Raw genomic sequence first — 288,358 nt, forward strand, 5'->3', positions numbered from 1 at the left:
GCTCCCAGCCCCAGCCGGTCTGTGCGCTCCTGCAATGCCGGCTCTGCCCCCCACCTCCTCGCGTCGGGGTGGCTCGCCCTAACCTCTGCGGCCCTCCCTTAGCATCCGGCACACCCCACCTCCTCCCTCAACTCGAGAGACTACGGCGCCGCTGGTCATGGTGCCCTGTCTCTGGTGGGAGACTCTTCCTCCTCGGCCTGGGCTACCCAGCTCGGGCAGGGTCCGTCGCCACCGTGTCCAGACCCCGGCGTCGTCCACTCGTCCGAGAGCGCCGCGTCCGCCTAGCCCACCCAAAGCCAGTGACTCCTAGCCTCGGAAGCTCTCCCCTTGCTAGCGAAACGCACACTAGCTAGGGAGCTGCGCGCTGACAGGGATCGGCAAGCGCTGGGTTTCCGCGCCTCACTGCAGGGTGCGGGTGCTCGCGGAGGCAGCGAGCGGGTGAGCCCGCGTGAGAGGGAGGGTGGGCGCGCGTATTGGGCCTGGGAGGCGGAGATCTTGGAAAGAAGGGCCCACACGGCGATGCAGGCGGCGGGACTGCAGTGCCACATCTCCAAGAAAGCCCACACGCCCGCGCGCGCACGCACGTGCATACGGAGAGCAGGGAGACCACCAGCGTAAGTGCGGGGCGCGTTTTAGCGATGGCTTCTGCTCTCAACAGCAAAATCCACCCGCCTGGGACTTGCCCTGGCTCCAAAGCCGACACCCGTGGCGGCGGCAGCTGGAGAATGGACTGTGATCCTGAGATGCACGTGAAAATGTGCAAGAAGATCGCTCAGCTCACCAAGGTAAGGCGGGGTGCAGCGGGCCGGGGAGCAGCGTGTCCTGGGCGCCCGGAGTGGCTGAGGAAGTGCGGATGCACCTCCTAGGAGGTTCAGCCAAATCCAAACAGAAACTTTGTCTCAGAGGCCCACTGGGAAGGAAGCGGTCCTAAATCTGGGTGACCTGACCTTCTGGAGGCTCCATTCCTAAGCAAGCAGAGAGAGAGAGGGGCTTGCCAAGGAAACTCCCCCACAACCTGCTTGCTAAGCAGGTGGCCTGTGCTTTTCCCACGGTGGGAATGTGAACGTGTGTGTGTGTTGCCAGCTTTGCTCAAGTGATCGTGCCTAGAATGTTGCGATTTCATCAGCTGTCGTACTTTACAACTGGGAGGTTATGTGGCTCTATTTAAACACTTGATAACGTTTATGCTTTCATTCAACAAATATTTGAGTCATTTGTGAGTGCCAGCCACTTGCGTGGCAGCATACTAAACCTGGAAGGCAGCCCAGGGGACTTACTATCAAAGTGGGTGCAGGCATGTGTAGGAGCATAAATGGGAACGAGCAAGATTCATCCTGTAATTAAAGAATTAGAAAGGACTTTGGGAGGTCAGCCAGCCCATCTCGCTACCACAGGGCCCTGATTGAACCTCCCCAGACTATGTCTTTTGCAAGAAGACCAGCAAGATGCCACAGGGGCTCTTTGTTAATTAACCCTCTGCAGCTTCTCAGGAGTTCCTTGTCATAGAACCCCTTGCTATGCCTGGTGTGTAGATGAACAACGACATCCCTTCTTGTATTCTATGCAAGGTTTCAAGAGGATGAATTTCTCTATTTGCCTTGGAGCTTCCTTTTGGTCTCACAATAAACTCCTGATAGCTGTGCCTGAGGTGGAAGGTCAGGTCCAGGTTCTATCCAGTAGTGTAAGGAACATGTCTTTCCTCCCTATCTCTCTGAAATTTCCCACACCCACTTTTTTGTGGGACCCCGCCCCCCCCCCCCGCTATTTTGCAGAAGGAATAAAGCACAGAGGGGTGGAATGGCTAGCTGCCTTCCGCCCCTCCCATCAACTCCCACACAGTTTTTGCACATGAGCCTGTCTCCAGTGACCTCTTTAGTCAAGGGCTAAAAAAGGGAATGGATATAACCCCTTGAAAGCCTTGGCCTGTACAGCTGGCACTATTGATCCAACCAACCTGAATTCATCTGGTGACATCAAACAAAACAGCTATTTATTCAAGTATCTGGATAGGAACTTGGCACTCTATAAGGAAGGCATCTTCTGTATCTTCAAAGAATCTAAAATATTTTGGGAAAAACAAGGTTTCAAACATTGAGATAAAAACTACAAGACTTTGCTGTATCATCAAGTACTAAATTGGGTTTTTCAGATTATGGGTGCTATTATAAGCAGAAAAAAGGATATTGGCAGGAACGGGGGATATTTTGTAGAAGTGATGACCCTTGAAGTCAGTGTGAATTTATGGAGTGCCCACATGAGCTAAGCACTACACTGAATATCAGTGGCATAAAAATTAGTAAGACATGGCCCTTTTGTGGTATGATAAACATATAAATAGATCATTTCTGTATACTGTGATGATCATTCCACTCCTTAATATTTAGAAGGCACTCCTTGGCACTCCTATCATGCCAAGACTGAAGATACAGCAGTGCAGAAGGCAGACGTGATCTGTGGCTCATAGTAGGCAGTGTTTTTGAAAATATATTGTACATTGGAAATCATGGCGAATTCTTATTTTGTAGTGCCTCTCCAGCATTCATCATGCTGGAAATTTTCGTCTCCCTTCTTTTGACTACTATTTGTGTGTCACATGTTTTCCACATCTTCACATGTAATCTTTCTATGCACTTTATTTTAGTTGTGTCTCTGATAGGTGAATTTAACCCATGGGGATTTATTGTGATACTAATATATGTGGCCTTATTTTCCCATCATATCTTGCATTTTCCATTTACCGTTCTTCCTCCTTCTTTTTTTTTTTTTTTTTTTCTTTTTACCACTTTTAATTTATTTATGAAATAGACACTTCATATAATTTTTTACAAGCTAGACTAGCATATAGATTTTTCTTTAAAGAGACATTTTTTAACACAGGTAACTGCTTCAAAAATTAAATGTTTTACAAGGGAAACAAATTCTCTAGTTCATCCAGAAAGCAGCTTACTGGCATTACCTGTGTGATAGAAGCTGCAGTATTCTGGGTTCATGTAACCAATCTCCCTCTCTACCTTCCTTCATTCTTCCTGCCTCCCTCTCTCCCAACTTCCTTCCTTTCTTTGTTTCTTCTCCTTTCCCCTTCGACCTCCCTTCTTTCCTCCCTCTCTCTCTTCTTGCCTTTTTTTTTTTTTTTTTTTTTTAAGGAGCATCTTTTTTCTTTTTTTCTTTTTTTTTTTTTTTTATTGTTGGGGATTCATTGAGGGTACAATAAGCCAGTTACATTGATTGCAATTGCTAGGTAAAGTCCCTCTTGCAATCATGTCCTGCCCCCATAAAGTGTGACACACACTAAGGCCCCACCCCACTCCCTCCCTCTCTCTTTCTGCTTCCCCCCCCATAACCTTAATTGTCATTAATTGTCCTCATATCAAGATTGAGTACATAGGATTCATGCTTCTCCATTCTTGTGATGCTTTACTAAGAATAATGTCTTCCACTTCCATCCAGGTTAATACGAAGGATGTAAAGTCTCCATTTTTTTTAATGGCTGAATAGTATTCCATGGTATACATATACCACAGCTTGTTAATCCATTCCTGGGTTGGTGGGCATTTAGGCTGTTTCCACATTTTGGCGATTGTAAATTGAGCTGCAATAAACAGTCTAATACAAGTGTCCTTATGATAAAAGGATTTTTTTCCTTCTGGGTAGATGCCCAGTAATGGGATTGCAGGATCGAATGGGAGGTCTAGGTTGAGTGCTTTGAGGTTTCTCCATACTTCCTTCCAGAAAGGTTGTACTAGTTTGCAGTCCCACCAGCAGTGTAAAAGTGTTCCCTTCTCTCCACATCCACGCCAGCATCTGCAGTTTTGAGATTTTGTGATGTGGGCCATTCTCTCTGGGGTTAGATGATATCTCAGGGATGTTTTGATTTGCATTTCTCTAATATATAGAGATGATGAACATTTTTTCATGTGTTTGTTAGCCATTCGTCTGTCGTCTTTAGAGAAAGTTCTATTCATGTCTCTTGCCCATTGATATAAGGGATTGTTGGCTTTTTTCATGTGGATTAATTTGAGTTCTCTATAGATCCTGGTTATCAAGCTTTTGTCTGATTGAAAATATGCAAATATCCTTTCCCATTGTGTGGGTTGTCTCTTTGCTTTGGTTATCGTCACCTTAGCTGTACAGAAGCTTTTCAGTTTAATGAAGTCCCATTTGTTTATTTTTGTTGTTGTTGCAATTGCCATGGCAGTCTTCTTCATGAAGTCTTCCCCCAGGCCAATATCTTCCAGTGTTTTTCCTATGCTTTCTTTGAGGATTTTTATTGTTTCGTGCCTTAAATTTAAGTCCTTTATCCATCTTGAATCAATTTTTGTGAGTGGGGAAAGGTGTGGGTCCAGTTTCAGTCTTTTACACGCAGACATCCAATTCTCCCAACACCATTTATTGAATAGGGAGTCTTTCCCCCAAGGTAAGTTCTTGTTTGGTTTATCGAAGATTAGGTGGTTGTAAGATGTTAGTTTCATTTCTTGGTGTTCAATTCGATTCCAAGTGTCTATGTCTCTGTTTTTGTGCCAGTACCAAGCTGTCTTGAGCACTATGGCTTTGTAGTACAGACTAAAATCTGGTATGCTGATGCCCCCAGCTTTATTTTTGTTACTAAGAACTGCCTTAGCTATACGGGGTTTTTTCCGGTTCCATACAAAACGCAGAATCATTTTTTCCAAATCTTGAAAATACGATGTAGGTACTTTGATAGGAATGGCATTGAATAGGTAGATTGCTTTGGGAAGTATAGACATTTTAACAATGTTGATTCTTCCCATCCATGAGCATGGTATGTTCTTCCATTTGTTAATATCCTCTGCTATTTCCTTTCTGAGGAGTTCATAGTTTTCTTTATAGAGGTCCTTTACCTCCTTTGTTAGGTATATTCCTAGGTATTTCATTTTCTTTGAAACTATGGTGAAGGGAGTTGTGTCCTTAATTAGCTTCTCCTCTTGACTGTTATTGGTGTATACAAAGGCTACTGACTTGTGGACATTGATTTTATATCCTGAAACATTACTGTATTTTTTGATGACTTCTAGGAGTCTTGTGGTTGAGTCTTTGGGGTTCTCTAAGTATAAGATCATGTCGTCAGCAAAGAGGGAGAGTTTGACCTCCTCTGCTCCCATTTGGATTCCCTTTATTTCCTTGTCTTGCCTAATTGTATTGGCTAGAACTTCCAGCACTATGTTGAATAGTAAAGGTGACAGAGGACAACCTTGTCTGGTTCCAGTTCTAAGAGGAAAAGCTTTCAGTTTTACTCCATTCAGTAAAATATTGGCTGTGGGTTTGTCATAGATAGCTTCAATCAGTTTTAGAAATGTGCCACCTATGCCTATACTCTTCAGTGTTCTAATTAGAAAAGGATGCTGGATTTTATCGAATGCTTTTTCTGCATCTATTGAGAGGATCATGTGATCTTTATTTTTGCCTCTGTTAATATGGTGGATAACGTTTATGGACTTGCGTATGTTGAACCAGCCTTGCATCCCTGGGATGAAGCCTGCTTGATCATGATGAATGACTTTTTTGATGATAAGCTGTAATCTATTGGCTAGGATTTTGTTGAGAATTTTTCCATCTATATTCATGAGTGAGATTGGTCTGAAATTCTCCTTTTTGTTTGGGTCTTTTCCTGGTTTTGGTATCAGGGTGATGTTTGCTTCATAGAATGTGTTGGGGAAGATTCCTTCTTCCTCAATTTTTTGGAATAATTTCTGCAGTACAGGAATAAGCTCTTCCTTGAAGGTTTGATAGAATTCTGGAGTGAAGCCATCTGGACCAGGGCATTTTTTAGTTGGAAGCTTTTTTATTGTTTCTTTGATCTCAGTGCTTGAAATTGGTCTGTTCAGGAGGTCTATTTCTTCCTGGCCTAGTCTAGGGAGAGGGTGTGATTCCAAATATTGATCCATTTCCTTCACATTGTCAAATTTCTGGGCATACAGTTTCTGGTAGTATTCAGAGATGATCTCTTGTATCTCTGTGGGATCAGTTGTTATTTCCCCTTTATCATTTCTGATTGAGGTTACTAGAGATTTTACTTTTCTATTTCTAGTTAGTCTGGCCAATGGTTTATCTATTTTATTTATTTTTTCAAAAAACCAACTCCTTGTTTCATTAATTTTCTGAATGATTCTTTTGTTTTCAATTTCATTGATCTCTGATTTGATTTTGGAGATTTCTTTTCTTCTACTGAGTTTAGGCTTAGATTGTTCTTCTTTTTCCAATTCCATAAGGTCTCTTGTGAGATTGTTGATGTGCTCTCTGTCTGTTTTTCGAATGTAGGCATCTAAAGCGATGAATTTTCCTCTCAAAACTGCTTTTGCAGTATCCCACAGGTTTTGGTAGCTTGTGTCTTCATTGTTGTTATGCTTAAGGAAGTTAGTGATTTCCTGTTTGATTTCTTCCTTCACCCATCTGTTATTCAACAGAAGATTGTTTAATTTCCATGCCTTTGGATGGGGTCGAGCATTTTTGTTAGAGTTGAGTTCCACCTTTAGTGCCTTATGGTCTGAAAAGATACAAGGTAAAATTTCAATTCTTTTGATTCTGTTGATATTTGTTTTGTGTCCCAGGATATGATCAATTTTGGAGAATGTTCCATGGGGTGATGAGAAGAATGTATATTCTTTATCTTTGGGGTGGAGTGTTCTATATGCGTCTATCAAGCATAATTGTTCTAGGGTCTCATTTAAATCTCTTATATCTTTGTTTAATTTCTGATTAGAGGATCTGTCCAGCTCTGTAAGAGGTGTGTTAAAGTCCCCTGTTATGATGGTATTATCAGATATCATATTGCTCAGACTGAGTAAGGTCTGTTTCAAGAATCTGGGAGCATTTAAATTTGGTGCATAGATATTTAGAATTGAAATGTCTTCTTGTTGTAGTTTTCCCTTGACCAATATAAAGTGACCATCTTTGTCTTTTTTGACTTTAGTTGCTTTAAATCCACATGTATCTGAAAATAAGATTGCAACTCCTCTTTTCTTCTGAATTCCATTTGCCTGAAAAATTGTCTTCCAACCCTTGACTCGGAGCTTTAATTTGTCTTTTGAAGCCAGGTGTGTTTCTTGCAGACAGCAAATGGATGGCTTGTGTTTTTTAATCCAGTCAGCCAATCTATGTCTCTTCAGTGGGGAATTCAAGCCATTAACATTTATGGAGATAATTGATAAGTGTGGTAGTATTCTATTCGTCTTATTTGGTGAGAGTCCATTGCTTAGTTTTATCTTTTGCATCAGTGTGGAGGTTAGGTTCTGTCCTTTGATTTCTGAGTTCTTACTTTGCTGCTGATCCATTGTGGTGGTCAGTGTGCAGAACAGGTTGAAGTATTCCCTGTAGAGCTGGTCTTGTTGTGGTGAATTTCCTCAATGTTTGTATATCCGTAAATGATTTGATTTCTCCATCAATTTTGAAGCTTAGCTTAGCAGGGTACAGAATTCTGGGCTGAAAATTGTTCTGTTTAAGTAGATTAAAGGTAGATGACCATTGTCTTCTTGCTTGGAAAGTTTCATTAGAGAAGTCTGCGGTCACTCTGATGGATTTGCCCCTGTAGGTCAACTGGCGCTTACTCCTGGCAGCTTGCAGAATCTTTTCTTTTGTCTTGACTTTGGACAGGTTCATCACAATGTGTCTTGGAGAAGCTCGGTTAGAGTTGAGGCGACCTGGGGTCCGATAGCCCTCTGAAAGCAGTGTGTCAGAATCTTTGGTGATGTTTGGGAAATTTTCTTTTATAATATTCTCTAGTATGGCTTCCATTCCTCTGGGGCATTCTTCTTCCCCTTCTGGAATTCCTATAACTCGTATGTTGGAACGTTTCATAAAGTCCCATAATTCTGACAGTGAACGTTCTGCTTTCTCTCTCTTCTTTTCTGCCTCTTTTACTATCTGAGTTATCTCAAAAACTTTGTCTTCTACCTCTGAAATTCTTTCTTCTGCATGGTCTAACCTGTTGCTGATACTTTCCATTGCATCTTTAAGTTCCCTGATTGACTGTTTCATTTCCTTCAGCTCTGCTATATCCTTTTTATATTCTTCATATCGTTCATCTCTTATTTGATTCTGTTTTTGGATTTCCTTTTGGTTATTTTCCACTTTATTAGCAGTTTCCTTCATTGTTTCCATCATTTCTTTCATTGTTTTCAACATGTGTATTCTAAATTCCCTTTCTGTCATTCCTAACATTTCTGTATAGGTGGAATCCTCTGCAGTAGCTACCTCATGGTCCCTTGGCGGGGTTGTTCTGGACTGGTTCTTCATGTTGCCTGGAGTTTTCTGCTGATTCTTCCTCATGAGTGATTTCTTTTATCTGTTTCCTTGCCCTAATTTTCCTTTCACTTCCTCTTGCTCTTTAAGTTCTTGTGCCTGTGGAAGTTGTGGGCGGGTTTAGACGGGTTGAACACATGCGACCACTTGCCGGTTTTCCACTGTTTTAGTCCTCCTCTTGGGGTCCAGAAGTCTCTCGCTGACTCCCTGTATCCTCATAGGAGTGATGATAGGCAGTTCCCACCAGCCAGAGATGCCTGGAGTCCTATCTCCCCAGACTCACGGTGCCCAGATGCAAGGAAGCTGTTGTCTTCCTCCTTCTTTTTCCTTCATTCCTGTCTTCCCCTGGATTAGTAAGGTGATCTATATGCCACTGCTGGTTTGAGAGCTGTTGGCTTTATTTCTGTTCTTTTTGGAATTTTTTTATTTTTCACGATGCATATTAACCGTAATAAATTTTTCTGAGAATTTAAACTAGCCTGGCTGGCTAGAATTTAGACTAGCTTTGGCATGGAGAGAAATCCTCCACACCAAAAACTGAGTTTCATTTAACCCCACCACTAGCTGATAAAAAGTAAGATAGGCCCTGGATAAATTTGTTAGGCAGTCAAGCCACAAAGCCTGGAGTTACTGGGCAAAAAAAGAAAAAAAATAAATAAAATAAATAAATAAATAAATTTTTCTAACAAAGTTATTATGTAACTATTTCTTCCCACAGAAGAGCTTTGCATATTTTACCTATATAATTGTTCTCCCCTTTTCCATCTTGGTATTGCTGCTTAGAGTCTTATTTAATTTTTAAATTTAAAAATAGTCATTATGGTTAAAAATTAAATTTACTGACATCTTTATGACTTCTTCTGCTCATTTTTTTTTTTCTGGAGTCCAAAGCATTCCTTTGGGTTCACTTTTCTTCTGGCTAAAGCTCATCCTTTAATAGTTCTTGTTGTGAGGGTCTCGGTGGGAAAGGGAATTCTTTGTATATTTCAAAATGTCTTTATTTTCCTCTTGCCATTGTATGATAATTTATTGGGGTATAAAATTCTAATGAACAGCTATTTTCCCATAGCACTTTTTTTTTTGAGACCAAGCCTCAAGCTATCACCCTGGGTAGAGTGCTGTGGCATCACAGCCCAGCAACCTCCAACTTTTGGACTTGCAATTCTCTTGCCTCACCCTCCCAAGTAGCTGGGACTATAGGCCCCCCCGCCACAACGCCTGCCTATTTTGGGGTTGTAGTTGTCATTGTTGTTTGGCAGGCCTGGGCTGGATTTGAACCCGCCAGCTCTGGTGTATGTGGCTGACGCCTTAGCCGCTTGAGCTATAGGCGCCGAGCCCCCATAGCAGGTTGATGATAGCACTCCATTGCCTTTTGATCCTTTTTGTTGCTAGTTAAAAATTGTATTGCCAATCTAATTTCCATTCCTTTGTAGATAATCGGCCTTTTCTCCTTGAAAGCATTCCAGACTTGTGTTTTTGATATTGAGCAATTTCACTAGAACTGTCTTGGTGTTAGTTTATCTATATTCTTTGCAAAAGTATTAAAGTACTTTCTGTTGAGAACTCAAGTGCCTTCTTTATTTTGGAAAATTATTAGTAATTTTTCTCTTGAAATATTGCTTCCAGGCCATTACTTCCATTCTCTTTTCTGGAGCTGTCATTTAGGTGGGTGGGGAAGCCTCTCTATCTATATCCCAAAATATTATTTCAAAAAATTTATTTTTGTGTGCTGCATCCTAATGAATTCCTTAATCCTGTATTCTGATTTTCCAACTCTGTAAATAATTTGAGTCCAGAGTTTTTCCCCATCTATTAAATTTTTAGTAAAACACAAAACATTTATTCGATCTGTAGAGAAACCAGAGTCTATCTATTAAGTTTTTAGTATTTCATAATTATATTTCCCATTTCTGAGATTGCTACTCCTATTTTCTTTCTATGTGGTTTTGATTAATAATTTTTCATTAATTTTATAGCTATATTGAGGTATAATTTACCTATCACAAAATTCACCTGTTATAAAGGTGAATTTACCTATCATAAAATTCACCTGTTTTAAGAGTGCAGTTTAACATTTTTTATTAAATGTACAGAGTCATTGAGCCAATGCCATAATCCAGTTTTAGGACAGTTACATCATCCCAAAGAAATTCTCCTTTGTGTCCATTTTGTAGTCAGTCCCTGCTCCCACCCCTAGCCTAAGGCAACCATTACTCTATTTCCTGTCCATAAATAAAATCATACAATTTGTGATCGTTTCTGTCTAATTTTGTTTTTACCTAGTTCCTAAATTTTAGTATGATGTTTTTGAAGTTCATTTATGTTGTTAGCACATTAATTCATTTCTTCTTATTGCTCACTTATTCATCTTGTTGTGTGGGTATACCATGTTTGGTTTATCCGTTAACCAGTTAATGGACATTTGGGTTTGCACGTTTGGGCTATTTTGAATAATGCTGCTGTGAACATTGCCTTCTTGTTTTTGTGGGCTCTTGAGTAGATACCCAGGAGTGGAATCGTTAGGTTATGCAGCATATTAGTTGTTTTGCAAAGTGCCTATTCCCCGTCTACTTCAGCAAAACCTCCTAATACTTCCCCATGCACTCAAATCATTCAAACTTCCCAAATCACACTGAAACTTCTTCCTTACCTCACTGCACACTCATCTCTGTATTTCTTCCTCTTGAGGTTTCCGCTCCTGAAATATCTTCACCTCTCAAAAATTGACTCCTGCTTATCTTTTAAATTCCATCTCCTCTAAGAAACCTTGGACAAGCCTTACTTTTGTGATTAATAATGTGTTAATTATTAATTAACTGTTAATTGTATATTAATTATTTTTTCTTACTCATCTGTTTCCCCAGTAGTTTCCTGGCAAGCTTATTAAATGTAATTAAAGTTTCCTTTCACAGATCTGCTAATATATCTTTCATAATACTTATCCCTCTGATATCATTGTTGATTTGTATATAGTATGTACCTTAAAATAATAAACTCCTTAATTTTATTCATAATCTTTTACAGCTGCTAGGCACTCAATATGTGGTAGTTTAGTAAATAAATATTTATTTACCCAATAACCTAAAGTCCAAGTTGTGCATTAAAATCACCTGGAGAGATTTTTTTTTTTTTTTTTTTCTGGTTGATGTCAAGTTTATTTGAAAATGAGTTTAAAAAATAGATATAATAGCTTAAGAGAAAAAACTCATTCCATCAAAATGAACTCTTAGAAAACAGGAATCAGTGTTTAATATAAATGACTACCTCTACTGATGATGAAGGTCCTATAATTCACATTATTTCAGTACTAAAAACTGAAAACACATTGACAATCTTGTTTTACACCAATGGCATTGTGATGATTAATGTAGATTTCTCTTTGATAAATTTTGCTGTAGTCATTTTAGTATCAACAGGTTCTGGAAGATTCAGATGTAATCTGTACTTCTCAGAGACTTCAATCAATAAATCATCCTCAGAAACATTAAGGTCACAGAGAGAGACTGAATTAATACCAGGTAATTCAACTTTCAGCTCAATTCTCAGAGGTTTCTCATTTTGATCCTGCACAATTTTTAATTCATAGGCTGGTATCTGCATCTCCACTTGGATTTCAGTGCTGGAAATCTCTTCTATCAGACACTCTGCTTTGCCTGAAACTTGCTTTTCTGGTAGTAATAGTTGAGGAATGTGATCTGGATTGTTCACAGTACTGCTTTGTTCAAGAGTTAGTTTGTTTCTCATTTTCTCTCTTAAATCTGTGGGATCAGTTTGGATTCCCATTAGATTTTGTTCCATTCTTTCAATGCTCCCTTTTATTTTAAATTTGGTAATATGGTAAGAGTGTGAGAGAGTGAGCTGTAGTTGCTTCTCAATGCATTTCATGGTCATCTGTATTAACTGATCTTTTTTCACTTGGTTCTTTTCTGCTGCCTGAAGAACATTAGGATTATAGGCAACATCGATGACTGTGTAAGCATCTGATGACTCAGTCATATCTTCAGGTTTGCCAACACTTAGAGGTACTGGATGAGTGGCTGATTTCGGAACTGGGATCCTTTTCCACTGACATAGGTTGATAAAAAGTATTTTTTCTTTTGGTTTTAGGATCTTGGTCTGTAGACAGAGATGTGGTTCTGGGGCAGCACAGAACTGTTTCCCCTCTTTCAATTGCTGTTGAATGAACTTCTTATAGCCCTCAGGGTCACTTTCAGCAAGATCATCTAGGAGGTTCCACAGTTGAGTAACTTGGGTGAACAGGCCCTTTGAGGATATCTCCATGATTGATAGTGAACCTCTTCTCTTGGTTCCGGGACAAACCGCCACCTGGAGAGATTTTAAAAACACTCCAGCTAAAGACTTGACAACTAAATGCAATTCCTGATTCTAGATTGCATTCTATGCTGATGGCACAACTTGCTATAAGGAGACGACTTGAGTCAGTTGACAAAACTGGACTTCGATAGATGGTAGACAAAGAAGATAAAAGTATTGATATAAATGTTAAGTTTACTGGAGTTTACAATTATACTATGGCTATGTAATAAAATATCCTTATTCTTAAGGGAATGCTTGTTGAATCATGGTGCCTTACTCTCAAAGCACTTCATTTTATAATAAAATATAGAAAATAAAATATAGAAATTGAATAAATGATAGACAAATGGAACAAAATGTTTTTAAAAACAGGTGATACAAGGTAATGGGTTTGTGGATGTTCTTTGTACTGTTTCTTTTCTGTCAGTTGTTTCTTAAGTTTGAGATTAGTTCTAAATAGTTAAAAAAAAAAACAACAAAAAAAAACCATGGCCAGGCATGGTGGTTCACACCTATAATCCTAACACTATGGGGAACTGAGGTGAAAGGATTGCTTGAATTCAGGAGTTCAAGACTAGCCTGAGCAAGAGAGACCCTACCCCCAGAAAAAATAGAAAAAAAAAAAAAATAGCTGGGCGTTGTGGCCGGAGCCTTCAGTCCCAGCTACTCGAGAGGCTGAGGCAGGAGGCTCTCTTGAGCCCAAGAGTTTGAGGTTGCAGTGAGCTATGATGAGGCCACTCTCAGCTTTGCAGCTCTCTATACAACCTCATCCGAAGAACAGTTGAACTCGCTTCTACCAGGGGTTCCCCAGTTCCAACTTTCAAGGAGGGATAGCATGTCTCACCCCAAGTATTAATGAAGACATTTTTCTATTAAAACAAGAAAATGAGTGGGAGAGTGTGAGCTCCTCTTTGTGAACCATCTCTCAAACTAAAAGCTGACTCTCCAGGACCCACACCCCATGCAAGGGAAACAGGTACCTGGGACACAACCTCTCATTCGGAGCAATTAGAGAAAATGTACCCAGGAGAAAATGAATAGCCTAATTAGTGCCAGAAACCTCCATGCTCAAAGTACAAGTAGTAAAATAACCACACAAGACCCTTGTTTTGGATCTCAGCCAGTTTGTCAGAAAATCCTATAAGAGCAAAGGCTGAATCAAGTGCTTGCACCTTCTGCATGTTAGTAATACCTCATGGTTCCTCAGTTTTACGTAATCTGCAAAGCCTTTGACATACTTACTCTCCTATGTGTGCACAGCAGTTTGGCATGGCCACAAGGGAAGAACCATTTCTCATTGAGATAGGGAGAGTCTAGGAGAGAGGAGGAAGTCCGTACTTCTTGCCTGATGATTAATGTTTATAGACGGAGCTAGAACATGCAGAATCCAGTGTTGGGGTGTGCTGTTGTGGGTAGCAGGTGTTGGGAGATTTCTTCTTTGTTCATCCTTATTTTTCCATAGGCTCTCCCAATCATCCTTTTTCCCATGTAAGGGGGAATATAAATATTAGTGAGGTTGGAAGCAGGAACTGGGCCTGCAGAGCTCTTGGGCTTCTTTTCTCCTTCTTACAGAGTGGTCTGCCCATAGAAGCACACATTTTACTGTGCCCATCAATGTCACAGGGGTGGGTGCCATCCAGGGGGAAGAGCTACCCTGGCCTAGCATTTTGACTAAGTAGGTAAGTGTTAGGAATTCAGCTTGTTAGGAAATATGGCACAATCTTCAATATTGATCTCATTTGGTAATGTGATATTCTGTTGCAGTTTGGCCGGGGCTGGGTTTGAACCCGCCACCCTTGGCATATGGGGCTGGCGCCTTACCGACTGAGGGTAATGTGATATTCTGGTCTCACAACAGCCTTGCGCCTTCCTCTTGTATTTCTTTTTCTTTCTTTATTTTTTTTACTTTTATTTTTTTTTGAGACAGAGTCTCAAGCTGTCACCCTGGGTAGAGTGCCATGCATCACAGCTCACAGCAACCTCAAACTCTTGGGCTTAAGCAATTCTCTTGCCTCAGCCTCCCAAGTAGCTGGGACTACAGGGACCCCCCCCATAATACCCGGCTATTTTTTGGTTGCAGTTGTCATTGTTGTTTGGCAGGCACGTGCTGGATTCGAACCCTCCAGCTCCAGTGTATGTGGCTGGTGCCCTAGCCCCTGAGCTATAGGCGTTGAGCCTTGTATTTGAATGGAGAAGAAGGATTTTGTTTACTGGGCCTTCCTAACAACCCAGTGGGTCTTAGGATGAGTCCAGTCTTAAGGATTTGGTAAAGTCTTGTAGCAAAAACTAATTTCTTCATTTGGGAAAGCATCGTAACCTGAGAGTGGGAAACTTTTGAATGGCAATGTAGTATTTATCTGTAGATCCAGCCTTCAGTGCGACGTTCTGGACATCACCACTTCTTGCACATTGGCATAGGCTTTCCATGGAGACTGTCTCCACATGTCCCAGAACCTTACCAAGATCTATTAGGACACATTGTTGGAGACAGTGATATTGGATGTGGGGCTGGAAGATGGGGAGTGGTAGGTATAGGATTGAGGGATATGATGGAACATAGTCCCTGAGTATAAAAACAGAAATATTATGGAATAAGAATTATAATTTCTATTCAATGTTATATTTTAAAGTAAATTAAATTTGATCTGTTTCTAGATGGCTACTTCTTACCCTTATTTGTACTAATGAATATAAATTAAAAATAAATAAGAATAAAAATGAAGACATCTAGAGAGCTAATGAACAAGTTTGGGGTTAAACCTAGAATGTACTTCCCCCCAATCTTTGCATGGTTGATATTAGCTAAAGTGCAGTCTATTCAGAGAGGCCTTTTCTGACCTCCAAACCCACAGGGACCAACTATCCTGATCTATAATTGGGGAGAAAATGTCCACATTGGTGACTCATTGTGAGCCTTTACCAGGGTAGGGAACGTAAGGGAGCATTGGTTATAACCCAGTGCAGGGCAGATCTTAAGCTTGACAGATGTGCATTTCCCTTCACTTTCTGGACTGAAGGGACTGGAAGGGGTTGAAGACTGCTGCCCAGTTGTCACATCAGTTGTCACAACCTGGAAAAAGGCCAACCCTTCTCTGAGACTGAGAGGCCAGGGCAGTGCTATTAGGAAGTGGGAGTGATGCCTGTTGCCCCAGGAGTCCTTAGCAACAGGCTGTCACTTGAGCCCCGTGTTTCCATGGCTTAAAGGTGTGGAAGTTTTATTGCATCCAGTAACTCCCTTTGCTTTTCTGAAAATATCCTCCTGCTTGCAGGAGCTTGTTTGGGGACAGATGTTTAAGGAGTTCTATACCAGTTTGCCAGTTTGCTTTAGGACTCTAGATTTGAAAACTGCAGATCTGTTTTAACAAGCCCTCTCGTTAGAATCTTTTAATTTAATGCTGTGATTCGTGGTGTGAAGAACTTTTCTCTCTCTAATCTTTGCAACATATCATAAGACGGTATGATGTGAACCTTAGGTTGTGTGTCCTTGAACCCTACTAAGATGCTTGGACTTTTACATAACCACTCTGTCTCTCCCCTTCCCCTAGCTTTTCTCTAATCCTTTCTCCACACAGGGTGATATTAAAACTGAATGAAACTTTCATCCACATCTGGTGGGAATATAATATGGTGCAGCCACTTTGGACAATAGTCTGGCAGTTCCTCATCAAATGGTTAAACAAGAATCATCATAAGATCCAGCAATTCTATTCATGAGTGTATACCCAAGAGAATGAAAACATATCCACACAAAAATGGGTACATGAATGTTTGAGAAACAGTACTCATACTATCCAAAAGGTAGAAACAAACTAAAAGTTCATCAACTGAGGACCAAATAAATGAGATGCGTGCAAAGCACAATAGAAGATAGTGGCTAATGGGTGCATGGATTCTTTGGGGAGTAATAAAAATATTCTACGGTTGGTTGTGTGATGGCGCATAGCTCTGAATATACTGAAAGCTGTTAAATTGTATGCTTTATGGGTAAATTGCCTAGTATAAGAATTATATCTCAGCAAATCTGTTAAAATGAAAACTGAATCATGTCTGTCTCCTGTTTCCGTCCAGTTCTGAAGCAAATCTTGGTGCCTATACCTCATAAACACATAACCAGTCAGTCCACCTTCATTCTCCATTTCCACTTCCACCCAAGCGCAAGCTGCCTTCGGCTCTGGCCCTTGACTCCTGCTGGGACCTCCTGACTGGCCTTGTGGTCTACTGTTGCCCCATCACATGGTGGTGAGAATTATCTTTTAAATATAAACCAGAGCCTGTCACCATTTAAAATCCACCAGTGAATTCCCTTGGAATGAAATTTTAATTTCAGTTTCGCTTGGAGTACAACTTGCTGACCTGTTATAAGTTCTTTGTCATGGTCCCTAGAGGTGGCCCTGTGTGCCTTTCAGTGTCATGCTCTGCCACAGCCGCCTTCTCTCAGGCCTTCAAACATGCCGGGTCTGTGCCTCTTAGAGCCTTTGTACTTTGGGTTTCCTCTGCTGGCCCCTGGAGCTGCCGACTTGGCTCAGACGTCCTTTGGGGGCTGCTGCCCCCCCTTCTCTCCCAGATGCCTGGGCTGCGCCTGCCATTTCCATTTTTTCCTTTATCCTTTTCTTGCCTAGAGGCAGGGCTTTCTGTCTGCTTTGTGCTCTTCAATATCCCAGGTGTCTGGAACAGTGCCTGGTCAGTGACAGGTGTCTAGGAAGTATTTGTTGATGGACTAAATGGACAAAACTCTTCTTAGACCTCTCTCAAATTTTCCCACAGTCTAGAGTCATCTGATGTGAGGGTCAGATCTCAGGAGGCACTAGCATCTCTTCTTGGTTTTTGAGTGCAGTGGTAAACTGGCCAGCTGTGACAAGTAGTCATCACACATTTGCTCCCAAGCTAATCTGACTTAGTCTCTCCCAAGCCCGGACCACAGGGACAGGATCTGTTCAGATATGTTCCTGCATTTGGTTAGATACAAATTCATCCAGGGAACCAGAATGATAAGGCAAAACAAAAATGAGAAATCAATCACACACAGAAAACATACCTATTTTAGAAAAATCAGAGATACAGATTAAAAAAAAAAAACTTGTGAAGCACCCCAAACCTATACGTATAGCGATATGATAACTGTTACTGTTTATACATATCCTATTAAATGATTTCCCCTACAAAGGGAGACATATATTTTTTAAAATAAAGTTGTAGCGTATGTATCTATTGTATAACCTGGGTTTTTACCCCCTTCACTATAAATCTTAAATTCTTCAATGTGCTTTTTTCCTTTTCTTGAGATAGGTACTTGCTCTGTTACCCAGGCTAAAGTGCATTGGCTCACTACAGTCTCAAATTCCTGGGTAGCTCATGCCTATAATCCTAGCACTCTGGGAGGCCAAGGTAGGAGGATTGCTTGAGCTCAGGAGTTCAAGACCAGCCTGAGCAAGAGGGATACTAGTGATTACAGGCCTGAGCCGCTGTGCCCAAGCCCCAGCCAGCCGTTTTAAAAGGCACATATCACAACTCTCTTGTACTGTCTGAACACTGCAAAAGTTCCACAGATACAACACTTACAGAAAGAATGGCAGAATTACTTTCAGACTACATTGACAAAATCACAGACCAGGCTGTCATTTCACATTGTGACTATTTAATGGACTTGTTTGGAGTTACTATATTCTGAGCCCCTAAGGAAAGAGGAAAATGCTCACAGGTTGTTCAAGGTATCAGAGAAGCAAGTGCCTCTCTTACAGCTCAGTAGTCCAGTAGAACCTGCACACCAGCTGTTCTCTCAGGAGCGAGACATGGTCCCTGACCTCCTGAGGAATCCTTTTTCTTTGCTGTGGAACATTCAGGATATAAATCAGAAAGATCTACTTGTGAATCTTCAGTGTCATCAGGAATGATGGGGTGTTTTGTATCTTCTGAGGCAGAATGAACATTTTTAGGTTTTCCTAAAAAGATACATCCCTGCCTGCTGAATCCTGAATGGCCACCAACATAGCTTTACCCCTTGAACTTCAGGCTCTCGTTTTGTTCAAATACAAGCCCAGTTTTTTATAGGCATACCTTGGCAATAATGCAGGTTTGGTTCCAAACCATCGCAATAAGGCAAATATGGTAAGAAAGTGAGTCACACAAATTTAGGGGGTTCTTGATGCTTATAAAAGTTATGTTCACACTATGCTACAGTTTATTAGGTTTGCAATGGCATTACAACTACAAAATGTACATATGAGGTCGGACAATTAAGTTTGCAAACTCATTCTAGAAGTGCTACATACCTCAATGCTGACTACCACTACAGTCACCTTCCAAGTAGTCCCCTTAGAAAGCGATGTGCTAATGCTGGTGCCTGCTCCATTGTTTGAAGTACTTTTCCTAGAATGAGTTTTCAAACATAATTGTCCAATCTTGTACCTTAGTTAAAAAATACTTTATTGCTAAAAAATGTTAGCAATCAGGAGCCTTCCTTCAGGAAGTCTTAATCTCTTGCCTCATTATTGATGGCTGCTGACTGACAAGGGTGGTGGTTGCTGAAGATTGGGGGTGGCTGTGACAATTTTTTAAAATAAGACACCAATGAAGTTTGCACATCAATTGGCTCTTCCTTTCACAAACATTTTCTCTGTAGCATGTGATGCCATTTTATAGAATTTTACCCACAGTAGAAATTCTTTCAAAATTAGTCCTCTTAAATGTTGCCACTACTTTATTAGCTCAGTTTATGTAACATTCTAACTCCTGTGTTGTCATTTCAACAATGTTTATGTTTACAACATCTTCACCGGGAGTACATTTCATTTCAAGAAACCGTTTTCTTTGCTCATCCATAAAAAGCAACTCCTTACCTGTTCAAGTTTGCTCATGAGACTGAAGCAATTTAGTCATGTCTTCAGGCTCCACTTCCTCATTCCAGTCCGTGTGCTATTTCCACCACATCTGCCTGATTTCAATATTGTTATGTCTCAGGGAATAGAGAGGCCCAAGGACAAGGAGAGAGATGGAGGAACAGTTGGTCCGTGGAGCAGTCAGAACACACACGTTTCTCAATTAAGTTCACTGTCATGTAGCTGTGGTTCGTCACTCCCCTACCCTCAAAACAGTTACAACAGTAACATCAGAGATCACTGATCACAGATCACTCTAGCAGATATAATAATAATTTTAAAGTTTGGAACATTGCAGAAATTACTAAAATGTGACACAGAGACATGAAGTGGGTACATGCTGTTAGAGTAATGATGCTGATAGGCCGGCTCCATGCAGGGTTGCCACGAACCTTTTATTTCTGAAAAACTCACTATCTGCACAGCACGGGCAAGGTATGCCTGAGTCCATGTACTAATGGAACGTTGGTGGATGCTGTTTTCTCTGGCTACTAGGTATGGAAGACAAAAAAATGCCCCCCCCAAAACGTATCCACGTCAAATCCCCTAAACCTGTAAATGCAACCGTATTTGAAAAGAGTGGGTGATTACGTTAAGCATTGAAGTGAGATAGTCCATCTGTGTAGGCCCCGACCCAATGAAACTGTCCCATAAGAGAAAAGCAGAGTGAGATTTGAGATGTAAGAAGGCAGAAGAAAAGCCCCCATGATGAACGAGATAGAGACAGGTAATGCAGTGACACAGCTACAGCCAAGGATTGCCCACGACCACCAGAAGCTGAAGACAACGCAGAGAAGGGAGCAGGCCTTGTATTCACCTCAATTTGGACTTCTGGCCTCCAGAACATTGAGAAAATAAAACTCGGTTGTTGGCCAGGCTTGGTGGTTCACACCTGCAATCCTAGCACTCTGGAAGGCCAAGGTGGGAAGATCATTTGAGCTCAGGAGTTCGAGACCAGCCTGAGCAAGAGCAAGACCCTGTCGTTACTAAAATAGAAAAATTAACTGGGTGTGGTGGCGAGTCCCTTTAGTCCCAGTTACTCAAGTGTCTGAGGCAGAAGGATCAACTTGAACCCAGGAGTTTAAGGTTGCAGTGAGCTATGCTGATGCCATGACATGCTGGCCTGGTTGATAGAACCTGTCTCAGAAACAAAAAGAAATCTGTTGTCCTAAACTACCAAGTTTGTGGTGATGTTATGGCAGCCACAGGAAACACACATGCTCTGTATCACAGTATCAGCCTTACCACCACTGAAGGCTGCTTCCTCCTTAGAACTCTACTGAGGTTATCCCCTCTGGCGATCATTAAAATCAACCCAAGAGTGTATTTTTTTCTTTTTTTGACAGTTAATCTGTCACCCTGGGTAGAATGCTGTGGTGTCACAGCTCACAGCAACCTCAAACTCTTGGGGTCAAGTGATCTTCTTGTCTTAGCCTCCTGAGTAGCTGGGACTACAGGCACCCACCATAATACCCAGATAGTTTTTTTAGAGACAGGGTCTCGTTCTTTCTCAGGCTGGTCTTCAACTCCTGAGCGCAACCAATTCACCTGCCTTGGCCTCTCAGCGTGCCAGGATTACAAGCATGAGCCACCACACCCAGCCATGCTTTCTCATCTTTGAACTCCCAATAGCTTCTCACATACACTCTCAATAGCATTCAGTAACAAAAGTTGCATTGCTTTAGATTGTTAGACCTTTGAGAATAAGGACCTTAACTTACCCATTTTTATATCTTTCTCACCTTTATTAATGCCAGACAACAGGGGGTGCTAATAAGTGACAGATTAAAGGGAGAGTAATGCAGCGGAACTCCCTGTACAAGGCATGCTAAGGCATCTCTGGGTGTCCACTCATTGCTGGCAACATGGGAAGATGCGAAAGCCTAAGAATCCTCCCTTAAGGGAAGTAAGCACCTGCCTCGGTGAGCCCTCAGGGTTAGGAAGGGTCTTGAGGATAAGAGGATGGCAGTAAACTGCCTTGGGAAGCAGGGCACTTGTGCTTAAGCACAGACTTCTGTTTTACTGAGTAAATATGCAGGTTTGGGGCCAGAGCTGGATCATTCCAGGCAGAAAAAGGAAGACTCGTCTTTCCCCTCTGCAGTTCTCCATCCTTCTCCTGTGTTGTATTCAGTTTCCTAAATGGGCATTTAGCAAATACAGGCTTGCGAGCATGACAGATGTTAGCCTGCTTAGTTTACCCCTGGGTCTGAGTCTAATCCTGCGTGCTGCTGATATTGTTATGAGGAGGATAACAAATATTTGTGATGGCAGAGCAGGGAGCATGTAGGTAGATGTTAGGAGGTGGAGGGCTTGAAGAATGATATCTTCACGTTTTGAAAACAAGGTTTATCTCCGTCGTCGTTTTGGTGAGGCCAGAATAGTTCCAAGAAAGTAAAAAAGTGTCTGCTGCTTGCTCACTTTCCTGCCAGGGTACTCTGCCCTTGAGAAAGCATGCCCGTCAAACGTTTTCTCTTCCTTGCACTTGCAAGCTCATTAGCAGCATTTTCCCAGAGACCCAGAAATAGCAAATTCCATTAAAAGGCTTATCATTAAATACAATACAGCTCTTTATGTGGGAGAAGGATGGCCTCTGAATAAGAGTCCATTAGGGCTGTGGGCTGGAAAAAATGGGTCAGCCTTCTTTTAAGGGAGAAATTAATATAGCAGCCGAGAGCCAGCAATACTGCCGACATTCATCTTGCAAAGTCTTTTCTCTTCGTACTGCCAAAATGCGTTCATCCAGACTTGCTATTCCTGTCCTCAGCACCCTGGAGCAGGGCCTATTTGTCCCAAGGAAGCCTATCAAATTATCTGGTGACAGCCTAAATAAATATGAGAGAAGAGATTATATCTGAGTATAGGATTGTGTGGTGTGTGCTCTGAATGTAATCTAAGCCAGGTCTCAGGAAAGCAGAGGTAATTGGCAACTCTCGTGTTGACCTCTCTCCCCTTTGGTGGGTCCTAATGTCAATTCCAAGGGACATAGCTTACTGCTTAGTCCATAAAGTGCTGTCCCAGGAAGAGTTGATATAGGGAATCTTATTTCCAGTGGGGGTGATGTCAGTGCCCAAAAGGACTGTCATCCAGTCTCCGCATTGTGACTTAGGCAAGATGAAGCACAAGGCAAGAGGGGACCTTGGTAGCTGGGAAGGTAGCTGGGGTTGACAAACAGGGGAAAAATAAAATGGGAGCTGCAAAATGAATATTTCATTGAGAATAGCCAAGGAAAGAGTGTCCAAAAACCATAGAGAACACAGGAGTGAGTCAGGCTGCTTAGCTGTGGACCGGGCAACAAGGGGTTCCAGGAGGTGGAATGATTCAGAAGTCAGTAGGATATGGACGTGAAGACCCAACACTACAGGAGGGAGTTGGCAGAGTCCCAAGTTCTTAGCAATAACACGGAGAATTTAAGGAACTTGTGAGACATTTAAGGAAAGGCCTTGAAGACAGTTTGACTCACAGTCGTGCCAGTTAGGATGTTTGCATCATTGTCCAGCAAATACTGCTATTCCCCCCTCTCACCCCAGGAGCAGAGATTACTTCCTCATCTTACTGCCGATGGGCTTCTCTTTGGGACTGACTTTGTTCTGTGAAATGTTAGAGGACATGTAGGCAGGCAGAGGCCTTAGGTGTATGTGTATAGTTAAGTTATCGCCATGAGAAGATCATGGGTCTGAAGGAGCCCGGCCCTAAAGGAGCCAGACTGGAATCCAACTCACAGCCTGAAGCCCAGCCCACATGATCTGAAGCCTAAAGATTAGGGCAGATCCACTCAGCCGAGCCCAGCCTGGGTCATCTCAAGAAGAGCACTTTCTCCTAAGTGCTCTTTATATCAGTAAAGCAAGTCCTTCTCTGAAGTCCTTCAGCAGATGTCCCCTTGAGGCACAGTGGTCAGAACTGAGGTTCACATCTAAACCAGAAGCATCACTGGGAAGGACAGGAAGACAGCCAGGCCCACTCAGAGTAGGCATAATGGGGCATAATTTATCTCCTGAGTCCAGGGAGGGGAGCAAGTGAACAAAATTGGGGCTGTGTTGGCAAGGAAGGACAGAAAGGGTGTTGCGGAGGCACTATCAGGTCTAAGATACTACAGAATAAAATTCCAACATTGCGGGCAGTGCCTGTGGCTCAAAGGAGTGGGGTCCCCATATCTTGGAGGTGGCGGGTTCAAACCCAGCCCCGGCCAAAAACTTCAACAACAACAACAAAAATTCTGTCTTATAAAATTCCAACATTGTGGTGAAACCTGAGCTCATAGAGTTTTCATTAGAACAATGATTCTTAGTCTGGGGCTGTCCCCCACCCGCTTCCTGGAACATTTGACAGTGTTGGAAGACACAAGTTAGGGAGCTACTGGCATCTAGTGAGACAAGGCCAGGGGTGCTGTGACATGTCCTATGATGCACAGGACAACCCACCACAACAAAGAATTATTCAGCCCCAAATATCGACAGTGCTGAGGTTTGAAACCCTGAATTTAAAATAGGAGAGGCTGGGCCTGATGGCTCTCACCTGTGGTCCCAGCAATTTGGGAGGCCAAGGCAGGGAGCTCGTTTGAGCCCACGAGTTTGAGGTTGCTGTGAGCTATGACAATACCACTGCACTCCAACCAGAGCAACAGAGCAAGACCTGGTCTCACAAATAACAACAAAAAAATCTGAGAATATGAAGCATAATGATTGAAGGAATAAAACTTCTGTGAATGTTTATAGAATTTTGGTCCATGTTTTGCATATGTGGTTATACTGGCTCGTAAATGTCTTACTAGCATCTGTCCCTGGGAATCAAGGTTCATAGGATTAAAACAGGATTATGGGAATTAAATCAGTAAATGTAGCCAACAGTAAAGATCAAGGAATAATAATATGCAATAACATTGAGGGTGTGGTGAAGCAGCTGCTGTTTTAGGCTGGTAGTGATGAGACATGGCACAACTGTTTCCAAAAGCAGTTTGCCAATATGTGTGATGACTCCTAAAAATATTCATACTGGTGGCGCCTGTGGCTCACTGGGTAGGGCACCGGCCCCATATACCAAGGGTGGTGGGTTCGAACCCGGCCCTAGGCAAACTGCAGCAAAAAAATAGCTGGGCGCTGTGGCGGGCGCCATAGTCCCAGCTACTCAGGAGGCTGAGGCAAGAGAATCACTTAAGCCCAAGAGCTGGAGGTTTCTGTGAGCTGTGACACCACAGCACTCAGTTACCAAGGGCAACAAAGTGAGACTCTGTTTCTTAAAATGAAAAAAAAAATTCATACCCTTTCAACCTCAAATTCCACTTCTGAGAATCTGTCCTAAGGAAAAATCTAAAATATGAAGAAAGCTTTAATGCAGATCTTTATACTAAGCACCTTTATTTGTAAGGAAACAGTGAAAATCAACTTCTAACATTGGTGTAAATAGCAATAAAATATGATTGAGCATATGATGGAATTTTTCATCGGCATTAAGCATGATGCTTGTGAAGGGAAATGGTGCATTATAATGGTTAATATAAAAAAATGAAGAAATAAAATAGAATACGTAGCATGGTCACGTCTATGAAAATAAATACCTTAAAATGTATGTACACAAAAGCAGCCTGACAGGCTAGAAACCCACTAGAATATTAGTATGCTATTCCTCTGTCCTGATGGGAAGAGAGGTGCTTTCTATTCTTCCACTATTGATATTTTTTTTAAGATAATGAAAGCCATGCTTATTTTTTAAGGTAATGTGATCTTATTTTAACCTTGTTAAGCTTACTGTGTTCAAGGCAAGCAAAGCAGGCCATATAGGCGGTCCCAGGAGTTCGGCTTTTAGATCATGACCTCCATTTTCCTTGTTGCATGAATATTAAGAGGTTTACTTACGATGCACTTCGGAGGGTCCTTGATCCCTTAAAATTTTAGGATATGTGCACTCTTTTTGTTTAAGTGGGGACATTTTAATCAGACCAGGGTTTTATTGTTGTTTCAGAGACAAGTCTCACTCTGCTGCCCACACTGGGGTGCAGGGACCTGATACAGCTCACTGCAGCTTCAGCCTCCTGAGCAGCTGGGACTATAGGTATATTCACCATGTCCACCCAGGAGCAGTTTTTTTTTTTTGATTTATTTTTACCTTGATCACCTACTATTTTAATAATGAAAAATAAAATGATTTTTTAAAAGTTATATAGGAGAATTAAGTATAAGGGACAACACCGTGTGTCAAAGCTCAGGACAGCTATTTTTAAGGGTGCCTCAACCGATACCTAGATCTTTGGGGCCAGGTTAACTTTGGAAGGCAGGTAGGGGGTTTGCCAAGAGTCAGCTAGTTAGGTGCTTCCTCCTGACCTGGGAGACTCCCCCAGAACAGCACACACCACAGAGAGCAAGAGCAGACACCCCACAGTGTCTCAGAGAGGCTCCTACTGAGTATTCTGGTGTTGAAGAAAAAACAAGTAACATTTGCTACCTCTGATTCCTCTCAAATTTTTATTTACTTTGTGTTTTATGTAGACAAGGCAGCTGCTCCCCAGACTCCTAAAGTGACATTCTCTATCCATATCCCCTCCAGAAATTAAGATGGAGCTGTACATCCCCATGGCCTCCCATGTTCTTCTCTGCCTTCCCCTGTGCCCACTCCGTGGCTCCTCAGACCCAACTGCCATCTAGCCCTGCTGGGTAGGTCTCCACACATTGACTAGGGGAACAAATTCCTTCTCATTTTTTATGACCTACTGAAATATCAGCACCTACCAGAGATCACCTTGGTCCCCTCCATTCCCTACCATGTAGTCAGTGACTGCCCCCAGATTCCCACAGCACCTTATAGATACACAATAAATAGTTTTTATAAAACTTAAGAAAAAATGAAAATGTCATTTATGGTATGCCTGCATTTCTCAGAGTTTATGCCTGGAACTAACTGCACCAAGGGAGCTTGACGAAAACTGCAGTCCCAGGAGCCACCCTCTTGAATGAAGGAAGCTCTGCAGGGGTTGCATCCAAGAATCTGCCTTTTCATGGAGCTCCCAGGGGGCCTGTTGCATGAGAACCTACCCTGAAGCATGAGAACCTTTGTCTGAGGCAAAGCAATGGTTCACGTTTTGTGTAGAATTTCCAGCTAGTCCTCAAGGAACTGTTTTTCACCATTTGGAACATTGCCCAGAATGATTTATCTTGTGAGATATCACCCACACAAAAGTTCTTTATAGTGACAAAAATCAAATAAAACAAAGGACCAGAGGCCCAAAATAGTTGAGGATCGGAGAACTAAATATGCAATCCTCTTTTTCTTCTTTTATCAGTAGGGATAACCCTGTAGAACCTTAAACACAGGTAGGATTTTTGAGCCAGAAGGGACTGGAGAAATCTCATTCAGTATCCTTGTTGCTATGGATAAGAGAAAGGAGATTTAGAACGTGTGTTAGTTTGGTTCTCCCGAAAATCAGAAACCAGGATGAATTTAGATGTGCAAGGGATTTATTGGGAGAAATGTCTGGGAAGAGGAGTGGAGGAGGGGACGGGACATGGCGAGAAGCAGCTATTAACAGTGATGCAGGTCTGTCACCTGGGGGAGTGCCACAAGTTGGGGATTGGAAGGAGAATTCTCAGACAGTGGCACAGCTAGTAAAGGGTCTTGTCCACACCAGTGAGGTATTTCCAGAGCAAAGACAGAACATTAGAGGAGTCTTGTGTTGGGCAGAAATAACCCAGCCTCAGGACCCCCAGGGGGCTTAGTTATTGGCTAGAAGCAGCTGGGGTAGAGGTGTGGGATCCTGGCCTTGGTGTGAAAATCACAGCAAATCCAAAGGTAAGAAGCTTCGCACAGGCTGAAGGAAGACCTGAGCAAGTGGGAACCTCCCAGGCCAGTAGGACATGCTGCGTGCCACAGCAACAGAGCAAGACGAAAGCATAGACTTTAGAATTCCTTCTAGATTATTCTATAAGGCTTCATTCCTCTAGACACCAGAGTCACCTTTACAAAATGTGGATCCGATTCCGTCACCCTGCTCAAAACTCTTCAGGTCCTTTAGTGTCACGAGGGTGAACAAAGTTCTTCAGTGACTGGGGGCCTCTGTGACGTGGCGCCATCTCCTCTCTGTGCCCTCCCTTTGCCATGGCCACGTGGGCCTCCTTGCAGATCCACCGACCCCACATGCATCCCTTCAGGTGACTTTTCTCCTTTAAAGAAAACTTTCCTTTTAGAGTGATGAGAACACTTAACATGAGCTCTGCCTTCTCAGCAAGTTTTCCCAAGTGTAGCCATTGTTGTGGACGGCAGGTGCAGTGTGGAGCAGCCAGTTGCTAGAACTCACATGTCTTGCTTGACTGAAACTTCAGAGCCATTACTTGGTAATTCTCCATCTCCCCTCACTCGGGTCCCTGGAAACTGCCCTGCCAGTCTTTAATTGGTGAATATGACTATCTCAGATACTTCCTGGAAGTGGCATCGTGTGGCACAGGCTTTCTGTGACTGGTTTATTTCACTTAGATGCATTGGTGTGGTCTGGGATGTTGCTCCTGAACCCCCAGGCAGGGATGCTTGCCCATTAGATGCTCACTGCTCTTTCTTTCCCTCTGTTAGACCTTCCCTCAAGTCACATTTCTCTGGGAAGCTTCTTTTTTTTTGTAGAGACAGAGTCTCACTTTATGGCCCTCGGTAGAGTGCCGTGGCCCCACCCAGCTCACAGCAACCTCCAACTCCCGGGCCTAGGCGATTCTCTTGCCTCAGCCTCCCGAGTAGCTGGGACTACAGGCGCCCGCCACAACGCCCAGCTATTTTTTGGTTGCAGTTTGGCCGGGGCTGGGTTTGAACCCACCACCCTCGGTATATGGGGCCGGCGCCCTACCGACTGAGCCACAGGCGCCGCCCTCTGGGAAGCTTCTTTAACTGCCGTGTGTAAAATTGCAACTCCATGCCCAAACATCCCTTCCTTGTTTCGCTCTCCCCTGTGACACTTACTGCTATCTAACAAACTGCTTAGTTTACGTATTTAACTTGTTTGCTGTCTGACTCACCCACTAGAATGTCAGCCGCAAGCACACACAGGACTAGGGTCTGTTTAAAGCCTGCTGTATCCCCAATACCAACAGCAGGGCCTGGCACATGGCGGGCAATCCATAAACACCCACTAAATGATTGAATGAAAGGGAGGTGTGTGTCTGAGGAGAAATATATTGCATTTCCTAAAGGTAAGTTCTTTCTCCTTATAAAGAAACTGGTGATTTGTATATATTTTAAGAAAACGAATGAGTTGGCTGTTTATTTGCATTTGCTACAAAAAATCCAGGACTAGAGACAATAAGGCTATACAGGGAAGACCGCTCCACTGAGTTGGAAAAAGAAATACATGATATAAAACATAAATCCCCTGTGAGGTTTTATGATACAAAGCACCTGGGGGCCTGGAGGTTGGCACTTGATCACAGTTATCCTTCGTAAATATTAAATAAGTACAATGACAAAACCACTCACTCATCTGTCCCAGCCATCTGTCAGGTGGGCAGCTGCCACACTCCCAGTCTTGTCTATTATAATCCAGACAATGTGACCACCTGACAGCAGCACTCCTCCAAAGGCAAGATAATGTCTGTTATTTCAAGGCGTGAAGACTGTAAATGACAGTCCAAGTGGGTCTCAAATGCTATAGTGAAACAGCCTTTGCTAAACTGTAAATATCTACATTTGCTTTATCTGTTTTCCCTGGTGTATGAATGCATAATATTTATTTCACATTGCCTTTGTGTTGTGAACCATTAAATACACCAACATTTGCTTATGATCAAGAAAACATTTTTTATGAACGCCCATTTTGTGCCAGACACGGTGCAAGGTCCAGGAGATACAAAAGTAAGACAAAGGAACTTTTTATTACTTAGGATTAAGTTCAGCTCCATTTAACAGTAAAAACACAAAATAGTAGCTGCCTAAACAAATTAGAAATTAATTCCTTTCTTACATAGAAAGAAAAAAGTCCAGAAGTAGATAGGTAAAGGTTGGTATTAAATATTCATGTTACAGGGAACCAGGCTCTTTGTATCTTTTTTCCTCCAAGTGCTGCCCTGGCCTGAACCTCTTTACCCAGACATCTGCCCAACTAACCTCTCCTCTCCTAAGACCCTAGAATAATAAACACCTGTGGAGATGTCATGTGGGTGTCACAAGTGGTGACCTTCTACTCTGCACAGAGATGGGAACTGCAGAGGTAGATTCTGATGTCCACGGGGGCACCTCTCCTGGGGACAGGATGAGGAAGATTCCTCTGCCTAGAGGGGCTGAGCAAGGGCAGTTAGACTGGGGCAGGGACCCACTGGAGCTCAATACAGAGAAGAAGCCATCCGGAATCAAATCTAGCCGGGGTAGTCAAAAGGTGTGGATACTTGGATCCTAATTCTGTACAGGAAAATCAAATCACCTGCCTTAATTCAGAAGATGGGGTTGTGTGTGCATAGAATGTCTGGGTCCTTTTTGTTGTTCTATGAAGAACTATCTGAGGCTTGGTAATTTATAAAGGAAAAATGTTTATTTGGCTCATGGTTCTGCTGGCTGCAAGATTGGGCATCTGATGAAAGTCTCAGGCCACTTCCACTAATGACAAAAGGTGAAGGGGAGCCAGTGTGTGCAGAGTTCACACAGCAGGAGAGGAAGCAAGAGAGAGAGAGAGCAGGGGAGGTGCCAGACTCTTTTAAACAACCAGATTTTATGGAAAGGAATAGAGGGAGGACATACTTACCATGTCCATACCAAGTACCATACTTACTTACCATAGGGAGGGCACTAATCTCGGCACCAGGGACCCCCCTCCAGGACCAAAACACCTCCCGTTAAGCCCCACCTCCAACATTGGGGATCAGACTTCAACATGAGATCTGCAGGAGCCAAACATCCAAGCCACAGCACAGAGCTGTATGTTGTAGTAGAAAGAACGGAGATTTTAGAGTTGGACTAATTTGAGTTCATGGCTGAGTTCTCTCCCTCTTCCCCAGAGGGAAAGCATTTGTCCTGTTTGTTCCTCAAAGGAAAAGGAGCATAGTGTCATGATAATTTTATTAATATTACTATTATTATCACTATTCAACAAAATAACATAAAGTGCTTACATTTTATGTAGGTTTTATTCCTGGCATTAAGTGAACATTAAAAACATTAATTCTGAGGATAATTATAGGAGGATCTGGGTATTTGTTGCTGTTAGGCAGATACGTTTAACTCCCTCTCCCACCCGTGTCTCTGTGTTGATCTGCTTGACGAGTTCACCCTTTCTCCTAATAATAGCCCTTGTCCATATAATGAACAGCAAGGCCACAGGTCACTCTGAATTTATAACCTTCTAACCCTTAGACCCAAAAAGCAAGACAGAGATTCAATGCCATCTCAGTGAATAGACTCCCAGGCAGGAGCCTGCTTGACCCGGCTTGGGTCACGTGTGCATCTGTGCCAATCACTTTGGATACACACTCATCCCTGTGGTCCGGGGCAGGGTCTGTTGTAGATGATGCATGGAATATTATGTTTCCTAGGAAAATAATTAGCCACCATGCTATATCCAGCTATTAGGTCACCTTGCTTCACTTCATGGTTGTTTTTATCTACATGTTGCTAAATTGTAAACTCCTGGAGTCAGGGATGGTGTGTCTTCACATTCCTCAGCACCCAGCAAGGTGCTTGATGAAGGGAAGGACTTATGTAGGTGGAAGTTGTTGAAATGAAAGGTCTAGTCACTGAGTGTGAACCAGATTGGTGGGATAATTCTGAAGATAGAATCAAGGAGATAGAGTGGTGGTTCCTGGAAATTTCATGGGCTCCATCAGTATGGTGTCTGGGGACCGTTGGGCCTCTCATAAGGGAATTTGAGGTTTGGTGGAAGGAAGACTGCAGATCACTGCGGGGCCCAATGGTAGCTCTTCCCTGCAAGGTGTGTGGAGGTGTAGAAATCAGCAACTTGACTTGTGGAGCCAAAGCTGGCTTATTTATAAAATAACGAAGATGATCTTGGTGGTATCTTGCTTACAATCTTAAAATTCTATGAATATATTTATCTTTCTTTTTTGACATTTATCAGCTGCTTTTGAACCTCTGTTCGACATCAGAGCAGTGTTGCAATAAAGTATCATTTTTTAAAGGTAATTGTGTTTTTTTTGCACAACTTAGAAATTTCATAGCTTATTTTTCTCAAATTGAAGACTCAATTTAGAAAAAAAAAATTGGACTAAAAATCAAGAAACAGGCTCTAGATCAATGGTTCTCAACCTTCCTAGTGCCACGGCCCTTTAATACAGTTCCTGTGGGTCACAACCCACAGGTTGAGAACTGCTCCTCTAGATTCAGTACTTCCCTGATGAAATAAAGGACCTTGAAAAAATCTCTTAAGCTCTTGTTCCCCTAGCTTCCTTGTTTGTACCTAACACAACTGGTGTAAATTTGGTAAAAGGTAAGCTCTAATTCTAACTTTCTAAGGTAGTGACATGGGGAAAACATCTATCTCCTCTTTTCCCTTGCAAGAATTGAACCATCTGTGCATTAGCTGGGCACATGGCAGCCCAGCCAGAGGGTACATTTTCCAGCCTCCCTGTGACAGTAGGTGTGGACATAAAATTAAGTGCAGGCAAGAGGGAGGTAAGCAGAGGTGATGTGTGCACCTCCCAGTTCATCCCCCAACCTAAGCAAAACCTGCTTACCCTGGCCCTCCTCTATTCTACCTTCTTACTAGATGGGAATTATGACAACCAGGGGAACATCCTTGGGCCCAAATGAGAGGGGCTGCAGGTTCAGAGTGAGTGGAGGTTGAGGATGGCAGAGCTGAATGGTCACAAACCAGAGCCTTCCCTTTGTTTCTGACCACCACTGGTTACTGTTAAGAGAAAGAAAGGAATACATTTTCATCTTATTTAAGCCTCTGTATTTTGGGGAGTCTTTTTTATAGCAGCTTAGCTTGAACCCTACCAAACGCATAATTCAAATTCACTTTCAGTAAAGAACAAATTAGCATTCATTGTTACTTAATACTCAACCAATCACAGAATTAGAAATCACTTTTACCTAAGTGGTGCTCTTATTTTCTTTAAATTATGTACACATTGGTTATGAATGCAGCCTCTGGAGTCAGAACAGAACAGAATCCTGGTGTGGTTGTTTCTCAGCCTGTAACCTAAGGCACATTACCCCAACTTCATCATGGCTTGGTGTGTCTATTTGTAAAATTAGAGCAACATACCTGATTGAATAGTTAGCAGGATCAGACAAGACATGTAAAGATTTTACCCCAGTGCCTGGCACCTTATAAACACTGAGGAAATATTAGTTGCTAACATAGTAATTATTGACAGTATTATCAGGATTATTATCATTATTATCATCACCATCATCTACATATTTATGCCTTTATAAGACTGTTTGCTGAGCATCTGAGATTTAGAAAACCCAACATAAGCAGTCACTCATCCTTAATTTGGCTCTGTGGAATTCTCTGGATGTCTGTCCAGCACGGGATGAGTTCAGTAGTAAAGGGACCTGCTCAGGGAAGTATACAATGAGAAGCCAGCCATCTACCAACGAGGAAGAGTTCCCACCCTGCAAAATCATAACAAATAAATGTTTGTTATTTAAGCCTTAAAAAGGGGGGGCGGGAGGGGACAGAGAGAGACCTGCATGGTTATAATGTCACCCATAATGTTACCTGTGCCATGGTTTTGCATGTTCAGCATTGTCTCAGGAGGCAGACCACCTGAACTGAGACAAGGAGCAATGAGGAAAATGAAAGGCTGAGTAGTTTCTTTTTCAAAATTGTCAACAGTACATTTGCTTATTGACATGAAAAAAATGCTCATGAAAGAGGTGTAAGGAAGAAGCCTTGGAAATTACCATTAATGACAAAAACATTCTCTTTCAATCACATACAATATTGGACATAGAAGAGCAACATGGTTAATTGGTTCATATAATTTGGGGGTGTTAAAAATATTTTTAGATTGTCCTTTCCTTTAATCATTTTACCGGTGGCACATATATTGTAGGAAATTAGAAAATACAGGAAAAGAAATTGTTTTATAAATTAAAATTCCCTGTCATCTCATCACCTGGAGATAATGCCCACTGACATGCTGGTCATCCTCTGAGTCTCTGGTCAGCATTTCTCCCAGCTCTCGGGCTGCATTTCAGGGGTATGTATTAAATATCATTTCTACCATCTCACACTGACAGATTTTATAAGACTAGCTCAGGGAACTCAGCCAAGAGAAAGGACACTGTCACCATTAGTGCAAATGGGGATGATATTACACTCACCTCTATTATCCAGCCCCACACTGGCCGCCTCCCAGGTATTCCCCTTCCAAATGTGCTAATGGGAGTTCATGTGACCTCACAGACAGCTATTAGATTTGAACTGAAAAGAGCTCTAGATTCAGGGCTGACACACATTTGGTGCTCACTGAGTGTTTATTGAAGAGTAGTTTCTACTACTTTCTGACTTTTTATTATCTGGAATGAGTAAAATTGCACGGTTTAGATCAGCGAGACAGGGAGGATAACAGCATACCTTTCCCTCCCAGCTGCACTGCACAATTCCATTTGCTGATAATGTATCTGGATGGTGTCCCCTCTCTGTCATACAGAACTTGTCATTCGTTTTTTCAACATTTATTCCTTCATTCGCTTATCATCTGTTTTGAATTCTGAACCAGGGACAAATAGCCCCTGCATATAGTCCCTGGTAGTACCTATCACTGAGGACCTTCTGTGCACCTGCTAGCTGCCTGGTCCCATGTTTGGTATTTGGACTCAGAGCTGAGTGAGTCATGACCTGGCCTCACAAAGCCAGCAGGCTCTGCCTGGTGAGTTCCCCATGGACCTCACGAGAGGCCACGTATCCCTGAGGCAGGTAAAGGTTGAGAGCCTCCACTGTGTTTGTTGGGGAGTATTCAGCAAGACTACCTTGTAGTCAGCCCTTCCTCTAGAAAGAACACTCTAGCCAGGCAGGGAATGGAAGGGACATAGAGTAGTCATAAGAAGGGGGGTTAGGAAATGATTCTAGAAATTTTGGGGCAGTACAGACAGCAATCTCGCCCTCAACTTTACCAAAGGCAGGTGCCTTTACTGTTGTGGTGATTTCCATTTCCAGAAGAGGTTTATGCAAGGTCGAGTTCAGGAGCTTATTTCTGAAAGTACAGAGTCCCTGATCAACTCAGTCTGTGCCTACTGGCTCCCTGTGTGCAGGATCAAAGCTTCGGACAGCACCTTTCACAGCTCATTGCACAGCAGCAAGACTGAAATACTTCTCCATGGAGCCAACATCCTGAGTGGAAAAGACAGCACATTTACCTCAGACCAAAACACACCAACTTCTGTTTCTCACCAGCCAGGTGGAGGCAGTGAAGCCAAAGCCACCTCTCGGGGTGGGGCAGGGTGGGGGAGCTCAGGACTCAGCCCTTCCTGGTCAGGATCTATTTCTCCCTCCAAAGCTGTGTCTTGGGCTTATACAATTGTGGGTTAACTCATGCAGAACATTTTGATGTATTCTTAGCCTTAAAAATGGCCAGATTATAAATGAAGTGAAAAGGAGAAATTTTGATTACTCTTAATCTTACTATCCAAAGATAACTGTAGTCACGTTTTGGCATATGCTTGAGTCTCTTCTTTGTGTGTGTGTGTAGAACTTTGAAACAAATTTGGAACTATGTTGCATCTTCAATTTTATACCCTTTTTATTTTAAAAATCTATGTCTGATTTTTTGAGGTCCTTGCCATGGACCATAGAGGAGGGTCGTGACTGTATATACAAAATGCTGCTGCTAGCACAAGTCAGAAACAGGAGATGGACTGGCCGTGCACTTGACCCAGCACAGCCCTTCCATTTTTGTGTTTAGGTTCAGTAAGCACCATCTGACCCATAACCTATAAATTGAGAATTCAACAGAGTATTTAGCAAAACTTCCTGCGGCTGCACATGCGGTCAGAGCAGAGAAATCCAGCCATAGCTGGAAGGACAATTTGCAAAGGGGACGTGAGTTTCATAAATGGATGTTCAGGTTTTATTAAGGGGCTGTTTGGACAAGAATATGTAGCTTGAAGCATACTATTTATCTGAGGATTTTGCAGAAGGTACAATAAATGGATTGGAAAATGTTTGAAGAGATTTTTTTTCTCCCCTGAGAACAGTAGAGAAAATAAAAATTTATTTAGAATGAGCATTCAGTATGTTTATATTTATCATGCTGTGGGGTTTACCTTGTAAAGCTGCTTCATGAACTGGGACGTGCTATGTAAAAATAGTGTTGGCACTCGTTATAGTATTTATAGAGAAAAATGGATATACATGTCTATATTGATATGCCCACCACAAAGCCTGCTTTAAATGCGTAAGATCATAATCTGAATAGGTGAATGTGGAGAGCTGCTGTGTCTGATTCTGAGTCGACACAGCTCCATTTGTGTGCATGACTATAGGTTTTGATGTTCCTGCTTGGATTCTTCTCATTAACCTATTTCCAGTGAGGAGTATTGGGATTTCTTTATACTATTTTTATTCATAAAAAAATATCATTCACGCATATCTATTATAAAAGTTGGCTGACTAAGGGAGCCTTCCGGAAGCTCTAAACCAGGCCTCCTCAAAATTTTAAACAGGGGGCCAATTCACTGTCCCTCAGACCATTGGAGGGCCGGACGATAGTTTAAAAAAATATATATGCCTATGCACACTGCACATATCTTATTTTTTTATTGTTAAATCATAGCTGTGTACATTAGTGCAATCGCCTGTACCCATTCTAAGATGCACCATAGATGTGGCTCCACCCATTATCCTCCCTCCACCAAAACCTCCCCCCTCCCTTCCCCTTCCTTGGCCCTTTCCCCATAGTCTTATGCTATACCTGGGTTATAGTCTTCATGTGAAAGCTATAATTTAGCTTCATAGTAGGGCTGAGTACATTGGATACTTTTTCTTCCATTCCTGAGATACTTTGCTAAGAAGAATATGTTTCAGCTCCATCCATGTAAACATGAAAGAGGTAAAGTCTCCATCTTTCTTTAAGGCTGTATAGTACTCCATGGTATACATGTACCACAATTTGCTAGTCCATTCGTGGGTCAATGGGCACTTGGGCTTCTTCCATGACTTAGCAATTATGAATTGGACTGCAATAAACATTCTGGTACAGATGTCTTTGTTATATTGTGACTTTTGGTCTTCTGGGTATAAACCTAGTAAAGGAATGATAGGATCGAATGGCAGGTATATTTTTAGGTCTCTAAGTATTCTCCAAACATCCTTCCAGAAGGAACGTATTAGTGTGCATTCCCACCAGCAGTGTAGAAGTGTGCCCTTTCCTCCACATCCACGCCAACATTTCTGGTTTTGGGATTTTGTTATGTGGGCTACTCTTACTGGGGTTAGGTGATATCTCAGAGTAGTTTTGATTTGCATTTCTCTGATGATTAAGGATGATGAGCTTTTTTCATGTGTTTGTAGATTTTGCGTCGGTCTTCTTTAGAGAAGTTTCTGTTCAAGTCCCTTGCCCATCCTGAGATGGGGTCACGTGTTCTTTTCTTGTTAATACGTTTGAGTTCTCTGTGGATTCTGTTTATTAGACCTTTATCAGAGGTATATCCTGCAAATATTTTCTCCCATTCTGAGGGCTGTCTGCTTGCTTTACTCACTATGTTCTTGGCTGTGCAGAAGCTTTTTAGTTTGATCAGGTCCCAGTAGTGTATTTTTGATACTGCTTCAATTGCCTGGGGAGTCCTCCTCATAAAATATTCACCCAGGCCGATTCCTTCAAGAGTTTTCCCTGCACTTTCTTCAAGTATTTTTATAGTTTCATGTCTTAAGTTTAAATCTTTTATCCAGTGAGAGTCTATCTTAGTTAATGGTGAAAAGTGTGGGTCCAGTTTCAATCTTCTACAGGTTGCCAGCCAGTTTACCCAGCACCATTTGTTAAATAGGGAATCTTTTCCCCACTGAACGTTTTTAATTGGCTTGTCAAAGATCAAATAACGTTAAGTATCTGGATCCATCTCTTGGTTCTCTATTCTGTTCCAGACATCTACTTCTCTGCTTTTGTGCCAGTACCATGCTGTTTTGATCACTATGGGTTTATAGTACAGTCTCAGGTCTGGTAGCGTGATTCCTCCTGCTTTGTTTTTATTGCTCAGTAATTTTTTGGCTATTCAAGGTTTTTTCTGATTCCATATAAAACGAAGTATTATTTTTTCAAGATCTTTAAAGTATGACAATGGAGCTTTAATAGGAATTGCATTAAAATTATATATTGCTTTGGGCAGTATGGACATTTTAACAATGTTGATTCTTCCCAGCCATGAGCATGATATGTTTTTCCATCTGTTAACATCTTTGGCTATTTCTTTTCTTAGAGTTTCATAGTTCTCTTTGTAGAGATCTCTCACGTCCTTTGTTAGGTGTACTCCCAAATATTTCATCTTCTTTGGCACTACTGTGAAAGGAATAGAGTCCTTGACTGTTTGTTCGGCTTGGTTATTGTTGGTATATATAAAGGCTACAGATTTACGGGTGTTGATTTTGTAGCCTGAGACATTGCTGTATTCCTTGATCACTTCTAAAAGTTTTGTAGTAGAATCCCTAGAGTTTTCCAGATATACGATCATATCATCTGCAAAGAGTGAAAGTTTGATCTCTTCTGACCCTATGTGGATACCCTTGATCGCCTTTTCTTCCCTAATTGCAATGGCTAAAACTTCCATTACAATGGTAAAGAGCAATGGAGACAATGGGCAACCTTGCCTGGTTCCCGATCTGAGTGGAAATGATTTCAATTTAACTCCATTCAATACGATATTGGCTGTGGGTTTCCTGTAGATGGCCTCTATTAGTTTAAGAAATGTCCCATCTATACCAATTTTCTTAAGTGCTGTGATCATGAAGCGATGCTGGATATTATCAAAAGCTTTTTCTGCATCAGTTGAAAGAATCATATGGTCTTTATTTTTAAGTTTGTTTATGTGTTGAATTACATTTATAGATTTACGTATATTGAACCAGCCTTGAGACCCTGGGATAAATCCCACTTGGTCATGGTGTATAATTTTTTTGATGTGTTGTTGGATTCTGTTTGTTGTTATTGAGTATTTTAGCATCAATATTCATTAGTTTATTGGTCTATAATTTTCTTTTCTTGTTGGGTCTTTCCCTGGTTTGGGGATCAAGGTGATGTTTGCTTCGTAGAATGTGCTGGGTAATATTCCTTCTTTTTCTATATTTTGGAAGAGGTTTAGTAGTATAGGTACTAGTTCTTTAAATGTTTGGTAGAATTCTGACGTAAAGCCATCTGGTCCTGGGCTTTTCTTTTTAGGGAGATTTTGTATAGTTGATGCTATTTCAGAACTTGATATAGCTTGTTCAACATTTCCACTTCGTTTTGGCTAAGTCTTGGTAGGTGGCATGCTTCCAGGTATTGGTCGATTTCTTTCAGATTTTCATATTTGTGAGTAGAGTTTCTTGTAGTATTCATTAAGGATTTTTTGAATTTCTGAGGGGTCTGTTGTTATTTCATCATTACCATTTCTGATTGATGAAATTAGAGATTTTACTCTTTTTTCCTGGTTAGGTTGGACAAAGGTTTATCTATTTTATTGATCTTTTCAAAAAACCAGCTTTTGGATTTATCGATCTGTTGTATAGTTCTTTTGTTTTCAATTTCATTTAATTCTGCTCTGATTTTGGTTATTTCTTTTCTTCTGCTGCGTTTGGGGTTGAAGTGTTCTTCTTTCTCCAGTTGCTTGAGATGTTCCATTAAGTTATTGACTTCCTCTCTTTCCGTTTTCTTGAGGAAGGCTTGCAGTGCTATAAATTTCCCTCTTAGGACTGCCTTTGCAGTATCCCAGAGGTTCTGTTAATTCATGTCTTGATTGTTGTTTTGTTCCAAAAATATGGTGATTTCCTTCTTAATCTCATCTATAACCCATGTATCCTTCAGCATAAGGTTGTTTAGCTTCCATGTTTTTGTATGGGTATGCAGGTTCCTGTTGTTATTTAGTTCAACTTTTATTCCATGATGGTCTGAGAAGATGCAAGGAATAATTTCTATTTTTCTAAATTTGCTGAGGTTAGATTTGTGGCCTAGTATGTGGTCGATTTTGGAGTATGTTCTGTGGGCTGATGAGAAGAATGTGTATTCAGTTTTGGGGGGATGAAATGTTCTGTAGATGTCTGTTAAGTCCAGATGTTGAATGGTTGAGTTTAAATCTAAAATTTCTTTGCTTAGCTTCTTTTTGGAGGATCTATCCAGGACTGCTAAAGGGGTGTTAAAATCTCCAACTACTATGGAAGTGGAGGAAATCGAGTTGCTCAGGTCTGTTAGAGTTTCTCTTATAAATTGAGGTGCATTGTGGTTGGGTGCATAAACATTAATAATTGAGATCTCATCATATTGAGTATTACCTTTAACAAATATGAAGTGTCCATCCTTATCCTTAATTATTTTGGTTGGTTTAAAGCCTATTGCGTCTGCGAACAGGATTGCAACGCCTGCTTTTTTCTACTTTCCATTTGCCTGGAATATAGATGACCACCCTTTCACCTTGAGCCTATGTCTGTCTTTTAATGTAAGATGCGATTCTTGGATGCAGCAGATATCTGGCTTGAGTTTTTGTATCCAGTCCGCCAACCTGTGCCTCTTTAGAGGACAATTTAAACCATTCACATTAATTGAGAGTATTGATAAGCCTTTCGAGAGACCGGTGGACATTTTTAATCCTTTTGCGACTGTGGAAGTTGGAATTTGATCAAAAATTTTTTGGGTGGGTTTACTTTTGTGGTGGAGAATTACGCTGGTCTTTATGGAGGATAGGTCTAAGAATTTCCTGGAGAGCTGGTTTAGTTGTGGCAAATTTCTTCAATGTGTGAATGTTGTTGAAGTATTTAATTTCTCCATCATAAATGTAGCTCAATTTAGCTGGGTACAGGATCCTGGGTTGAAAGTTATTTTGTTTTAGGAGATTAAAAGTTGATGACCATCCTCTTCTAGCTTGAAAGGTTTCATCAGAGAGATTTGCAGTTATTCTGATATTCTTCCCCTTGTAGGTAATGGTTTTCTTTCGTCTGGCAGCTTTCGGAATTTTCTCCTTCATATTAACTTTAGTGAAATTGATTATGATGTGTCTGGGGGATGTCTTATTTGGGTTGAGTCGTGCTGGAGTTCTGAAACTGTCTGCTATCTGAATTTCGGAATCTCTTGGCATGTCTGGAAAGTTCTCCTTCACAATCTCATGGAGAAGAGACTCTGTGCCTTGTGAAGCCACTTCGTCACTTTCGGGGATCCCTATAAGACGAATATCGGTTTTCTTCAAGTTATCCGAGAGCTCTCTGAGAGAGTGGTCTGTTTTTGCTCTCCATTTCTCTTCTTCTTTGAGGGTTTGGGAGCATTCAAAAGCTTTGTCTTCAATGTCAGAAATCCTTTCTTCTGCTTGCTCCATTCTGTTACTGAGGGATTCTACTGTGTTTCTCAGATCTTTGAGGGATGCAACTTCTTGTCTCAATGTGTCAAAATCTTTGGTTATTTGATCTTTGAATCTATTGAATTCTTGAGATAACTTTTGGAATTCTAATTCGATCTCATTTGCTATCCAGATCCTGAATTCAATTTCTGACATCTCAGCTATTTGTTTGTGCATGGGGTCTTGTGCTGTTTCTGCCCCATTGATCCTTGGGGGAGTTGATCTACTCTGATTATTCATATTGCCAGAGTTTTTCTGATGATTTCGCCTCATGATTGTTTTTCACCATTGCCTCTGGCTGTCCTCAGAGTTGGGGAGGTGTCTCTCCAAGATTAGACCCCAACGGGATCACTCTATTGTTGCTGGATCTTTGTAAGGAGTGACCCTGTGTAGTTCCTCTGGGGCTGTTCTAGCTAGGGAGTTCTGGTTGTGGAAGCAGGTCCGGGTTGTGACACACCCGGATCCAGCAACAGGGCTGGGGGTGGTGCGCATGGTTCTGGGAGTGCCAGGTGCCCAGTGACTTTGGCACCGAGAGCCCAAGGCTCCAGCAGTCTCTGGCCAGGAGAAGAGCTCTGCGTAGAGGCAGGAAGGGCTCCAAAGGGCACGCAGCTACCAGAGTCCCTGTCCAGATGAACAGGCTAGTGTGGAAGCTGGGAGGACACAGGAGGGAGGACGCAGGGTTGCGTGGCTCCCACAGTTCCTGGTCAGGGAATGTGGAGGCCCAGTGGGTGCAGGTCAGTGGTCGGGGGTCGCTGCACAGCTCTTATGGAGGTCTGGGCGGTGCCAAGCCCAGGAGTTTGAGGTTGCTATGAGACGTGACGTCACGGCACTCCACCCAGGTCTACAGCCCAGGGCTCCAGTGTGCCAAAGCCATCTCACTCTGCCCCTAAGGATTAAGGCTGTAAGGCAGCTCAGTCCCTGCCTTTAGGCTGCTCAGTCAGTAGGTTACTTTGACCTGCCCAATCCTTGCTCTGAGACCCTGAGGGCGGAGCTTGCTGGGTCAGTTCTTTCACAATGGCTTCCTGCGCCCAGCTCAGTGGCTCAGTCTGGGGCCCCAGACAATGCCCAAAGTTCTCCACACTCCTGCTCAAGCTCTCCCCAAGGCATTTCAACTGAGTGCCAAGTCCAAGAACACCAAAACAGTTCACAGGTAAGGCCTTTCCAGTTTGCAGTCTCACTGCTGCTTGTACTTACGGTTGCCAGAGTGATTAGGTCGATCGAACACACACAACCACTTGCCAGTTTTCCACTGTTTTTGTCCTCTTGGGGTCCAGAAGTCCCTTCCTGGCCCCCCATATCCTCAAAGGGATGATTATAGGCAGATCCCACCGGCCAGAGATGCCTGGAGTCTTGTCTCCCCAAACTCGCTATTCCCAGTTGCAGGGAAGCTGTTACTCGGCCGCCATCTTTCTCTAGCCACATATCTTATTTTGAAGTAAAAAACAAAACGGGAACAAATACAATTCACACCACTTCATGTGGCCTGTGGGCCACAGTTTGAGGACGCCTGCTCTAAACAAATCGTTTAAGATCAAAACAGATAAGACTGTCCCTTTCCAGGTCCCACATCTTATGCAGCCGTGAGACTGAGCCCCTGGAAGGAAGACAGGCTTGGGTCTGTGTGTGAACTGGCTGGACCTGCAGCGGGAGGGGAGCCCTAAGCTACTGCCTTCATGAGAGATGGTCCCCACCTTTAAGCTCAGTCTCAGTCTAAATTGGTTTGGGAAACAGTTGGGTTTCAATTACTCAGAAGCTTCTGTCCACAGTTCAATGGCATGTACAAGCAGGTGCCTAGCAACGGCTCTCCAATGGGCAATGATGAGATTTTAATTAGCATTTTGGATCCGTCTAGAAATCCATTCCAAGCCCATTTGCTTGAAGAAGCCCAGCCTTGTTTGTCAGCAGCAAGCACATGACCTCTGTTCTTCCCAGCCTTTCTGCACCCATATGCAGGGCTGCCCTCCGGAGATTTAGCCAGTCCTCTTTCCTGAAGCTCCTCTCTGCGCAGGGAGGTGAGTCAGGAGCAGCCATGTGGCCTTTTGATGTTCCTGGGTGTCGGCATACTGTGCTTCCAGATGGAGTGGCCCAAGACAGAAAGTCCTGGACACAGCCCTCTCCCCTGCACACTCCCAGAGGGTCACTGGCTATGCTGCACTTCCTCATTGACAGCTCTTGTGCCCAAACCCCTTCCTATCTCCTCTGCCCCTTTCCTCTTCCTGTTCCCAGTATGTCCATACTGCGCTCTGCAGGCAGGGCAATGGTTCTAAAACTCATGAAATACAAAATTTTATTCTACCTAACTCCAAAGAGGTGGAATCTATTGAGAAGAACTGCCTGCATGGAGCATACACCACAGTTCCCCCCAAAGAATGCACACTTCTGGCCTCGGGATCTGAGGCCCCTTGCAAGAGAACGCTAAAGATGCAGCCCTTGGAGCGGATGTGGAGAGAAGGGAACACTTTTACACTGTTGGTGGGACTGCAAACTAAGACAGCCTCTTTGGAAGGAAATATGGAGAGTCCTCAAAGCACTGGAACAGACCTTCCATTTGATCCCACAGTCCCATTAATAGGCATCTACTCAGAAGAAAAAAAATTCATTTTATTGTAAAGACTTTTGTACTAGATTGTTTATCATGCTCAATTTACAATCGCCAGTTTGTACTTGTGGAAACAACCTAAGTGCCCATCAACCCATGAATGGATTGATAAACTGTGGTGTACACCGTGGACTACCATTCAGCCATAAAAAAAGATGGAGACTTTACATCTTTTGTATTAACCTGGATGGAGTTGAAACACATTCTTTTTAGTAAAGTATCACAAGAATGAAAAAGCAAATTTCCAATGGACTCAATACTAATGTGAAGCCAGTAGACAAACTAATACATACCCACACGAGAGAAAAGCTCAATTTTTTTCAAGTTGTGGGGAGGGGAAAGGAAGGAAAGACGCATGGAGAGGGGGGTTGGTGTGCTCCCACCTAAGAGGCACGATGTAAGGATGTATATGGCACACCTCTCAAGTACGGGACACAGCTACCATAGGGACTTTACCTTAGAAATGCGAGCATTGCAACCTAATTCTTTGTCCCCTCATATTAATCTGAAATAAAAAATAAATTAATTAATAAAATAATAAAAATGCAGCTCTCTGGACTGCCCTAGACCTGCCCCAGCAGGCTGTCGGGGGCAAGGCCTGGGATTCTGCTTGGTCACAAGGGCTAGTGAGCAGGATGGAGTCTATGCTTCTTGATTGGTCCCAAAATTTTTGACCCAAGCAATTAGAAGAAGGGGGTTCTCATTAAATGAGGTGGGGAATATTACGGGAAGAGCAGGTTTTAAAGGAAAAATTCACAAGTAAGTGAGGATTTTGTTTTCTTGTTTTTGTTTTTTGAGACAGGGTCTTACTCTGTTGCCCTAGCTAGAGTAGTGGTGTCATCATAGATCATTGCAGCCTCAAACTCCTGGGCTTAAACAATCCTCCTGCCTCAGCTTCCTGAGTAGATGGGATTATAGGTACTCATCATTACACCCAGCCAACTTTTTAATTTTATTTCAGTTTTTATTATTTTTTGTTTGTTTGTTTGTTTAGCAGATCCTGGCCACAGGGCCGGCCGGCACTCTAACCATTGTGCTGTGGAGGCACAGCCACTTTTTTACTTTATATTTTTTGTAGTGATGGGGTCTCACTATGTTGCCCCTGGCATATAAAGTCTGGTCTTGAACTCTTGGCCTCAAGCATTCTTCCTGCCTGGCTTCCCAAAGTCCTGGGATTATAGACATGTACTGCCATTCCAAGCCCAGAATTAAATTTGAGATGAACATTAGATATCCAAGTAGAGAGATATTGGTGAAGAATAGGATACATGAGTCTTCTGTTCAGGTGGTAGGTCCTGCCTCATCATGTAAATTTCAGGATCAGTAGAAAGTAAAGCATGCATAAAATCATAAGATTGAATGACATCTCCAGGGATCGCTTTCCCTTTGTAGAGAAGGGAAACACAGTCTGAGACCCAAGCTCTGGGATGCTCCTATTTGAAGGACAGGAGATGAAGAGGAACTAATTCTCCAAGGAGAAGAGAAGGAGGCCCCAGTGGTTAGTATGAGAGTGCTGTCTTCTGGAAGCCAAGTGAAGACAGTGATTCAAGGAGGAGGGGTGATTTTTTTTATTATTATTATTAAATCATAGCTGTGTACATTAATGCGATCATGGGGCACCATACACTGGTTTTATAAACAGTTTGACACATTTTCATCACACTGGTTAACATAGCCTTCCTGGCATTTTCTTAGTTATTGTGTTAAGACATTTATATTCTACATTTACTAAGTTTCACATCCCTTGTAAGATGCACCACAGGTGTGATCCCACCAATCACCCTCCCTCTGCCCATCCTCCCCCCTCCCACCCCTCCCTCTCCCCCTTCCCCCTATTCTTAGGTTATAACTGGGTTATAGCTTTCATATGAAAGCCATAAATTAGTTTCATAGTAGGGCTGAGTACATTGGATACTTTTTCTTCCATTCTTGAGATACTTTACTAAGAAGAATATGTTCCAGCTCCATCCATGTAAACACAAAAGAGGTAAAGTCTCCATCTTTCTTTAAGGCTGCATAATATTCCATGGTGTACATATACCACAGTTTATTAATCCATTCATGGATTGATGGGCACTTGGGCTTTTTCCATGACTTAGCAATCATGAATTGGGCTGCAATAAGCATTCTGGTACAAATATCTTTGTTATAATGTGATTTTTGGTCTTCTGGGTATATACCTAGTAGAGGAATTATAGGATTGAATGGCAGATCTATGTTTAGATCTCTAAGTGTTCTCCATACATCTTTCCAAAAGGAATGTATTAGTGTGCATTCCTACCAGCAGTGTAGAAGTGTTCCCTTTTCTCCACATCCACGCCAACATCTCTGGTCTTGGGATTTTGTGATTTGGGCTAATCTTACTGCAGTTAGATGGTATATCAAGGTAGTTTTGATTTGCATTTCTCTGATGATTAAACATGATGAGCATTTTTTTTATATGTCTGTAGGCCATAGGAGGGGTGATTGTTTTAGGTCTAATGCTGCTGAAAAAGTTGCAGAGATGAAGGCTGAGAATTAGTTATTGTTTTAGCAACATGAAGGTCAAAAGGGACCTTGATGAGTCATTTGGGTGAATGAGTTGGAGTGAATTGGAGAGGATTCAAGAGAAAAGGGCTTGTGAGAAACTAGTACCAATGGGTATAAATAAGGCATTTGAGGAGTTTGTTATATAAGGGTGCAGAGAAATGGGATCAAAAGAAGGGTTTTTGTTAAATGATACAAATGGCAGCACTTTTCCATGTTGATGGGAGCAATTCATTCATAATGAGGCTGGAGGAAAGGAGAGCCACTGAGCAGCAGATCCCCCCCAGGCCCTCTCTGTGCCTCTGCAGACTTCCAGCAAAGGGCTCCCAAATCCTCTGTATGGCAGTCCCTCCTCATCTGCAATTTCTCTTTTCCTGGTTTCAGTTACCTGCAGTCAACCGAGGCCTGGAATTATCAAGTGGAAAACTCCAGAAAGAATCCTGTTTGAAGTTTTAAATCTTGTTTAAAGTTTTAAATCGTGCATTGTCCTTGCTAGCATGATGAAATCCTGCACCATCCTGTTCTGTCCCTCCTGGAATCAGCCCTCATCCAGAGTATTCATGCCGTAGCCGCTTCTCACCCATTACTTGCTGAGCAGCCTTCTCGGTCACCAGATCGACCGTCATGGTATCACAGAGCTTGTGTTCAAGTAACTTTTGTTTTACTTTATGATGGCTTCAAAGCACAAGAGTAGTGATGCTGCTGTATAGTTACAACTATTCTATTTTATTTTTTTTTTATTTATTTTTTTTTTTTGGTTATTGTTGTTAATCTCTTATTTTGCCCAGTTTATAAATTAAATTTTATCCTAAGTATGTGTGTATGTATAGGGAAAAACGTAGTGTATACAGGGTTTGGTACCATCCAAGGTTTCAGGCCTCCACTGGGGGTCTTGAAACAGAGGTCCTGTGGATAAAGGAAGATTACTGTATGTAATTATTGGCTTACTTTTCTGTCTCTCTTTGTATATTAGTCACATTTTCTTGCAATAATTTTGTGTAACAAACAGCTCCAAAATTTCAATGGCTGCAGCAACAGTGATTTATTTCATTCTCAGACTGGCTGCGGCTCAGCTGCTCTCAGCTGGGAGAGTCTGAGCCAGGTGCATTCCAGTCGCTGGGTTGGGGTCCAGCCTGCCCCATGTGTCTCTCTGGGAACAGGGCTACTCCACACATAACTTTTCTTGTGACAAATGGTGGAAGCACAAGCAAGCAGGCTAAAGCACAGAAACACGTTTACAGCCTCTGCTCTCAGCAAGGCCACTCACATTCCACTGGCCAAAGCAGGCCACATAGCCAAGCCTAACTCCAATATAGAAGAATAGTAAATGCCATCCACATGCTAAGAAGAGCCATGGCCAGAAAGAAGAGGGAAGAGAAAAAAAAGGAACAAAAAAAGTCTTATTTGTTCTACTTTTCTCCTGCCTGACACCATTCCTGGCATGTGGTGATTGCTGCAAAAACACTGAGTGAAGCATTTCCCCAGCTTTCTCTAAACAAGGTTGTGGTTCTGGTTCCTTTAACTTTGGACCCAGAAGGATTTCGGTTTGAATCCCAGCACCCTCACTCAATGACTTTTAGCAATAATATCAATAATAGTAAAAATAATAACAGATGGTATTTCTTGACTGCCTAATGAATGCCAGGAACACCATGACAGCTTTTAGGTTCATTACATCGTCTAATTGCCAAAGCTACATGGTCAGCATGGTGGTCCCCAAGTCATGAATGTGGTAACTGAAACTCAGAGAGGTTCAATAACATACTCAAGGTCACACAGCAAGAAAGAGTTGAAGCCACAACACTTACTCAGGTCCAGCAAGCTCTGAAGCTCTGTGGCCCCTATGCAGATATTCTTCTGTACAATAAAGCCTAGCATAAGAACAGCCACTTTGTAGAATTGTTAGATTAACTGAAATGATCTATGTAAATGACCTGGCCCAGTGAATGTCATACTTTTTTCTTTTGTTCTTTTCCATGTCAATTCTGACTCTCACTGCCAAACTTGGTGGAAACTTTCCTCAGGATCTGATGCTTCTAAACTATTAATTATAGCTTTGTTAAACCTGCAATGCTTGACCCATAAGACCCCAATAGGCCCACTCCTAAATGTTCTCCAGAGTGTCTTGGGGAGATTGCCCAAGTACTCAGTATTTTTCTTGGCTGCTGAATTATTTATATCCCTCGATGGGTTCTGAAGTTGGCCTCCTCCTTAGCGGGTGGGTTTCGAAATGAAGCTTGGGCCAGTGGCTGTGATGTCCCAGTCTAGTAGGTGGTGAGTGACAGCCAGCAAGCAGATGGCAGGAGAGGGGTTGCCAGGTGCCATGCGAGGCACAGCCTGGGAGAGGGGCAGGTCCGCTCAGAGTCTACGCAACCATTTCAGACACTGAGAGGGCTGGGGAAACAGTGTCTCCTAAAACAAGCGACATTTCCTTTTGATGGGGTGAGACAAGGGAAGTAGGAAATATTTAATGAGTACCTACGATGTGCCAGGCACTGAGGAGCTGTAATTCTATTCGATCCTCACAAAACCCAGGTAATTCGAGCAAAGTGATAAGATCTGGTATGGAGAATGGCAAGGACAGGAGGCTAAAGAGGAAGCAGGAAGGGGATTTAAAGATATCAGTAAGAATATAATCGAAATGATTGACTGTGGGGTCCAGGCTGCAAAAGGAGAGATCAAGAGGGGTCAAGCCAGGAGGTATAAAAAGAGGAAGGGAGTAGACAGAGTAGAAAAGAAGGGGCTTTGGGAGAGTAGGCAGGTGTCCCAGTGGAGCAGTCTCGGCAGAGCCCCGGCAGTGGTCACAGTCATGAACTCGCCCACATCTTCCATCCCAGAAAGACAAGCTTCGTGCTAGTGAATGTTCTCACAATTCTTTGAGTTGGTTTTATGACACACGATGGCATATCACCACCCATCCTCTTTCATCTCTTCCTGAAGAAGACTTGAGTTTCTTAAGGCCAGGCTATGGAATTTCATTAGCTGCATTTATAAGCAAAAAATGAGACCTCTGCTTTACTGGCAGAAATGAGAAAAGAAGTAAAGAAAAAAATTTTTTTTCAACTTCTTCACTCAAAAATATGGAACACTTCATGAATTTGCGTGTCATCCTTGCGCAGAGGCCATGCTAATCTTCTCTGTATCCTTCCAGTTTTAGTATATATGCTGCCAAAGCAAGCATGAGTAAAGAAAATTTTACTTAATGTCAATGAAATAAGAAACATTGTTGATAATTTTCCGCAGAAACAACTTAATGCCTATTAGTAGGAGACAGCGAAATAAGTCACAGTACATCCAATACAATGGCATATGCAGGGCGGTGCCTGGTGGCTCATGCCTGTAATCCCAGCACTTGGGAGGCCGAGGCGGGTGGATTGCTTGAGCTCACAGGTTTGAGACCAGCCTGAGCCAAAGCAAGACCTCGTCTCTAAAAATAGCCGGGTGTTGTGGTGGGAGGCTCAGGCAAGAGAATCGCTGGAGCCCAAGATATTGAAGTTGCTGTGACCTGTGATGCACAGCACTTTACTAAGGGCAACAAAGTGAGATGGTCTCAAAAAAAAAAAAAAAATGGCATATGCAGCAGCCAAAAATAAAAATGAGAGATTTCTGTTTTAATTGACAAGTAAAAACTGTATATATCTATGGTGTATAACATAATGTTTTAATATACTGGGGCTGCATCTAGCCACAGCTCTACTTTTCTTGTTACTTGTCTGGACATCCCTCGTTTGTGTATATTACTCTGTCTCCTCCCCAGCACTTACCACAGTGCATTGAGGGACTTGATATTCTTAGTAGATCTCTGTCTTGAAGAACATTAATTGTCAAGGTGTGGGATGAGCTTGACATCTTGCAAAGCCTTGGGAAAAAACACACACACCCCCGAAAATCATGAATCCAATGCTTGAAACGTTCCATTGAAATGTTCCATTTTCTTGTCCCACTCTCCCACTGAATCATAATGTTTTTGAGATTGCAAACTAAGTTGTCTTGTTGAACATGCATCCTCAGTGCCCAGCACAGAACTTGGCCCATGAAGATGTGCAGTGACTCCATGAATGAATGACGCCTGCAGGAGACGGTGAGGTGCCTGCAGTGTGGCACCCTGCCACAAGCACGTGCTTTAGAGTTAGGCAAACCTCATCTCCGTGACTTTGCAAAAGTTACTGAGCTTCTCTGAATCTCAATTGCTCATTCTGAGAATGGGGAGAAAAATACCAAGTATCGCCAGGGAGATTCTCTGAGATCGTGAATGTGTGTATGGCACCTTGCCCTGTACAAGGCATATAGTACGGTCTATAAAAATGATGTTTGTTATTTACATGAATTACAGGTAGTGGGATACCAATTTCACCATTCACTTACTCCAGATACACTCTTGGATGGAAGTCATTAGAAAGCTATAGAAACCAGAAGTGGCCGAATCCTGTGCAGGAGATGATGACAGGGAGGAGCTCTGGAGAGGACAGCTTCATTCCCTTGTGGAGTCTTCCTCGGAGGGCAGAGAGGCTTCCTTCCCTTGTCCTTGACAGAAAGAGCATTGGATTCATGATTTTCGAGGGGGGGGGAGTGTTTTTTCCCAAGGCTTTGCAAGATGTCAAGCTCATCCCACACCTTGACAATTAATGTTCTTCAAGACAGAGATCTACCAAGAACATCAAGTCTCTCTCTCCTGTGCATAAAAGAGGGTGAAGACTATAATGTGAAATGAGATACATAATATAGTATAATGTGTTTTTGAGACCCTTTTACCCTTATAAAGGGTAAAGGTAAATCAGTGTGCAAGTGTGGTGTGGGGATGCTTCAGGAGAACTTTTTGGATCTTAAGTGCCCAAGGGGGCCAGTACAGCAGTTGACATCTGACTCCCACGCGTTTTTACCAGCCCAGCATCTCACACGGGCCCTGGGTTTCTCAGTCTTGGACCCGCTCACCTCCAAGGATCTCTTCCTCCACTCTGCCTCAGCCACACACTCCCTTTGCCACACACTTGACCTTGACTTCATCAAAAAACTGCCTCTGCCTCATCCTTTCAGTTTGTCTGCTCTTGAAAAGACCCCAATTGCCTTGCCCTTCTGTCCCTTTGTCACACTCGCCAAGTAAACTCCCAAGGCTAGATACCCTAGCCATCCTTCCAGTCCTTCCTTGAGCTCACTCAGATGAGCATGGCTGAGGAAGATCTCACAACGGAGACTGTAGCTGCCTGCAGCTTCCCATGCTGCCCTGAAATGCACACCACTCGCTTCCGGTTCCTAAAAATGAGTGCATAGCTTCTCACTCTTCAAAAGTCCCACGCTTCCTTCCTGTCCTCCAGCCCAGCGCACTGTTCATAAATGACCTTCCCTCACTCCATGGAGAATGTAGAAGCTACCTTCTCACGTCCACAAGGTGAATGCTCCCCCATTCTCCTTCCTGCTTTCAAACCCATTTCTGTGGACTACCCATCTCAGGAATTTGGGGCTTTTATTACCTATTGTCACTTCTGGGGCTTCAACTTCCAGATTCTCCATACTCTGGACTCTCTGTGCAAAGCTCCCCCGAGTCCATGCCCCCTTCACCTTTAGTCCAGGCTTCCTCTTTGAGCTCCAGGCATGCATCTGTGTGCCTTGGTGTCAGATCCATGAGGGTATCTAGGCCATAGCGCGTTTACTGTGTCTAAACTAGAATTTTTACTTCCTTTTCCACACCTGTACTACCTACGGTCCCTCCCATTTCAGGAAACACCTGCCTGTGGCTCAGGCCACCATCTTTGGAGTCATTCTGGACTCGTGGGCTTCCCATTGTGTTCTTGTCCTTCATTCCATCCTTCCCACAGCAGACAAAGCATTCTTTTCCTCCCCCTTTTGTTTTAGAAGTGGGAGAACAGTCATCCGTATCTTCTTCCTGCTCTTATGAGGAAAGCACTAGGTCTTTCCCCACGGAGTAAGATGTTAACTGGATTTTTCATTGATGTGCTTTACCAGGCTGGGGCGATTCCCTTCAATGTCTAGCTTGTTGAGTAATGGATGCTGAATTTTGTCAAGGGCCTTTCCTGTGTCTCTGGGGAAGATCCTGTGGTTTCAGTCCTTTGTTGACGGATGCATTACGTTTACAACCTTTTTACACATTGCTGGGTTCGATTTTGTTAAGGGTTTGCATTCCAAAGCGCTCCTGGATGACTCCACTTCTCTACTTCAAATCTTCAGCAGACCCCTCTAGCGGATTCCCCTGAAGCACCCTGTCTGGGTCCCTTGTCGATGTCACCCCTGTGCTTTGCCCCAGTCCCACTCCCACACAAATCCTCTTCTAAGGCTCTGCTTGTGCGGATCAACTGCGCTCAACACCATGGGGAGAAGCGTCTCTGGTCCCACCGCCCTCCCACGACCCCAGCCCTAACCCCGCACCTTGACCCTCCCGCAGGTGATCTACGCCCTGAACACGCGCCAGGACGAGGCGGAGGCCAGCGTGGAGGCGCTGCGGGACGCGCACCAGGAGGAGCTGCGGGACGCCGTGGCGCAGGCCCAGGCCGGGCTTCCGCAGGAACCGGGCGGCGCGGAGGAGGAGACCCTTCTCCAGCGCATCCAGGCCCTGGAGAGCGCCCTGGAGCTGCAGAAGAGGCTGACCCAGGAGGCGCTGGCGGAGTCGGCGTCGTGCCGGCTGGAGACCAAGGAGCGAGAGTTGCGGGTGGAGGCAGAGCACGCACAGCGCGTGCTGACACTGTCCAGGGAGATGCTGGAGCTCAAGGCCGACTATGAAAGGAGGCTTCAGCTCTTGGCGGGCCTCGAGGCCCCCCAGCGGGGCCAGCCTCCCCTGGAGAGCCCAGACGCCAAGGCGGAGCCGGGCCAGGGCCCAGAGCTGCAGGACGTGCTGCTGGAGGTGCAGCGGCTGCGCGCCGAGAACCAGCAGCTGAGCAGGGACTACGCCTGCAAAGCCCAGGAGCTGCAGGCCGCCTACGAGCGGGACAACGAGGCCATCCGGCAGGCCATGCAGCAGTCGGTGAGCCAGGCCCTGTGGCAGTGGCAGGAGAAGGAGTCCGACCTCCGCAGGAACTTTCAGGTCCAGGAGTCTGCCCTGCAGGCCCAGGTCCGCAAGCTGGAGGGGGACCTGGAGCACAGAGGCCGCAAGATCAGTGACCTGAAGAAGTACACGCAGAAGCTGAAGGACAGGATTCAGGTAAAGCAGCGTCCCCTGGGGCCTCCCCAGCAGGACCGTGCTTAGCTGCTACTGGGAACACCTACTGTGAGCCAGGCCCTGTGCTAAGGGCTTGGCTTCTACCCAAGAGAGCTTTATTATCTCCACTGAGTTCAAGTACATCCAATCCCTTCAGCAAATATTTATTTATTTATTTATTTTTATTAAATCATAGCTGTGTACATTAATGCGATCATGGGGCACCATACACTGGTTTTATAGACCGTTTGACACATTTTCATCACACTGGTTAACATAGCCTTCCTGGCATTTTCTTAGTTATTGTGCTAAGACATTCACATTCTACATTTACTAAGTTTCACATGTACCCTTGTAAGAAGCACCGCAGGTGTAATCCCACCAATCACCCTCCCTCTGCCCACCTCCCCCCTCCCTCAGCAAATATTTATTGAAAACTTACTATGTGCCAGGCCTGGGATCATAGGCAGTGGACACCTGGGGAGCTAGACTTGGTCCCTGACCTCAGAGAGCTTGGAGGCATCCAGTTGATGAGAAGTCAGTGCTGAAATAGAGGGGCTTATGGTCTGGCCCAGTTGGGTCTGTGGCTAAGTAGGTTTTGAACTCAGGTCAGCCTAATTCTAAAGTGCCTGCTACTGCCCTAACAACCTGCCTGTCCTTGAATCCTTAGGACTCTGTGTTCATAGGCAGCAGGATCATGGATAAGTCTGTTACATGAACCCCACAAACCACAGAGCCCCATCTCTGAAAGTAGCAGCAACTCATCTTCCTCTTATTCCCTGAGCATTGTTTCCCGTACCAGACATGTCATGTCCTTTCACCCTCACTGCAGAAAGGTTAAGTAACTTGCCTGGGTCCACATGGCCAAGAGAAGATGAGGAGGGATTGATTTGATGAGCCTTGATCCACTGAATTCTACACCCCTGGGGCTTCTGCTGGGTGCTTCCCTGCCTTTCAGATCTATGTGCGCAGGATGTCTCAAAGCAGAGCTGTGACCAGAGAAATGCAACCCTTCCTGTCTATTTAGGACCTGGATGTGCAGCTCAGGGAAGCTCGACAGGAGAATTCAGACTTAAAAAGCACTGCAAAAAAACTGGAGGAGAAGCTGGCAGTTGCCAAAGACAGACTGATGCTGCAGGAGTGTCACGGGACACAGAAAACTGGTGAGATGCCCTGGAATGATTTCCTTAAGGCCCACGGGTTAGCTGCCAGGTTGGCCTGGCACCACCTGCAGCCTGAGACTGCTGAGGGGTAAAGAGGAGAGGCAGGGGGATTTGATCTAACCCACTTGGTGAGTGAGTCCAATCCCAGCAGGGCACACACCTAGAGCTGCCTCACCTACAGCTGGCCAAGGACAGACATCCAAAGATGTGGTGTATTGTCCCCAAGTAGTTCCAACTAGGCCCACCATAGTGCCTAAAATTCTCAGCACTGGCTCCCTCACCCCCAAAGCTTAGACAACACTTTGGGCTTTTAGCATCATTTTGCACAATTAGGATCTCCCTAATAATTTTGTGTGTCAGGTATTGTCTGACATATTACAGATCAAGACATGAGGCTGAGGAAAGGGAAGTGGCTGGCTCAAGATCAGTCAACTGGTTGGTGGTAGAGCTGGTGCTTGTATCTAAGAATATATGACTTCAAATGCCTTCCTCTGGGCTTCCTCAACAGAAAGTTCTTGAATATCTACAGTGTGACCACCCTGACACTGGGAGACAACAAAGGCAAAAACTGGCCGGGCAGTGGCTCACAACTATAATCCTAGCACTCTGGGAGGCCGAGGCAGGTGGATTGCCTGAGCAAGAGCAAGACTCTGTCTATAAAATATCCAGGCATTGTGGCAGGCTCTTGTAGCCCCAGCTACTTGGGAGGCTGAGCCAAGAAAATTACTTAAGCCCAAGAATTTGAGGTTGCTATGAACTGTAACACCAGGGCACTCTACTGAGGGCAACAAGTAAGACTCTGTCTCAGAAAAAAAAAAAAGGCAAAAACCATGGCCTGTGCCTTCAGGGAGCTTGTAGAACTGTTATATCACAGCCCTGGAACCCTTTGCTATCACAGTGTAGCCCAGGCAGCAGGGGAATGTGTCTGGGAAAGAAGAAATCACCATGGGCCAGAAAGGTGTAGGGGAGGAAAAGTTCAAGTTGGAACAAGAAGGGTGTTGTGTTTGAAAGCAGTGTTCTCAAAAGTGGGACTTGAGTGCTTAAGAGAATATTGGGGGGGGGGGTGCAGTTAGTAATTCTGGTTATGTTTGGGGTAAACGCTCAATTTTTTTTAACCTCTAGAAAGTGCAATCAAAAAAATTTGGCAATTACTCATTGAGGAAGTGAGAGCAGCATAGCTATTTAAGCTCAGGGTACAATTTGAACAAAGAGACAGGAGGATCATATGAGGCCAGGAGTTCAAGACCAGCCCGAGCAAGATAGAAAGACCCCTGTCTCTAAAAAGAAAGAAGGAAGGGAGGCAGGGAGGGAGGGAGATAGGGAAAGAAAGAAGAGAAGCTAGCTGGCGTGGAGGTGTGCACCTGTAGGGAGGCTAAGGCAGGGGAATCATTTGAGCCCAGGAGTTTGAGGATGCAGTGAGCTATGATGATGCTACTGCACTATAGCCTGGGTGACAGAGTAAGATGCTGCCTCAGGAAGAAGAGAGAAAGAGAGAGAGATGAGAATCACTTCCTTCACCATGCTTAAGGAACAGTAGACCAAGGGGTAGGAGTTACACAGGGGAGTGCTGGACAAAGAGGTTGACTAGCAAAATGGGGACCTGACAGTGGAAGGTCTTGGACACGAAGCCAACGCCAAGGACATTCCAAATGACATTCATACTTATGCTTGCAGATGATACGAAGACTGAGCTGCTTTCAGAAAATGAAGGCCCAGGGGAATCAAATGACTTGGACTCCCTCAGTCTTCATCCTGATCAGGATCAAAGCTTTCCCAAGGAGTGTCCATGCATGGAAGGAGGCACAGATACACAGGTAGTGTCTGACATGCATGAACTTGAGGTCGAGGTCATTCTCCAAACCTAATGTATCCACTTGGAATCCTCAGGTCCCATGGATTCAGCAGTGGAGACCCAGCCCACTTCCTACCGACCTCAGGCCATGGAAACTCAAAGAGAATGTGGCAGAATCTTCCCTATTCCTTAGCAATGGCTCCTGAGAAACAGAAAATCAGCTTAGTATGCGTGCTCCTAGTCAAAACACACAAAACATTCTTTAGAAGCTACTGTGGCATGGTCTGGAATATCTGAACCTGTGACAACAGACACACCATTCCACTTTTCCAATGGTGGATAAAGTGAAAACTCTTTTTTTTTTATTTTTTATTTTTTTATATATTTTTTATTATTAAATCATAGCTGTGTACATTAATGCGATCATGGGGCACCATACACTGGTTTTATAGACCATTTGACACATTTTCATCACACTGGTTAACATAGCCTTCCTGGCATTCTCTTAATTATTATGTTAAGACATTTATATTCTGCATTTACTAAGTTTCACATGTATCCTTGTAAGAAGCACCACAGGTGTAATCCCACCAATCACCCTCCCTACCCCCATCCTTCCCCCTCCCTCCCCTTCCTCTCCCCCTTCCCCATATTCTTAGGTTATAACTAGGTTATAGCTTTCATATGAAAGCCATAAATTAGTTTCATAGTAGGGCTGAGTACATTGGATAATTTTTCTTCCATTCTTGAGATACTTTACTAAGAATATGTTCCAGCTCCATCCATGTAAACATGAAAGAGGTAAAGTCTCCATCTTTCTTTAAGGCTGCATAATATTCCATGGTGTACATATACCACAATTTATTAATCCATGCATGGATCAATGGTGGGCTTTTTCCATGACTTAGCAATCATGAATTGGGCTGCAATAAACATTCTGGTACAAATATCTTTGTTATTATGTGATTTTTGGTCTTCTGGGTATATACCTAGTAGAGGAATTATAGGATTGAGTGGCAGATCTATTTTTAGATCTCTAAGTAAATTAGTACATTCCTTTTGGAAAGATGTTTGAAAACTCTTACAGAAATCAAACATACATCCTGGTAAAATTTATTGCACTTTGTAATGCATACTGTAAAATCAGCATATAAATGTTGTAAAAGTTGTAGGAAAGAGAAATGGTGATTCTCTGCTCCTCGCCCTTCCTGGGTAGTTTTACAAGGTCCTTTTTCTCTTTTTACAGACCAAGAAAGGGGCAAGTGTTGAGACAGAGTATATGAAGTGGCAATATGAAGAAGACCTTCGTAAAATCAAACATCAGACAGAGGACGAGAAGGAGCACCTCAGAGACCAGCTGGTGAAGCGGCTGGAAGACGTGGTGAAGAAGCATTCCCTGGAGGTCATATCTGTCCGCTCGTCCGTGGAAGCTGAACGCAAGAAGTTGCAGAAGGTAACATCCACCTCCACAGAGACTGGCCTGGTTCTGTTTCCATTCCCTCACCGTCTTCCTTTCCTCTTTTATTTCTTCTTTTCTTTCTTAAACATTTTCCAGCTCTTGCTGTGTATAAATCTAAGCTGGGTCTCTGAATACACACAGGTAAGAGACACAGACCCTGCCCACCCGGAGTTCAGGGTCATTTGGAAGAGACAGGGGATACCCCTAAGAACATGACAGTAGGGCCTTGAGTTATGGACATGGGGTGGGATTGGGTCATGAGCTGGTAACTAATGATTCTTACTTACTCAGCAGAATCATAGACAGAGATACCATGAACCAAAAGCTCAGGCCTGGAAGGCTGCCTGGACCCAAGTCCCCACTCTGCCACCACACTGCAAGTTATTCAACCTGGGCCCCTGGCAGAGGGAAATTCTCCATGCCTCAGTTTCCCCATTTGTTAAACAGATGATGATGATAATTGTACCTCATAGAGTAGCAATGAGGATTTAATGAGAGGATCCGTGTGGAGAAACAAAGCAAATCCCAGTGTGTAGGGCAGGCGGGCAGTAGGTAGATGGAGTGGTGAGTGAGTGGCATTCCCAAGGGAGGGGAAATTCTTTCTCTGTGTACCGTTCCAATGTCCCAGCATAGGGGGCAGATTTCTGCTGAGAAGGCATGCAAAGCCTCATCTCTCATGCTTGCTGGGAAAAGTAAATAACGTATATGAAGATTCCCTGCTTACTCAGCAAAACACAGTTCTCTTAAATCAATACCATTGTAAATCAGAACCATTGTGAACACAGGTGGAATACCTTACTTATTCCAAGGAAGCTTCTTTGTAATCCAGGAACCTGCAGTGCCAGCTTCAAGTGTTCACCGAAAGATAATCCTGCATCACTGGGGGCTGCAGTGTATGGTGGTTAAAAGTACTAAGAACTCAAGAAATACGGCTAAGTAAATGAACTCGTGAAACACCCAGACTAGTCCTGCGTCTAAATCCTGACTCTTCTATAAGCTATGTGACCTGCCTATGGTCACATAGCTTATAGAAGAGTCTGATTTCTGAAGCCTGATTTCTAAAATAAGGTTAAATACTTGAGGGCTTGCTATGTGGATTAAGTATGGTGTCACGGTTTATATAAATCCTTAGCTCAGTGCACAGGCTTGACATCATGGGTGATAACAGTATAATTTAGCACCTACTATACCTTGTAAAGCTCTTTATGCTTATGAATACATTTCATCTTACCAGCAGTATTACAAAATCGGTGTACCTGTCTCCATTTTAGAGATGAGGAGATTGAAGCTCAGAAATGTGGGTATGAATTCACAGTGAGTAAAGTAGCTGTGATTCCAGCCCTGCAGGCTGACCCCAGAGCCCGTGGCACCCCTTGCTGGGAAGGCAGCTGCTGGGAAAGCACCTTTCTCCCATGAGCTGCGAGGGGCTGTACACATCTAGTCCTCAGACTAACAGATGAGCAGTCTCTCCATCCCAAGGTGGCTGGCTCTCCAGAGCTACCGGTTGCCCAATCTACCTCTGAGGGTGTAAAACTCACCTCAGGGTTAGTGGGAGGCATGAATCAGTTTGAGGAATGAATCATGTAGAAATCAATTGTGTTTACTTCCTAGTTTTTGGTGGTGTTTTGCTTTTTGCTTATTTCTAAAATCTGAGAAGATAAATTATATAAATTAAGTCATACAGATTAGAGGGAGAGGTCTAAATCTAGGGTTCATGGACTAAAAATAGACACCATTTTCTCCTGTAGAGTTAGGAGTACACTGTATCTTTGAGCCTTCGATTGTGGGTGTGTTGTAAATACTGTATGCTACCCTAACCTAAACCACACGCTAGGAGTTGGCCCAGGGCTGTCCCTGAAGGCCTCTGTGCCTTCTGTGACCACGATTAGATGATATTATCACTCACTCTTTTTTTTTTTTTTTTGGTTGCAGTTCAGCCAGGGCCGGGTTTGAACCCGCCACCCTCGGTATATGGGGCCGGCGCCTTACCGACTGAGCCACAGGCGCCGCCCATATCACTCACTCTTGACAGACAGCACAGAATATATGTCCTATATTTAGCACTTGCAGAAACTGATTCCAGGAAGGGGATGGAAATGATTCATTGAGCACTTCCTAAGCTGTGCTAGACACTTTTGCACTCTACCTTTTAGTGTATCATGGAGGATTCTTGGTGGCAAGAATCACAAACCTGCTCTGGGAGTTGAGGTAGAAAATAAATTTAGTAAAGGGAAATGGAAGACCTGGGAACTGGTCTTGACAGCTAGCCAGAAATAATGTCCCAGATTCACTGCAAAACTGATTAGGAGGCCGGGCACGGTGGCTCATGCCTGTAGTCCTAGCACTTTGGGTGGCGGAGGTGGGAGAATCAATTGAGGGCAGGAGTTTGAGACCAGCCTGAGCAACACAGAGAAATCTCATCTCTACAAAAAAATAGAAAAATCATTCAGACATGGTGGCATGCCCCTGTAGTCCCAACTACTCAGGAAGCTGAGGCAGTAAGATCGCTTGAGCCCAGGAGTTTGAGGTTGCAGTGAACTGGATAATGCCACCACACTCTAGCCTGGGCAACAGAGTCTCACAAAACAAAACAAAACTGATGAGGACACCTCTGCTGGCACCTCTGAGTCCAGACCTGTTCTTACACAGCTGACAGCACCAACTCGGAGCCCTGGACATTGCCTCGAGGACTGTGCTATCTAATATGGGATCTACTGAGCATGGGGGGGTTACTTACATTTAAATTAATTACAATTAACTAAAATTTAAAATTCAGTTCCTCAGTGGCATCAGCCACATTTAAAGTACTCAATAGGAGGCTGGGCGTGATGGTTTGTGCCTGTAATCCCAGTGCTCTGGGAGGCTAATGCAGAGGATTACTTGAGCTCAGGAGTTCAGCACTAGCCTGAGCAAGAGGAACATTTTGGACTTTATACTGGTTGACTCTTTCAGCTTCACTGTAAACTTTACTATAAGTACATTCCAAATAGCTAACTTTTCTTCTTTAAAAAGTTAACATGTTTTCTCTTCAAACTCCAGCTAAAATCTCTGCTCGGTAATTTTCTGTGGTTGCTCAGTAGCTGTTCCCTCACAGTGCGGCCTGCGTGTGTCTTTTCTCAAATTACTTATAATTGTGGACAGTCTAGACAAAGAAACAAAAAATGGGTCTTAGTTCTGCTTTTCCTTCTAATCAAGGCAGTGAGAACGGAGCTTTTGAAAGGACTCTGTGAATTCTATAGATTAGTGCCCATGGAACTCTTTCACTTTGAGATGAAGCATTTTATATTAATATATTTGAAAACATTAGTCTCTTTTTTTTTTTTTTTTTTGTAGAGACAGAGTCTCACTTTATGGCCCTCGGTAGAGTGCCGTGGCCTCACACAGCTCACAGCAACCTCCAACTCCTGGGCTTACGCGATTCTCTTGCCTCAGCCTCCCGAGTAGCTGGGACTACAGGCGCCCGCCACAACGCCCGGCTATTTTTTTGTTGTTGCAGTTTGGCCGGGGCTGGGCCTGAACCCGCCACCCTCGGCATATGGGGCTGGCGCCCTACTCACTGAGCCACAGGCGCCGCCCAACATTAGTCTCTTTTTTCCTCATGTTCTTGTCTTTGCAGTTGTTTTTCCTCTTCACCTGAGTTAGGAGAACGTTGAAGCTCCCTGTTGAAATCCTCAATGTCACTTTGGGCTGAGATGGAATGAGGAGGCTCTCCTTTAACGTGTGTTCTCCCAGTGACCCAGAACTCTTTGTTTTCTAACATTAAACCATATTATACTGCACCTAAAATGCAGCTTACTAATGCCAGAAATTACTGCTGAAATCAATTACTTCCATCTGTGGGGGAATTTTTTTCAAATTAGATTTATTTGTCAAGGCAACAGCTGAGACTATGATTGATTACTAATATCCTAGGAAGCTATGCTGTGTAAATTTAGAAATAGCTACTTCTTTATGCTAAAATCGTTACCACAGGAGATTTTCACTGTGCTGTGACACGAACACATCTTGGCAGTGTTAGCGTCTGTTCTATTAAGCACATTCCATAAAAGCTTCTGTGGATGAGAAGCTAATTAATGAAGTCAAAAATTTTTGCTGAAGGGATGGGCTTGCTGCTGATGGTTGCTTAAGGTGAGAAATGTTTGGAACCAAGAGATAATTTACATATTGTTTTCAGAAAATGAACTTTCTGCCAAAGGAGATCACAGACTCAGTGAACACAACTATCCACAGGCTAAATGTCAAGGTCATGTGATGCTTACAATCAGGTTATGCCATTCTTTTTCTCTCTTTCAAGTGACTATTTCTTAGCATTAAAGGACATTGCTCAGGGTCACCCCTGAGCCACTGGCCTGGCATGGACTTGGCCCCACAGAGAGCATAAAGTCACGCAAGTCATTAGCAGGAGTGTGTTTGGAGATATTCAAGATAGAAACCCAGGAGTCAACATGACTTCTATCTTACCACTGGCATTCAGTCAGCCATCAGATCTGTTCCTTCTACTTCTCCAGTGGCCCTGGCGTGTCTCCACTTCCCTCTGTCCTCAATCTACCACACTGATCCCATTGGCCACCATTTCTGGATGTGCCATGAGGTGCCTCTAATCACCCCACTTCATATAATCCAGTCTCCATTCCAGTGTGACCTTCTGAAAACTTGGCTTTGGCCTCTGACTCTCCAGTGGCTCCCTGTCAACCCCACAGTGCAGCTCCAATCCCCTAACATAATGTTTAAAACCCTACAAAGAGCCAAGTGTGATAGCTCATGCCTGTAATCTGGAACTTGGGTGCCTAAGGAAGGAGAATGACCTGAGCCCAGGTGAGGCAATAGAGAGACCCTCCATGCAAAAAATAAAAAAAATAGCCAGGTGTGGTGCCCTCTTGAGGCAGGAGGGTCACTTGAGCCTGGAGTTGGAAGCTACAGTGAACTACAATGACATCACTGCACTGTAGCTCAGGAAAAGGGAAAAGAAGGACGCTACAAAGACAGATCGATTTGCCTCTCCTGTCTCGTCCCACACCTCTCCCTGTCTGACTCTGCCTTCCAGCCTTAATCTGGCTCATCGTTCATGCCATGGTCTTTTGGAGACCTTAATGGAAAGCACTTCCCCCCCACTCCCAAATTCACCTTATTTTGTCCATTTCTTCCTCATGATCCTTTTGGTCCTAGTTTAAATATGAGTCTTCCCACAGATCTTCCCTGCCCAGTCTAGTGATGCTGTTGTTGGACACATGGCCCTGCGTAGCTCTCTGAGCCTGGCTCTTACTACGCTGTGTCGTGATTGCCCACTCTTGGCGTGTGTCACTGCCACACTGCCTTGGTCCCTGCTTTACCCAGTGGTGTATTGGAGCACCATCCTCACCTAGCTCAGGTCAGAAAGCTGTGTCATCCTGGCCCCTCTCTTTTCAGCAAGTCCTGTCTGTCAGCACTGCACATATGTCTTCAGTTCTGCCATTCCTCCCACCCACACCGTGCTGGGTGCAGCCACCATCGCCATAGCTGTGTCCCAATTATGGCTGCACCTTCCTCCTGGACCTGCTGTCACCATTCTTTTTTTTTTGAGACAGAGTCTGATTCTGTAGCCCCAGGCTAGACTGCCATGGTGTCATCGCTCACAGCAACCTCAAACTCCTGGGCTCTAGCCATCCTCTTGTCCTAACTTCCCAAGTAACTGAGACTACAGGCTCCCACCACTGTGCCCAGCTAATTTTTCTACTTTTAGTAGAGAAGGGGTCTTGCTCTTGCTCAGGTTGGTCTTGAATTCCTGAGTTCAAGCAATCCACCCGCCTCAGCCTCCCAGAGCTGCTGCCACCATTCTAACCCCACCCTCATCAGCCTGTCTTCAAGACAGAAACCAGCAATGAGCTTCCAAAAGTATTGTCGGAAGCATGTCACTCTCTGCCCAAATGTTGAGTGGCCTTCATGGCACCAGTAAGCCATACCTGGATGTATGAGGCCTTCAGTGAGGACCCTCTGGCCTCCTCTGGTCCAACCACAGCAGCCTCCTTGCTGTCTGTAGAACATGCCACAGCCTTTGCAGGTCTTGAAAGACTCACATTAGGCTCCTCTTTGGCGGTTTTGCTCCTTAATACAAATTCTTACTCAAAAGTCACTTTTCCCACAGGCCTTCTCCAGCCAGATTATCTAAAATGTCAATCCCTCCTCAACACCACTGGGTCCTTCCTCTTCCCCACTTTATTATTTATCCATCCGACATAGCATTGACTATCTTGTTTACTGACTTAGCTGCCTGTCTTGTCAATCAGATGCAAACTCCCAGTGCAGAGAGGTTCTGTCTCTTGTATAGCAGCTCTGAGAACAGTGCCCAGCGTACGGGAGAGCTCAAGAAATACTTGTTGAATTAATAAATGATGTGTTACCTACCTACAAGTCCAGCTAAAAGGAAGACTATTCTGTTCACTCTTCCAGATACTCATGTAGTTTTTCCAGATGAGAAAGGGTAGGCCTCTGTGACGATAATAGTAGTGCTGATCATATATTGAGGCTTTACTGTGTATCTGGAATGGTTCTAAGCATGTAAATAGCACAAGGAGTGAGACAGGTTAGGAACTGTGCTCAACACCACACACTTGAAAGGTGGCTGCACCCCTCCTGTGATCTCCAGAGTGTTCCTGCCTCTGCACCTGCTTTGTACCGAGGCTCTCGGGCTGTGGGGAGGACCGTGGCAAAACCAGCCCATCATTTTGACCAATGTATGGATGCTGTTGATAAGGAGAAACTTCATTTTGCTTTTAATATTTCCCTACATTTGAAAATGGAGTTGCCTTTTTGACTTATGAGAAAATGAGAATTTTGTATATGATGATTGATTCTCTGTTCTTATTTGACACTAGAAAACTTAATGCCCGGGGTCTACCCCATCCCATCCCAGCCTTTTATGGATCAAACTTCATGGTACACACACACATAGAGAGTTCAGGTTTGTTTTCTTTTGACCTTCTTATTGTTCCTGTTTTGTTTACTTACTATATTTGGTGACTTTGGTAAGCTTCTTTGATCTCCTTAGGGAGAATCAAGGCAGGGTGGGACTGCGGTAAATGTCCTGCTCTGTGGCTAACTCTTCTCTCTTTTAGGATGTGCAAGCGCAGTTGGAGGATATAAGGAAGAAGTCAGAAAAGGAAATAAAGCAGCTGGAAGAAGAGAAAGTGGCCCTAAATGTGAAGCTCCAGAACTCTCTGCTTGAGGTAAGCCCCTGATAAACGCAAGGTCTGGGCTGCTGGGTCTGGGCCCTGGGAGTTTCTGCCTAACTGAAAGTGTATGGGAACTTTAAACCGTGGGTTTGGGATGGTCAGATACAGCCCTGAAAGACACACCACAGACAAACAACAAACACTAAAACAGACCAGGACAGGGGAGAGTAAGCTCCCTGTTACAAGAACCACTGCCTCAACTGCCTCATGTCGGAAAAAGTACAGAGAAAAGCCCTGGTTGCCACCCTATTGGGCTGGTGACTGCCTGCCTTCCAAGAGGCACCCTTTGAGACACACGATGGGGGAGTTACCCCAGCCAGAGTCTTTCAATTGGAACTTCTGAGCAGACAGGACAACTAGGATGAAACAGAAGAAGACACACACTATGTTAAGACATTCAGAGTTTATTGAAAGACAAAGAAAAGCTCTGCAAAGTTAAGACAAGGCTCAGCAGTAGGGGGGTGGTGGAAATGGCTCACCACCTCTTGTACGACCTCTTACTTCTCATATATCCTGTAAATTGCCCCTATTGTTAGCTCCTATTGTGACATTCTTACTTAATCTTTACCTTACATATTCCTAACTTCTTGCAGGGGGTATTCAGTGCTAGCGCATCTGACTTGTGGTTCCATCTACTTCTCTCCATTCTTAGACAAGTTCCTCCTCCCTATGCTGAAATACCAGTTTTCTCTTGTTCAACTGCTCTATACTTTGTTCTGTTAATTTTTGACTGTTTCCATCAGAGCTCCCTCTCCTCTTCAAAGGTCCCCCTTCAAGACAATGGGGTCTTAAGACACTGCCTTCACTGATATCCTCTGAAGAAAAGGGCTCCAGACAAGAAGGCTGCCTTAAGGGATTAGAGGTAGCCACAAGTAACACGGAGTCTGATTTAGAGAGGCTTAAACAAAGAGGTCTCTACCGTCTCACAGAAAACAGGACAGAGGAGGCTGCTCCTGTTGAGCCCATGGCTAAATGACGTCAGGAGTGGTGAACCTGCAGATCTCTTTCCGTTCTTCTCCGGGGCTGTGTCAGCACTTTCATGGGCCCAAGCACTTTTACCCTTCTGGACCCTTCCTTTACAGAAAAAGAAAAAAAAAATCCTCAAAATTCGTATTTTATGACTGCATTGGCAGATAGATGAACATAATCTAGACTACTTTCTGTTCTGATCTTAAAAGAAATGAAAACATTCTTGTGGGCCTCTAAATGTATGGAAGTTTCCAGTGGAAAGGCTAGAAACGGAGTCCTAAGAGCCATTTCGAAGCCTGACGTGACCAAAAACTGTAAAGAGGTTTTCCTCTTTTCCCTGCCTTTCCTTGTACCTTCCGCTTGATACCAGAGTCTCCCACCCCCTGATAGGAACCAGGAAACTGGTTTCCTATCCCTGGCTGTGGTTACCACCTCTGGGGAACTGCTAAGAATACAGAGGCTGTGTGTAAGACAGTGTTTGGGAACATGGGTCCCTGCAGGCAAATCTGCAGAAGGTGTGAGGATGATGGGACTCGGCCCATGATTATCTCTAGAAGGGAGAGCACATGAGGGGCTGCACCTGTGCTCAGCTAAGCAATGAGGACACAGCTATTAGTTGTATTTTTCTTTAACCCTTTTTCCATTTCTGAAATTATTATTTGAAAGAAAAATGATGAACAAGTTGTGCTTTAGGCTTAGAGGTGGTTCTTGGTGAACTCTGCTATTAAGACTCCTGTTCCAGCCTAGCTCAAGATAGGACAGCATGGGAAAGAAGCCCAACTCTCTCTCCTCTCTCTCTCTCCTTCCTCTTTCTCACCTCCTCCTCCTTCACTTCTCTCTCCCTCAATCACTCTGTCCCTCCTTCTCTTCCTATTGAGCCATGCTGCCAATTTTTATATCATCCCTAGACAGTCAGCTCTGCAGAGCCTAAGGTGCCTGTGTGAGACCAGCCCAGTTGTCCTTTTGAATCCCCCAGACACAGGCAATGATCAACTGCCCCTTAGAACTCCTTTTTAAAAACAGCAGGGGCTGACCTTTGTAGAGCACTTGCTCCAGTCAAGATGCCATTTAAGCAGTTTCCTTTGGCTAATTCTTCTAATCCTCACAACCACATCATCATAAGGATGCTATTATTATCTATAATTTACGAATGAGGAAACTGAGACACAGAGAAGGTAAATAGCTTCCCCAAAGTCACAAAGCTAACAAGTAGCAGATCTGAGATTCAAACCCAGTGGCTCTAAGGACCCCACCCAAGTTCTGAGGATAGTACAGTATCTTGCCTAAACTAAGGATCGTTCAGACCTGGGTGTTTACAGTTTGCAGGGCATGACCAAGAGGTTGACCATTGACAAAGGGCCTCAGTCTAGCTCTTCATCCTCCATTCCTTCTACCATCTACCTGGTACCTACCATGTATCCACCCGCGAGCTAGCTCTCCACCCACAGTCACCAGCTTGCCCTGCCCTCATGTCCAGATGTTGTTATGTCCTGTGGGTCCTTCAGCTTAAGCCTTTCTGTCCTCTCCCTTCTCTCTACACCTGTGCCTTTGACAGGATCCTCAGACTGGCTCACCTAGACTCTTCCTTTATCTGCTTACAGATGTTACATATACAGTTGCACAGGGCTTCTCTGAGTATTTCATAACTGTAGCAAGATTCAGTATAAGGAGAGTTTCATAATCTTGAAATACTTCTTCCCCAAATATCCCTTATGTACTTCTGCAGTGTTGCCTAGAGCCTTGCAAGAGTGTTGTCCTGGCCCTCCCTGCCTGTGCTTTCTCCCTGCGACAGCGAATTCTAAAACTCAAATCTGCTCAAGGATCCAATCCTCCTTCCCTAAAAACTTTAATCCCAGTGTTTTTCACAATTCAGGCTCAACCTAACTTGCCACCACTACCCCCCAAAACTGTGTTCCTTCCATCCACTCCTTCATGTGCCCCCTACCACTCAGAATCTCTCTTCAGTCTTCCCATCCATCCCACCTGCCCTCTACCATCACACCTGCTATTCTTCCTGCCCGGAATGCACTCTGCCACCTTCACTGTTGGCAGACTCCTATTCATCCTTCAGTATGCTTAAAGCTGCCTGAAGTCCTCCAGGCAGAGTTTTCTGTAAATTCTGTGCCTATCTCATAATGGTTGTTGTGAAGATTTAAAAAGTTAATACTGTCTGGCCGGGCATGGTGGCTCACGCCTGTAGTCCTAGGCTACTCAGGAGGCTGAAACAGGACGATCACTTGAGTCCAGGAGTTTGAGGGTTCTGTGAGCTAGGCTGGTATGATGGCACTCTAGCCTGGAGAAACAGAGTGAGATTCTGTCTCAAAAAAATAAAAAGAGTTAAGGGCGGCACCTGTGGCTCAAAGGAGTAGGGCGCCGGCCCCATATGCCGGAGGTGTCAGGTTCAAGCCCAGCCCCGGCCAAAAACTGCAAATAAATAAATAAATAAATAAAAATAAAAAGAATCAGTATAGTTAAAGGCTTCGATCTGTGGCTGGCATGGAGTAAATGCACCATTAATGGCACTATTTTTATTTTGTATGTACTTCTGCTGAGTGTTGCTGTGGTTATAAACACATATCTATCTCCCCCTTAAAATGATAGTGCCTTAAAGACAGGGACCATGTTTTATAATTTTACTATCTTGGTCTCACTCCTTCCCTTCCCCTTCCCTTCTCTTACCTAGCATAGTACCCAACAAGTATCAGGTTATCTGAAAGATTTGGTAGCCAAGTCTGTGTTTCCTTTATGGTTTTTTGGCTCATTCTCCTCAAAGTCAACAAGGAAAGCAGTCTTTAATTGCTACATCACAATTAGTTTGTTAATAATAATTGTCATAATTAAGGCTTTACAATTTTATATCACCCTTAGCCACTCTTCCTCATTTTATCTGTACAATTCTTAAAAGCAGTTCATTTTCTTTAAAAAAGAAATCAAATGGCATTCAGAAACGGTATGAAAGTCACCCTACAGATCTAGTATAGAAACATGTGTGTAAACAATTTAAAGGAAAGAGTGGAACACTGTCAACATGCTAGGCTCAGCTTCTTCTGGAAAGATGAAACAACTAGGTGATTAGAAATGGCATTTGTAGTAACACATGTGATATTTGTCTAATGCAGTGCTTCTCAACCTTCCTAATGCCGCAACCCTTTAATACAGTTCCTGTGGGTTGAGACCCACAGGTTGAGAACTGCTGGTCTAATGGGATACCCTCCCCAGGGCAGACAGACCCAGGAGAATTGATTACCAGGTTAATGACTACAGCCAGGAAGGAGGACTTTGTTTCACTGCCCAGCGATTCTTATCTTTTTTTTTAGGTTTTAAGACTGGAAGAATTTATCCAACAAAATATTGTTTGCTCTGGAAGAGCTGCGGAGAGACCCCAGGATTCAGACTGCCCACGCGCCTGCATTCTGGAGACCCAGGTAACCTCTTGCTTACTTTGGTGTCCCCAGTGACACATGCTGGTGCTAATGGGCTCTTGTGGTCATCCCTCAGCTCTGCCAAAATGCTTAGGAAAAAAAAAAATCAGCACAAAATCAATTTGCAAAAACCACAAAGAAAATAGAGTTTTGAATGATTATTCGTGTGGTTTGAAAAAGAATGAGGCTTGTCAGGCAGGTCTCCACTCCCTCCCTGCAAGCAGCCTGGCTGGCAGCTGGGGCGTGGGCCTTGATGCTGCTGGGCCCGAAGCTAAGAAACAGGCAGAAATTTTATTTTTTCTCGGTTTCATTTTCATTCTCCCTCAGTTTCTCAAGAACCAGCCTATGAGCTAGCATTCAAGAGAAGAACTTTTGGCCCCAGGTACAGCTAACCTTTTCACTAGCCCCCTGCAGGGTTTTCGAGAAAGGTTGTTCTGTGATACTGAGCTCAGCTCAGCTCCTCAGAGCAACTGTGGCAGGGAGATGGGCCAGAGCTGGCTAGTATCCTCCTTGATTAAATTTAAAATGAGGTTGATAAGCTGGAAACTAAAAACAAAAATGCAATTCAGGTAGATTCTACTGCAGGCTATCCCATCTACTACAGGGGATACAAGTACATTGAAGTTCCAGGCTTGTGAACAAGTCCCCCAGTCCTGGTCACATTGCCCATGAGCCCTGCTATCACTGTGCCTCAGGGCTTCCCAGTCCAGCACTGACGGGGGATGGGTGATTCCTGTTGCAGGGGCTTTGTTGTTTGCTGTGTTACATTTAGCAGCATCCCAGCCTCTTCTCACCAGACGCCAGTAGCATCCTCCTCCAACCAAACTATATCAACCACAAATGTCTCCTGCTGCAGCTAAGCAAAGCAAGCCCTGGAGATGTCCAGAATACAAGTCCATGTTGGGAACCATGGCTCTGTCCACCATGCAACTCAGCCTGCACCCAACCTTTCTTAATTTTTATAGCTTGGGAATAGCAACACATCAGTACACTTCCATCAACTTCTTTAAAACCATAACAACTGTCTAGTTCTCCTTTGAACAGAAAAAACATAAGATATTTAATTGTTCTTTTATGGTGGACATTTGAATGGGCTTTGTTTTTGTTTTTTTTTTGCAATTCTAGGCAATACTTCAGTGTGTATCACTGTAGAGGGACCTAAAACCCTAGAGCCCTTAAGAATTATGATCTGTCTGTTCTCTAGAAACAAAATGACAAAGCCTGTTGTTTCAACGGCACATCTACAGCATGGTTTCCAGAAAAGTTTAAGCCCACTGTTAAGACTTACTACTCAAAAAAACCAGATTCCTTTCAAAATATTACTACTCATTGACAATGACACCTGATCACTGAAGAGCGCTGATAGAGATGTACAAGGAGATTAATATTCTTTAATTATTTTCATATCTGCTGACACCACATCTATTCTGCAGCCCATGGATCAAAGAGTAATTTCAACTTTCAAGTCTTATTACTTAAGACATACATTTCTTGGGTGGCACCTGTGGCTCAGTGAGTAGGGTGCTGGCCCCATATACCAAGGGTGGTGGGTTCAAACCCGGCCCCAGCCAAACTTTTCAATAAAATAAAAAAAAAAAAGCCGGGTATTGTGGCAGGTACCTGTAGTCCCAGCTACTCGGGAGGCTGAGGCAAAAGAATCGCCTAAGCCCAAGAGCTGGAGGTTTCTTGAGCTGTGACGCCACGGCACTCAACTGAGGTTGACAAAGTGAGACTCTGTCTCTAAAAGAAAAAAAGAAATACATTTCCTAAAGTTAGAGCTGCCATAATTAGTGATTCCTCTCATGGATCTGGGCAAGGTACATTAAAAATATTCTGGGTGGCGCGGCGCCTGTGGCTCAGTGAGTAGGGCGCCGGCCCCATATGCCGAGGGTAGCGGGTTCAGACCCAGCCCCAGCCAAACTGCACCAAAAAAATAGCCAGGTGTTGTGGCGGGCACCTGTAGTCCCAGCTGCTCGGGAGGCTGAGGCAAGAGAATCACATAAGCCCAAGAGTTAGAGGTTGCTGTGAGCCGTGTGACGCCACGGCACTCTACCGAGGGTGGTACAATGAGACTCTGTCTCTACAAAAAAAAAAAAAAACATTCTGGAAAGGATTCATCATTCTAGGTGCCATTAAGAACATTCACAATGCATGGAGGAGGTCAAAATATCTACTATAACAGAAGTTTGGAAGAAGTTGACTCCAGCCCTCAAGAATGACTTTGAGGGTTCAAGACTTCAACAGAGGAAGTATTTGCAGATGTGGTGGAAACAACAAGAGAACTAGAATTGGAAGTGGAGCCTGAAGATGTGACTGAATTGCTGGCTCTTATGATAAAACTTTAACAGATGAGGAATTGTTTGTTATGGACGAGCAAAGAATCTACTCCTGGCAAAGATTAAGATTAAATATAAGAACATTATTGAAATGACAACAAATGACTCAGAATATTATATAAACTTAGTTGATAAAGCACCAGCAGCATTCACCCTAATTTAAAAAGAACTATTACTATGTATTAAATGATATCAAACTTTATCACATGCTACAGATAAATCTTCTATGAAAGAAAAGTGAGTTGACCTGGAAAACTTCATTGTTGTCTTATTTTAGAAAAAACAAATTATGGTCATGTGTAGTTGCTCACAGCCATAATCTTAGCACTCTGGGAGGCTAAAGTAGGAGGATCCCTTGAGCTCAGAGTTTGACACCAGCCTAAGCAAGAGTGAAATCCCCATCTCTACTAAAACTACAAAAAATTAGCTGGGTGTCGTGGCGGGTGCCTATTGTCCCAACTACTCAGGAGGCTGAGGGAGGAGGATCACTTGAACCCAAGAGTTTGAAGTTGCACTCTAGCCTGGGCAATAGAGCAAGACTCTGACTCAAAAAAAAAAAAAAAAGAAAAAGAAAAAAATGCCACACCCACCCCAGCCTGCAGCAGCTGCTACCTTGATCATTCAGCAACCATCAACATGATGGCAAGACCCTCCACCAGCAAAACAATTATGACTCATTGAAGGCTCAGACTGTTAGCACTTTTTCAGCAATAAAGTATTTTTATTGAAATGTCACTTTTTTTAGATATAATGGTATTTTGTACTTAGTAGATTATAGTGTAGTGTAAAAGCAACTTCTATATACACTGGGAAATCAAAAAAATTATGTGACTTACTTTTTTTTTAGATAGAGTCTCATTTTGTCACCCTCGGTAGTGTGTCACCCTCGGTTGCTTCACAGCTCACAGCAACCTCAAAATCTTGGACTTAAGCGATTCTCTTTCCTCAGGCTCCCAAGTAGCTGGGACTACAGGTGTCTACCACAACACGCAGCTATTTTTACAGACGGGGGGTCTCCTTCCGGCTTCGGCTGGTCTTGAACTTGTGAGTTCAGGCAATCCACCCACCTTGGCCTCCCAGAGTGCTAGGATTATAAGCATGAGCCCAGCCTTATGCGACTTACTTTAATGCAGTATTAGCTTTACCTAGTAGTCTGAAACCAAACCTTCAGTATCTCTGAGGTATGCTTGTAATTATTTTTTAATACTTTTTTTACTTTTATGCTAGAATTAAGAGTGGCTTGCCCATTATCATTACAGTCTATAATTCTGTACTTATCTATATACATATTTACCTTTTCCAATGAGTTGCATACTTTTTAATGCTACCTGTTGCTGTTCAGCAGCTTTCCATTTCAACTTGAAGAACTGTCTTTAGCATTTCTTGTAAGTCCAGTCTACGGTGATAAATTCCCTCACTTTTGTTTGTCTGAAAATGTCTTTATTTTTCCCTTCATGTTTTGAAATATAATTTTGCTGTGTATAGTAATCTTGGTTGACAATTTCTTTTCTTTCAGCACTTTGTATTCAGAGTGTATATCATCACATTTGCTTCTGGCTTGCAAGTTTTCTGCTGAAAAAATATGCTTTTTGTCTTATAGGGATTCCTTTTAATGTGACAAGTAGCTAATCTTTTGATGCTTTTAAAATTCTGTCTTTGACTTTAGACATTTGGTTATGAATGTGGTTCTTTATGTTCATCTCATTTGGGATATTCTTGACTTCTTGGATCTAGATGCTCATTTTCTTCTCCAGATTTGGGAACTTTTCAGCCATTATTTCTTTGAATAAGCTTTTTCATCCTTTATCTCCCTTCCTTCTGGAATTCCCATAATCATATAATTTTTTTTTTGATGATGATGTCACCTTTTTTTCTTCTTTTTTCTTTTGCTTCTTGACTGAATTATTTCCACTGACTCATCTTTGAGTTTGCCTGTGCTTTCTTCTGCTTGATCTAGTGTTCTGTTGAACCCTTCCAGTGAATTTTTCAGTTTAGTCGTTGTGTTCTTTTGTTCCATGATTTCTGTTTGGTACATTTTTAAATATTGTCTCTTTGTTGAAATTTTTACTTTGTTCATTCATTGTTCTCTTTATCTCAGTAAGTATCTTTATGAGATTTATATTTAGTTCTTTGCTGGGTAAATTATATAAGTCAATTTTATTAGGGTCAGTTTCTGGAGATATTTCTTCTTCTCTTGTTTGGAACATCTTTGCCTTAGTTTTATTTTCCTTGACTCTCTGTGTTGATGTCTATACATTAGACAAAGGAGGAACCTCTCCCAGCCTTCGAAGACTGACTTTGTACAGGAGAATTTATCAATCAAACTAGCTAGATTCTGGGGACCTATACCAACTCTTTCCATCTCAGAGAAAAGCAGGCGGCTGTGGTTTTTGTTTGCTCATGCAGTGCTGAGCCAAGAAGGAGCTATGGTGTCTACCAGCCCAAGCCGCCACCTCCCTTCTCCTTCAGGGGTCTAGACTGTGATGGACCTTTCAGAGCTCCAAGACTGACTAAAAGACAGGCTAGTCCTCTATGGACCTCTCTTGGAAAAGTTAGGGTGCTGGACATGCAAGCCAATTTCTTCACTCTCCTGGGTTAAGCTGGGAGCTTTGTGTGTGAGGGGTGGGGTGGGGTGGGGGCATCTCTTCCTGATCACATGGTGCTGTACCAGGGGCAGCATCTCTGGCAAGAGAGTGTCCCAGTCTCCTTACTAGCTTTGGTGATTCTGGTTTTGCATTCTCTAGAGGTGTGGAAACCTTTTGGTTACTTTCCGATTTCTCATAAATGGAATTTGTCCATGAATTATTGCTGAATCTATGTGTTTATGGGGGAAAGGGGGACCAGGGTTTTCCTCTGCCATGTTGCTGACATCACTCCTCTGGGGTTGATTTTGAGTCTGTTTTGCAGATACTTCTCAGCATATGTTTGCACAACACAGTTTGAGCTCACATCCAGTTAGGCTCTGATGCTGGTAGCTGGTGATCATGTCAACACAGCACAGCTGAGACCAGTGTAGTAACTTGGAATGACATGGATGAAAGTCAGACAGTACAGGAGCCTAGTCCTCCTGTCCCCTTTGCAGTGGCTGTGTGACCTGAAACTAGTCAGTGGCCTTCTGCAATCTTAGCTCCCCTTTCCTGGCTGCCTCACAGAGTAATATACATCCGTGACATAATGATGAAAATAAACAAATGCAAGGTAACTGTGAGCCAGTGGTGTTATCCAGGTGATCAGACCTTTTGGTGTCTTCAATCCTGTCTGTTTCTGGACTCCTGCCCAGAACTCCTTTAAATATAGCAGCAGTCGATAGAGTGGCCCAGAAATTACTTCTGGCAGATTCCCTTTCACAGGCTTCCCGGTGGCTCAGAGTACGTTTGGAATTCTTTTTAATCTCTATAATAACTGTCTTTCGTGTTGCATTAAGTTTCTTCTCCCCTTGTCCTTGACCAGGTTTGCCAGAGTCTGATTTATCTTTTCAAAAATTCAGCTTTCAGATGTACCGGTCATATCTATTTTTTATATTTTATTTGTTTTGTATTTTATATTGCTTTACTTCCATTTATTTTGAGTTTATTCTTTTTTTCTTTTTCTAACTTCTTACATGTTTTCTAATAAATACATTTAAGGCTCTCAATTTCCATATTAGCTGTATCCTAGAGTTTTGAAGGTTATCTCGTTGCTTCCTAATTTTACTGCAGTGCCATCAGATAACACAGACTGTAAAATGTCCACACTTTGAACTGTGTTTAAATTTGCTCTTTAGACTAATGTGGCATCAGCTTTTTTTAATTTTCCCCATGGATAGAAAAAAAAGTTGTATATTCTCAGCTTAGTGGCTAAAGCACATATATTTGAATTCCAGCTCTGTGGATATATTCTTTATGTGGCTACATCAAGGACCTGGTACATATTAAGAACATAAATGTTAGTAGCTGTTTATTTCTTTTTTTAGCTATTATGCTTAGATTATTGATCTAGTTGCTCAAATCTTCCTTATCCTAGCTTATTTTGTTAGTTTAATGTATCAATTTCTGAAATAATTAATAAAATCTCCCATTATAATTATAAATCTTGCCATTTCTTCCTAAAGTTACGGATATTCTGCCTTATGCTTTCAAGCTCTACTTTTAATTGCCTACAGGTTCGTTATTAGGTTCGTGTTTAGTGAGCGGGTAATTCCTTTTATCAGGATAGATCTGCGCATTGAACTTAGTTTGTGTTTGACATTAGAACTGTCTTTGTCAACATATTTCATATTTTGTGCTTTCTAATCTCCCAGATACCTTTGTAACCCTTGATTTTCCTTTTCAAACCGGGACCTAATTAATTATATGTCATGTACGTATTTATATGTCAGTGGTCTGCATTCTGTTTGGATGTTTTATTGTTGTTGTTCCACATTCACCCTGCCTTTCCCCCAGGTTTATGTAGAACCTGTATTTACGGCAGATTACTCACAGAGTGGTTCTGCTCAGACTGTGATACTTGCTGCTGGGCTTCAGGGGAATTGAAGATCTGTAAGATATTTTTGGAGCACAGGAGGTCCAGGCGTAGGTTGTACTCTGCATTATGGGTTCAGCTTCCTGTTTCTTTGTAGGTCATGTAATCTGTTCTGTGACATCATTTTTGAAAGTGCATAATAATGCACCAGACTTTCTGCGCCCTGTGACTAGGGGGTGTCGACCAGCTACATAATGTAAAGGGAGGATTCAGGTTACAATAAATAAATGTGCTGGAGGTTCTCCATTACTGGCTGTAATTTATAGCATTTAAAAAACTATATCTGGGATTACTTTTACCTGCACTTACAGTGTAAGAAGGGAGAGAGAAAATGTTCCTGTAACTAATAGAAGGCAGAAAAATTTTTATCTATTTTGTTTATTCATGTGCCCCTATAGCAGTGCCTGGGGCATAGTAAGTGATCAATAAATATTTCTAAGAAAATCATGGTACCAAAAAAAAGTTGTTATGGGAACTTCAAGAGGATGGAGTGTAACAAGAAAAGAGACTGTAAAGGAAGGTCACAGTTGAATCGGGCCTTAAAGGCTAAGTACATCTAGAGCCTAAAGGGTGTGTCAGTTAGGGTTTAATCAGAGAAACAAACTGTGGGGAATGATACAGAGCTATAAGATTAAGTTTAGGATCTGGGCATAGTGGCTCAGGTCCAGAAAAGAGAAGATTTGTGGCTCAAGGCCGTGCAACTTAGTGAAAAAACCTCGGTTGCAATTTATCATTATTTAATGAGATTTAACGACAAATAAATTTGTTCTTAGCCTTTGTTATTTTGATGTTTTCATAGACAGTGGTTACCATGACAAGTAGGATAAAGGACAAAATAAGAAAGTTTTTTATACCTTTATAACTGTGTGGAAAGGGGGAGAACGATAACGTGAACAAATTCAGTTCATAAACAATTCAGAAGCCTAGTGGTTAACTAATAGTCACTGCAGTTTTCTCCCAAACCCACTTCTCAATGCTCTGGTTGTTCAGCAGGTTCCATGTTTTCTGATCCTACCTACTGAGATATAGCAGATGATGACCTATAAAATAGGCCACGTGATAATTACTATGTCTCTACTTACACTACCTGTGAGCAGCACTGTTCTCACATCTCACAGCAGCCCAGTGAGAGGGGCCTGCATGGATCACCCGCTGTGGGTTATTCTTGGGACAGTATCATGAAGTGGTGGAGAGTTCAGGTCTCAGGGTCTTGCTGCCTGGCAGCGTCTCCCATTTCCACTGCTCAGTGACTGTGGGACTCTGGCCAGGTCACTTTCTTTCTTTGTGCTTTAGTGTTGTTGGCTGTGTGACATGCTCTGCAGACTGAAACCCAGGGTCTGAGGATAAGGGCTGGGCACTGGTGGCGAGGCAGGTGCTGTGCCAGGCACCTCGTCCTTTCAGCCATGTGAGCAGGCACCCGACTCCGCTTTGAATAAGCCACAGGCTGAATCAGGGAGCTGTACTTAATCTCATCTTGCCATGTTTTTTGCTGCAGGATCCATGCTTGAAGCTGAATGAAACTTCTCAGACACCACCCAGGGGAGAAGACTGTCGAGATGAGTTAGCAGTGGAGGAAGGAGCCGGCAGCGATGAGGAAGGAAGGTATGGGAGGGCAGCAGACTTCATGCGCTCCAGGGACTGAGGGCCTAGGTTCGGATTTGAGAGATAGGGGAGATTTGTCACTCACAGAAAATCTCTGAATAGAAGAGAACCTTCTGGACCTGAGAATGGTCATCTCTGAGAAGTTACAGATAACATACTTAATGATGAAATGCTGACTGTCTCCTGCTAAGGATGGGAACAGGGCAGAAATTCTGCTCTCACTAATTGGCATTCTACTGAAGATCCTAGCCAGTTACTATACAACAAGAAAAGAAATACAGATTAAGAAGCAAGAGTAGAAATGTCTTTATTTATGGACAAAATGCGCATGATTGAAATTATATAATACGGATGAGGTGTTAATTTACCCTATGTTGATCTATAGATTCAATTCAAATCCTAAGTAATATCCCAATAGGTTTATCTGTAGAAACAAATCAGCTTATTTGAAAATCAATATGCAAAAGCAAATGACCTAGAAAAACTCCTGAATTAGAAATCTTGAAGAACAAAGTTGAAGGACTCAGGCTACCTAATTTCAAGACATTGGCCAGGCACAGTGGCTCATGCCTGTAATCCTGGCTCTCTAGGATGCTGAGGTGAGTGGATCACCTGAGCTGAGAAGTTCAAGACCAGCCTAAGCAAGCTGAGACCCCCGACTCTACTAAAAATAGAAAAAAAACTTAGCCAGGCATCATGACAGGCACCAGTAGTCCCTGCTACTCAGGAGGCTGAGGCAAGAGGATCGCTCAAGCCCAAGAGTTTGAGATTGCTGTGAGTTATGATGACACAGCACTCTACCCAGGGAGACAAAGGAAGATTATCTAAAAAAAAAAAAAAAAAAAGTCATAAATCTGGAATCATAAAAACCATGGCATAAGTGTACAGACAAATCAATGAAACATAACAGGGTGTCTGGAAGTAGATCCATGCATAGTTGATAAATTAATTTTTGTTAGCAGTGCCAACATAATTCAATGGGGATAGAAAAAGGTTTTCAGCAAACTGCCTTGGAAGAGAATGAACCTCAGCCCCTATTTTTACCCCCACACAAAATGAATTTGAGATGTTTCATAGTTCTAAACCTAACAAAGAAAATGTAAGAGAATATCTTTGCCACTTTGTGGTAGGCAATAATTTTTTAGATAGACCATGAAAAGACTCATCATGAAAGAAAAAAGTCCACCAAAATAGAAAGTTCTGCTCATTTAAAAAAAACTACCCTTATAAAGTGAATAAATAACCGATAGACTGGGAGAAAGTCTCAAGTCTGTATCCAAAATAAGTAAAAGATTCTTATAAATCAATAATAAAAATGCAAACCAGTTTTCAAAATGAACAAAATGCTTGACCAGACACCTACATAAAAAGGATATGTGAATGGCCCATAAACACATGAACCTGTACTCAACATCATTAGACATCAGGGAAATGTAACTTGCAACCACAATGAGATACCATTTCCCACCCCCTGGAATGGCTAAAATTAAAAAAAAACACTGCCAACACAAAATGTTGGCAACAACACAGGGCAACTGGAACTCTCAGACGTTGCTGGCAGGGTACACATCGGCACTCCCCCTCTAGAAGACTATCTGATTATTTCTAAAAAATTTAAGCACATACCTACCAGCAGTTCCTCTCCTAGGCAGTTAAGCAAAAGAAATGAAAACATACATCTGAAAAAACCTTTGGACAAATTTATTTCTAGTAGCTTCACTCAGAATAGCCTTGAAGTGTAAACAGCTCAATGTCTCTTAGTAAGGAAAATGGATAAATTGGATATATTCATGTAGATGTGATGCTACTTAACAACAGAAGATGTCGACTACCGACATATGCAACAGCATGGTGAGTCCCAAAGATGTTAGGTTGAGCAAAAGAAGCCAGCAACCAAAGAATACTCACCACATTATTCTGTTAGGATCCCACTTAAGCTCCAGCAAAATTAATCTATGGTGATGGGAATCAGAGCTTTGGCTGCCAGGGGAGTTTGGGGCTAATGTCAATGTTTTGTATTTTGACTGAGATTTTGGTTTCATGGTTATATATCTTTACCAGACCTCACCGAACTGTATATCTAAGATCTGCATATTTCACTATATGTAAATTTTACCTCAATAAAACATTTTAAAAATAGGGCCAGGCATGGTGGCATGTACCTGCTGTCCTAGCCACTTGGGAAGCTGAGACAGGAGGATTGTGTGAGCCCAGGAGCTCAAGGCCACAGTAAGTTAGGACTGCTCCACTGCACTCCACCTGGGCAGCATCGGGAGACCTTGGCTCAAAAGAATGATAATAACTATCCTAGGAGGATGTCCACCCCTTTCACATGGATTCCCAGGAAGAGCTTACCTGTTTGGCACAGCCAACCTGGTGTTGCCACTTGTCGCTCTTGCTCTAGGTTGCTCTCCCTGCTTCTCTGGTCTCCTCCTAAGCCTCGAGTTGGTTTCCTGCCCAGAGCTCAGATCCAGATGTTCCTCCTTCATCACTCTCTGAAGCTGGCTGAGCTCAGCACGTCTTCAGAAGGCTTGAGGATGATGTAAGAGAATCAGAATGCAGAGAGAGAAAACTTCTCTGTGTTTAAATGTTGACTTAGAAAAAAAAAAATAATAAATGTTGACTTAGCTCTTTATATGATTCTTACTATGTGCCAGACACTATTTTAAGTACTTTATAAATGTGAACTTTATCAGTCCCTATGTGAAGTTAGCATTATTAACCCCATGTTATAGAGAAGGAAACTCAGGCCCAGAGAGTTTAAAGATCTCACCAAGGTCACATAAATAGTAAATAGTAGAGCTGGAACTTGAAACCCAGCTCTGTGGCTCCAGCACCATGCTGTTGGCCAGTGGTCCCAACATTTTGGCATCAGGGACCTATTTTACAGACCACAGGGGAAGGGGGGCAAAGGAGGCGGAGCTTAGGTGGTGAGTGTGAGTGATAGGGAACAGCTGTCAATACAGATGCAGCTTTGCTCTCTCCTGCCCCTCACTGCCTGCTGTGCCCCCAGTTCCTAATAGGCCACAGACAGATGCCAGTCCACATCCTGGGAGCCAGAGGCTACAGCTCTTGGCCATGTCCCTGTGCTTCTTCTGACATCCTGCCCTTGCTTACAGGGGTCCCTGTCAACTGTCCTTCCATTCACCCCGCACCCTGGGCCTTCTCACCTCTCTGCCAACTGCCCTTCTCCTGGCCTCTCTGCTCACAGCGCAGGCCCCTAAACCCCAGCCTCTGCTTCTCTGACCTGGTGTCCTTAGCAGAGGAAAGAGAGTATCTCTTACATCCTGGGAACCTCTACAGAGATGCCCACCTTCTCATCCCCTGCAGCATCAAACAAGATAAATACTTAATGTAAATCTAAACCAATCACATTTGAGTTTCTCAGATGGTCCAGAAGTTAGGAATTAAATTTGTATACCAGGGGGGCAGGTGAAGGGTCAGGAACAGTTTGTTTTCTCATGTTGCTGACTCCCCGATTGATTTGTGACTATTTAGTAAGGGGCTCTGCTCTCCTCTCAAGACTGTTGTCAGCATATTATCTATAATGCAGATACTCTTGTAGCTTTAAACCCGCATTTCTGACTCATACTGCATATGTAGAGGCCTATTTAAAACTGTATGAAAGTAAAGCATTTTGTTTCTTTTTTCCTCATATGGAGAAAGGGTTGTGAAATGAGACGCAAGAGGTCTCATTTTGGAGCCCCCAAGGATCCCACATATAAGTGACTCAGTTATCCTGACAGTCTGTCATTTATGGAGTACCCACTCACCAGATACCAGTGCTCCCGCTGCCCCCTGGTGTCCTAAGCGCAGTAACACTTTTGCTCTGCCTGTCAGGTTGGTCCCTGAAAGTCACCAGTGTATTTCTCGCCCCACTAGCAGCTACTGAAGCTCCCTCCTCCCAGCCAGACTGGCTGACACGGTACCAGGGTGGCAGTGTCATCTCTAGCCCTGGGATCCTTTCCAATTGTTGCCTCCTTATCTTCAAAGGATCGAAGTGCCCCGCAAGGAGGGAAGTGACCAGCAGCCCACACTGGACTCTTTGCAGAAGGAGAAGGCACCTGAAATCCAGCGTCTTCAGGAGGCCTGGCAGAGCCAAAAGGCCACGTTGCAAGCCCAGGTAGAGGGGCAGCTCTGGTGGGCATGGGCCCACACACTGTGGGGGCCCCGCCGCCTCCTCCTCCCCCTTCAGACAACCTGGGACGTGCACATCCAAGCTGGGAGGGCATGGCAGGTCCAGGCAAAGCAGTATTCTTGGTTTTATTCATTCATTTGTTCAAATCCTGCTGTGCTCAGGAACACCTACAATGAACCATCAATGATACATCAATGACCAAACCTGACAGAATGTATTTTATATATCAGGAATGTAGATACACATTTATTTTAGTAGCAGAGGTGAGAACAGGCAATATATTTTGTATTTTTTCAGAGGAGGTGGGAACAGATGATAAATGCTAGACATAGGATGTAAGTTGATCTTACAGTTCCTTTGAAAGTAATAAGGACAGCTGGGCACGGTAGCCCTGTGAGGCTGAGGCAGGTGGATCGCTGGAGTGCGGAAGTGGCAGGTGCCTATAGTTCCAGCTACTCAGGAGCTGAGGCAAGAGGATTGCTTGAGCCCAAGAGGTTGAGGTTGCTGTGAGCTATGATGATGCCACAGCACTCAAACGCAGGGCAACAGAATGAGATTCTGTCTAAAAAAAAAAGGGGGAGAGAAGGAAAGAAGGGAGGGAGGGAGAAAGTAGTGAGGGAGGGTGGGAAGGGCTGTAGGAAAAAGAGAAAACAGAGCCTAAAAGAGGGGACTGGAGGTGTGGAAGCACACAGGGTGTGGGTCAGGAAAAGCCTCAACAGGGAAGTGAGATTTGAGCAAGTACCTAAAGAGGCCGGGCTGAGGGCCCCATGGAGGCTTTCTGGTCCCCTCTTGACTTCTCCTGGAAGGTTTGTGTCCCCACCTGTCCTCCCCTCTTTCCTGGCACTCATGGCTCTAGGTGAGGGGCCCCTGGGAGGATTAGCCTCCCCCAGGTTCCCAAATTTTGTAGCTTCCCCCAGCTCAGAGTTCTCACAGACAGAGGTGGCTCAGCTGGGTTGAGGTGACGTTCAGAAAGCTTATATTAAAATCAACAAAATCCAGGAAAGAAAGGGGCCTAGGCTGAAGGCAGAATGCCCCGTGGCAGGTGTCACAGATGCAGCGGGCTCTGGAGCACTGCGCCGGCAGCTACAGGGAGGACCTGCAGGCACTCAAGCAGCTCGCAGACTGTGAGAGTGACAAGCTGCAGCGGGAGCTCCAGAACAGCTGGGCAGCAAGAGCCCAGCTCAAGGCTTCACACCAGCGAGCGCTGCGTGTGCTGGAGAAGGCGAAGGCACAGGAGCTCAAGGTGAGTGAGGATCGTGAGGCCAACTCTCCGGGCATCTGCTGTGTGAGCACCTGCTGGTCACTAAGTGCTGCCCTTTCCACATTTTCTCCAACCACCACAGCCATCTTACAAGGTCTTTATTATTACATTCCCTTCTTCCAGAAGAAGAAAGAGGCTCAGAGAGGTTCAGTAACTTTCTCAGGGACATACAGCTAGTAAGTGGCAAAACAAAGAATCAGACTTGGCTGAAGGTCCATTGGGCTTCTTGTATTGCTTTTCGCACCCACATGTGGTCTTGATAACGTAAGAACAATTTGCTTCCGGTACATGAGCAATGTCTTGCTTGATGCTTGCTGGAAAGTTAGGCTCAGCCCCGCAAATGATAAACAGCTAATCCCCTGAGAACAGCACAAAGTTGAGAAAGATCAGCTCAGCCACAAGGACCTTCGAAAGGGTTTGGAACCACTGTGGTGGTCAGGTCCCTGAGCACGTATGATCCAGCAGGGCAGTCCTAGTGCATCTCATCTAGTGTCTCCCCACTTCTGGCCTGGCTTAAGCATTGTGTTCTGGAAGGATTCCCTTACTGCCCTTCCTTGAAGGTGTCTCATAACAAGGCAGCAAGCCAAGCAAAAGGGAATGGCGGTGTGGGGGTGGGGCCAGGACACAGGCACCGCCACAGTGCAGGAGCAAGGCAGGAGGCGTCAGGAGGCCAGACTCAGCGAGGGCACTGAGGGCTCTGGAAGGGACGTCTCCTGGGGAAAACAGAACTGAGAAAACTGGCCACGTGGAAAATTGCATTAAAAGTGTTTTAGAGCTGCTTGGGAGGCTGAGGCAAGAGAATCGCGTAAGCCCAAGAGTTAGAGGTTGCTGTGAGCCGTGTGACGCCACGGCACTCTACCCGAGGGCGGTACAGTGAGACTCTGTCTCTACAAAAAAAAAAAAAAAAGTGTTTTAGAAAGCGCTCAGAAACAGTGCACCCAAATAGTCACAGAAAAGCAAGCAAAAAAAAGGCAGCCGTGATTAATACAAGGGAAACCAGAAAGCTGCACATGGCAGCACTTTCATCATAATTATTGAGCTCAGTGGGGAACAATATTTGCAAACTCACCATAAAGGAAATATGGAGTATATTTAAACATGTTCAAAAGGTGATATAAGGCTCAGTGTCTGTGGCTCAAGAAGCTAAGGTGCCAGCCACATACACCTGAGCTGGCGGGTTCGAATCCAGCCCGGCCCGCAAAACAATGATGGCTGCAACAAAAACAAACAAACAAACAAGCCAGGTGTTGTGGCGGGCGCCTGTAGTCCCAGCTACTTGGGAGGCTGAGGCAAGAGAATTGCTTGAGCCCAGGAGTTGGAGGTTGCTGTGAGCTGTGATGCCACAGGGCGACAACTTGAGGCTCTGTCTCAAAAAAAAAAAAAAGTGAGATAAGCACCCATGGGGAATGGAAGGAGTGCAGTGTGTGAGACCTAAACTCCTCATCACTGTAGTTATGTAGACTGTTCAGAATCTCAAATATCTTGTAAGGTGGCAGATTAGTTTCTGAGGATTCAGACGTGGCCATCTTTGGGGTCATTTCTCTATCTGGCAAAGAAACCAACCAGAGCTGGGTTAGGCAGGCAGTGAGAAGAACTTTATTAAGAGTTTTGTGCAGAACTTTGCACAGCTGTCAGTAGAACTTGCCTGGGTGCTTGACACATAGTAACATGGTAGGCCTTGAGTAAATGTCCATTGAGTGAAAGCACAAATAAACCAAAAATAAATAAATGTGGATAAAAGAACGAATGAACAAAAGGATGACCATAAAAATGAACCCAAGGGCAGATGCACAGCCAGTTCTCAAGACTAAATCAGATCAGGAATAGAAAAGCTATGAGGGGGTGGCGCCTGTGGCTCAAGGAGTAGGGCGCCGGTCCCATATGCCGGAGGTGATAGGTTCAAACCCAGCCCCGGCCAAAAAAAATCACAAAAAAAAAAAAAAAAAGAAAAGCTATGAGGTCTTCCAGGACCCCACCCCCACCATCCATCATTTCTGCTCTGCACACCAGCCCTGGGCTTTCTCCACGGGCAGCTGCTTCTGCCCCACTGGTCCTGGAGCAGATATAAGATGCTCACCTCAGTGCTCCTGAGTATGTTAAATCGGGACCTGTACAGTCAGTGTCTGTCTGTCTAACTCTTTCTTTCCCCAATCTTCAATGCCAAACTTCTAACAAAGGAACTGTCATTGGCCTAGTTTAGAGCAGGTGTCCATTCTGGTCAAGTCAGTTGTGGATGGAGGTAGATTCACACAGTACAAAAGGGCTGCTGGCTAAGTCATGGAAGAAGCCCAGGTGCCCATCGACCCACGAATGGACTAGCAAATTGTGGTACATGTATACCATGGAATATTATGCAGCCTTAAAGAAAGATGGAGACTTTACCTCCTTCGTGTTTACATGGATGGAGCTGGAACATATTCTTCTTAGCAAAGTATCTCAGGAATGGAAGAAAAAGTATCCAATGTAGTCAGTTCTACTATGAAGCTAAATTATAGCTTTCGCGTGAAGGCTATAGCCTAACTATGGCACAAGACTATGGGGAAAGGACCAAGGAAGGGGAAGGGAGGGGACAGGTTAGGATGGAGGGAGGGTGATGGGTGGGGCCACACCTATGGTGCATCTTAGACTGGGTACAGGTGAAACTTACTAAAGGCAGAATACAAATGTCTACATACAATAACAAGGAAAATACCATGAAGGCTGCGTTGAACAGTTTGATGGGAATGTTTCAGATTGTATATGAAACCAGCACATTGTACCCCTTGATTGCACTAATGTACACGGCTATGATTTAACAATAAAAAAAAAATTAAATTAAAAGAAAAAAGGGCTGCTGGGGCCAGGCCATTGGCGGAGTATTCTCTGTTGTCTGGTAAGCCCTCCACAGGGAAGTGGTGGGTGCTTAGAGTCCCCTGGCTTGGAGGAGCTTAGCTGGGGGATGGGTCCTCACTTTCATGCCTCTGTCTTCCTGCCTTTGGCCACAGGCCACTGAGGAGCGCTTGAAGAAGGAATTCAGCCACAGCCTCCAGATCCAGCACCAAGCACACCAGCTGGAGCTCCAGTCCTTGGAGGAAAAGGCTAGGCAAGAGCTAGAGGAGGAACGTGCGAGGATGCAGGCTGAGCAGACTGCGCTGCTAGGTATATGTGCTGCTGCACACCGGGAGGGTCCTGGGCCCCCGCAAGGTCCACAGATGGAGACCAGCAGCAAGCCGAGGGGCAGGGGCTACAGAGGTCTGAGGCACCCAGGCCGGGGTCATGGTGTGGATTAAATTAGGCCAATGAATATAGATACTATTATTCTCATCATTAGTATTGAACATAACCCAGATCTCTGTACCTTCAGAAGAGTTTCCTGGGATTGCCTCGACCTCTCATTTTGTTCTAAAGATTTCTATGAATTGGGGGGACTTAGGCCTCCAGATTCCAGCATGTTTCTCTGTTTCCTCTGTCTGCCCTCACGTTCTCCTTAGCATAACATGCGGCCCCTCTTCAAAATGGCTGCCATAAATCATTCTGGAAGTTCACAGAGATAGTTCAGATGTCTAAAGCCAAACTGCCAGGATTTGAAGCCTGGTTCCAACATTCACTAGCTGTGTGACCTTTGGCAAGTTGCTTAACTACTCTGTGCCTCAGTCTTCCATCTGTAAAATGAGGATCATAATAGCATTCACCGCACTGGGCTGGAAGGAAGGTTACATGAGTAAATATGTGAGAAGCACCTAGAACAGCCTGGAGTGCAGCATGTGCTATGTAAGTGTTCAGTGTCACTGCAGCCACGCAGGGCTCACTCTGGAGATCTCACTCCAATTCTGTAGATCATCTCTGTTACTCATTTTCTCCTTTACTCTCATCTGTCTTCTCACTCTTTAGAATAAAACAAACATAGACCATATTGGCTTTATTAAATATTTTTTCCAAACCCAGACAGGGCTTTCCTGTAGAGGATTTTGGGGAAGAGCATTTCTTTGCCTCCATAACAGAGTAAGCTCTGCCTTGCTGCTTGGTTAAGTTTTTGTTGGACATTGTGTCCCCCTGGCTGCATTTTTCTGGAGGAAGTGGAGGGGGAGGGAGTTAGAGCTTCCTGGACTCCCCTGTTACAGCCACCCTGGAGTGCAGGAGGCCCGTGTGGGAAATGCTGAAGTCAGCAGCATCTAAAGAAGATGCATTTTACAAGGTAGAACCCAGACGTGGCTCAGGTCCAGGCCCAAGTACAGGTCAGGCTGGACCCCCAGTGAATCCAACACCCAGCAACAGCTGTCGGCACAGGTATCCCCCACCGCCCTTTCCTAGGCTTTTCTGATTTCACAGCAGCCCATTCTGTCCTGGAACAAAGAATCAGAAAAAAGAGAGACCATGGGGACAGACTGGGGTTCTCAGCACCAGTCCCAGGAAGGAGGAGCTTTGAGAACTCTGCGATGATGGTAGCAAATCGCAGGCTTCGTGGGTGGTATTGGGCGGGTGGCACCAGAACGGCAGGGTGCTATTAGATGTTCCTCCCACCAGTCATTCTGATATTTGTGTGGGAGACACAGCTGACCGCAGGATAGGTTAGCCCACCAAACCCATGAAGAAATGCTCATCTAATTATCAGAGAAATGCAAATCTAAATTCCTTTGAGATATCACCTAACCCCAGTGAGACTGGCCCACATCACAAGCTCCCAATTTTGTAACAACTTTGGATGGATTTGGAGAACACTCTCCTAAGTAAAGTACCACAGGAATGGAAAAACAAGCATCACATGTGCCCAATATTAAGTCAAAACTAGTAAATTAACAACTACATGCTCACTTAAGAGAAAAATTCAAGAAGGGCAGAAAGGGTTCAGCAAGTCACCACCCAGAGGGAGCAACGCACTGGTACGTGTCACTCCTGGGTGAGGAACACAACTGAAACTCAGACTCGACCTTACAAATGCCGACAGTGTAACCTAATCGTGTGTACGGTCCTATTATTCTGAAATTTTAAATATTGCATAAAAAAGAAAAGAAGCTATAGAAATTATTTTATTAAAATTCTGTTGGGGAAGAAAGATGACCAAGTAAATTTTTCATGTTAAAATTATCAGAACATGTTAAGCTTTTATATGTGTTTAATATATTGTACCTTTGAAAGAAGATTAGTAAGCTTATGAGAAGTCTTTTAACTTTACAATATCATTCATCTTAACTCTACACATCATTTGTTTATTTTACGAATACATATTGGGCACTTGCTTTCTGTGAATTCTGTGCTAGGTGCATGTCTCATGGCTCATAAATGATCAGAGCAATGTTTCAAATATTGTTTATAATAGCTAAAATAGTCTCAAAAATCTATAACAGAAAAGCATCAAATTTACTAGCACTGGAAAATTATCTTCTTTTTAAAAATCAATGGCCCACTGAGTAATATCTACTCTCCTAGAAAATATCCATTTTAAGGAATTGGTTTTTTGCCTTTTCATCATGCTGGGAAGTCTCTAGTGATTTAGCGTCCTCCTAGAAATCAGTCAGCATCCCCCTAGAAATCAGTCAGCATCCTCAGGGGAGAAATTCGAGTTTCTGGCCTTGCTTTCCCCTGAGTTTGGCAGAGCTTGTTCATTTCTCCTGGACAGTTTTGGATTTCAGCCCCCCTCCTGTATGAAGGCCTGCCATCTCCTGCCTCCATGATCCAGCCAAGATCTCAAGAAACTGAAAGTTTTATCTCCATAGGAATTGACATACCCTCAAAATTCCTAAATTAAGAACAACCCTCACCACCCAGAAGACGCCCCTAGGTCAGTTGAAAATTTCTCTTCTCACTTGATTTCCCAACTTGTTGGTGAAGCCAAGTGTTGCCTCAGGATTTAGCTCTGGACTCAGTCCGCCCCACCCTGACCCGCCGCCCATCTTAACCAACCAGAGGTGGCCAAGCAGGTGGTTCCTAGTGAAGAGGAAACACCGAAGTTTTGAATCTCTACTCCATCATTTAACAGTTGTGTGGCTTTGGGCCCCTGGCTTGCCCTCTCTAAGGCTCAGTTCTCCCATTCTAAAATGGAGCAGGGGTGGTGAGGGGGAGACAGTAGCTCACACTGAATAGGATGGCTACGGTGCCGCTTTTAAAGGGTTTAGCACACTTAGTCCTCAGTACATGCTGTTACTGTTACCTTGTAAGAAGTTTGGGCACTCAACCCAAAGCCTTCAGTAGCTATGTACGCCACCCTGCCCCATAGCCTGCTTTTCCCTCAGGACAGACTCTCCCCTTGATCTTGCACCTGACCCTGCGCTGCACTCTCTTCTCCAGAGTCCCTCAGGCAGCAGCTGTTGGAGCAGCAGGCTGTCTGCTCCAAGCACCGGCAGGACTTGGAGGCGCTGCAGGCGGAGCTGGGCAGCTGCCTGGGCAGCTCAGGCAGTCAGCAGGCCATCGGCCAATGTCCAGGGGACAATGAGGACCATGCCACCGCCACTGAGGTCAGTGCTCTTGACCCTGTGCAGGCCACACCCCTTCTGGAGTAGCTTCAGGCTGCAGGGAGAAGCCCAGTAAAGAAGAAGCTCTGGGTACTCGGTGTTCCCCTGTCTGAAATGGGAAAGACCCTTCTTCCTTTTTTTCCACAGGCCTGGGGGATACTTGCCAGCAAATATCTTTGGAAAAAAAAAATCAAAAACAAAACCAAAACCCCCCCAAACCCATGGTTTTAAGTGCTGCATGTTATTTACAATTCAGACACAACAGCATCAGAGGGTGTCTGTGCCAGATGGGCACAGCAACCTCCTAACCTCCTGTCTCCCTGTCACACACAGCTTTAAGTATTTGCCTAAAGCCCAGTACCACTTTTCATAAAGCCATTGGTGGTGGCTCCCACTAGAATAACCTCCAGTGCCTCAACCTGGCCTTGAAAAGCTTACACCACAGCTTTCTTTTTTTTTAATTGTTATTTATTAAATCATAACTTTGTACATTGATGCATTTATGGGGTTCAGGGTACTGCTTCAATATACAATGTGAAAATGCTTACTTTGAGCTAAGTAACACATCACAATTATACTCATTTCTTAATAGTTTTGAAATGTACCATTGCATCACGGTTTTCATCTGTATCTGCAGCCATATTCCCCCTCAGCCCATAAACCTGGTGTCTGCACCTCCCCCCATCCTTTGCATGTGCCACTCATCCTGCCCAGGACACCTAGCACACCCTTTCATGCCAGGGGCCTCCCCTGCATATTGCAACCTCTCCCCCTCTGAGCTCCAGGAGCACTGGCTCCTGGGACAGCTCCCCTGGTGCCAGGATCTGCCGTGTGTCCTGTTAGAGACCCAACATTTCAGGGATGTTCTTGTTGCTTGGCCCGGATTAGGAGTTTCTGAGAATAAGCTGCATCTGTTCAGCCTCATCCTGTCCCCACTCCACTCCCAGCAGTCAGCAGGGTCTGTACCCATGGCTGTGATGGTAAGTTGGTATGCCAGCCCTGCTGAATGTCCATTCATGCCAGATCTCACTGGTGCTGAGCACAGGAGGATGATTCTGTGTTGACACAAGAAACATTAGCAAATGAAGAATCATAGGGAATTCAACCAGCAAGCCAGTCTAGCAGAGGGAAGACAGAATGTATTCCATTAGAGGTTCTAGATCTGTGGGAGCCCCCTTTCCCCCAGTACCTACAGAAGGGGAGAGGGGAAATGGAGGATGGTGACAGCCCATAACTGGGCCAGGACAGGACAGGAGTCCGTGCTCACCCAAGGGCCCTGGATGGAAATCAGGGAGCCCTGAGTGCATGAAACCATACCTGGCCAGGCTTGTGCCAGCTCTCACCTTCATGTGGAAGAGAGTGGCCTCAGGTGACAGCCCACACAGAGAGCAGAGGGAGGGGTATCTGCAAAGAAGGACGGCCTGGGCAGCAGGAGTCAAAGTGGGAGGGAGGAGGGGACACAATACAAGGATACAGTCCCACGCTGCCACCACGGATGTTAAGCAGTGTTCCATCTGCTAGGATCTTCTGAGTAGCCCTGTGAAGAAATTCTATCTGTCTCACCAGAGAGAATAGGGGAACACATTTTTCCATCTGCTTCTGTCTCCATGGGTCAGAAGTGGTCCCCATAGGGAGGTGCGCTCTCAGACCTTGCTCTTCTGGGTTATGCACGTGGGAGTGGCAGATGAGTGCCTATGTGTCCACACCAGGCAATCCCCAGGACAGGAAGCAAGAGGTATGGGGAATGGTCATAGGTCCTCTCTGCACAAAGCCCTTCCACATTTGCGTGAACATTGGCACAAATGCACATGCCTTCAGGCATGTTTGAGGGAATTTGAAAACGAACATTCATCCACTCATCCCATATTAAATCTGACCCCATTTAATGGTGGACATCAGCCTGTGTTTCTAGCTCAACCACTGACATTTAGCAGTTCCATTGAGCAAGCGTTCATGTGGCACCTACTGAATGCCACTGTTAGGTGCCAATCGGAAAGATAAGACCACAGCTCTCAGCCTAGTGGAGGCAACCAGCGTGCAAACACGGGAGTCACTTTGTGTCACTCCTACGGACAAGAGGAAGCTTATCCATTCTCCCCGTGGGGTGGGGTCGGACGACCATACAGAGGAGTTTAGGCGGGAAGGACACTCCTGGGGGAGGATGAAGCAGGTGGGTGGGTTGCTCATTTGGATGCAAACCACATTCTTGGCGCACCAGCTTTCTTAAAGTCCTTGTGGGCCAGATTTGGCCAAAACACACACACACACCCCTGACGTGAGCGGGGCTTTATTAAAGTCCTTGTGGGCCAGATTTGAGAGAGAGAGAGACACACACACAAACACACACACCCCTACCTGACGTGGGCGGGACACACACACACACACACACACACACACACACACACACACACACACACACACACACACACACACACACACACACACACACACACACACACACACACACACACACACACACACACACACACACACACACACACACACACACACACACACACACACACACACACACACACACACACACACACACACACACACACACACACACACACCCTACCTGACGTGGGCGGGGCGCAGCGCCCAGGCCCTCATTTCGCTGCAGCGCCTCTCTGGCCACGTGTAATTGAGAACGCTTCTCCTAGATGCCTCGTCCTCAGGAGCGGGACGGCCCGGGCCAGGCCGGCTCCCCAGCCGACGCAGACGCCGAGCAGGGGCCCCGCGAGGCCTGCGGGCTGCAGGAGGAGAACGTGCTGCTCAGGGACGCGGTGCGGCGTCTGCGCGCCGAGGCGGAGCAGCACCAGCAGGAGGCGCTGCAGCTCCGCGACCAGCGCAGGTGGGTGCGCTCGCCCGCCGGCCCCGCCCCAGCCTGCTTCCCTCCCTGCACCTGCAACCGGGTAGCTTCCTCGGCAGCGTTCCCCCTAAAAGACACTAGACACTTAATACATGCGCGTTCTCTCCCTGCTCTAGAAATCCGAAATTTCACAACTGCACGAGGTTTGCCCAGAAAGAAAAGAGGGGGTCCTACTCCCCTGCAAATCAGGGAATTTATTAGACCTAGAATCAGACCTAGAAGGTACCAAAAGTGTCCTCGAATCCAACCTTAGAGATACAGTGTAGCAGAATAGTTCAGACAGTGGGGTGGGTTGTTAACCAGCTGTGTGATGCTGGCTGAGTCCGCTGACCTCTCCCAGGCTGAGTCCTACTCTGTGGAATGTGGAGATGTGGCCATTCGGGCTGTTGTACTGGGAACCAAGGCACGGAATGCGCGGGAGGCGCTGGGTGGCCTGGAGGACGCGCTCAGTTGATTGTGCGTGTTAATAGTTTATAATTAATCCGGAATTCACAGTTGTTTTTGCCCGCTCATTGGAAAGTTTTTTTTGTTTGTTTGTGTGTTTGTTTTGAAACAAAGTCTCACTTTGTTGCCCTCGGTAGAGTGCTGTGGTGTCACAGCTCACAGCAACCTCCAGCTTAGGTAATTCTCTTGCCTAAGCCTCCCGAGTATCTGGGACTACAGGCACCCGCCAAAATGCCCGGCTAATACAAAATTCAATTTCTTTAACAGATATAGGACTTTTCAAGTTATCCGTTTCTTCTTGAGAGGATGTTAGCTATTTGTATCTTTCAAGGAGTTTGTCTACTTCATGTAAGTTTTTCAAGGTCCCAGTCCCAGGCATAAAGTTGTTCATATTTTCCTTTTCTTGTCATTCTAGTGTCTGAATGATATTCCCTTTTTCCTAATATTTGCCAACTATGTATGTTGAAGCCTGCTGGATCAGCCCAAACTGCTTAGAGCTTTGGCTGTGTTTGTTCATTTAATTTTCACAACCACTTCTTTATGAAGGTGAAGAAAGGGGGCTCAGGGAGGTTATACAAACTTCTTCGCATCACTTCTCACTTTGGCGAACAGTTGTAACAGCTTCTTATGCATAATCTTGGGCAAATTTCTTAAGCTTTCCATGCTTTAGTTGCCCAGACTGTGTGTGGGAGGACAACAGCCCAGAGCACAGACTGTTGGAGAATTAGAAGACATAACATGTTTGGAACACTGTTTGGCCCACAGCTGTTATGGTTCTCAAACTTTACCTTACATTAGCATCACCTGGAAGGCTTGTTGAGCTCACATGCATGGGTGCTACCCCCAGCATTTCTGATTCAGTAGGGCTGGAGTTGAGCCTGGGACCAGCATTCTTAGAATTAGTTAGGATTGGCATTTCTAGCAAAGTCTCAGGAGCTACTGATGCTGAGTCACCAGGATGATACCAAGAGCACCTCTGCCTTCCTGTTTGTGAGTCCTTTATTTCACTCTTACTGAAGTAAACTGCCAGGGTGAGGAATGTTCCAGATAACAGGGATGAATCCTCCTTCTCCGGCAGAAGCACTTGGCTAAGATTAACCAGGGTGTCCTGGAGACCTGAAGTAGCTCTGGGACATAGATTCCAGCCAGAGATGCCCCCCATGGGAGCTTTGTTATAAATACACACTCTGGGCCCTGTGCCAGTTGCCATCGGTCTGAGGAGTGGCCCAGGGATCCAGGTGTGGAAGAGGCCCCAGGTGACTGTTGTGCCCAGTGCAGGGGGGATGAGAAAGGGGTCCTTCTGAGTCCTGCACTCCTGCCAGGCTCTCACATAGCTGCGAAGGAACAGACAGAGGCCCCAGTTGGGCTGAGGTCCTGGGTCCTCCTTCTCCAAGAGAGCAGACCTGAGGCTCATCTGACAGGCAGCCATGAGTCCACCTGGCACAGATGGACACCTTAGATTCTGTTAGTGACTCACTGTATGACCCTGGCAAGTCCCTAGACTAAGGAGGTTGGCTTAGAGCAGACTCCTACCCATTTGGGCCCCCTCCAAGTTAGGAAAGCAATGGTCCCTTTTCTGGAAAAGTTTTGCTTGTACCTTGTGAGGGTGACAGGTGCATAAGGCTTTTCTGTGGACCCCTCAGTGCCCCACCTCCAAGGAAAGAAAAATGATAGCTAATGGTTGAATAAGTACTTTATGCCACAGACTGTTCTTGGCATGTATTAATATGATTCCTCCTTGCAATAACCCTGTAAGTTAGGTGTGACTGTCACCTCCATTTAACAGATGAAGACATAGTGGGAAAATGGTTTGCCCAAGGTCATACAGCTAGGAAATTATGGAATGCCTTCCCACCTCCCGAGTGAAGGGTGTTTTCTGAGGCTCCTCTGTAGGACTGTGCTATACCCCTCCACCACCAAGGCTGCCCTCATTTCCCTTTGTGAGAAGGGGCTGCATGGCAGAGCTGATCCTGAACTCAACTCAGAGATCCCAGCTCCTTTCCACAGGCACATGTCCGGATCTCAGATTCATAACCTCCCACCCACCCACCCAGGGTCTCCCAAATTGGGCGATCTAGCAACGGGAAGAAACCCCATAGCCCAAGGCTGAATCCTGGGGGTCTGGGCAAGCCTGGCTGTGCTTCTGTCCACTGCAGGTTGCTGGAGGAGAGCCAACAAGCCCAGCGGGCCAGGGAGGTGGAGACGCTTCGCCAGGAACACAGGAAGGAAATGCAGGCCATGGTGGCAGATTTCAGCAGTGCCCAGGCCCAGCTCCAGGCCCGGCTGGCTGCTCTGGAGGCTGAGTGAGTGAGGCTTTGGGCCCCAGGGTGGGAGAGATCAGCGATGTACCATTTATTAGGGTAACCAACTCATCCCAGTGTTCCTGAGCTTTCTCAGTTTTAAAGCTGGAAGTCCTGAAACCTAGGAAGCCCTTCAAGCCCCAGGCAAACTAGAGAGCTTGGTCCCCCGTGGTTTATGAGGCTGCAGTCCCCGGGAGTCTGAGAATGAGCACTGTCCCAGTGGGCAGGGTTAACCCTCATACCTGGAAGAAATCAGAAGGGTCAGGGCTACTTTTTAATGAGCATCTGCTCTGTTCTGACTTACATCATCTCATTCAGTCTTCACAACAGCACTTTAAGGTGGAACTGCCATTCCCACTGACAGATAAAGAAAACTGGAGCCTCTCAGGCAGGCATGCGTGCATTTGTTCATTCCACAAATATTTGTTAAGGACCAGCTGTGTGCCTTGCACTGTGTAAGCTCTAAAGTTATAGCAGGGAACAAAACAGAGGCCAGACAAAACAGGTCTCATCACGCTCACACATTCTGAACTAGGATTCAGATAAAAAAATGAGCAGATCTATAACTTCACACGATGTAGTGAAAGAGCCAGAAGAAGACAGCATCAGGCTCTAGAGCAGCGCTTCTCAACCTTCCTAATGCTGCAATGTATTGTCATTGTTAAAAAGGGGTCGTGACCCGGAGTTTGAGAACCACTGGTCTAGAGAGAAGGTGAAACAGTGAGGTGAGGGAATGCCAGAGCTCTGCAGGAAAAGAATCCCAAACAGATAGAATAGGTAATGCAAAGGCCCTGCGACCTTCACGTGACTGCAAATAGGTAGAAGACTCTCATGTGGCTGAACAGAGTGAGTGGAGGGTAAGTGGTGAGAAATGAGGGTCCCACCCCAATGGGAAGGAGTTTGGATGTGTTCAGACTTCCCTTGGAAGCCATGACAAGGCTTTGGGCAAGAGTGACATGCCTGATGTTACCTTTAGGGACACTTCTGGCTGCTGAGAGGAGAGACCAGGGGAAGGGTGATTGGCAGGAAGTCCATTTAAGAGATAATTGCAATAATCAGGTTCAGATGGATGAAGCAACTTGCCCAAGGTTGGGCAGCACTGAGTTTAAATGTCCCCTGTCTGACCTTTAACAAACTTCTCTTAAAACTGTTCTCCACTGTCCCCAGTACAAAGCGATATCCAGACGCTGCAGGAAAGGTTTTACCAGCCACCTCCTAACGGGAACTTTCTATATGCCAGGCTCTCATCACCTCATCGAATCCTCACAACCACCCAGCTTTAAGCCCATTTTAAAGAGAAGGGAACTGAGGTTTAACAGGTGAAACGCTATGCCCAAGGTCACATAGCTAGAAAAAAATTTAAAAACCAGAGCCAGGATTAGAGCCCATATCGTCTTGCCCCCAAACCCTGGCCTCTCGCTAACTACACCCGGTGGGTGGTCTGCAGCCCTAACTCCAGTCACCCCCACCTCTCGCGGTTTATCCTCTCTGGGTTCACACCGCAAGGGCGGCGAGTACCACCTGCGCTCCTCGGCCTTGCTCCATGTCCACCAGCAGGTGGCGCCAGAGCCACGTCGGCTTCAGCAGGACCAGCTGGCCTCGGGCAGGCTTGGGGCTCGTTCCTGCCCAGAGCTCTGCTTGCAGGAGCACCCCTGGCTCCTGCAGCCTCGCTGGGCGCAACATCCATGCGCCTCCCCAGGCCTTCGGTTCCCTGGCCCTGCAGCCTCGGGGTAACCAGCAGAGGTCAGATTGGGAGTTGGGGTCCAGGGTTCTGCAGCCAATCACAGGTGGCCCTGGCCAAGCCTCTGCTGCTGTCTGCACCTCCGCTGGCCCGGCTGAGCCAGCACACAGAAGCGTCCCCATCCCGTCCATTTCATCTCCCTCCACCTTGCTGAGTACTCGGGGGACTAAATGCTTGCCTGCTTGGAACAGACTCAAAGATTCCGGAGAGAAGCCCGGGAAGGGAGCATCCCGGCCGGAGGACCTTCAGCTCATAGGCCGTCTGCAGAGCCTCCTGAGAGAGAGAGAGGATATCATCAAGCAGCTCGCGGTGAGGCTGCCGGTCTCGTCCACGCGCCTGGCGGGCCGCGGGGCCTCGGGAGGGGCGCTCACTTGCACTTGACAGTTCTCCAATTTGGCCTTACAAAGAATTCTTTATTTTTTTTCCTATTATTAAAAAAACTCACATTCGCTAAAAAACTTAAAATAGATGAAAGAAACATTCTAATCACAAATCCAGCAGCATTTACCTGATGTTGATATTGGCTTTTTTAAGTCACTTAATTTGAGAAAAACTAGAATGGTTTGCTTTATGTTTGGATATTAGTAGGATCGAATTCATTATTGATCTTCCTTTTGTAAAAATGACTTTTTTAATTAGCAAAGCCAGCTCCCTCTGATTATGCAAATGTCCGGACCCACCTCCTTCCATTTTTCCTCCAGCTGTGACCACTGCCTGAAAATTAGGTATTAAAAAGAAATCATTGCTCGTTTGCTAAGCGTTAACAGAGATTTTATGGTTATGCTTTCTTTTTTTGAAAAAGGAATCTTTACCTCTTATAAATATATATTTAATTTTTTTACATTAAAAATTACATGATGACTAGAATTGACTTGAAAAATAATACAGCAGGCCGGGCACAGTGGTTCACAGCTGTATTCCTAGCACTTTGGGAGGCTAGGCCGGTGGATTGGTTGAAATCAGGAATTTGAGACCAGCCTGAGCAAGAGGGAGACCCTGTCTCAACAACAAAAATAGCCAGGCATTGTGGTGGGCGCCTGTAGTCTCAGCTACTGTGGAGGCAGGCAAGAGCCCAAGAGTCAGAGGTTGCTGTGAGCTATGACACTAGAGCACTCTAGCCACAGCAACAAAGTGAGACTCTGTCTCACAAACAAAAAAACAAAAAATACAGCAGGAGAGAAAAGGTTGGAAGAAATGACACAAACAAACAAGATTGGCCATATAGTTAGAATTGCTAAAGTGGGAGCTGGATTTTATCACCTGTCTTTTGTATGTTAGAAAATGTCAGGCCAGGCTCTGTGGCTCTCAGCTATAATCCTAGCACTCTGAGAGGCCCAGGCAGGAGATCCTTTCAACTCAGGAGTTGGGAGACCAGCCTTAGCAAATCCAGACCCCACCTCTACTAAAAAATAGAAAAATGAGCAGGCATCGTGGTGGGCACCTGTAGTCCCAGCTACTGGGGAGGCTGAGGCAGGAGGATAACTTGATCCCAGGAGTTTGAGATTGCTGTGAGGCAAGCTGATGCCAGAACACTCTAGCCTGGGTAAAGTGAGACTCTTGTCTCAAAAAAAAAAAAAAAAAAAAATTCTATGATACTAATTTAAAACAAAAGAAAGGAAAGTGAAATGCTTTGTGCACCAGAGAGCTTTATTTTTCTGAATTATTAGCTTCCTGCAACAGTTTATCTTCAGATGATAAACTTTGGGATTTCTAACTTCCTAGGGCACAAGCCTACCCTTCCCTTGACAAGAGGGGCTGGGACATAAAGGTGCTTCCCCAAAGCTTCAGTGGCAGGCAGTCAATTCCTGCTGATTTTCCCTCCTTTCCTAGAACTTTCTTTCTCTCTATATTCTGGCCTCACAGCCACTTTCCTTAAAGTTGACCCCAGCACTGTGTTCAGGCTCATTTATATTTGGTTGTACCGGTTTTCCAGGAAGAGAGAAGATTGCACCGTGTAGCATTCCCTGGCTCGATGTCCCATCGGAACCGGTCTTTTTCTTTCAATCCTCACCCGGGTTACTTGACCCCTTCCATGAAGGTAAATCGAGTCTACTGGTTTTAACGAATTACACAATTCTGCTGGGTTCATTCTTCCTAAAGATAAGTGCAGTGTATTGGTGGTCTGGCATACGGTCAGAAGACTGTTCATCGAAAGAAATGACCTACAGTAAATAGTCCCAAGTGTTTATATCTGGCTGGGCAGATCATGTGTGCTTTTTATTTTTTATGGGCTTTTGTATTTTCCAAATTTTCTTTGTTTTTTTTTTTTAAATCATAGTCGTATACATTAATGCAATCATGGGGTACAATGTGCTGGTTTTATACACAATTTGAAATATTTTCATCAAACTGGTTAACATAGCCTTCACGGCATTTTCTTATTGTGTTAAGACATTTATATTCTACACTTAGTAAGTTTCACATGTACCCTTGTAAGATGCATGGTAGGTGTGGTCCCATCAATTACCCTCCCTCTCCCCTTCTTTTTGGGCTATAATTGGGTAATAGCTTTCATATGAAAGCTATAAATTGGTTTCACAGTAGGGCTGAGTACATTGGATACTTTTTCTTCCACTCTTGAGCACATTGCTAAGAATATGTTCCAGCTCCATCCATGTAAACATGAACGAGGTAAAGTCTCCATCTTTTTTTAAGGCTGCATAATATTCCATGGTGTACATATGCCACAATTTATTAATCCATTCATGGGTCGATGGGCACTTGATAGTTCTATCTCGGTGATGGGAAGGAGAGAGGAGAGAATAGGAACCTTTTACTTTATTTCTGTAAAGTTACAGAGTGCATATTACTGTCCAAGTCTCTGTTGTCATAAAATCATAAAAGTTCTAGAAAAATAGTATTTTTTAAAGCTCATAGAACAATAAACTCAACTTCACCCTAACTGATGTGATCTCATTTATAGTTTTTTATGGATCCTTGTTAGTTTGACACAATGTTAAGTATTAATGCATTTGAGGATAGGGTGGGTCCAGCACCTGTTGGAGGTGTTATATGCTCTTCTGAGATATAAAATAAAAAACTTTTTTGAATTATGAACATGTCTGTCTCTAGAAGTTTGGGATAAAAGATTATGAACCTATGTATTTTTTAAAATACAAAATGAAGATTGGAGGGGAGAATGCTTTAAAAAAATAACATGCAAGTATACAAATAAAATTGTTGCGTCCTCTCTGACGTAATCTTGGTTGGGTGGGCCCTATTTACTTTTACAATAATGCCTTTTTTGTTTTTTTTTTTTGGAGACAGAGTCTCACTATGTCGCCCTCGGTAGAGTGCAGCAGCATCATAGCTCATAGCAACCTTAAACTCTTTGGGCTCAAGTGATTCTCTTGCCTCAGTCTCAGGTAGCTGGGACTACAGGCACCCACCACAATGCCCGGCTAGTTTTTTGTGCAGTTGTGATTGTTGTTTGTTCAAACCCAGGCCAGGCTCAAACCCACCAGCCTCGGTGTATGTAGCTGGCGCCCTAGCTACTGAGCTATGGGCACTCAAGACAATAATGCCTTTTAAATGCAACACTAACAGACCTTTCCTTTAATACAAACAGAAAAAGAAGATAGAGGAAGTGCCCAGCCGAGTGGTCAGCGTGCCAAACCTCGCGTCCTATGCAAAGAACTTCCTGAGCGGTGATCTGAGCTCCAGGATCAATGCTCCTCCAATAACCAAATCACCAAGCTTGGACCCAAGCCCCAGCGGTGGCCGGCCTCACAAACCCACACAGTCTTTAGATGCAAAAACTGCCACAAGGTAGGGTAGGGAAGGCGGGGATACATGCTGTTATTCCATTTCCCTATAGACAGGAAATTACGATCCTTTCTGGAACCTCTGAAATATGTAGCCATTTGGGCAGATGTAAAAAAGTAGCAAAACAAGCCCTGCCTTGGAGAAACAACAATCCAGCCAAAAGATGAAAGAGAAAATTGTCATTTGGGGGACAGGTATTATTCTTAGTAACAGTTTTGAAAGGCCATTTTTCATGGCTGATCAGACAAGCGATATTGAATCACCTGGCTGAAAACTTCCACATGGGTTACATGGAAGGTAGACTCTCTTCATCTGGCCTTGAGGTCTGGATTCAAATTGTGATCCCCCTTTTCTTAGCTGTGTGGCCATGGGTATGTCACTTGACCTCTCTGTGTCTCTGTATCCCCACCTCTAAAATGAAGATAATACAGCACCTACCTCATCAGGTTGATGTCAGAATAAAGAAATTAATCTGTAGAATGTGCTTAGCACAGGACCTATCACAGAAGGGACTGATATATTTTCACTCTTACTACTAAGGTTAGTCTTTAAGATTTGTTCTGTCATCTTAGAATTTAATAGCCTCTTAATTGGTAGGCTGGGTTGATCATGCATAATTATCTCAGGTAGAACCACTAACTGTCTTTTTCTTTTTGAGACAGGGTCCCACTCTGTCACCCCTGCTAGAGTGCAGTAGTATCATCATAGCTCAAGCAACCTCAGACTTCTGGGCTCAAGCCATCTTCCTCCCTCAGCCTCCCAAGTAGCGGGGACTACAGGCATGCTGCCACCATGTCTAGCTAATTTTGTCTATTTTTAGTAGAGACCGAGTCTTGTTCTCACTCAGGGCTGGTCTTGAACTCCTCACATCAAGTGATTCTCCTGCTTGGTTTACCAGAGTGCTAGGATTATAGGTGTGGGCCTTCATACCAGACCCAACCACTAAATCTTAAATGAAACACTGGAGGCTGGGCGCACACAGTGCCTCACACCTATAATATAATCGAGGTGGGTAGATTGCTCCAGCTCAGGAGTTCAAGACCCTGGTCTCCCCTACAAATAGAAAAAACTTGCCAGGTGTTGGGGTGGGAACCTGTAGTCTCACCTACTTGAGAGGCTGAGGCAAGAGGATCGCATGAGCCCAGGAGGTGGAGGTTGCTGGGAGGTACGATGATGCCACAGTACCCTACAGGGGCAACAGAGTGAGACTCTCAAAAAAAAAAAAAAAATTTAAAAAAGAAACACAAGTACCAAACAATGATGAGCTTTCTGTTTTCAAAACAGAGTTAAGACACTCTCCCCAAGCCAACAATTTGTTTACAGCTACTATATTGGTATCTTTTGAAGGATAAAGAAGTGGTTGTGTAGCCTGAAAAGATAGTGGGGTAGTTTACTGAACGATATCCTTAAACATATAAGAAATCATTTTGTTTGTTTGTTTTTAGGACGTCAGATGGTGAAACAGCCCAACCCAAAGAAGCCCAGCAAAAACAGGGCTCTGCACACCAGGAATGGTTTACTAAGTACTTTTCTTTCTAAGCTGATGTCTGGGATAGATTACAAAGACGATACTTGAAAAACATTTCTTTTACATCATCTGATTGAAGTAATGAACTAAAACCAACCAACCAAATAACTTATTATATAATTTATATATGATATCTAAAGCAAATTTTGGCATTAATATTTCATACAGTTTCATTGTGACAGCAGTTCATTAAAAAAGACTTGACATTAAACAAAACAGTGTTATTAAAAAGCAATCTTAGAAAAATATTATTAATGCCCTATATATATTGTATTTCTAGTGTCCATATCGCCATACTTCACTTTGTGGAATATCAGACTTTGTGATTTCCATGGTCTACTTTGAAAGTTTTATTTGATCTTAGGATTCTGGTCACCTCCACTTGAAAAGTTGTTTCTATGTAAAAGGATACAAATCTAAAACACATGTAACCTCAATAGGAAAAGGAATTCAAAAAAAGTTGAAACAAAGTTCAAAATAAACAGGAAAGCCGCATCTTACAGGGGTATTTGCGAAACTTGGTAAATGTAGAATGTAAATGTTTTGGCACAGTAACTGAGATAACGCCGGAAAGGCTATGTTAACCATTGTGATAAAAATGTGTCAAATGGTCTATGAAGCGAGTGTATGATGCCCCATGATCATATCAATGTATACAGTTATGATTTAATAAAAAAAAAAAAAGACATTGGTTCACATAAACAGGAAAGCCAATTAAAAAGCAAACAAACCAAAACTACTAGAACAGGATGGGACCATGTTTGGATTGAATGTTCCGAATTCCTCCATCTAGGACCAGCAGCAAATTGTAGAGACGGTAACATCTACCTCTAAAGAGGCTTTGCAAGGATTAAGCAAGAGAAAATGGGCAGAGACACCAATCTTGAATAGAAGTTAAGGTTTTTTGTGAATAGCCTGGTCATACATCTCAGTTTCAATGATTGTAGTGTTAGCCTGTTCATTCATTTGTGAAGGTTTCTAGACTGTTCTGTTCTTTGAACTCACAGGTCCCTTGACCCTCTGGCCTTTGGGGTTGGCCCTGTGCCTCCTGGTACATTACTTCCTCATTGCATGGACTCTGGACTGGCCGCTCACGATGCTGACCTAGCTCTCAGTCCACACCGAACTGTTTTATCCTCCACTGCTGGGAGCAATGTGATTTGACAAGACTCAATGCAACTTTTAGTGGCCAAATTATCTTCATTTGGTGCTGGCCCCACAGGTGGCCCATAAACAGAGGTCAATTCTATGCACTGTCAAATCTTTCCTCTTTGAATAAAATTTTAAACAACTGGGCAATAAAATGATTGTGACTTGTATTGCTTTTCCATAGAAAGGTAAAATTAGTAAAGACAGAGCTTGGAAACAGGAAATTCACATTAGCCTCAAACAGATCGTCTTTGAATAAAAAGTAGCTGATTACATACTTATATCACTTTGAGAGAAATGCAGTTAAAATTTGGATCCACAAAGGTAAATTTACTATCTAATCAAAACAAGGCTACAATGAGATAATTTTAAAAATAAGAACACTTGTCACCATACATGTAACATGCCATATTATTTTCAGCATCAAATTTTTTTTCATCTTTTCCACTTAAGATGGATATCTTAGTTTATTTGGGGTGCTATAAATAAAGTATCTTCTACTGGGTAATTTATAAACAATAGAAATGTGTTGCTCACAGTTCTGAAGGCTAAGCAGGCCCAGATCAAGTTGCTAGCAGATCCATTATCTGGTGAGGGCCCATTTCTCATAGATGTCCACTTGCTGCCTGTCCTCTCACGGGTGGAAGGGCTAAGAGACTGTCTGCACCTCTTTTGTAAAGGCCCTAATCCCATTCATGAGGGTGGAGCCCTCATCACTTAATCACTTCCTGACAGCCCCAACGCTTAATACCAACACATCAGAGATGAGATTCCAACATATGAATTTGGCAGGGGGGTCCGGGGGACCAATATTCAGACCACAGCAGTGAGCACTGTTGTACTGTTTTTTATTTCATGCTTTAAAAAAGACTACATACAGGTGGTTCTTTCCTCAAAGACATATCCCAGCCCAGGTGTGACTCTAGGCAGTGACTCAACAGAGGGCATCCCCCAGGCTCACAGGGAAACCCCAGAGGATGGCTCCTGATTTTCTCCTGAAGACAGGAGCTGTAGAGGATTTTCTGTGTTCATCAACCAGCAAGATGTTTACAAACAGACAAAATAAAAAACTTGACATTTACTTGACAAAATTTTGAGTTTAATAAAAAAATGGCAATAACTGGTACAAGCATTAATTCAAAATATTTTCACTAAGCACCAAATAGAACACTTCCCAATCTTTTCACCAAGAACTCCTTAGAAAGAATGCCTTTAACTCAGTTTACTTAAGGTTTTAAATTTAAAAATCTAAAGCTATCAGTCAAGAGTTTCTACTCACCACAAGATGACCAGGTTAACAACGCAGAGGTCATATAATGTGAGCTATTTTATTCTATTCCATTTTTGAGAAAGAGTCTCACTATGTCACACTCGGTAGAGAGCTGTGGCGTCACAGCTCACAGCAACCTTAAACACTTGGGCTTAAGCAATTCCCTTGCCTCAGCCTCCCGAGCAGCTGGGACCACAGGCGCCCACCACAACGCCCGGCTATTTTTTTTGTTATTGTTGTTACGGTTGTTTAGTAGGCCCTGGATGGGTTCAAACCCACCAGCCCCGGTGCATGTGGCCCATGCCCTAACCACTGAGCCTAATGTGAGCTTTTAAAAGCTTTGGTTGGTTGGGTGTGGTCCCAGCTACTTAGGAGACTGAGGCAGGAGGCTTGAGCCCAGCCTGAGACTGCAGGGAGCTGTGAAGAAGTGATACCACTGCATTCCAGCCAGGCAACAGAGCGAGACCTTGTCTCAAAATAAATAAATACAAAGCTTTGTTTAACCTATACATGCCAATTAAGGATTCCTTAGTCTCAAGCTGGTAATCCTACGTCCGTATGCCAGATACCACAAATACAAACAAAAACTAAGTACCATGTATAGAAGAAAGAACATATGGTCCCTGTATACTGAAGGAAATAATACCTAATGCTCACGGGCATACAGTGCAGGAAGGGGCAGAGACAGACACAAGCCACTAACCCACAAGGGAGAACCAAGTAAGGGCCAGATGGAGAGGTAAGTCCTATGCCCTGGGGACAGCAGGAAGGGCACTGGGAGGCTGCAGGGAGCAGGTGGCATCCAGCCCAAACCAGGAACATGACTGGATGTTATGTGTGTGAGCAGGACCTTCAAGGCTGGAGAAAATAAAGGGACCCAGGACACTGGGCCACAGACACGCTGTGCTACCTGTTCAGAAGACAGTGACACCTTTGTTTGGGTAAAGAGATGTAATTTAATAAGAGACTACATAAAATTTAGGAAAACCTCACCCAACAAGAGACAGAACAATGCTAGTCTGTTTTTCTCAAGAGCAATTCAGACAATCTGAGGTGGCCTATGAAAACTGGCAAGAGAACAGAGCCTCCCCAATGCAGAGGCACCACAGCTCTTTATGGAAGTAAAGTAGCGGAGGACCACCTTGCAGCCCACCTGGACTCAGAGACCCCAGTCCCCTGGAATCAAATCCATTAGCGATCATCATCCCTAATGGAAAGTATCACTCTTCCAAAAATGCAAAACAAAATGACACAGCAATTAACTCAAAACAGAGACAACTGGAGTAAGCTGTAATGCTCCGACTGCTATAGCACTGAGGTAAGAGTCTGCCCAGTCACTTACACTGCCTCGTTACCCCGGAATGTAACACAACTCAGCACGCCACTGCACCCACGGCATCCCGCCCCATCAAGAAGTAAATAAACACCGCACAAAGTATCAACTTACCCCAAATAAACATCAGCATCAGCCATCATTTCACTAACCCAGGACGTTTTAATCCTCCTCCTCCTATTTACAATCTCCTTGTTCTGAAAGTTCTGGGCACAAGATGAACATGGTGTAACTACATTCCTCTTCTTGAGGTAGTTCAATATTGACACACAACAAATTTACTTATTTGTCTACCCTACCATCATGGGGTAATTATCATAAAGGACCCCCAAGCAAAATCCTCATCCTCCATTCTCAGACTACTTAATTGTCTTTTCCCTCAGCTCAAAGTCAACTGACAACTAGAAGCACATGCAAGGAAATGGAAAGTCACACAAAAATTAAATAAGCAAAAAAGTCCCCAAACAAACCCATAAAAAGCAATCATATCACTATACTAACAGTCTAAACTTTGCAAAAGACATATTCACTTGTTTTACTCAGCCACAAGCATTTCAAAAAGTATTCCAAAACCTAAACAGCTTATAAAAATAGTGGTAAAATTTTAGGTGGGAGCATAAAACTAAAATCAACTCATTCCCTGGCAAAGAGTTCTTCCAAAATGCCACCCATGTCCTTGAGAAATGTGTGGCAAGCTGTCCAAGGCCGCCGGCACTCTGGCATACCCTCCCTCAGGTCGGCTTCAGAGGTGCAGGGATAGTGGCCGACGCCTGTTCCAGGTAGGCCAGGGACCCCTGAGGGATGTCGGCTGGCTTTTTGTGCTGCACACTGATGTCCTCCAACACCTGCTGCCAGTGCCTCAGCTTCGTCAAGTGCTTCTGGACCAGCGCATCTTTCCGCTGTAATTCATTCCTTAGCTCAGAGACATCCTACAGATGAAAACAACGGAGTAAGTCAGAGCGATCTCAGGAAAAACAATACAGTTCCTGATTAGTGAAGAGTGCTAAGAAGTAAATTCAAAACAAAGAGAATCCATTAAACCACACTAACCCCATTACTCTGTCTGGCTCCACTATTTGAAGAACCCAAATGATAAATGTCTGCTTAACATTAAAAGTTTTTAATTTTTTTTTTTCTTTTAAAGTAATATGCAAGTTAAAAAATTTAAAAGGCATTGAAGGCTAGTAACAGTGTTATCCTAGCACTCTGGGAAGTCGAGATGAGCGGATTGCTTGGGCTCAGGAATTCAAGACCAGCCCAAACAAGAGCAAGACCCAGTCTCTACCAAAAGCAGAAAAACTAGCCAGGCATTGTGGTGGGCACCTATAGTCCCAGCTACTTGGGAGGCTGAAGCAAGAAGATTGCTTAGGCCCAGGAGTTTGAGGTTGCTGTAAGCTATGATGCCACAGCACTCTACCCAAGGTGGCAGAGTAAGACTCTTGTCTTTAAAAAAAAAAAAAACGCATTGAAAGGCAGCCAAAAAAAAAAAAAGATAAGACTCTTTCTCATCTTGGTCCTTAGCCACCCAGTACCCTGGTCCAAAGGCTACTGATGGGAACCAAAAACACTACGAATTAGAAACACATATTAAAAACTGTTTACAAAAAATTCACGCCACTATTCTACCATTTCAAATTATGAAGAGTTAAAATCACATTTTCAAGAGGCTTTTTTTTTTAAATTTAAAGATAGGGTCTTCCTCTATCAGCAGGCTGGAGGGCAGTGATGCATACACAGCTCAACTGTAGCCTTGAATTCCTGGGCTCAAGCCATCCACCAGCCCAAACCTCCCTAAGTGCAAGGATTACGGCATGAGCCAATGCACCTGACTGCATTTTCAAGAGCTTTGTATGAACACCAGCATTCGGTCTTTATTATTAAAGACCTGGCTTTGAACATATCTGCATTGTTATTCAAGTATTCACATTAGGAAATGATCCAACATGATGAAGTGTGAGAACTGCCATTCACCCTTCAATAGCTGGTGTTAAGAATGAAAAGAGCCTTTTGGATTAAAATGGTCTCCTTGGAGGAGTACTTACTTTAAAAACTGTGCCAAACTGGTATCTAAACGTAAATGTTTCTCACTGGAGGCATTACTGGCCTTCTAGGTAGGATGAATCCTCATTCCTTCACATCAAAGGAGCAGGCTTTGACTCAACCCACTTCACGCCATTATAGCATCCCACTGTGGCAACTTTAACACACTTCGAAATGCGCCAGTTTAAAACAAATGACATCAATGAAATCCTGAATTTCAAGGAGCCAGAGTCAGGACATTTACTTTTTGATTCCTTGGCTTCTTGTGTACAAGGCATTGGGTAAGGCAACCGGGGACATAGATGTGTTTTTGTCCCAAATGATTGCTTTTTACCTGTTTTTTATGCAGCAGAACCTTTTCTTTAAGAAAAATCTTCCCTGGGCCGGGCGTAGTGGTGGCACAGGCGTATAATCCCAGCATTTGGGAGGCCGAGGTGAGTGGACCGCCTAAGCCCACAAGTTCAAGACCAGCCTGAGCAAAAGCAAGACTGTCTCTAAAAAAATAACTGGGCATTGTGGTAGGACATATAATTCCAGCTACTTGGGAGGCTGAGGTAAGAGAATCACTTGAGCCCAAGAGATTGAGGTTGCTGTGAGCTAAGACGCTACAGCACTCTACTGAGATTGACCAAGTGAGACTCCGTCTCAAAAAAAAAAAAAAAAAAAAAAGGAAAAAGAAAAAGAAAAATCTTCTCTGAATGCCAATGTAAGAGGTAAGAGCTGAGCTGCTCTGTTTGAAGCACTGGTTTGTATCTCTACTCGACTTCACTAATTTCCAGGTTGTCACAAACACTGACAACTAGCAGCCCTTCACACTCTACCTTCAGCCCTACTGCAACTCCCGGGAAACGTGTGCATCTCAATTAAAGCACAAATATCCATTTATGGGTATTGTTGTTCCAAGCAACATCTGTTTTTCCTAAAAGCTGATACAAAAACTGAATTTATACCTCTTTGATAACTTGCTCTGGTTTCTGGACAGATAACTGCAATCTTTTTTGTAGAAAAAAACATTCTGTCTGTCTCGCAATATCTAGAAATTTCTGGATACACTGATCAACACCTTGAAAAAAAGAACAAAATATTACATTGAGAAAAATACAAGATATATAGCTCTCTCACACAAACAAGAGTATCAAAACAGCACCTGTCATAGAGGAATCAGGGATTTTAATCTTGGCCACAGCAATAATAATAACCCCCAACTTCTCATGTGTTAACTAACATTAAACAGCAGATAATTTGTGCTATTATCAGGCAAAAAAGAAAAAAAGACTTTAGTACAAAACGAAAGCCATGAGACCTTCTGAAGACAGACAATGCAGAGATACAGCAATTAGCATTGTAATTTTCAATCTGATGGAACATTCAAAACATAGTACAAAGAAATCAGAAGCTCTGGCTACCTGTAGTGATAAACTCGGGGTATGAGAGGAAAGCACAGATGATAATACCTATTTTAAAAATAACAATCTTTTTTTAAAGCAGTACATACTATTAGTCTTCTTTACTTAGTACCATCATGAAATGCTCATTATAAATGGTTCAAGAGTAACATTCGATTGCCAATTAATAAACTAAACAAAACCCCACCGTTTATACAGACTATGTGCATACATTTATTCTTGGGAAAAGTTCTCTTAGTATGTAAGTAGGACTGAAACATATTAAGTGCAAAACCAGCAATGCGGAATCTTGCTAAAGCCAAGAACATTGTCTACAACGAAAGAGAGCTTACCAGTTCGAATTTCTTCCTGATCAGTGCCATTGACATAGTCCTGACTCACCAGAGAAGCAAAACAAGCCTGTGTGATCAACACATATAAAGAACAAATGTCATTCACACATCAAAAATCTTACTTCAGAATAAAAAAAAAACCTCTCTTCAAGTCATTCAATGAGGGGACTGTAACCCCAAGCTGGGGGGAGATAGAAAACTTCAATTCCACGTGTCTCCAAAGATGTCGAGTTTACGATCCTCGATCCTCCGCCAGCACACCTGAGTACAACATCGACTAAGGGGACCCTAAAACAAGCGACTCCTTCTCTGAGCCCCAGCTCCCCCGTGTGTAAGCTGGCTGCTGGGATCGCCGCCGCGGTCAGCGTGTGCACGCGCAGTATTCGTTTCTGGGAGGAGGACGGGCTGGCCACAAGATTACCATGTCTCACTTTACCTCGAAAGAGGACTCCAACTCATCCACCAAAGTACTGTTAGAAGGTCTCGGAGCACCTGGCGCTGCTTGAAGAAGTGAAGCCTGGCCTGGGAGTCCCGGCTGGGGTGGTGGAGGACCCGGTGGCTGCCCAGAGAACATGCCGCCTAGCGAAGCTGCCATTGTCCGTTAACAATGTGGGGAGAAGTTTACTGCGCGTGCGCCACAGCTCGGTCGCGGGTCACGTGACAGTTACGGCCGTTGTGGTCACGTGGCAGTACCCGGCCCTCTGGGGCGTTTGGCGTTGGAAGAGCCGGTTCTTGGTTCTCTCTCTTGGTTACTCGCGGCACAGAGGTCGCGTAGCTATTCCTTTTATTTTTCTTAGCTGGAGAAGTGAAGGCGTAGGATTTGGAACAAGTGAGTGGAGAGCAGTTTAAGAGCCCTCTGCGCTAGTCGCCGCCCTGCCTTAAAACGCAAGGAGTGACTTTGGGCGATTCGCCTTCTCTGGCGCAGTTTTCCATTGGTGAAAAGGGGTGGGGGATGCCCGTTCACTCCACAGACATTGATTTTTCCTTTTTTTTTATTGAGACAGAGTCTAACTTTGTCACCCTCGGTAGAGTGCTGTGGCGTTATAGCTAACAGCAACCTCAAACTGTTGGGTTCAAGCGATTCTCTTGCCTCAGTCCAACTAGTAGCGGCGACTACAGGCGCCCGCCACAACGCCCGGCTTTTTTTGTTGTTGTTTAGCAGGCTGGGGACGGGTTCGAACCCACCAGCCTCGGAGCAGACATTCATTGAGCTCTTGTCATGTACCAAATACTACAGCGGGAACAAGACAGGTAGGAAACAAGTATTGAAAATGGCTAACATAATGGAGGCTCCTCTTATGACTGGCAGCTCCCTGGGACTGTGAAGAAGCCTTGAGGCCACGGTGGTAATGTGGATAGCAGCACAGTGTGTTTCTGAGACTCAGCAGAGCGTTCGTGAAGTTCACGTGCAAGGACAGCTATTAAATTTCATCTCAGGAATACAGAAGCACATGAAACCAGGGCCTGTGCTGCCTTTTGTATTCCACACGTAAGTAAACACAAAAGTTCTATTGTTCTTTTACCCATACAAAGCCTTTGACAGAAAGCTGCCTATCAAAGCTCTGCTGAGCCTTCTGAATCACCCAGAAGAAATGTTTAGTTCCTTCATTCCCCAGTAGTTCCAACCCTTGATGCCATCTTTCTTGATGGAAGCGTTTCTGAATATGGATGCCACAGGGAACCTGGGTTACTTTCTACTCTCGCTGGATTTTTCTTGAATTCTAGCAACTGTTGTGAATACGCACGCCCATTTCCACTCTATAACCCAGTTTAGTTATACAATACTCTCTTACATGTTAAATTTTTTAAATGGTAGATTTAACTTCAAAAACCAGCTTTTCTTTCCAAATGTTTTCAAAGTTAAAAGAAGAGTGGGCGGCGCCTGTGGCTCAGTGAGTAGGGCGCCGGCCCCACATAGCGAGGGTGGTGGGTTCAAACCCGTCCCCGACCAAACTGCAACAAAAAAATAGCCGGGCGTTGTGGTGGGGACCTGTATTCCCAGCTACTCGGGAGGCTGAGGCAAGAGAATCGCCTAAGCCCACGAGTTGGAGGTTGCTATGACAAGGGTGACAAATGAGACTTTGTTTCTAAAGAAAAGAAAAAGGGTGTAGATGCTATTCATGGATAATTTGATCCATATGATATAAAAGTTGAAGAGAGCGTTGTTCTAAGTCTGCACAAACAGAAAGAATTCTGTTGATTGGTTGTAGTCCTAGGTGAGTCAGTATTAGCAGTTTACCTATTAATTATTAGCAGTCCCTTTTATGGTCTTGTTTTTTACTACAGTATTGCAAATAAATTACACACCCATTCAAGTCACTGAACTCAAAGAATATTACAGGGTACCAGTGCAGCAGGCCCACTCTCCGGACCAGCTGGGTTGAACTCTGCACTACCAGTTTACTAACTAGCTCCGTGATAATTGCCAGCACGTTACCAAATCTCTCTTGTGCCCCATTTTCCTCATGTGTAGTGTGGGGGTAATAACAGTATTTGCCCCGTTGCCTTGGTGTGAGGATTCAATAATTTAATACTGGAAAACAGGACAGTCTCTCGCAGATAGTAAGTCTCCAGTTGTTAGTTTATATTGTACAATTACTTTATGACAGATTTATTTTGGAAATCACTGTTTCCAAAAGTGGAGGTCACTGTTGCACAAACTGATAAGCTCAATAATGGAGTGCCTGAAAGGGATGGTTAGCACTGAGACAATACCTTTATCACATGTAACACAGCCAAAAGAGACAAGTTATCTTATAGTAAAGTTACTGAGTTTGTAGTAGCATATAAGTAAATATCAGAGCCACACCAGAGAGCAAAGAAAGTTGGATTTATTTATTTCTGACAACTGCATAGTAACTTCTAGTTTGCTCACATTACTAGGATCACAAATCTGAAATAACAATTTTGCTTCTCAATTAAAAACTCTGAGAAGTGATTAGGAAGTTTTATAAAATTTAATCATCACGAATAGAATATCTTAAAAATCCTTGCCAACCAAGGCAATCTTTGCATAAAACAAAAACAAACCAAGGCATACAAATTTTATTGAAATTCTACATTTTTAAATATTATCCTTTGTTTCCAAGATTTTCATCCATTCATTCAAAAATCTTTTTAATGCTCAACTGTCCAACTCAAGACAGAATGAAGAAATGGCTGAGCATCTGAACTAAGCATTGTTTTGGCTGAAACGCAGCAAAAACTCTATCAGGGTCCTTGTGGGCCTCCCGGTCATGCCTTTCCGTAGATAGGGAACCTCATCTTTGTTGGTCATCACACCTGCTATGTCTAAATGTGCCCACCTAGGATGAGTCACAAACTCTTTCAGGAATGCTGCTGCTGTGCATGCCCCTGCGGAGCTGGTGAGAAAGACAAAAAGCATTATTTAGCTCCATGTAAATGTGCATTAAAAATTTCATCAAGATTTTATGTTCTTGCTAAGTAGATTCTATGAACAGAGAATAAGGGTCAAGCTTACAAGACCTATTAAGTTAACCCAGGCTGGGCACCATGGTTCACGCCTGTAATCCTAGCACTCTGGGAGGCCGAGGAAAAAGGATCATGTGAGGTCAGGAGTTTGAGAACTGCCTGACCAAGAGAAGAGCTTGTCTCTACTAAAAATAGAAAAAATTAGCTGGGCGTTGTGGTGAGCCTGAAGTCCCTGCTACTTGGGAGGCTGAGGAAGGAGGATCCCCTGAGCTCAGGAATTGCAGTTTACAGTGAGCTAGACTGCACCACTGCGCTCCAGCCTGGGCAACAGAGCAACACTGGCAAAACAACAAAAGTTGTTAACCCACAAACCACTTTCAGCATATCTATTTTTAGATATAGCTTTAAGCAGTTAAGAGAAATTATAGATTATGGTAAAAAAAAAATCCCTTCTTATCTCTTTTCCTTATTATTTAAAATGACCTGTAGCTATGAAAAACATAACAACATTTAGAGAACCAATTGGAGAAATGCATTAAAAATTTAAGATATCAATAGCTTACAAGCACTACATGAAAAGGAAACTTTTCTAAAGGAGATAAAATTGAAAATGGTCATTTTGGCAACCAACCATGATTCTAAAAATGTACAGTCAGCTTATTGTACATACCGATATTTCCCAATGTTATTAACGTCAGCAAGTTGGCAATCTACCACCTGTTTTGTATAATGTTCAAAAAGAGGCATCCTCCAGACACGGTCCCCTGTTTCAATACTGGCCTGAAGAAGAAATAGTAGAGTAGTTGTAAGACTCCATGAAGCAGGTTCTGAGAAATTCATGGCACTGACATGCTGAGTGCAGGAAGTTTTTATAACCTGTTACTCTACAACATGAAACAGGTTCCAGAATCATGTCAATTCATTAGAAGATTTATTTAAGACTTACAAAAGAAACAGGAATGCTATGATATAATTCTCCAAACCTGCAGGGCCTTAACTAAAATCATGAAACTTAAATTACAGGCTTTGTGGGTTTGATTTGACCTTGGTGCGCTGAGAAACACAGGTCTGGATCTGCTTCTCTGATGAGCAGATCTTGAAACAAGGTGACCTCATTCACTCATTCCTCATTTACTGTCAGTTCATTCATTCCCTTTTCATTTACTGAACATTGATGGAACAACACACCAAGGCAATATAATGCCAGCTCAGGTGTGCTGAAGTGTTAGCATCTGAGCCAGCAAAGGCTGATGAGAAACATATACATTGATAGACTTACCTTACTGTGTTAAGACCCAGAAAGTGAAAAATCAAGCAGTAGCAATTATAAGCTGTTACTTTAGGATATAAATAAATACCAGATGAATTAACCAAGAGTTGACGTTTCTCCAGGAAAACAGATTAAAGGCTGCTGATTGTCAACTTAAATAATGTTTATGTGCATATAACTTTCATTTTTGTAATAAGCTTAAATGTTGTTGAGTGCCATGATAGACAGGGATGCTGGGTATGTGAGAGGCCCCAGAAGAGAGGTACCTGGCCTGGGAGGAGATGACCGAGCCGGGTATTGCAGAGGTCGAGGGCTCCACAATGGCAAGACAGACGCAGAGGGGAAGCGGTTTGGGGTGAAAGTAAGTTCACGATCTTCAACCAACCTCTAGAATGTCTAAAGGATCCCAGTGTTCTGCAGTGTCTGTTCTCCATGGCACATAAAAAGCCTCCATTAATGAGTTAGTGAAAGAGCGCATGAATGTGAGCAGCCTGCTGGACACATGGGGCGGGGGCTGCCCAGGAGAACTGCAGAGTCTGAGAGCCTGTGGCCAAGGACCATGTCTAAGCCAACAGGGTGGAAAAAGGGAACAGCCTGCCAAGGAGAGGGAGAGGACAGTCAGGAGAAGGGAGCCTGGAGAGAAGAGTAGCACAGACACCAAGAGCTGGGCCCCCACCAAGAGCCCAGAGTCACAAGCTGTCTCAAGACAGGGTGAGTTGGGCTAACAGTGGTGCAGGGAGGTTAAAGCTGGTATGGGTGAGTGAGCGTGTGTGGGTGTGACAGGATGGGAGACGTCATGGACTGAGGCTTCAGAAGATGTCCTCACCCCTTTATATAGCTCATCTATGTGACTCATAACACATGGTCATTAAAAGGGTGCTTCTTCTCCACAAAGCTGTCCTCATGACTTTTTCTACCACAGGGATTACAACCATGGCCATGTTAATTTGTGAGTTACTCTCACATCATTCTGAGGCTACTGGGGAGAGCAAGATTATAGCACAGCCATACTTTAAGAGCATTTATAGAAAACCCAAAGCCATTCGATCAAGTTTATTGCTATGGTTCATTTTTAATTCAAAGGCAAACTAAAAGGATTAAGAATCACTTTAACACAGGGGTTGAAGAAATCTACTATTTTAAGACCATAATAGAGATACACATATATTATTCCTACCTCAAATAGTTTGTTCCAGAGCCAGGATGAATTGGTAAAGACTCCAGTGGCACCCGAACCCAAAGCTATGTCCATGGCACCTGCAAGACACAAGCCGTTGGGTGAACTGCAGTCTCTCCGCTGGGCCTTACACCCTGCCTGGCCTAAGGGATCTCTCAGTAAATACTTACTGAAAGGAGAAGGCAAAACTTACTGCCCACTGCTACTGGGACAATCCAGTACCACCGGGACTAAAATACTTATATGAATGTCAGAGGAGACAGCCCCAAAGTCAAGGGATGTTCTGTAATCTTCACAAGGTGGCATTTGCTCCCTGTAATGCAGAGTATGTGCTGGCTACTCCTCATTCCTGAACTGTGGCTTTTTTTGTTTTGATGTTTAGTATTTTTTTTTGTTTGTTTGTCTGTTTTAAGAGACATAGTCATGCTCTGTCACCCAGGCTGGAATGCAGTGGCATCATCATAGCTCACTGTGACCTCAAACTCCTGAGCACAAGTGATCCTCCTGGCTCGACCTCCGAAGGACCTAGGACTAAAGGTGCCCACCACCATGCTTGTCCAATATTTACATTTTTTTGTGGAGACAAGATCTTGCTGTATGCTACCCAGGCTGGTCTTGCAGCCATAGTCAAGGAAGCCAAGGTCCTGCCTTGACCTCCAAAAGTGCTGAAATTACAGGCATGAGTCATGGCCCCCCACCTATTCTCCCCTGGGAACCCTAGCTTCTCGAACTCTGAAAAGACTAAGTACACAGAAGATTGAAATGAACTGTCAATATCCTTCAGCCAGTCCTTGTTCGTATAGTGGTGAATAAAAGAAAAAAAAATATACTTCAGCCAGGGGACATCAGGTCACCCTGAGTTACCTGGAGCCAACTTTCTCACCTTAAACCCTCAGACTGGGAAAAAAGTGGAGATGGGGTTCTGATATTAAGTGTCTAGGAAAAAGTATTTCCCAAGTGGCAACTATGAAAATTATTTTTAAATTGTGAACTTTTATGTATTTATCCTGTGTTTCCTCACTTACAGAATGGTGAGCACCCCACCTACCTCACTGCCCTTACCACCATCCTCTGCCTTTCACTTTTAAGTGTTTGCTAAACCGAACAGGGAAATCAAAAACCATGAAAATATTATAATGCCAGCTCTAAAAAAGGACTCTTAGCAATAAATCTGTGAACAACTATTTCCATGTATGAAAGGGAACATGAACTGATTTCTGCTGAAGTCAGGCTCATGTGACCACGGAGAGGTTCAAATCGAAGGATGAAAAATGATCGGGATTTTAATCTTAAAAGAGGCAGAGATGGAATCAATTCCTAGGAAGAGAACTTTTAGATGAGACATTATGACATTGGGATTCTGTAACAAGGCAACCTCTATTTGTCTACCCCTTAGGTATATTTCTCACCCTCTAGGGCTAAAGACATCAAATGCCATGCAGGGTGTGTATTAAAGAGGCTGTCCAAAAACTCCCTCCAGTCTTCACAATTCTTCAAGGCAGACTAATGCTAAGGGGGGCCAAGGAACTTGCCCACGACTTCCGGGTAATCACACCTGAACTTGGCCTTGAAGGGCATACTTTATACCACTCTGCTTCTGCTAAGCAAGTCTTGCCCCTTCTCCCAAAATGTTTTCATTTCTTTATAAAACATCAATTATAAAAATTCTAAAAACTCAGTGGACATCTAAAATCACAATTTTTTTTAAAGCTATTGATTTGGGGATTTATCACTAATGTTTTCATATTTAGATCAAATGGTAATCATAACAGAAAACACCTCTCAATATCGTTTTTAGATGTCACTCCAGATGATCAACCTGTTTTTTTCTTTCTAATAAGGTTCATCCTGGAATATTTTAAAACAACAAACCTAATATTCAAAACATCTTTATAGGTCAGGCATGGTAGCTCATGCCTATAACCCTAACACTCTAGGAGGTGGAGAAGGGTGGATCACCTGAGCTCAGGAGTTGGAGACCAGCTTGAGCAAGAAGAAGACCCTGTTGCTACTAAAAATAGAAAAACTAGGGCAGCGCCTGTGGCTCAGTGGTGGGTAGGGTGCCGGCCCCATATACCGAGGGTGGCAGGTTCGAACCTGGCCCCAGCCAAACTGCAACGAAAATATAGCTGGGCATTCTGGTGGGTGCCTGTAGTCCCAGCTACTCAGGAGGCTGAGGCAAGAGAATTGCCTAAGCCCAGGAGTTGGAGGTTGCTGTAAGCTGTGACGCCATGGCACTCTAACGAGGACAATAAAGTGAGACTCTGTCTCTTAAAAAAAAAAAAAATAGAAAAACTAGCCGGGCATCGTGATGAGTGTGGGTAGTTCCCAGCTACTCAGGAGGCTGAGATAAGAGGATCACTTGAGCCTAAGAATTTGAGGTTGCTGTGCGCTATGATGGCACAGCACTTTACCCAGGACAACAGAGACTGTCTCAAATTGTTTTTACAGCTGCAGAACAATTCCCTTAGGAAAAGATGTTTGCATGCCAATGGAGTGAGCCCAATTTTAGCCAAATAATGCCCTGAGCATTGAGTGTGCACTCTACCCAACACACAGGGCAAGCACATGGCCTGACCTGTTAAAGTGGCGGCGTTGATGATGACCTTGGGGTTAAAGGTGTGCGCGTAACAGAGCGCATCAGCCAGGATGAGCCTCCCCTCGGCATCAGTGTTATCGACCTACAAAGAAGAGGATCAAAATCAGAAGAGGTAAGAGAGAATGTTACAAGTGAACACTCACAACAGTGCCCGACTGGAAAGGGGGAAAGGCTACTGTGACATTTATCAACCAATTACACACTTACACTTCAGCAGGAACAGGGACATAGCTAATCTGGAGAGCAAATATAATTTAATGATCTCTATACAGAGCTGATGACCTCAGGCCAATGACTATGGAAGATGAAATATCCATTTTACAACAAGTATATAGCAAAAAGGGGGAAAACGTAAAGATTTCTGAAAACAAACAGGCTAAGTAAGGAACTTAAGAAAACCATAAGAAGTCTTGCAGCCTCGGCGACCCTTTCTAACTGTAGTCTCTGATTTTAACAAGGCCCAGTGCATGTACACACGTGTGCATGGGCCACACGGAGAGCCTGTTGCCACACACCCAAGAGTGCAGAGCCCATGATGCAGGATGGTGTTTTCCACCTGAACACCTAAAATGGAAAAAAGTTACAGCCCACATAAACCCAGAAAAACCCACATACTCTGCATGTGGCTGCAAATTCATGGTAATTTGTGTGGGCAGCCACAAAGTGAGAAGAACAAAAAGGCAGGGTAAAGATACTTAAAGGTCCCAGAAAGAGGCTGGGCACCTGGCTCACGCCTGTAATCTCAGCACTCTTGGAGGCCGAGGTGGACGGATTGCTGGAGCTCAGGAGTTTGAGACCAGCCTGAGCCAAGAGCGAGACCCTCAGCTCTAGTAAAAGAAAAACTAGCCAGGCATAGTGACAAGAACCTGTAGTCTCAGCTGCTCAGAAGACTGAGGCAAGAGGATCATTGTCTTGAGCTCAGGAGATGAGACTGCTGTTAGCTATGATGATGCCACTGCACTCTACCCAGGGCTACAGAGTAAGACTGTCTAAAAAAAAACAAAACTCCCAGAAAGAGAGACTTTTGACTCTGCAAGAAAAGCTACTCAGCACCAAAGACTCCAAGTCACCATTAACATGGTGCCAGGGCTCTGCACCCACTGAAGCTGTGGTTAGGGGCCACAATGGGATGTCGTGAGACACTGCCGAAGGGCAATGCTGTGTCTTCCACTTACAAACCTGTATGGTCTTCCCATTCCTGGCTCTGACGACATCCCCAGGCTTGTTGGCCCTGCCACTGGGCATATTTTCACAAAGAGGAGCCAAACCTATTGGACAGAACGTAAGAAATAACACTGAATGCGCTGGGTCCAAACACGCCACCCACTGAACAGGGGACCACCAGTGAGCTCTCAGAAGCAAGCCAGGCAGATGCCCCCTTAGCCAAGTGACCAAATGTAGCATCACCAGTGACACAACTGACATCAAGAAGTACCCATTACCCTTGCAGTATTCTCCTAAAGAAGTCTAACTTGATTCTCATCAAGAAATAATTGCATAAATCCGAATTGTTGGACATGACAACACAAGCCTAGACTCTTCAAAACTGCCCGTGTCATGGAAGAAAAAAAGGCAGGAACAGAGTTCTAGATTGAAGAAATCAAAAGGGGCACTGCAACTTACAGCTTGTTAGCTCCTGGATTTAAAAACTAAGTGTAAATAAATGACATGGACACTTTTTTACACATTGGGATATTTGAGTGGGATTATAGTAATCCTGAGAAAGGATAGTGGTATTGTTACCTACAAAGTGTGTTTCTTTAGGAGGCATTTCATAATGTCTGCAACTGACTTTTAAATAGTTCAGGAAAAAAGGATTATGACATTAAAAAGGTGGCAGGTTTGATGGACCTGGGTTCTAATTCTACCTTCCTGTACAGTGGCTATGACATTGGGCTTGTCATTTAACCTAAGTCTCTCCCATTGCCCTTTCCCCTGTGCATGGTATTGAGCAAGGCTACGAAGCCCTGCACCGTGTCTGCATCCTACAAAAAACTGCCACGTACTCAGCACTTTCTCTGCCCAGGCCCTTTCTTGTCAGTGTATGGTACCAGTCACTGTATGGGCCACAATTCTATGAGGCAATCAATACATGAGCCAGCGGTTCCTTCCCCTCCACCAGCTGAGCACTTTTTACTGGAGTGAACTACAACCTCAACATCGCGTGCTCTTAACTGCCACCTACTTTTTGCAGAAGTCAAACAAATCAATCTCATTACAGCCCATGGGTTGTAAAACCCACTTAACTTAGTTAGCTCAAGACAGTAAAATACTCATCTGAGCTAAAAAGCTTCCACTTCCTGAAAAACTTTAAAAACAGTCTCGTCTGATTAGAGGAAACCACATCCGCTCTCTCAGGTCTACGATGGACTGGATTCCAGAAGCTCTCCAAGACATTCCCTCTTGCCATTTACCTATGACATTAATAGGCAAATTAAGCTTTGCCGCAGACACGATGGCTGAACAGATAGTTGCAGCTCCTCCCATGTCCGCCCTCATGAGGTCCATGTTTGCAGAAGCCTTGATGGAGATGCCGCCACTGCAGGAAAAAGGATATTAATAGCAAACATTAATAGCAGAGAAGATGGCCAAATCACTTTCCTAAAAAAGAACACATGAAATGAGAGTTAACTGCAGGTAAAGTACCACAGACCTGCCTAAGGAGTCAAATTTCTAAATTTCATCTCATAACCACTCTGAGAAAGTTTGGTTAAACATGTAGTAGTTATTACACAATTCAGTGGATCCTTTCCTTGGAATTTACCCAAGAGAAAGGCAAACTTATGTCCACTTAAAGCTTGGAGATGCTCTCAGCTTCACTCCAAACAGCCCCAAACTGGGAACTCAGAATTTCCAGCAATAGATGAATGGATAAACTTAACATTCTCATACAATGGAATATTGCTCAATAAAAAGGAACAAATGCCCGATATGCCCAAATATGGCTAAATCTCAAGGACACTATGCTGGAAGAAAAGAAGCCGGGCATGAAAATCTCCACTTATATAAACTTCTGGAATAGGCAAAACTAATCTCCAATAACAGGAGGAGGACTGGCTGTCTGCTGTGGCAGCAGGTGGGGGAGGACAAAAAGGCACATGGGAGTTTTTGAAAAGTAAGGGAAATGTTCTATTTTCCTGATAGTGGGGGTGTTCATGGGGGCATACATTTGTTACTTATTGAACTGAACCCTTAAAGAGTGAATTTTAACTATACATATAAACCCCATGTTATTCCCTCTGCTAGAAAACCTTCAGTTACATCCACCTGTTTAGAGCAAAACAAAGTCCAATATCTAACCAGGTTCAGAACAACCAAGCTTCTGCCTACCTCTCCAGCCATGGTGTATCACCCCTTCACACTCCGGTGTGTAGTCACACTGTTACTATTGCAGTACCAGGAGCTGACCCTGCAGCCTTCACCATGTTTCCCTCTCCTAGAATTGCAGTCCCCAAGGTCACCAACACCCAGGCCTGTTAAGAATAGGGCTGCTAACATGAGATGATCAGGTGAGCAGGGAAGTGAACAAAACTTCATCTGTATTTGCAGCTGCACCCCAGCTTCCCATGGCTCGCATCATCCCCCCAGCTCCACTCCCTGCCAGGTCAGAGGCAGCATTAGATTCTCATACGAGCACCAGCCCTACTATAAACTGCACATGTGAGGATCTAGTTGTGTGCTCCTTATAAGAATCTAATGACGGATGATGTGAGGCAGTGATGCTAGCACTGGGATCATCTAGTTGAAGGAAGACAAATGCTGATTCTGCATTATGGTGAGCTGTATAATTATTTCATTGTATATTACAATGTAGTAACAGAAATATAGTGCACAGTAAATGCAACGTGCTTGAATCGTCCCAAAACCATCTCCACGCTCCCCTGTCAGCAAAAAAATTGTCTTCCATGAAACTAGTTCCTAGTGACAAAAAGGCTGGCATCATTAGCCTAGAACATAGTCCCTAGTCCCTGGTGAGCTAATTCTTCCTGATCCTTCACATCTTAAGATAAAGCTGATACTCCTGCAAGGAAGACTTTTCTGAACTCAAAGACTAAGTCAGGCCTCTTCATCAAATATACTGTGAGCCAAAAATGCAAATGTGGATTAAATTAACAATAAAATTCACCCTGAGCATAAACTATTTTCACATCCAAATATTAGCCCATGGCAGCGTAAAACCACAATTAGCAAGACATTCTAAAACAGTTTAACTTTCACTCTTTAACTCTTATTTGCTGTGGTGTTTTGGTGCATATAACTTATAAACAAACGTACATTTTGAGTGGCACGTGCTCAAAACCTTTTAGTGATGGGTATGGCGATGAAAATGGCTTAGAGACCCCTGCCTGAAAGGAGAGATGTGAACCAGAGGGTGGGAGACAGTTACCACCTCTGGGAATCCCTGTGCTCTGGTTCCAGGTGTGGTCCCTGAGTGAGTGCAAAAATGTAGGAGGGGCATCAACATCTCAGGCTGCAAAAATGTAGGGGGGGCATCAACATCTCAGGCTGCAAAAATGTAGGGGGGGCATCAACATCTCAGGCTGCAAAAATGTAGGGGGGGCATCAACATCTCAGGCTGCAAAAATGTAGGAGGGGCATCAACATCTCAGGCTGCAAAAATGTAGGAGGGGCATCAACATCGCACGCTTCTCTGGCAGCATTTTCAAAGTTCCAGGAATCAGGATTCCTTCAAAAGGAAATCAGAAAGTCCTACCTTCTGTACCCGGAGAAGTCCTGTCATTAAACAAACAGAAAAAAAACCTCACGTGCTTGATCTAACCTAGTTTTTTGCCAAGTAACCCTTTCTACACCTCACATTAGCATCCCTGAAACTATATTCAGTGGTATTATGTTTTCCATTGGAAATACTAACTCTACTGTCTTTCTCAACTCTGCCTCTCCTTGGTTGCAATTGCCAGAGATTGCTTTCAAGTCTAAGGAATATTTCTGGCTTGATAAGATTAGTGGGAACTAGACTGGTCAGCTACAAAAATAATCTGAAGCAAGCAAAGGGAAGATAACATAATCCAAACAGCTGCACCTGGAAAATCTGTAATAGCCACAAAGGACAATCAAAGTGTGCGGTGGAAAGGTTTTAAGACATTTTAAAGAGAGAGCTGAGTTTGACTTCCCATTCAACATATTAGTTGTGTGACTTTAAACAAATAATGTAACCTCTCTGAGTTTCCTTCCCTGTGGAGGAATACCTAGCTTGCAGGGGTACAATCAGTGCTTCATATGGAAAATGCCTAATAGTCTGTCACACAGAGTAAGCATTTCTATAGGTAGTAGCTTAATAAATTTAAAGTAACGTACAACATTCAACCACCACCACGCTTCTGAATCAAACTGCACACCCAGCAATACAAGCACACACAAAGTAGTCACAAGGTACAAAGCACAGACGCCAAGAAGTACCTGTCGAATGTAATTCCCTTCCCGACAAGCACCAGGGGCTGTTCACTTGCATTCGGGCTACCCATGTAGTGAATTTCCAAGAACACGGGGGGCTCGTCAGACCCTTTGGCCACACTTAGGAATGATCCCATGGTCTGTTCTTCAATCCAAGACTTGGGTCTACAGGGCAGCAAGGGGAAAAGTGAATCTACCATTAAAAAAATAACTTAGATCAAGCCATAAAAACAGATGAAGACTTTACATCTTTTGTATTAACCTGGAGAGAGTTGGAGAACATTCTCTTTGGTAAAGTATTACAAGAATGGAAAAGCAAGCATTCAATGTACTTAATACTCATATGAAGCCAATAGATAAACTACACCCACACAAAATAAAAACTCAGTTTAATTCAAGTCGGGGGGTGGGGGGGAGAGGGAGAGGGATTGGTGTGTTCCCACCCAACGGGCACAATGTAAGGGTATATGGCACACCTGGGTGAGGGGCACAACTACAACAGGGACCTCACCTAACATGGCAAACATTGTAACCTGATCATCTGCACACTCATATTAATATGAAATTTAAAAAAATAACTTAGAAAAAGCTCATCAGTGTTTGATAATAAAAAGTATAAATAAAGTATGAAGTGTAATAAGTTCCTAAATATATCCCCACTAAGGTTTCAATTTTCTGCTTTCAATACATTCTTGGGCAAGTCACTTGTTTCTGAGCCCACTTCCTCATCTGTAAAGTGAAATCAATGATTCCTCCATCAAAAGATTATAGAATTACTAAGAATTCATGCATGGAACCTAACACAATGTCAGCAAATAAGGATGACTTGTTTTTCCTCCCAAGTTACTCAGATATTTCTAAGTTTAAGTTTAATTTAGAGATGAAATAAGCAAGGTTCTGAGACCAAAAAGGATGCTTATATATAGTTAAGGGGTCTATTGCTTTATTTTTGTTATTTCTAAAAATGACAAAAAAAAAAAAACCCCCAAAAAAACAACCAACAAAAAAACTAACAAAGCTACATTTGACAAGCTGGAATAAAAGATCCTATTTCTTTGGTGTTGCAGAATGGCTAGAATTCTATCATTTCAGTGTCGAAACATTATTCTCAGTTTTTCTATCGCATTTTCAGATGACTGATTAAAGCGAGAAAACTAATTTTCTTAATTTAATGAGCACAGGATTCAGGATCCCGAATTAACAGTCCTTAATACAAACTGGAAACTGATGCCACACTGCTATTCTTTCTAGGCTGGGGGCACAAAAGAGCTTTGTATTATTTCTGGCCACAGTAACGAGGCCAAGAGGGAAACCCTATATCCCCACAGAGCAGCCGTAGCCATACCCAGGGAATGTTATCCTTGCACTTGCCTATTTGTTAGAGCTAAACAGGGACTGCATCATGGAGGGATGGTCACCAAACTTCAAAGGAAAAAGATTATAGAAAAGGAAGCTGTAAAAAAATCACCTCAAAAGAAACAAGGTTATGCAACATCGGCATTTTTAACCACAAACTCAGTACTTGGTGTTTTAAAGTCCTGCCTATCTATAAGAAATGTCCATCTACATTTCTTTGATGCATACCGTATGTCTCAGTTTAATGAGTCATGCCTAGCCCGCATGCCCTGCCTGGTCTCTGCTCAGAGACCTTTGCACAGCATAGGCCTGAAGCTTCCCAGGGGTGGTATGCCCTGCTTCCCACAGGAATGCCTGCCCTGCCCCACTCTCCCTGTTAACCTCAAAGCGACCTTCCAACTCAACTCAGGCCTCACATTCTTTGGCAATTCTCTGCCCTCTGCTCCCACAGCACCCTCTGTATACCTCCCCATTTCTTCCTACAACATCTTCACTTCTTTGGGGCTGAGGCCCACCGCCATGCATCTTTGTAACCAAGTCCCCAGGCAGGTGGAGGTGCTGCCATCACCACTACCCGCTGACACAAAGTAGCTTTGGTGTCTCCTCAAATCAGATAAGGAACTGTCTCTGCTAGGACACCTTTACAGAGCCTGAACGCTGTTACTGACTAAACATGCTCTAACCGTTCCAGAAATTTTATCATGCTGTAAGTACCATGCTTTCTATAGACTACAGGGCTGTCCTAAAAATGTGCACTCGAAATCACAAGCACTGAGGAATTCTTCTAAATGGTTGTTCCTTTGAGAGACAAACTTGATAATGAAGAACTCTTTATATAAAGCCAATATCTGTCACTTTATTTTAATCATAAATCTCTAAATGCTCAGACTTGGGCATTAAACAGTTAGGGGAAGACCCCAAGAAGGGACCAGAGCTTGGACTTTCAGGTCCAACAGGCTTGCCGCTGGCACCGGCTGTCAGGACTCCTGGAGCACCAGTTCTGGGATCTACCAAGCGGAAATTCTCATTTGGTGCCTAGTTAGGCATGCTGCATTCTTCCCTTGTGTTGGGACACAAGAAGATGGGAAGAATTCACCAAAACAAAACATGTAAATTCCTCCAAGAGTTCAACAGAGTTACCATTTAATTCAGCAACTCAACTCCTAGGCATATGCCTGAAAGAACTAAAAACACGTCCACACTGAACGTGTATGTGACTGCTTGAAGCCAATAGTTTCCTAAAGGTAAAAACAACCCAAATACCTGTCAACTGATGGCTTGGGGAGATGGGGGAACGGGGAGTGACAGCTTATGGGTACAAAATTTCTTTAGAAAAATGTTCAAAATTGATTTGATCATGGTAACAAAGCTCTATGCCTACATTAAAATCACTGAAGCACTTATCATGGGTGAATTGTATGGAATGTGAATTACATCTCAGTAAAGCTGTTCCAACACAGACACAGACACAGTGTAGTGCAAACTCATGGCACATGCAAAGGCAAGAAAAGATAATGTAATAAGAACCTCATACTGAGCCCTATCCCAGCTTGCATGTGGCCTCTGGGAGCCATGTCCCGTCTCTGGGCTCACCTTACTCTGAACAGGGAGGGAGCTGGATTGTAGGATGCCGAAGAATCCTGTGGCTAAGTCTATGACACATCCTGAATTACCTGACATGGACCTCTGTTTTGCTACTAGCATTTCTGAGATTCTTTTCAATAATTTCAGCAAATCTGGTTGGTGTCATCTCATTGGCCGGGGTCTCCATCAGGTGGCGTGCCAGGTTCTGCCCGGAAGCATAGAGGACGCCCCTCTGCCAGGCCTCCTGGTCCCCACTGGCAAAGAAAGCACAAAGTTACCATCACACAACCCCCCCCAAACAGTGAGCATCCTACAGGTAGGAGAGGCTCTTACCTCACCAGAAACTAAAGAGGATGACAAATGAAATGAAAAATGATAGATGCCCCCATCCTCTGTGACCTGACCCAGGGTGACAGACAGGATGGTGCAAAGAGCCAAAACATGGCCCCTGCAGGCCAGACCGGCAGGGCCCAACCAGGCCCTGCCCTTCACTCACTGAGGGCTCGTCTGAAGCTCTGAACCTGCCATGTACATGTGGGAAGAGGTCTCCACAGAAGGCTCACTCTGCTCTTTCACTGCATCAGGATTGATGCAGCCCCAAGTGCTAACTGTAAAATGAGCGGATGGCATCGATTCTGATATGGGATTAGAGACTTTTCTGCCTTCTTTCCTATGCCAGGGCTCTGAATCCCAACCTACCAGGGTGCAAAGATTGGCTGTAGAAGAAAAAGGACATGACCCCTGTTTCCAGACCCTGGCTCTTTAGTGAGGGTGGGGCAGAGATGGATGAATAGCAGCTGATGATCCCAAGGCATTCCATGCACCCGCTGCTTGGCAGGTGCTGTCTTGGATCAGTGTAAGAACCCTATGAAATCAGCTTCACAACTCTACTAAACAAAGAACGTGAGCCCAGGATTTCAGAGATGTGACCGCAGTCAGCAGGAGGACGCAGTGGAGCCTGGGCTGATAGCTACAGGGCAGGTGCTCTCTGCCACCCCGTCTACTGAAGGTCTCATTCTGCCTACTCCTGAGGATCGGGACTCCCTCTCCTACAACTTAGAACCGGGCTGGATAGTCACAGGTGCTCAACAATCTCCTGGTGCACGAGACCCTGAGGGCAAGGAGCAGCAGCATCCATGGTGCCCTTCCACCAGGCAGCGCTAATGTTCAGCTCCATACCAGGAGCTGCCAGTTCGGTGGAAATTAGCAGGACGGAAACCTGCAGAAACATGTCTGTGTCATTCCTCCCTCTCTCCAGGGTAAAAGCCACCTGGTTATGGCTTCCTAGTAACAACCAGCATGGAGGGGTCTAGGGCATCGCAGGGAAAGGTGCAGTTATCACTCTATGAAAATGGCCGAGGCAATGGAGCAGGTCACAGACAGGCCACACGGCAGTGGCCACCACTGAAAGGCAGGCAGCTCTCATCCAAAGGGCCAGGCTGTCAGCTGGGAGCGCCCTCCCCCTGGCTTCCTCCATCACCTTCCGTAGAGCCTCGCGGCCACAGGCGTCTTCTTTTTCTGCTTTAGGTCATCGTACTCGTAGAGACCAAGCACCGCTCCTTCTGCAGCGGCCTGGGCGTCCCCGCAGGGATCCACCTCCACAGAGGACAGTTCCAGGTCCTGAACTTGCCTGCATCCCGCTTTGAAAGGACAGAGGAACCAGAATCAGTTAAAACAACTCATACAGCAGAAGACAGAGGACTGTGCTGGGAAAACACCAGGACGGGGTTCAAACCCCAGCCCTGACACCTAACTGCTTGGAGCTTCCCTTTCCTCCTCCGTGAGACGAGGACGTGAGGGCACTTCCTGGGTCGTGCTGAGGACAGACTGATACGGAAAATGAACAGCTCCTCACAGGGCAGGACACACCCTCAGAATGTGGCAGCTATTCCTAGTATTATTTCTGACACACTATGATTTTCTGATGACGTTTCCCAAACTCGAAGTGCTTCTCAGGTTGAAAATGACAGGGGAACGATGATGCTGTCATTATATTCAAGCAACTGGGCAAAGTCCCTTATTAACACAGCATTTAATTAAGATCAGGTCAGCAAAACCTCCCAAACAAAAGCTATGAAATAATCACTTCACATGAGCTTTGAAAGTTTAACGAGCACCCATGTTATTTATACACAGGGCCAGGGATTAATCAAGCCAATTACTGCTGTTTTGGAAATGTTTTTTCAAAGCATCTGCTAACCAGTGTCTCCTTGGAAGAGGCTCGACCTACCGCTTAGCTCTCAACTGAGTCAAGTGCATTCAGCTCGGGACACAATGGGACAGCCACATACCTTTGGCTAGTGACAAATGAGCATGCCACAGCACGCTTTATTATTTTCTGATTTGTAAAAGAAGATAACTCTGTGTTAATTTAAAAGTTGAGTACCACCAGGTACTATGTTGCAAAAAGGAAAACAAATCCATACACAACAATTTCTGGTAAAATACAAATCTGGGAGTGGTAGTAAAACCTCCAGAGGACATAGAAATATGAAAGAAAATTCTATAAGCTAACCTTCTGTATCTGCCCTAAGGCCAAGCATATTCAGGAAGGGAAACTGAACTATTGTTGAGATGAGGGGTTTCTGTCTGGATGTGGTACAAGCACTGACGGGAGAAGAACAAAAAAGAGACGAGAGATAATTGTGAAGAGTGGATCATTAAGATTCTTTATCAATATTAGACTTAAAAAGTAAAATAACCTGCAATAGCAGCTCTGATGTTTTCTTTTCCTTCATGCCAGTTTTCCTGGTCGTCGATTCCAGCTCCCTTTTTGCCGAGGCCGACAAGCACCACACTGGGGAAGTCCTGTTCCACAAACACACCCAGTTAGCCACTTGTTCCTTGCCAGCATTCATCTCCAGCAGGGCCTGGGATAAGCAGAGACTCACCCAGCTCCCACACTATTACTTTAACCGAAGCACAGGGCTGAATTCACTGTGACGTTTGGCTGTGGGTTTCCTCCTTCAGTTCCTTGTGTCTTGGTAACGTTTTATAACTTACATGTTTGAAGGTAGAGAGAGAATAATCCTCCCACTAATTCTATGTAAGACAGTACCACAGCTAGACAAACCAAGCTTTCAGATTGAGGAACATAAAATGTGCTGTTCTTTTTGACAATGATTCACCTCTTTACAATCTTAAGTACTTCTTTTGCTTAGTACTGGAATGAAACTATAGGAGCCAACACAAAATTTTCGGCATGACCGGACAGCCATAGTACTTGGCAGACAGTAGGTATTTACTGACGGTTTACGGGATAAACATGATCTTCATCTCATACCTGATGCAGACCATAAAAGGTTCGGGTCTTGCCTGCCTTCAAAGGTGGTCCAGATCTAAAACGAGAGGAAATAGTGGGGGGTTTAGATTTTCTTTTCTTTTTTTTTTTTAAATAGTGTTTTTTTTTTTTTATTGTTGGGGATTCATCGAGGGTACAATAAGCCAGGTTACATTGATTGCAATTGTTAGGCAAAGTCCCTCTTGCAATCATGTCTTGTCCCCATAAAGTGTGACACACACCAAGGCCCCACCCCCCTCCCTCCGTCCCTCTTTTTAAAAATCAAGTTTGCTCTGCTTGCTTGGGAAGTGACATGTATATACTTCTAGCATTGTCACAATTCTAACTGCGTCTGTGGATTTCCCTTTTATGTTCTTATCTAAAAGCAGAATGCGCTCAGGCCAGATTACTTATATGCAACAATTCTAACTCTAGCTCAGGAACTATTTAGCAAACTTTCTGATTAGATCTAACACAAGTTTATTTGAAAACAATGGAAAGTAAGGCTGTGGCCCCATGGTCCTCTGCAATATGGCTAAACAGAATGAATCTTACACCTTTCCAGGAAAAAACAAAGACACAAAAACATTAGGGTGACCTAACTGGCTGACCTGATGGCTGTGTGTTTGGCTTAGAAGTAGTCTGTGGGGGATTTTCTACAGACTGGATACTGGATAATTTCCAAACAAAACATTCTTTCCAAACAACTATAGCCTGGGGCCGGAAGCAGATGCTCTGGGCTACAGCCCTCTGTAGAAAGGCTGGTGTTCTCTATAGGTCAGCTTTTAGATTAATGACTTAATCTAGACACTTGAGAAGGCTCTGTCTATTGATGAAGAACTGCTAATTGAGAGGGGATACAGACTGGTAGCCAACAATTAGTTACTACAATTATTAGATTGTATCACTATAGTTATAATCCCAGTAATATATAGTTGCAGTAAATTACATGGATGCTTCTACTTCTGCCAAAGATGGCCCACAGCTCTAGTTTCCCTCTAGTTCCCCACTGACTTCCTGAATTAGAATCTGCCTTCTAACAGGAGATGGGAGAAGCCCTTGAAGCTCCAGGCATGCAGTCAGAACCCTTGGGCTGTTTTTAACTATTCTAAGGATGCTGCTGTCTCCCTCTATAAAAGGGGAGCTAAAAGAGGCAGAGAGCCTGGTGGGAAGGCAGACAGGGTGGCAGAGGGTGGGGAAAGGGAATTCAAGCCAGGAGGGTGGGCTGAGGAAATCTGGTACTTTCCAGATTGCAAGGTCAGTCCTTCACAATAGATGTGTTATTAGGTTGGAAATGGTCTGACTTCCCAGAATTGCAGACCCACCCATACTGAAACACAGAATACCAAACCTCCGTGCAGACACATACTTTCACTTTCACGGAGAAGTTTCTGGCCAGGGCACTTCCAGTCATTTTTCTCTACTGAACAATAAAGCCTAGAAAAATATATGCTTTCAATCTGGGGGCACTTTAAAAATTAGCACCCTCAGGTAACACTTACAAGTTCAAAATTTCTCTCAGCTTTCCAGCCACCAATTTATTAAAATTCTCTCCTGCGGTTGTAAACTGTGGCCCATCATCTTCCTTATCTTTAGAATAGATTCCTAACACAAGGCCCTGAGAATAAACAAAAAAGATGATTAGAGTAGATTCCTTACAGGGGCTCAGAAATCCCCAAATTCCATGAGGAGCAAATAATTCCACCAAAACCCTGTCTTCCCCAAGGACCGAAGGACAAAGCCGAAGAAACAGCAGGCGCCGGGCAGACAGCTCCATTTGCACCTGCCTGAGTGTTTCAGATTCTTGCCAAGGCAGGGCTGTCATTACTCCCTGTTGTGGGTTTTCATGGTCACTCCCAGGAAAGGACTCAACTTTCAAATACAGCAAAAAGGTGTTTTGTTTAACAACAACAACAAAGAAAAACATTTATCACCAGGTCAGAGCCCAAAGGAATTCAAAACATGCCACCCTCCAAAAAACTACTTTGCCATAGTTTATTTTGAGCTGAAGGAACTTGAGAAATGGCAGATACAGAAGGGCTCTCTGATCTCCCCTTCCTACCTAAAAGCAGGTCATAAAAATTTCCTTGAGAAAGGTGTTCTTCCAAGAAGAGAACATTCTTATTACCAGAGAATGGAAGTTGACCCTAAAATGGACCTGTACAAACTTACTGAAATAATACTTATCTTGCATTAGTTTCCCCTATGTATTTCTTGGTCACTGTCCATGTACTGCCCTTGCCCAAGCCCTTTGTCTTGTCACATGCCCATAATTTATGTTCCTTGCTTTCAAAGGTATATAAGCTGTTGGCCCTAACAGCTTCTTCACTTGCTTTTTGCAGACTCTTGCGAAAATATTAAATAAAACATGTTTGCTTTTCTCCTGTTAATGCTTTTGTTAGTTCTTAGGCCCAGCCACAGAAACTAGAAGGGTACAAGGAAGTTTCCCCTCCCTTAAATCCCTCAATCGCAAATCTTGAATACTCCAAGCTGCCACTCCAGACAGGCCAATGGCTACACCCACCATTACCAGTAAGGGCTCTAGCCAACTCATAGGCTCAAGGAAGGAGAAAAACCAACTTCCAGAGAGGTGCAGAGCAGAGCATTCTGCCAAGCACTGACTGCCTCCTCCTTCCTCATCTACGTGGCAAGTCCCAGACCCCAAATACCTGAGTAAGGAAACAAACTCACTACTGCCTAGTGTTTGCTTTTGCATGGCAGTTATGATTTTGAAGGCTTTTTGTTTGCCTTAGGGCAACTCTGTGAGGTGGAAAGAACAAGTAGGCTTATATTCACTTGACAATAAATCTGCAAACGGGTCTGACACAGAAATGAGCAAGAATCCAGATGCCTTGCTCTCCTTTCCACAAACCAACAGACAAATTAGTGCCCTTTCTGTCTTTCCCACCGAAGAAAACAGGCTTCCTTGCCATTGGTAACTTTGCCAGGTTCTGCCTTTCCTAAGAATGTTCATTCTGCGGGATTCCATGGAGCAAGTGGGGAACTGGACACAGAACTGCAGAGAGCCCTGGACAGGCATCTGGTCCCTCTGCCATTTGTGACACCGGGACAGGTGTCTGGTCCCACTGCTATGTATCAAAACAGCAGGAGATCCGAGCTCAATTCCAATCTAGAACGTTCCTAGCCAGGGACGGTCATTTCCTTCTGGTCCTCGGGTATGACTCCCAACCTTGTGCTTGGTCCCCAGAGCCTGCGCATCTGAACAGTGTCCCTCTTCAAAATTGTTTGGAGGTCAAAAAGGCGCAGAAAGCTTTTCTTCTGGAAGACACTCTTCTTTTAATTTCACAAAAAGATGGATCTCTCTTCAAAACTCTTTTCCCTAGACAGACATTCCTTTTCTCTGGAAACTTTTTCAGGCAACTTACTCCTGGACCCTCCACTTCGGAGGGGGGAGAAGGATCTTGGCGTAGAGCCCTGTGACTGGCGGACTCTGTGGCCTCACAGGACAGAGGACACTTCACCTTAGTAAACTTGGGCTTCCTCCAAGCTCAAGAACTAAATTGCTACCGCCCTCTCTTGGGTTACTGAGGGCACAAATCAAAATGATGAATGAATAAGCAGCAGCCGGCCGAGCTGGGCGAGTCCAGCACCCGCGAGCTGCGCGCAGGCGAAGGTGCCCACAGATCCCAGCGCCCCCGGGGACTCCTCCGGCTCCTCGGCAGCCCCCCGCCGCGAGCCCGGCGAAGGCCGAGTCCCACCAGGGAGAACTTTTCTTTTTAGCTGCGTTTTGGAACTCAGGCAAAAACTGCAGAAGCCCTGGACACCACGGCTCGGACCCTCCCGGCAGCCCCATCGCCCGCGAGCAGGACTCCCACCGCGGCCTGCACCGCCTCTCACCTTCGTCATGTTTGCGGCGGAGCGACCCTGGACCCAGAAATGCTTCACCCCCAGACGTCGGACAGCGACTCGCCCCGCAGCCGGAAGAGGCAGCCAGAACATCTTCCCGGCTCGGCCTCCGCGCCGCCCTCCAAGCAACCACGTGGCGCCTGAGGGGCGGGCGCGCGCCTAGGGGCGGGGCAGGGTTCAGGGGGCGTGGCTGACGGGCACGCGCCAGCCAACTGGGCGGGGTTGGCGCAGACCGGAGGAGGCCGCGCGGGCTCCGTGTGTGCGCATGCTCCTGCTGCCCGGGCGGAGAGGCGGGGCTCCCGAAAGAAGTTCAACGGTCCTCGGTGAACCCGACGTGGAGGAGCAAGGGTGTGGGGCGAGCTCTGCAAAGCGGGCGTTGGGCAACCCCGGGAAAATTGGAACGGAGCGTCAGAGTTGCTTGTCGCAGTTGCTGAAGGCGCAACTTGGTGATGAAGACACTCCCACTGAGTTAATATTCATTCCTGCCCTTACTTTTGAACTTTCATCTGGTCCTAAGGGTGCATGTAACTCTGTAAGGCAGTTAGCCCAAATACAGGTTTTGAAGATAGGAGCTTTGCAAAACCGTGCTCAATGTTGTAATATTTTTTTAAAAGGGTTTTACATTTTTCTTTTTTTTTTTTATTTTTTTGTAACTGTTGCAGTTTGGCCAGGGTTGGGTTTGAACTCACCACCCTCAGTATATGGGGCTAGCCATTGTAAAAAAGTACACGGCTGAATACAACTTGAAGAACAGGAGTAAGCACGAGGAAGGACACGAAAATCTCAATTACACCACTGATCCTAATTTTAGCTAGCTCTTTGGTTTTAGCTGGGGACACAGAGGTGGGAGGGGGCTACATCAGCTGCAGTGAGCAAAGTCTCCACTTTGGGCTCGGTTGGAGGTGGGAGAAGAATGTCTAAGGGCTGGAGCGGCCAGAGATTTGATTATCCTCTTTTCCCCTGTTGTCTTGAGTTTATATAAAATCTTTCTCTGTAAAGACAATCGATTGCTCGTGGCTGAAGATAGGGAGTAGCTGCCAATGGGCAAAGAGTTTCTTTTGGAGGTGACAGAAACCTAAATTAGATTGCAGTGATGATTTGTAAAAATCTTTGAATTGTACACTTTATATAATAAGCACAGGCAAGGAAGGTCTGGAGTCCATGGTGTCTTTATCAACTGTGTTGGCAAAACAGTTTTCTCAATACTACAGGAGTGAAATTTTATTTATTTTATTTTTTTGAGACAGAGTCTCTGTTACCCTGGGTAGAGTGCCATGGCATCACAGCAACCTCAAACTCTTGGGCTTGAGTAATCCTCTTGCCTCAGCCTCCTGAGCAGCCTCCTGAGAGAAGTTTTGCTCTTGTTCAGGCTGGTTTGGAACTTCTGAGCTCAAGCAATCTGTCTGTCTTGGCTGCTCAGGGTGTTAGGATTACAGGTGTGAGCCACTTCACCTAGCTGAATTTTTATTTCTTTATTAATAAAATTGTTTGCTACATTTATTATCATTTGAAATTTATTGTTACGTTTTTAGAGATGGGGTTTCACAGTGTTTCCTAGGCTAGCATGCAGTGATGTAATCTTAGCTCACTGCAGCTCAAAATTTTGGGCTCAAAATTTTGAGCCTCCTGAGTAGCTGGGACAAGAGGCAGGTGGCACTACACCTGGCTAATTAAAAAGCAACATTTTTTAAAGGTGGGGTGTCACTTGTTTGCTACCTTTAAAACAAGTTTCTATTAACACACACAGAAGGCAGGTACATTCTGTGGCAAAACTCCAAATCAAGGCCAGGCTTCCTGGCAACCACCCTCTATTTATATAGAGGTGAAGATTCAAATTGGGAAATGATCCTGGGGTTTCCCTGCATTTTCTCACCCTGGCTTCTTGATGTTCATGGTTTTATGTCAGCTTTTGCTTTTCTGTTTCTGGGTCAAAGTGAGTGAGATTTCATTTGGTAGAATGGCTTAGGGCTTCAGTTCTTGTCTAGTCTTATCCCTTCACCTTGAATCTGGAGACTGCAGAGGTCCTTCCTACCTGCAGATGACTAAGCCAGGAGGGGTGGCCTTTTTCTGCAAAGGAATGCTGATTGGAACAAAAGGCAGAGACAGGGCTAACTCACTCTCTCTGCTTGGGCTGGGACATCCATCTTCTCCTGCCCTTGAACTTGAAGCTCCTGGTTCTCAGGCTTGGACTCAGGTTGAATCACTCTACCAACTTCCCTGGTTCTCCTTTCTGGAGCTTGCAGAGGGCAGCTCCTCAGGGGCTGTCCTTTCCAGGGGTCTGAGGATCGAAATTCTGGCCATGCTTCTTGGAATCCAGAGTTGATACTTACAGCAGGATCTCTGTCAATTGATCATCATTTTGTAAAGACTGAATGGATTCAACCGGTAGGGTCCACCTTTTCTATATAGTTAAAACAGAGTTGCTTCATAAACTCAGTAAGCTCGTGGAAAATTCATCTATATTTGCTCCAGAGAGTGAAATCTTTATCTTCACTTTGTAGTGCTTCCCTTCTTCCAACGGGATAGATCAGGTTGCAGTTTCTGCAACCAAAAAAAATGGAGTCCTAAAACTGTCCCCGCCCCCCTTATGTGAGAGTAGAGGGGTCTCCATGAACTTCAGAAGTGGCCACATAGCAGAGCTATAGGTTACACTTGTCTCTCTCTCCAGCTGACTCTATTCCCTCTTTTATTCATTCACTGCTCCAGCCAGGGACTTTCTAGCATATCATTTACTTTTCTCTTTGCTTCAAGGACCACACCATTTACATTTTCATATACCTGATAGTATGAGGGAAAAATACATTTCGCAACCCCATATGTACAATTAGTATTCTGGACAACTTTGAGATGAAAGATTTAGACATCCATCAAACTCTAGGTTTACAAGGTGCTTGCTATAATTTTCTGTCACGTCATAAGAAAGAATCGAAAACAGTGACCCTGTCCTCAAGAGTCACTTTCCTTCGTTATTGTAGGAAAGGCAAAACTCTTCCCTCTTAGAGTCTCCAGTGGGACCTGAGAATTAAGTGAACATAAGACAGATGAACAGGACAAAAATATACCAATTTTATTTAATATTTTTCCATGTATATGGGATGGGAGCCCTCACATGAGACAAATATATACCAATTTCATTTAGTATTTTTTCCAAGTACATGAGCACCCTCACAGGAAAATCAAGATCTCTAAATTGGGTAGGCCTAAATGCTTATATACTAGGTTGAACAAAAAGTAATAATTCTGGAAAAAGTTACTAAATATGCGGGGCTATTACAGGAACATAAGGGTTAATTTAACAAGGTGGTTTGTACGTATTTCTCTTGGCCTCAACTCCCCGTCTCTGGTGATAACATTTCTTTCCTCTGGGTGTAGGGAAGGCATCATTTCACGTGTGAATTTTATCTTCTGAAGTAAAGAGGGATCAGCGTGCCTTTCTTGCATCTGCTGTTTTTCAGGTTCTTTACCTCAAAATGATCTTTATGTCACAGTGTCATATTATAGGGTGGTGTATTCTGCTATCCTTTATTACCTAGTAGAGGTAAGAGGGACTATGATCGACAAACACTTTTTAAGTGTTTGATAGAATTAAATATTCATATGGCCAAGTGCCTTCTGCCTCCTTTGGTTCATCAGTGGCGCTTCCTCCGGGAAATCTTTGCTGACCCTCTCTGCCTGGGTCATGTGCTCTCCCCCTGCCCCCAGAGCAGCCTGTGTCAAAGTGCTAATCACATATATTCTCATTGGCTGTTGCCCCTAGACATCTTAGGAACCATGGCTTTCATCCCTGGACATCCAGTGCCTACACCTGGCATCCAGACATACCTGGTACCAAACACGGTTCTCATAAAACGTTTGAATGAAGGCACAATCAAAGTCTAGTGGAGGTAGCATTGATAATTAAAAAGCAGGGCAGGTGCTGTGTGTGCCTTTTAGATAATAAATAAAAAAGCATAAAAAGCTTGAGATGAGCCACTGGAATGAGGAGGATATTGATGACTGAGGAAGGTATCTGGGTCAGGAGAGTGTGTGGGAGGGAGTCAGCTTGGCTTGGGGTGGAGGGGTCAGGCCTGCTTGGAATAAAAAATGGTTATAGAAAGAGGGTGAGGCTGGCTTAACGAGGATTTGAAAGGCAGGAGGAGAAGTTTGTTGTGGATGTGGGGGGTCACCAGGGAGTCAATGATGCTCTTTGTAAAAGCTGGCGAGATTAAGTAAGCCTGTGATTCACAGGTAAGTAAGTAAGCCTGCTTGATTTTATAGTTAAGGGTGGAGACAGACTGAGCAAGAAGGGAAGAATCATGCTTCAGCGGAAAACTGCTCACTGTCCAGAGGCTCCTAAGGAGACTCCTGTGGGTCACGTTATTGCGTATTCAGATTCTGTGGAAGCTCTTTCCCAACTCTATGAAGTGTGTGGTTGTGAGACACAGCCAGGCCTTGTCTGTAGGTAAGCAAGTTCTGCCCTGTCCAGCAGACATTCAATTGACAACCTTCCACCCCTGTGGAAAAAAATCACTTTTATCTCTATTTGCTCATTCATTCCAAAATTCTTGATCTATAAATGTATCAACTCTCAGGATTCCCTTTTGAACCAGGTATAGCAACTATCTGTTTCCTTCATGAGACAAATAAAATGTTTATACGCGTTTTTTTTTTTTTTGTCTCTGTGAGAAACATGATTTTAAGTATTTTAGAAAATTATCTTTGAAGAGCAGATACGCTAGCCAGAGGCATGAATTTTTGATGGAACTTGCTAGATGACTCCACTTGAGATGTGAAAGGCAGAATGAGCTGGATACAGGCTTATGTATGCACTTGGGAGAGCCCTGTTTAGGGCCCCAACACCCCTCCCTGCTTACGGAGGAGCAGCTCTGAAGGCAAGCTGTTTGGAAGCAGATGGGGGGCTTAATGAGAAATGTTCACTTGGAAGTACCAGTGTGAGACTGGAGAGAGGGAGTAGGTGGAAAAAGGCCAGCCTGAGCTTCAGATGAACATACAGAGGTTCCTGGGTGAGGCCCTGTGGAGGATTAAGCAACACCCACCATCTCTGCTGTTAATCTGCCACGTTGACTTTTTAACCGAGCCCCCCCTCCAGAAATGCCTCCAATCGAGTACTTACTATAAATCCTGCCCTTAGGTCAAACAACCTCCATGATGTTATCATATCATAAATGCATTCTTATCATAGATCTTGCCCATAGGCAAATTCCCTTTGGTATCTAAGCCCTGGGCTGAGAGGTAGCAGATCAGGTGTCCACCATCTCACATGGCTTCTGTTCTTAAGTCCCTACTAAATATTTCCTTCTGAGAAACTAGATTTGACAGCCTCTTTCTTTAGCCTCTCAGCGTCCTCAGCCTTAGAGAATAGGTTTGCATAGACCTGCCTACACAGAACAGCTCCACAGCCAGGACACGGAGTGTTTCCCTAAAGGAGCCGTACAGACCGAGATGAACAAAGACTAAGGATGGAGACGAGGGCAGACACCTCCACCAGGCAATGGAAGACTCCACGAGAGAGCCAGAGTGGTGTGTGGTCAGAGAGGCAAGAGGAAACTTAAGTACATCAACCTCGATGAGGAAGCAGACATTGGCTCGTCACAAGTCGCCTGGGCAGGCTAATAGTCCATCGCTGCTTCTAGTGATGTGTTTAAAATACCAACATTATTCACAGTGGGAAGGGAAAACATTTTCCAGTAATAAAAATTGTATACCTCTTTCTTATACTCAAATTAAAGGAGTATGTATTATATTACCATTGCATAAAATTGTAACTATTTGGAATTCTCTTTTGTTTTATAATCCCTTCTCCCTCTCCCACCCCAAATCATAATGGACAATGTTAGTCCGCTGGGGGTAGCAGTAACTGCCACAGGGTAGAGTCCGTGAGTGGTACTTCTGATACTCATCTCCCTTTTTTCTTTAGTGATGTAAGTTTTAACGGGACACGTCACCATCCAGCTGAAAACTATTTACCACCCTTTCTTTGTAGTTTCAGTGGTTCTGTGATGAGGCTGCAGCTACTGAGCGGAAATGAGAGTAAAGCATGTGTGTGCAACTGGCAAGGCCTGGCCCTGAGTCATCCAGCTGTTCCCTTCAGCGTATTCAGTGAGTGCCTACTAAGAGCCAGGCTCTGGGCTACCTCAGTAAACAAAAGAGACAAAGATCCTCGCCCCTCTGGGGCTTATATTCTAGTGGAGGGTAACATCCGACAAACATAACAACTAACTAAATTACACGGTATGGTGATGAGAACTTTGGGGAAAGAAGAAAGGGGCCTGTTGAATAAGAGGGTTGAGAAAAAGCACTCAGTGAGGTGGAGTGTGTCACTGTGCTCAGGACGGTGGGCCAGGTAGACCACCCTGACAAAATGACATTTAAGTAGAGCCTTGGAGGAGATGAGCCTTACAGAAATCGAGGAAAGAGCTTTACAGGCCAAGAGAATAGCCAGTACAAAGGCCTCGAGGCAGCCGTGTGCTGGTATATTTGAGGATGGGGAGGAGGCCAGTGTGGCTAGTGTGGCAATAAGGAGGGGGTGGGAGGGACAGGAGAACAAAACGTTTGAGGTCACTTTAAGGACTTTGCCTTTATCGGCTCGGCACCTGTGGCTCAAGTGGCTAAGGCGCCAGCGACATACACCTGAGCTGGCGGGTTCGAATCCAGCCTGGGCCTGCCAAACAACAATGATGATGGCTGCAACCAAAAAAATAGCCGGGTGTTATGGCAGGCACCTGTAGTCCCAGCTACTTGGGAGGTGGAGGCAGGAGAATCGCGTGAGCCCAGGAGTTGGAGATTGCTGTGAACTGTGATGCCACAGCACTCTACCCGGGGCAACAGTTGAAGCTCTGTCTCAAAAAAAAAGGACTTTGCCTTTATTCTGAGTGCAGTTGGAGCCACTGAAGGATTTTGAATACAGTGGGGCAATAATCTGACTCAAAAAGTATTATCCTGGCCTATGGGAGGAGAGTAGTGTACACAGGGCGAGGGTGGAAGGAGAGAGACCGGTTAGGCTATTACAGTAATAAGAGTCAATGGATGCAGATGAAAAATTCAAGAATTGTTAGATTCCAGAGAGATTTGTCAGGTAGCACCATCAGAACTTCGCGGACAGTTAAGCGTGAAAGAGGAGTCAAGGACAAGTCCAAGTTTTGGCCTAAGCATCTGTAAGGAAGAGGCTGCTATCAGCAAGGACAGGAACTGGGATGTCATCAGCCAGGAAGGAGGTGGCAGAGCAGGTGTCAGGGGGATGGCAGGGATAACAGGGTGATGGGTGTCCATCACATATCCATGGGGAAGTGTGGACAAAGAAGCTTCATATATGAATGAGGAGTTCAGGAGAAAGTTCTAGACTGGAGATATAAAAGTGAAAGTCACTGGTAGGAAGAGGGTGCCTAAAGCCAGGACTTCATGAAAAGAAAGAGTGTAGATATAGGAGAGAGAAACTAAGCTTTGGAGTCCTCCAATGTCAATATGTTGAAACAAAGAGGAATAAGCAGCAGAGAGAAGGAAAGATAACAACCAGGGAGCAAGAGGAAAACCTAGAGAGTAGTTCCTTGAAAAAAGCCCTATCCCTGGTATTGCAAATGGGCGTGCTGACAACTTCCTGGCTGAACATCCTTTACGCAGTGCTGGCTGCTTCCAGTCCTCAGGCACCGGGCCCAGCTTCGTAAGAGTAATGTTGTCAAAGCCAAAGGAAGAAGGAGCTTGACTAATGACTGAATGTTCTGGAGTTTCAAATGCTCCACAGATTAAGGGGCACAACGACAGAGGCACAATCTCTACTTTCACTCAGTACAGGTGCAGAGAGGAAGAGAGACAATTTAGCAAGGCAGCCCCAGTGATATGCTCTCTGACTATGACAGCAGAAATCCGTGGTACTCCCAGGGCACAGAGCAGGAGGCTGAGAGCCTTGCTTAATCTGTGAGTCTGTCCCTACACATCTCCTGAACCACTTAAGATGACAAGGAGCTGGCCAGGTACAGTGAGTGGCTCATGCCTATAATCCTAGCACACTGGGAGGGCGAGGTGGGTGGATCCCTTGAGCTCAAGAGTCTGAGACCACCAGCCTAAGCACGAGTAAGACCCCCGTCTCTATCAAAAATAGAAAAACTAGCCAGGTGGTGTGGCGGGCAGCTGTAGTCCCAGCTACTTGGGAGGCTGAGGCAGGAGGATTTTTCAAGTCCAAGAGTTTGAGGTTGAGGTGAGCTATGATGGCCCCATGGCACACTATCCAGGGTGACAGAGTGAGACTCTGTGTCAAAAACAAACAAAAAAAGACAATGACGAATGACTGTCCTCACACATTCTCTGAGTCTCAGGGGTGCTTTGTAGTCCATAGTGGCATTTCCCGATTTTTGTCTCAGCATTCAGACCTGCTCAGTTTCCTGTTCCTCAGACACCCAGCAGCTCTCTGGCATCCCTTTTGGAGGACTCTTTGGGCCTCCTGGCCCCCTCACCCTTTTGCTCAGCTGTGGCTTCCTTGTAAATACTGAATCCCAATATCTCTGCCTTTGACATGCGAGCGTACATCTTCTATAGAGCTTCTTGATATTCTTCAGCTTCTATGAGTTAAAAATAAAGGAGATAAATCATTTTCTCTTATTCTCGCTCCATTAAGTCTAGGATCTTCTTTTAATAATCCCCTGGACCATATCTTCTTAGAGAATAAACTGACCTCCCTGAAATGTGAATGGCTATCCTGAGAAACACTATAGGATGCATTTTTTTTTTTTTATAGTAAGGGTCATTAGTGAATGAGAGCTCTCATTTTCTTGTTTAGTAGTTTGCTTATCTCTATATATGTGTCCAGACACAAACTGTTCTCAGTAGTTGAGGTTTAGTATAAACTCCTTTCTCTAATAAAAGATCATTGACTTGAAAAAAACCAAACTTACCATTAGAATCATCAATGTGGCAAATGTACACCTGCCATAGCATTTCAAATCATAAAGTGATTGATTTTTTTGTTTTTGTAAAATTGTTTAATTTCCATTTGGTTTCCACTATTTGGGTTACATTTAAGTGCCCGATCATTCAGGCACCGGCTATCTTCTGTGGCACCACACTCGAACTTGAGTACATCAGTAGTTCCCAAATGCTGACTCTAAACCATTAAATGGGGAACTATAGGCGCGCACACGCGCGCGCACGCACACACACACTCAGGAATCTACCTTCCTTCTTCGGTCTCCCCCAAGAGATTCTAATTCTGTTTTTAAAATCTCACCAGGTAATTTCGACTGTCAGCTAGTTTTGGAAACTTCTGAGCGAATTCCTTATGTGTGTATGTATGTATGATGTATGTATATGTGTGTGTCTATCTATTTATCTTGCTGTCCTTATTCTAGAAAAGATTTAAGATGTTGACTTAATTTAACATAGTATCTTACCTGACCAGCCATTTGAGGAAAAAAATAAATTGTGGTTTAATCTTTATCTTCTTTCTCATAGTTTTATGTTTTCCAAGTTTTCTTAATATGTATTGTTGTAATGATGATAACATTTAAACAGAGCAAACTCCCAGTTGGAAGAACCGTTCAAGGTTCCTTTGGTCCCATCACCAGTCAGGCAGTAGTCGATTGCAAGTGGATTGCTCCCCCCTGGTGGTGAAAAGTGGTCATACTACTTTAGTCTTTACTGGTAGTAGTCCTCAGAATCATAGTTCATCAGTTAATTTGGACGTTGGGTTGCTTTGACTACGATTATTACAATATGTATGCTTGTGATAATATCAATGCTAAAACAATTAGCTAATGATTTTAACAATCAATGAAATGGTAAATTTCCTCCAAGTAGTTACTGCCTTTGGTAACAAGCTGAACAAAACAGAAAGGATTCAGACACATTTTTATTAGGATGGTAGGCTTGTGGCTTCAGTAGAGAAAGAATTCTCAACATGAAGACCAGGATAGAAAGAAGTACAAAGTTTATTTTACTTTCCCTTAAAGAGAAAGGGGCTTAGCACCAGAAAGAGAAGGAAGGACCACTAGGTCCAAGGCCAAGCTGCCTTACCTTTTTATTGAGGTGGGTTGTAAAGGGATAAAGATAAATGTATTGCTCTAGACTGATTATCAGGAGACAGCTGTTAGATGTTAGCGTGATTTCCCCCCTTTTTTCTTCTCCTGGAGACTGGCTTATTTGTAGTCTGGCCAAACTGGTCTGGTGAATGTAAAGGAGGAGATTTACACTGCCTTCCTATCCACGCAGCACTTTTCAAATACTGCAAAAACAACCTCTGTGGGAGGTTAAGACCCATTGATTAATCTTAAAGACAGAGTTAAGATCCCTGTAGGTAATCTTGGAGACAGCTTGTTAGTTTATTTTTATCTGTTAGGTAGTTTATTAGCAAGGCTCTCCTTTCAGATTTACTACCAGATCCCCTATTTGATTAACAGATTGTGCTGAGTGTGAATTGAAATAAAATCTTAAGCCTCCCAATTGACTGAATGGACTCTCTCTTGGCCCAGGGGACATCAGCCTAAAGCTGAGTTTCTGGCCATGAGAAGGGAGGGTCACACATGCCTCCGTATGCCCCTTTTCCTCGTAGAGATGTGCTTTGTACCTCATTCACAGGCTTAAGGCTTACAAGACAAAGCTAAAACCACAGCTGCGGGCCATCAAGAGTCTGGGTATATGTTTGGATTGTGTCCAGTGGCTTGTCTCTGATTAATAGACTTCCTTATATTCAAATATTCTAAGCCTTTAGGCAAAGCTTCATTTCTTTAACCAAATCAAAAAGCAAAGAATCTTCAAATCCACCTGTGACTGGTAAGTGCCCTGCTGCAAGATGTTCTGCCTTTTCAGGCCAAACCAATGCACAACTTCCTTGTCTTGATTGATGACTTTAAGCATAAATTCCCATCTCCCTAAAATGTATAAAATCAACTGTAACCCAAGCACAATGGGATCACTTAAGGCTTCTTGGGTGTACCTCTCTGGGCCAAGGTAGCACATAGTTGGCTCAGAATAAACCTCTTTAAATTATTTTACAGAGTTTGGGTTCTTTTCCATTGACACTAGAGAAAAGTCGGTCATTTTTGAGGCAAATTGCTCTTAAGACCTCACGATATCTTCTCTTTCTTCCTCTTTGTCTGAATTTCCTCTTATAAAGACACAGACACATTGGCTTAGGGCCCAACTTAATTACCTCATTTTAACTACCTACCTCTTTAAAGGTCCTATCTCCAAATCTGGTCACATTCTGAGAGACTGTGGGTCACAATCCTGCACGTTCTGAGCTGGTTGAGGGCTCCTCCTTCTGAGTTAGACTCTGCAACGCCTTCTCAACTGCATCCTCTGCTCCCATTCACCCTGCACTGTGCAAAAGGGGGACCCTTCCAATATGCCGGCTCCCAGATTCTATTCAGGGAAGCCTGGGTTCCTTCACAGAACAAAGGAAGGCCTCTGGGACCTGGCCTCTGCCCGCCATCTCTCCTGCCTCATTTCCCTCCATAATTCTTGCCCCACAGTTGACCCCCAGGGTACTGAACTGCTGCATGACCTGACCCTGCTGCCTCCAGCCTCTGTCTCTGCTTGCACACAGGCCTCACCTCCAGACCTTCCTCTTGGCCTGCCTACATCTTTCTCATTCTTCTAAATGGATAGCTCTGTTAGGGCTGATCACAGCGGGGCCCCCCAGACCAGAATGCCCTGCGGGTACTGCTCCCCTATACCTCATCAGGTGTCAGCTGCCCTGGACCAGGTGGCCTGTGTGACCTGCCTCCCCCCACCTTTTAGATAGGTGAAGCTTCTTCCCAGTTTTACAGGGAAAACCCAGTTTCTTCCCATGTATGGCTGGCTATCTATGTATTGCTATGTTTACGTACATTTAAACTTAGAATCAGACATGGGAGGCTGATACTAAGTTATGAAGATATTAATTTAAGGTCTCTCCTCCCCTGACCCTTAAGGCAGGCCTCGCCTAAGGAGAGGTTTGTGGCAATGTGGGAACAGAAGCCCTGCCATTGCAACTCTGCGGTTCTCTGGTTTCCTGACTGTGACTCATGCCCAGTAACTACAATCAAGGGTTCAGTAGGAGAAGTGGCCCTGCTTTCATCTTTTAGCCAACTCCAACCTTGTTGTGGTAGCTACGTTAGCCCCCTCTACACTTTAAAACTGTAGAGCCAGCAACTTTACTGGAAGTTCACCCCCACATAATTACTGTTAACGATTTTTTTTTTTTTTTTTTTGAGACAGTCTCACTATGTCACCCTTGGTAGAATGCTATGGTATCACAGCTCACAGCAACCTCAAACTCCTGGGCTTATGAGATTCTCTTGTCTCAGCCTCCCGAGTAGCTGGGACTATAGGCACCTGCTACAACGCCCAGCTATTTTTTTGTTGCAGTTGTCATTGTTGTTTAGCAGGCCCAGGCTGAGCTCAAACCCGCCGGCTTTGGTGTAAGGGGCTGGTGCCCTACTCACTGAGCAACGGGCACCATTCATAAAAACGTTTATAAATAACATTTTTATTCATAAACCCCATCTCCTTCTGAGCCGGGCTGTGTCAGGACCAGCTTTGTCCACCCCCAGCCTCTTGTTGTAATCAAATGGAATGTTTGTGTTTATGTCTCCTAGTCTGTAAACAGCCCAAACAATGTCATATTCATCTTTGTGTCCCCAGGACCCAGCACTGCGGCAGACGCACAGTAATGCTTCCAAAACATCTGTTAACAATAATGTTAAAATAATTGATGTATGGGAGGACAGGGTGTGGCAAAGAGGTGCATATTTTGGGTAAGAAGCTTTCATCAATGGATTTGGGAGAGATAGTTTGTGGGTGGAGGAGAAGGCTCAAGTGAAGGAATATTAGCTTTGGGGTGGTACAAGTTGAAGCTAGATAATAGGTACCCTGGATTGCAACATTGTCTCTCTGCTTTTAAATATATTTGACATGTTCTCCAATAAAATGTGAAAACCAGAAGCAAACCCGTATTTGCTTACTCTAAACGGATGTGAGGAAGAAGTGCTAGTATTGTAATGAACCAGACTGTCATTTCTGAGAGCTTGTTTACTTTGCATTTTGTCACAGGGGCCCTTTGTGAGGAGCCCTAACAATGATTTCCACCTCTTCTGGAGAGAAGCCCAGATGAGGATGCCCATTGTTGTGGCCTGTCAGCCCTTGAGCTGGTGTCATAGTTTCCCCTGAGGAGAAAGCCTTCATTTAGCTGCAGGAGGGAACAGTTGAGACTAATGAAGTCATTACGCAGATTTTGTAAACAGATTCATCTTTAAAGATGGCATGACTAGAGGATTACAGGAGCTGATGGCATTGTTTGAAATGACAAGTCTGGAAATTTCCACCGCAGGGAGATATCATAGGATCGATGCGATCCTGGTTTCGCCATTAAAATTTATAAAAAAGAAAATTACATAAAAATAAAAATATATACTTGATATTTTTATGTCAGGTAAGCACAATAAAAATAAGAACATGATGTGTACTACTTGGGGTGAGATTGTTATAATGATATGCAAAACTTAGAATGTTGGGATATTATGCCACACCATGGATAAACCTTAAAAATACTGGGCAAAGTGAGAGAAAGCAGTCATAAAAGACTACATACTGTATAATTTCATTTCTGTGAAATGTCTAGCATAGGCAAATCCACAGCATAGTGGTTGCCTAGGGCAGGGTGGGGAAGAGAAAACGGAGAATAACAATGGACATAGGATTTCCCTTGGGTTAATGAAAATGTTCTAAAAATGTAGTGATGTTGCACAATTCTATAAATATGCTAACAATCGTTGAGTTGTATATTTTACGAATTTGCGTGTCATCCTTGCGCAGGGGCCATGCTAATCTTCTCTGTATCGTTCCGATTTTAGTATGTGTGCTGCCGAAGCCAGCACAAGTTGTATATTTTTAAATGGCTGAAGTTTATGGTGTGGAAATTTTATCTCAAGATAGAATTCTATCTCAATTCTATCTCAGCTATTTGAGAAGCTGAGGCAAAAAGATTGCTCAAGCCTAAGAGTTTGAGGTTGCTGTGAGCTATGATGCTACAGCATTCTACCAATGGCAACAAAGTGAGACTCTGTCTCAATTACAAAAAAAAAAAAAAAAGATAAGATAAAGTAAAAATTATCTTAATACAACATGACATAATTTATTACATAATATTGACAATAAATAATACAAAACTGATGGTCTCTCCTTGTAAAATCTGGAAAGAGTAGTAATGATAATGAATATTTATTTTAAAAAGAACCAGATAACATTTCTGGTAAATTTCAAAATTGAAGTCATTTTAGAAGATGACATTTGAGGCAAAACTCAAGGTCATGTTGTGACCTCAAGCTTCATGAGAAGTCAATTCCCAAAATTGTTAGAGGTGGTATAATCATTTGCCTAGTGAGTAAGCATCTTTTAGTCCTGACAGAGTGTATAATTATGTACAAAAATATGTAAAGAAGCAAAGTCAAGGTATTGATAGTTTCAGTTTAACCTGTGCATCCTTATTATTTTAGGTCTTAATGATAAATGCCAGAGAAAATCATAGCCTTGCTATCCTATTGATTGGACTCATGCTCTGAATATGCTCAGTGCTGGAACATTTAAGAGAATTTAAGTTTCACAGCATTTCAACGTTAGTTGGATTTAGAAGAATTATTACATTTTGTCATTTAATTGTTTAGGGAAGAAACTTAATTAATTTATACAGGCAAATTCAAGATGTTTATTTAATATATTCACAAATGGGACCAAACAGTAATCAAAACCTCTTTAAAATGTAATAGCTTTGAAAATAGAAGAAGATTCATAAGCTGAACTTCAGTTTAAGGAAGAACTAATTCTGTGAATGTATCACTTCAATAAATTGAATATTACCTATTTTAATGTATTATTTTCATTTGTGCTGAAAGGCATAAAACCTGATATGAAAAGGGAACTTGGAAACATGCATTCTCCCTCTTTGCTTTCGGAACTACAAAACAGTGTTTTGGCCACAGCTTTGTAAATTCTAACTAACTTGTTTGCCATAGGGATGACTGAGGAAAGAGATGAGGCCTTCTTTGTGAGAGACTTACACAAAAGTCACACCTACGGAACAAAATGAAAAATATCCATGATTAATTAATTGTCAAGATTTTTTTCTTTTCATGATAAGGAAGAATATGCTATTGGGAACTCCTAAAGGGGGGCTTTTTCAGCTGACCATTTAGAACAAGGACATTACCTTTCAACACAAAGTAAAACATTGAACAGGTTGTTTGGGAGACAGAAACCACCCTTAACAACACAGTTAATAAACAGCAGATATGTAAGAAATCGCCTCTTGTAGGCCACTAGAGCTAGTGAGCCAGGGACATAATAGGTTTTCGTTGGGGAGAGGTCACCACTCTGTCGAACAGCGCTGGGAATTTAGGTTGGCCTCACATAAATATCTTCTTTACAATAGAATGAACACTTTTTGTCCTATTCACTCTCTCCTGGCTCTTACTCCCTTCAAATCTTTAATGTTGAGAGAATTGTTATGAAAGAAGAAGAAAAACAAAAAACCATACTACATCGAATTCAGGCTCTCCCAAAGGTCAATGGCAAAAGGTAAGTTGCTATTGTTCCAAAGTCAGTTATCATCACTGCTTATTATTTTTCCCCCGAACAAAAATCAATATAACAAATAATTACATGTCCTGTTTTCATATTTGTTTTATTTAAGCAAGAACTCAACCGTGAATATCACAGAAATCCACTTGCAGTATATTGGACATACAGTTGAACTGGTGGCTGGAATCCTCATGCTGTTGAATTCTTCGTGAATGGAGGTAGCTTCTCCAATCACATTGGTAAATCACATATTACCAAACACCATACATGAAAATGCCTAACTTAGTGCCCAACAGATAGGTGCTCTACTTACTATAGATCTGGAGATATTACATAACATTAAAAAGTTATAAAATTTTAGAGAGGGAAAGAAAATTAGAGACTGTCTTAAGCAACTTGCTTACTATACAAATGAGAAAACTCTGTTTCTAATTCTTTAACTTGTGTATTCGTATGAATCTGAAAGAGGCAATCCTTCAAGATGAATCCCAAGTGGCTAAGGGGCCTAAATTTAAAATAAAACCAAGAGGTTCCTTGCTAACTAGAAGTAACATAGGTATTCTTGAGTTCCCTGAAAACCTCCACCTTTTTAACTTTGGGATTTTTAAAGACTACCGCAACCAACCAATCAGAGCTCACTTTCCTTGGCCAATCAGGCTATGCTGTATTAACCAATCAGGATTCAGCTACATCAACCGATGAGAACTAAGCAAGTTTGAATCCTTTATTTGCATAAATGGACCCGATTTGGGATCCTTGGCAGAAACTTTGCTATAAAAACCAAAACTTCTCTTTGTTCTCTAGAAAATACCTTTATTTTACACCGAGGGCTTCTTCTCCCCATTTTGCAAACTGTTCAGCGGAATAAAATCTGTTTTCTCCAAATTCTTTTTTAGAGAACTTTTATTCATGAATTCAAAAACTAGTGATAAAGCAAGTATTTCTCAGGATATTTATGAGAATGGAATCAGATAATGTATGTGAAATACAAAGCTACTTGTTCCTTATACTTGTACCTATTTTGGGCAGGGTCCAGCCTGCACAGCCACTTGCAGAAACCCTGGGTAGGAGAATCAGGACTCAATTAAGAAAAGGCTGTCATGGTGTGGTGGAAAATGGTGGTCTTGACATCATGGAGATTGGGGTTGAATCTTTTGTCTATTATTCATTAGCGGGGTGGCCATGCAAGATAATTATATCTTCTGAACCTAAAATTGCCCATCTGTCAATTGAAGACAACAATACTTATCTTGACTAATTGTTGTCGGAAATAAGGAGAGTCGTAGTGCTTAAGAAAAATCCACACAGAGCAGCTGGGTTTCTCCAGCAGGTCACCGAGGGCTTCATCTGTCTCGCTGGGTAATCACAGGTTTCTTCTAAGCCCGCCTGGTAACGTCACCCAGGTGCCCACCTTCCCTACTGACTCCTCCAGAATGCCTTTTTCCAGCCTTGCTTCCTTTACCACTGGAAAAAGCCTACTCATCTTTCAAAGCTCAGATCAAATGTTAACTCTGTGATACTTTCCTTAATGCCACGTTCCAATCTGAATATTTAATTCCTTCCTTGGTCTTTTATGCCTATGCTATTAGAACATTTATCTCCCTGCGCTGCAATTGCTTATACATCAAACAACAGATCAGCAAAGTGGTTAAAAGTAGAGACTGTGGTTCCAGACTTGGTAGATTTAATTCCTGATCTAAGCAAGCGCTCTACCCCTGAGTTTCTTCGTCTGTAAAAATGCAGCTGAAATTGTACTTAATGCCCGAGTTTGCAGGGCGGACCTAATGAGTTAATATATGCAAAACCCTTAGAACGTTGTCTAGCAGATAGTAACCACTTAAAAAAAAAAAGGTATTTATTCTCATTCTTGCTGTGATTGTTGCTGTCTATCTCTTGTGTCACGTGGAAAGATTAGGGGCTTCCGAATGGCAGGGATGTTTTCACGTTCTACTTAGTATCCCACCCCCCACCCCGCCCCCTGCCGCAACACTGTGTGCAATAGACCAGTGGTCTGTAGACCTCTATTGCATATATAGTACCCTACACTTGTTGCGTGCTGTACGGTATACAAAGGCTGGCGATGTCACTGTCTAAGCTTCACAGCAACCTTGTGAGGTCGTGACTATGCCCGCTGTACAGATGAGGAAACTGAGACGTCCACTGGCAAGATGCAGATCTCAACTCCAAGTCTAACTCCGAGGTCATGAGAGAGGAGTGCCGGAATGCACGAGATTGGGGAAAGAATTCCTTTTTGGGCCCAGGCACCAGCCCTGGTCATTCCACACTGTTCTCACTGTCAAGAACAGGGCCCTGATGGAGTGGGAAGGCTGCAAACAAAATAAATTAATAAATAAATAAAAAGAGGCCCCCATTCACACTACAGAACTGATTTAGGAAGGCGTGTGAAAAGGAGAGGACGCCTAATACAGGATGTCCTCAGCCGTGACCGTGGCCTGTTCGATTTTGGTCTTGATCTCAGGGAGGGGAATTTGACTGATCGCCACCACCACCAAGTTCGCCGCGTGGGCTGAGGCGCTGGCCACGCAGATCCAAAACGACTCTTCGAACTGTTCTTCCACCACGACGAACCGGAAGAGCTTCTCCTGGAAGTTGGCGATGCGCTCGGTCAGGTCGTGAAACCTCACAGCGGCCATGAAGCTGGCGATGGCCAACGCCACGACTCCACCTGAAACCCAAAGAGGCCACCCCGGTTCATGGTTCCTGTTGGCAGGTGTGTCGACCTGACGCGAGGTAGCACGTCTGTGGCACATGTGATAAACTAGCTTGGGGTTTAGAAAATGATGAGGGCAACACAAATTTTAATTTGCTTTCAAACTAGCAAATGACTCATAAGTGTAAGGGGGAAAGGCAGGGTTGGGGATAAAGAGAATAAGCTTTGCATCAGATTGGCTTGGAAATCCAACCCCTCCAAGTTTTTCCCCTTACCCAGTCCTATCCTTCCACGGAGATCCATATTTGGAGAAATGTAATCTCTAAAGATCTTGGGATTTCTCTGTAGGCCATGAGGACTTCGGGGTAAGATGAAAGAAAACTGTACTGTACAGGTTGGGGTTTCACCCTAGGACTAGGCCTCTTTAATTATCCTCTTTCCAAGTTTAAGGGCAACAAGGAAGGTTATAGAAGGAGGAAAGGAAAGCACAGAGCAGAAAACGGGAAGAATTCCTAACTCCATTTCCTCTCCCATCTGTTGCTTAAAGCTTTTACCTTGGTGATGGTGGGGTGCTCCAGTGGGAGCACTCTCTCTCTCTGCCCCTTCCTCCCCTGTTTTTATTTTAATTGATATTTAAAAACCCACATTTATTTTTGAGATTATTACATCTTCAGTGAAGAAAATTTGGACACCAGCAAGTCATGTACATGAAAATGCAAATTTACTTTTATCCTAAAAGCTGGCTTTGATCCTTTCATTAATAGTATATTTCTTCACATTTCTTTCTCTTTAATAAAATTAGTATTATAGTGCTCTTACTTTGATTTTAAGTTTTTTCCCTCTCACTTGAACACTTTTCCACAATGTTAAATAGTCCATTACAGTATGACCTCCACAGGGGACATACTATTTTATTTTATTATTAATTAATTAATTAACTTATTTTGAAAACAGAGTCTCATTATGTCACCCCTGGTAGAGTGCCCTGGCATCATAGCTCACAGCCATCTCAAACTCTTGGGCTTAAGCCATTCTCCTGCCTCAGCCTCCCAAGTAGCTGGGACTACAGGTACCCACCATTACATGTGGCTATTTTTGTCGTTGTCGTTGTTGTTGTTTAGCAGGCCTGGGTCGAGTTTGAACCAGCCTGCCCTGGTATATGTGGCTGGCACCCTAACCACTGAGCTACGCGAGCCAGGACATACTATTTTAATCACGCTGCAAGCTGTAAAGCTGTAATTTACTTATTTCTGAATGTCAGATTACTTCTAGTTTTTGATATTATAAAGTGCTACAGTGAATACCATTTTATATACATCTTTGTGCTCCTGTCTTCGGGCTGGATTCAAACCCACTACCCTCAGTATATGGGGCTGGCACCCTACTCACTGAGCCATAGGTGCCACCCTAGAATTCTGCCTATTTTTAATACTTTCATCAGTATAGTTTGAGGGTACTCTCTGAGGAAGTAAATTGAAAGAGATAAGCATTTATTTAATAAGCAGGATTGAGCACTTCTTACATGCCAGGCTACTGTGAGTTTTTATGCACAGATTAAACAAGACACCTGTAGTCTAGACAATAGTGAGCTGTGTATATAAATAATTCTATAGGGTGGCCACCATCTGCAAACAAAGGCAATTACATAATAACTGATTTATTTATATTGTATTGTAATACGTGATAAAATAATATTACCTGCTTTTATATTTTATGGCCACATTGTATAAGGTGACACTTGTGAGGGATAGTGACCATAATGGCATCTCAACCATCTGACCTGGATTTTCAGAGCTAGACCTCATTCTGTAGGATTTTTTCTTTTCATTACAGATGATAAGTGCAAATTAATTTCTATGTATCAATATACTCCCAGATCAACACGCACACATTTTTTGGTCTTAGTTTTTTGCTCTGAAAACAGGTCACGATTGGCATAAATGAGTCCATGGATCAACAAAAAAGGGGCTTAAAACTAATTAGACTTGGGTTGGAAAGCCACCTCTGCTACTCACTGCTGTGTACTCTATTACTTTCTCTGAGTCTTGGTGACCTGTGTTTATACATGGTCTAATAGTAGCTCCTTATGGGGGTGCTGAGGTATAAAGGAAGTAAGGGTACAAGTCCCTGGTCTGTGCCTAGTCCTTGGTGGGTGATCTGTAAGTGGCATCTCTTAGAAGTGAAAGTGCTGGAGAGAAGGGAAGAAGGAGGAGGAGGAGGGACAGCTCTGTCAGTCACTGGGTCCTCTGTGTATTACTGGATACTACGTCCTGCGACCCCAAGTGATTGGCCAGTAGGAGGCGCTCATTCCCCCAGAGGAGCCTGGACCCAGCAGCCTACAAAGACAGCTCTCACTCACACCATCCTTCCCTCTGTCCTTAGAGGAGTTCCTCCCACACTCAGCTGCTGCAGCAGCCTCTCCCCCAAGGTCCCCACCTGTTCCCACCCCCAGCTCTGTCTTCTTCCTGTTCCTCTCACCCTGAGCCCCTTTTGCTGCTGTAAGTCATCAGCCCTAAGAATGTGGTTCTTACTGTGATAGACTCTGCGACTGCTAGGAAAGAGGACATTCATGCCCACAGGAAGACCCAGGGAAGTCAAGACCAAGAGGCATTTTAGCTCCTTCTCCATGAGAGTGTGGACATGGCCTCTCCCGAGGGGCCTTCTTACCTGCTAGGACATTCCACAGGCAGATGCCTCCAGGACCGTTGACTGCCCGGTATGGGACCTGGACCATGTTGAGAATGGCAAAGCCCATGCTGACCAGAGCCAAGGCCAGGGCCAGGAAGAGGAGCATCAGAATGGTCACGTGCAGGCCTGCGTTGAGCTCCCTCACCAGGTGCGGGAAGACTGGGGAGAGAGGACACAGCCGGTATTTCCATGTCAGAGCTCCGTCACTGGCAGAGGCCTAAGCTTGCTGACCCCAAAGACTCTACTAGACTGGGATGAGGACACACGGCAGGAGGCTTCGGAGCTGGACTCACAGGCCCCAGAGTTGCTGCATATAGGCTGCTGGTCCTGTATATTATATAGCGGTGATTTTCAACTAGTGTGCCTTGGCATAGTGGTGTGCTATGAGAGGATTTTAGGTGTGTTGCAAAAATTTTTGAAGATCATTAATTAAATTATTTTTGAAAGAAGTTCAAAGCATAGTAAGTATATTTTTACTCTCATAATTTAAATGTACCGAGGAGGAAATTTAACTATGGGTTCAAGGTTCAAAGCTGAAAAACACTACTATATGGTGTGAGTTTCAAGTCACTATTTCAAGTAGTAATATGTGAAGAATTTATAATCATGAAAGCTAAAGAACCCCTGAGTATTCCAAGGTTTTTGCTGAATACTTGCGGGTCCAATCTGGGTCTTTCTTTTGAGCACTGACCTCCCTGCTGTGTCATCTGACACCACTGTCCGAGCCCTTTCTTGGTCTCCCTGGGGGAACTCAAAGCTTTCTGGTTCATTGTGACTCAGTCCTCCCCCTCCCTCTTCCCACTCAGACCTGGGGCTCTGGCTCCTTCCTTCCTGCCCTGTCCTGCAGCTCTGCTCCCCTCTGGCTTCTTAGCTGGCTCACCTGCCTCCCTCCTTCACTGATGCTGGCATCTTCCAGCCTGACATCTATGGCTTTTGTCCTTTCCCCTGGTAGGTTTCCAGGCATTCCACATCGATGTGCTTCATTCTGATCTTTCTTTCCAGTTCTGCATTTCCATTTATTTTTTATCTCCCTATGGTTATCTCATCATCACTGGAAACTTGACCCTGGAAGATGAGCTCCTTTCCAGGGCGTCTGGCCTCTTCCACACACTTCCTTCCCATCTCAGTGTCCTTTAGATTGTTTTTTCCTCTTTTCAAACCCTCAGCTCCTTTTTATTTCAAACACAGTGGCAAATGCCTGAGTTCCTAATTGTTTCATTGTCCCCTTTCTTGACCGTGCAATCCTTAGGGCCCCTGACTAGCACAGTAAGGCTCGCCAAACCCTTCAGGCAGAAAACAGCCACTCATGTGATGGGCAAAGGTCAAAGCATTTGCTAATACACCATGTCAATATCAGCGTGTGGATCAGCCTGTGGGGTGGGGAAAGGCACTCTCCAATCTTGTAGGGATATTAATGCATACATCCTTGTTAGAGGGCAATTTGGCAACATCTGTCAAAGCAAATTTACTTCTAGGAATTTATTTTTCAGAAGTATTCCCACGTGTGCTCTGAGCTTGGATCAAATATTGGATATTCATTACAATAACAAAAGGTTGGGGAAAAACATGTAAATCAATGACTGACTAAATAAGTTGAGGTACCAATAATGTACACAATTCAGCTTTTAAAAAGAAATAATCACATCCACATAATGTATGAGCCCATGAGCAGATTCGATTTAATAAAATTGAGAAATACCCGTATTAGGATGATGGAGAGAGGAAATTTTGAATGTATAGCATGGTATGGACAGGGTGGGAAAGAGTGTCCAGTCATCAGCTTCCATAATAGGAAGTGGATTAATTGATTAAAAAAAAATCTTTATTGGCAAAGGATAAATCTCATTCAACCCCCACACTCATGCGCCATACCCCAGGGTCAAGATCTCCTAGTTGATTGAGATGTTATTATTTTTCATATATGTCACTACTTGGAAATTTGAATCTTTCCTTAGGAGCTCTGGGGTCTTGCTCTGTCACCAGGCTGGATTGCAGTGGACCGACAGTAAATCACTGCAGCCTCAAACCCCTGGGCTCAAGTGATCCTCCTGCCTCAGCCTCCTGAGTATCTGGGACCACAGGGCTGTGCCACCACACCTGGCTAATTTTTTGCGGGGAGGCAGTCTTGTTACGTTACCCAGATTGGTCTTGAACTCCTGACCTTAAGCAATCCTCTTTCCTCTTCCTCCTAAAGCACTGACATTACAGGTGTGTGCCACCATGCACAGCCCCATTTGCTTTTTGAGATGTGACTCTGCATTTGGTCCTGTCCCACAATGCTACCCCAGGAAAGCTGCGGCTCACTTGCCTTTCATATTTATACCCAGTGTCCAAGAGTTTTAGGTGTCTCTGATTTAAGAATTTAGGCTTGGCACCCATAGCACAGTGGTTATGGCGCCAACCACATACCCTGAGGGTGATGTGTTTGAACCCTGCCCAGGTCAGCTAAAGCAACAATGACAACTGCAACAACAACAAAAAAACAGCTGGGCGTTGGGGCGGGCGCCTGTAGTCCCAGCTACTTGGGAGGCTGAGGCAAGAGAATCGCTTAAGCCTAAGAGTTTGAGGTTGCTATGAGCTGTGACACCACCCTGCACTCTACCGAGGGCGACATAATGAGACTCTTTCTCAGAAAAAAACCATATGATTCCTGGCGACCATGGCTGCCTATGCTGGGGCACAGACTAGGGGCCAGGCACTTTCCTGCATTCCTCTGTTCCTCCCCAGGGACACTCTTACTCTTGAGAAAAGTGAAGCTCAGAAGAATGAAATGGGTTAGTTCAGATCCCCCAACTAGACTTAACCAGGCTTAACTACCCCATTACAGCGCCTGTAGTAGAAGGATCAGAAAATTCAGAGAAGCAGAGGCTTAAAATTCTATTTGTAGTGTTGCTTGAATTCTAGAGTTCTTATTTTGATTTTAAGTAAATATTCTTTTTTTTTTTTTTTAGAGACAGAGTCTCACTTTGTCACCCTCAGTTGAGTGCCATTGTGTCGCAGTTCACAGAAACCTCCAGCTCTTGGGCTTAGGTGATTCTCTTGCCTCAGCTTCCCGAGCAGCTGGGACCACAGGCACCTGCCACAACGCCCGGCTATTTTCTTTGTTGCAGTTTGGCCGGGGTCGGGTTTGAACCCACCACCCTTGGTACATGGGGCCGGCACCCTAGTCACTGAGCCACAGGTGCTGCCCTTAAATAAATATTCTTATTTTGTATGCATGATGGTATACTTTGCCCGAACACCATAATTGATTAATTATTCTATTGGCATTGAAAACCATTAGATAAGGCCGGTGCCTCACACCTGTAATCCTAACACTCTGGAAGGCCAAGAAGGGTGGATTGCTTGAGCTCAGGAGTTCAAGACCAGCCTGAGCAAGAGCAAGACCCCATCTCTAAAAGTAGCGGGGTGTTGTGGCTGATAAGCTGAACTGAACAAGAGGCTCTCAAGCTCTCCCTGACTGTCCCACTCTTGACTCTCAATTCTCTGCCATTCCCAACGCACAGGCTGAAGCTGTTCTCTTGAGGTTCCCTTATCTGCCCAAAGTCCGGACCACCCCCCTCCCACCACCACCAAAGAAGAAAGCTGTTACCCCTGGTCCCTTCCCTGAGTTTTCATTAGTTCATTACTATGAACTCATATGAAGAGGGACTGAAGTCTGTCTGTCACCCAGACAGACTGATGTCGCTAACCACTGTCTACTCCGTGGGCCCAACAGACTTTGTATGTTTTTCAAACCCATTGAGTTCCCCTAAAAATCATTTATTACCCTCTTTAAAATCATTCACACTTTCCCATCTCCCTCTTCCCTGATGGTATTTAACCATCTGTAGCCTGTTGGGATGTGGGGCGATCTCTGTGTGAGGTGCCCCTGCCGTGCACACTAACTCCCTGGCAGCCACTTCTCTTAGCCTGCCTTTCGTCAGTGAACCTGCAGAGGGCAAAGGGGGAGTCTTCCCTCAGCCCCTGCAGTCCAAGGGCACCCTTCACAGCCAGGGGATCCAGTCCAGAATCTAGTACTGCATATGTTAAAAGTTCTTTCATTTTAATTTTTTTATATATGCATATTTTGCAACTTTTATGCTATATATTTTTTTTTTTGTAGAGACAGAGTCTTACTTTATGGCCCTCAGTAGAGTGCCGTGGCCTCACGCAGCTCACAGCAACCTCCAACTCCTGGGCTCAAGCGATTCTCTTGCCTCAGCCTCCCGAGCAGCTGGGACTACGGGCGCCCACCACAACGCCTGGCTATTTTTTTGTTGCAGTTCAGCCAGGGTCGGGTTTGAACCCGCCACCCTCGGTATATGGGGCTGGCGTCTTACCGACTGAGCCACAGGTGCCGCCCTTTATACTATATTTTTAATGAAGCTAATTTTCCAATATCCATGGTCCAATTTAAATGAATATGCTCAGAGATTCTTTTCTTGAGTATACATAACATGATATATATTCATATTCTTTGTGTATACAAATGATGACAATTTGTTTTACATCTGTCAGTGGTTCCAGTTTTCTTTCTTTCTTTAGGAAGAGTCACACCATGGCCAGGTTTGTAAAAACCACTACAGTGCTGAAATACAGACATCAAATGATGAGTAAAATTCCTTAGCCCCTTTCCCTGGCCTGGTGTTCAGTTGTGGCTTTGCAGGACACTGCTCTCACCAGTTATCTAGTCTAGCCTTGCAGATTATCGTCTCTTTTGTTTCGTTTTTTCCTTCTGGGGAGACCCTGCCTGGCTTGGGTTCCTGCCTCGCTGGTGTTTGTGCAGACCGTTCTGTTTACGCCCTGAGCAGCAGCCGAATGTGGGCCAAAGTCCGTGCCCAGTCACAGAGCTTGAGGTCTCCCTGCTAGGAACTGGGGAGTCTGATTCCAGAACCCAGGAGCACTGCCTTTTTGCTTTATCTCAAACTAGCTTTTGTATAGACATAAGTAGTAGCAGTTATTGAAGGTTATCATTTCTGCCAGCGGTTTCCACCTGCCTTTTGTTGTGGTTGAAAAGGCCAGGCAAGGTGGCTCACACCTGTAATCTTAGCACTATGGGAGGTGGAGGTGGGTGGATTGCATGAAGTCAGGAATTGGAGACCACCCTGAGCACCAGCAAGATGCGGTCTCTACTAAAAATAGAAAAACTAGCAAGGCATTGTGGCGAGCACTTGTAGTCCCGGCTACTTGGGAGTATGAGGCAAGAGGATCTCTTAAGCCCAAGAGTTTGAGGTTGCTGTGAGCTATGATGCTACAGCACTCTACTCAGGGTGACAGAGTGAAACTCTCAAAACAAAAACAACACCAAAAAAAAAAAGAAAGAAAGGGAAAGAAAGAAAACACCCAAGTCACATGGTGTGAGTCTATAGTCCGGGTGACCTCGCGCAAGTTATGTCACCTCTCCAAGCCTCAGAGAACCCATCTGCAAAGCAGGAACGTTACTCATTCCTTCTTAGTAAGTTTGTTGTTCAGCTTAAAAGGGACACGCCATAGGAAGCCCTTAGTGGAATGCCTGCCACATGGAAGCGTCGACGACATTTTAATAGTCATTATAAATAGAGGTAAACTACAAAAATATATGAATCCCTGTTTCTAAATGTTTCTATACACCTCTCCAGAAAGAAAGAAAGGAAGAAAGGTCTTTCTAGAGCTGAACAAGAACCTGGGGCTTTGACATGCCTAAAAGTGCGGCAGCAGTTGAATTCCACATTTAGACATAAGCCCTTTTACAAATTTAAACAAAAAAAGGCATCTAAATCAGCCCTCATGTCCCCAGTATACTCACTTGTGTACTGGGACTGGCGGCCCCCGAGCCCGCACTGCCGAACCTTACACCCTCGGAAGAGCCCGTAGTAGATGTCGCCAATGAATTTGACCAGCTCCAGGTCTGTAGCATTGACCAGATCCACTCCAGTCTGACAAAGGATTTTCCCACTCAGCCAGTGGGGCACTGCCAGGGCGATGATGATGAGGACAAAGGAGGAGAAGCTGAGTACAGATGCCAGCCCGTACCATGTCTTCTTGAACCATCCAGGCATGCTAGTGGGTGCAGGTCATCCCCAAGGTCTCTGGGCAACAGCAGGGGTTGTTGACATCTTCCACTGGGCAATGCTCTGCTCCAAGGTCAGCTCTTCCAATCGCATCATTTCAAGATTTCAAGTCCATCTCCTGTCCTCCCTCAGCACCTGCTTCCACGGCCCATGTTTACTACAACCACATCCGGAAGCCTCTACAGAGACAATCTTCACCTGACTGTGTAGCAGAGTATGTTACTGGGGAAGTAACCCTATATCTTCCACTGGACTAATGTTTCAGCAAAGGGTTTAATCGTTCCTCGTTTCAAGTATTTAAATAACCCTGACGTGGTCCTCATAATGATGGGGGAGTTATTAACAAGCAAAGCCCAGGTGGATCCGATGATAAAGAGATACTAACCAATCTCAAAAAAATATCTGCAGTAGAAGGAAAACAGAAATGGAACGTTAGCGCTTGAATGCTGCCAGCAAGGCCCGGTATCGGATGTTGATCTCTTTGATGTGTGCCCTGGCATTTCTTTCTCTAAAATGTCACTGCTGTCAGAATCCCCAGATCTGTTATTAATACTGTGCAATGACCCCTGTTCTTCAGGTTTTAAGTGAAGTGTGTAAATAAGGCTTTGTGGATTTATCACTGGTGAATCTGCCCAGGGTAGAATTGATCAGAGTTGTTAATTTATGGCTGCTAGGGCAGACTGGACCCCAACACTTAATATTCCTCTCTCCGTGCCCTCTTCCCTTTCTAGAGAAACAGGACAATGTTTCTCTAACGTTTTTGCAAATTATAGCCCCACTGCTGTGGCACTGATCTCTTCTAATAGGGAAGATTTGTCTTTTCCTTTTAATCTGTATGTATGAGGAATGAAATAATCTCTATTTTCTATTATGTGCCATGGTTTTTACATTTTGACTTTTACCGTATTGCTGAATGTCAACTTAATGTCATGTGAGAGTGGCAAAAGCCACTCTGTCCATACCTTTGGGGAGCAAAATTGGTGGGTTTGGTGCAGTAACATTTTTTATGTGGTCACAGGGGTCTGGTGGGAAGTTGCATTGTCCACCATCGGAGGCCTGGGAATCTCACTGGGAGAAGAGAAATGTGCTAATGGAAACATCACTTTCCTTTCTTATAATGGGGCTTTTCCTTCCTTCTGTGGGTTCTCCCCAGGAAAACAAAGAGTATCTCTGATCTTGTCTGGCACTTTACCATGTTCAAAGGACTTTTACTATTTATTGTATATGCACGATCACCCCTCATGCACCAGCAAAGCATTGGGGTAGTTGGGGTATATACTATTCTGGCCATTTCTTTTCCCCTAGGAAAACTGGATGTCAGCGCTGGAGCTGGCATTTAGGTCTTTGAAATACAACAGCTCATCTTCATCACAATGACCTTGAAACAGCAAATATTTTTCTGGTAACAAATGACATGATACATATAAAAGGCTTAGCAAACTGCTTGGTATGTTAATAAATGATCAATAATGTTAGAACACTTTAACATTAAGCATGCCTTGAGAAGGCAGGACATATGTGTTATTATTACTATTATTGTTATTGAGACAGTCTCACTCTGTTGCCCTGTGTAGAGGGCTGTGGCGTCATAGCTCATAGCAATCTCAAACTCCTGGGCTCAAGTGATCCTCTTGCCTTAGCCTTCCAAGTAGCTGCAACTACAGGTGCCTGCCTCCAGTTAGTTGAGACAGGGTCTTGCTCTTGCTCAGCCTGGTCTTGAACTCCCAAGCTCAAGCAATCCCAGAGTGCTAGGATTACAGGCATGCCCTCACCCCACCTGGCCCTGGAATGTCATTGAGTTCTACTTATTTTGATGTTTTGGGGGTTAAGCAACTATTTTTAGAAAAACTCTGTGGGAAACACCTGACTTTCAACAAGCCATTGCCTTGCTCAGTGGAGGTGTGGTTAAGCAGAGCTCTAGCTATTAAAGACCTGGGTTCAAATTCCTTGTCTTCCAGGCAAATGTCCCAGACCCTTATGCCTCCGTTTACTAATCTGTCATAGAATTGCTGAGTGGAGTAAAGTGAAATAACCTATGCAGATCATTCAGCACAGCACCTGAGATACAGAGGGCACTAAATAAATGGTGCTCTCTCTCCACCCAGTCTCCTAGTAACTCTATTTCTGAGAATGAATCTTCTCACAAGGAAACCTACTGTAGGCTGCACCCTCTTATCTGATGACATATTTCTGTTGCCATATCTGGTACAAGTTTATTAAATAACATCTGTGTCAGCTATGTACAAAGCACCGTGCCTGGGCGGAAGGTGGTATGAAGTTGTATGATACCGGATCTTGTTACCAAGAAGGCTATGTTTAAGTTAAGGCGCTGGTTCACAACCAGGGATGATTTTGCCCCAAGGGGACATTTGGCAATATCTGTAGATATTTTTAATTGCCATGGCTGAGGGGCCCGCACTTACTACTGGCATCTGGTGATAGAGACCAGGAATGCTGTAAATATCCTACAATGCATGGATAGCCCCTATCACAAAGAATTATCTGGTCTAAAATGTCACTAGCGCTGTAGTCAGGAAACTCTGTGTTGGAGGCACAGGCCATGGGCAGACCTAACTATTAATAATATGCTAGGGAGAAAATGCTAGAACTGTGGATGGGATGGGTGGGGTGTGATAAAAGGGCCATTTAGATTACTGGGTATAAATATACAGAAAGTAGAAGAAATAAAGTCTAGTGTCCTTTCAAACATGGGGTGACCATAGCTCACAATAATCTATTGTACATTTCAAAAGCTAGAAGAGAATAATTCCAGTGTTTCTGGCATAAACAAAGATAAATGTTGAAGGTGATGGATATCCTAACAACCTTGATTTGATTTTTACATATTATATGAATGTATCAAAATATCACCTTCAAAACATGTACATAAAAAATAAATTAAAAAACTATTCTTAGAGAAAGGCCCATTAAAAAATATTAATACTTAATATTATTAATTATCATGGATGGGCCTAAAACATGGATCATTGATATTCTTTTTTTTTTTTTTTTTTTGTAGAGACAGAGTTTCACTTTATTGCCCTCCGTAGAGTGCTGTGGCGTCACACAGCTCACAGCAACCTCCAACTCCTGGGCTTAGGCGATTCTTCTGCCTCAGCCTCCCGAGTAGCTGGGACTACAGGCGCCCACCACAACACCCAGCTATTTTTTTGTTGCAGTTTGGCCGGGGCTGGGTTTGAACCGGTCACCCTCAGTATGTGGGGCCGGCGCCCTGCTCACTGAGCCACAGGCGCTGCCCTGGATCATTGATACTCTTGTCAATGAGACTTACATACAACTACAGAGGTCTGAGGACGAGGCCACATGTCACACAGTCAGTACTGAACTTGTGTCCCCACGAGACCACAGGCTACGTGTAGTGCTGTGTGAACTACTATTTTTTTAGAAATGTTGTAATTATTTTCTGTGGCATTTTTGTGTTTTAAAAGCATGGATTTGCAAAGTGTAAACATTCAAAATATAGCATACAACAATTTTTGTGTTACTATTTTAGCAATTCTTTTTTTTTTTTGAGACACAGTCTCACTCAGTCACTCTTGGTAAAGTGCTATGGTGTCACAGCTCACAGCAACTTCAAACTCTTGGACTTTAGCAATTCTCTTGCCTCAGCCTCCCAAGTAGCTGGGACTACAGGTGCCCGCCCGCCACAACGCCCAGCTATTTTGTTTTTTTTTTGTTGTTGTTGTTGCAGTTGTCATTGTTGTTTAGCTGGTGAGGCCAGGTTCCAACCCGCCAGTCTCGGTGTATGTGGCTGGTGCAGTAACCACTGTGCTACGGGTGCCGAGCCTGCAATTTATTTTTAAATATGCTCCAAAAATAGAGATTTAAATATTCCTTACCTGCCAAAATGGAAGCGACCTGGAACTCACAATATGTAAGAAGCTCGGTGAATTGTAACATAAGTAGTGGTAAAAACAGTAACATGAATAATAATCACTTGGCTTTTGTTAGATGTACTTAGCCACGCATTGCTCTAAATTCCCTGCTGTCATCTACAATCCTTCCCCAAACCCTATGAGGACAGACCATTATTATTCCCATTTTAATGGTGAGGAAACTGAGGCACAGGGCAGTCGAGGATGTTGCTGGGACCACCCAGCTAGTACAGGAAGTTGGGCTTCAGAGACCTCCCTCTTTTTTTTTTTGGCGGGGGCTGGGTTTGAACCCGCCACCTCCGGCATATGGGACCGGCGCCCTACTCCTTGAGCCACAGGCGCCACCCTAGAGCCCTCCCTCTTATGTAGAGGAAAACTGTGTGTATTTTAGGCTCATCTGCACTCGCGCACACCGGCTCCCCAGAGTTGCCTGCCCGGGTGCCCAGCTCCTCGCCACCTGAGGGCGGGCGGGGCTTCTCCGCGTCACCGCCCCCGGGGTGGGGCAGTGGGCGGGGCGCGGCCGAGGGTGGCGGTGCTCGGTGCGTGGCCGCGCGCTAGGCGGCAGCAGAGGGCACCGAGCGGGGCGCGGCCGCCGCGCGGTCCCTCTTGGTGGGGTCGGTGGCCAGAGCGTAGCGCTGCGCTCGGGTCGGGACACTTGGAACTGCGGGCGCCGCGCGGGAGGAGCAGCATGGCGGCAGCGGCTGCGGGCGAAGCGCGCCGGGTGCTGGTGTACGGCGGCAGGGGCGCGCTGGGCTCGCTTTGCGTGCGGGCGTTCCGGGCCCGCAACTGGGTAATGCCGGGCTGGGCGCTGCAGCGTCTCCGCTGGGACAGCGGGCACGATGGTGACTGTGGGGGCTTTCGGGTGCAGCGGGGCGGAGGACTCTCTGTTCAGGCAGCTGGGGGCCCTTGTGCACCCCGATATGCGTGTTGCACGTGCGCACACATGCTTACACGTCTATTCCTGTCCCCAGTACGTGCGCACGCCTAGGTGCGCGGCCTTTGCCCTGCCTGGAGGGCGGCGGTGTGGACCTTCCTCGGCCTCCGGCAGGACTAGGGAGAACATTGCGAAGGTGCCTGTCGCAGAGAGATGAGGGAGCAGGTAGAAGGCGGGCACTGGAGTGAGACTGCCGGCCCAGGTTACTAGTCTTATGACCGCATGTTGATTACTTGCCAACCTCAAACCTCAGTTTACCCATCTGCGAAATGGGAATAATGCGAAGCTTAAATGAGATAATTGGTGTCGTTGTCTGTAAAGTACTTGATACCTGATAAAAACTGTTTAAATGCCAGCTAGTAGAGATGTTTCTATTGTAACTACCTACCCCTGTTCCTTTAGCCCCCTTGGACCTGACAGTTTAAAAACTCAGCCTTGCAAATGCTGAAAGCTTCTTGCCTTATCATGAATATTTCTACTACCTTGAATAGTCTAGTGAATCTATTCCCAGGAGGTGGCGAGGTGGAGCAGAGCTGAGGGCTCCAGGCATCCTTGAGCACAGCCGCCCAGCAGCGCCGGGAGCATTCCCAGTGCAGCCTCCCTTTGTGTCTTCTTGCTGCCACTGGCATTTGCTTAGAGTTGGGCCTGGAGGTCTGGGGCACTTTCATGGGAGTTCAGTTAGAAGTAGCAGCTTGAAACTTGGTAAACGGTCTGTGAAGCTAGTGAATGATGCCCCATGATTATATCAATGTACACAGCTATGATTTAATAAAAAAAAAAAAAAAGAAGTAGCAGCTTGGACAAGGCATTCCCCTGATCTTAGGGTTTTCTTCTCTGCTGTAAGTCTGTACATTACTCCAAACATACCACCCCTTTCCCGCCACCCCCCTGCTCAGAACCTTGGAAGACTATTCAGAGCATCTTCCCAGGTTTGCAGAGATAGGTGGTGTCAATGGCAGCATTTGAAGAGTGCGTGCCAAGGCCAGACACAGTGCACCTATAGACCAGAGGGCCTACAGACTCTTAATTTCATTTAATTCTCCCAGTAACTAATGTGACAGGTCCTTGTAGTACCACATGTTACAGAGTGAAGGCTCTGCTTTTCCCTGGTGGGGTCACTTTGGTTTTACCTTTGACTTGGCAGAATCTGGAGAGCTGGTTTACCTCTGACCTCTTCCTTCCTGCCACCCTAGGGAAGACTGGCATGGAGACTTCTTAGCTTCATTATCTCCCATAACTCATGGTATAGAGGTAATACATATTGTGGAATGGATGCTGTATTCACAGCTTAAGGTAGAGATGTTTATTTCTGGGGCCTTCAGATCGAGAGACCTGGAGCTTTCTGAGTAAGAACCAAGTGTCACCTCTGCCAGGAGATTTAGCATCCTCCATTTCACTTAATTCTTACGCGGACCTTGTATGTCTAAGAATTTAGCAACCCACATTGTATGAGTGAGGACCCCCTGTCACACGTGAAGGTGAGAAAGCCACTCCATGGCAGAGTCGGGATTCAGACCCTGATCTGTCTGATTTCCAAACCCAAAGCCCTTCTTTTTCTGCTGTAGGCCAGAGGTCCTCTTTGGACTGGGTTTGGTCCTCCACCTGTTTTTGTACAGCCCAAGAATTAAGAATGGTTTTACACTTTCAAGTGGCTGAAAAAAAATCAAAAGAATAGTTTGTGACATGTGAAAGTTATATACAATTCACATTTCAGCCCTGGAGGGATTATCGGAACACAGCTGCGATCACTTGGCCATTTGTAGCTATGTTCTGCTACGGCAGTAGATTTGGGTAACAGCAACAGAGACCATATGGCAAGCAGGGCCTAAAATAATTGTTATCCAGTCCTTACAGAAAACTTGCTGACCCCTGGTCTGCTAGAAGTGCAGAGTTTGGCTGTTAAAGGTGACCAAGGAGAAGGAAGAGGAGTGTTTGGAGGCAGGAGGGGCTGGGGTGGGACATGGTGTAGGGTAGCCTGGCCAAAGCCAGACGTCCCTGTGAGGGCTGGGGAGGTTAGTTGCTGGTTACTTTATCTAGTGGGATTTCGTGTGTCTGATCTGTCTCCGCTCCCCTTGTTTTTGGGTGCGAATCTTTAAAAGAATAATATCAACTCACTATCTTGTAACCAAAGCTTTTGTGTCCTTGGCTCCAGTGGGTTGCCAGTATCGATGTGGTGGAAAATGAAGAGGCCAGCGCTAGTGTCGTCGTTAAAATGACAGACTCCTTTACAGAGCAGGCTGACCAGGTAATTCTAGAAAGGCCTCCCAAAACCTGGGGTAGAGGAGCCCAGGGAAGGGGAGTCCACTGCTTACATGTTTTTCCCTTTCATAGCTTTTTCCAGTGCTTGTTTCTCTGATTATGAAAACCATTTGTGCTCACTGAGGAAAATTTGGAAAAGTGAAGAAAATACAAATATAAATCATAACTGTAATCATCTGAGTTAGCTTTCTGTTAACCTTTCAGCCTAGTTTCTTGTCTGTGTTGTGCATAGTGTATGTAATTACTTTCATGGGTTGGGGTAACTTCGTGTTTTACATTTTATGATCAGTTTGTTTTTTTTTTTTTTATTTAACTTAAGTACGTCTCCAGAGTACTTAAAAACCTCTTTCCAGATGTGTGATTTTTCATTTTATGGATTGGCCACAATTTACTTAGTTTCTGTTTATTGTACATTTAAGTTTGTGTGTTTACTCTTATCAAGAATGCTGTGGTGCACGTCTTTGTCTCCATTTCTAATTATTTAGGATATATTCTAAAAGGTGGAGATACCCAGTTCAAAGCATGAACACTAACAAAACAGATTATTTCTAATTATAAAATTATATGCATATTGTCAAACAAGAAGTCCAGTAAAGCTACGTAAATATAGAGGGAAACCGAAATACCTCTTTGCTCCCTGCCCCAAAGTAGTGTCACTCCCCAGGAGACAGCACTGTTAACAATTTGATGGATATCTTGGTATAAATATCTTAAGCATTTCTTCCTTTCTTGAAGAGTCCTTCCAAAGAGCTGCTTAGAGGACTTCTTTTTAAAGAGGTGGGAACTTCATATGTTGCCCTGGCTGAACTTGAACATCTGGGCCCAGTAGTTGGGACTCCAGGTGCAAGCCTCTGCACCTGGCTGTTTAATCATTCTCATGCCAACGTTTTCCACATTCCTGAGGAAAACTCCATGTCATTCTTTGTGTGATGGGCTATATTTTCCCAGCCCCTCCAGGAGGCAGGCAGGCAGGTCATCTGATAGCCGTGAAGACAAGCTTGCAGAGACAAGCTTGCCAGTGGTGGACTCAGGAGCATGAGTCTCCTGACACACAGTTGGATAAATTCAGGTACCGCTTGGTCTGTAAGTGGGTCTGCTTTCCCTTCAGCTGTGCTGTCTGTAGCGATCTCAACACCATCGATGTGTTGTGATGGTTGTCAATTTTAAAAATGACACAGGTATGATATAGACAATATAGAAAAAAAGAAGTTGGAAATCATTTCTAGTTCCACCATACAGTTGACCTCTTTTTATATTTCCTTCCAGTTCATCTTTCCAGAATGTACTCTCTAAATAATCAGAAAATTTAAAAAATGAAACTGTCCTCATCACTGAGCTACTGAGTTGCTCTTTCTAAATCATTAGTTTGACATAGGTTAGAATATCAAAGCCAGAAGATCTAACCCACAACCTGTATTTTCGTTGTTCTTACTTTTCTTAATATGGTCCCATTGTTTCGTATACCTAAAGCGGGCATCCTCAAACTGCGGCCCGCGGGCCACGTGCAGTGGTGTGAGTTGTATTTGTTCCCGTTTTGTTTTTTACTTCAAAATAAGATATGTGCAGTGTGCATAGGAATTTGTTCATAGTTTTTCTTTTTTTTTTTAAACTATAGTCCGGCCCTCCAACGGTCTGAGGGACAGTGAATTGGCCCCTGTTGAAAAAGTTTGAGGACGCCTGACCTAAAGGATACACATTGACCTTAGCAAGTTCAGTAGTAAAAGTTGATAGGTTATCATTACTAGTTGCCAGGCACCATTCTTAGTGCTTTATTTACATAAATACATGTAGTCCTTGTAATATCCCAAAAGCAAAGTTTCTAATTTTATGTCCCTTTCAAACATGGGGAGGCTGAGGCACAGTCAGGTCCTGGCATGTGTCCAAGGTCAAACAGGCAGTGGTGGCATAGCCACATTTAATGGCTGTGCTCTTAGCCACTCTGCTAAGCGGCCTTGAAGCAGAATAGGTTTGTGTGAATAAAATAAAAGCTGAAGTGGAAGGGTGCTCCGGCTTGGAGAGCAGCAGCCCTGCCGGTCCGGGTCTCGGAAAGCAGGGTCTCTTCACTATCTCTTCTGCTCCCCTTCATGACAGGTCTCTGGGGTCTACGTGGGTCTTTGTGGAGATTTTCCCCACCTCAGACTTGACAATAGAGTGCTTCTGGAAGACAGAGGTTGAGAAACGCCTTCTCATAAGCTGAGCTTTTAAAATCTCTATCCCCTTCCACTTCCCTCCTACCCCCAGTTAGGAATTTCTGGACAAACAACGTGACATTTATTTTTGCTGTAAAATTGGGGAAAGAGGCTGATATGTTGCTGCCGAGAGACACAGAGTGTTGATTTGAATCTGCAGAAGGTTGGTCTTAATGAAGCCATGGGGAGGTGTCACCACAGCCATTCCAGAGAAGTAGTGATGAGTCGTGGTCAGTGGCCAGAATCGCCTGTCTTGCCAGACTTAACAAATTATAGCAGGAGGGCATGGATATATTTTGAATGCTTTACAATTTCAAACATAGAAATAAATCTTTAAAGTGAACCCTTGTGTACTATGTGTAGTATGTTATTTATCAACATACTACTATTGACTGTATTTTTTTCCTGCTCTTGATTTTTCGTATAAATTTTCTTTGGCATTTTCTTCGGAGCTGCATTTTCTTCAAGAGTTGTTTTTTTTTTTAAATTTGAGACAGAGTCTCACTTTGTGGCCCTGTGTTGAGTGCTATGATGTCATAGCTCACAGTAACTTCAAACTCTTGGGCTCAAGTGATCCTCTTGCCTCAACCTCCTAGGGAGCTGGGACTACAAGTGCCCACCACCATACCTGGCTATTTTTTACAGATGGAGTCTCATTCTTGTTCAGGCTGGTCTCGAACTCTTGAGCTCAGCCAAGGAGTCCACCCTCCTTGGCCTCCCAGAGGGTGGCCAATCTGCTAGGATTACAGATGTGAGTCACCGCTCCTGGCCACAGTTAAAGAGATTTTTGAATTGGGAGGAGCACAGAATTGATCATCTTTTTGGAATATGATTCTGTGATTTGCAAAAAAGTCTGAAAAGGAATATACCTGAATGTGAGCTGTGGCAGTGAAGCTCTAGGTGATTTTTTAAAGCCTTTTTCCATTTTTCTTTATTACTTATTTTATTTTGGGGGAGATCTAAGGTCCCCATAGTTTGGAATGTTTATAAGGAGACTTTAGATAGCTTTGTGATAATCATATTGAAATGTGTTTGCACTTCACTATCCAGAATGCTTGTCAGAGATTTGTCCTCCTTCTCATTTTCACGGTGATAATTGACAGGTGGAAGAGAAAAGGAAACTGAGGGATCTTTGAAGGGCTCGGCTGAGTTGGATTATACCTTACAGTTTACACATCTTTTGTTCCCGTGTTAAGGTGACTGCTGAGGTGGGGAAGCTCTTGGGTGATGACAAGGTGGATGCCATTCTTTGTGTGGCTGGAGGATGGGCCGGAGGCAATGCCAAATCCAAGTGTGAGTCCTTTCCCAAGTTAATCATTCATTCCACTCTGCTCTTTGCCCAGCTGACGGGAATTGGGTCTAGACCGGGTGTCAGGCCAGCTGTCTTTCTGTATGTTTCCCAGAATCTTTATAATAACAGCTCTGTGAGGCAGCCATTAACTCCCCATTTTACAGATGAAGCAGACACTTCCCATGGAGGTGGTGAGGGGAGGGGGGCATTAAGTTTGAAGTTGAAAGTGGAGGCAGTCTGAAACCAACTTGGCTTCTGCCCCAGCCTCCTGGGCTTCTTCAGGCACTGGGGGATGTGTAGGAATTGGAGAGGTCATTCCAGAGTTCAAAATAACTCAAATTTAAACTTTTACTAAAGCTGATTACATTTTCAACTTTTTATTATGAGCATTTCTAAACCTACCACAATAGCTGAAAGAACTCTCCAGTGAACACCTTTGTACCCTTTGTCTAAATTCAGTAATTATTGCTGTAGGCCACACTTGAGCTCTCTCATTTTCAAAATTTTGTGTTCACTTTGTGTTCTGAAAGGAAGTTGCCACACCCTATTTCAGCACGAATCTCCAAAGAATAAATCTGTATTATCATGAGACTGTTATACCTGAGACAATTAGCAGTAATTCTGGAAGGTTCATCATGTTCAGTCCATATTCCATGTCTATAGTTATCTTTTCCCATAGACATACCCCACTCAAAGTTTGTACACTACAAATTATTATTTTTTAAAAAACAATCCAAAGGAGTTTCCAAATCTGAGATACAGTCAACATTTTATTTATTGATTGATTTATTTTTGCAGATTTTGGCCAGGGATGGGTTTGAACCCACCACTTCCGGTATATGGGGCCAGCGCCCTACTCCTTTGAGCCACAGGCGCAGCCCTACGCTACAAATTATGTTGTTGTTTTAGTCTCTTAGAAATTTTTCTGCCCCATGATTGAGACCTTTTGGTGAGTCCAGGGTTAGTTGCATATGGAATGTCTCACATTCTGAATTTGTCTGAACGTTTCTTTTTAGGGTATTATTTGATTGGTTCCACTATCCTGCTATTTCCTGTGAATTGGAATTCAGGTCCAGGGCTAGGTTAGGTTTAGATAAACCATTCCTGAGGCTAGACCTCTTTCTGGGGATGGTGTGTGCTGCTGCTTCGATCACAGTGGAAATTCAGCATCAGATGGTCTTGCCCACGGAGGTGCCGATTTAGAGATCTGGTTGAGGTGGTGAGTGCTATATTTCCATTATAAAGGTACATTTTTCTGTTTGCTATAATAAGTGATCTGAGGGATGGCACTTAGGTGTTTGTGTAAATATCCTGTTCTCCAAATACTATTCACCCAGTGGTTTTAAGAACCCAGTGATAATCCTGCCTGTGAAGCAGTGACTTTGTTGGGGGTTAGAAAATGATAATTTTTCTAAGTTTATCATCCCTTCTACATTTGTTAGCCAAAGCCATTGAAAAGAAATTGAAATTCTGTGAATCACACTTAAGATGTAATATTGGTATTTTGTGGGGTGATTAGGTTGGCAAAATAGTCTGCTAACCTTTTTGTGTATTTTTGGAACAAGAATTTTTTCAGATTTTTTTCTGGTCTTTTTTAGCAGAGAAATGCAATATCTTGGTTCTCACCTCCTGACACCTGCTCCTACATCGGGGGCCATTCTTTCTGGATCTCAGGGCTTCTTGTGCCCTGTGAGTTGTCCAGTTGGAGTGTTACCACTTGTTGTTCTTTATGTTTCTGGCAAGGCTAGAGCATTGAAACAAGTGTGGATTGGTTATTTTAGCTCTCTTTTTAAAGATTCTTTAAAGCTGGCATTAAACTTTCAGTCATAGAAAAGTGTAGCTCTGTAAAATCCCTCTTTATGGCCCTTGGATATTTATCACGGGGAGAACCTGGTGGTAGACGTGTAAGTTCTTATTACAAATCTGATCCTTCATAAACTAAAACTATCTTTGAATTAAAGCCAGTCCAGCAAATCAGTTCATTCCAAATTTAACTAAATGTTAATGGCTAAAATTTTATCAGTTTACAGGTGAGGAAGCTGAGACTCAGGGAATCCTGTGGCCTGGATTTACTGACCACTGAGTCCTGTGCTGTGTCAAAACTTGCTGTACACAGGGACCTGTGGACCCTTGCAGGAGGGCCTGGGAGGGCTTGCCTGGGTGTAGGGCTGTGTGCCTTGAGCTCGCTTTTTGTTTTTTCTCCTGGGAATTCTTAGCCCTCATGTTTTCTCAATCAGCTCTCTTTAAAAACTGTGACATGATGTGGAAGCAGAGTGTGTGGACGTCCACCATCTCCAGCCACCTGGCCACCAAGCATCTCAAGGAAGGAGGCCTCCTGACCTTGGCTGGTGCAAAGGCCGCCCTGGATGGGACTCCTGGTAAGCCTTTATTTCCCGATCTGTGAAATGGGAATGCTTACCTTGCTTGCAGGGCTGCTGAGCCACCTTCTAAGGCGCTTTACAGATGGGCAATTTTGCTTCCTTTTAAGGCTGAATCTTTTAGACAGGTTCTGGTGCCTCCCCATCTGGTTAATTTGTCTGTGACCCACCCAGGAATGAGTGGTGTAATTAATAGATATTAATTAGTTAATAACCAGGTATTATTATTATTATCACATTGTATCCATGTGTCCAGGGAAGCAGTGTGGTGGCTAAGATAGAGCAGGCTTTAGAGTGAGAGAGGCTTGGGGTGGACTCTTCACCCTAGTTGTGTGACCTTAAACCAATTCTTTGATCTTTCTGATCAAACTTCTGCTTTAGTTTTCTTCGTTGTAAAGTAGTGATGGTAATAGCTAACTTGAGGGGCTGTAAAGCTGTGGGGTGTTGATGTGGAGAAAATGCCCAGCACACAGCAGGCACCAGTGAACGGTAGGTCTCTCTATGCAAAGCCTGCACTCCAAGTGGCTGCTACGTGTTGCTGTCCCATCGAGCACCTCTGTGTGCTGGGTGCATGAAAGCAGTTAGTGATAGAAGGGTTCAGAACCCAGTTCTGGGCTTTAACTTTGGCATCTGCTTTCGTACAAGCCTGGGTTTACAGCCTGTCTGAACCCTGGGTTCCTAAGAATAAAATAAGATTAGTTTTGTGGCTTTTTGTGATACATGTTGAGTGGTAGGTGAATGGTCCATGCACCCAAAATGTCGTGGTCCATGTACCCAAAATGTCGTGTCCCCTCTATTTTCTCTCCATCAATATCCATCCTCCTTTTCTATCTGGCTTCCTCTTGACTCTGAAATGCTGCATTTTGGACATTTGGTGGCCTCTCTGAAGCCTGTGTTCTTGGAAACTGGCCAGAGGCTACACAGCCCCCTGGCCACCTGTCCCCACCCCCTCTTTCTCTGCTTGCTGTTACTGTTTGGTGTGGGGATAGCGAGGGTGGCCCGTCTGAAGGAGGAGGCCAGGTGCAGCCGTTATTTCAGGGAACAGAGGTGCTCAGAAGAAGGTCGCATGTCCCTCTGGCAGCCGGTGGTCACTGAGCTGTCTTCTTCCCATTTCCCAGGCATGATCGGGTATGGCATGGCCAAGGGTGCCGTCCATCAGCTCTGCCAGAGCCTCGCAGGGAAGAACAGTGGCATGCCACCCGCGTCCGCTGCCATCGCCGTGCTCCCGTGAGTGCTCGCCTCTGCCCCACTGTCACTTTCCATCGGAGACTTGTGTGTGCCATCACCTCAGGCTCTGAAATTCACCAGATGCCCTCATCTAAGATCTTGTCTTAGACCATTTGTGCTGCTACACAGAATGCCTTAGACTGGGTAATTTATAAACAGCAAGAACGTGTTGTTCACTGTTCTGGAAGCTGGGAAGTCCAATGTCAAGGCACAGCAGACTGGGTGTGTGGTGAGGGCCCCTTCATCCTGTGAGGACACACAGGAGGCACTTTTTACGAGGGCACCAAACCCATTCATGGGGGCAGAGCCTGGCGACCTAAGCCTGTCCTAAATGCTGGCCACAGTCACGTTGCAGACTATTCTGCATATGGGTTTGGGAGGTCAGATTCAGGCCACAGTGATACTAATTCAGGTTTCAGACTATCCGGGACTATTTGGACTAGCCTTTAATTAATGAGGGTTGGTGGGAGGAGTCTTTTTGCCTCCTTCTTTCCCTTTTTTCCTCACATCCTCCTTAGTTCCTTTCAAAGTTGTCTGTGCGTTTTATTCTATTACATGTAATCTGTCTTTCAAGTCATCATAAAGTCTGTTACGTGTTGGGGACATGGTGGCAGTTTGAGGGAAGGTGTGTGGGAGAACACAGGAAGCTGTGAGAGGTATTTCTATCTGTGATTAGGAAGATGGTCCCTTATCAGCTGTCTCCTGTCAGCTGTCTCCAACAAGCTGCCCCATCACCAGACTCTCGTCACCTGTCCCCTGTCAGCTGTCCCCTGACTGAAGTCCCCTGTAAGCTCTCCCCTATCACTTGTCCCAAGAGGAGGCATCTTCTTTGGATAGAGGGGGTCCCTTCTCGCTGGAAGGGTTCCAGCACCAACAGGCTCATCTCTTGCCTGTGAACCTATAGAGGGATGGTAGGACTGCCCTTGGGAAATTCATGTATACTTAAATTCTGCATTCCTTTGCTGAAAAATCTTAAGGTTTTGTGGAAAACGGCCACATATTTAAAAATCTAATATTTCGATATTTCCATATATTAAGCAATATTATTATGCTCAAATCCTTAGAAATGAGTCTGCTGTATGTTAGGGATTGAATGAAATTAACAAAGCAATTGACTTCAATAAAGACTATTTAAAAAAAAAAAAGGCGAAATGTATCTCCTTCCATTTTGTTCCGGTCTTGCCTAACGGGTGAGTCACAAAGTGTGTTTTATTGAATTAGGCTTGGATATAGTCTTTGTTGATGTGGACAGCTTCCTGGTCTCTCTCTCTGCTTATCCTCCTGTCTGATCTTTCCACGTAAATGTCCCCTTGGGTGCTAGAGGCTCTCAGCGGTTACGCTGTGGGTTTGTGTTTCCTTGGCCAAGGAGGACCGGGCACCTGTTGTTACAACGGTGACACACAAGTGACAGGCTTATTTGTGTGCATTGCAGGGTCACCCTGGATACTCCGATGAACAGGAAGGCAATGCCTGAGGCTGACTTCAGCTGCTGGACACCTTTAGAATTCCTCGTCGAGTGAGTATCGCAGTCCTGCCAGTGACTGAGCAGCTTCCAGACCAGTTCTCTGCCCTCTGTGGGCCAGGGGTTGAGCTCGGCCACTGGACTATCAACCTGGGTGGTCTTGAGAGGGCTTCACAGGACGTGTGGTGCATCAGTTGTTTGTCCTGGTGGCTGAACTTGGGTTGATAGTGCTGATGTGAGTCCTGGCTCCCTCACTCACCAGCCGGCCACCCCGAGCACATTACTGAACTGCTGTAGGCCTCAGCTTCCCTATCTGTATACGAGGCCCCTATTGGTTATTGGAAGTTTAAAGTGTGGTGGTGTGTGCTGAGCACAGTGAACCTTAGCTCCTGCTTGTGTTGTTAGTTAGCACTATAAGGAGGCGTGACCGTGGGGGAGTGGGCACATTAAATGGAAGGTCTGGGGGCCACGCATCTGGGTGAGTGCCGAGCCACAAACCCACAGTCAGTGGCTTTTGCTTTTGAAACCCTTGTTTGCCCTTTTGTGAATATGAGTGGTGTTTGAAAGCTCACCAGAGAAAGAATAGATTACCCTTTCGTGTTTGCCTAGAGTCCCTGTCCCCTCTATTCAGCAAGCACGTGTTCATTGGACACCCACCACAGGCCCAGTGTTGCACTCGGCCTGTTCCCCACTGTCACCGAGCAGGGGTGCCAAGAGTGTTGAGGAGATGACTTCCTCCTGCAGTGCCCGTGTGTCAGCCGCTTTGAGGGCTATTTGTACAAGGTGTTTGCAAAGTCTGGGATGTGCTTCCAATCTCATTTAAATGTTTGCTTAAAAAAAGTGAATTTCTTTTCTTTCTCTCTTTTAGATTTGAGACAGTAATACAGCAAAGTATATTGCACATATATCTCTCTTACCATAAATTAAAAGCTCTTTTGATCACTTGAAACCATTAACACTATGTTATGAAGAATTCCAGCATGCAGAAAAATACAGATATGAAAGTCACACCAAGTCCTGCTGCTCAAAAGTTAGAGTGAGAACACTGCTGAACTCCCTGGGGACCGGGTGTGTGTCCAGGATGTCTAGTGGCCTTGTCACAGCAGCTGCTATATGCTAGCCCATCACTGCCTCCCCTCCCAAGCCATTAATGTGAATGTAAGCACATATCCAGATTTTTGCTTTTTGACAGTGTGGAATTATTCTTCTTTGTTCTAGAACTTTACATGACTGGATCACGGGGAAAAACCGACCAAGTTCTGGAAGCCTAATCCAGGTGGTAACCACAGAGGGAAAGACAGAACTCACCCCGGCATATTTTTAAGACTCATCTCAGTGCCTGCAAGGGGCCTGCCGGACAAGTCACTAACCTCCTAACCTGTGTCTCTGTGGCCTGATCTGGCCTGTGTTTTCCTTAATCCTGTTTGTGTCTCATTGTTCTGTCGTCTAATGCGCATTTGCTGTCCTAGGACAGGGTAATATGTTTATGGAATAAAAACATGTGAATGGAGGGCTAGGGAGAGCGGTCCGTCAATCTGTGTTAACTACGGAAGGGGGTCTCCAATCAGCCCCAATTAGTCCTGCTGTTTGCTTTTGAAACCACCGTCCTGGACAGTGGCTGTCATCTCGACTGGTTCAGTGATTGTTTGGTACTGGGCACGTCCTGAAGGTCAAGTTGTGTTTATGTCACAGATGTAGTTTTTACAGCCTTGAATTAAATTGCCTTAAAACTCCTTTTGTGGTACAAGCAAGGTCCCATGGTCTTTGTCCTGATGTCCTTCTGTGCAGTTGCCAAGTGTCCCCTGGCCTAGAGTTAAGTGTGCTAGAGAACTGCTCGGGAGCATTTGGAGTGTTTTATCCTAATAAATGCACTTCAGTCATTGTGTTGTCTTTAAACAAATTTCATCTTACATTGGATACACTGAGTACATGAGAACGTGGGCTGCAGGAGGTCTTTTAACCTGGGGTTCTAGAAAAGGGGTGGATTTAAATCCTGAAATAAGTTTTCTCAGCACAGCAACACAGGCCCACACCTGCCTTGGACATACTGGAATCTGAGGGTGGTGCATAGCCCTATGCTTGTAGAAATAGCAAAGAGGCAAATGTTATCTGAATCAGCCGTTCAGCTGATGGGCTTTTAGCTGTGGATGACCCCGAGTATACTAAGGAAACCCTCAGACGAGAGGAGCTTTGAAAGTGTCCAGTAGGGGGAGCAGTTAGTTCAGGTGGAAGCTCACGGGGCTGTGTTTGCTTAGCTGTGGCTTATTCCAGCGAAGATTCAGTAACTGTTAAATAACTGTTAAAACTGATAGGCAGACTACTTCCTCCAGCTCCTTCAAAGCTACGTCGTAATTATAAACACACAGCACTGGTGTGTTCCACCCACAAGGCTGTAAGTTTCATGGAAGCGCTGACTGTTGGGATTCCCAAAGACCTCTTTGGTCTTCCTGTAACTTCCATCAGTCATTGAAGGATTCACCCCAGGGAACTTATTAAAAATGAATTTCTAGGTTCATGGCCTGTAAACCCAGCATTCTGGGAAGACGAGGTGAGTGGATCCTTTGAGCTCAGGAGTTTGAGACCAACCTGAGCAAGAGCAAGACCCGATCTCTACTAAAAATAAAAACTAGCTGGGTGTTTTGGCAGGTGCCTGTGGTCCATCTGCTCTGGAGGCTGAGGCAGGATCTCTTGAGGCCAGGAGTTTGAGGTTGCTGTGAGGTAGGTTGTCGCCTTGGATAAAGGCCACAACACTTTATACAAGGCGACAGAGTCTGACTCAGTTTCAAAAATAAAATTCCTGAGACCCTCTATTCTGATTCAGTAGTTGTGGGGTGATTTAAACATGGTGCATCAGAGCTCAGTGGTGACCATCTCAGGAGACCAGTTCCCTATTTCCTTTTGTGTCTTGGAAGCACCTGGGTCAGAAACTACATGTTACCCTCGACTGCGCCTCCCTGGGATCAAAGAACTCTCAGCCCTGCCAGTTTCATCCCCAAACGTCCCCTGAACATGCCTCCTCCCCTCTGCTGGCCACCTTTCCAACTGTCCCAGCCCTGTCCTTCTCTGCTCTTCCCCACCCTGATTTGGCCAACTCCTCTTAGACCTGGGTAGTCGTCCACTCAAGGAACCCTCATCTGATCAAATTCCATCCTTCTGCCCACGTCTGGGCGGGGTGCCCCTTGTCTGCTCCCAGTCTCCTGTGCCAGCATCAGATCCCTCTTGTGCGCAGCGTCCTCTCCACCCACATTTCATTCTAGCCATTGCTGCAGCTCCAGCAGGTGTGACTGTGCTTCCCACTTTCTGCCCCAGGGCTTGCAGACATGGCCTTGAGACAGGGAGGAATGCTGGCAGAAAAGTGCGGAGGGACTTGAGAGAGAGGAGAGGGGGGCTGGTGATGAACACCCCTAAGCTGTGTTCCTCCTGAGTCCTTAGCGAGCCCTCAGGGGGATCATGGTGATTCAGGCACTTTCCCTCCCACACCCCCAAGGCCCCCACTTCCCCTTCACTCTTCTCAGGTTCCCCCGTCCCCCACCCACCTGCTTCCTCGGCTCACTTCCCCAAATGGATTAATATCGACAATTTCTTATCTTAGGTTTTGCTTTTTTGGGGGGTGGGGAGGTAGTGATTCAGGCTATCTCTAATTGGACCACTGCCTTTACCAAATTAAAAATATAATAATTAATCTGTTTATATTTCTGTCTGTTCATCCAGCTGCAGATCTTTAAAGCAGAGATGGTGCCTTATTTGTCTTCCAGGTAGTTTATGATAAGTGCTTATTAAATGAGTGACTCAAAGGTGCAGAGAATGATGTGTTTACACACAGCAGGTGCACTGGGGGTGTATTGCCATTGTAAGGAGTCCTTCAGGCATTGTGCCATTTAACTCTACAATGACCCAAGGGGGTAGGTGCTATCATGACTCCCATTTTTCAGAGGAAGAACAAGCTGTGAGAAGTTAAATAATTTACCCAAAGTCACACAGCTAGGGGAAAAGGCATCAGAATTTTGAACCGCAGTCCATTGGATTTCCAAGTCGACCGACATCTTATGGACTCAGTTATTGGGGAGCTTTGGAGCCCTGTCATCGTCAGGGCACAAAGTACTGGCGGGGGAGGGAGTGTCTTGGTGGGCGGGGCTCCGTGAGGGATCCTGCGCCAGTGACTTTTACCTTGAGGTACTGGAGAACCTTTGGAAGCTTAAAACATTTTCTCATCTTGAATCTTTCCAAGCTTTCTTGAGTTAACAACAAATGCAAGCAGTTTGAGGAACTCCCACCAGGGGGCACGCACGGGCAGCAGATGAGATACGCAGCGTGGGAAACTTGGTTCAATTTTCCTTTCCTAGTGAGGCCCCTGCTCAGTTCTCTGGGTGCATCTAAAATCAGTGTCACCTCCAGTATCGGAGCCCTGCTGCTGTTCAGTCTGCCTTTTCCTCCGAGTCTGCCCTTCTGTCTCCCTCCCGCTTGCTGTTTCTCCTCATTCCTCTGGTTTACTTTGTTCACTCAAGTGAAAACAGGTTCAAAAGCCTAGCAGGTTCTTCCCGCGCGGCAGCCAACTTGCAGCATCTCAGAAAGCCCAATTCAGGAACCAGCCAACAGCAACGCGCGACAGGCAAAGGCCCGCAACGGGAGGGCGGACCGCCGTGTCCAGCCCCACTAGGAGAAGGCGTGTGCTGCGTGATCAGGTATCAGGAAGCCATATAAAGGTTTCATCTGCATTTTTGGGAAATGGTTTTTAATTCCAACTGAGGCTCAGCGAACGTTTATTAAATGCCTACTGTGTGTCAGGTTGGTCCTATGAGATCAAGCCTGCGTTACCTTTGCACTAACAGCTTGAGCCAAGGAGGATTTCCCCCATTTAAAAAGGAGTCTCAGACAGGGTAAGATTATACCGTTGGCAGGTCATGGGGCCATCTTTAAATCAAAATTTGGGGCTCCTACTGGAGTGTTCCTGCTGGTAAGCCACACTGGATTGGTTGATCTGTCATCGTCTCTCTGTGGGAGCTAGTTCAGACTGACCAGTGTGGGGGAGGATGTTAGGTACCTGGTTTTCTTTGATATCAGCTGGGCTGGATGCACAGATGTCCAGAGGGAAGGTCCAGGAGTGCAGTGAGGGGTTGTCATTGCTTTGCACTTCAGCCTTCTGACCAAATACAGGCTGGAGAGCCCAGGGAAGACGAACAGATCTGAGTGGCCAGAGAGGAAACCCTGGGCTGACCCAGTGCCATGGACCCCAACATAGTGCTAGGGTCCAATTTATTCTTTTGAACAGAGGAGAAAACTAGGGACGGCGAGTGACTAGTCCAAGGCCAGTCTGTGCAAGAGCCAAGTGTGGAATTCTTTCCTTTGCACCATGGTTTTCTGAAGTGGTAACCAGGCTGTGTCATGGGGGTTGGCATCTGGGAGGGATGGGGTGGGACACAGGGGAACACTTTTATTTAATATTCATGTGTTTATTCTGATGAGTATTAGAAAAATATATAACAACCACGTTAAAACCATGATTCCATGTATTTTATTGTTAGGATTAAGCTACAGTAGATGGCCAGTAACAAATGGGTAGATTTAAACCGTCCATAAACACATTAAATAATGTAATATGGAAGATGTATTAGTTCCCTGCACTACTCTTGCAAATGACAGGAAACTTAGTGACTTAAAAACAATGTAAATTTGTCATCTTACAGTTATGAAGGTTGAAAGTCCTAAGATCAAGTTGTCACGGGGCTGTGTCCCTTCTGGAGGCTCAGGGAGAATTTGAATCCTGGCCTTTTCCACTTTCTACAGCACTGTTTTTCAACCTTTTTTTCTTTTTTTGTGAAAAAAAATTTTTTTTTTTTAGTTGTGGGGGATTCATTGAGGGTATAAGAAACCAGGTTACACTGATCGGATTACACTGAGGGATTTTTGTTAGGTAAAATCCCTCTTACAATTGTGTCTTGCCCCCAAAAGGTGTGGCACACACCAAGGCCTCACCCCCGCCCTCCTTCCCTCTCTCTGCTCTTCCTTTCCCCACCCCGGCCTCCTTCTTTTTCTCTCAAACTTTTTTTTAATCTCACAGTGCACTTGAACCTATAGTTAAACGTCTACAGCATTCTTAAATTATATTGATCAAAAAAAGAGAATAGACATACTGTGCTTTGAAACTTCTTTCAAAAAATCATTTCATTAATGGTCTTTAAAATTTTTCACCACACACCAAAGATCCTCTCACGACACACCAGGGCTGGTTGAAAAGCCCTGTTCTGGAGGCTGCTGACCTTGCCTGTAGCCTTTTCCTCACATCACACTGATTTCCTCTGTCTTGGGCCCTCCTGCCCACCTCTTAGAAGAAGCCTTATACTTACCTTGGGTCCAGCCGCCGACTAACTTCTTTGTTTCATCTCATGCTTGGAAACATTTATAAAAATGCTTTGTGTGTGTGCGTGCATGAGGATACTTGTGGTCTTAAAAAATGACTGGCTCTCACTGGCCAAAGTTTTTATCCTTGCCTCCTGGCTCCCCAAAATTAAATGAAAAGCTGATATTCATATCTGTGTTTTGAAGGACAGCCTGACTCTCAAAACACACAGGTTGACCAGCCCTAGTCAACTGTGAGAGGAAAGTGATTGGACGTATCTCGGAGGGGTGGGGCCTTCCTTGTGTATGGTTTCAGCTGATCCTCCCTGGGACCCCTGAGATCCAGAGAGGTTATGGAATGAACTTAAGTGGACCAGCTGGGATTTTTGTCATGTCTGTGTGAGTCTAAGGCCAGCTCTGAAAATTGTTGTGGGCCTTACTGCTCTCTGGGGACACGGTAGCCTCCAGTCTCACCTGGACCGCACTGTTGCATCAATCAGATCCCTCAGTATCAAATTTCATTATTTGATAAATTTCAAGTATTTTCTGAGGGAGGTGTGGACAACTATGCTTGTAGGTGGAGTGCCAAAGACAAAGCTGGATACTAAAGTGGCAAGGACAGATTTTAATCAGTCACGCAGCGGTCTTCCTTTTCCCAGGGGGTTACATTCCTTAGACAGCTTTGTCTTAATGTGGTAATAGGTGTCCATGAAAAAATGGGCTCCCTAAGTAAAGAAGCTATTGTAAATCAATCAATCAATCATCTATTTGTTACCTATCATCCGTCCACAGCTATCTGTCATTCCTCCCTTATATAACTTCTCAGAGCCTGTGATATGTATACTGGGAATCTGTAAGGGGGATTTCCTTGGGGCTTGCCACCCAGAGAGAATGGGTGCCTGGCACAGAGCAAGTCTTCTGTGACTGTGTGTGGGGTGAATGAGTGAGTGAGGGAATAAATGCTGCAGATGAACTGCAGGGCCTGAGAGGGGAGAGAATTCTTCCCCCATCCATGAGCAGAAGCTCAGGGCTACCGTAATGATCAAATCAAAAAGCACAATCATTTACTATACGACTAGCTCCCATTGTAAACTACCTACTATTTACTGGGCAGGGAGTTAGATGCTTTCTTCCACTACCATTTTAGTTAAAAGGTGATCAGGAAATGTAACTGGGGAGGGCTTTTATAGGCTTGGTTTATAGTAACATTACAAAGCGATGGTGATAGCCCAAAACTCAGCCTAATCCCCAATCACAACAGGAAGGACCAAGACCAACTGACCCCTCCAGCTACTTGAAATTCTAGTAATTAATGGCAGAGTGTCTGCATAATTAGACACCAGTTGTGTGCAGCTCTTTTGAAATGCAGCATTTACATCGGATGTCAATCTTTCCTTTTGTTGGGGAGCCGGTGTACTGTGCATTGTTAAGTGAAAGTGAGCAGCCAGGTTAAATTCTAATTAAACATTACCTTTGTTATTTGAAAAATAACAGCTTAGCATTGGTGTCAAATTGTCTTCTATCCGTGAATGGAATTGGAACATTTTGTCATTTTAGGCTGACTAACACGTGCGAATAATACTTCCTGATAAGCCTTCTTTGACTTTAGTTAAGTTGAAACAAAGAGAATTAATATGTTGAGGATGTAAATGAGGATGTCATTTCGCAGAAGGAAAGGATTATGTTGTATCACTTTTTCTCAACCAATGCTTGTATACAACAGTTACGTAAGTGGGCTGCGGGATGTTCAAGGGCCGTGTATGTGGTACATTGGAGTGGTGGCGAATGTGCAAGATTCCCGGTGTGTATTAGGCAAGTATGGGAATAGCAGGGTGTTGTGTGTGCCACACTGGATGATGTTTGCTTACAATGCTTTGTAAGCAGCCCGGTATTTTCCTGGGCCGTGTATTCCAAGTGTAACTCATGTTCCTGGGTGACAGTTCACGGGCCAACCTCTTTCCTTTTCCTGTGGGCATCTTTCCCAAATTCTCTGAGCAGGACAATGGGTAGCCTTTCCCAAGGGGCAGGGAAAAATAGGAAAGAAAACTTTGAGAGAACTGAGGATGAACTTACCAAGAAGCTGGTTAGGACAGAACTTAAACACAAGGTGGGGTCCCACATAGGTAAAACTGGTAGGGAGGCAGCATGTGGTGGCCATTGGAAACCAGAAAGATTTATTGACTGATTATTGATGAGCTCTCCTATGTGCCTGACCCTGGTAGTGCCAGACAGTTACTGCCTTTGAGGCTTAGATTCCAGAACCATGGGGAAGACCTCCAACTGCAGTGGGACTCAGAGTGGACAGCAGAGTCCAAATCCCAAATCTTTGTGATCTTGGACAACATAATCAAGGGAGTTTTGTTTCTTCTCACTGGGGTTGACTTTAAGCACATCTGGTTAGAGGTCAAGGCACGTTCTGGGAACTATCTCAGGACAATGTCCTCTTTTACTATCAATTTTGTCTCAGAAGGAATGTTGACATCATTTATTATTTTATTCTCCAGAGATGCATTGACTACACGGGTAGGGTGGGTGAGGGGTAGGTGGTCCTGGCGGGGGACAGGAGGACCCAGATCTCAGGAGCAGGATGGCATGGAGACAGGCCTCAGTCTGTCTGTTTCCACATCTGTAATATGTGGAGATTAATTTCTACCTCATAGGAGTGTCATCATGATTCAGTGAGACAATGTATTATTATAATGGTTAACTGAAAGAGACAATATACTAAAAATACAATTCATCTTCGTATAGCACAAATATACACATAATATACGAGGGGATTGGTACCCAAATCTACAGAGGGTGCCAAAAAATGTGTACACATTTTAAGAGGGGAAAAAACTATTAAAATTGTAATGCTCAAAATATACTTGGTGTCTCATATATTGTATCTTGTATCTCTTGTAATTGCAGAGTCGCATCGGACTTATGTATTATAATAGAATTTATTCCTTCCAGTTCTGGAGTCTGGAAAGCCCCAGATGAAGGAGCCAGCAGATTCTGTGTCTGGTGAGCTGTCAGCTCCAAGATGGCCCCCTGCCGTGGCGGAAGGTAGGTGGGCAGAGAGGGCCCAGGTAGTTCCTTCCAGCCCTTCTTCTGTGCTAATCCCATTCATGGCCTTATCACCTCCTAACGGCCCCACCTCTTAATACCGTTTCATAATTTTCAAATGAATTTTGGAGGGGACACAAACATCAAAATAGCAATATCCTAAAGACTTTAAACTCCTTATGCAGAAGGCTGTGTCTTATTCAGAGAGAAATAGGGTATCGTGGTTAAGTAGCTCTACTACTTACCAGCTGGTGTTCTTGAGCAGAGTAAAGCATATCCAGGATTCAATTTCCTAACCTTGAAAATTAGTATAATGAGTATAATAATACTACCTCACATGTTTTCTTCCTTTCCTTTCTCTAAAAACAAACAACTCCACACACACACACACACACACAGAGAAAATAAATTAGGTGGGCATGGTGGCACCTGTAGTCTCAGCTACTGGGGGGCTGGGGTGGGAGGATCCCACGAGCCTGGGATTTTGAGGTTATAACAATCTGTAATGATGCCACTGCTCTCCAGCCTGGGCAACAGAGGAAGATTTTGTCTCTATAAAAGCAGAAAACAAAAGGCAAAGATCCCTGATCACAGATCAACGGAGCAGATATAATAAAACAGTTGGAAGTATTGTGAAAATTACCAAAATGTGACACAGAGACAGGACGTGAGTGCGTGGAGGGAGAAACGTGGCGCCACAGACTTGCCAGACACAGGGTTGCTACAAACGTTCTATTTGTAAAAAAAAACGCAATGAAACAAAGCGCAATAAAAGGAGGTCTGGCTCAGGAAAAATTGATCGTCAGCCTCACAGAGGGGTGAAAATAAGATTCACCACCAGTTCTGTCTCCCAGTCCGGCCTGCACCTAATCTCCCACCCAGTAAAGTTCAGGGTCTCCAGGGTCAGAAAACTTCAGGGTCAAAGTCAGTTTTAGAGCTTCTGTGTTCGTTTGTTTTTGCCTCTGCACCTTCCTTAACATTTGCATCAGGTGACTTACTGACACATTTCAAAGATAGTTTTGACAATGAGTTCATTTAGTATTTTAGCGATTTTTTCACTGAACAGGTAGTTCAAAGTACCTGTCTGCCATCCTGGTGGAAGTAAAAGTCCCATCATTGTATGTGATAGTGAAACAGAACACTAGGTAAAATGTATATTTATGTTTAATATGCTATATTTATTTTATTGCATTTATATAACTTATATCATATAAGGATATAATTTGTGCAATTAGATATAATTTACTATATGTATTTTACTTAACATATGTATAGGAAGAGATTTATTATAAATAATTGCACATGGGATTATGGAGGCTAAAACGTCCTGAGATGTGTTGTCAAAAAGCTGGAGACCAGGAGAGCCAAAGGTGTACTTTTCAGTCCCAGGGCTGCCAGGCCTAAGGCACAGGGAGAGCTGATGTTTCAGTCCGAGTCTTAAAACCAGAAAAGCCCAATGTCCCAGTCTAGGCAGTTCAGTGGGAGGAATTCCTTCTCACTCAGCCTTTTGTTCTGGGCATTCTGCTTTACTCAGTCTGCTGATTTAAACATTAATCTCCTCTAGTGGCCTCTGCCTGACATAGCCAGAATGACATCTGACCAAATATCTGGGCACCTCATGGCCCAGTCAAATTGACACGAGATTAACCACCACAATGTATTATCCAGAAAAAAGGCAACTATCTCCCTAAGAGGAATTCAGCTACAGCTTCTGAGATTTCTTTCCTCTTTTCCACATATATTATCCTATGTAGATCTGCTCAGTGATCTATACAGCAAGTATATCCTGAGAGCCTGCTGTGTGCCAGGCACTGCTTTGGATGCTGGGGATGCTGTGAACAAAATAGACTCCCTGTGCAAAAAAATATTGCTGGGTGTGTTGGCACATGCCTATAGTCCCTGCTCCTGGGGAGGCTGAGGCAGGAAGATCAGTTGAGCCCAGCAATTTGAAGCTGGAGTGAACTATCATCCCCCCACTACACTTTAGTTTGGGTGACAGAGTAAGACTCTATCTCTAAAAAACAAATAAACAAACAAAAACAAAACACACTGGCAGTATCCTAATTTTGTGTATAATGGCTCCTGAAAATGTGCATAAAGTCAAATGTAAGAAAGTCTGAGCATTAGGCTTATCTAGTATAAGGGAAGGTTTATTTTCAAAAAGCCAAAAGATATAAAAATTCTATTTACATGATGCCTTTTAGTCATAATTTTGATGATGTATTTCCAACATTTCAGGAGTTTTTGCTTTTCTATAATTGAACACACAATTGATCACATTAAGCCCCCCCGAACACCTGCTTGAAGCTAAAGATTTGTCACTTTAGACAAGGATAATGATCTTCAGCCCATCTCAGTTCTATTAGGTCTGTGGTATTTACACTTCTTACCAGAGTATTAGGATTTGTATTCTTCAGGTTTTCACTGATTACATGGGATAAAGATTCGATGTCCTACAACTTTACTGAACAAGATAATAGTTTATCTTCGTATATTGTGTACTTAGTTACAGGCATTTTGTTAAGTGATTTATGCACATGTATAAAGATTCAATCCTGAGGTGGGAATGCATCCCTGGACCATGTTATAGAATTGCATTCTGTTCCATGAGTTATTAGAGAGAATGGGAAGTTGATGTCATTGAAAATATCATCTTGGCATAATGAATAGTACCCAAAAGAGATGATTAGCATTTTTCAAATTTCAGCTTATTCAAATAGAACTGTAGTTATTCCGATGAATGAATGATCCCTTGATTATACTTTCCAGTAATACAAAGTTGAAAAAAGGCTGTTAAGCCAATGACTTCTAAGTTCTAATTGATTGGAAGCCAATATGTAGGATTCCATTACATGAGCGAGAGAGGTGGAGGTCGAGGTCTTCATTTTCTCACTCTTCTGGCTGTAACCTTGGATAAACTACTAAACTCTCTGAGCCTTAGTTTATTTGACTGTAAAATGGGAGCAATGTAACAACCTCAAAAGATATAGAAAAAAATTAAGTCATTTATCATTTGTAAAGAATATATATTTTGAAACCTGGAACATCACAGTTGTTCAAAAAATACTTGAGTCCTCTCTTCCTATAGTCAGTTACATTGTAAGTATCCAATGAATATTTGCTGGAGCTGTTGAATTATGTATTCATAATCTAAGCAGAGGCATAGTATTAAAGTAAAATTAGTTATTGAACTTATAAAGAGGACTGAGACCTTTCAAACTTTACTCTTAAATCTTCTTTTCCTGGTCTGAGAACTCTTCAGGGGTGGATGCCCTGGAAGAGCAGGTTGTTGGACTAATTTCTTTGTTTCTTTCCTAGCCAGCTGGCTTAGATCACCTCTGTTATACACACAGGCCCCCAGCGAGTGAGATTGTAGTTGAGAAAGGCAGGGAAGCTGCTCTTCTCTCCTCTACTCTGTGCAGGGAGGTTTCTGCTTGGGGGTGGGGGGCGGGGGTGGGGAGACCTGTCCTGGTTCAGGCTTCTTAGCTTGTCTCAGCTGGGAGCAGCTAGCTGCCCCTTCTGGCCTCCCTCCCTCTGTCAAGTGCACAGAGTGGTTCACAGGCTGTGTGACAAGGGATGGAGTTTGACCAGAGGAGAACTTGTACATTTTCAACTTATAAAGTTGTGAAACCCTTAGAGTGGACATTATAAGAACCCACCAACATTCGAGCTCCTTCATGGATCCATAGACAACCACACTTCTCAGTGCCCTTGCCGGTAAATATGAGAGAGGCTACCTGGGAAAAGTCTGAAAGAACAAAAGGCTTCTCCCAGAAGCCCAAGGACACGCCTGCAAAGTCCTCCCCATGGTGATTCAGCTCTTAAGAATTTATAGAAACTTAGCTTCCTGGGACCTTGAAACTAATGCTTACTTCCCCTTCTGTAAATCCTGCACTGGCCTTCCCATGCGGCACTGTCCCACGCATGTTTTAAAATCTCCAGTGAGGGGCAATATGGTAATTCCTTCATCTGTCTACTCCTGAGTCCCATAAAAGGACGAGGACAGAGCTGATCCGGGAGCTTGGCCGTTTTTAGACTCAGTCTGCCATGGCTCTGTCTGAAATAAAGCCCTTCTTCCATTTCTCAGTATTTGGGTGATTCTCTTTGCCTAGCCCTGGTGTTCCTGCAACAAGTAGACATATGTGTCTGTTTGGGTTCAAAGCCTGTGGCTGATGCAATCTGTGTCACTGCTTAGCCTAAGCATAGAACATGCAGACAAGAAATCTCCATGCTCTCTCAACCTTGTCTTCAGATGTTAGAGCCACAAGGAGAGTTACCTCATTTGTGAGTTACTGCACTGCCTTCTGGTGCCTTTGGGAGCTGCCCAGACCCACAGGGGACTTGGCAAACACAAGAAATAAACTACTGCAGCGTCAACACACTGATTTGGGACAACTTCTTAGTGCCTCCTACTCTGGTTTATTCTGATCCACAGAGCCTCTTTGGGATGGTTTGAAACGGGGCAGGAAAAATCCTATATGCTACCAATGAAATGTCTTAGGATTCTGCCACATAGCCTTGTCTTAAATGATGGAGAATCAAGACTTGAGGTCAAAAGGAGGAGAAGGGAAGCAAGGAGCCTGAACAGAATGACTGTCTACAACAATGCCTGGTACTTCTTCTGGGTTTTGTGTTAGGCTGTAACCTTCCTGCATTCCAGGATTCTCAAATAAATCTCTGTCAGGAGTGCCCCTGAACACAAATATTTTGGAAAGGCTTTAAAGATCTCTCTCAGAAGAAACCATCTAAGTGTTGTCTCTGGTTAAGTTTTGTTGCAAACAAGGAATGAGAATCACAGGACTTCAAACTACCAATCTTCTTTCACTCAAAGTTAATAAATCTGGGTCATTGAATAAGGGTGGGGGCTTACACTTCAAGTCACTGAGCTTGCATGGGGGACACAAGAGGAACGAGGCTGCTCCTGCCCTCCAGGAGAGGGAGAACAATGCAGACCTAACAACTACAAAAGAAGTCAGCCTGGGGAAGGGCTTCAGTGAGGCCTCACTGAAAAAAGTCAGGGTCCCGAGGAGGGAGAGAGGGGTCTGGGAACACTACATGTCTGAGTTGGTGACTGCAGGACAACAAAGACCTTGATGGTTTTCTGGGAGATGTGGAAAACAGTCAGGGTTGTATCTCTCTAGCTCTAAAGCAAGAGTTTTATTTCTGTGCTGTGGAAACAGTAGCTCGGGAGATGTGTAATTTAAGCATTTTCAAAGCCCATATAACCAGAGATCTGGCCTAATGGGAAAATAGTCATAACATTGTCACTAAAATGGAAAAACTTGTTGATATATTTTGCTAAATTGCCCTTATTAATGATTCATCAATCTTTTTTGCTTCCTGCACTAGAAAAATCTTGCTACAGAATTTAACCCACGCATGTACACACCCAGGTCTTGACCCTGGGCAGCCTTCCTAAGTGCAGTGTGTTTCCCAGATGTGGGGGTTGACATGCAGATTTTGAAATCCAGCCACCATGGATATGGACAGGAGGGACAAGAGACTGAGAAGGAATCTGTGCCACACAAAGATCAGCACTGCTTCAGGAAATATTAATCCATGTAATATAAAAAAGGATGATGTGTTGTGTTTTTTTGTCAGTGTGCTGCCTATCACTTTATTACATTTTTCACCCTTTATCAGCAGCCCAGCGATGAAGCCTGAAGCATTTCTCTTTTGCAACAAACAAGGAATTAAACTTTACCAGTAGAGGGCGCAGGAGAACCATAGCTGGTTCCAGCTGGCTGCTGCCACACCCTTTCTAGGCAGATCTGAATCCCAGCTGTGGGGGGTCGGGGGGAGACCCCCACCTCCAAGTTTGTCCTTTCTAGAGTGGGTACTCTGCCTTGGCCCTGTTAAAAAACATTTTTTTTTTTTTGTATTATCACTTGTGAGACTGGTGTCTTTCTACTTTGCCCAAGTTGGTCTCAAACTCCTGGCCTCAAGGGATCCTCTGGCTTCAGCCTCCTGAAGACTACAGCTGGGAACCCAGCTGGTAGGTTATTTTTTAGTGTTCTATTTACAACTTTATAATTATCTCTGGTTATGCTTTAAGAGTCTATGTTAAACTTTCTCTGTTCAAATTATTGTGTAGCTTTTGTCTCCTCATTGGACCTTGACCAATAGAGTCAGAATAAGCTACAGCAATGGTTCTCAGGTGTTTATTCTCAGGATCCCTTTACGCTCTTAAACTTATCAATGACCCCAAAGAGCTTCTTCCAGGTGTCCCAAAGTCACAATACATAGAAAAAAAAAAAGGGAAATTGGAGCTAAATGTACCTTTATTTACAAAATATTCCCTATGTGTTGGCCACCTCTTTGTAAAATTTTGTAATGAATATTTTGTAAATAAAAGTACATTTAATTACACTTTTCCCCTTTTCCTATATATGGCAACATTTGGGACACCTGTATTTGTGGTTGTATCTATTGATATTTACTATATTAGAAAGTAAAAGTGAGAAATTTTAAGCACTTTTAAAAATTCATATTGAAATATATATATATTTAAACACAGAAAGGATTAGTAAAGTAGAATAGTCTTGTTTTACATTTCTGCAAATATCTTTCATGTCTGGCTTACTAAAAGATGGCCGGATTCTCCTGTTTCTGCAATTTGTCGTGGTAGGTCATTAGCTTGAAATTTGTGAAAAAAATCTAACCTTTCACAGATGTGTAGTTGCAAAGGGAAGAGTATTTAAATAGCCTTCTGAAGATAATTGTGGAAATTGTTCTTTGATGCTGCACCAAAACTCAACAAGAGGTAGTTTTTATACGGTTGGTTGTGATGTGGAATCTGAAATTAAAATCCATTGCTCCATCTTGTACTTTGAAGGTGCCTTTTGCTCATGCATGACTTTGTAATGTTACTCATTGGTCCTTTGGAAAATACTGGGTCATTGAATCACACAGATCTTCCAAATGTTGACACATTTTCTTATATAATATCAAAAGCTCAAATTCATTCATATCACCACTGGTCTAACTGGCAAAAAAATCTTGAAGTATTAGAAGCTGTCAAGCCCACAGTGGCAGATACAAGTTTTCCAAAATTCTAATATTCGCTTTAAAATATAAAGCTTATCATCAGCAAGAAAATGTTTGCCAAATAATTAAGTCTGAATAACCATGATCTGTCCACTAGTCATACTTTCAAAATAAGAATTTTATTTTTGGAGACAGTCTCACTCTGTCACCCTGGGTCGAGTGCCATGGCATCACAGCTCACAGCAACCTCAAACTTTTGGGCTTAAGTGATCCTCTTGCCTCAGCCTCCCAAGTAGCTGGGATTACAGGTGCCTGCCATAATACCTGGATATTGTTGTTGTTGTAGTTGTCATTGTTTAGCAGGCCCAGGCCAAGTTCGAACCTGCCAGGCCGAGTGTATGTGGCCAGCACCCTAACCACTGAGCTATGGGTGCCAAGCCCAAAATAAGAATGTTTTTAAAATGAAAAAGTGGCTAATTCAGCTTGCAGCTCAACCACAAAGTTTTTCCTCATGACAAGCCATAGTACTTTGGTGTGCAACAAGAGCTTTAAGCCTAATTTATATTTCATCACCAAGAAATATTAAGAAGTTGCATACTTGAGATTTACAATAATTAGCCCTTTTTTCTGTTCCATTAAGTATAAAGCAAAACTTGCATTTTTTTTTTAAACTATGACTACATGGGAGTGAAGAATACAATAGCCGCTAGGTACAGTTTGGTGTTAATTCTGGGATTGTGGTAAGGACTAGCAGTTTGAGTCAGCATTACTGTACATGTCAACACGGAGAAAAAGGCGAATAAACTCTTAGTGAACACAGTTGTGACTTTGCAGATACCCTGAAAGGGGGGTTGGAATGTGAGGACAGCACTTTGAGAACGGCTAGGCATGCTGTGACACACATGACCGCAGAACTTCCGCAACATAAACAAGAAAGGCACTTCCCACTCACACCACCTGCCCCTTATGGAATGTCAGCTTCTTCCAGGACCCAGGACATGAGAGCCTCATTCTGCACTATCCAGGACTGCCACAGCAGGCAGGTGAGCCCAGAGGGAGCCAGAGCGGCTGCTAAGGCTCCACCCGGGCTTGACTCTGGGAAGTGACACGTCACTTCCGCCCACTTCTCCTGTGTCCATCAGTGTGGGCGGCTCGTTCGTCCTTCATCAGGGATGCTGGAAGCCTGGCAAGCAGTTTTACAACCCATCACAGTAGTCATGAAAGATTAGACAACACTCTTTTTCTGGAAAATTCATGATAAACCCTTAATAACGACGTGGAGAAATAGTGCAGTAAAGAAACACCGTGCCTTGGTTTACCTGAGGGTGGGAGGACGTTTCAGGCTCATGGCCTGGATGCTCATCGCCCCTTCCTGTGTCTTGCTTTGCTGGTCCTGGGCTGAGAAAACGCCGCCTTGTTCAGTTTTGTCCCTCAACAGCAAGTTAAAGTGTTGAGATCATTACCCAGGGATTGTCTAATTGAGCTAAGTGGCCAAACAAGGCTCCCTCCAAGACTTCCCCTATTATCCACTCCTGTGCTGGTCTACGAGGACCCTGGAGGGGACCATTTGTGTGCCCAAGGACTGTTATTGAAACAACTAACAAGATTTGCCAGCATCACTCTTCGGGGCACTTTGCTGGTGGCAGTGAATCTGAGCAGGAAATAAGTAGCAAATTTGTGTGAGAAGAGTGGGATGTGTTACTAGGCTCTGGGAGGGCTCAGTCTCAGGGCACTGTAGTCCCCCGACCTATTAGCAGTCACCACCTGTTGGTACTTAGAAGCCATCATCATTGTCTTCAATTATTTGAGACTCTCTAGAAAAGCCCAATTTTGTTGTTGTTCAGACTCCTGTGATCATGGCAAGTCGTGATTGTCGCCTATAACCCAGTTAAATCTTACTTTCTCTCCATATCTAAAGTAAATCTTACCCCATGTGCTGGTTATTCTTTCTCACAGCCCGCTGCACCTTTTCCCGCACAGCACACATCCCACTTTGTAATTATCTCTGAGACTATTTCCTGTGTTTTTCTGAATCTAGACTAAAAGCTCCATGATGGCAGAAAACAGACTTACATTGCTTATCACCGTGCATGGCTCAGGGCCTGGTGTGTGGTAGGTTATCAATAAATGTTCATAGAATGAATGCGTGAGCAAATGAATGGAAGCTACCCTGGAAGTGACAGTTCTCTTTCAAGGATTTCCGTGGCATTCACTGTCTGTACTATTTAAGTGGCACTTATTCTTAACTATCATCCTAATAAGTGGACAATAAATTATTAGAAAACAAAATTTTGGCACTTGCAAATGGTGGGGTAATATATTTTTAAATTATTTTATTTTATTCTATTGTTGGGGATTCATTGAGGGTTCAATAAGCCAGATTACACTGATTGCATTTGTTAGGCAAAGTCCCTCTTGCAATCGTGTGGTGGGGTAATATTTGATAGCATCACCCACTGAGTAATAATAGATTTGTTTTTTTTTTCCCCTCCCAAATGATGGGAAACTTTTGAGAACAGTTTGGAAATTGTTCTCTTTTTACTGAAACCCACTATTGCTCCAGTTGTTGGGCTCACAGTGGGGAGAAAGAGGCTGGTGCAGGAGGACATTTTGCAGAGTATTACAGGAGAAATACGAACCTCTTTAAATTCTGCCATTGCACATGTATGAGATATCAAATTAGGGTTCAAAGCAGCTGCAGCTTGGAAGTGTAGGTGATGAAGCCTTTGAGCCTTAGCAGGCAGAGATGCAGTCGATTCCCCTCAGTTAGCCAGTAAGACATGGTGCAAGGTCGCCTGACATATCCCCAGAATGGGATTTGAAAGGAAAACCAACAGCTGGGTCAAGACTGGGACACTTCTTCCCCTAAAGATTCGGTAGAAGTCTACTGAGGAGAACCGCAGTCAAACCGAATCACACTGCTGGGGTTGGAATGTGTCCCCCAAAACTTCATGTGTTGCAAACTTAAGTCCCAATGCAACAGTGTTGGGAAGTAGGGCTTAATAAAAGTGATTAATGTTTTTATGGCAGGCGCAGGTTAGTTAGCAGGTGAGTAGGTTGTTATAAAGTGAGTCCAGCACCTGCTATGCCTCTCAGTCTGGTCCACTGGCTTCCACCTTTAAGTTCTCTGAAAACTGAGAATCTCCGCCCCTCCCCTCCCCTCTTGTCTATGACATCCAGGAGAGTTGCTTGGACTTATTAGATGCTAGAAAAATATTTGAAATTTGTTGACCAGCTGATCCTCTCTCTGGACATTCCAACTATTCTGGCCTTTGGAGGGGCCCTGGGTTTTGCTGCACTGTGAAAAGCACTGTGTGACTAGTAAGTGGCTTAACAAATGCCATTTTAATTACTGCGTTCCTACCTTGGCCCTTATTCCGCCTGTTCCTGGCTTAGGATACGCTCTCCTCTGTTTCCCTCTTGTTTTTAATTCTCCAAGGTCTGGTTCCAGTTTTACCTCTTCCATACGGCCCACCACTGCAGCTTGCAGTCATCTCTCATCCTGATAAACAGGGACCAAGTCTTACCCACTTTGCACATAGCTGGACCAGGGACGCAAATAATGTCATCAGCAATCTGTGGGCTCTGCCTCCCTCCATGTTGGGCTCACTCTTAGTAGGGAGGCTAGGAGTATTAGCAGCAATGAACTAAAAAAGAGTGCTTGTTTAATGAAAAATTAGAAAAATTAGAAAATTAGAATGTCCATTTCTCGAGAAAGTTGATGATGAAGTTTAACTTGGACAAGTGTTAACACTTATCATTTGTAAGGGGGCGGGGCATGATAATGTCATTGACCACACAAAAAACAGAAGCTGCAAGTCTACTGGTGCGTCAGAATCTACGTCATATTAGTAGGTTATTTTTATTTTTATTTATTTGTTTTTAATTTCAGAATAATATGAGGGTACAGATGATTAGGTTACATTGTTTGTGTTTATTAGGTAAAGTCCGTCTTGTAGTTGTGCCCCTCGCCCAGGAGGTGGGCCAGTTACTCCCATACTGTACCCGTTAGGTAGGAGTTTAGTGAGTCCCTTTCCCCCTCTCCTTCCCCTTCTTGAATTTAATTAACTACGTTTTTCCTCCCATGTGGGCCTGTAGTTAGTTGTTCATCTGCTAGTTTCAAATTAGTATTGAGTACATGGATACTTGCTTTTTCATTCTTGAGATACTTTCCTGAGGAGAACGTTCTTCAACTCCATTCTAGTAAATACGAAACATATTAAATATCCGCCTTTTTATGGCTGTATAGTATTCCATGGTATACACATACCACAGTTTGTTAGTCTATTCATGGATCAACAGGCACTTGGGTTCTTTCCACATCTTTGTGAATGTGAATTGAGCTGCTATAAACATCTGGGTGCAAATATCTTTATGGTAGAGTGATTATTCTTTTCTTTTGGGTAGACGCCTAGTACTGGGATTGTATGATTGCCATCCCTGCTTCCCTCTTCTCTCTTCCCCCGTGTCAGTAGTTATTTTTCCAAGGCTTTGGTAATGATGTGTGTTCACGTGTGCAGCAGCGGCAGGTGCTTTTGCACATTGCTCTGTGGAGCATGACTTTTCATTTAGATCAAGTGACTGCTCTTCTAAATTGACTTTGCTCATTTCCTACATGAAGTTTTCTTGTGCAATATAGTAAGTAATGTGTTGGCTGTTAATGTGTTAACTCCATTAAGAAGAACCTTGCAAACAGCTAAAAGGGTGCCCACTTTATATCCGTGTCCCAAGATGCTTCAACTAGAAAAGTTAATTTCTATAAATCATGAATCTTTATATATCTATAAGGGTTTGAGTTTTTCACTCAATTATTGGAAACTAACTAAATTTGGAGTTTCATCCCATTTAGGGTGCAACCTCTGACATTAATGTCAATATTGTTATAGATTAAAAAGATAAAATTATGGGTGGCGCCTGTGGCTTAGTCGGTAGGGTGCTGGCCCTACATACCGAGGGCAGGGGGTTCAAACCTGTCCACGGCCAAACTGCAACAAAAAGATAAAATTATTTAAGGTAATGCATATACAATTGTTTGTGCAACCTGTCAGGGTAAAATAACCTGTTCCCTAAATTTTGAACCTTATGAAGCAATATTGTTCTTGGAATTGGTTATATTTTATACATAATTCACAATTGCATCCAAATATTCTGTGGAATTCTACTAATCAGAATTTGTTTCCTGTCAAATTATACAATATACGTTTATACATATGCAGTTTGAGTTACTAACCTACACAATTTTTGTGATTAGGTTAATGTTGGCTTTAACAGACCTTTTCAGCTTGCTGGTATATGTGAGTATTTCTTTTTCCTTACTGCCTATTAACAATCAAATATTAGAATTGTTTGAATCTAGAGACAAGAGTCAATCAAAGCTTTCAGCCATTTCAAATTTATTAATCTTAAAATGCAATTTGGAATGCATAAACACATTTTGTAAACTGCAGGCAATTTGTGAAAACATTAAAAATGATCAAACTATTAATTCCTTAGAAAATACCCCTGACATTGTACTAGAGACAGATATGGTAAGAAATTGATTGAAATACCTAGTGATGTATTAAGAATAATTATTCTGCTTGTTATTTTTAACATAAAAAAATCAATATAAAGAAAATAGTTTTTGAATGTAACTACTTTATAGGCTCCCAATTTAATAAAGCCAATTTGTTGGTCAGTATATACCTATTTCAAAAATTATATATTACTCTCAAAATGCACCAGTTTTGAAGATAAATTATGTGATTGTTCTAGAGATAGATGTGATCAGTCCTGCTGAAATCCACAAGCCAAGAGTGAGGGATGGGGGACTCTCCAAATGGAAATAAAGAACATGGAATGGGTCCTGGGTAGGCAAAGCCAACTGTGTCTACTATGCCCAGGTACCAGGTGGGACTGGGCTTTCCTGACCCTACCGCTGACGCTCCAGTTCTGAACTCCATTTTCCATCCTTCCACACTCTCCCTTGCGCCTACTTCTGCCAGCTCCTCCACACAGCTCCAAAGAGTACAGCTTCCCTCAATGCCCTGACACAGCCAGGGAGGTTTCTTCTTCAAACATTTCTAAAAGCTGCAACAAGCTCCTGTCTCAATTCACTGCAAAACTAATTCATAAAGCTTAAGTCATTGTCCTCAGAAAATGATGGAAAATGGGGCAGAGGCAGAAGCATTTAAACAAAGCCTCAAGAAAAATGAGAAGAGACAGTGGAATCCTTAATATGTAAGTAATACCATGTATTTCACCAGCTTCTCCCAGCTTTCAACCTGGGGGTTGGTTTTGTTTCTCCTGTAGTAAGTTGTAGTTGCCAAAGCAAAGCAGTCACTCCATCAATTATAAAGGAAGGGAAAAAAATGGGTATTGATCTTAAGTAGTTCCATTCTACTCGTTCAATATTAATTGAAAGTTATTCTTCTGACGATGCTTAAATCTTCAGAGGCACTATAGAAAAACTATGTTTAAAATATTCATTCAGGGTTAGGTGAACTCAGATTTGAGCTTTTATAAATAAGATATTTTAGAATTGGAACTAGGTTTAATGTGAGTGACAAAATGATTTCTGATTTTTCTTTTGATCTCATGGTTCAAGAATTCACCTACTGATGCGCATGCCTGGGTGGTTCAGAGGGTTTGTCCAATTGGTGCAAGGGTCACACTCTGCTCCCTTACTCGGAAATACACCTTGTGAAAGCAACATCCATTCATTTATTCGTTGATTTGTTCAATCATTCTGGGTACCGGATCTTAATTATAATACTGGTAAGACACCAATCTAGGTACAATTATCTGGGTATAAGAATTATTTTGGTTAATGCTAATATAGTGCTAAACATATGCAATGTATTATTTTGAATGCTTTATACACATTACCTCATTTAATCCAGTCAACACAGTATAAGAGAGATACAATCATCATCACCTCTATTTTATTGAAGAGGAAACTGGAGAATGAAGAAGATAAATAACTCGCCTAAGATCACTCATTTGGTAAATGGCACAAAATTTGGACCCTGATAACCTAAATTTAGAGTTTGTGTTCTTAACGGCTATTCTATACACAGCTATTAAAACAAATTTTCTGTCTATGGTAACATTTTAAATCATCATCATCTTTTTTTTTTTTTGCAGCTTTTGGCTGGAGCTGAGTTTGAACCCACCACCTCTGGCATATGGGGCTGGTGCCCTACTCCTTTGAGCCACAGGTGCTGCCCCACATTTTAAGTCATCTTTTGGTGACTATAAAATGGTTTAGTTGAGAAGGTCTGTTCCCACATTCTGGAGCAAGAACTGAACACAGCTAGTGCAAGTGTATTTCTACAGGATAACTATGACATAGTGATCCTTTGATATTGATTTTCAATTTCTTTCGCAAGAATTGGTTAAAAAAAAACAGCCATAATACCAAAATAGCTAGATCTCTGTTCAGGTCAGTTCTGGATTACATTTTCTTTTTTTAGTGGAATACGTATTTATTTAACAGTGAGAAACACTTAGTTGGATATCCAAGCTCTGCCCTAAATTATGAAACCTATGAAGCAAAATTGTACTCAGAACTGGTGGTAGAATGGAAATTGTAGTACAATGGAGACCGTAGTAAAATGTAGTTAAAAAAATCACCAGTAGGGCGGCGCCTGTGGCTCAGAGAGTAGGGCGCCAGCCCCATATGCCGAGGGTGGCGGGTTCAAACCCAGCCCCGGTCAAACTGCAACAACAACAACAAAAAAAAAAAAAATAGCCGGGCGTTGTGGCGGGCGCCTGTAGTCCCAGCTGCTCGGGAGGCTGAGGCAAGAGAATCGCGTAAGCCCAAGAGTTAGAGGTTGCTGTGAGCCGTGTGACGCCACGGCACTCTACCCGAGGGTGGTACAGTGAGACTCTGTCTCTACAAAAAAAAAAAAAAAAAATCACCAGTAAAATGGGAATATTAATGTCAACTTTGCAGGTTTATTGTGGGGTTTACAGGAAACTGTAGTTTCTAGAATTCAGGGACTTCTACAATTTATTTATTTATTTTACTATAATTCGGCACCTAACTGAGTGTCTGCCACATCACAGGAGCATGATAGGTATCAACTGAATGTGAACGAAAGTATCTAGCACATTCGGTGTTCACTCTCTCTGAGAACTCTTTCTTATAATTTAACTTCTCCCACATTGAGGTATGTCCTATAATCAATGGACTATTACAATAGATTTTAGCCAAATGGCTTTTTGAAATGTAGTTGTCATCGCTTATACAGCTGTGGACTTGGTTTTTATTTGAGGGTCCTTCAAGGAAGGGATATAAGTTTTGGTTTCTGCTTGAAAACCTTCCATTGATAGCTCCAAACATGCAGAAGGAATGTCAGTGGTTTGGAAGACAATCTCCAGAGAAGGGTGCAGCATGCTTTCAGGAAATGCCATAGCAAAGGGGCATTTGATGGCATAGAGGATGATATTACCTGGAAAAGGAAAAAAAAAATGGACATTAACCACTCTGAGTCAAAAAAGGATTTAAGAGAACTGAACAGTTATTCTTAGCATTTTAAGTAATACCCTAAGCAACTTATTTTGATTTTGCATATACCTTTTTTGTCTACAAGAATGATTTATGATGAGAGTGTTTAGGGGAGTTTACAAAGTCTTTGAAAATAAAATGGTGACTAATAAATAAGACTTGTATCATTTAATTGGTAGTTTTTTCTTCTATTTTAGTGTTGCATTTATTAAAAGGCACATAAAATGGTGAGTTCTACAATAATGCCAAGTGAGATTCATGAAACATGATAGTATGATCTAATAAATTGTAGCTGTTAGTTATTGTTTGAAATTTGATCGTTATAGAGTGTGTTTGTATTGAAAACAGATCCTCTGATAGGCGTAACCTGTATGTGGTTTCCCAATCAGGAATTTTCTGTTTATTTGCTGCCTTTTCACATATCCTGCTGCCCAAGGGTTCCTGTGGAATTCAAGCCAAAGCCTCTACAGAAGGATCTACGTGATGAACTTGCTTCCCACTTTTCTCAGATCCCAAGCATAAGTGCCTATGGGAGGCTAATGCGTCCTAACCTGAGGTCTGGGAATGTTATGTGTGATAAGCACATCTAAGGCTTAAGATCTACACAAACATTTACTAACTGAAGGACAATGAGACCAACGTTGAAAGACTTTATTTCACCTTCATTTTTTAAAACATATTTTTCCTGGGTATGGACTTCTAAATTAATACATTTTTAGAGAAATGGCCCCAATATTTTCTCATTTGCATTGTTTCTAATGAGAAGTGTGCTCTAATCATTATCTTTGTTCTTTTGTGTGTAATATATCTTCTTTTCCTTCTCTGGATATTTAAAAAATTTTATTGTCCTTTTTAAAAATTAATTCTATCATCTGTGTCATTTCTGGGTCCATTTTCATGGGTTGATTTTTCTCTTCATTATAGGTTATATATGACCGCTTTTTGGCATGCCTAGTAATTTTTGATTTGGTGCTGGACATTTTACCTTTTTAGGTACTAGATATTTCTTCATTCCGTGAAGTATTTTTGAGCTTTATTCTGAAATGCAGTTATGTGGAAACATTAGATCCTCTCAAATATGTACATGTATTCCTTTTAAGCTTTGTTAGGGAGGATCAGAGCAGGCTATAAGTCTTGCTACTGAGGCTTTCCGGAGTAGTCTAGCTGATGTCCTATGAATTGTGAGGTGGTGAGAATGTGAACTGTTCTTAGCCCCTTTTAAGCGATGCTCCTTTTGAGTGGTTCTTTCCCCAGGCTCAGGTATTTTTCTCAAATGCATCAGTACTCAGCTGCAGATTTCACAGGGTTCTTATGTAGATCTTCAGAGCTCTCTGTCTCTCTCTGTGTTAGGATGTCTGTCTTGCTCTGTGAATCTCTATCCTCTCTGGTGCTCTATCCTACAGACTCCAGCTTCCTTGGCCTTCCTGGAGTCCTGGCTTCCTCTTCTCTACTCAGAGAGACTGCCAGTTTCCTCCTGCATTTCCCCTTCCAGCACTGCAGCCTGAGAACTCTCCCACTGGAGTAAGCTGGAGAAATTGTAGAATTCACATATTTGTCTCCCCTGTCTCAGGGATCATTGTTCTGTACTTCCTGATGGCCAAAAAACTTGTTATTTCATACATGTTATCAATTTGTTTTAATTCAGGCCTTTGGGTTTAAAACTTTAGATAAACTTGGGTTTGCCTCTTGGCTCAAGTGCTTACTAGCAGTGTGACACTGGATAAATCACTTATACTTGTCCTCACTGAGGATATTTCTTCATCTGCAAAAGGGGAAGGACAGCATCTACCTTGGAGAGGTGTTGAGAGGGTTAAATGAGATTATGTATATAAAGCATATAAAAATGGCTCACATGTGTTAAACACTTACGTGCCAGATTTTTTGTAGGTAGCAACTGATCAAAGCCTTGTAACAATCTCATGAGATAGGCAATAGCCTTTTACTGAGAGTTTGTGTCTGTCAGGGGCCAGTCTTCAAACCCAGGCCAGCTGGCCCTACATCCTGTGTTCATGAACATCACCCATCCCTGCTCCTATACGCATAATAGCAGTTATTCAAGGAGTGGTCATTTTTATTAACCATTGCCACGGATATCCAACTTTTATTTGGAATTACATCATGCTGATCAGAAATACTAATTGGCATTATGATGCATAAAAAGTGTGTTAAAAACCGTAACTTAAATACAGCATGGGAATTTAAATAGTTCAGAACAAGAGCTCTAAGGGATACTTCCCCTCCATTTATGGTATCTCAGTCTTAGTGTGGGTCTGCACTATGGTATGTGTAAGTGGGTGTTTAAATCTATTTATTTAAAATATTTTTAGAGAGTGGGTCTTGCTCTGTCTCTAAGGCTAGAGAACAGTGGCATGATCATAGCTCACTGTAGCATCAACCCCCTGGGCTCAAGAGATTTTCCCACCTCAACCTCCCAAGTAGCGGGGACTACAGGTGAATAACACCATGACTGGCTAATTTTTTATTTTTGTAGAGACAGAGTCTTGCTAAGCTGCCTAAGCTATACTCAAACTCTTGGACTCAAGCAATCCTCCTGGCTTGGCCTCCCAAAGTGCTAGGTTACAGGTACAACCCACATGCCCTGCCTGGGTGTTTAAATTTAAATTAATTAAAATCTAAAATCAGAGACATTCATCATATTTCAAGAGCTCAGTAGCCACATGTGGCTGCCATATTGAACAGCTCAGGTATTGGGCAGTCGCATCATCACAGAAAACTCTTGGACAGCATGAGTTCTGGTTCTTACTGTTTCTCAGAGATGTGGCCTTCTCCTAAGTATTACCAGGTTCTATGCTATGCCTTCTTTGTTATCTGGTATTTACCCGGCAGATGCCACATGCCAACCACTGGGATGACAATGAGCAGAATTAGCAGGGGCCACCCTCTGTGTTCCTGTAGTCTTTCTCCAGCCTCAACACCTCCCCTCCAGAACACAAGCTATTTGGCTTCCCAGGAGATTTGTTTAAGAACATAAATCCCAATGTCTTTCTCTTCTCCTTGGAGTCCTCTGAGTGCACCCTTGTCTACTACAAAATGCAGATGGTTCCAAACATAGGAGGGTTCAACTTAAAAATATTTGCCTTTGTCATGGTGTGAAAGAGACACACATTTGGTAGAAACCATACCACCATTTTCTTTGTCACTTTCAGTATGGGGCTCAATGAGATTTTCAACACTCTATTGTAACATAGGCTTTGTGTTAGATGATTTTGTCTAGTGTAGTTAAGTGTTCTGAGCATGTTTAAGTAGGCTGGGCTAAGCTATGATGTTTGGTAGTTCAGATGTTTTAAATGTATCTTTAACTTAATGGCCTTTTCAACTTGTGATGGATTTATCGGGACTGTCTGCTGCCAGGGCCACCCTTGGCTGTGACTCTTGGCACCTGTACTCAGAAGCCTGCTCTGCAGCCTTGCTCACCCCCGCACTGAGAGCTGGGGAGCTAGGGCTAGGGCAGGATCTTCAGGGACCACGCCAGCCATGCAGTTCCCCATCTGTAGAATCTCCTACCAACCCAGATTATATACAGGGCCTTAAAAACCAACAGTTCAACCAATATTTGAGTATCTACTTGGGGCCACACACCATGCCACACTCTGTGGATGCAAAACCAAATGAGACTGATCCCAGACCTCTATGGGCTCATCATTTGCAGGAGATGGTCCCCCAAGCACCAAGTATAAACTAGAATATGACACATGTAACCAGAGGGAGCACAGAGCAGAGAAATGATGGGGAGTGAGGGCAGTGGTGAGGTGGGGGACAGTTTGGGGAAGCCTTGTGTCTGTCACAGGTAGACTTTGCACACATAGCTATGAAATAAACAAACGCAATGTGGCAGTCAGTGGTATTGAGCACGTCGTATGTGCCCAGCCCTGCCTGTGCTCAGTGGTCACTCCATTTTAGAGGAGGAGCAGACTGAGGCTTAAGTCGTTTGCCCGCGATCAGCACCGCTAGTGAGTGTCAGAACAGTATTGGAGTCCAGGACTGTCTGACTGTGAACCTGGTCTTCTTACCACTGCTTCTGCTGTTTATGCCAGCAGTAGGATTTTGTGGAATGAATAGGAGTTTCTCATGTGGACAAGGGTGGTGCACATTCAAGGTGGAAGGAAAAGCAAAGGTGTTTTATAGGTGATGCTCAGAGAGGTTAATTAATTTGCCCAAGGTCACAAAGTGGGAATTGAGAATCTGAACGTATTTCAGAGCCCCCATTAAATGCCATGGCTGGAGATGATGAAACCAGAAATGGAAGCAGCCGTTTTTTTTAACCTCGTTTTCTTTCTCACTTGCTATGTAAAAATGAAAAGACTATTGATTGGTAGCACAGAATGTGCAGTTAGTAATGAGATTCCTTCTGAAAATCCTTTCAAGTCTCCATAATTAATATATTTGAGAGGCAAAACAAACTGTGCACGTGAAATGTGTTAAAATTATTCGCGAGCAGAGCTGGGTCGGTTGCCTGAGGCTGCGCCAAAGACTGAAGGGCAAGGCCAGGAAGGGGCCTGCGCTGCCCCGTGCGACTGATTATTGATCACACGGTGTTGGAGCAGTCAGCGCCCAGCCCGGCAGCTCAGCCCTGTGCTGCTTCTGGGCTTGTCGTGGTCCTACTGGGCTGAGCCAGGAGCCAGGCGGTCTGGAGGAAAGGGTGTGGCAGGGCCGTGACAGGCAGTGGGGTGCTGGGTTCCAGAGGGGTGAAGCTGAGGTGTGCAGAGTCAGCACAGGGTGCGCTGGGCCTGTGGGATGGTGGTTGGGAAGGCTGTGTGGGAACTTTCTGAAGGGGTGTGAGTGGCCAGGACCTTTGTCTGGCTGTGTGCGCCTGGTTAGGGTTTGTACATCTTATTGTAAAGGTAAATTATACCTTTAAAAAAACAAGAGAGAAGAAATGAATTGTATTTTATAACCTGCCTGTCTTTTCTTCAACTATAGATGGTTAATGGTAATAATAATAGCAATAATAGCTAAGTCTGAGTGCATACTTCTTGCTGGACTGTGTTCCAAGCATTTTAAAATCTGTCTAACTTCAGAATGACTCTGTGAGTTGGTTGCTACTACTAAACCCGCTCTCCTGACATCAGCGGACTTGCCTGAGGTCATGACCGGGTCAGGACAGGAGCCCTCTGCTGGCCACACTGTGATGCTCCTGCCCAGGGTTTGTGCGCTGTGGACTTCTGTCCCCAGGGAGAGTGGGCAGCACCGGGACTTCCAGTGCCAGAGAGTTGTATGGGGGTGGGGGCTGAGGGTTCTGTGCTCCTTTTACCTAAAACAGCAGGCAGGCATCAAGATCTCCAACGGGGTGACTTCAGGGACGGGGTGACTGAAGTGACCTGGTACCGAGCACCCAGCACATGGCCCTGACGGGGCCTCCTGCTGATGGTGCCAATGTGTGAACGATATCTCAGGGGCTTCCCTGGGGCGCCAAGGACCTCAGGCTCCTCTGTAGATCCTGCTAAAGTCCTGGGACTTTCACAGGTCCAAAGCAGGGTAACCCCATCAATGCTGAGATATAAGAGTGTCACAGAAAAATGTCCCATGGGTAGTAATGGTTTTGCGAAACATTTTTGTATACAGTATATCATCATTTAATCTTAACAACCCCGTGGGGGTGGGATTACTATTTATGGGACAGACCTGGGGAAAAGGGAAGCTTTAAGAGGTTCGTCCCTGAGGTCGGTCATTTTGAGGTCCCTGAGGTCAGTTTGAGGTCCCAGCGGTCATTTTGAGGTCCTGGAGGCCTATCTCTAAATCCATTGCTTGCTCTTTCCTAAACCTTGGTGTGAGGCTGTTCTCAGAGGGGAAAAGAATTGCCTGCAGATGTCCCAGGGGAAATCGTCGACTACACTGCTGACTCCAAGGCCAGCTGTCATGAAGTTCATGTAACAGAAAGGTCCCACGATCGAGTTAAGATGCTTGAATCCCATGGTTTAGTGCACATATATAAATTCAAAACACACAGTGTGAGGTGAGCAGAATGGGGGAAAGTTGATGTCCATAGGAGGGGGTGAAGGCAGGGGAGAGGGACCTCAGTAGCTGGACCTGGTTGAAGCAGCCTTCTTGTGCCTCTTCTCTCTAGCCTGCATCAGCCTCCTCTGCCACTGTGCAGTTATTTCCAGATCAGAATTGAGACTGAATGTGGAGTTTGACTCGGTGAACTTGCTCTGTGGGTCCTTCCTCTGTGGGGAAGACGCCGGGGCAGCCGTGCCTGGCCCATGGTTGTAATCACCAAGTACCCTGCCTCACAGCTCTGGATTTCATTTGGCGAAGGACCTGTGGGGCCAGAATGGGTGTCAGCCACTGGTGGCCGCCTGAGACCTCGTGCATGTGGAGTGGCTCATGTGTATTGAGTATATTGTGACTATTTAGAAATGCAATTGTCTCACATGTGGCTTAGTGCAGTCACAGTATTAGATCCCTCTTGGGCTGTCCATCTCTTTCTGTGTTCAGCACACACATCTCTATTTCTTTATCTAAGCTGACATGTCTCCACGAGTCCCTACTTTATTTACATATACTCGACACAGCTAATGAATTCTGCCTCTTAGGCTTAATTCCATCTCATAAGCTATTCGCTTCTATACTTACTTCCGTTTGTTCTTCCTGTTTGTGTTTCTGATTTTCTCTAGCAGAACTGAATATCTTAAATACTATAACAAACATGTTCCAAAAAGGGAGCTGGGTCAGAGTCTGTGCACATGTCTTTGGGGTGACCAGAGAGGTGAGGGGATCCTTCTGGAATAGTGATACCCAGGGGCAGTCTGCAAGGAGTGTGTGAGAGTTTGGAGTCATTCCTGGGTTTGAACCCGGCTGCACTGCTGACTGTAAGGACGGGTTCCTGACTCCTTTGACTCTCAGTTCTCCCTCGTAGAAAGAACTCGACCATACCCACCTCCCGTAGCTTCTTCTTCTTTTTTTTTTTTTTAATTGTTGGGGCTGCATTGAGGATAGAAAGATCCAGATTACACTAATTGCATTTGTCAAGCAAAGTCTCTCTTATAAATGTGCTCCTCCCATGTCCTGTAGCTTAGTGGTGATGGAATAAGGTACTCTCTTCAACATGAATACAAGCTCCATGATTTCGGTGTAGACCTGAGTGAAAGACTCATCTCCTTTCTGTCATTTGTAAACTCCATTTATGTGCTGACTGTCCTGTAGGACATGGTTTCAGTTACCTAAGTCCCCTTTTTGAGCCAGAGGATCTGATAGAAGTGAATTTGTACCTGTTGAACTAAGAGCAGCCATTCTTGAGGCGGTGGGCTTACCTGCTGCGTGATGCCACCAGGTGCAGTGGGGACTCAGTGTACCTAGTCTAGAGTGGAGGGGAGGCTCTCAAAGGCTTCCTGAAGCAGGTGAACCTTGAAGTTTGCAGGGTGAGTAGGCCTTCACTAATGAGCTGATTACAGGTGGAGGGAGAAGGCAGGAAGTCCTGTTGGACAGGAGGAGCAGTGGGAAGGGCGGGAGGCGGAGAGCCCACACATCTAAGGACTGCGGGTGACCCGTGAGTGGGATTAGTGATAGGGGACTTCTGCTCACACAGGGACCCATCCTGAACTTACTCATAGGCCAAAGACAGAGGTGGAGTTGGAAAAAGCAGCATTTGCCTTTATTTAAATCTAGGGGGAATAATTGCAGTGAAATTCCGCAACTGAATGAAGAGGAGCAGTAAGAAGCATTTGGGAGATTTTATTTTTTTGATGTTGTGTGACAGTTTTAGTCTACAATGAATCATAGTTTCAGGGGATTTCACTCCATTCCAGGAAGGTGGTGGGCACAGAGGATGTGAGATGTGTCTTCCAAGATTCTTAGTCAATATGCATGAGGCTGAGATGACAGCGCACATATTTAAACTTGGCAATGGCAGAATTGGAAAAAACAGCTTTATGTTTTTTTCTTCCCAGTGGGAGAGGGTAAAGGTGGAAGATTTAGCACTGGCCAAATTCATTATGATTTCTTTCTGTTGGAATGTATCTATCTCCATGGTCAAATGTAATAGGGAGAGGCCTTCAGAATGGAGACTGTTTTAACGTCAATAGGACTTAAAAAAAAAAACCTTCCAGGAAGCAGTGTTCACACAAACTCTCTGACAAATCTGAGATTTTATTGTATTAAGTGGCTTTTCCTGGGGAACATGCAAGTGAGTCTGCCCACCTCTTACTCCGACACAAGCATCTCCATGAAACTGCATTAGGAAAAGTTGAAGGCCCATTATAATGCACTTTAATATGGCTTTTATTTGGTTGGCCATTTAGTAATTTAATAAAGATGGCATCTTCCCTGTGGCTGATAGAAATTTGAGAAGTCAGTTCCTGAAGGGTTCAGCAGAGTAGCTTAAAAGAAAACTGGAGATGCACTTCCCAGTTTCCAGATAGGGGGATGTGCCTGGCTTATGTTCTGAAGGAAAAGGTCACATGGTCAGGGAGAGCAAGGAAGGCCTCAGAGTCACCGGCCAGGGTGGGAGTTCCGGCTTTCATGCTTTTGGTCTAGGTGATGGTCTTGGAGAGACTTCAGCTTTGTTAAGTCTTGTTTTCCTTGTCTGTAAGACGGGCATAACTTTATCCTCTTGAACCGTGCCCGTGATACTAAGTTTTGACTCCACGTGAGTTGGAGTCCAGAGAGGAAAATGAGGGTGGTCTGGGGCTCAGTGCGCAGGATGGAGGCCATTGCTCAGGTGGACAGCTGTGGCCAGGCTGCTGCAGCCATGAGCCCTCTGTCTGCTGCAAAGGCATGGGCAGAGTAGGAGGGGCGCGCCTCTGACTTTAGCTCTTCCACCTTGCTGGGCACAGTTTCAGGCAAGCAGGCAAAATTCAGCATCCAACAGAGGTTCAGAAGAAGGTACAAGTGGCAGGCAGAGAGATGCAACAGGAGACTGTGAGACTGTTAGACTGCAGGATGCAGAGGGGCAGCTGGGAGGTTCAGCTTCGTTTTAGAACAGCTGGATGTTCAGATTACCAAAGTCTGCACAGTGTTCAGTGTTGCAGTTATGACAGAGGCCAGAGGGGCTCTTTAGGAATATAGAGCAGGAAGCCAGGCCTGGGCACGCCTCTGGTTCAGGTGCGTATGGGGAGAAAGTACTATTTTGGAAAGGAGTTTGGGTCTGGGTTTGGGAGGGTAAGAGTATGATGGAGGCCAACTTTTGTTGAAAATGGCATCACAAAACTTACAAATGAATAACTGTAGTAATAAAAACATTTAAGAAATATTTTCAAAATAAATGTGTTTATAATATTGAGAGTTAAGGAAAAGAGATAGAAACCATTAGGAAATGATGGGAAAAGAACAAAGAACCAAGCAGAAATTCAAGAAATAAAAAATGTAGTCATTGAAATGAAAAGAAAAGGGCTATGCATGAGAGATAGAAATAGTTGAAGAGAGAATTAATAAATAGGAAACAGAGCTAAAAATTTCAAATATGAAATATGTGAAAGAGAACTTATAAGAAGAGGAAGATAGATTAACAGAATTAAAAATATCTAATGAGAGTGTCAGAAGACTGGGGACATGGGAAAGAGATAGCTCTTCAAGGTAAAATGGCAGAGAATTTTTCAGTTTTAAAGAAAGCTAAAAAGTCTCACTAAAAGAGTACACAGAGGAATGGGTGTTGTGGTTCACGCCTATAATCCCAGCACTCTGGGAAGTGGGTGGATAGCTTGAGGTCATGAGTTCAAGACCAGCCTGAGCTAGAGGGAGACCCTGTCTCTAAAAAAAAAAAAAAACAGGTGTTGCAAAAGGCACCTGTACAGCAAGTGGATCGCTTCAGCCTAAGAGTCTGAGGTTGCTGTGAGCTAAGATGCCACAGGACTCTAGTGAGGGTGACAAAGTGAGACTCTGTCTCAAAACAACAGCAACAATAACAAAAAACCCACAGAGTTTTAAAAATATTACTAAAACCAAATTAATTTGTTTTAAAAGATTTGTTTTACATTATTTATACTAAAGCATGCTCGTTATGGAAAATTGTGAAAAATAAAACATAATATAAAGAAAACCATTGCATTACAATTCCATCATAGTCAATCACTGTATATTGGTGTACTTTTATTTTGAGACATTTTGGGGTGCATATACTTTTTAAAGAAAGTTTAGCTGTTCAAGTTTGCACAGTTTCACTTCCACTTTTTAAATTTAATGTATCAGAACTTATCTCCCTATTAAAAGATATTTTTAATATTGGAAAGCCTCAAACTTACAGAAATATTGCAAATACTGTAAAAATACCCCACCCAGAGATATTTGAGTTGCCAACGATGCTCCAACACCTCCAAAACACTCGGCATTTATTTCCTAAAAATAAGAACATTTCCTGGACTGAGGGTAGTGCTTCATGCCTATAATCCCAGCACTTTGGGAGGCTGAAGAAAGAGAATCACTTGAGGCCAGGAGTTCAAGACCAGCGTGGGGAACACAGCAAGACCCCATCTCTACAGAAAATAAGAAGAAATTAGCCAGGCATGGTGGTACATGCCGGTAGTCCCAGCTTCTCTGGAGGCTAGGGCAGGTGAATCAGTTGAGCCCAGGAGTTTGAGGATGCAGTGAGCTGTGATTACACACCCACTGCACTCCAGCCTGGGTGACAGAGCAGTGAGACCCTGTCTCTAAGAAAAAAAAAAAGACCCTCCCCCATAACTACAATATAATAATGAAAGACAGGAAGCCAATGTTATTGTATCACATTTAATTTCCAGACCCCACTTAAGTTTTGCCAATCATCCCAATAATGTCCTGTATAGCAAATGGATCTAGTTCAGAATCACGTGTGGGATTCAGCTATCATTTCTCCTTAGTCTTTTCCAGTCTGTGACAGTCCTCAGTTTTAACTTTCATAACCTTTACATGTTTGCAGATTAGAGCATGATGTCCCTCAGTTTGGGTTTTCCTGATATTTCCTCCTGGTTAGATTCCAGTTGTAGTTTTGGGGGCTGGGATATCACAAAACTCACAAATGTGATGCTGTGTTGTCACTGAACCGTAGCAAGTGGCACTTAATTTCAGTTTGTCTCGTAGCTGAGGTACTCGCTTTGATCATATGCTCACTGTGGTGTCCACAGGCTTCTCCACGATAACATCACTCATTTTCCTTTGAAATTAATAAGCACTTGATGAAGAGGCCCTTTGAAACTGTGTACATAGCCCATTCATCACCACACGCCTCTCTCTCTCCACCTCTGATTACATCCGATGGACTCATGTTTTTCTATTTTATTTAATGGGTATAATCTGTTACTATCATTGCTCTGATGCTCAAATTTCCCCATGCTCAGCCAGTGGCACCTTTTAAGCTGGTTCCTGTGTCCTTTCACACGTCCCCATCATTGTTTGAACATTTCTTTTTAGAGCAACAGGATGTTCAAGAGTCATCTTGTACTTTTCTTCTTTCAGTCCTGGAATGAGATACTTCCTCGAGGAGCCCCGATTCCTTTTCCTGGGAGAGGATGTATAGAAACTGGATCTGGACACTAGGTGTTCTCATTGCTTTGGGATATACTGCTGCCCCCAGGCACTCTCAGGGTGGACAGAGGTGGGCGATTACACACGTGTACACACACACACACACACAGTGTTTCTCTCTTGTACATTCACATTCACCTCTCCGTCTCTGTGTATGTATCTGTCTATCTATCATCATCTATCCTCTGCCCTCTTACCTCTCACAAGCTGTGAATTCACAGTGATACCCTCAGTTCCAGTCTAACAACACAGAGTTCATTCTTATTTTCTCCATTTAATATTTGTAAGTTTCTTCTGCGACTGTGCAGAACCTGCTACCCATTATCCTTGCTATGTTTACCTCCTGGATCAATCACCCAGCGTGGAACTGAGCTCTGCTGCTGCAGCTGCTCCTTTCCTGAGCAGGTGCCTTCCTGGCCCTGCAGGACCCCAGCCCCCTGCGTCCACCTGCTGCCACCACTCACCCCAGCCCTGTGTGGGAGCCCCCTCATGAAGCCTGGGCTCAGACCCCTTGTGCTATACTGGTCCCACCTACGAACATGCTCTCTACTATATAATTGTTATTTTTTATTTCTGTAATTTTGATATTGTGGTAAAATGTATCCTATGGATAAAATCAAATTTATCATTTTACCTATTTTAAGTACATAATCTAGTGGCAGTAAGTACTTTGGACATTGTTGTGCAACCAACACCACTATCCATCTCCAGAACGTTCTTGTCACCCCAAACTGAAACTCTGGTCTCCATCAATAATACTTTTGATCCTCCTCTTCCTCCAGCCCCCACCAGTAATCATTCTACTTTCTATTCCTATGAACTTAACTACCCTAGGGACCTCGTATCAGTGGAACCATGCAATATTTATCCTTTTTTTTTTTTTTACTGGAGTATTTCACTTAGCATAATGTTTTCAGGATTCATCCATATGCCCACTTTCACCATTTCTATTCAACATAGGACAGGAAGTCGTAGCCAGGACAATCACAAGAGAAAGAAAGAAAGGCTCTGAATTGGAAGAGAAGGTCAAATTATCTCTATTGGCTGATGATATGATCTCATACCTAGAAAACCCTAAGAATCAATATTATTAAAATGACCCTACTCTTCAAAGCAATTTAGAGATTCAATGCAATTCCTATCAAAATAGCAATGTCATTTTTCACAGAATTAGAAAAACAATTCTAAAATTCATATGGGACCAAGAAAGAGTCAGGATAGCCAAAGAAATCCCAGGCAAAAAGAACAAAACTGGGGGTATCACTTTATCTGACTTGAAATTATACTACAGAGGGGCGGTGCCTGTGGCTCAGTGGGTAGGGCACTGGCCCCATATACTGAGGGTGGCGGGTTCGAACCTGGCCCCGGCCAAACTGCAACAAAAAAATAGCTGGGCGTTGTGGCGGGTGCCCGTAGTCCCAGCTACTTGAGGTTGAGGCAGGAGAATCGCCTAAGGAGTTGGACGATGCTGTGAGTTGAGATGCCATGCACTCTATTGGGGGTGATAAAGTGAGACTCTGTCTCAAAAACCAACCAAACAAACAAATTATACTACAGAACTATGGTAACCAAGACAGCATGGTTCTGGCACAAAAGTTGATGCAAGATCAATGGAAGAGAATAGAGAATTGGGAAATGAAATCATATACCTCTTACCAACTGATCTTTGACAAAACAGACCAAACGTACACTGGAGAAAGGACACCCTATTCAATCAGTGGTGCTGGGAAAATTGGATAGCCACATGCGGAAGAATGAAACTGTGTCCTCATCCCTCAACATACAGCCATCATCCATCCTTAACTCAAGACAGGTTAAAGACTTCCATGTCCTAGAGGAAAACTCTTCTGGGCATTGACTTAGGGGTTAAGAATTTTTGACTAAGATCCTAAAATCAAATGCAATAAAAGCAAAAGTAGATAAATGGGACTTAATTAAACTAAAAAAAAATTCAGCATTACAAAAGAAATATAAGCATAAATAGATGACCTATAGAATGGGGAAAATATTTGCAAACTATGTGTTCCACAAAGGGCTAATATCCAGACTCTACAAGGAACTCAAAAAAATTCAGCAATGCTGGCCGTGGTGGCTCACACCTGTAATCCTAGCACTCTGGGAGGCCAAGGCAGGCGAATTGCTTGAGCTTATGAGTTTGAGACCAGCCTAAGCAAGAGTGAGACCCTGTCTCCATAAAAATAGCCAGGTGTTGTGGCGGGTGCCTGTAGTCTCAGCTACTTGGAGGCTGAGGCAAGAAGATTGCTTGAGCCCAAGAGGTTGAGGTTGCTGTGAGCTATGATGCTGGGGCATTCTACCAAGGATGACAAAGTGAGACTCTGTCTAAAAAAAAAAAAAAAAGCAATGAAAAACCAAACTACCCATTAAAAACTGGGCAAAGGACATGACCAGGCAGGCACAAAAGTTTTTCATTTTGATGACATCCCATTCATCTGTTTTTGCTTTTGTTGCCTAGGCTTCTGGTGGGATAGCTAACAAATTATTGCCAAGTCCAATGTTGTACAACTTTTGCCCTATGTTTTCTTCTAAGACTTTTTATCATTTCAGCTCTTATATTTATGTCTTTTTCCATTTAAGTTAATTTTTGTGCATTATACATATAATTTTAAACTCAAAATTATATAAAACTCTCCATGAGCATAGTTTTAAAAAATGAACCGAAATAATCTCAAAAATTAATTTTAGACCTTCAGGATGATTATCTATTTTTGCTTTTATAATTTTGTTACAAAACCCGTCACAAAAATATCCTGAATTTTGATGTTTTGTAATACCTGAGCTGCTGATAGGAGACAATGAGGCTTAGTGGGAGAACCATAGACCAGGCAGGCCCTCTGGGGTGCAGGGATGGAGGAGGAAGCATTGTGGGTTCGCTGTGTGTTTAGCCTCAGTTGGTGAGAACCATGTCCTTTCCTGCCCCCCATTTCCCCTTTCTTTACTGCTCATTGTGATTTCCTGGTGGCCTATGGAGTCTTATTCTTCCATAATCACTTTGTGGCCTTGGTTCCCACCTTCATCCTCTGTCCTCTGGGTGGCGCTAGTGTCTTTGTTGGAGCCCAGAGCACCAAGGCCACTCACCAGCAGCCACCCTTTGCCTTGAGCTGCTGAGCAGGGAGACCAGCACTTCTAGAAAGGAAGTGGCATTCGCTTTGTAAACTATAATTGAAGGCAATGCTTTTTCTCAAAGACAGCTTCCAATTGGAGTTTGTAAGGAAGTTCAGATGAGACTGGTCGCCATTCTCTGATTGATTTCAAAAATGAAAAACTTTTCTCGTAGCAGATTTTCTCTATAAAGGGAGGTTAGTGGAGAAAATGGACTATTGGAGAGATCATTGTTAATGTTTTTCTGACATTTTTAGGCACTATATATTTTTTATCCAAGTGCAACCAATCATATGATCAATCTCAGTAAATGAAAATTAAAAATAAAAAAAGCTGTCTGCTTAAGCATCTCTCCTCCTTCTGCTAAGCACCCTCTAGTCCAACACCCCAAACCAAGGCCCAGGGAAAGGAACTGAGGTCCAGAACCGGCAGCTTGTGATTGGTTGGGGGTGAGGCCCGAACTCACATTTCCCAAGTCGTCTTAAACCAGGCAGGATGTGGCGTTGCTATTCTAGGTCTTCTGTTCTTCCAGAGCTCAGATGAGAAGACAAAGAAAGCAACGGTGCAGGTTCAGGTGGTGCCTTGATGATTTCTTCTCAACCGTACAGGGAGTGCAGCTTAGCTAAGGGCCACATGGCTGTCGTGGCCAGTGTGCTGAGGATGCGGCCTCCTGGTTTGGGCTGTTGAAAGGACACCTACAGGGGTCAAAAATAAGGCACCGCCAAGAAGCGAGGATGAGCCACAGCAGGGAAACAATGAAACCTCATCTGAAGTGGAGATGTGCAAGCAGAGGGAGCATCCAATTTAGCAGAAGTTCTCCGTTAGAATTTCTTTTGTAAAAACCAAGAGATTTCCAGGCTCCCTTCTGTGAGGAGTGAGAGTGAGTTGAAAGGCAGGGAGTCACGGGTTCTCTGGCTGGAGGAGGCAGCCCTCCAGCGATGGCTTCTGCTTGCTGGGAGGTTGGAGACTTGGAACAGGTGACAACAGAAGGGAAGTATGACAGAAGGGAAGAACAAGAAAGGGGTCAGGGTCTCTATGATGGTTAGGAAACTCTCGGAAAAGCAAAGAAGAGCCCCTCAGGCTCAGTATTAGTGGGGGGACTTCAGGAAAGGTTTATAGATGAAGAAGACAAGTTTTAGGCATCACCGTCAGAATGTTTTGGGGTCTACTGCTGGATGAGGGACGGAAGCAGCCTGCAGAGGAGAATGACCCTAAGAAAAATTGCCCTCACAGGACATGTAAAACATTTTCTGGTGCATTTATAATGCAGCGCCTTTCTTTGCCAAAAGTCTAAGTAAAGATATGACGGGTTTAGAACATTTTTTTGTGCTTGTTGCTGGACTCTGATTCTTTGAAACACAGAAATGACAACATGCACGGCCTTGTCTTTGGAATAATAAGTTAGCACAGTGACCTGAAGGCGACTGGCAGGTACCTAGGCCAGGGGGCCCTGGTTACAACTCCACTCAGAGAATTAGCACCTTAAACAAGGCAGTGTGTTAATTTGAAGCAGCAGTGTTCTGAAACCTATAATAACAGAGTGTCAGAGAGGCCCATGTCTCATTCGTCTCGCCATTCTCACAGTTGGCAACCAGATGAGTTAGTGAAGTCTCTTTGGAGGCTTCTTGATGTCCCTCTATTGGGGTTCCCTCAATCCCCAATCCTGAGCTCACTTTGGACTCTGAAATCCTCGTCACAGCTGTTATCACCGGCCTCTGTCCTGATCACTCAGTGCCCACACAGGGCTGGTTGTTGAATATTTAGAATATCACTCCTGGCTCACCCTATCTCCCCCAAGCCTGCTAGGAGCCAAGAACCTATCTCAACATCTGAGGTGATGAGCATTCTCTGCATAGTTTGGGATGCTGAATGGGTGCATATGTGGTGTGCAGTTGGGAGGTGTGGGCTTGTGACACTGGTAGGTCAGGCTCGTATTTTGTGTAAGAGATGAGGCACGCCACTAAACTAGTAGTTGAGAAAAACCATTCATACAACATTCAGGCTACGTTTCTATGTGTAGGCCCTGTGTTTTTGTCTAGCAGGTTTTGGTGGCAAGATCTAGCTTCCAAATGGAAATATGAGTATCTTAGAAGGCCCCCTAGGTGATGAATATCATGAACCAATTTTGCATTTATCACATTTTTCCTCCTTCTGCATCAATTCTATGTGTGAAATTATGCTATTGATAATGAAAGATATAACTGCGCATGCTGAGTACTCAGGACAAATTTGCCAGTTTCGTGAATTAGTTTTTCCCTCAAGGGGCTTAGTTTGGCTTCTTGATTGCTCATGATGAAATTCTACTGGAAGTTGAAGGGGAAATTTATTTTCTTGGGTGGAGGGGAAAGGAGGGGTGTGACTTGGGAAAACTGAAGCCAGGGACTTTCTTTCTTTGGGTTTGAGTCAGCTTCAGCGTCACCACAACAGCCAGCCTTCTCAGGAGACAAGGTGAAAATTAGGACTTTACCTAACAAATGCAATCAGTGTAACCTGGTTTATTGCACCCTCAATGAATCCCCAACAATTAAAAAGAAATAAAGGCAGAATACAAATGTCTACATACAATAACTAAGAAAATGCCATGAAGGCTACGTTGAACAGTTTGATGAGACTATCTTAGATTGTATATGAAACCAGCACATTGTATCCCTTGATTGCACTAATGTACACAGCTACGAGTTAACAATAAAAAAAGTAAAAATAAAAATAAAAGAAAATTAGTAGCTTCCAGACTCATCTTCCTAGAGTAGCTTAAGAAGAAAGCACTTATAGCCCAACTCCAATTTGAGAAAACCTGTATAAGAATTCTGTTTGGCTGGGTGTGGGTCAGGTGACTAGTTCTTCAGCCTATCACTGAAGCCAGGTTAAAGCAGTAAGATCTGATTAGGACAGACCCAACACCCACCTCTGTGGCCAGGGGATCGGGCATTTATGATCCAATGAGGGGATGGAATTGGGGGAGGGAACTGATGACTGAAAGACAAGTGGAATGATTCTCACGTAATAGAAGAATGTTGACAGAGAACTGCTGCTTACTTTATACATCAAAAAATTAAAAAATCTAGTTGATTGAAATGGGCAGTATTGAGTCTTAGTGGGTTAGTTATTTACATTGGCGAGATCACGCTGGATGTGTTGCTGGACCGCAGAATCTGTCCACCTGCCGCCCAAGCCAATCAACAGAGAAGAAATGGGAGAGCAACAGTTTCACTTTTATTTCCAGAAAAGCCAGCAGTTCTGGAGGACAGAGAGGACGTCTCCTCAAAGAACTGCTCTGGCCCTTCTTTCTCTTTGTTACTTTTTATTTTCACAGTAAAAGTAAACATTGGCAATGTTATTACTCATTATAGTACACATCAAACAGATTCCCCCTATAGGTTACAAGGTTACACAGTATCTTGCTATCTTAAAGTGGTTATATCTTCAAAGCATTTTTACTCTAGACTAAATTTGCAGTTAGTCAACATCTCACTGGATGCACCGAGAGCCCTGGGTCCTTGGCCAGGACCATGGAGTCCAGTTCCCCAACTTATCTGTGACAGGAGACCTTGGAAGTGAATAAACAGTCAGCACATAGGCTCATCCAGCCCTGGTAGGGCCTGACCCACAGTTCTCTGCCTGAAATGGCCATTCAGGGTAACAGTGGCTGGTAGCAGGTGGAGTAGTCGAATTTTCAGATAATATAACTTGAGTTGACTGCTGAAGGGGGTGGAATTTGGATGCAGAGAGGAGAAGAAACAGGGCTTTGGGTGAGGGAAGAGAAGTAGATCAAATTAAAAGCATAAGAAGGGAGTTTGGAGGAATAATACAACTCTAACAGCAACAAACCAAAACTACACCAACACCAAACAGCACCCTCTCCCAACAACTGACCACGCGCCAGCGCTGCTGAAAGCACTTTCCGTGTTATCTTCTTACAGAACCCTCCCAACTCTTGAGACAGGCATTATTAGAGCAAAGGAGGGTGAAAATGCAAGTTGCAGAGCAAATGGAAATGTATTTTGTGTAAGCAACAAGGCATATCACGAATTAGTAGTTGAGAGAAACCGTTCATACAATATTCAACAAGTATTATTGAGCCTGGATTCCATTCCAGCCAGTGTGCAACTTTATCAATTTTTAAAAATACGCTTTGTAAGTTGACTCTGGCAAACTTTGCCTTTAATTTCCAATACTAGTTGGCTTCAGATAAGTGATGCTGCGTTAATAACTCCCCCTCCCCCAATCTCAGGCGCACAATCAAGCCCCTTGTTGGCTCCAGGCTGGGAATCCAGCTTCTGGGCACCTCTTCAGGACAAAACATCCCCAGCTCATCACGAGGCCTCTGGTTCCTGTGTGAAATCAAACTTGACAAGTGGCCCCACCTAACGACAAAGAGAGACGCGTAATCCCGTCTGTCTGCAGGAGGGGAGATGAAGGTGCCTGCGCGCCAAAGTCCTCCTATTTCTAGAGTAAGATGCTTGAGCTACGTGGTCATTCCCCCCGCCCCTTTTTCTCCTGTGGTCTTTCTCAGGGTCTAGAGCGAGGCTCTAAGCCTGAACATGACTCCCGCGCCCTCTGGGGAGCCCACCTTCGCCTTAGTTCCACGGCTGGTAATTGAGAAAGTGTTCACAGCCGGGCCAGGCTGCACTAGCCCGGGATGCTGAGGGTGATTAAGGACTATGCTCGCGTTGCGCATTGCACAGCTCGGAAACCTTGGGCTCCTGGTGCCGATCTCCCGGACACCAACACACCTGCTCCAGGCTGGGGTAGGGGCTGCGCTCCTTGCCAGAAGTCAGACTTCCTTAGCAACGGATCGCCTAGCAACAGCAAACCTGCTGGAAAGGCCTGTCTAAGAAGCCTGACGGAGGAGCTGCCCCTCTGTTCCGTTCAGATAAGACTTTGGTTTGGTTCACCCAAGTCCGGTCTGTACGTATTCGTTCTGTTGCTCTGAGCTCCCTGTACGTACTGTAGCGCTTTACTGCGTCCTTTCCCTCTCTCTTCCTTCTTCCTTTCTTTTCTTTCTCTCTTTTCTAAGAACGAAATTACAGGCGTAATTTAAGATGCTGGGATCTTAAAGCTAAATGGGATATATTTACTTCCTTAAACGAGTTATGTGAGGTCAAGGCTTATATGGCTGTCTCTGTTCTGCAGAGATTTCTGGTTCCCTGAGGTGCCAGGGTTTAGAGGAAACATGTTTTCTCATTGAATTATAGAGGCAATCCCTGCAATATTCTGAAATAAAAAATATTGTGTATGTGTGTGTGTTTCTGGAGACAGAGTCTTAACTCTATTGCCTAGGCTAGAGTGCAGTGGAGTCAGCCTAGCTCACAGCAACTCAGAGTCCTGGGCTCAAGTGATCCTCCTGCTGCAGCCTCCTGAGAGCTGGGACCACAGGTGCCCACCATCTCACCTGGCTAATTTTTCTTTTCTTTCTTTTTTTTTTTTTTTGAGATGGAGTCTTACTTTGTTAACCTCGAAGGAGTGTGGTGGTATCATAGCTCACAGCAACCTCAAACTCCTGGGCTAAAGTGATTCTCTTGCCTCAGCCTTCCAAGTAGCTGGGACTACAGGTGCCCACCACAATGCCTGGCTTTTTTGTTGTTGTTGTTGTTGTTTAGCAGGCCGGGGCTGAGTTTGAACCCCCAGCCCTGGAGCATGTGGCTGGTGCCCTAACCACTAAGATAAGGGCACCCCTAATTTTTCCATTTTTAAGTAGAGACAGGATTACACTCTTGCTTAGGCCGTTTTCAAACTCCTGAGCGCAAGGGATCCTCTCACCCTGGACTCTCGGAGTGTTAGGATAACAGGCATGAGTCATTGAGCCTGCCCCATAAAAGTAATTAAAAAAAAATAATGGAGGCAAAACAAGGGCTGTATAAAAAGTCCCAGTTGGGCAGTGCCCATGGCTCAAAGGAGTAGGGTGCCGGCCTTAGATGCCGGAGGTGGCAGGTTCAAACCCAGCCCCAGCTAGAAACTGCAAAAAAAAAAAAAGAGTCCAAGTAGCCAGAGGTTGGAACCCACTTGCCCAGAGACAAAGCTGAGATGGAGTGATGGTGTGATGGAGGGAAGTTGGGCTGAGGGTGGGTGAACAGACCCATCCAGAGAAGCACCAGTAGTGGGATCCCACACTCCATGAGGCCCAACAGAGGCGGCACCCAGGAATCGCACAGGATGGTATTTCAGTGTACAATTCTGAAGTTCAACCTGTGTGCAAAGTTTCCCAGAAATGTAATTTCTTTTATAAGGCTTTTCTGCATGGTTGCTATCTCCAGTACAGGAATCCTAATCAATTATGCATTTTTTGTTGCTTTGAAGTGATAATTTCCCAGAGCACCTTGGTCTTCCCCTGCTGGGAGAGGATCTGGGTATCACCTGCTGTCCCTTGAATTATTCCAAATCCACTCCTGGACGGTCCTTGGGGTCATCAAAGGAAGCAATGGAGACATGAAGCCACATTATTCTGAACACCTTAGCGCAGGTGTCTTTAAACTTTTTAAACAGGGGGCCACTTCACTGTCCCTCAGACAGTTGGAGGGCTGGACTATAGTTTTAAAAAAAAAAAACTATGAACAAATTCCTATGCACACTGCACATATCTTATTTTGAAGTAAAAAACCAAAATGGGAACAAATACAATCACACCACCTCATGTGGCCCACGGGCCGCAGTTTGAGGACCCCTGCCTTAGAGGAATTCACACCCACGTTCATCCACCACTAAGTGGCACAGAGATAGAAAACCACGAAATTTATCTTTGGCTAAGAATGCATTGGCTGGATATAATAACGGTTAAAGAGTTGGCTTCTGAAATCACACCTAGGTTTGACCACTCACCATCTGTGTGACTTTGGGGGCACAGCTCTTTGATCCTTCATTTTCTTATCTATAAATTATGGGAGATAATGGTCCTGATCTCACAGAATTACTGTGAGGGTTGAGTGAATTAATGCACAGAGAGCATTTCGCACAGAGCCTGGTATTTCATAAGTGCTCAATTCATACTGACTTTTATTATTATTATTATTTTAATTGAAATATATTAGTTGTACATGTTTTGGCTTTTTTGATGAATAAGCTCTATCTTATGCTATTTATGGGGAGAAAAGATGTTAATCTATGTCTTTAATAAAACTTTGGGGGAAAGATCATTACTTAATAAAGAGCATTTATTTATCTAAGTTGAATCCATCAAAAGCTGGGATCTAATTAGGGGAAATCATAAAGAGGATTTTGGTGGTGAAAGTAAGATAATGGCTCCCTGCACCAGAATGTAGAGGTTGCAGGCTTTGAATGTGGCCTCCAGAGGAGTTTGGTTTGACATGGATAGTGTTTGTTTCAACTTGATTTAGCTGCTAACATTTAAGAGCCAGCAGATTTCAGATAAAAATGAGCATCTCATTCTGGGCTGTGTCTGGCCCATTGTATTCTTTTATATTTCCTGCCTGTGATAGGAGAAAAATGGGCCCTTGAAAATGTCTATGTCCTGATTCTTGGAAGCTGGGAATATTTTGGGTTATATGGAAGAGGGAATTAAGTTTATAGATTGAATTAAGGTTGCTGTACATGTGACCTTAAAATACAGAGATTAGGCTCAGCACCAGTAGCTCAAGTGGCTAAGGTGTCAGCCACATACGCCAGAGCTGGCAGGTTCGAATCCATCCTGGGCCTGCCAAACAACAATGACAACTACCACCAAAAAATAGCTGGGTGTTGTGGCAGGCACCTGAAGTCCCAGCTACTTGGGAGGCTGAGGCAAGAGAATCGCTTAAGCCCAGCAGTTTGAGGTTGCTGTGAGCTGTGACACCACAGCACTCTACCGAGGGTGACATCTTGAGACTCTGTCTCAAACAAACAAACAAACAACAACAGGTCCCCCCTCCCCCCCCCGAGATTATCCTGAGTTTTCTGGCTAATCCCAAAATAATCACAAAGATCTTTATAAATAGGAGTGGCAGGTCAAAGAGTAGAGTCAGAAGGAAACTGGAGCGGGAAGAATGGTGTGATGCTGGCCTCAAAGATGGAGGAAGGGGCTGTGAGCCAATGAGTGTATGTGGGCTCTAGAATCTCAAAAAGGCAAGGGTATAGATTCACCGTCAGAGCCCCTGGGGAGGGATGCAGCCCTGCCAGCACCTTGGCTTTAGCTCAGCGGACCCGCATTGGACCCCTAACCTACAGATCTATAGCATAACAAATCTGCCAACTGATTCCATTTGTATGCTTGTTATGCTCACATTCCTGTTATTGGGATGTTACCAACTTATTTTCATACAGTTGGAGTAGTTTAGCATTTTCCTTAAAGACAAAATGCCTGGGCTGGATGGATAATTTCACATCGTTGGGGGAGGAATGTGTCTGAGAAGGTGTATTTTTGTTAGTCTGTGCACACATGGCCACAGGAACCCTCCCAAGGAGCTAGGATTGAGAGTGGTAGGAAGAAATAGAGTTCATCAAAGAGACCCTGGAAAAGGGGCGAGTTCTTTGGGATCAGACGTGATGGAGATCCAGGCGTGCATTGGAAACATGGGAGAATGTGAATTCCACAGCAGGGCTGAAGCCAGGGCAGCTTTGGGGCAGGTGCATGTTTTGGAGGAGGGAGTGTGTGTGGTTTCAGTCTATCCACCCTTCACCCTTTGGGCAGGGCCCAGCTTGCAGAATTAGACATGGCAGCCTTTTCTGTTGGGGGTTTATAGAGTCATAAATAACCCCCATCTCTAGTCCTGAGATCAGGACCATTTGAGAGATGGACAAGGGAGTCAGCCAGATGGGACTAGCAATTGCACTTCAGGGTATATGCCCAAAAGAACTGAAAATAGAAAGCACAATAAGATATGTGGGTCATTGCGAAGGTTTTGAGATACACAAAAATCAAGAAATGTGAAATCCACACAGCCAGAAACCAATGAAGCCCTCCCAGCTCAGATAAGCCGAGCAAGTTGAATCTTGCCTGGGCGGATCAGAAATGATGCTGTGAACTATGTTTCTTGGACCATAACACTATCTGTCTTAATACTTTCATAGTGACCCACATATTTATACATAGAAGCGTTATTCATAGTAGCCAATCTATGGAAGCCACACAAGGGTCCACTGACACATGAGTGGACATCGCAGAATGTGGTCCATCCACACAACAGAGTATCATTCAGCTTTAAAGAGAAAGCAAGGGAATTAGGACCCAAGGTACAACATGGATGAACCCTGAGACATAATGTAAATGCTGTGTGATTCCACTTCAATGAGGTGCCCAGAGTAGCCAGAGTGCCCAGAGAGGCCCAAGGTAGGGAGGTGGTTGCCAGAGGGCGGGGAGGGGGAAGGAATGGGGCGTTATCATTAACGGGCACAGGGTTTCAGTGTGGGATTAGAAAAGTGCTCTTGAGATGGACTGTGGGATGATGGGCTAAGATATTCAGTGCCACGGAACACTACAGTCAGAAATGGTTACAATAAGTTTATGTCATAATTAAATAGAATAAAGAAAAAAAGGAAGATGGTGAACCTTTCTGCTTTACTTCTGGTAAAGGTTGGATTGGGTGATAAGACTTAAACGTGGAGCCACAGAGGACCTCCCAGTGCTCCTTCTTGAACAGTGTGACCCTCCTCTGGCTTCCTGCTTGCAGAGGAAGAGTGGGTTGCAGAAGTTCCGCCTCATGGATGGGCAGAGAGGGTGAGAGGCCCCAGCTGCCTCTCAGCACAGCCCGCTTCTCAGTTCTCCCACCCCTCTCCAGGCTGTTTGATGAGATGGGACCAGACAGTGAGGGGGGAGAGGAAGGTCAGAAGAGCGTTTCTGCAATTTCCACCTTGCATGGGAACAGTGGAAATTCTTTCCCCTGTACAGAGACACAAGGAGTGGGAAATACATGGGCCCCTGTCACATGTATCTTAAGCTTAGCACTGTGCTTGGCAAAGGCGTCTTTCAGAATAAAGGCCTTGGGGCCCCTGGAGTGGGAGCCCCTCTGATGGAGGTGGGCTCCTCGTGGGGGTGCTCTGGCTTTGTATTTCTTCCTGGCCTTAGTCTTGATCAAATTGTTCCATTATTGATACCACTCAGCGTAGATGGAATTGTGACATGTTCCACAATTTACTTGTCCCCATTCACTCATTCTAGTCCACCATCTCCCACATTTCAGAGGGTTTGCATACTCCTGTGGGTTGATGGTGAGTTGATGGGGTCTTTGAGGGGTGAAGATAGTAAGATGGAGAGGGATGGACCTTCCCCCAGGACTCTTCTCCCCATCTTTTCACTTGCCCCCAGCCCCCTCCTGGCTACCAGCTGTCAAGCTGGAAGGTTGAATGATGAAATGTTCTGAATGTTCCTGTGAAAAGTGTAGAAGATCTCCCTTAATAACTTGTTTTTCTTTCACTATTAAGACCTGGAAACACTGAGACTCTTGAAATACAGAATCTTACATTCTAATTCTTTGATGGATACCAGATTCAGAAGTTTATAATTCATTCTAATTGTAAAATTTGCCAATAAAAGGAATGTTTATAATTTGCCCTTTGTATTTCAAATGTGTGTGGCTTTACAATGCCTTCCTGTCTCTCCAGCATTTGCCCCATAAGACTGAACTTCACCCTGACACATCCAATCCTCTCCTTCAGCGTGACAAATTTTGAGTGCATTTTTCTAGAAATACATATTCGCCAGCATGATCTCCGAATGAAGTCTTAAAGCCAGCTTGACTGAGGATGGCAGCTTAGGAACTTGCAAACTGCTTGAGCAGTGGTTTTCAGGGGCTTATTACATAAGCTCAGGTTTAAGTTCGACTTGTCTGGAAGGAGATGGGAGAAGTCCCCCATCTGGTAGCTACTGGAAGCAGAGAGACTCTGACCCAAACACGCACCTGGCCTTCTCCTTCTTGTGACTGGTAATTCACCAGGTAGAAATGAAAAGATTGTGGGGCTTTGCACCGCCTAAGCAAAAAGCAAGCAAAGAAACAGAAAGTCTAATAATAATTACTTTTTGCAGAAGGCAGAATTTACCTGAGGCCTCGAAGCATAAAGAAGGGATTTCAGTTCCCAGAAAAGATGCTGCCAAAATAAGATTTGGAAAGCAAATCCACGGGCAGGGCTTAATGCACCAGATTTATGCATGCTGTCTGCTTCTGAGCAATGTAATTATTGTCATTTTTCTGCCTTGGGTTAATGCCTCTGGTTTCCGGGAATAGGGCTAGAATATTTTCCACCTGGTGACATTTATTACCACCACCCTTCATAGCAAAGCTCATCCTAAGTCTTCAAACCTCCAGCCTCCCACTAAATCTCATGTTTGTAAAGAGCTTCCAGTCCCATTTCCAATTGTTAACACAAAAATGAATCAGGTGATGAAGGTTTGCTTTTACAGTATTGGATGGAGGTGGATTTCCATGTCTCGGGTATTACGTGGTGAGAAATTGCTGACAGCTGCAGATCCCAGTAAGCATCAGGGCTAAAACAAGGTGGGAGGTCAAGTGTGCAGAGCCGACCTCTGTGGTGCAGACAGGTCTGGGGAGTGACCTAGATGCTTTGACTGATAATTGTGCCATGCTGGGGAGGCAGTGCCCTGAGAAGATGGATTTACTGGAGGTGAGATTCTCATCTGTGTGTGTGTGTCTAATCTCCAGCTTTGGCTCCCATTCCAGTCTGCTTCTGGCCCAGTAGTGGGGGCTGTTTGGCACTCAGGTAAGCTCCTAACTCTGCAAGCTGAGGGTGGTCAGTAGAGTGGGAGTCTACAGGCGAGTGATAGCTGGCCAGTGCTCAACTCTCAGAGATGGAAAGCAGTAGCTCATGGAGGCAACATTGGCCTTGGTCCTTTCCCTTCGGTGTCCTCCTCCTCATCTTCATCGTCATCATCACTGCTGTCATCAGCACGATGACCGTCACTCCTAACATTTATCAAGAATCTTCCTTGCCCAGTGCTGTGCTGGGCACTCCAGGAGTGTGGTCTTACTTCGTTAACTCTTATAACACTGAAGATTAGATATTGTTATTTCCTTTTGGCAGCAAAGCAACTGTGGCTCAGAGTGGCTGAGAGTCTCACAGCAGTTTGCAAGGCAAGTGAGAGGCCACAGGTCTTCAAGATGGAGCTCTTTGATTTCAAAGTTTCATACCCTATGTCCTCTTTTAAAGATTTAGCCAACCATTATCTATCTAAACAGAGATTTTTGTCATGCCTCAAATCACTGGGATTGGTAAATCTGGGTTAAATGAAAAACTTCTATGAAGCTGAATGCTAAAATGAAACAATGGGCTCGTTTCCTTAAGCTCATTACGGGTATTAAATGTTTAGCAATTTAATTAGGGCACATGTTAGCCTTCATCGCAGTTGGTGGAATACAAATATTTTAGAAAGCGACCTTATTGTTTGGTCTCCTGTTGCTTTGACTCCTTGCAGATTCACCTGCGAGCCCCTTCAGATGATGTGTTTGCATTGAGTTTTCCTTCTCCATAATGGAGTGTTCCCCTACGTGACTGTTCTATTAATTTTCTTGACTTCAAAGAGGGGAGGAGTTGGAGAGATTTTTAGCTCCTAAGACTTCATCAGAATCAATGACCAGGAAAGTAAAACAGAACAAAGCAAAACAACACCAAACAAAACACTGAAAACTTCAATAAAGGCCAATGCTCACAGTTGCTGTGTTTTAACTCTTCTGCTGGAAAAATGAGCATCAGAAGGTCTGTGGGAAATAGCAGCACCTGGGGCTGGGCTGTAACCCTGGGGGATTTTGGAGAAAGGCCGGTTACATTGTAGGATAAAATATACCACATGTGGCTCATGAGGTTTTTCTGTGAGCTGTTTTCTACTGAAGCTGAACTCTCTCATTGCTTCTCAACACGTTCAGAAGCGTGATCTATTGCCATTCATTTACTTTTATAAGGAACGTTGGATTAAGAAATAAGGTTGCAGGTGGCACCTGTGGCTCAAAGGAGTAGGGGACCAGTCTCATATACTGGAGGTGGCAGGTTCAAACCCAGCCCTGGCCAAAAACTGCAAAAAAGAAATAAGGTTGGGCAGTGCCTGCGGCTCAGTGGGTGGGGCACTGGCCCCATGTACCGAGGGTGGCAGGTTCAAGCCCAAACTACAACAGGAAATGGCTGGGCATCGTGGTGGGCACCTGTAGTCCCAGCTGCTAAAAAAAAAAAAAAAAAGAAATAAGGAAAAATGTCCTTCTGGTGATAGGCTAAAAAAAGAAGGGGAGATTTGATCAGAAAAATGTTTTGAGAAGACATGTGAATTGGTGTTTGCCCTAGTTTTAGGTCTTATTTTAACACCCCCCCCACACACTACTGCCCATTTCATGCCCATAATTCCAGCACTTTGGGAGGCCGAGGGTAAGAGAATCATTTGAAGTCAGAATTCTTGACCAGCCTGAGCAAGAACGAAACCCTAACTCTACAAAAAATAGAAACATCTGCTGGGTGTAGTGGCCTGCATCTGTAGTCGGGAGGCTGAGGCAGGAGGCTGGCTTGAGCCCAGGAGTTTGGGGTTGCAGTGAGCTATCATGAGGCCGCTGTACTCTAGGTAGGGTGACTGAGAGACCCTGTTTCAAAACAAATATTGAAGGAGAATACTCTGCACTTAAAGGGTTGAGTCTTAAAGATGAGTGTCATTTTGTCAGAAAAGAAAGATTTAAAATTGGAACCGAAACATTAGCTAGTGAGGATTTCTTGGTTCTAACAATGTCTGGGAAATAGAGGGCTGCATAACAAAATACCACAGACTGGGAGGCTTCAGAGACAGAAGTTCATTTCACACAGTTCTGGAGGCTGGAAGTCCCCGAGGAAGGTGTTGCCACACTGGGTTTCTTCTGAGGCCCCTCTCCTGGGCTTGCTGACGGCCGCCTACCTGTGGGATTCCCATGAGCCCTTTCCTCTGTGTGCACATCCCTGCTGTTTTCCCTGGTGCTGAATCTCCTGTCCTTATGAGGAGGATAGTAAGACTGGATTAGAGCTCACCCTAATGAACTTACTTTAACTTAATTACCTCCTTGAAGGCCCTATCCCCAAATACAGTCACATTTGGAGCTGTCAGGGGTTAGGGCTTCAATATACGAATTTTAGGGGATGGGGGACATAATTCAGCTCATGATACCCTTTTCATACTTCAGCTGGAGAGTGGCAGATATTAGCCAACCCATTCTCTTGGGTGTTGCAGAATGGCAAGGGATATTATTAATTAAATAAATGGTGTGGTAATAGGGTAGCATGAGGCAGTGGGAATGAGAGGCCCACTGTAATGGAGGTACACGGACACCTTCCATGTGGGCATGACTAGGAAGGCTTTTCATCACAATAGTCACTAATGTTTATTAAGTATCTTCTCTTCATTCAACCAGTATTCATTAAGTAAGCACATACTTTATGGTGGAAACTGTTCTAGACGTTAGGAATCAGAACCAAATAAATAGCAGGGAAGATGGTCACTTTTGTGGAATTTGCAGTCTCACAAACTGCTTTTACACACCACAGCAGAGGCTGCCTTGCACCATTCAGATCCCCCGTTAGGCACTGATTTGTCCAGCTGTGGGCACTGGTGGCTTACATGAGTTGTCAGCTAAGGAGCTCTGCCTCATGTCACCTAAGGTGTTCTGCCTCCTAGGGGCAGCCTGCATCTGATGACCAGTAGATGGGGCTACAAAGAACCTAACCTTTGCCTCAATTCCAGACAACTCTGAAGGTCATCCTGGCTCTATAGCCCCCTATGGAACTGGCGGAAGCCTCTCTTATGACTGACTGCATTGTGACACAGCATGCCCCACGCCCAGTCCTGTGTGCCTTCCTACTCCAAAGGTGCTGTTTTGGGCAGCAATCTCCAAGGAGCTGCCTCTGTGCGGTCTTCACCTCAGAGACTGTTTCCTGGGAAACCTGCCCGTCTCAGTCTGTTTTATGCTGCTGGAACAGAGTATCTGAGACTGGATAATTTATAATGAAAAGAGATTTATTGGTTTATGATTCTGGAGGCCGAGAAGACCATGATCAAGAGGCTGGCCTCTGGCAAGGTTCTTCTTGCTGTATCATCCCATGGCAGAAGATGAGAGGGCAGGAGCCAGACGGAAAAGAGGGTGGACGTGTCCTCATTTACAACAAGTCACTCCAGCTAATGATAGCAACATGGATCCATTTGTAAAGATGTGCCTTTATGGGCTGATCACCTCTCATTAGGTTTCACCTCCCAACATAGTTGGATTTGAGATTAAGTTTCTAACATCTGCCTTTTGCGGGATCCGGTCAAACCGTAGCATTGATCTACGACACATGAGGCTGAGTAAATCGCTCTAGATCATAGAGCCAAAATACAATGAAACCAGGGCCTGAACTCATTTATAACTGACTTGAAAATAACGTTCTCTTAAATTCTGCCCTACCTCACTCTGAGGTGGCCAGTGATCTGGCCTTGAGGAATGACCAAGTGTTGTGCAAGCCGGGATTTTGATGATATCTTCTCTCAACTCTCAGGAGTTAATCCAGATGTACTCATTGCCTTAGTGACAATCAAGACATTTCCTATTGATCCTAAAAAAGCTGCTGTTCATTTTTTATAAGGTGTCTCTGTAAGTGCAGCATATGGATTCCAGAAAGACAATGTAAGTCAATTTTTTAAAACCATGAAATTATAGACTTTGTTAAAAACTCGAATCTATAAAGTCATTTTGATTTCTCATGATTGTGCTCCAAATGCAGACTCTCATCAATAGGAAGACCAGAAGTTAACAAAAAGTAGAGGAAGGGTTGATATTATTGAGATATTTTGTCCACATGATGTTGAATTCTTTTACCAAAGCAGTGAGGTTTTCTGAAATTCGGTCTCATATATGTATTTAATAGCCAACCACATATTTTTCTGTTTACCGTCTCACTTGACAGTCACACCAAACTGACAGCTAGGATTTAGGACTCTGTTTTATGAATAAGGAAAGTGGGACTCAAAAGGCTTAAGGTACCCCAGGTTACACAGATAGAAGAGCCCACCCTCAAAAAACAAGGGACCCTGCCACCACTGAGTTCTGACCAAGGCTGACCACTGGTGATAAATGTAATCAACCAGGGCTGTCCCATTAAAAGTGGACGTCGGGTCCCTAGTCCTTTAAGGCAGTACACGCTTACATTCACTTTGCCTGGTAGAGGGTTCAGACTCTATTCAATCACAACTGCAGCTCCTTTTTTAGAGGAAATGAGTGAAGGTTTCCCTTACAACTAGAAGCATTATTATCACAAATATAATCAGGTGCTAACGAGAAATCAGAGAAGGTGGTAAAATGAAGGGCAACTACATATTATGCAACATTAAATTAATTTGAAAGAATATTAGTATAAAAATATTAATAAAGCCTGCATTATGCACAAAATTCAAAATCATGCAATTTCCAAAACACTGTTTAATTAATCAGGACCTGCTTATTTTCAGTGCTGTTACACAAAGTGAATTGTAGGTGGGCAGTGTTTATACCACTACCATTCAAGTGGGTAAACAGAAATACCCACCATCAGAAATACTTTTGTCAGATTTCTGAGAAAATTAATCTTCCATCATGTTAGTTTTGAATTATGTAAATTCTTCAAAAATCTATTCCTCACACGAATTGTGATTTCTGTCCATGAGAGCAGGGGAAATGCATTTCAAGAAGAAGTCAAGACTATTTGCAAAAACAGGCGAAAAAGAATTAAAGGGAGTGCAGGAGAAAGGGAAATAATGCAGAAAAGGAAGGTAGGGGCTTTAGAGTGTTCAAGAAACAATGAGATGTAGGGAGGGAAAAGTAAGGCTGAAAAAATTGGTTGTAAGCCAACAACGCCCCCAAGCCAGTCTTCAACTCAGAATCAGGCCATGATGAAGTTTTCATAGATACTCAGTGAAATGAGAAAAGGCAAGGGCAGCATTTTCCACAAAACTAAGTACCTAAAGTATTTACACAAACTTTTGAAATTATTCATTTTGAGATCATGCCCTCCATAATTTGTTGGCATTAAAACATCCTATCTGTTATGAAATGGTGGCCATGGTAGATGGCAGGTAAGAAGTAGAATTTTTTATGCCCTTTAGTCCAAAATAAAATTTAACACTCTCACATAGGTTCATGATTTATTTTTCAGAGATATTACTGCTCCATAAAATGAAAGAGATTGGGAACCATAGCCATATGAGAAGAAGTTGACATAATCGAACAAAGACCAGAATAAGCCCACAATGAGAATAATTCTAGATGTTGAGTTTCTAAATATGTTTAAATCTATATCAATAATTAGAAGGAAACTGGTAAAGGAATATAAATAGTATGCCTGTGTTCCAAACAACTGGAGAGGAAAAAGCATTATAAATTCAACAAAAAGCAAAAAAGAAAAAATGTGAAATAAGGTAGCAAGAATATGTCCAAGTGTATCATTAATCACAACAAATATACCTGGGTTATATTTACCATGCAGAAGCTTCCAGATTGCCATGAAAACCAAACCAAACCAATAAAAACTGTATGATGCTTGTAGGATTCACATTACAAAGGAAATTAGAGCATACGGTGATAGAAGAAGATAAATCAAGCAAATAGCTGCTTTTTCCCAGTCTGTCCTCCTCAAAAGGAAACAGTGTCTCAGTATTAATTTTAATGAAATTAAAGAGGTAAAACACTAAATGAGACACTAGAAATAATTTATTTCAGGTAAATAAATGTAAAACCCACCAAAACCCTGGGATAGCACTTGACACATCATTTCAAAATATATAAAGCAAAAATTGTTAGAAACTATCCAGAAACTGTCTAATCCATAGATCTAGTGGGAAGGACTAATAGATGTCTGTTGAGAAAATGACGATATTTTTATATGGAAGTAGGAACTAGAATTTCACTGTTAACCTGAAGTAAACAGCTCTGTAAAGAACTTTTTCACAACTGAGAATATACACTTTTAAGAATTCATAAAAGATTTAAAAATAGAGGTCACACAGATACTCTCAGGAAGCTCCAAAAGTAGAAATTATTATATAATCCAGTGGCATTAGAAACTTACAACAAAAGATAATCAGAGCATAGCACCTCAGAATCACTACTTGGAAATTTTAAAGAGCTCTTTTAAGTAACTTTTGAATAAAAGCAGAAATTAAAACCAAAATTTACATTCTTTCAAAATTAACACTGATGACAGCCATATATATAAAATCTTTAAGATGCTGCTTTGGTTGTATTCAGAGGTTTTGGATGTGTTTATTAGGTTAAAGTATCTAAGTATTCATTTCAAGAAATCAAAAAACAAATGCAAAGAAAGGGTAAAGAAAGGCATTACTATTTAAAAACATAAGTTAATGGAATGCAGAATAAACTGCAAATGTAAAATAAAGTTTAAAGTTTAAAATAGTCTCAATCAATACAATGAAACCTGGTCCTTTGGATGGAGAAATACGAGCAGCTATAATAAAGCTGAAAATCTTTCAACAAGTTTGATCACAAGGAAAAGAGAGAAGACAGAAATGGGTGCTTAAGAAAAGGAAGACAGGCATAATTACAGATGAAGAAGGATTCAAATAACTGTAGTAGCACCTGGAGCTTGATTACGTGAGTTTGAATCCTAGCCTCACCACTTGCTGCAGAAGTGACTGACCCACTCTGCCTAAGTTTCCATCTCTGTAGATGAGTCATTCTTCTGGTTGAAGAAAATATTTTCCTTACTGTGTATTGAGTGCAGTTTTCTTCTCTGTGTGCTGTTGGGCCTCTTCTGGTATCCACAGGCAGACATTGTCTCCCTCAAATTCTGTTTTGCTGGATTAAAAAGCTGCAGCACACTTCAGTATTTCCCCAATGTGATTACAATTGGAATTGTTTTGGACCATTCCCAGTTCTTTTCCATCCCTCTCTAGATGTGGAGGCCAAAAATACAAGCCAAGTCTAGAGACATGATCCTTTATGGGCCACTTTTATATCTGTATCTCTCATTTCAGCCCCTCTCGTCTTAGTAATTCTAGATGAGCTCTTGACTCATTCCATTTGTTGTCTATTGGGATCCCCAGGAACTTTTACTCCCTTTCTATTTCTTAGCAGGTCATTGGTCTTCATGCACTTGTGAGTTTCGCTGGTTTTGGTTACAGCCTAATATCTTCTACTTAATGCCTATGAAAGAGCATCCTTTGATTTTGACTTTTGAAACCAAAGTCAACTTGACAAGTGATGTGGCAAATTGTTAGCAAGTCTGCTCAAATCTTCATAAACTATTACTGATTACTACTACTGACTTACCATTCATGTATTTGTTTGACATTTTGTTTTAGAACTGCATACCCAATATGGTAGCCACTAGCCACCATATTGGGTATGCCATTTAAAATTAAATTTATTAAAATTGACCATTTAAAATTAAATTTATTAAAATTAAAATTTAAAATTCAGTTCCTCATTTACAGTAGTGTCATTTTAAGTGCTTGATTGTCATGTGTGGCTAGGAGCGACCATTGTGGATAGCACAGATACGCAGTATTTCCATCACTTCAGGAAGTTCTGTTGGGCCACGGTGGTCCAGAGGTTTTCCAGTTTGAAGAGTAGTTTGGAAGAAGGAAAGTGGCAACACTGGTGACCTCAAATCACAAAATCAGAGATACTCTCATTCAGAAATTCTTCACTTCTGAGAACTTCTGTTGTCTTTTTCCCATTAATGAAAGGATCTCTCACTTATTTATTCAAGGCACGAACAAAGATAATGCCATCTATTACGCGGTAGGTATGACAACATTTGGTATAATTCTAGTCAACATTTTAAAAAGTTATTATTACTTTTTAGTTTTGGTGGCCTCATCACAGGTGAAGGTATATTTTCCATCATAAGTTGTGAATTTCTGAAAAAGCTTTCTGATTCTCACTGCCTTTTCTCTTTCTAATTCTTTAAACCAGACTGATCGTGCACCATGACCAAAAAGGTGACCTCTTACTGTTGCTTGCACCCATCTCCTTGGCTGGCTCCCTTCCTGCCGTGTCTTTTTTCTTCTTGCGCTGATCTGATCTCTATATTGGTGGTCTCCAAGGTGGACTGGTTTTCGCTCTAGGACTTATACAGGATTAGAAGCTTTATATATATTTGTTTTTCTGATTGGTTTAAATTTTCAGCTTACTGTGTGCATTTCATAATAAAGAACACAATTTATTAGTACAGTTCCACGCATATACAATTTCCATAAAGTACAGGTACATACCATACTCAAAACTTTTAATGTCGGGGTGCACAATCAAACACAGTCAAACAACATTGGGAAGCTGTGGCCTGTAGCTTTGTCTTGGGGCTGAAACCTGCTCTTCTGGTCCTAGCATTTGCATTTTTGCTTTTCCTGAAGCAATGCTAGCTGTTTGTCCCACCTGCAGCACTGGGGGCTACAACCTTAGGCAGCAGCTTCTTGCTCAGCATTCTAAGAAAGCAGCCACAAGAGTCCTACTTCTTTTAACAGAAGGTGAACACCCTTGGGAATTGTGCAAGCCTCAGCAGCCCAGGGGTTCTAGATTGGAAAACTTTGGTCTTATTCAACCACTCAATTTTTTATTCCTATTTACTGCATTGTAATAAAGTTTATTAAAGGCTCCAAAAAGTCAACTGCATATTGCAGAAAAATGACCCATAATTTAAGTTTTTGTCCAGTCCATCATGGCTTTCTTTTTGTCCAGGTTACCTGTGCTCCCAGAATGTTGAGCACCACGTATAATATGCAGGTTGTCATTTGCTGAGTCTCTGTTCTCGGTTTCCTCTTGAGTCACTCACCTGGAGCTGTTCCTTGGACCTCATTTCATCCCACTGTCTCTCCTTCCTCCCTCCTGGCTCTGTTTTCGTATCTTTCTTTTTCTCGTCTGTTTGCTTTTGCAAGGTCATATCTTCCCGGGTCTGAGCGGGATTCTCTTGACAAGGATGTGGACTGGCTGCTGGGCCCACTGATTCTGGCCTTGTGGGAGTATCGTTTTCAGGAATGAACTGCCTCTACTTTCATATTCTTTTCTCTAATGATCATTCCTCTTTTCCTTTATCCAAGTCCTTTAGGGAGTATCCAATATTTTCTTCAGCCCGCCACCTTCATTTTCATTAGATTTTCTCAGGGTTGTTTGGTTTGTAAGTGGAAGAGACCGCAGGACTCATCTAGCTCAGGCCTTTCATTTTCCAAAAGTGAATAAAAGAAAAAGGACCTGCCTTGAGTTGTACAGTTAATTAAAACACAGCTGACCTTGGGCTTTTGGTCTCCTGATTTATCTTCTGGTTGTCTATTCACCGAACATCTTTCCCAATATGTTGCTCCTCAAAAAAGAGTTCTCTGGTCAAATAAATTTAGGCAATAATGTGTTAACCAAATTTAAACAGTTTTCTATGCTATAAGAGCTCTTTGAACCTTAAAGATAAAAGATACATAATGTGAAACCCTAAGACCACTGGGGGTATCTATATCCAAATTCTAATTCTCAACTTATTCGAAAATAAAATTCTGTATTTACTGAGAATTATGTAAGTGTGACTGTCATTTCTTCAGAAGTCCTTGAATGTTTTCATGGGTAATTGAATACTCTGTAATATATTTTTTTCCTTGGCCCACCCAGAATTCTTTTTAATACCTGACTACTTGATTCTTGGGTCATTTTTACTCCATGATGACAAAAGTATAGGCATGGAGAGAAATATGACATGCCGCTTTCAATGTTTTCCTCTCAGGGCAATGTGTGTAGGATTTTTTGCATTTTGTTTTGTGTTCAAGTTGGGTCGCTGTCTGTCAAACCTTTAGATTTGGCTTCTAAATATCAAGGTTAAATGAAATGGAAACCAAATAGTTCTAGGAAAGCCAAGAGGCAAATGCTCATGGTTAATCCAAGTCAGTTGTGGGGCATTTTCTCAGCCATTAGCATTCAGACACTATATTAGCACATAGACACCCAATCAACCCATATGCATTAGCCAGATTAAATGTGTTGATTAAAGATACAAATTACCTGGTATGTGTTTATACATCAAAAGAAGATGATTTTAGCTCGACAGGAAAGTATTACTTTCTTGTGTGTATGTGTCAGAGTGTGTGTGAGTAAGAAAGGGAGAGAGAGAGGAAAGGGGCCAGCAAAAGTGATGTGATAAATTACCAGAAAAATCTCAATTTTGCAGGTTTTTCTTTTCTTTTTTTTTTTTTGGAAAGCAGTCTCTGGCAAAAATCTATTTTCTCCTATCTTTCATGGTATTACAAGGAGATAATATAAAAAAAATTAGTGTGACTATAATTTGAGATTCCTGGTGAGTAGGAAATCGGTTAAGAAATCAAGTAAGTGAAACATTACAGTAGCCAAGTGGGACACTGTAGTGTACTGATGAGTATTATGACTCTTCAACTGTTATGTCACTCATAACAAAAAACGTGATTCTAGCTGGAACCATGTCACATTGAGGAACAGTCTCATTTATTAAGCGTTGTCTTTAATGGAACTGATAAGCTGTTTATCACCTTTCAAAATGCAACTGCGCACACTCCAGTGGTCCCTGGGCAGGGGAAGGAGTTAGTTATAAAGAGCTTTGTAGGATAACTGAATTATTCTTTGTCTTTTACACATATAAAATGCATAAAGCAGGGTTATCTGAGGTTAGAAGAACATAAAAATGATAGTGAAGAATTATACTGAATGTTTTAATGTCACCATTGCAGCCAACACTCTTAATCTCTTAAATTATATCCTTTCGGCTGCCAAGTTCAGCTCAGACTTCATCAGCTATTCACCTTGGGCATTAGAGGCAGCAGTTACCCTCTTAGATCTTTGCAACCTTTTATTTTTAATTACATGCTACAGAAGAGATTAGCCAAGTCCTTAAATTCTCTGATATACCTTCCAAGGAAGAAATGCATATATAATAATTAATTTTCTTTGACCCGTTTACCTTATTTCATCAAACTCAGAACACCACGGATTATAAGATGTAACATGGTTTCATGTACCACTAAGAAGAAAAGATGCTTGTGCTTAAAACATGACATGCCATTATTTGTAAGATGCATCATAAAATCAAGATGTTAAAATTTGAGAAAAAAACATATGCCTTATCAATAAACTATGGATAAATAATTTCTGGACTTATGTAAAAGGTTTTATTTTCTGTAGTATTTCCAATACTATTTATCAGTTAGCTCATCACCCTGACATCATAGTTGGTGATGTGTGCAAGAAGGTTTAATTTTTTGGTAATTATCTGTGTGTTTTAAACTTTTATAATTATTTACTTTTCATTCCTTTAGGATTTGTCTTCCTAATCGAGTGGTAAGATACTTTTTTATTAGGTCTTCCAGTCTGCCACTAATAGGGACCCTTGCAAATAGCAGGTTTCAGCAGGCCTTTCATTTATTCCTTGGTTCATTCATTCACAAATGAATGTGCATATTGAACACCTACTATGTTCCAGGTAGAGGGAAGCCAGGGGCCTGGGCATAGTCTTTGCTTCTGAGGATCTTACTGACCATGGGTGAAGCAAACAAGCTATTGTAACGTAGAGTAAGAAGTGACAGGGTACAGTGATTCTGGGGGGTGGGAAAGGCGTAGGAGGCTGCTGGATTGAGAGTTGGGTCAGGGAAGGCCTCCTGGAGGCAGTGAAGTTGGCAATTTTGGAAGGGGAAGTAAGTTGAAGATGTAAGAATGGACTAGATCAAGGAGAGCTTAGATTTTTAGTTTAATGATTTGCTCATTTATCTTCTCACCTAGCAAGCATTTAGCCTCTTACCCAGAGGAGAAAAATAAAGAATCATGATAGTCTTGGCTCACATGGGGCCGAACACCGTTCCAAGTGCTTTGGATAATCGAGCCATTTAGCACAGTCACAGTAACCTGTCAGATGAGTATTACTGTAATCCCATCTCATAGAAGGGAGAGCCGGGTAGTGCCTGTGGCTCAAGGAGTAGGGCGCTGGTCCCATATACCAGAGGTGGCGGGTTCAAACTCGGCCCTGGCCCAAAACTGCAAACAAATAAATAAAAGAAGGGAGAGCCGAGTTGCAGAGTGTCAGGAAGATACTGAATCGCTGTGGTTGCAGGTGAGATTGAAACGACACGCCTGTCTCTCCTGCAGTCGGCTCACTCTGCACTTCCTTCCCACCGTGACAGCCTGCACCTGTCACCCCCTGCACTGTGCCTTGTCAGTGCGCTGATGAACCAGGCAGCCAGAGTCCTCTCATCTTACGACAGCGGGGAGGCTGACAGGGAGGGAGGCTTGTTGGAGCCACTTCCAGACACACGCAGCAGAGAAGGTAGCTTGCTTTTTAATAAGGACGTGGAGATACTGACACCAGCCTAGGACCTGCCCGCAACACTGGCTTTTGTACTTCAAGGACCTGTAAAGTTTACGCCTTATGTGTCTTGGAGTCATCTGCTGCTTCTTAATTTTTTTTTTTTTTTTGCGATGAGGTCTCTGGTCTTGAACTCCTGGCTCAAGGGATTCTTCAGCTTCAGCCTCTCAAGCCTCTGGGATTACAGGCATGCGGGCCGCCCCTGCTTCTTGATCTTGATTTCAACAGCCTGAACTTTCTTCCATTCACTGCAGCACTGTTTCATTAGGTCTGAATAAGAAATACACTGGGGAACTGAGGATCTTGTATTTAATTTACAAACAAAGGCACATGGTTTTCTCCGGTGACATTTTTCTCTGAGAGGTGTTATTTGATCTCTTCTGTTTACTGAGGAAGGGGGGGGGGTATCTGTTCACCCTTCATTCCTGTCTTTTGGATGTTCTAACAGAAAACATACATTCGGAAGAACACTGATCTCTTGTACATTAGCCGAGGTAGTCATGACAGTCAAATACCCTGTCAGCATCATCAAGTGAGAACAAATGTGAAAAATAACTCTCCAGGCAAATTTCCAGCCTGGCAAGTGTGAGAAGTAGATTTCCTTCTTTTTTATTGCTTGCATATCGATCACATGCCTAAGTTTATCTTTTAATGCTGCTAATCATGTGGAACCAATGAAACCCGGAAACTGCTCCCAAGTCCCAGCTCAAGGCCCTGCCCAGCCTGCGGCTCACGGCATGTCCTTGGATATGCTACCTGATCTTGCTAAGCATCAGTTTGCTCATCTGAAGCCCCAGGTTGACAATTGTGGCTGACACTCCTTTAAGGTGACTCCAAGGAGGGACAACCTTGCATAATCCTCTTTTCTTGAATGTGGGAGGAGCCCTGAATTGCTTCTAATCAATTAAAATGGGCAAAGGTGACATGATGGCAGTCCCTTGGTCAGGTTACTGTCTAAGAGACTCTTAGCAGCCTGGTGAGAGCTCGCCTTACTGGCTACAAAGACGTAAACACCTGCGTTCTTACTTATTTATTTATTTTTGAGACAGAGTCTCACTGCTGCCCCAGGTTAGATTGCTGGGGCATCACAGCTCACAAACTCCTGGATTCAGTGGATCCTCCTGTCTCAGCCTCCCGAGTAGCTGGGTCTGTAGGTTCCCAGCTAGTTTTTTTTTCTGTGTTTAGAGATGGGGGTCTTACTCTTGCTCAGGCTGGTCTTGAACTCCTGAGCCCAAGCAATCCTGCCTTGGCCTCCCAGAGTGCTGTGATTACAGGTGTGATTCACTGCCCTGCCATAACCTCTGTGTTCTAAGAGTCTTGTGGAGGGGGCCACCTGACCAGGAACTGCTTAGCCTTTAGGGGCTGAGGGTAGCACCCAGCTGACAGTTGGTAAAAAAACAGGGGTCTGGGTTATATAGCCCCAAGAAAATGAAGTCTGCCAACACCCTGAATGAGCTTGGAAATGGGCTCTGCCCTAGCTGAGCTTCCAGATGAAAGGCAGCCTAACTGACGCCTCAGCTCTAGTTTTCTGCAACAGATAGAGGACCCGGCTAAGGTACGCTTGGAATCCTGACCTGTGGAAACTCTGAGGTAATAAATGTGTGAGGGTTTCTGTAACTAAATTATGATTTTCATTGTAAACACATAAAATGTACTGTCTAAACTATTTCTAAGTGTTCAGTCGTGTTAAGTATTTTACATGATTGGGGAAACAATCTCCAACACATTTTCATCTTCCCAAACTGGAACTCTGTATCCGTTAAACAACTCTCCATTTCTCCTTCACTCTGGCCCCTGACAGCTGTCACCCACTTCCATTTCTATGAATTTGTCTACTCAAATATCCTTGTAAAAGTGGAATCGTACAGAATTTGTCTTTTGTGACTGGCTTATGTCCCTGAGCCGGACGTCTTCCAGGTTCATTCAAGTTGTATCAGGTATCAGAATTTCCTTCTTTTTTAGGGCTGAATCATATTCCACAGGTCTATAGATAGCATGTTTGGTTTATCCATCCCTGTATGGACACTTGTGTTTTTTCCACCTCTTGGATGTTTTGAGGAAATGTGTTTTTCAAGCCTCTAAGTTTGTGTTAATTTGTTGTTCAGTGAAAGAAAACTAATATGACAATAACACCAGCCAGGGATGGTGAAGGTTAAGAAACAAACCTTAAAAAGTTTTACACTGGAAACTCCAGTTTTTATAATAATGTCACATCATCTGCACGTTTTACTTAAGAAAATGTAACCCTAAGGGCTCAAGGAAAGAAAAAACAAAAAACTGCATTTTAAAAAGCAGGGGTGTGCTGTCACCCCGTGCAGTGAGCTCCTGCCCTGCAGCGAGCACGTGGAGGGAGGTGCGAATCAGAGTCCTCGGAAGCTTAAGCAGCCCTGGCTGAGGGCCTGGTGCTTCTGGGTATAGACATTTTTTAACGTTGCATAACTAACTACCACACATTTAGCTGCTTAAAGCAACATGTAATTTTTATCCCATACTGTCTACAGCAGTGATTTTCAACTGGTGTGCCGTGGCACCCTGGTGTGCTGTGAGAGGATCTTAGATGTGCCTTGAACATTTTAAAGATCGTTAATTGAATTATTTTTTATTTTTGAAAGACATTCAAAGCACAGTGTTTTTTTACTTATTTTTTGATCAACAAAATTATGGAAGGCACCATACTTTCATGTCGAAATTTAACTATAGTTTCAAGTGTGCCATGAAATAAAAAAGGTTGAAAAACACTGGTCTACAGGCCAGGAGCCCAGGCAGATGAGCTGGGTTGTCAAGCACAAGGTCTAGGTGTCAGCCGGGCTGTACACAATTCTGGCGGCTCAGCCAGAGAGGACCCTGCTTCTGAATGCATGCACCTTGTCAGTGGTGCAAATTCCTTTGTGACTGCAAGAGTGAAAACTCCAGCTTCAGGCTGGCTGTTGGCTGGAGGTGGCTCTCAGCTCCCAAGGTCCCCCTCAGGCTGTTCTCATCATGGCGGCCGTGTCTCCAAGTCCAGGGGGAGAGTGAGTCTCTAGAGCAAGTCTGCCTGCTTGATGGGTCTTGTATGTCACCTCTGCCATATTCCACTAGTTAGAAGTCACAGGTCCGGCCCACCTCCCAGGGGAGATTACACAAGGACTGTTGTCACCTAGTTTGCTGCTCTAAATTAAGTGAAGGTGTAGCCTTCAAGCAGTTCAGTGCTTCCTCAGCCTTATCTATTCATAAGAATCAACTATGGAATTAAAAGAAATAAAAAGAGAAAGGTCTCAAGTTTCCTCCAAACCCTCAGAATAATTCTCTCTGGAGGTGGAGTCCAGATAGCTGTAGTTAAAAAAAAAAAAAAAATGGGAATGTGTAGCCATGACTGGAAACTACTAGTTCAAATCCTTCCCTGCAGACACGAGACATTTGGACTTGGAGTGGGAAAAATGACTAACCAAAGACCACATCAGAACTAGACATGCCTAGAACAAGGGAATACCTAAATTTCATTTTATTCTTTTTTTTTTACACTGCGCTTCTTTCTTAATTTAAGATGTGAGAACTAAGTCTTAACTTCTTCATAAGCTGTGAGGGGAAACTAAACTTCACTAGTAAACATTTGTTTACAGTTGTGTGACGGAGCTGTCCTTGCTGGCTCATGAGATCCTGTTGTGAGCACCTGATTTCAGTGACTTCACACTGGGAACTCCAAACTGGCTGTGGTAGCAATGTTTACATGATGGAAATTGGCAAAAGCTATGTCTCAGGCTTTCCGCCCCTCTAGTGCTTCCTGGAAAGCTGGTAAACCTTTACCAGCATGCTGCTGATTATTTTAATTCAAAAAATGCAGGAATGTATTTTGACAATAAATATTATAAAATTGTGTTGACATTTGGCCAAATTGAAAATAAAGTAACAGTGTGAATAATAATGCTAGATGTGACATCTTCCTTCTTATCCTTATGTAATATTAACACTTAATGAATGTTTGATGGGTAACTGAATGAACCCTTTGGGAGTTCATTCCTCAGCTTTTCTTGTCTCCAAAGGACTGGTTGTGTTTCTTACGTAGGTTGTTAATTTATCCTCGAAGCAGAGCTTGCTACCCATTTTATTTCCATTTTCAATTAGGTTTTTGCCTTGGGGGAGTCTCTATTGCTGCTGGCTCTGTAACATACGACATTGATTGAATTCTAGATGCATCTCCACAAACCTGAAATAGAAGTTTGTGTGATCCTCTGCTTATTTGGGCAGAGTCTTTGGGATGACAAGCAGGAGGAACCAGAATGGTGTTTATCCAAGAAAAAAAATCTTCTGTTGGCTTCACAGAGTGATTTTTTCTACCTACCTCTGCCCTCAGGGGGTCTTGGGGCAGTGTTTCTGTTAGTTCTGTTTCATGGCTATGAGTTGTCACTTTGAGATTTGATTTCATGGGAATCTCAGAGGCTGGAAGCCCCAGGATGGGGCAGAAAAGCCAGATAGTCCCTGTGAAAAGAGCTCTGAAGCATTTCCCCTTGATGTGAAGTGCTCACCCGTTCTGTGGCTCGCCAGTGCTCTTGACTCCACGTTGTGAACCATGAACCCCATATGAATCTTTCTTCCCTCCTCCTCCTTATTGATCTTCAACTGCTGAGCTCTTCTCACTTTGTCTTTGAGGAAGGTCCCCCAAGAACAAAGTGGCCGCCTGGTTCGACTAAAAAACATGAGTTTGATGTCAGAGAGACCTGGGTGGCTCCACCACTCACAAGCTGTGTGACCCAGGGCCAGTTGCTTTCCGAGTCTTAGTCTTGTAAAATGGAGCCAACAATACCTCTTCTTCAAGCTTGTTTTTGTTGGGAGGGTAAGATGAAAATTGCAGGTGCCAAGTGCCTGGCTCAAGTGAGTACAAAATGAGTGGTAGTTCCCTCTAGTGGATATTCCCTGCAATGGCAATTTATAGAATATTTCCAATATTTACAAATATTCACCCCATGGAGCATTTTACATGAATTTATTTCATTTTATTTTCACAACAACCCTCTGTAGTTTAGGACATCAAATTTAATATCCTAAGTGATATTTTTCTTGATACTTCTTTTTGAGGTTATCCCACCCAATACCCTACTGTTTTTCCTTTGGAGCACTTAACATTAGCTAGAATTATATTATTTATCTGTAACATATGTATTAGACAATCCTTATATGTTAAAATATAAGCTGGGTAGGGGACTACTCTGGTTGAGTTACTACAGCTCATACTCTGCTACCGAGTCCCTTACAAAGTGACTTTACCTCATTTTCTCACATGCTCTGCTCTGTCTTCTCCCATCCTCAAGTCAGTTCAATTGCAGATGCTACTGAAGTTTGCAAGAAAGACACAAAATCGTACTTACTCAGAACACTTAGAATTTGACCTTATTTGGAAATAGGGTCTTTGCAGATGTAATTGGGTAAGATGAGGTCATACTGGATTAGAGTTGTAAACCCAGTGTCTGGTGTCCTTACAAAAAGGCCACATCACACAGTGAGAATCAAGAGAGAAGATGCAGGCAGAGATTGGAGTGATGCAGCTATGTGCTAACAAAGACCACGGACATCAGGAACCACCCAATGCTAGGAAGAAGTAAGGTGGTATCATCATCTACAGCTGCATTCCCCACCTTTTTGGCACAGGAACTAGTTTCACAGAAGAAATTTTTCCATGGATGGGGGTGAAGTATGGTTTTGATACATGTCTACCGGCAATTAATTTATTATAGTCTCTGTGCAGTTAAACCTCTCTGCTAATGATGATCTGTGTTTGCAACCACTTCCCAGCATTGGCGTCAGCTCCTCAGCTCCACCTAAGATGACCAGGGCTTAGATTCTCATAAGGGTGCGAAACCTACATCTCTTGAATGCACAGTTTGCAGTAGGCTTTCCTGTCCTATGAGAATCTAATGCTGCAGTCGTCTGACAGGCAGTGGAGCTCAGGTGGTGATGAAAGCAGGGGGAGCGGCTGTAAATACAGATGAAGCTTCCTCCACCTGCCAGCCCACTCACCTCTTCTGTGTGTCTTCTTCAATACCATACATTTCACCAATGAGAGTCTATTTCTAATATTCATGATGCCAATTAACAGACCACTAATTTTACCAAACAAAGCTCACTTCTGACCTTCATTATGTTAATTATCAAAGCTTCTGGTGTTAACTGAATGCTACAGTTTGAATGTATATGTCCCTTTAAAATTCATGTGTTGGCACTTACACCTCAAAGTGATGGTATTATGAGGTGGGCAAGGTCTTTAAAAGGTGATTAGATCATGATGGAGTCACCCTCATTAAAGGGATTGGTGTCCTTAAAAAAGAGATTGAAGGGAGCTAGCTATTCCCTTTTCCCCCTTTTCAAGGCATAAGGACTCAACAGTGAGGAGCCACCTTTGAAGCAAGGGCAGTCTGTTGTTGATGCCTTGACCTTAAGCTTGCCAGTGTCCAGAGCTGTGAGAAATAATTTTCTATGGTTTATAAATTACCTAGTTTAAGGTATTTTTTTAGGGCTGCACAAGAGGACTAAGATATTAAGACAGGGATAACAGAAGTGCTTGTAAAAGCCTTCTCAGGAGTGCAGACACCTGTTAGCTTGGCCCTAGAGTGCAACGTAGCTGAAACATACGTATGAGATACTTCCTGTGCTGAAGCATTTTAAATTACAGACATGACTGGCAAGGGAGAGTTATATTTTAATATGGGAACGATATGGGCTTAGGAAGAAAATTTAGGGGAGAAGAAGGATTGGAAATACAAAGAAACAGGCAACAGTTAAGTGATAGTCATTGGTAAATCTTTTCAATCATTGGAGCCACCAAGGAGCATCTTAAAATGTGCCTTTCTCTTTTTACTTTTTTTTAGAAAATTACCTTCCTTTTTCTATTCAGTAGAGCTATGGATCTTTTAAAAATTGTAACCACAATTAATATAATGTATGGGGTGGCCAACTTATGCCAGTTTGCCTGTATCTTTTTTGCATTGCACTAAGTGAAGTGTTTTAGGAACCTCCCTTCCCTCCACCCCAGTCCTAAGCAAACCAGGACAGTTGGTCACTATTTCTATATTTGCTTGAACAGAATTTCCTGTCCCATTTTCTTTTTTATTTATTTATTTATTTTTATTGAATCATAACTGTATACATTGATATGATCATGGGGCATCATACACTCGCTTCATAGACCATTTGACACATTTTTATCACAATGGTTAACATAGCCTTTCCAGCGTTATCTCAGTTACTGTGCCAAAACATTTACATTCTACATTTACCAAGTTCGGTCCCATTTTCTTTACTGCTTCCCGTATTTTTCAACTAATTACTTAGTTGAAAAGAGCTAGTTGAAAAGAGCTTGTTAGTTCCTGTCTCCTAAGCCAGGACAATTCAGCAGAGCTGGGTTTAGCAGTGGAGGGAGACAGAAATGGGAGGTTTACCTTCTGAGCACACTCTGGCAACTGGACAGCCGTGATTTCTGGCTGTGGGTTTCTTCTGGATGTAACTGCCGAGCTTCTGGAAATGTCATAGAGCTTCAGCAGGATGGAATCCTTGATTGGTTTCATCAATTTGCCAAATTCCTCTAACTTAAGTCTAAGTTACAGAAGACCTTAACTAATCATTAATCATTAGTTATTCGATTAGAAATTAGAAATTCTTGTAATATGTAATGGAGATAAATTGATCTGTAAACATATATGTACAGAGTGAATATGAATAATTTGCAAGAGAGACTTTTGCATTTTATTAGCCCAGATACTCTATTGATCCTGAATATTTCAAGAGCAGAGTGGTCACTTATAACCTATGTCAAAATCAGCTCCCTGGGATGCAGTCGACAAACAGGACAGACAACTTCTGAGCACTCAAAGGAGAACGCACCCACTAAGTACACTAAATTCACTAATTTAAGAAATTAAAGAACGTTTGACTCTCACTCTTTTCCTACAGATTGTTATTCTACACACAGCTTAACGACCTATGCTGTCTTTTCCTCAAGCTCTGAGTAATTTGGAAGTGGGCAGTGTGGAAGACAGTTAACAAAAAGGGGACGTGCTCCCACACCCCAATGACATCACAAGATATAGTTGCGGAATATACCAATGATGGTGTGGGGTCCTTTAGTCTAGAGGTACGTAATGCCACAGCCCCTGACAAAATCTGAGAGTATCATGATGATAATATTAAACTATTACAGTTACAATGATTATTTCACGATAATAACATTAAGTTATTACGGTTATGATTATATAGACATGACACGTTAATAGACCTGAGGGGCTGACGGCTAGACCAACAAATTCACCTTGTGACATCTCTTGGATGCAGCTAGCTGATCTTTCCCAGGTGCCGCTCTGATTTTGTGTCTTTTTTGCAAACTACAGTAGCACCTGCAATTGAATTGACTTGAGGATGGGAGAAGACAGAGCAGAGCATGTGAGAAAATGAGGTGAAACTGCTTTTTTAAGGGACTCAGTAGCAGAGTATGAGCTGTAGTAACTCAACCAGAGGGAAGTTCCCTACCCACCCTCCTCTAAAAAAAAAAAGAAAACCAACCCAAACCAGCAGTACAATATTAATGCTTTCCAATTTGGAAAGTAATCATCCGTGGATTTTATGGCATTTGGATGTGGGCTGCAGCAGCACCATCAAACTCATTTACACAGGAGCAGCACATGTGACAAGGTTTGGCCGAGAATACAAGGCCCACTGCAGGAATAGTTGAGAAATGGGGATTAAATTGTGCAACAATTTCCCCAGAGCTTCATGTCTGATCTGACACAGCTCAGTTGGGGCTTTGGAAACCCATGGAGTTGTTGAATCATCATTCAACAGGCTTTTGCGGTATTTTTTTTCTTTTTGCAGTTTTTGGCTGGGGCTGGGTTTGAACCCGCCACCTCCGGCTTATGGGGCCAGCACCCTCCTTTGACTCCTTTGAAAGCCACAGGAGCCGCCCTGCTTTGGGGGCATTTTTACCTCTTTCTGGTCTCTGAGACCTTTCCTATCTCTATGATTCCTCCACTTTCCATCAGTCTCTGTGAAATCCTCCCTCCTCTTTCTATTTGGAAAGGTCCTACTCAATATGGCCCTTCTGAGTGCTTACCAGGTGGACCTGTAATATTATAATTTATCTGTTTGTATGCCTGCCCCTTCCACTAGGACAGAGCCCAGAATGCTTTTTTCCTAAAAAGGGCCAGATAGTAAATATCTTGATGTGGTCTCTGTCACGTCTGCTCAGTTCACAATTTTGGCACAGGAATGATACAGATAACACAAACATATGAATGTATTTGCTTTTTTTTTTTTTTGCATCATCATAATTCTCAGTAATAATCTTCCAATAGTAAAAAATTAAAAAAAAATAGAATAAAAAATAAAATAAAAAAATAGTCTTTCAATAGCTGGGACTACAGGTACATGCCACTACATTGGATAATTTTTTAACTTTTTGTAGAAGTGGGGTCTTGTTCTGTTACTCAGGCTGGTTTTGAGCTCCTGGAATGAAGCAATCCTCACTCCTTGGCCTCCCAAAGTGCTAAGATTACAGGTGTCAGCCACTGTGCCCAGTCCGTCCCTGGTTTTTAAGTATAACTTTATGGACACTGAAATTTGAATTTCATATAATTTTCATATGTCACAAAATATTCTTTCATTTTTTTATTTTAGCCACTTAAAAATGTAAAAATCGCTCTTAGTGTTGGGGTCAGAGGTCCCAGTTTTTTGAGCCCTGTTAGTTGACCTGGTTTGATTACTCAACTGAGCTAGAAAGTCCAACCAAGGCACGGTGGGAATGGAAAACCAAAAATGAGTGGAAACTGAAAATAAAACTGGAGCGGCTCAGGCAGAGTAGGAAGCAAGTAACCTGCACAAGTTTCAGGGTAGCAGAGAGAAGTTTTATTTATGAACAAAGGGAAAGTTTAGAGCACTTGCACAGAGAGTTGGAAGTGGGTCCTCTCTGGAGGATGAGTAAGAGGTGAGAGAGACAGAGATGTAAAGCCTGCAGAGGTATCGGGACCCTCTTTGTTTGAATGGTTGCAACTCCTTCATTGGCCTCTCTGACCCTTCCGGCAGTATTGCCCTTCTCTGTTGGTTATTAATTATCGGCCTCTTCTGTTGTTCATCTATTACCTAGCTTACTTCGTACCCTCATTTTTCCTCCTTTTTTGTCAAGATCTGTTGAGTGGTGAATGTTCCTATGGGCCTTCCAGATTTCCTCGTTCAGGCCAGGATTCTCCCCCATCCCCCTGGAAACCCCTTTCTTTGTGTCCCTTCTCATTTTGCTTATAGGCCATATAACAATCGGCAGCGGGTCAAATTTGGCCCTTTAGGCTGTAGTTTGCAGACTCTGCTAGTTTTCTGTGGCCGCATACCCGAAATTATCACAAACTCATCAGCTGTAAATGGCATACATTCATTGTGTCACAGTTTCTGAGTTCAGGCATAGCTTAGCGGGGTTCTCTGCTCAGAGTATTAAAAGGCTCTACTGTTGCAATTTGTACAAATAATCAACACATTGAATCCCATAATGGCATAAATGTGTTTATGATCTATGTACAAATGATTTAATAAAAAAAGAAAAAAAAAGAATAATTAATTAAAAAAAAAAAAGGCTCTACTGAAGATGCTGGCCACGCTTTGTTTTCATCTGGGACATTGACAGGGGAAGAATCTGTGTCCAAGATCATTCAGATTGTTGGCGGAAGGGCTTGACTTTTTGCGGTCCGTCAACTGGAGGTTGTTGGCAGCCCTTAGCCATGTGGGCTTCCTCAACATGGTATCTGACTTCATCAAGCCAACAAGGAGAGTCTTATACAACTGTGATCTCCAACACCAAGACTACATGCTGGTACCAGTTTGTGGCCTGTTAGGAACCAGGAGGTGAGCAAATGAAGCTTCATCTCTATTTACATCTGCTCCCCATCAGAGTCCCACCACCTGTCAGATGGGTGGTGGCATTAGATTCTCATAAGAGAGGGAACTCTACTGTAATCTGTGCATGTGAGAAGCTAGGTTTTGTGCTCCTTCTGAGGATCTAATGCCTGATGATCTGAGGCAGAGACATAATGCACTTGAATCATTCTGAAACCACCCCCTCCTCCCAGTTCATGAAAAAATTGTCTTCCATAGACACTGTTTCTAGTGCCAAAAAAGTTGGGGACCACTATTGTTATACAATGTAACCTAACAAAGAGTGACATCCTGCTGCCTTTGCCATATTGTATTGATTAGGAGCAAGTCACATATCCTGCTTGAACTCAAGGGGAGGAGATTCATACAAGGGTATGAATGCCAGAAGGTGGAATTATGGGGGTGTATCTGTCACACCGATCCCTGCACCAGCTAATGAGTTCTGGAGACAGAAACTGTGGAAATAGCTATGAGTCATTTTGGTATCTTCAGCATGTAGCAAAGTATCTGGCATGGAATGAGGGCTTGGTAAATGTTGATGGAAAGAATGCATGGGTGGTTGCTTGCCCCCAGTCAAAACAGGAGGATAGAGTTCTTAAAATTCTCCACCAGTCATCATATTGTTGATATTAATATTTCTGAGTCAAGGCTGTTGATAACACATATATTTGTGGGACTAGGATGTTGAGCAGAAACCTAAACATGGTCTACATTCTTGGATTTGGGTTCATAGCTAGATTGCATTCATCAGCCATCAAGAGTGCTTCCCATGTGGGGGATTTGAAATTCCTGCCAGTCAATCAGCATAAAAGCAACCTTGAAATAGGTGAATCCATTTTAAAGCTCTAAGCAGAGGGCTGGTTTGGTGAAAAATTTCTGGAAGCAGTTTTTGAAGATGTAGCAAATGCAGCATTTCTGGTGTTTATTTGTCTGAATGAATGGAGCTGAAAACAAGGTAAATTTTTACTTAAATAAAGGCTATGGACTTTCAAGCAGTAATAGGAAGGGAGAGAGAGCTAGAATGTGAATTCGTAAGGGTAGAAAATAATGATACTGAACTAGGTGTCTGTGGAGTAAACATGACCATAGGCAAAGCATTGGAAGTGTCAGATCCTCCCCAAAGCCACGGTGACTGAGTGTCTTCTGATTGAAACACAGGGAACCACAGTCATAACACCTGCTCCATCTGCCAAGCCCCATCAGACACCTACATCTACTGCAATTTCTGCTGTGTGATCCATCTAATTACCTATCTATTTCTTCAACTTCTGTTTTATGTTTCACCCGATGATTTCCTTTCCCATTCAGACATGGGCTTGGGGTGAGAGTTCTTTTTTATGTGGTTTGTTTTGCATCCTGATTGGAACAGATGGTTTCTCTAAATGCACATCTGGTTGTGGACTATAAAAGAGCTCAAATTGAGCTCTGCCAACGTAAAGCGAGACTCAGCTTTCCTTTTCTGTTTGGGAAATATCCTCTTTTTATTAGGATTAAGAAAAATCTTCTTTTAATAAACAGATCGTAAAAGTCAGAGCCTGGATTTTTAGATTTAAGTAGATCAATGGCCTTTTGTCAATTTGGAGGTGACTTGTTTTGTACCACCATCTTTCGAGCTTATCCCTCAGCACCTTCCCACCCAAGAACAGCACTGAGGAGAGCAGGTCAGAAGCTTGGCTTATACCTTGGGTTCTGATCTTGAATACTCAATGTCTCCAGGCCTCTTTCCATATCTGTTCTTTGAGATGGCTGAACTAGATACTTTCAAACTCAAACTCTGTAATTCAAGGATTATCACTGGAATTTGTTTAAAAACATTTGGTGAGTTCTGGACATGGTTAGAGGTGTTTTTGTATAAATTAATTTATTATTTGTACCTTAATATAATGCTTAATAAAATTCTACTTTTATTAATGAAATTCAGAGGAAAAGGAACCTTTGCTATTACATCTCTCTCTAACTTTCCCTTTTCTAACCAAATACACTAAAATAAGTTTGTTTTTAATGTCATTTTTGATAAGATGACGTTGGTTGGAAATCTTATTGCTACACAACAGTAGAATGGCATGTCCTAGGATAGACATGTTGGGGATATAAAGGTGAATAAAACATGAGCCGGCTGAGCGGTGGCACAGAAGAATTCAAAATGGCTGTGCTCCCCGACTGGCTCAGTCTTCTCCTTTTTATCTCTTGTCAAAAAGTTCCAGCCCATGGTACCTTTCTCATTGGTCAGTTTGAATCAAGCTGGAGAGGCGGGCTCTGGCTTTTACAGAACCTCAGGCTTTCCCTGGAAGTAAGTGTCAGCCTCTAGGTCTCAGGAGGTTAAGTTTTTACAAGTTCCTAAGAGTTGAGTCACCACGGGGAGGATCTCACAGTTGCAGTCTTGGTGTCTCCTTGAGAAGAGCTCTGTTCTCTTAGACCTGACTTCTTCTGGATATCCTCTCTCAATCCTTCTAGACTAGCAGTTCTCAACCTTCCTAATGCTGTGACTCTTTAATGCAGTTCCTATGGGTCAAGACCCACAGGTTGAGCACCACTCTAGATTCTAGACCATGACTAAAGTGTCTAGAATCTAGACCATGACTTTGGAATGAAAAAAGGATAGACAAATTTTTACTTACTTTGGCTATTAGGATTCTTTTGTGGAAAACGTTTGGAAATATTATGAGTGTTGAGAGAGAAAGAAATTAATACACACATTTTAGGACAAGGAAAATCTTTGCAGCTGTATATGCCTATAGAGCAGATATGAATTATCCACAAATTCAGGTGCGCAAAAAAGAGTTTATTTTCTCCAAATGACTTTTCCCTATCTTCTGGCTTTTCAAAAGCTTATTTTTTCTAAGAGGTTATGCATTAATATGGTGCAAAAATTCAAAATGTATATAATTACAGAGTGGAAAAGAATGTATTTAAGTAAATGACAGCTTATTTAATAAATGTATGTAATTTATTTTACTTCAAAACATAACTATGCTTGTTTTACAATAATATAAGGATTATTTTCTCACATTGATAGAGAAATCTTACGCTCTGGGGAAGTATGTTACGTCTGTCTCGTCTGCTCACACCACCTGGCATAGAGCACCACAATTCCAGAGGCGCCGTCGGACAAGGTACTCAACCCTCTTCGTTGAGTATTTACTATTTTATACCTTTGTTAGAAAACTGAGTGAGTTAGTGAAAGCAGGCCGTATTTTAGCTGATTAGAATGGGGGGAAAGTTTTTTAATTTTACTGCAGTTCAAACAATTAACAATATTTTGGGGGAGTCAAGGTTTAATAGTTGAATAACTTTTTCAGCAGTTGGTTTACTTCCTCATTCTGACAATAAAAACAGATCGAATTCTAGGTTCAGCTAATTACTTGTTGAAAGCTTTAAAAATGTAATGTGTGTATATAAATGCTTAACAACTATAATGTGCTGTTGATTTTTGTTTTGTTTTCTTATAGGTGGGAATTCCAATTTCCCTTTTGACTACCTGGGGGAAAATAAAGGAATAACTTTGATTTTTATTGTAGGGTGCTAACTACCTGATGAAATGGTGTGATACTTAAACTAAAATGGTGTCTCAAGGTTGGATTTTCCGCGATTCTTACTGAAGTGTAAAGGCAATTAAAGTGTTTAGCAGAACCTGGGACTGACTTTTAATCTAGAATACTCATAATTCACCTTCATTTCTAAGTGTTTATTCAAATAGTTTCACCTTAAATGGCATAGTTCCCTTTAATAGCACCATATCGTGTTTTCTTCCAGCTAATGATGTCAGTTTTAAGTGTTTTATTTTTTTGCAGCATCTTTTTTTTTGTTGTTTGGGATTCACTGAGGGCTCAAAGAATTAGATTACACTGATTGCATTTGTTAGATATTAAGTGCTTTTGAGAAAATTTATTCATCAAATAGGCAGTGAAATTTATACTTTCAGTTAGAGTTGGATGCATGCATGTATATTATTTAAAACTTTTGTAGACGTACTCATGGATTCATGCATCCTAATAAATGAGCGTCTAAATCAGTTTATCAGTAAAATTGGTGTATCAGTAGCTACTTCATAGATTTGTTGAAAGGATATAATGACATTTCTACACAACATGCTTAGAAAGTTTCCTGTCATGAAAGTGCTAAATGTATGTGTTTATTATTATTATTATTATTATTAGTGGTAGTAACATAATTTGAGCTGTATTGGTGGAGGATCAGGACGATGGAAGACTTCTAGAAGAAGGTGATATTTAAGCTGAATTTTGAAGTGGGGAAGGAAGAGAAAGGATTAGTGCAGCAGAGAAAAGGCAGCAAGGAGCAAAAATAGCAGAAGATGCCAGCCGTGTACAGGGAGAAGTGAGGGAGGGAGATAAGACTAAGAGCGGGCTCAGCTAAGTCTTCTGAAACTTATCCTAAAAATAAAGGGGGAGCTGTCAAAGGACTCTTCACAATGAATGAAATAATCAGATACTTGTTATTGAAGAAATAATCAAGCAGGTACCCAAAGATATATGTCTGAGAATTCTCATCAAGTGCTGCCAATATTGTCAGACATTTGGAAACAATTTACGTATTCAGCAATAGAGAATTTCTTAAATAGTTCATGTTGAAGTCATAATGATATGTGCTCTTCAATATTAACACGAAAAGTTGTGCATGATATCTTGTTGAGTAAAAAAAAAACCTGCAACCACCAGGTTTTAAAATAATTGTTATGATATTGTTTTATAGATGTATGCATGCATTAAATGTGTTGGTATGCTAGAGTAAGTCTGAATGAATATATACGGATGTGTTCTTAGCAGTTATCTCCTGGTAGTGGAATTGTAGATGATCTTAATTTAATTAGTGATTTCTTTAAAATAACAAAAGGCACATTGTTATGTTCTGCTGTACTAACACTTCATAAATGAAGGGAAAATCTTTTGTACCACAGAGAGAGCAATCTCAGTAGCGTTCTGGGAAAGATATTGAAGTGTGGGGGAACCATGGGTGGAGGGAGGATTTGGTGAGGGTGGGAAGGAGGGAGCCTTGCAAGCCTAACTCCTATTGGGTGTTTTGCTCCTAAAACCCCATTTGCCTTCCCTCTTCTTGACAAATCTCCCCACTGAGACAGAGGCTCTCCGTTGGCCTGCTGGTAGCATATCGTGGACCTTCTCAGGCATACTGTCGAATTTGGATCCTAGGGTAAAAATTTATTTATACCATGGCAAGATCTGTAACATTGGGAGTATAACAGTCTAGTCTAAATAAATCCCAGTTCCATGTTACTTCCAATTTTTTTATACTTACATAATAGCATTACACATAGTGGCCTTGAATGGAGAGATGGAGTTATGGGTTCTGTTTGTGTCATTTGTGTAGGGTCAATTTTTTTATAATTCTGGAAAAATCCTTGCACCAATAAAAATATTAGTTTCACTAACTAAAATGAGTGAATATAAGTAAAAATGCCTACTGTGAATGGTTACTTGAGGTTTAAAAACCATGTAATGTATATGAAGGTACTTGGGAAACCCCAACTCTAACCAATGTTTATGGAGCACCTAGTGTGAGTTGGTTGACCTTCGGTAATGTGCTAAGTGCTAAAACTGAAGTGACCAGCCTTGATGATCACGTGCAGTCTGCTGGGCTCCTGGAAATAGTCCCAACAGGAATCTCCTCATATTACATCAGAGAATAAGATTGTGTGCATATGGCTTGCGTTTATTTGTGTGTTTTGAAGTTGACGTTATTGACTCATCGAGATAGGTCACAATTTATAGATTAAGTCCCAGAATTGGTTCAATGAGGGTTTGGGGGTAAATTCCACAGTGATTTTTCAGAAATCATGACAATTTTTATCATGTACATCTGTGATTTAGACTTTTTTGTATGTCTGCCTCCCAAAGAAAGCAGTGAAAAAAAAATCTGTGAAGTGGTTGTGATGGTTGAACGGTTAATGCTCAGATGCTGGAAAATGGTATTCAATGACAGAGCCATCTCCTCAGGAGATAGCTTTCCCCTCTTGCTGAATCAATTCTGATCCTTTGGGATGGGAGAAAGCCGGCAGGCGGCGGGGTGGGGGGCCCTACAAGGCTTCAACATGTTCCTTCAAGATTTTGGAACTGCTGATGCTGCAGTTCTGACTTGGTGGGAGATATTTCAAAGTACTCTAAAAGTCATACTTTTAAGCCTTTTTTCTTTTGAAGTGTCCAGAAAACTTGTGGATAAGGCTCTTTCCACAGAGCACCAGTAGCTTTAGGTGAAAGTTTTGGGTTTTGAGGTGCTTTCACATAATGATAGCTACTACTTACATGAGTGTTAACTATATGGCAAGCACTATTCCAAAATGTTTTGCATACATTAATCGATTTAATCCTCATGACAACCTTATGAAGTAAGATCTTAGCTTTTCCTTGTTTTACAAATGAGGAATCTGAGGCATAGACAAATTAAACTAATGAATGAATAATTTGCCTAAGGTCATGCAGCTCGATGGTAACAGAGATGGTATTTGAACCTAGGCAGGTCAGCTGAGTTGACCCCCAATTTAACCTTCACAATGACCCTTGAAAAGGTTACGATAGATGTTATTATGGTCATGTTTTTGGATGAGGCATTCAAATTTTGGTGAACCTAAATTATTCAACTCAGTTAAGGTCAGTGTTCCAGGACCTGCCAAGCCTACTGCAGCTCTTTCTTCTCTGCGTTAGGTCTTAATTAAGTCTTTTCATTGCAATGAGACAGAGGAAGTTCAAAGGGATGTATGTACACAATGTCAGGCAATATCCAGCTATTGCTACCTGCCTGGGGCAGGATATCATCTTCCCATATCAGATGGTCCTGAGCTCCAGTGGTGCTTTGTAAGGTAAAGCTGGGCAGGGATTTGTCCCAGAGCTTACAGCCAGGACCTTGAGGGGACTACATGGGGAGAGGATATACAACTTCCTTTCAAAAATTTCCTCGGGATCATAAATTGTAACAACTGATGACAACTGAGTAGAACTTAAAATGTGCCTTTCCGAGGATATGTGTAAGCAGGCTGGGTTTCTAAGCAAAGGGACTTTTTAGACAGGAAGTTTGCAGATGTTATTTTCTTTCCCCTCTCACTGCAGTTGTGTATGTAGCCCTTTCTTTCAGGAAGGGACACAGGGACCTTGGCATTCCCTGCCTTCAAGATCAACAGTCACCATCTAGCAGGCTCATCCGTTCCAAAGAGGAGGAAAACCACAGTCTCGTATCCTGTTGTGGCCTGTGGAGGATGCTCTCCCTCCAAGAGGCACAAAACTGGTGATTGATGGAGCAGGGCGTAGTTTTCTCAATCCATTGCTCTTTTGGTCCCTTTTTTGAACCTTTTGGAAATGAGTTTCCATATAACTGCTCAAAGTCCTTTGGAGGCAGTAGGGCAGCCTCAGCTATTTCTCCAGCATGTAGCTTTTCACCATTTGGCTTTGCGACTTTCAACTTCCCTCCCTCCCTCAAGTTCCCTCTGTAAATTAAAACCTACTTTATGGGTTGCTGTGAAGATAGAGGAGTTACTAACAGAAAGCACAAAGTAAGTGCTTACTGTATACCAGCTCTTACTATTGTTATAATGGGGAAAAGAACAGACGTTGTGATGGATAATTCTATGTGTCAACTTGACTGGGCCAGGGGATGCCCAGATAGCTGGTTAAACATTATTTTGGGTGTGTCAGTGAGGGTGTTTCTGGAGGAGATTAGCATTTGATTCATTGATTCAGTAAAGTAAATGGCCCTCAGAATGGCAATGGGCATGATGCAATCCCTTGAGAGCCTAAATAGAACAGAAGGGTGGAGGAAAGTTAACTTCTGTCTCTGTTACTTATTGATTTCATCCTACCTTCAGTGCTCTGGGTTCTCAGACCTTTAACCCAGACTAGGATCTGCACTGCTGGGTCTCCCAATCCTTTGAACTATACCATCAGCTTTCCTGAGTTTCCAGCTTGCATATGGCAGATTATGAAACTTCTCAGCCTCTATGATCAAGTGAACTAATACTTCATAATGAATCTTTTTCTCTCTGTATATCCTATTTCTTTACCTCTCTCACTCTCACTTTCTCTGGAGAGCCCTAAGACAGACATCTTTTGAGTAGCTACTGCTACATAACATCAGCTGGATATTCTGCATTTATTATATCATTTGCTGCTTATGACAGTATTTTCAGGTTGGCATAACTGCTTAATTAGAGTTGGGGAATCAGAAGTTTGGAGAAAAGATGGGCACTTGTAAAAGTCATGCTCTATTTTTTCTGCAAGGGCTGTGCGGTTTCCATTTCTCTGTGCCATCCCCCTCTGTACTGTCTGGAAGGAGGCAATGAGAAGAGTTTAGATGATGGTCCAGTTCCTAAAATCTTGCATTTAAAAGAAATAATTCGAATTTGAATTTGGCAGATGACAGTCCTGTAGAAATGGAAATTGATATACACATCAATATGTTATACAATAAGGAAGACATTATGGGATTTAGAAATGCATTTTAAAGGCCAATTTAAGATTGAAAGTGTTTTGAATTATGATGTGCCGAGGTTCAACAACCAAGAAAAGATGTTATTACAGGGCACTGTAGGCGTGATAGGTGTAAAGATGGAGTGAAGTGAGGTAGACCAGCAGATGGTCCAAGGTGAGATGGCTATAAAATCGCCCCCTCGGGGCTTCACTAGATCATAGCAAGCACTTTCTAGCATTTCAGGGCTGCAAACATTCTTGGCCCTGAATGCCCTGTTCTTTGTCATGGGTCTGTAGTAACATGTGGGTGGAACTTTTCTTGAGCACCCAGCAAATCTGGATCCACAGAGAAGGAGGGGAAGCTGCCCTATCAGGGGATACTGGTCTGGATGCCTGGGGTGGCATAGGCAGAGGCCAGCACATTTGGACAGATGTGACAGAGAGCAGCCCCATGACTGGTGTCCCCAGGGGATTTTCCTGAGCTAGCAGACTCAGTACATTCTGTCCCCAAAAGAGCCCTTCTCCCTGCCCTTTCTTTGCTGGGATAATTCTCTGGACAAGCTCCATTGCGGCAGCCCATTTCTCTTGCTTGTGGATTACTGAGTTCTCCAGCTAAGTGTGAGCGTTTGGTGGGTCCAGTTTCAGTTCATACCATCTCATTCTTTAAAAGTTTCCTACTGGGTAAAAGAATACAGTTTTGTACAAAATAGACAGTATATTTTCACACGTTTCCTTATTTCTTCACTGATGCCCTCTAGGACACTATATTTGAATCCCTTTTGTGTATCTGGCCTCATCCTTGGCACCAGCTCTCAAATTGCTCATGAGAAGCTGACTGAAACCCAAGGTTAGGGATTATAATCACAGGACTAAAGAGTGTCAATGAGATTATTATGAAGGCTGGAGAGGGCAGATGAACTGTGGGGAGTGAGTAGAAGGTCAAGGAGGCATTTGACCTGGGGCCTCTAAGACTGAGGTTGGGATTCTGGCAGAGGGAGCGTGGCGTAGACAGGGGGGTGCTAATGGGCTGCAGTGATTCTCCCAAAGCTGGTCCATTTGAGGTTAATTTGTCCAATGTCCAGTTACTTAAAATCACCCACTTTCCCCACTCCCCTCAACCTTTTATCTTGAAAATTTTACACATTGCTTCACGCTCTCATCCTCATTTTCTCAAGCTAATCACATGAGAATAAATTACAGATTTGGTGACAACCTCAGCCCATCTTCTATTGTGGTCTCATACGAGCAAAGACATTCTATCCAGAACCTCGGTACCATTAGCACGTCTTTTTTTTTTTTTATTTCCTTTTTAAAGTGCTTTGGCATACTTCTGGGGAGCATATTATTGTTTAGTTTTTTCAGAATTTTAAAAACAATAAAAATTTAGCAAATTATTAAAGTAAGAAAATAGGTTCGATGATAAAACTTGAAGGGAAGGTGGCTAGTGTTCAAAAGTAAATGAAATAGAGGGTTATATGTGTAACATATAACATGTTATCATCTGTAACATATTGTTATGAGTAACAAACAGTAAGAAAACCCCTTCATTTAGGAAATGCTATACATTTGCCATGCAAGAAATGAGCTGGAAATTCAAATTATTAATGCTTTGATGTGATTTGGGCTCAGATGCATCTTGCTGCCAGAAAGAGTGCAAGGCAGATGTGACTCAGGGTAACTGGGTCCAGGGATTGGGATTTGATCCCCAGGGAAAGGTTGAGTGGAATTTTTAAAGAAGGACGTGCCATCCCCAGGTGGATGGGTGGCCGGAGAGGCTGTGGGCAGGGCCCAGGCTGGCTGGGCATGAGGCTTTGGCTTTCATGGGAGGGGAGATGACAAGGCCATGAACCAGGGCTCGGGACCTGGCCAGGAAGGACGTTACTGTGGTGAGTCAGAGGAAGCCCACCATCTGCTTCAGGCCCTCTGACCTTCTGGAAAATTTCTGAATTGTGTTAAAATTATAAAAATAAACCCGAAAGTTCTCAGCGGTGCCTCTTCCCCCATCCTGGAGAGAACTGCTAATTTGCTTCTTGGCATACGTGTTATTTGTGCATAGATATATTCCTAATAATAAAAGCTCCTGCCATGTCTCAAGAACGTGGAGTCTCTTGGTTCATTTGGTTTGCCTTCACTGCATTCCAGAAGTGTAATTTTTTTGGGGGGTGGTGGGGTATGGCTGAGTTAAAAGAATCGAAATATTACCCACCTCAGCACAATTAGCAAATCCATTCTGATGAGATAAGAAATTGGCACTGGCCTTAACCAGGAGTCAAAAAAAATACCATTTTATGGAGGCCAGTATATCTTAATTTTTATTCCGATAACTGTCAGGTTTCTGATGAAGAAGCAGATAGGAAAAGGCCTAGAGGAGCAGTGGCTTTGGTAAAGATAACATGTATGATTTTGAACCTGAAAATGTGTTGTAGATAGACAAGAAAAGACCCTCCTCCTTTAATTAATTAAATTACAGCCCTCCCCTGCGACACCTCTTCCCTCTCTCCCTGCAGCCCCCTCCTCTCTGCCACATACCCTCTCCCTGGGGCAGCTCTTACAAGTTCCTAGGTCCCCCCAACCCTGATCCTAACTTGGTGCCCTCCAGATTAGGTCCCCCACACAGCCTGTCTCGCAACGTGCAGAATCTGTGAGCAGGTAGCGAGGTCACAGTCTTTTACGTTTTCTACGCACAGTTAACACACTGATAATGATGGTGATTGCTAAGGGGCTGGGTCAGCAGGGGTGGCTCCCTCTGGGGGCTGTAGGGAAGGGGCTAATCCTTGCTGCTCTCATAGCTTCCAGCAGCTCCCGCGATCCTTGTGCTCCTTGGGTTATAGAAGCATCTGGGAGGAACTGAAATAAAGTCTCAGGCCCCCAGCCATCGGAATGGGCTTCCTCTTGGCTGAGGAGACCCCTGAGCAACCTTAAGGGTGAGTTGCCAGCAGTGAGAGGAAGGGAGGCCAGACGCATGGGTCATGTTCCCTCCTTTTGGAGCTGCTGTTTCTAGCAGTGAGATGCTACATCATTAACAGGCCTAAGGCCCAACACACTTACAGGCCACCAGTTTACTTCTCAGATTACTGGGGTATTGCAGTGTCTTGTCTAATTAACAGACATCCTTATCTTACCTTGAAACATTCTGAGTCTTTAGATGAAGCTTCATTTTCTTTAACCAATTACAAATCAAAGAATCTTTAAACCCACCTGCAATCCGTAAGGCCCCCCTTTTCCAGATATGCTCCCTTTGTGCGTCAAACCAACATCTTCCCACCAGGTATTGATTTTTGACCTGATGTGTATGTAATCCCTGTCTCATGAATATGTAAAGCCAAACTGTAAAGCAGCTACCAAGTGCATTTTCTCAGAACCTTTTGAAAACATGTGCCCCAGGCCATTGGCGCACACAATGGGCTAAGAATAAACCTCTTCAAATTATTTTACAGTTTGTTTTCTTTTTTACCATTAACATATCACTCCAATGTCTGCCTCTGTCCTCACATGAATTTTTCCCCCGCTGTGCCTAAAAGCTCTTTCTCCTTTCTATTTTAAGAATACCAGAATTTAGGGGCTGCCCTAAATCCAAGATGATGTCACCTTGAGGTCTTCATCTCCAAAGCCCCTATTTCCACATGAGGTCCTGGGGCTAGGGCTTGCACACAGCTTTTTAAAGCCTCTATTCACCTGTTACTGAGAGTAAAAATGAAATACTATATTGTTTATTTATCTTGTATGCTAGATGTTGTGCAAAGTTAAAAAAAATAAACATGAAAGTGACATAGGATGTGCCCTCAATTGCCTTGTGGTCTAGTGGCAGGGAGGCAGGCGGGCCCTACGATCTGGTGTGGCCAGGCCTGAGAGAGGGAGTGTACAGGGGCTTTGGGACCCAAGGTAGGAGGGTACCAATCTGAGCCTGAGGTGGGGCTGGGCTGAGCTTGCAATGGTTCCTGGAGGAAGTTCAGGTGGAAAAGAACAAGGCGTGAAGGGCAGGGGGAGGCTTTCCAGGTAGATGGCATAGCTCACAGAGATCAGGCAGGGGTGAGGGAAAGAGAGGTTGGTACAGGCCGGGGCTGTGGGGATTGCATAGCAGAGTGTGAGGCCTTTAGACCAGTGAGAAACCTTGGAACTGCCCTGGAAACTACAAGGGCTCTGGAAATGTGAAGAATATTACTAGTATTTTTTGCTTTGTGCTGGAATTTGTATTTAGTAGAAGAAATTACATTTGCTGGAACCATGACTTTGGCACTGGAAGGGATACATGAGTGCTCTGGTATTGCTAAAATTACTTTTTTGAGACAGTCTGACATTAAATTTGAGAAAAAGAAATATTTAAGAAGAATGAGTGAAAACGAGCCTCCTCTCCTGGTAGGAGAGAAAATGGACCTGGACGACAGGTGGCCAGGGGGCAGTGTGGCTCCGCCCACGTAGGACAGGGTACCAGGAAAGGGGCTGCAAGGTGGATGAAGCCCCAGGAGATCTCCAAGTCACAGCAAGGGGCCAGTGTGGAGCCCAGTCTTGAGGCACATGGGGCCCTAGATAGGGCAGCAGGCTGGTTATGGGGAGAGATTCAAGTTCCAGCCTTACCCCAGGGACCCACGTGACGGGGGTGGCTGTGCCTGGCGCTTGCTCAGTCTCCTGTACAAGACAGATGGCGTCTCGTTGTTTTCTGTCTCAGTGGTCCACTGGCTGAGCGGAACTAAGACTCCAGGAGTGAACGGTTGACTAAGATGTCCTCCCTTCTCCTCTCCCTCACACCCCACCTCCGGTCTCTCACTAAGTTTTGCTGACTTGCCCTCTGTTCCCTCGTCTCCATACTCTCCTTTCCTAACCAGTCCTCACACCACCAGTTGCTTGGTGGCCCCAAAACAGCCTCCATGTAGCAGACCCAGTGGTCTTCCCAAGACACCACAATCGCCTTGTTAGAGCAGCGTTGTGGCTTGAGGTAGTCACTGAAACAATGGAAGAAAACAAGTAAGGTTTTAGTAAGAAAAAGTGTTTACTAATGACCCGGAAAGCAAAGCACAGTGTTGGGTTTTATACCCAACTTTGAGGAGTATCAGCTGCTTGTTGGAAGTCTCCCAGGGTCTTAATTAACTCTGTTCTCAAAACAATCCACCTTCAAGGGCTTGGTAACAACCCACCTGCAAGGCCTTAATCAGCCTCAATCCCATAATAGCCCAGGGCAGCCTGACCCAAGCCAGTCTAAAATAGACCAACCAGGTCTGTCCTCTGCCCTGCTCAGATCTAGCTAACTACCTAAGACTCTCTCTCCACTTTGTTCTCTGCCCCTGGTCCCTGCTCCTCTCCTTCCACCCCTCCCTCAACACAATCTGCTACTGGAGCAGCCCAGCTCCCATCTGTTCCCTGAGAGGCTGGCTCCCTTATACACCTGTTCCTGTTTTCTTTCGACAGCAACTCTCAGCTCACCTTCAGGACCCACTCTAGTGTTTCCTCCTGCGGGAAGTCTGTGCTGCATCAATGGCACACCTTGTTGGAGTGGTCATCTGTTTATGGCCCACTAGATGCTGGGCCAACAAGAGGACAAGGCTCACTTTCTTTTACTTCATTACCTTTAGCTGCCAGCCAAGTTCCTGACCTGTGATGATGGTGACTCAGTGAGTAGCAGGTGAACCAAGGGTATCTATATACTCCCTGACAGGGGCCCACAAAGTCTTATCATCCAAAGATGCTTGTGTTAGAAGGTCAAGGTCTAAAGCACACTAGGGGAGACCTTTGCTCTCTGGTGTCATCGGTTCCATGCTGATTCTTGAGGCTTGTGTGTAGAGCTGTGAGGTCCATTCCTGCAGCCACTAGTCACATGTGGCTATAGGACCCTTGAAATGCAGCTGGTCCAAAATACGGCTGGTTCTCTAAGTGTAATACTTGTTACAAAAGAGAGAATGGAAATATCTCATCAATGATTTTTATATTGAGCTCACATTCCAATGATAATATTTTGGTATAGTGGGTTCAATTAAATACATTATTAAAATTAATTTCATTTGTTTCCTATACGTGAAAAAGTATGGCTGCTAGAAAATGAAAAATGACATATGTGGCTTGCATTCTATCCCTATGGGACATGCTGGTATAGAGCCTGCCCTGACAAGGTTATAAATGTTTTTGTTCATTGTAAAGGATTTTGCAAGTATAATGATCAAAAATAGAAATCTTCAATGTTTCCATCCTCTGAGATAGGCAGATAACATTTCAAGGATATTTTCTTCCATTATCCTTTCACATATAAAACAAAATTGAAACCACACTACATACCCTCTTGAACTTGAAGCTTTTTTCACTTGCAATTCTATAGTAAATATGTTGCCACATTATTAAATATTGTTAGAAAAATTGATTTTGATGGGTGAAGTATTCTGGTAGAGCTTCAGGGTGCCACATGTTTTTCCTTTTTGAATTCCGGCCAGTAGAGTATATACTTATGGATCAACAGCCAGCAATACATGAGGAACTGTTTTATTAAGTGATGCTGCTTGGGCAAGTGCCCAACAAGCCATCTTTCATCACCTGGTGAAAGGTGAGTTGGAGAACATGGCTCAGACCTGGAGGAATCTGGAATCTTTTTTTTTTGAGACAAGAGTTTCACTTTTTTGCCCTCGGTAGAGTGTCGTGGTGTCATAGCTCACAGCAACCTCAAACTCTTGGGCTCAAGTGATTTTCTTTTTCTTTTTTTGTAGAGACAGAGTCTCACTGTACCGCCCTCAGGTAGAGTGCCATGATGTCACATGGCTCACAGCAACCTCTAACTCTTGGGCTTACGCGATTCTCTTGCCTCAGCCTCCCGAGCAGCTGGGACCACAGGCGCCCGCCACAACGCCCGGCTATTTTTTTGTTGCAGCTTGGCCGGGGCTGGGTTTGAACCCGCCACCCTCGGCATATGGGGCCGGCGCCCTACTCACTGAGCCACAGGCGCCACCCAAGGGCTCAAGTGATTTTCGTGCCTCAGCCTACCAAGTAGTTGAGACTACAGGTGCCCACCACAGTACATGGCTATTTTTAGAGACAGGGTCTCACTCTTGCTCAGGCTGGTCTTGACCTCTTGAACTCAAGCAACACACCCACCTTGGGCTCCCAGAGTGCTAGGATTACAGGTATGAGCCACCTTGCCTGGCCCTAAATCTGGAATCCTGAGATCTACACAAGGTATGTGTGTGTATGTGTGTGTTTGTGTGTGTGTGTGAGAGAGAGAGAGAGAGAAAGAAAGAAAGAAAGAAGCAAGAAAGAGAGTGAGCACACACAATAGCTGATAGAGACAGCTGAGTAGACTCTAAATCCATTCCCAACTGGACACATGAATGGGCACCAAAATTAAGGCCCAAAGAGAGAAAACCAACATGAGAGAAGAGTCTGCTTCAGCAGGCAAATGCTAGGTCCTTCCCAGATGTGTCTACCCAGGGAAGTTGCAAAGCTCAAGAGGGCCTGTCATACCCAAATAAGGAAGTAAAAGAGGAAGCGGAGAGAGAACAGGAGAGCATGTCAAGAATGGCCGTCAGCTGTTATCTCAGTGCACTGTGGCCCGGTGAATGTCCGATCTGGCCAAATGGTTCACCTCCCATATTAGGGCAGAGTCAGGAGGAACATAAAGGCAGAGAAAGGGCTTCAGATACGTCTCCCCCAGAACTTCCCTATATAAGGAGGAAAGATGAAGTGCCTTTTCCCGAGGGCTGCCATGCAGGTAGGAAAGCATAAATATTATTCTCCCAACAAATCCCCTGGATCGTAAATTCAAGCTGACCTGTTGCACACTGTCCTAAGGCAATCTGGCAGTTCAGAATTGTCACGTTGTTTGGGTGGCCATTGGTTGCCTCCAAGGGTTATAGATGGGTAGGAGTCCACAGTTTCCTATTTGCCCCATAAGATGCTATCAGGTGACATGTTGCCATGAAATTACAATGAATTCTGCTGCCAGTGCTAACACTTATTAGCAAGGGGACCCATGGAAGTCGTAGGTCTTGTAAAGCATTAGCATTCTTTTTTTTTTTTTTTATTGTTGGGGATTCATTGAGGGTACAATAAGCCAGGTTCCATTAGCATTCTTAAAAGTAATTTGAAAGAAAGGTTTACTGCAGGCAGACGTGGCGATATTCTGTCTGGAGCTAGGATTAAGGAGCTTTCCAGTTGCATTAGGGAATAGAATTCTGTTGAGAGGTGCCACATAGCATCAGAATGAGACCAAGGCTAGGGTCCCCCCCGGAAGCAGATTATTGGGTTTCTTGGGTCCTTCTACTCCATTTATGTTCTAGTAGAGAGAGATGCATGTGTGATATTTCTGGCCAAGCTACATGTTTAAACACTACTCCTTTCTGCAGTGAGAAATCATTTCAAATATCCTTCATGATAAATTAATGAACTCTACGGGATAGATTAAGTGTTCATCATGGAGTTTCTGGAGTGGGAACTTCTGATCAGGATTGTCCAGATGCTAACATTCTTTCTGATTAGGGTTCTTCAAATGTTAACTAACTTACGCTTTGCAGTGGATGAAATGTAATTTAGACAAATATATACACACACTCACATAGCACTTCCTATGCTGACGTATTTTTATAATAGACATATAACACCCCCACATGTGGAGGACTGTATAATCCCAAACTCTGTGTTCGCAGTCTTTAAAATGAAAAAATTGGTCTAGAAATGTCGTAAAAACAGATTTATTCATGAATTTCTGGGTTCAAACTGTGGGTTTGTTGTCAAAATAAAAGAAATAGAGCCGGAATAGGTTGATACATGAAGTATCTGCTAGTGTTCCTTTCTCTAGCCCATTTTGGTATTTTTTTTTTTCTAGTGTCAGATATTTGGGGGATGAGGGCCAAGCTATTAAAAATTGTATTAGAAACACAAAATAAAACAAGACAGCCCTACAAACCCAAACCGAACTGACGATGGTAGGGATATGAAAAGTAAGGTCTGTAGTTTTTCTTCCTGGATGGATTCACTCTGCTCCTTATAGCTGCCGAGACTCTGGACACGTCTTTCAGGATGTGCAAGAGGAGCTTACTGCTGTTTGTTTCTGCTAACCCAGCTGGCTCTGGATTCCAGGGTTAGAGCGAGTATATTCTTTTATGAACTGAGTAATTAGTCCATCTGGTTATAGTCTCCAAAAGGTACTGGGATAGGAGAATTAACCTCAATCCTTATTTCACATGGCTGTTATGGAAGTTGAGATAAAGTCTATGAAAGTGTTTTGTAAACTGTAAAGAGCTCTTTATTTACCATTATTAGGATTACCAATAGCTTCATAAACCCTTTCTCTGTACAACATGACTGCTTGTGCACATTTTATTAATGGGTAATCTGTACAGATAGACCCTCGCGTTGTTAAGGTTTATGTTTCAGCCCAACAAAGCTGTGCATTGACCCCTTACTAGCTCAGTACCAACACAAGCTCTGGCCTCTGCCCTCCTGAGGCCTGTTAATATGGCTGAAGAAGCAGAATATACACTGATACGTGGAGAGAACAAGAAGTCTTGTCCTTAAGTGCCAGGTTCGCGGTTTGCTTTAGAGAAGGTAAATTCTGGAGTCCAGATTACTGGGGCATATATCTCGAGGGGTTAATTTTTATTTTAGATATCTTTTCCATTTTGCCTTCCCATTTGTTGGGAGTCAGAAGTAGACATCTGGGATATATTTGGGGCTAGTTCCATTTTCATTTTCTTGAGTTCTCTCTAAAAATTTTCCATGAGCATGACAGCAATTGGGTATTTGCTGTTTCCTTGATTTATGTCTGTTCCTTCCCTTCCCCCCAACAACCCACTTAGGTCATTTGATTTCCTGTTCAAAGAGCAATTCCTCAGGATAGAACCTTTTGCCTTAATCTTTTGCAATCAGCTTCAAATCATTTTCTGCTCTGTTGTTTGATGCTTGATGAATCTTTTAGTGATTTAGGGTCAGCTTTTGGCCCAGTTGAAATCCCTATTTATGCCCAGAAAGAAGTGTTCTGTAAGTTACAGAAAGCTTGGAACATTTTCTGAATGGGTACGCAGGCAACATCATGAATTATCTGGGATGGGCGAAGAGTGTGTGGGGGGTGTGTGTGTGTGTGGGGGAGGGGCAGTGTGCTGTTGGTAAGAACAGGCTGTATCTGAGATTGTCCCTTCTCCTTGCTCCCAGCTGCTTTTTTGTAATTATAAGTTAGCTATGAACATCTTTGGGTATAAATTACCGCCCCAATACTCTCTGAGCAGGTTGTATGTTCCATTTCTGCTCCCAGAACTTTTAGATCCTAAGTTATTTGTTGAAGAAACTTAACAAAGGTAAAGCCATTAGGGCTTATAATGATTTTAAAGCTTTTATTATATTTTTGAAAAGACAAAAGACAAAAGCCAACAGCAATCTACATGAGAGGTCAGCAACAGGCTCCCTGGCCCATTTAGAAGAGTCATTGGAAGATATGTGAAGTCTCAAAAATCCCATTACCATCCTCTTCCCGTGTCTCCTGACGCACATCATGGGGCAGGGGATGAAAAGAACGGCCCACGGCCTGCGGGAGCATGTCTGGCCCCGGAGCTCTCCTGCACCTTTCTTCCTGAGCGGTCTCGGCATCTTGTAGCATTCCCTACCAGTGCCTGAGCCCTGAAGGAGTTGTGTTTTTCTAAACTTCTTGGCCTCAGGGTCCCTTCTGGCGAGTCCCTCATGGCTCTGCTGTCACAGATCTGGAGAAGTACAATCTCAGGTGGCCACTGAGTCACTCTGAGCATGAGGCTCATCAGAGCCGATTGGTGTGACTGTCTGTTATTTACTGTCCCCGCTGTAATGCCATTTCCCTGAGGACAGGGTTCCTTCTCTCTTCTGTCACTGGGAAGAGGGCAGATGCACGGTACATGTTATTCAAATGAATTCTAAACCCACGCAGACACTGCCTTTCACCAGGCACAGGGAGGAGAAGAACATTCTGAGACACTCGGGGACTGTGGATTTTCACTGGGCCACTCCATGTCAGTCAGGTAAGGAATGCCAAGGAGGCCCAAGCATCCTGACCAGTGTGACCCTGAGGGGTCCCTTGAAAGATCCACGTCATCAATGTGGGGTTGACAAGCAGAAAACAGAAACAGAGACAAGATGGGTGGTACAGAAGTCCCCAAGATGGAGCCTGATAGGGCCAGAGCAAAGTTGGGGTGTGTGGCCTGAGAAAATATACCAGCCTCTCAGGCTATAGGGTCAGTATCTTAAAAAAAAAAAAAAAAAAAGACAGAGACCCTCCCTCCCCCAACAACAACAACCCAATTTATTTTCTTTCTAGATTATAAATTATTATGAGCTTATTGTATAACTAAAGCAAAATGCCAGTAGAAACGAAAATCAGCATTAATGTCCCCATTTGGTCATAATGACTGAACATTTCGATGAGTTTCTTCTCAATATTTTTTTCTGCACACTCATATTTCTCTTATTTTGATTTCAAATGTTTGATCACATAATATTCACCAGTTTTGCACTTTTTTTTCCTACTTAATGTCATTGACGATTCTTTCCTTTTCACTTAGTGTCATTAAAAAAGCTTTGAAAACATTATTTTAATGGATACAAAAACTTCCACTGTACGGATACATCATAAGCCCTGTTGTGGCAAATTTGTTCTCAGCTGTATTTTGTAATTATAAGCAAGTTAGTTATGAACATCTTTGGGTATAGATTACTCCCCCACCACTTGATAGTTTCAGTCAGGTGAGTTGCTAGAAGTAGAATTAAGGGGCCAAAGTGTAGACATCTTGGATGTTTGGTGCTAGATTGTGTTTCAGGAGGGTTGTGACAATTTGCACGGACTGTTTCCATCTTGACACCTCTTCCTGAACAGGATGGTATTTGGCAGCTTTAGAAAGAAGGACCTGTGGTAGGATTTGGGTCAGAATTCCATGCTTGTTAATCAGACTGATTTTAGGTTTTCCCCGGCCCTTTTGCCTTGATTTACCTTCTATTCTCTGCAGTCATTTTAGGAACAGGACTAGGAAAATTCCAGACTGTCTCCATGGTGCTCCGAGCAGATGGCAAAGAGATTTTGTCCATGCTGAGGGCACAGCTGCCAAGAGGGGCTGGTGTTCTGCCCAGGCTGGGGGTTAGGTGGGCAGCCGCTGTTGGCAGCAGGAGACCAGGTGACCTGTGGGATGGAGGTGGAGGACGGGAGGGGGGAGGGGAAGCTGAACCTCTGAGGTTCATGTTTTTGTCTTGAGAAGAGTGAGGTTTGCTGGTGGCAGGCTGGACCAGATCAGTGATTTTCAAATTTTCTTCCCTCTTTCCCAAATTTTTTGTATTCTCTTACAGTGCTTAAATTAAACAAATGACTGTAAGGTCATCTGCAACTAATTTAAAACACATAAATTTACCAGTGTATATAGAATGCCATATTTAAGCACCATGGGGACCTGAGGGCAGACACTAACTGATTTCTGAACAGACGCTGAGTGAAGCATCTTCTCCCTTCCCTCTTGAATGGAGACAGCCCTGGGGTCCGCAGGGCTGTGTGATTTAAACAGCAGCAGCGATGCATCCATCAAACCAAAACAGACTTTTATCTTGGATAAAGTGAATCAGAAACGTCTATTTACAGAGTAAACAAGACAGAATATAGAAATAAACCTGGATACTCAAGCCAACCCCAATATGCTAATGCCCTGTGTAACTCCCAGCTTCCAATCTGGTATTGGCCACAACAGGACCCATGTTCTTTCTGCTGGACTTTATCATATATATATATATATATATATATATATATATATATATATATATATATATATATACACACACATAGACACTAATTGTTTTTGTCTGTTTTACATAGAGGGGTTCATTTTGTTTGAAAGAGGGCTCCTTTGAGGCCCCTCTTTTTTTTTTCTTTTTTTTGAGACAGTCTCACTATGTCGCTGCAGTATCATATATTTCACATCACAGCAACTTCAGACTCCTGGGCTTCAGTGATTCTCTTGCTTCAGCCTCCCAAGTAGCTGGGACTACAGGCACCCGCCATAATACCTGGCTATTTTTTGGTTGTAGTTGTCATTGTTGTTTAGTAGGCCCATGCTGAGCTCGAACCTCGAGCCTCAGTGTATGTGGCCAGTACCCTACTCACTGAGGTATGGGCGCTGAGCCTGAGGACCCTTTCTAACACTAACATTTCTGATTCACTACAGGAAGACTTTATTTTCCCATTTGATGGATGGATACATTGAGGCATTCATAAGTACAGTTCTGCAAAGAGTTAGCTTTGCAATTTAGTTTCTGCCTGATCTTGGGCAAGTTAGTTCATTTACCTGAGCTTCAATTCTTTCATTTCTAAAATGGAAATCATAAAGCCTTCTCTGCAGTGCTGTTATGAGAGGGGAAACCAAACTCAAACTTCTTTACAGAAGGGCCAGGCTTTGGGAATAAACATCTAATCCACATTTGCAAAATGCTGAGTTCTCCCTCTCACCCATGCTGGCCTCACTCTTGGCATCCTCAATCTATTGTGCCCCCCCCCCAAAGTTTGATCCACACAAGGGAAAAAAAGAAATGTGTACATTGTGTACGTATGTAGCAGAACTTTGGAATCTTTCAAAATAGGCAGGTTTTTTATTACAGTGATTCTTCTGTAATAGCAATATTTCTTTTCTGCCTGGGGGAAGAAAAAGCCTTTTTTCCTCTTTCTTCCATTAAGGAACTAAATCTGGCAGCACAGAATGTCTTGGAATGATTCCTTGCTTTTCTTCCTAACTTGATGCTGACTTGCTGTGTCACCTTTGAAACCCCTCTTTCCCTCTCTGAACCTCTGCTTTCTGTAACATAAGGTGGTTGGGCCAGGTGACATTAACGATCTCTTCGGCTCTGCAGTTTTAAAATTCTACAAGGACTTGAGAAAAACTTGGACGTGTAAGGTGGTTCTTTTTAGCAGCACATGCATACATTCAAACAAACAAACAAACAAAAAAACCCTAACCAGAACCGTTATTTTAAGTTGGCCACTTGGGGTCGCTGACGATCTGACTGGATCCTGCAAACGTGAAGCGCTTCAGCCAACCGATTCTGGGGGTGGTTTATGCAATTTGCTTTTTGTCTCTCCCGTCAGTTCCAGAATTCACCTGAAAATTCGATTGCATCATTAGTGTGAAGAGGACCATAAGCCGGTGCCAGAGACGTGCGCAGAGTCAGGTCGAAAAGAAAAGTAAAAGAGAAAGAAAAGGGGATGGTGGTGAATTAAAATTTCGGGGCGCTTTCAGTTTTGTCTCCAGCCCAAGTCGGTACAGAGTGTGGTCTTGAAATTTCTTGACTCTATTAAACTCCTTTGTCTTAAAGAACCCGAAGTTACCAAAGGCGGAAACACAGGAAATCCCCCTCCAGAGCGGATGAACCTCTCTCCTGGCGGTTTTCCTGGTGGGCTTTGCCGATGTAGAGATGGGGAGGGAGGGCAGCTTTGGAAGTCTGCGTAGAGATCCAGGAGGGATCGTTGAGCCAAAATAAAATAAAAATCTGAAAAGCTCGGCGTCTTCCCACACCATGGATAGAGTCCCCAAAGCAAGCTCTGCCCAGGCCGGGACTCTCTGCGGAAAGCTGGCCGGACCGCGCCCCTGGGGCGCAGGGAAAAGCATCTTTTCTGCCAGGAGCGTTGTCTAAACATCCTTTTCCTAGATCCTGATCCTGATCCGGTGGCTGCGGGACCCGGAGGAGCGTGGGGAAAGTGTCTTAATGGAGACAGATTTCGAGCTCCGGCTGTCCCTTTACAGATCATAAATTACTGTTAATGGTGTTTGTACACCCCCCTTCCTCTCTTCATAGTCTTAGAAACCGGCAATTGACAACAAAATAGAGCCATGTGGGGTAGAAGGGAACCCTGCCTGGCTGGCTGAGAAGCAGCCAGGGACTGAGCGTTCATCCTGCACTTCTGCAACAAAAGCTAAATATTTATGCACCACAGGTGCCTTTCCTTGTCTCCTGCAATGCCCCGTCCTGGCTGTGCTGTTTAGGGAGCAAGGCACGCGCTCTAAGTTCCAGTTAACCGCGGAGGGGAAAGTTGTGTGTGTCGGCCGCTTCTCCATCCTGCTGGTGCTCCTGGAGGCGGCGCGGCCTCCGTGGGCTGTGGGGGTGGGAGGAAGCCGGGGGGACAGCCCAGGGTCTCCCGGGAGGAAGCCCGGGGACAGCCCAGGGTCTCCCAGGCTGCTTCCTGCCTGGGCACCGGTGTGTTTTGCGGGGCCCAGAGCATAGCGCCCCCCATCCCAGGCAGTATTTGCCAAAGAACAAAACAAAATGATTGATTCCAGTGTGAGGAACTCACAAGCTTGAAGTTGGTCATGGCTGGGTCAACCCATTTATTTAGCTGTTGATTTAACCTCTTAGAGCAGTGGTTCTCAACCTTCCTAATGCCGCCATCCTTTAATACAGTCCCTCGTGTTGTGGTGACCCCCAATGAAACGTTCAAACATTCAAACGAAAATAATTTTATGGTTGGAGGTCACCACAACACAAGGAACTGTATTAAAGGGTTGAGGCATTAGGAAGGTTGAGAACCATTGTCTTAGAGCCTCAGTGTTCTCATCTGTAAAATGGGGCTAATACAGGATGACTCTTCCTAATCCCCCAAATCTGAATTTTGAGATGCTCCAAAATCCAAAACTCTTTGAGCACTGACATGACCCTCACAGGAAATGTTCATGGGGGCATTTTTGGGTTCAAATTTGTGGATTAGAGATTTTAGATTAGGGATTAGGGATGTTGAACTGGTAAATCTCATGCAGATATTCCCAAATCTGAAATCCAAAGCCCTTCTGGTCCTAAGCATTTCAGATAAGGGATACTCAACCTGTTACAGAATTTCCCTAAGGAGGTGGCTGGACAGATGAAATAAAGAAGTGATTGAGGCCTGGCCAGACCTCTGTAAGTGCCAGTCCTTCCTCCCTCCTCGTGTTCCCCAGCCACCTTGCTCGCCATACAGGTCTACTGAACACTTGAAGTCTAGCTACGTGGACGTGAGAAGTGCTCTGAGTAGAAAACACACACCAGCTACCAGAGACTTAGTACAGGAAAAGGAATGCAGATTATCTCATGGATAATTTTTTAATGCTGATTACATATCGAAACGATGATATATTGCTAGCATTGGGTGAAATAAAATACGTGTAAAAATTAATTTCATCTTTTTTTATTTGAAAAATGTGGTTACCAGAAAATCCAACACTCTCTCTGTGGCTTGTATCTGTGCCTCACATTACGTTTCTGCGGGGCTGGGCTGGGCTGGTTCATCTCCCGCCCTCCTTTATACATCCCTCTCTTCAAATCCTTTCCTTCTAGGCCTAGTTCAAATTTTACTGTCTTCATGAAGTCTTGGGGTGGCTATCTTTCTTCTCTGAAGTCTCCTGGAGGTTTTGTTTTTGGAGGTAGTCACGTAACATGCGTTGGTAGCCTGAATTCAATCGGAATTCATGTGAGGTGTTTAGCCCTGTGTCGGGTCCATCACAGACGCAGATACTACGACTGTCATGGGTTCTGGTTACCTAGTTCAGCACTGCTTATTTGCTGTCTGGGATCCTTCTTAGATGTTTAGTCTTTCTTTCTGTGTTTAGTCTTGTTGAACACGCTTACAGATACCGACCACCTCATCTGTTTCTCCAGGGTCTGTTCCTAACCCACAGGTACCTCTCAGCACAAGGCGTTATTCTCTCTGTGGTCACTTATGGACAAAGGCAGAGCCCGTTGGCAGACTAACTTGGCAGACTACAGAGTCTTTACCATTCTTTCCTGCATTCCTCGGGTGTTTCATCTTTCTGGAATGTTTTCTCCACCTCCCTTGTTCATCGAGCTAACGCTTGCATTCTGGAAGATAATAGTAATGGTCAGCGAGTGCAGCGCTCCCTGTGTGCTCACCTTGGTCTGTGCAGCTTATGTGTACCGAGGGATTTAGTCCTTATAACTAGTCTGCCAGGTGAGTATTATCATTACCCTCATTACAGACGAGGATGCTGAGGCACGGAGATGAAGTAACTCATCCGAGGTCATGTATCTAGTGACGGGTGGGGGTGGGATTCAAACCCAGATAGTGTGGTCCCAGAACCCTTGAAGCTTGAATTGCCAGGCTCGAAGTCATCTTCACCAAAAGCCCTTTTGGAATCTTCTGCCAAATTTTTGACTTGCTTACCACTTTGCCCCCCCTGTCACACCTCAGCTCTGTGTGTCTGTCACAGTCATTATCAGTCACTGTGGGAGCCCCTGATTCTCTCATTGGTTCCCCTTGCTGTCCTGCACTCTTCCGAGGACCTCAGTGGCTGATGTCCAGGGAGCCCTTGGTAATCACCCCATGAATGAAAGAGCGTGGCTGTAGGCTGCAGGTGACAGAGTCTTCTGGGACCTAAAGAAGTGGGACTAAGGGAAGATTATCCTCTTGCATGTCATCATCCTGTTCATTCTATTTTCATACCACTTTTAGCAAACAGCCATCTTATTTGCTTTTATTTGCTTGATTAAAAAAAATCTTTCCTGTCCCCAAGAATGAAGGCAGGAAACTTAGCAGTCTTTTTTGCTCCTTTACATTAGTGTCTGGCACAGAATATTCAGTAAATATATGAATGAACAAATTTATTGAGTGTCTATTGTGGTATGAATATCCCAGTTCTTGCCTTTAGAAGGTTTATAAGTTTATGGAGGGTGGAGGTGGGGTGAGGGGCAATAACCCCGCAGAGGCAGACAGAGCCGGGAGTTTGGAGAGCTGAAGGAGAGGGACTTTGCATTGGGTGAGGGGAAGTCCAGAGAGGGTTTCTGCAGAAAGCGACAATGAAGAGGAGACCCGAGCTGGAGATGGGAGAAGGGCCAAACTGAAGGGAAAGGGAAGAGACGAGTGAGGGGCAGAGGACACAGGGGCTCCAGGTAGAGGGAAAGAGATAAGGGAAAAGCAATTCGATTATTTTCAGGCCCTTGGCAGCACCGTAGCTCAGTGGTTAGGGTGCCGCCACATGCACCAGGGCTGGTGGGTTTGAACCCAGCCCGGCCTGCTAAAAACAAAAACAAAAACAAACAAAAAACCTCCCCCCAAACCCCTAGTGATTTTCAGGCCTACTGGGTGCAAAGAGCAGAAGGTGGAGCTCCCATGAATTGGGCCACCTCGTCGTCGTCGTCCAGTGCCCTTCACGTGCTCCATTCTCGTTATCCTCATTGCTCCCAAACCCTCCTTTGCATCCCTGTTTCCTCCTGGCTGGGAGAGTGGGGTCATTTTCATCAGGGAGATTGCCTTGATTCACTCTCACAGGAGCTTTCAGTGCTGCCACTGGCCTCCATCACTGCAACTCCTGTAGCTCGTGATTTAGACTTCTCTGTATTTGTTTGCATGTTACCCTTTGATCCTCACAGCAGCTGCCTGAGTTCTCTCAATTCTTGGCCTAAACCTGAAAGTCTTCTATTGTCAGTCCCTTACCCCCATCATCCTGAGATTCTCATGACTGTCAATATTCTTCTAACTTCCCTATCCATGGCTTGAATTTGCCAAGGAATCTCTCTCTCTCGTCATTTAAGAACTCTCAAGCCCCAAAGTACACCCTCTGACGATCTCAGGGGCAGTCAGATATAACAGGTCACACTCAGATCTGTTCTGGGGGAGATCATGGAGATTTACTCTTAGATTTTTATATTTCACGTGTTTCCTTTGTTTTGCTTTTCAGCTTGTCTGAGTCTGTTCTGTGTTTAGACACTTTGGGCTATTTAGAGCTTTCTTCCCTGAGCGAGTTTTGATGTGATGAGTCTCTGTGGGATCCATCGGTCCTACCTCTGCAGTCAGGTCTGTGGGGAGGTTGGAGCTGAGTAGCAGAGTAGTTGAGCGCATCTGAACTGTGGCTTGGCGTCACTGGCAGCTTTGGGATGTTGTACCAGCCACCTAGTTGCTCTGTAAGATGGAATGAATGATAGGGTGGGAACTTACTGAATGTTAGTTGTCATCATCATCATCATCATCATCATGTTATTATTACTCCTGGTGAACGAGAGGAGAGTGGGCTTAGAATGGTCCACTTACAACCAAGGCTCACACTTCATAAAATGCTACACTGTACTCACCTCCCAGCAAAAAGGAAGATACAGTCTTAAGTCCAATGCACACCCCTTGGAGTTATTTCCTTTAAGAGATTTGATAATATCACTCTGAGAGTATAGCTTTCATTTATGCAATATTCTTTCTTCCAGAAGGTACAATCTTTCTTATATTCTTAAGGTGGTATCACAATAGTATTGGCAGGTGTAAAAAATAGCTGGCAGTGTCTCTTTTTACATTTTTAATTGGCACATAATAGTACATATTTAAGGGGTGTAGTGTGATATTTTGATACACATATACAATGTATAATAAAGTAGGGTAATTAGTATATCCATCACCTTCAGTATTTATTATTTCTTTTTGTTGGGAATATGCAAAATCTGCTCTTGTAGTTATTTGAAAATATACAATAAATTGTTTTTACAGTGCCATAGAACACCAGAACTTGTTTCTCCTATCTAGCTGGATCTTTGAATCTGCTAGTCAACCTTTGCATACTCTCTTTCTGTAGGGAAAAGGGGGTGTTGGCGTGCATGGCATCACCCTTTGGGCATATCCAGATGTGGTCATTGATGCTCAGTGAGGCCAACAGCATAGCTACCAGCATCAAAGAATTCTTTGGGACCCACATAGTGGTGAGACAGAGGAAGTGGGACCATTGCCACCAAAAGAATGGGGGAGGGGACTATATCAGAATACCCCTCACGCAGCCACCCAGACCCCTCCATGTATGAGTGTGAACATTTTATCGAGGTCCAAACTTATCACTATTCTACCCTAGCCATTATGGAATACAGGGGAAAAAAACAAAAAGGAAATGGAGTGAGAAAGAGAATGGAATTTTCCTTTCTGTGTACGGTTCTCAAAGCACCCAAATCGAAACAAATGAGTAAATTACATTTCCTTTAAACTACAGTATATTTATACTTGATGCATTCAGAATTGAAGCAACGTCATCTCCTAAGACCCATTGGTTATGAAAGGAACCTGAATTCAAGATGACAACTGATCCGTGGCGCTTTAGCCAGAGAAAATTAAGCTGGACAAACAAGCCTGGATAACAAACAAGTCTATTTGTTAAAAAATTATATTCTGATTCTGGTTTCTATTTGGCTGGTGGGCAAAACAAATGCATAATTAAGGACTTCACCTTTGACAGTTTAGCTTCTATTTTTTTTTAACACAAACAAGAAATTTCCATTTTCCTACAGTAATATCAAGATAGCCTGCCACATTGAATCCACCAGTAGGTTTTGAAAATAAGCATAACAAGCCATATAAAAAATAAGAAAATCCACTTTTAGGGTTTTACATTCATGCCATTTAATTGTTCCCCTATTTCCATGATAAGGTGAAACTGGTCTTGTGTCACCGGGGGACTGTATCCTGCTGTTTTTTTCCCATCCTCATTTACAATGATTATGTTATCAGGCTAGCCAGGCAAAAGGGCGGAGCAACTATAATTTCAAAGCAGGATTAGGTTGAAATAACGAGGTCACCAAGTTGTGGTTACCAAGGCAACATCACATCTAAGAATATGGGATGCTTCTAGGAGATGAGGCAAAGCCTGGAGCTTTCTCCCCACCCCTGCACAAAAATCACCCAGTTCCTAGATAAAAATTGCTTATTAATTGCTTATAAAACTGCATTTTATTCTTTATTTTTAAACCAGTTTATAAATTATAACTGGATTTAAACATTTTTTAAAACTGGTAAAAAATATCAGAATAATCAGTGTTCTTTTCCTCCATGTTTGGATTTGTGTTCACTTTTTTCAAGTTTCTTTCTCTCCTTCATCCTCTCCTCCCTCCCCTTCTCCCTCTCTTTATTCCTCTCTCCCGCCATTGTTTCCTTCCTTCTCTCCTTTCTTTCCTTTCTATTTGAATATTGCAGGAAAAAGACATGGAACAAAATAGAGGAAATGGAGGGTTGAGTGCTCTGGTGAGATGTCACGATGACAAGATTGTGATGAGGGATGGACGCTATAACCGACACCCACAGTGCTCACTCCTCCCCTTAAAAAATGCTGAGCCCAAGACAGAATAACCTTGGTCTTCATGATCTTTCCTTAAAATTTCAACCCACCTTTGAAAGAGCAGCGAGGAGGAAGAAGACCCTGCGTTTCTGATCAGTACCAGCTCTCCGTGTGCACAGTCCCCGCCTATTTGCCTTTCTCCTCTGTATAATCTGAGCTTTGCAATAATAGCTTCAAATTTCTTCATGTTATCTAAGCAGACTTCCTTTAATATGGGCTTGTGTTTGGGAAGCATGGATTTTACCCAGGTCTCCTTTTAGTCAGACTGTTTCTGAACTAGAGTAGAATCACTGGACATGCACAGGGTGGCTGGCACCCCCAGATTCCTTCGCATCACCACACGACTGCTCTCAGCACATGTTAACTATTCACCTTTGCCCTGGCTTGGCATAAGGACTGCGAAGTGTGTGTACAACCACACCAGTGTGCAGTATTTTCAACCTCCTGGAAATCCATGTTGAAGGACTCTCACTGCCTAGAGAACACCTGTTTTCAGCCTGAGAGAGAGGGAGACTGCAGAGGCTCTAGAATTTGCTGAATCTGGGTTTGAAGCACCACTGTGTGACCACGGCCAGGTCAAGTCTCATCTCTGACTGTCTTCACAGGCCAGTGTGAAGACAGAATGAGATGTCATGGAAACAGCTCTTAGCTCCACCTCTGGCATGTGGCAAGAACCTGAAAATAGAAATCAGGTTTCAAAAATAATAAAGATGCATATAAAGCTCATCTTCATCTTTCCAGCCTTGCTCCCTCCCTATTTTCTCCCCATTATCCTTGGATTATTTTTTTAAACGCAAATCAGGTTATATCATGTTCCTGATGTACTTGGTTGAACTGTGTCCTCCCTACACCTCAACTTCAGGTGGAACCAGTGGCTATGATTTTATTTGGAAATAGGGTCTTTTCGATGTAATCAAGTCAAGTTAGTTGGGTCCTAAATCCTATATCCCTGGTGTTCTTATCAGAGGAGAGACATGGATGCAGAGATATAAACACACAGGGAGAAGGAGGCCATATGAGGCCCAAGGCAGAGGGTGGGGTGATGTGTCTTAAGGGACACTGAAGTTTGCCAGCAGCCCCCAGGAGCTAGGAAGAGGTTAGGACAGATTCCTCCCTGGAGCTCTTGAAGGGAGCACAGGGCTGTGGACACGTTGGTTGCAGACTTCGGCCTCTGGAACTGTGAGAGATACATTTCTGTTGTTGTAACCACCTAGTTCATGGTAATTTATCACAGCAGCCCAGGACCTGATGCACCTGCTCCACATCCTGCTCTGCTTCTGCTTGTCCTCAGAGTGAGGTCCAGAAGTTTTAACCTTGCTCCCCCAGATCTGCTCCCTGGTGGTCTCGCCATTCAGTCCTCTGACCTTGATGCTTCCTTGGTCCAATGACTTTCAGTTCCTCTCAGTTGACTCTCCCTTAGCCCCAGGATGGCACCATCTCGCCGGTCTCTTCCCGGAACACATTTTCTCTCACTTGTCACGTGGTTGGTTCCAGGTCTCAGCTGAATGCACTGTCCTCAGGGACCTTCCTGATACACAGACCAGTGTGGGTGCACATCCAAGTGCTCTGACAACACTCTTTGACAGTTCTCCAGTTACTTAGTGGGAAGGTTGGTCTTTCCTGTGAGACTCTGATCTCTGGGAGGTGACAACCTCCTTTTCTAGCTCACTACTATGTTCCTGTGTCCTGGCACGGGACCTGTGTAGTGCAAGCCCACAATTAGTATGAACTGAGTGATGCTTTGAATGAATAAATGAGGACATAACAGTTTGGCGTGTGATTAAAACTCTCAGCAAGCTTTGGTGAAGGGTTGAAAGGCTGCTGATAGACTCAGATTTGCAATTTGAATTGATTGCCACTAGCCACAACTGATGTTGATTTTGATTGTTTTCATGAAATGCAGGCCCATAATTTTCCCTTTCTCCATGTTATTGTCTGCTTTTTACTGAAAATTAAAATATGCTCCTGGTAAAAGGTTAAAACATTTTCAATGAAAAGTTTTCCTTCCAACTCAGAACATGTGCCCCACTACCTTCCCTAGAAGCAACAATTATGAGCTAAGCAGACAAAAAGCTTAGCATACACCGTGTTCTGAAGTTTGCTTGGTTCACATAAAATACACCTTAGAATTCATTTCACACTGGTGCATGTAGACATGCCTCATCCTTTTTTATTGGCTGCAAGATACGCTATCACATATATGCTCTATAGTTTATTTAACCAGTCCACTGATGTTAGAGATTTACATGGTTTCCCGTCTTTTGCTATTGCAAACAGTATCATGTGAGATTATAAATTTAGGATAAGTTTCTAAAGGTGGTACTGCTGTGCGCTTGAAAACATTATATGGTCAGATTAGTTCAGCCACAAATGTAGTACCAGGTGACTGATTGCAAAAAGAGAATAATTCTGATAGAAAAAATTTAAAGGTATAAATAGTGGATTAAATGTCTATTTTGTAGATTACTACAAATTATTATTTTATTTTATTGTTATTTTTATTAGTCTTAGAGCAGTCTATATATATTTTTTCAACTTAGGTCAACCAAGTTCCTGGAGAAAATGGCTCCTTAGGCAAGAAAACGAATAACCCAATTAAAAAATAGGCAAAGGACCTAAAGAGACATTTTCTAAAAGAAGACTTACAAATGGCCAATAGGCATATGAAGAAATGCTCAACGTCACTGATCATCAGGGAAAGGCAAATTAAAACCACAGTGAGCTATCACCTCTGGATAATAGAAAGGTTATGATTGAAAAAGGCAAAAGATAATAAGTGTTGGCAAAGAGGTGGAGAAGACAGTTATTGTACCCTGTCGGTGGGAAGGTAAATTAGTACAACCACTATGGAAAAGAGTATTAAGACTCTTTAAAAAACTAAAGATAGAACTACCACGTGATCCAGAAACCCCACTACTGGGTATATAATGAAAGGAAATGAAATGAGAGTGCTGAAGAGATGTCTGCACGCCCATGTCCTTTGCAGCATTATTCACAATGGCAAGACATAGGAACAACCTAAGCGTCTGCTGATGGATGAATGGACGCAGGAAAGGTGGTATATCTAAGCAGTGGAATACTATGCAGCCTTCAAAACAAAGAACAGCTCTCTGCTTCTACAAGTTCGCTGTTTTTAGATTCCACAATTAAGTGAGATCATGCAGTATCTGCCTTTCTGTCCCTGGCTTATTTCCCTTGCTACAATGTCCTCCAAGGTCATCCATGTTGTTCTAAATGACAGGCTGTCCTTTGTTTTTTTTTTTTTTTTTTGATTTTGGCCGGGGCTAGATGTGAACCTGCCACCTCTGGCATATGGGACCGGCGCCCTACTCCTTGAGCCACAGGCGCCGCCCCTGTCCTTTGTTTTGAAGGTGACTGCCAGGTGCTGAGGCATGAGGTGGGAAGATGTTGGTCAGAGGGAACAAAGTTTCAGTGAGACAGGATGACCAAGTTCTGAAGATATGTTGTACGACATGGTGACTATATTTAGTATAATTAAGTATTTATATGTGAAAATTGCTTAGGGAATAAATAGATCTAAAATGTTCTCACCACCAAAAAATTAATATGTGAGGTGATGGATATTGTTAGTCAGCTTGATGTAATCATTTCTCAATATATACGTATATCACGTTGTATACTGTAAATATATACAACTTTTATTTGGCAATTATACCTTAATAATGGCTTCTAGACAAACTCTGAAATATTTATTCTAATTATTATTATTTTTTCTTTTGACAGCCACATGGTCAATTCTGACATTGGCTAGGCTTTTAATGAAGCATATTAAAGAAGATCAATTTAATTTATAAAGGAAGTACCAGCTCAAAATAAGTATACGTTTTTAAAAACCAACCATAAGCAAAATGTTGCTTGAATTTTAGAAAGATTTAGGTAATCATTGTGAGTTTACTATAATAGGGGTGTGTGCGTTAAGATCCTTTAAAAAACAAGACTTGAACAGAATTGGGAAATTCACACAGCCAAGATTCAAAATACCCAGTATGCTTCTGAAGACTCAAGATGTTTGTAAGTCAGAGGATGAAAGGACTTATGACTTAAAAACTTAAAACATAGTGCAGTATTCTTAGAGATGGGGGAAAGTTCTCACATGAAAATGGATTGATTTAAGTACCAGGATTGCTAGGAATTTAATTCAATAATTATTTATTAAACACCCACGGTGTGTACAGTTTTAAAGTCTAAGAAAGAAGGCTTTTAACCAGAAAAAGATAGCACTTGAAATCCAAGACAACTGTTAAGAAAAGGGGCTGTGTTATTCTTTGGAATTTCCTATAGAAAATAAAGTAGAAATATGGTAGACCCTTCCCGAGGGACTGTAACAAACTGGTTGACATACAGAAGTGCTCAACGTAAGGAACTAGGCTTGCTGTCCTGACACGTACATGTGGTACACATGTGGTTTATGACAATTAGGCCAATGTAAGGAGGTGGTCAGCTATGGAGGTTCTACTGTATAAATTGGTAGAAATAATTTCACCTTAAATGCATATCTAATCTTTTACCCTAATTCCCTCTTTAGAAATTTAAGCTAAAAGATACAACCTTAAACATACCCTCTTCTCTGACAAAAGAAAAAAGAGAGAGGGAGGGAAGGAGAAAGCCCAAGTGTGTTTTCAGGTTTTGCTTTTTTGTTTTCTGAAACCCAAACTTGAGTTGCCTTCTTCTTGCCTCACCCCTTGGAGATCTGAGTACAATGGGGAGAGGTTCTGTTATACAAGGACTGACGATTAAGTTTGGAAATTCATCCCAGGAAAAGTGCTGTCTGCCTTTGCTGACTATCAGTGTGGTCACCTTCAAAGTAATCCCCTGGGCCATCTGGTGACTGCAGTGGTATTCAGCAGCGAGCTATGTCGCCCTTTTTCAAGGATGAGTTCACTAACTTAATTGTCTGACCTCATATGCTTTCTGTTTCCTTTTATGGACCTCTGTTCTTTTACGTCAATCCAGCCCTTTCATTGACTTGGGATTGAAAAAAACCCAGCAAAGCGTTACTCAAGAGCCAGTATTCACAGAGACAGGTGCCTGCAATGTTCTGTTCTCTGGGGTTTGTCTGTCTTCCCTGTCAATAGGGGTCCTCTGATGACCTGTCCTCCCTCAGCACCCACCGCCCACCGTCGTGTTTTGCCGCTCTCCCATCTCTCTTCCATTCTTTCCTTTCCACTCTCCTCCACAACAAGGGTGTCTGGTGAGGGCCTGGTCCCTGCTTCCAAGATGGCACCTTGAACAACGTATCCTTACATGGCGGGATGAGAAACCAAAATGTGCCTAAGTTAGTTTTCTCTAGCACTTTTATAAGGTACCAACCCAGTCATGAGGGACCCTTCCTACTTCCCGGAAGGCCACAATCTTACTATCATGACAATGGGGAATAGGTTTCAAAACTTGAATTTGGGGGAACATTCACACCTTAGCACATGGCAAATAAGCCCCTGAAGACACGCCCCCTCCTTTCTTCCTGGTCTCTCTTTCTATTTGCTCTCCCATGCTGCACACCGTTCAGAGACACGGACTGTCCTCTCCACACATGGACGCCTCAGTGCCTCTGCCCCACACACCACTTCTTTATTCTGATACCCTTCCGTCCAACTCCAATTTGCCAGTTCCTGCTTGTCATTTAAACCCAGATTGAACGACATCTTTCTATAAAGTCTTTTGTGACTTCTGTTCGGGGCTGTGGGTCCCTTCTTCATGTCACATAGCAATTTTCATCATCTGAATTCCATATTTGATGTATGTACATAGGTCTTCCTTTTCCATTATGCTGTATAAATGTTCTTATTCTTTTAAGAAAGCACTTACCACACTGATTTTATGTAGGTCCTAAATACAATTCCTTATTATTTATGAGGAATGAAGCCATTAGCTTGGTTTGATTTTACTGATGAGAAGAAAGGAGATGCTATGGATATCCTTCAGGTTTTTCTAGTTACTGGAGAATATTTTAGGGCCACAGAAAAAATAACTTTAATACTCGAATACTTTGATTTGCTCTTAGTAGTGGAGTCAGACTTCATGATCTTCACCAATAAGCACAAGACCAGAATCTTCCAGAGTATTCCAGCTACAATACCCCTAGAATTACAGGGGTGTCCGGGTCAGGGTCTTAATGGGAGATAATTTCTTTCCACTTGGCAAAGTCTTCTTTGGTATAAGAACTGAAGTGATCAAAAGGGAAATAATTATTTCTGGACTTTTTTTTTTGTAGAGTCTCACTTTACTGCCCTCAGTAGAGTGCGGTGCCGTCACACAGCTCACAGCAACCTCCTCTCCAGGGCTTAGGCGATTCTCTTGCTTCAGCCTCCTGAGTACAGGCACCCGCCACAACACCTGGCCACTTTTGGGTTGCAGTTTGGCCGGGGCCGGGTTCAAACCTGCTACCCTCTGTATATGGGGCTGGTGCCCTACCCACTGAGCCACAGGCGCCACCTCAAGATTTCTGGACTTTTGTTTACCCCTTGTTTTTAATTCTTTCTTAAATGGGGATGTCCTGTAATCATTTACCCATTAACAAAAAGGCCCATTTTACATATAACATTTCTTGTGTGCTTTCTATATGTGGACTACGCATAGCTTGGATAATTTAGACACGGAACAATAATGTCAGTGGAAGCAGACAGACGCACACGCACACCTGCCGAAAGATTATTTCACCTATGTCGAATCGAGAACTTTCTGAAATGTTAGGGGAGCACAAGTCATTACTGGGACCAATGGCGGAACATCAGTATTGGTTCATAACCATTTTCCTTTCAAATCAGTTCACACATGAATATGATATGGACCATCCAACTTGAATTGGCATCCCAATTCCCCGGCCCAAATTTGTCGGCTCAAGGTTTCAGCCGACCTCCCAGCGGGGGAGTTGCTGGGAAATGCTACCATTACCTCTTCCTATGCACCACCTTTCCTGGCTTCTCCAATAAAATTGATTTTTGCTCCGAATGAATCCCTTCCTGTGCTCGCTCATAGTGTTGATGGACTATTAAGTTTTGAGGAAAAAACACATTTTATATTCTATGTGGGGGAAAAAAAATCTCACTGGGTATAATTATTTTTAGCCCTGTAAAGTTCCATGTGGATGTTCATTAGATCAATGTTCAACAGAATTCTGAGAGAAAGGTGCTGTACTTTGTACTTGAGTCCTGAAATCATTCAGTCCGCTCCCGTGGTCATCTGAGCTGGAGGAAACCAAGCTCTCTCCTCACTGCCTACCCACCACTGTCTCCTTCTTTCTGCATCAGCTTTTCAAGGGTTTCTGTCTCAGGTCTGAAGTAGAAGCAGGGAGAACAGGTTCTGGCTAAATCCAGACCACGTAGGCATTCATTTGAAATCAGGTGGATGGAATAAACTTGACACTTGCTGGGATAAATAAGTTCAGGACAATGAGAAAGTCATACACCTGCCAATAGCTTTTTAAATATACCAATTATTGGCCATATAAATAGATATTCTTTATACTATGTCTATAATAGAAAAACAACGTCTTATTTACTTGGAAGATGTTTTTACCAGTTGAGTTACACCTAATATTCATGGCTTCAAACAAAACTCAATATATCTGAGAAAAATTTAATAATTTTACATGAATAGCTAGTTGCTATTTAGTCATATTTTAAATAATTCTGCAGATAAGTACAGACCCCTTCTTTATGAACTTTTGTGACATGACGTTATTATGCTACTACAGAATAGATTAAAAACAGCACCTAATTTCTGTTCAGCACAATTAGATGTGAGGTTACAGCCTGGTTCATTAATCTTACAGATCAGAAATGAACTTGTTTTTCTGGAACTGTTAATACCCCCACTACTGTTGTGTTTTGTTTATTTGGCACGTGAACTGTCTGGGCTTGTGGGGACTGAACTTGCTTTGTCACCTCAGGATGAGATAATTTGGGGATCTTTTGCATTTCCAAATTATGTCGTGCCTCAGGAGTTGAACCAGCTGACAGATGTGGTGTGCTTGCCTCTGCTCCAAGGGGGGGGACACAGCGAGAGGTCTGACGGTGTGAGGGGCGTGTTGGTTTATTAACAGACACATTTGGTTCTAGAGGTTAATGTTTTTGTGCACAAGACAGATTACACAGCACGCACTGTGCATCCCGAGAGGAGACTCGAGCTGTGGTGAGGATGGGGACCCGGTTCCTCTGAGCTGCTGTTGCTGGAGTTTCTTCCCAGGA

General features: G+C 43.5%; 6 protein-coding genes and 2 non-coding genes across 9 annotated transcripts; 2 read left to right on the plus strand and 6 right to left on the minus strand.

Moving 5' to 3' along the window:
* The first annotated feature begins 295 nt into the window (after positions 1-295).
* On the plus strand, positions 296-103,377 carry FAM184B (family with sequence similarity 184 member B). Its single transcript, XM_053578078.1, has 18 exons — positions 296-785; positions 52,409-53,161; positions 54,186-54,321; positions 55,996-56,135; positions 57,360-57,566; positions 64,664-64,774; positions 69,067-69,174; positions 77,503-77,609; positions 81,603-81,732; positions 82,790-82,990; positions 85,993-86,146; positions 89,273-89,439; positions 92,115-92,290; positions 94,909-95,055; positions 96,985-97,102; positions 98,727-98,831; positions 100,362-100,561; positions 102,004-103,377. The coding sequence occupies exons 1-18, from the start codon at positions 639-641 to the stop codon at positions 102,095-102,097; spliced, it is 3,201 nt and encodes a 1,066-aa protein (XP_053434053.1). The 5' UTR covers positions 296-638; the 3' UTR covers positions 102,098-103,377.
* LOC128576068 (PIH1 domain-containing protein 2-like) lies at positions 11,401-12,573 on the minus strand. The gene has a single exon (XM_053578079.1). The coding sequence runs from the start codon at positions 12,535-12,537 to the stop codon at positions 11,596-11,598; it is 942 nt and encodes a 313-aa protein (XP_053434054.1). The 5' UTR covers positions 12,538-12,573; the 3' UTR covers positions 11,401-11,595.
* LOC128576185 (U6 spliceosomal RNA) lies at positions 49,086-49,192 on the minus strand. Its single transcript, XR_008377289.1, has one exon. It is a non-coding gene; the product is annotated as a U6 spliceosomal RNA (small nuclear RNA).
* A 689-nt stretch (positions 103,378-104,066) lies between the features above and the next one.
* MED28 (mediator complex subunit 28) lies at positions 104,067-111,316 on the minus strand. Its single transcript, XM_053578093.1, is given in 5 exon segments — positions 104,067-106,617; positions 106,620-106,767; positions 108,829-108,941; positions 109,617-109,683; positions 110,053-111,316. Coding segments are annotated over 5 exon segments (633 nt in total). The 5' UTR covers positions 110,212-111,316; the 3' UTR covers positions 104,067-106,471.
* A 1,120-nt stretch (positions 111,317-112,436) lies between these two features.
* LAP3 (leucine aminopeptidase 3) lies at positions 112,437-133,983 on the minus strand. The gene is made up of 13 exons (XM_053577495.1): positions 133,585-133,983; positions 131,229-131,344; positions 129,730-129,784; positions 129,149-129,254; positions 127,927-128,086; positions 126,536-126,700; positions 123,513-123,671; positions 120,509-120,633; positions 119,274-119,362; positions 118,074-118,176; positions 115,496-115,575; positions 113,719-113,828; positions 112,437-112,978 (listed from the first exon to the last, which is right to left on the minus strand). The coding sequence occupies exons 1-13, from the start codon at positions 133,684-133,686 to the stop codon at positions 112,789-112,791; spliced, it is 1,560 nt and encodes a 519-aa protein (XP_053433470.1). The 5' UTR covers positions 133,687-133,983; the 3' UTR covers positions 112,437-112,788.
* Positions 133,984-147,330: 13,347 nt separating this feature from the next.
* On the minus strand, positions 147,331-147,437 carry LOC128576192 (U6 spliceosomal RNA). The gene has a single exon (XR_008377297.1). It is a non-coding gene; the product is annotated as a U6 spliceosomal RNA (small nuclear RNA).
* Positions 147,438-151,302: 3,865 nt separating this feature from the next.
* On the minus strand, positions 151,303-161,059 carry CLRN2 (clarin 2). Its single transcript, XM_053577581.1, has 3 exons — positions 160,263-161,059; positions 154,475-154,654; positions 151,303-151,822 (listed from the first exon to the last, which is right to left on the minus strand). The coding sequence occupies exons 1-3, from the start codon at positions 160,513-160,515 to the stop codon at positions 151,557-151,559; spliced, it is 699 nt and encodes a 232-aa protein (XP_053433556.1). The 5' UTR covers positions 160,516-161,059; the 3' UTR covers positions 151,303-151,556.
* Positions 161,060-164,952: 3,893 nt separating this feature from the next.
* On the plus strand, positions 164,953-178,044 carry QDPR (quinoid dihydropteridine reductase). Of its 2 annotated transcripts, XM_053577582.1 has the most exons (7): positions 164,953-165,213; positions 167,510-167,602; positions 171,002-171,098; positions 173,334-173,474; positions 174,593-174,701; positions 176,134-176,217; positions 177,382-178,044. In XM_053577582.1, the coding sequence occupies exons 1-7, from the start codon at positions 165,112-165,114 to the stop codon at positions 177,485-177,487; spliced, it is 732 nt and encodes a 243-aa protein (XP_053433557.1). In that variant the 5' UTR covers positions 164,953-165,111; the 3' UTR covers positions 177,488-178,044. The 2 variants fall into 2 exon arrangements, with proteins under 2 accessions (XP_053433557.1, XP_053433559.1); XM_053577584.1 differs by lacking the exon at positions 167,510-167,602 and having other exon boundaries at positions 164,981-165,213.
* Positions 178,045-288,358: the final 110,314 nt, after the last annotated feature.

The sequence above is a fragment of the Nycticebus coucang genome, chromosome 23 (genome assembly GCF_027406575.1).
Source record: "Nycticebus coucang isolate mNycCou1 chromosome 23, mNycCou1.pri, whole genome shotgun sequence".
Classification (NCBI taxonomy): Eukaryota; Metazoa; Chordata; class Mammalia; order Primates; family Lorisidae; genus Nycticebus; species Nycticebus coucang.

What these genes read in the sequence shown, in the direction of transcription:
- QDPR (XM_053577582.1), top strand. Translation starts at nt 165,112, where the DNA reads ATGGCGGCAGCGGCTGCGGGCGAAGCGCGCCGGGTGCTGGTGTACGGC. An exon ending in AGGCAATGCCAAATCCAAGT is followed by an intron (nt 171,099 to 173,333) that starts GTGAGTCCTTTC and finishes TTTCTCAATCAG; the next exon opens with CTCTCTTTAAAAACTGTGAC. An exon ending in GCTGCCATCGCCGTGCTCCC is followed by an intron (nt 174,702 to 176,133) that starts GTGAGTGCTCGC and finishes TGTGCATTGCAG; the next exon opens with GGTCACCCTGGATACTCCGA.
- LAP3 (XM_053577495.1), bottom strand. Translation starts at nt 133,686, where the DNA reads ATGTTCTGGCTGCCTCTTCCGGCTGCGGGGCGAGTCGCTGTCCGACGT. An exon ending in CCGCCGCAAACATGACGAAG is followed by an intron (nt 131,345 to 133,584) that starts GTGAGAGGCGGT and finishes GTTTATTCTCAG; the next exon opens with GGCCTTGTGTTAGGAATCTA. An exon ending in AATAACATTGGGAAATATCG is followed by an intron (nt 112,979 to 113,718) that starts GTATGTACAATA and finishes CTTTCTCACCAG; the next exon opens with CTCCGCAGGGGCATGCACAG.
- CLRN2 (XM_053577581.1), bottom strand. Translation starts at nt 160,515, where the DNA reads ATGCCTGGATGGTTCAAGAAGACATGGTACGGGCTGGCATCTGTACTC. An exon ending in CCGCCAGTCCCAGTACACAA is followed by an intron (nt 154,655 to 160,262) that starts GTGAGTATACTG and finishes CTCTCTCCCCAG; the next exon opens with TCTTCCCGCACCTGGTGAGG. An exon ending in CCTGTGGAATGTCCTAGCAG is followed by an intron (nt 151,823 to 154,474) that starts GTAAGAAGGCCC and finishes TTTGGGTTTCAG; the next exon opens with GTGGAGTCGTGGCGTTGGCC.
- LOC128576068 (XM_053578079.1), bottom strand. Translation starts at nt 12,537, where the DNA reads ATGGAGATATCCTCAAAGGGCCTGTTCACCCAAGTTACTCAACTGTGG.
- FAM184B (XM_053578078.1), top strand. Translation starts at nt 639, where the DNA reads ATGGCTTCTGCTCTCAACAGCAAAATCCACCCGCCTGGGACTTGCCCT. An exon ending in TGAGCAGACTGCGCTGCTAG is followed by an intron (nt 86,147 to 89,272) that starts GTATATGTGCTG and finishes TCTCTTCTCCAG; the next exon opens with AGTCCCTCAGGCAGCAGCTG. An exon ending in CTGGCTGCTCTGGAGGCTGA is followed by an intron (nt 95,056 to 96,984) that starts GTGAGTGAGGCT and finishes TGCTTGGAACAG; the next exon opens with ACTCAAAGATTCCGGAGAGA.